The 243793-nt window shown below is 43.0% G+C and overlaps 1 protein-coding gene across 2 annotated transcripts; it reads left to right on the forward strand.

The window, feature by feature from the left end:
- The first annotated feature begins 62744 nt into the window (after positions 1-62744).
- On the forward strand, positions 62745-239313 carry CALN1 (calneuron 1). 2 transcript variants are annotated; one of them, XM_073315433.1, is made up of 7 exons: positions 62745-62930; positions 65897-65941; positions 81708-81832; positions 141146-141289; positions 164331-164443; positions 225736-225889; positions 237830-239313. In XM_073315433.1, the coding sequence occupies exons 2-7, from the start codon at positions 65913-65915 to the stop codon at positions 237955-237957; spliced, it is 693 nt and encodes a 230-aa protein (XP_073171534.1). In that variant the 5' UTR covers positions 62745-62930; positions 65897-65912; the 3' UTR covers positions 237958-239313. The 2 variants fall into 2 exon arrangements, with proteins under 2 accessions (XP_073171534.1, XP_073171535.1); XM_073315434.1 differs by lacking the exon at positions 65897-65941.
- The last annotated feature ends 4480 nt before the right edge of the window (positions 239314-243793 follow it).

The following is a 243793-nucleotide window of genomic DNA, read 5'->3' on the forward strand; positions in this document are numbered from 1 at the left end:
GTTTGGAAAAAGTTTTGCATTCCATGCCCAGTTTGCATCCAGGACTGGGATTAGAAATGCTTGAGATACCACAAGAAAAACTGTTCTGGCAGGTATTTCCATTAGTGAACAGATAATGAAATCTCACAATAAAGCCTTTTCTTATAGATTTCCAGATTGGTTTTCCAGACTCATGAGGTTTGGATACTTCAGAGAAGCTTTGGGTGAGCTTTCAGATAGTTATCTGAACTGAACCATTTAGGGTTCACCCATCACTTGTGCAAAATCAGTCACCAAGTTTGTAAACACCACCAATGTTAATATGTTTTGCTTATAAAGAAAAGGTACTTTGTTTAATCCCTTAAAGTTCCAATGAACACAAAGGCCCAGATCCTCAGCTGGTGTAAATTGTCACAGCCCAATTGAAGTCAATCTAGGTTAATTTATACCAACTAAGGATCTGACTGTAACGGTTCGGCGACTCAACCCTGCGGCGCCTCCTGCTGGTCGTCCTTGGGAATTAGCTCTTCCAGTCTCTGGCACGCCCTCTGCAGGCCAGTGTCCTGCTTGCTGCTGGCCCCTGTGTCCGTCCCGAGCCACGGTGCCCCTTTACCTGGGGTGCTGCCCCCTGCAGTACCCCCACAGATCTGGGTCTCCCCCTCCCAGGGGAACCCCCACCCACTATCCCCACCTCGCCTCAGTATATGGCTACTTCCCAGTCACCTGTTCACTGGGGCAGACTGCAGTATATAAGCCAATCATAACAGGCAAGGGGGGTTTGGACCTGCTGCCTCTGCCTACCCATGGGCTGCCCCCTGCAACCCCACTACCTATCTTAGGCCGTCTGCCAGGCTTGAAGCCTGGGACTTTTCCAGTCTGGAGCCTCCCAGCTCCTCTGGCCTTCCCCAGCCCTGGTTCACCTTAGTATGCTTCACCAGGTATGTGCCCCAGCAGCCAGGCCCATCTCCTTATAAAGGCTGAGAGAGAATGTCTCTGCTCCTGGCCCGCTGCCCTCTTATAAGGGCCTGCTGAGCCTTGTTTGGGGCATGGCCACAGCTGAGCCTGCTTCCCCCAATTAGCCTGGGAACTGCTTTCTCCCAGCCACAGCCCTCTCCTGGGCTGTTTTAGGCCCTTCAGGGCAGGAGCGGGTGACCACCCCGCTACACAGACATAAATAGTTTTAATGCCACTGCTGCCTCAGAAAAGATTGACATTTTGCGCAATTTAGAGGAGGGCAGGGGATATGTCCCAGTCAGACAAACTTTTTTGGCTAGATGTCTCTTGCTTTGCCCTTCACCTTTGTTGTGACCTAAAACCAATTTAAGGTACCCAGAGAAATTACCCCAGCATTAGGGTGACTCTCTGGTGGCAGAGAACCAATGCCCCCACTCCTTTCCTCTGATTGGATTAGCCATTTTGATCTTAGACTGCATTTTTTGCTTCTTCTGAGTGCTTGCAACCTGGCTTAAGGTAGAGCAGCTTTTGGGCTGCTCTAACATGGTGCAGGGCAACTGGCTGTGTGCAGAGAAGTACCATGATCAATGGGATACAAAGATGAGCTTTGAGTCACCGTAGTATACCAGCCCCTCCTGACCTGTATTCTGTGCAATGCAGCCAAACCCCAGGACTTGGCTTTTCCTTCACTGTAAATATTAATGATGTGGAAGAAATGGAGCTAATAGAAACCTGACCTGGCCATGCATTCTGAACTGCAGAGGAATATATAAATATTTTAAAAGTAGTTTACCAGAAGAAATTTTCTTCAGGAAGCGGTTATGCTATGACATACCTTTGTTTTTGTTGGGAAAACTCCAGGCCAGTGTGCAGGTCAGTCCAACAGATTATTTAGAAAAGCTGGACGAGCACAAGTCCATGGGGCCGGATGCGTTGCATCCGAGAGTGCTAAAGGAGTTGGCGGATGTGATTGCAGAGCCATTGGCCATTATCTTTGAAAACTCATGGTGATCGGGAGAGGTCCCAGATGACTGGAAAAAGGCTAATGTAATGCCCATCTTTAAAAAAGGGAAGAAGGAGGATCCTGGGAACTACAGGCCAGTCAGCCTCACCTCAGTCCCTGGAAAAATCATGGAGCAGGTCCTCAAGGAATCAATTCTGAAGCACTTAGAGGAGAGGAAAGTGATCAGGAACAGTCAGCATGGATTCACCAAGGGCAAGTCATGCCTGACTAATCTAATTGCCTTCTATGACGAGATAACTGGCTCTGTGGATGAAGGGAAAGCAGTAGACATGTTGTTCCTTGACTTTAGCAAAGCTTTTGACACGGTCTCCCACAGTATTCTTGCCAGCAAGTTAAAGAAGTATGGGCTGGATGAATGGACTATAAGGTGGATAGAAAGCTGGCTAGATTGTCGGGCTCAACGGGTAGTGATCAATGGCTCCATGTCTAGTTGGCAGCCGGTATCAAGTGGAGTGCCCTAGGGGTCGGTCCTGGGGCTGGTTTTGTTCAATATCTTCATAAATGATCTGGAGGCTGGTGTGGATTGCACCCTCAGCAAGTTTGCAGATGACACTAAACTGGGAGGAGAGGTAGATACGCTGGAGGGTAAGGATAGGATACAGAGGGACCTAGACAAATTGGAGGATTGGGCCAAAAGAAATCTGATGAGGTTCAACAAGGACAAGTGCAGAGTCCTGCACTTAGGATGGAAGAATCCAATGCACCGCTACAGACTAGGGACCGAATGGCTTGGCAGAAGTTCTGCAGAAAAGGACCTAGGGGTGACAGTGGATGAGAAGCTGGATATGAGTCAGCAGTGTGCCCTTGTTGCCAAGAAGGCCAATGGCATTTTGGGATGTATAAGTAGGGGCATTGCCAGCAGATCGAGGGACGTGATCGTTCTCCTCTATTCGACATTGGTGTGGCCTCATCTGGAGTAGTGTGTCCAGTTTTGGGCCCCACACTACAGGAAGGATGTGGAAAAATTGGAACACGTCCAGCGGAGGGCAACACAAATGATTGGGGGACTGGAACACATGAGTTATGAGGAGAGGCTGAGGGAACTGGGGATGTTTAGTCTGCGGAAGAGAAGAATGAGGGAGGATTTGATAGCTGCTTTCAACTCCCTGAAAGGGGGTTCCAAAGAGGATGGCTCTAGACTGTTCTCAGTGGTAGCAGATGACAGAACGAGGAGTAATGGTCTCAAGTTTCAGTGGGGGAGATTTAGGTTGGATATTAGGAAAAACTTTTTCACTAGGAGGGTGGTGAAACACTGGAATGCGTTACCTAGGGAGGTGGTGGAATCTCCTTCCCTAGAAGTTTTTAAGGTCAGGCTTGACAAAGCCCTGGCTGGGATGATTTAATTGGGGATCGGTCCTGCTTTGAGCAGGGGGTTGGACTAGATGACCTCCTGGGGTCCCTTCCAACCCTGATATTCTATGATTCTGTGTGTGTAGTGTTTGGGCTTACGGGGGTGCTTTGCAATGTGTGGGGCACCAGGAGTCATTTTTGCTCAGCTTGTGACCCTAGGCACCTCTGTATTCATACCCTACATGCTACTGGAGTAACATTTGTACACAGCAGGCCTGTGAGATATCCTATGAAAGCCAATAACACACTGTTTATTCATAGTGTAAGATGCATGTGTTAACCATATATGTGAAGTTATGAATTCTCTCTGTATGATGAAAAAAGAAAAGGAGTACTTGTGTAAGACCAGACTGCCTAGCCTCGATAAAGGTGATGAACAGGTCTGTCCGAGACAAAGGAATGTGGGTTTACCTCGATTTACAGATTAGTATTAAACAAAGTCATCGAGCTAAACTGGGGCAATTTTCCTACTCCTGAACTCGAGAGACAGAGAATTAACATGGCTCCTGTACCCCAGAGTCACAAGAAACTGAATCCCGAGGGGGCCTTCCTGACTTGTAAAACAGACATCCCTTAGGGATATAAGGAATACAGAGAGACTCCATCTTTATCCTTCTCCTTAGGAGACAAAGAGACCAAGTGATCTGGTTTCTGTGATGGATCCTGGCCAGTAGAGGAGATGGCGTGCGTGTGTGTGTGTGAGAGAGAGAGAGAGAGAGAGAGAGAGAATCCATCTTGAACAAAGACTGTATCTTGCTAGATTAAATTTTAGACTTTTAGGCATGTGTTTTCCTTTTATTTGCTTGTAACCATCTCTACCTTTCTCTCTTTTGCTTGGCGTCACATAATCCATGATTCCTTTGTTAATAAACTTGTTTTGCTTTCATTATAAATCATCAGTACTGGGTAAGTTCAGGAAGGTGCGTGCTTGCAAAAAGCTAACAGGTTGGAGTGTTTTGCTGGTTCTGAAAAGGCAGCAAATTGGCACTTTCTCTCTGAGGGTCCAGTGAGAGGTACTGGTCCCTGCAGTAGGATGAATTTGGGGCTGGAAGGGTCCTAAGGTCAGCCTGCAAGGAGTAAACAAGTGGGACAAAGCTAGGGTGAAGCTTGTGGGCTGCCAGCAGAGCTCTGGTTTAATGCTGCACAGCCACAAGAGAGCCCAGGTTACAAGGCAGATGGTGACTGAACCCCTTGCTGGCCTGGGTGAACCTCAAAACATCACACTGATGACATGCATTTTATAGGAATTAGTGATGAGAAAGAGAGAGGTAATCTTTAGGATGGTTCCGGCAGAGGCAAGTAGGCTAGGCTCATCACTTGTCGAAAGAGAGCTGCTGCTGTTGTTTCACCTCTGAGTCCAATGCATGCCTCATTCCTTGATTAAAATGCGCAAATCCCTAAGTGATGACATTCAGCTCTAATTTGGAATCCATTTTATGACATTCTCAAAGCCCAGCCTTGAGGTGAGTTTTCAGAGCTGTGGACCAGCTTATTTAAGCAGCACTTTATTTAATGCAGCAAGAAAATAATGGAGGAAAAAAATTAAAATTAGGGAGACAGATTAGTTAGAAAACAAGAGTGGTTGTTTTATAATTTAAACAAGAACAAATAAAATATCCATGATAATGGAAGGAGTTAGATGTCACCCCAGAGCTCTGTTTTTCCTCCAACAATTTGGCAAATTTCACTCGTTCTGGAAAGCTCACTTTTTGCAATTCAGAGTAAAAAAAATTCTGATTAGTCTCTCCATATTTTTCAAGTTATTTAGGCACCTAACACCCCTGGACATCTGAGCTTAAGTCACTTTTGAAAATGGGACTTCAGAGCCTGAGTTACTTTTGAAAATTTTACCCAGGATCTATAAACCTCATGATTTATGTGCAGTACTTCAGTTTTGAGACTTAAACAGATCCTCATCTGGAAGTCATCAAAGCTATGACAACTAACACCAGCTGACGAGGATCTGCCCTTGAGGGTATGTCTACACAGTAACAGAAGATCCATTACAGTGAGTCTAAGAACCCGGGTCAACTGACTTAGACTTGCAGGGCTGGCGCTGTGTGGCTAAAAATAGCTGTGTAGACATTCAGGCTTGGGCAAAAATAATTCAAATCTGTGGTTTGAAAAAGCAGCTGGCTGGGATTCCACCATTATAGCTTTAGAAGCTTAGTGATGTGGACAGTTCACATTAAAAATTGATACACAGAACATATCCGATAGTAATTAAAAATATGGGGGTGAGAGGTGAGCTGAGAATGTTCAGGTGAGCTGTAGGGAAGCCGCTAATTCCAATATTTTACCGTTTAGAAGATTTCTTTACCCTTTAAATTATTTGGGTTTCTTGTGATCTGGGTAACTTTACTGTTTCCGTTTAAAATGGGTAGTTATTCTCAACTTTTTAAAATGTCCAGCTATGTGTACTTCTATGCTTTCCATTATGACAGCCAATGTGGGAAAGAGCCACATTGCAGCATAGATTGTCAAACTGCAGTGTCCCTGGAACGGACCCTACCCAACAGCTGAGGTTATGAAAAGGGTGCTAGGCATTAGACGGTAGATGCAGAAACTTTAAGGGATAACAACAGTGAAGACCAAAGCTGAGTAGTTTCCTCAGAGTTTCATTTTGTGTTTGATTGGAACTAGGGAAACTATAAAGCTCACCTGATTGTGACCATGTTAACTGCATTACTGCTTTCCGGTTTGGGTTTCCATTGCTGGGGCGCACAGAAGTTGGAAAAAACTGAATTCAGTAAGAAAAGTTGCTGAAGTTTTAGGGCTTGATCCATGGCCTTTTGATGAGCCATGGGATTTTGATCAGGCTCTTAAAACAATATATTTGGGGGGTTATGCCATCAAAAAAATACAGTCTCAACAAGATAAGTTGGGGCAAAAGGAATCAGATCAGAGCAAGTGTCCAAAACGTCACTGAGCATCTGAAAAGTGGAGGTGCTGAGCTGTGTTATTGTTAAAGTATTCATTCTGCACACGTGCACAGAGACGCACAGAGAAACCTACATGTCAGACTTGCTCGGAATTGTTTGGATGACACATTATTTTTTTAACGGCTTTCAACAAAAATGGAATTTTTTGAGTGTGGAGAAATTTCATTTTGGTTGCCATTTTCTGGGAGGGGTTTTCTTCAGTGAAAATCTGGAAACTGAAAAATGTGGGATAACATTTTTCTGAAAAAAAAAATTCTGGGAAGAGGGTGAAATTGAATTGGTTTATGCCCTCTTCTGATATTCTGTTCAGAGCAGGGTGGGAACTCTACCTGCTCACACTTGGCTTTTTTTAATGTTTCTCAGTCAGACCTTTGTTGGGCTTCTAAACAGTGGAGTGTACCTTGAAGATGAGAGTTTATGCAAGTCCAAATGTGCATTGTAGGAAACATTTCAGAGTCCCAAACCTCTCTCCCCCAAATTAGCTTAATTTCATCTGCTAGGATATAGACATTTTTAAATTAAAATCCAGAAGCGTTCCAATCCCTAATAGTGTTTCTGCATTCTCAAGTAAATGCACCAAGGGATAAATTTGATGGTGGAGTTGAATCATGGTATGAGCCAGGGGAATTTCACACAGATGTTTAATAAAGCAGTGTTGACCTGGAATAGCATTACGTTGATTTTGATCGACACTTGAATTTAATGAGAGCTCTCTGAAGGAACACAGCCCCCATCTGGCACTCCTAGAATGGTTGCAAATGGACTAGTGCCAGCAAACCCTGCTTTAGTTCAAGGATGCTGCTGCTCTGGATAGGCTGCAAAACTGCTATAGACCACAGACCTACCAACCTGAACAACTGTAAGTTGATGAGTTCACCTATAGACATTGACATACTTGTTCTTCTGAATTCCAATGGCATGGGTCCCCATGGCATGATTACTCAGAGCAGCAGTATACCTGATGTGAATGTTTATTACACAGTGCTTTCCCCTCCACAATTCCAATAATTAGTTATGAAAACAGATAATAAGAATCTTCTCCTTTTTTGAAAACTAGCTTTAAAAATGAGTGTGATGTTCATGGCTGATAGGTACAACCCTAGAATCTGCTTCACTCTCGGTGCACAGAATTACAGGTGCTGTAGGGGCAGTCTGATTTCCCCTTTAGTGTCTCACCAACGTTCCTGGAGGAACTATATCTAGGGATGAGAGGATAGCTTTGTCTCAGTGGCCCATCCAGGCCTTGACTCTCATGGGAGTTTTTGTACTATGAGAGCATGTCCACTAAGAGCTGGGCTGAACATCTCCTCCCCAACTCATTACACATATGGTAGCGTAACAAGCTGCTCAGAATGTGTTTTGTGTCCTCTACTGTGCCAGATCCATGGAGGATATGGATCTTGTACAGTCCCCAGGTAGAGAGTTTGTTTCTGTAGCTTGAGCTGTGGAGACTTATGATTTTAGCTTTGGAGGTCCCTGGTTCAGGCCCTGGATGTCTCTCAAGCAGAGAGCTATAACCAGTCTCATACCAAAAGGGGAAAAGGTAACACACACTGACCGGTGTGTTACATATACAGAGCCAGGCTGTCAAGCAGAGAAGCTGTAACAGACTGGTGTGCTCTGTACATTGGGCATACGTGTGTAGCACATACTGACCAGTGGGTTACAGCAGGTCACTGCTGACCTAGGTTGGATTCTGGCAGGCGGCATGGTGATACGCCGATCTGTGTCTCCCAACGTAGAGTGTTGAACTATCTGGTTGCTTATCAAGTTTTATTCTGAAGGTAAAGTGATGTCTTCTATAACCTCGTAGAATGGTCAGCAGTGTTTCTAAAGAATACTCTTCCAAACCAAACCCACCAGGGATATTGATCAACATTTCTTCCTTCTATATTTTGCTCCCATTGTGAGAACCTGACTGTTTGACTCCAGGTATTTGGAAATAGTGGGATCAGTGGGCAAGTTTTTCAGTTTCAGGAGTGACTGTTGATTTTGGATATTAGATAACCTTTACAGGGGCCTGATTTCCAGAGTGCTCAACACTTTCTGAAATCCAGCTGCTTTAAGTTGCTAACATTTTAGGAACCAAAAATCATTAGTGACTTAAGAAAATCTTGCCTTACATGTGTAAGCAGAGTCAGGATGAGCTCCACCCTGACATCTGGTGGTGAGGTGTGGCAAGTTGTGGAAAAGAACTTCAGGGGCTGATCTCATTTGCATAGGCACACCCACCCCGCCTAGAATGAGGCCATAGCTGCCCAAATGGTCACTTTGGCTGCTGTGGGATCCTCAGTGTCTCTGTTATTGGGGCAGGAAGAATAAATTGTTATTACCCTGATTATGGGAATCAAGGACAGTGGAACTGTACTTGGCCTTTTGTTATGATGGAGGGACTCACCATCAACTAAGTAGCACTCACTAGGCAAGGGACATGGGTTCCAAAACTCTGTGAATTGAGAGAGGCTGGGAACAGGTATTAATACTTGGTGGCATGGGCCCCCTGGTGAGGGCCTTTCTGCTAATTGCAGAGCAGTTTGTTGGATGCCTAGAGTAGCTCATGGGGTGGCTGGCAGAGTGGAGCCCCATGGAGAGGAGGGGGCCATCAGATTTGGACCGCGTAAGATCTCCTTAACCCCCCTTCCGTCCCCCTAATCTCCACCCAGGTTGGGAGGTAAAACGCTGTAGATAAACTTTTGAACTCTGGGGCTGCCCTGACGAGGGACAGAGACTTTTGGGTTGTTGGATTTTTAGGACTTTGGGTGATTTTGGGTTGCTGGACTCAAGAACCAAAGGGAAAGGACATGCCCCAATTTGCTTGGGGTGGGTTTTTGCTCATGGGTTGTGTTATGAATCCTGTTGGTGGTGTTTCCCCAACGTAATGCCACATTGTTTCTCTCTGTTATTAAAAGGCTTTTTGCTACACTCAAACTATCTGCTTGCGAGAGGGGAAGTATTGCCTCTTGGAGGCGCCCAGCGGGGGTGGTATATATTTGTCCCAGGTCACTGGGTGGGGACTCGAGCCGGTTTTGCATTGTGTTATTGGAATGGAACCCCTAGATACTGAACCCGGCCCTTGTTGCTGCCAACTCTGACAGGCAGAAGGGTTACACATGTGCAAACCTTTCTGGGATTTCTCAATTGTAAAACCTTCTGGAGTAACACATATCTACATGCAATGGTGACTGTTGCTCCTTAAAAACCAAAGAAGGTGAGAGATATGAATATTCATATGAATCCTGCAGGAAACCAAGGAACTGCTGTGCATTAGGAAGCCCTTATCATAGTAACACTTTGCAATATTCACCCACCCCTTTGAAGTACCTCACTATTCCCAGTCTATTGGGAATGGAAAATAATTCCTCTGTGAGATTTTGGCTGTGACTGGTTGTGCATTTTGAAGATGCAGAGAATGACTATCTGACGATGGTTGAACCTGGGTTAGTGAGACTTGGCAATTCCCCTTGAATCTCATAAGAACTACAACCAAACCTATTTTCATGGTCAACGAAGCTTATTGAGGAGCAAATTCTGCCCCTGCCCTCATCATCTCCTCAAGAGGATCCTGCCTGCAGTGGAACTGATGTGGGGCTGGTATAGCCAGGATTTGGTGCATAGCCCCATGTACTGTAGGGCCCAGCTCACGCCATATCCCATGCAGCTGGGAGACAGAGGATGAGACAAGGCCAGGGCCAGCTACTCATGGAGCAAAGGTGTAACTGTAAAAGTAGAGCTGTAGTAGCATCCCTGAAGCAGCTCTGTTACCCCTCAGTGGTCTGAAGCATGGGGAAAGTTTTTTCTCCCTTCATGAAGCCTACTGTGGCAAGGGTAGCTTCTTGGCCTTGGTGGATGGGGAGGAATTGGCCCTCAACTCCTCCTTGTTTCCTCTCCAGTTTTTGAACATCTCTGCCCTTGTGGGTTCCAACCGGGGTTCAAAGAGATAACACCAAAGTACCATGAGCGTGGCTGGTTTCTGACTGACACAAGAAGTTCTGAGCTTTCCATGAGAGAGCCTCTCCAACCTAACTCGGCAGAGCCGAGAAGTCCAGATAATTCAGACAAGCATCTAATCGTGTGTGTGTAACAAGCCCAAACCTCAAGCCTTTTTTGAGACCTAGGCCCTTCACCCCTCGCTACTTTGAAAGCCGCACTTAATATCCTGTTTTTATTAAAAATCTCCCTGGAAATAAAGTATGTCCCATAGCGTTCTACTCTTGAACGTCAGTTTTCGGTAAATAGCTATGCAAGGTGGAAATTAAATTTAAAAAGCTACTCGGGACACCCAAGGTCCTTTTGCCCGTAGTTCATTTTCATTCTCGTTTGGATTATTTGTAGTCAATCTAAATTTATTTACCATTTTCAATCTCAAATTCAATCTTCTACATGCCTGATCGTAAAACCAACTCCTTTAGCATTTCCTATTTGCCACAGTTACACTCTCCTCTTTTTGTCTCATCAGCAAATTGTTCTAGTTTGTGCTGCAGTCATTTGGTCTGTCTAGATCGTTTGCTGTCAGTGGAATGAAAAACAGGGGGAAGCTAGAGTTAAACAATGAATTCTGCTTTAAAACATGCCTCTGTGTGTGTAGGTGTGTGTCAGCAGCAATGCGATCACTTATCGCGTCATACAAGAGCCTCCTGCAGATGTACAAAGTATGCTCAGAGCACACTGGTGTCCTTTGTCCTTGTGACCGCGGGTCAATTGCCAGGACTGTCTGGGTATATCTCACTTAATCATTTTCCTGCCCTAGGCCCTGGTGCACCTCAGTCTCTCCTGTTCTCTCCTGGGACACATAACAGTCTTGTCTGCTGTGGGGTGTAATTCTTTGGTCTACTTTTGGTTGTTGGGTTCTGTCACTGGGTGGTGTTGGTGGCCTGTGAGACACAGGAAGTCAGACTAACTGTTCTGGTCCCTTCTGGCCTTAAACTCTATGACTTTCTGCCTCCATTTAAGCAGGGAAGTTCAAGAGGAAGGTTTCTGCCACCCCCAAACAGACACCGTTGAATGACCTCCAAGGTCTAGGTGGAAGCCAAGGAAGAGTTACTGTCATGCTGTGGTACTCTAGTGATGGGAATTGGGTGTAACTAGCTAGAGTAGATTATATAAAAATCCAAAGCCTAGAGTTAGAGCTATTGTAACCTCCTCCAAGGAAAATAAACATCGTAATGATGCGTGTCAATTAGAGATGGGCCCAGATGAAAAGTCTGAATTTGAACAACACTAAACTCCCCGAACATGGGACAGTTCAGATCCAGATACGTTGGCTCAAACCTATTTCTGTTTCTACAATACGTCATTTATTGTATCTGTTGTTACTATTTATTTGTACTGCAGCTATGCCTATGGGCCCCCGTAGAGATTAGGGCTCCATTGTGCAAGATGCTGTACAAACACATAGGAAAAAGACGAACCCTACCCCGATAAATTTACACTCTAAGTAGGATTGTAATGCATCTGACTTAGCACGGAGCGAAAGCTCCATAAAGATACTAAGGAGTGACTTGCTGATAAAGGTCCCGCCTTTTGAATGAAATGTGAAACTGAAGAGGGGAAAGAGTTCAGGGGGTTTACAGTTTTGAACCAAATGTGACAGATATTACTTATGCATGCTTACTGCACTACTGGAAGACACTGAGATAGTACAGTGATGAGGGAGGTACAAGAACCTATGGAGAACAGACTAGAATAGAAATGAGAAAATGCAAAACTTGATGGTTTCACTTCGTGTTCTGAACTGTTTTTGAGTGTTCATTGTTAAACAGCTGCTATTGTTCACCCCACAGGTGGCTGTATTCTATTAGTGAGAGAAAAGGTATCTATATGCTTTATATGTTCTTATAATTAGGGCCCAGTCCAACTCCCATTGAAATCCAAATTTTTTATTTTTGTACATTAAAGTGAGCAGGAGTTTGTAAAGCACTTTTGGAGCCATTAGGATTAAAGATGCTCTAATGCTATATAGGGTCAAAGAGTCACATCGATCGCTGGTTCCACTGTAATGAAATCCATGGAGTTGCATCAGTGATAAATCTGGCCTAAGATCACAAGCATCTGTGTGGATTGTGCTCCCCTAACTTATCCTCTTACATGGTTTATTTTTATTCTGTGCATCCAGGTGCCAGGTCTGTCATTTCCTCAGCTAGTCTCACTGATCTGTTATCCTTTTTATTCTAGTTCTTCTTGGTCTATAATTTTTCCATGATGTACTTTAAAGCTCAAAGAAAACCCCAGTGTGTCATGTAGCAGGCCCTAAATGGATAAACCTCACTCTCACTTCCATGGACGCCTTCCAGCTTATTGCATTGAAAGCCAATATCAGATGATAGTATTTTCTCTTCTGAGTTCATGTTTTCACTTATTACTTCAATTATTTTATCTTCCTCTACAATTTACTTTCATATTTTATCCTATAATAGGCTCGCTGTTCCCACGGATCTTTTCATCTCTTATGATGATAATAAAAAAAATATTCTTGGCACTACCTGCATGCATCTGATCGTTTCCTTTACATTCCTAATAACAGTTACACGTGATCACGGAGTGTGTTTTGACATCTTTTTCTTTTACCTACCAAAGAAGAATTCGCAGTATGATCTCCATAATTTTCAATGATACAGCAACAGGGCAATGGAATCTCTCAATGAGGGATAACTGGAATATTCACAAGTTGATGTGGGTACTGCTTTACAATCCAAGAATCCTCTGTGTAGAAATAGGTTACCTCCTAAAGGTTCTGAAGAGATGAATACACAGAAGCACCCCAAACTTAACACTTTTGTGTTTAAAATACTATTATTAGGATTGTGTTAATATTATAGTTTGATTATTATAGTATTTTATCTATTTGTATTACAGTTTTGCCTAGAGGCTCCAATTTGAGATCAAGGCTCTATTTTGGTAGGCACTGTACAAACACAAAATAAGAGTGTCCCTGCCCCAAAGAGTTTAGAATCTAAATAGACAAGACATGCAGACAATTGGAAAAAGGAAGTAGGCCTATCCCCATTTTATAGAGGGGGAAATGAGGTGCTGGGAGTTTAAATGACTTGCTCAGGGTCACATAGGAATTTGTGACTGAGCCAGGAACCCAGATCTCCTGAGAAACAATGCCTTAACCACATCATCCTTCCTTTCTAATATGATTTGCAAACATTAGCTATTTCATCTTCATTCTGAGGTAGGTAAATATTGCTACGCTCAGTCCCTGGATGAGGAAACAGACAGATATGTTGCATGAGCTCCCCAAGGCCTTGGAGGTAGGGCTGTGTGAATAATGGATTTTTTGATTCACTGACAATTCTGGGGGAGAAAAATTGGCACAAAGAGAAAATGAATTTTTTCAAAATTTTTGGCAAATCAAAAGTTAAAGAAAAGAGCTTCAGGTCAAACAAAATGTTTTTACATTTTTAAAATAAATGTGAAGGAATTTTTTAAACGAAAAGTGGTTTTGAACTGAAAAAATTCAAATGTTTTGGTGTCACCCAAACTTGCATTTTTTCCTGAAAAATGTTTTGACTGAAAATTTTGCCCAGATGTATTTGGAGGGATCTGGTGTTGACACTGCAATTGGAACACAAAACACCTTATTCTATTATGTGCTTAAACCATCTTCTCCAAACGTTTTGGCTCTGCAAAAAAGTAGGCTGGAAATTATTTAGATGCAAGCTATTTGAGGCAGGGGACTGTCTTTTTGTTGTGCATTTGTACAGTGCCAAGCACAGTGGATCCTGGTCAACAACTGGAGCTCCTGGGTGCTGTTGCAATACAAATAATAATAATAAAATTGTAAATGTGCTGAGATTTCCTTTCAGCTTGGCATGATATGCCAAAATAATGCCTTGTCTAATGGAGTTGTCAGCATTTCTAAGTGTGGAAGCACAAAGAAAGGTAATAAAAAAGAATAAGCCAAATCTTTAGGTGTCTAAATACCTTTAAAAATCTGGCTCTTAGGAGCCTAAATCCCATTGAAAGCCTATGGGAATTAGGCTCCTAAGCGTGTCATTCTTTTTTTTGAAAATGGGACTCCTAAGTCACTTATGTGCTTTTGAAAATGTTACCCTTTTCCACTACCTGTATTATTTTTGTTTTTCTAGGTCTTTTTACTGTACCAAGCTCTTTTCAATTTTCCTTTCTTTTCATTTTAGGTACTAATTATTTTTCTCACAGCAATGAGTGCTTCCGTGCTCTACAAAATCAAGTCACTCCTCCGATGCACTTTCCTTCAGTCAAATATTTATATTAGTATTTGCTACTTGGTTTCTGTCTCCCACATACCTAATTAGTAGTACACTAAAAAGTCACTTTTGCATATCTATCTCTTTTGAGCCTCATAGCTAATTCCTGAAACCCCATTTTGATTGTGACTATTTCTCTCCAGGGAGTAGAACTCTTCTCAGTTTCTATTCAGTATAGCAATCATATCCTTTATGAGGCTAGTTCTCTCTTCTAATTGTAGAAGCTCTTTTGGTAATTACCTATGTCACATCTGGATTGAACAGTTTCCCCCTTACTAGAATTGAATTGAGGAAGAATCAGTGAATAGTTCCTACGTGTCTTCACTTCAGCAGGTGAGGGAACAGGATTTCTAAGCCTGCACACTGTTGACCCTCGGTGAATAGTGGTCAATTCTGGCTCCTGGCAGGAAGTCCTCTCTCATGAAACCTCTGGGTTTCTACTGGGGAGACCATCTAGTTGAAAATGTCTGCCATAACAACACTAACCAGAACTGCCGTTTGCCTCAAATCACTTTAAGTATTTTTGGTTAGTAAAAAAATAAGTACATTAATGTTAGCTCTTCAACTTGTCTCACCAGCAGGTTAGGCAGCCATCTTGCCCTCATGTGAAGTGACTCCTCCATAAACCTCACCTCAACCTTTATAACATGGCAGAGCTTTCAACCAGAAGTTACCTTGATAGTGAGCATTCAGAACACCTGAGAGGCAAGTCAGGTGTGGGCTTTAGTCCTGGGATATTTCCTGGCAGCTAAGTCAGGCAATGCAGCTCTTATCTGGAGGGACTCCCATGTCACCCTACCTCGTCGCACTAGGAAACCTTTTCTGACACCTCCATTCCCAGATAGATGCTGACAGCTTATCTGCCAGGCACCAGCTGTCTTCTAAGTACAAAACTCGATCCAGATTTTGACACTCAGGCCTCTCTCTGTTGCTAATGTACAAAATTTTTATTGATTTATGTTTAATGTATAGTTACACTAATGCAAGTCCAGAGTAATTTCACTGATGCCAGCGGTGCTACTCCAGACTTACACTGTGTATCGGAGAGCAGGATCATTGTTTTTCAACTTGGCAGCATCCATTTAAATAATGGAAATTTGTGATGTCGCTAATGTTTAGAGTTGGCTTGGAATTTTGTTGACACAAAGTTTTTAATTGGAAAATGCTGATTTGTCAAAACCAAAACTTTCCACAGAAACTTATTGGTTTTGATGAAAATTTCATCTAGACCGTGTCTATATCAGGGTGGAATTTTGGAAGGAAAGAAGGAGAGAGAGAGAGAGGGCACCGCCCCTGACTAGTCAAGAGTCTGGTGATAAGGGTGCTCCCCTGGGATGTGGTAGACCTTTGTGCAAGTCCCTGCTCTGCCTTATTTGGAGAAGGGACTTGAACCTGGGTCTCCTATATCCCAAGGGAGTGCGCTTAGCACCAGGCTGCTATCTATTCTGGGATGAGCCTGTCTGTCTTTTTCTGAAAAGTTTGGAAAGGTCTGGTTTTTGTTCCAACAGGGAGAGCAAACAAACGTCAAAAACTACAGATTTTTTTTTACAAAAACAGTTTTCTTGTTTTCCAGACAGCTCTACCAGAGTTCCATCAAGTGCTGTAATGTCATTGGGCATATGAGAAATGGTATGAAAGGGTTTTTTAAAAATGCTCAATAGCTTCTAAAGTAATTTATCTTAAATGGATCAAGTATCCACAAAAATACTTTGATTAGCCATTTTTTAATTAAAATGAATTGAACTTTGAATTGTATTGTATTTAATACCCAAGATCCTTTTGTAAAACCTAAACTTTCCTCACTTAAGCATGCACCAGAGGGCACTGTATGATGTGCTGGGATATATATAGAACTCTAATCTTAATACAGCCAGGATTTGTTTTCCTATTATGCAGAAAGTACTCATGTGAACATAAAGAACTGACTCGTGCAAAAGCAGTTGTGGGAGAATTGTTACAGGGTGTTACCACGGTTACAGTCACCATTTGCTACTGAACCAGTGTTCTGATAACAACCGCTACGTGTGTAAAACAGAAAACAAGGCTACCTTCAGTACACACATTCTCCAAACGGCTGCATCACAAATATGCTATATGAGAGAGTGTGTAGAAGGCAACTGTTACAACACCCACAAGCATGCTCCATGCTGAACACAGAAGATGGCTCCTGGTCTGAAATTGCTCATAATATAAATGATGGGGCAATTGGGACATGAATTCTCCCTGGATGATATATTATTAACATGATAATCTGGGGATTACTGATGTATGATGGGTGATATTTACATTGGCAGATGCATCCTATCAACTTCCTTGTGGCTTCACTTCTGGAGTGGTTGTGGCACGTAAATTAAGAGGTTTCTAAGCATGATCTTCATTTCTTGCAGGGTTCAGATATGCCAGTTAGGAATATTGAGGATGCTTTGGGACTGTAGCAATGCCACTGGATCAAGCCTCATATCTTCTTTTCAGATACTTTGGCCCCGCTATGGATGTGCCATACAGTTGTCTGAAATTGCTATGAGATGCACAGAAGCATCTTGTGAGGGGCCATTTCTGCACTGAAAACAAACTATGTCACCATTTCTGCCTTGGACAGGGGTAATCAATTATTTTTTGTCAAGGTCCAAATTTCTTGGTCAAGGTATAGTCAAGGTCCAGGGTCCGGATAAAATAATATAAAAATCATGATAATGGGGTTACTCCTTACTTATCTCAGTGCAAATGAGATCAGTCCCACTGCATCTAAACTTTGGAGAAATTCTGCTCTGTGTTCAGCTCTTGATCCGAACTTGATAGCTAAGGTCTGTCTCTGTCATGGGCCTAAAATGGAACACACAACTTTCAAGGGCTGTGACCCTTGGGCAGATTTTGGGTTCAGATTTGAGCTCTGAAGCTTGGCTCCACTTCCGTTCAAAACTGGTATCCCTGGCATGAAGCAAAAAGAGAAAACTATGACCAGGTCTAGCACAGTACGGAGCACTGTATGAGAACGGAAATGATTTTAGCTGAAGCAAATGTGAGGTTGGCAAATTCAACAGACTGTCTCTTCAACTGGGTTGGGCAATCTGTGATCCAGTCAGTGGGTGTCAGGGACTGGAGGCTGTTGTAAATTACACAGAGATGGGATGAATGTAGTCTCCTGGAAGAATGATCTTGTAAACTGATTTAAAGCAGGATGAGTTAAGACTGAAGTTCAAATTGAAAATAAAGGTGCAGCTGTTCAGTTGGCTTGCACCATCCGTACTTAATCAATGTGTGTTCTGTAAGCTTCCCTCCTGACTGTGGGGCTAGAGCCGAGATGTGGCTGAGGCTCAATGTTTGGACCTAGGGTCAGCTCCTGATGTTTGAACCTCTCTCCCTCACCTGGGTCCAGAAGTGTATGTCCATTTGTAGCTGAGTCTAATCACTCAGGCTGTCTTGTGACCAATAACTGAATATATTAAACATATACCGTGCCAGTTTGACTTAGGCCCAAGCTGAGTTTGAGATCTCCTTGAGCCTCATCCTGATAGATATCTGCATTCGGGCATGGCTCACTGCTTAGAGGTCCCATCATTGTACTTATTTATCTCATTTATGGCATTCCTCATGATAGCATCTAGATGCCTTTATATTAAGAACATAAGAATGGCCATACTGGGTCAGAACAATGGTCCATCTAGCCCAGTATCCTGTCTTCCAAGGGTGGCCAATGCCAGATGCTTCAGAGGGAATGAACAGAACAGGGCAATTATTGAGTGATCCATCCCCTGTTGTCCCCAGCATCTGGCAGTCAGAGGTTTTGGGACAGAGCATGGGTTTCATCCCAGACCCTCTTGGATAATAGCCATTGATCAACCTATCCTCCAGGAACTTATCTAAGTCTTTTTTGAATCCAGTTATACTTTTGACCCTTATAGTTTCCCTTGGTAACGAGTTCCACAGATTGACTGTACGTTGTGTGAAGAAGTACTTCCTTATGTTTGTTTTAAACCTGCTGCCTAATAATTTCATTGGGTGACCCCTGGGTCTTGTTGTTATGTGAAGAAGTAAATAACACTTCCTCATTCACTCTTTCCACACCAGTCATGATTTTATAGACCTTTTTCACATCCTCTCTTAGTCGTCTCTTTTCTAAGATGAACAGTCCCAATCTTTTTAATTTTTCCTTGTATGGAAGCTGTTCCATGCCCCTAATAATTTTTGTTGCCCTTCTCTCTACTTTTCCAGTTCTAATATATCTTTTTGAGATGGGGCAACCAGCACTGCACACAATATTCAAGATGTGGGCATACCATGGATTTATATAAAGGCATTATGACATTTTCTCTCTTATTTATTCCTTTCCTAATGGTTTCTAACATTACCTTTTTTGACTGCCGTTGCACATCGAGCAGATATTTTCAGAGACTCTAAGATCTCTTTCCTGAGTGGTAACGGCTAATTTAGACCCTATTATTTTGTATATATAGTTGAGATTACGTTTTTCAATATGCATTTTACTGCACTTATCAATGTTGAATTTCATCTGCCATTTTGTGAGATCCCTTTGTAAATCTTTGCAGTCAGCTTTGGGCTTAGCTGTCTTGAGTATTATCTGCAAACTTTGCCACCTCACTATTTATTGCCTTTTCCAGATTATTTATGAATTTGCTGAACAGCACTGGGCCCAGTACAGATTCTTGGGGGACCCCACTACTTACTTTCCCCACCATCAAGACTAACCATTTATTCTTACCCTTTGTTTCCTATCTTTTAACTAGTTACTGATCCATGAGAGGACCTTACCACTTATCCCATAACTACTTACTTTGCTTGAGAGCCTTTGGTGAGCGACTTTGTCAAAGGGTTTCTGAAAGTCCAGTTACACTGTATCAGCTGGACTGCCCTTGTCCACATGATTGTTGACACCCTCAAAGACTTCTAATAGATTGGTGAGCCGTGGTTTCCCTTTACAAAAGCTGTGTTGACTCTTCCCCAGCATACTGTGATCATCTATGTGTCTGAGAATTCTGTTTTTACTATAGTTTTTTCAACTAATTGGCCTGGTACTGAAGTTAGTCTTACTGGCCTTTAATTGTCAGGATTGCCCCTGAAGCCTTTTTAAAAAATTGGCATTACATTAGCTATCCTCCTGTCACCTAGCACCGAGGCTGATTTATATATATATTTCTTAGCCCCAAACTTTCTTTTCCATTTCCCTTGAATGTGCCATAAATCAGTTTTATGAATTTACATTTCTTACATGGCAGCCTTATATTTCAACATGTTTACATGTATTTTAAATCAAGATGGGTTGTCTTTCTGTAACAGGTGGCCTGGCTGAGCCGCAAGTTATTGGGCTCAATGTGGGAATCATTGGATGGACTTCTCTGTCCTGTGCTATGCAGGAAGTCAGAGTAGATGATCATAAAGGCTCCTTCTGGCCTTGGAATCTATTAATCTGCATTTTGATGATGCATAGCATCCTAAATCCCTCTGCATGGGATGATGAAATGATAAAATTACCATTGAGTGACTGTGATATTGATAGGAGGTTAATAAGCAATGAAAAGCAATAATACAATGAAAACTGAAGTGAACAGGCTCATCAGAAACTCTTCGTATTGTGGAACAGAGCTGCTGTCCTGAAATTTCCATCATTAATTCAGAGCTTTCCCTGTACATTGAGTGACTATTATAAAAGTAAGCATTTTTCAGCACACAGTTATGCGAATGGAACAGACAGCTCTCAGGTAACCTCAATAGAGGTGGCTGTTACTTATCTTCCTTGAACTGAATAATTCCAGCAATCTGAATAAAATGTACAGGCTTGTATTTGCATTTTTAGGATACTGTACCTTTGTAGGAAGTCAGACAATTGCTGCTGTCCCCAGATTCATAGATGCTAGGGGAAGGTGTGAAAAGTCGGTTGGGGGGAAAATGCCTGGAAAGGAACAGTGCAGTGTATATACAAACAGACGGTAAGGAAGAGACGTGGTTTGGGGCTTGTCATTGTGCTAGCTCTGTCCTGTCCGTGCTGTAACCCTTCTGCCCGTCAGAGTTGGCAGCAACAAGGGCCGGGTTCAGTATCTAGGGGTTCCATTCCAATAACACAGCGCAAAACCGGCTCGAGTCCCCACCCAGTGACCTGGGACAAACATATGCCACCCGCGCTGGGCGCTTCCAAGAGGCAATACTTCCCCTCTCGCAAGCACAGAGTCTGAGTGTAGCAAAAAGCCTTTTAATAACAGAGAGAAACAATGTGGCATTATGTTGGGGAAACACCACCAACAGGATTCATAACACAACCCATGAGCAAAAACCCACCCCAAGGAAATTGGGGCATGACCTTTCCCTTTGGTTCTTGAGTCCAGCAACCCAAAAGTCTCTGTCCCTGGTCAGTGCAGCACCAGAGTTTGAAAGTTTATCTGCAGAGTTTTACCTCCCAACCTGCGTGGAGATGGGGGGGGGGTTAAGGGGCACCTTACGTGGTCCAAAGCCGATTGCCCCAACCTCTCCATGGGGCTCCTCTCCGCTCCACCAGCCATCCCACGAATTGCTTCGCTCTGCCAGCTGCCCCCATGAGCTGCTCCCATGAGCTGCTCCAGCCATCCTGCGAACCGCTCTGCTCCAAGAGCTGCTCTGCTCTGCCAGCCGTCCCGCAAACCGCTCTGCTCCAAGAGCTGCTCTGCTCCGCCAGCCATCCCATAAACTGCTCCGCAATATATCTTCAGGCTCCCCACACTGCTTAACACAGCATTCAGTGATTTCAGCTCTTAGTAAGTTCAGCTTTTTTGTGATTTCAGCTTGTAGTAGGGGAGCCTCAGTGCTGGTGCACCATTGGCCCAAAGTGAATTCAGCTCAGCAACCTGTAACTAGGCTCCTAATGGAATCAAAATTAGCTCTGATATTCCACAGTGGAGAAAGGAGGAAGTGCAATTAGCATGTAAGGCCCTCACTAGGGGGTCCATACCACCAGGTATTAATACTAGTCCTCAACCTCTCTCAATTCACTGAGTTTTGGAACCCATGTCCCTTGTTTAGCGAGTGCTACTTGGTTGATGGCGAGTCCCTCCATTATAACAAAAGGCCAAGTACAGTTCCACTGTCCTTGATTCACATAGTCAGGATAATAACAATTTATTCTTCCTGCCCCAATAACAGAGAAACTGGGGATCCCACAGCAGCCAAAGTGACCATTTGGGCAGCTATGGGCTCATGCTAGGCGGGGTGGGTGTGCCTATGCAAATGAGATCAGCCCCTGAAGTTCTTTTCCACAACTTGCCACAACTCACCACCAGATGTCAGGTTGGAGCTCATCCTGACTCTGCTTATAGCTCCATATGTTTTTTTTTAAGGTTCAAATCCTGAAGCGCTCACTCTGGCAAACTCTCCATAGAGGTTAAAGGGAGTTTTGGCTGAGTAAGCAGGGAATATGGGCCTCCAATTGATACACTGTTCTAGGGGTTGCAGGTGTGGTGGGGAATGAGCTCAGGGTCCTGCCTCCTCCCCCATCCCTTTGCCTTCTCCTCAACTGCTTGGGGGCAATTTGTTCCCCCTTTAGGGGTAATTTGTGTCCCCAGCAGGAAGTGTGACACACTCTGGCCCTTGCCAGGAGGTGCAGACATGTGAGTGGGTAAATGAGGACGTCCTCATTGCTCCCCCACTCTCCACCCACTCCAAGGTCCAGACCAGTTGGGTGCTAATCTCTGTTCCTTCTGTCATCCCTTCAGCCTCACATATACCCACAGCACCCTGTTCCATTCACATGGGTGATTGCAGCTGTTTGAAAAGGCAATGCATCTTCCTAATTTTTATCAACATAATGGTCGCTTCTCCCTGCATGTTAAGATGTTTTCTTTGCGCTTCTTATTTAAAACATACAGCTAGCCCATGGAGGGCTGGGGGGGCAGGAGGAGGGGAAGGGAATCAAATGATGAGTTTTGAAAAGAATCCTGATTAAGGGATACGGGTCACACTAATGGTTAATCTTTGTCCTTCGCTAACTGAATTGAATTGATGTAATCCTACATACGTTAATGGGAAACGCTGCATGAAGATATTAGCAGTCGTCACATCCTAGTCCTACCATTATTTGATTTGCTCCCATTTAATATCAGTTCAGGATTAACCCAAGAACAAGGTTTCACAAGGGAAACTCTTTTTCTTTTTAGTTTAGTTTCAGGGGATTCATAAATCTCACTGTGGATTTCACTTGCGATAGTTTAGAAAGGGATGCAAGAGTATGCTGCAGCAGCAGAGGAAAGAGCCGCAGAGATTCAGGGAAGCAGGAAGCCATTACACTCCATAATTCTTCTGAACAGAACCAACACAGTGGATTAACACTGAGTGGGGCCTGGATCAGAAACAATACTGGGCACTGGGGGTCCCTGAAGAGCATCAGTCAACCCCTAACTCCCTCATCTCTGCTTTCAAAGCTTCCATAAATAAGCTCTTTCTCCCTGTCTCCCTCACCCTAGTTTGGGAAGTCTCTGTTTCTTCTGTGACTCCAAATTAAGCCCCTTATTAGTCTCCCCCAAATAGATTTGGTTACTCACTGCATCACTGGATTCCTCAGATTCCTATCCTATGATAGGGACGCAATGACTTTACCTTGATCTACCCATAAAAATCACCTTTGATTTTCTTACGTGCATGCACACACCTTTCACAATTTACTTCCTGGGGACTATATTAGCATATGAATTGAGATAGATTAACGTTGATACTGCATCTTTCTGCACAACAGGTGCAAAATGAGAGAGCATTATCATGCCTGTCACTGTGCACTTTCTCAACCCCGCTGTTGAAGAGCAGAGCAATGAGAGTGAGACAGGCTCTGTTTGCCAAGTATTCATGATATCAGAGTGCCAGATAAACAGGGCATCCAATGCGTCACTTTGTTCTTGTCGCCTACTTTCTCCATAGCTACTATTTGATACTAAATCAAGGCAAACTTATTCTTTCTGTCCTAGAGAAAGCTCCATACTAAGCATCGGGGAGGATATTGTCAAAGGCACAAATGGCAACTAGGCACCTAATTCCCATTGGCCTTTGACCAGGATGTTTGCAAAGGATAGTATGGCCTGCATGCCTTACTCTTTTCCTGGAGGACTTGATGTACTATGTTCCCACAGCAATTTGTGATCTACATCACAACCTGTTCGCTTCAGTTTGCTTGAGTTGCAGTACAATTTTGGAGGTGTTTGCACCTCGTGAGAGTTGTGTTCTGGTTCTGGGTGTTGTCTGAACCCAAGATGGAGGCCAGCTGAAACTGGTGAGTATTTTTAAGCATTCCTATCTAGAGGCCAGATCTTTGGTTCCAGCTGGTTTACACCACGCAAAGAAACCAGAATGGTACTCTAAATATCAGCTCTGGATTCTCCTGACAGAGGGTGTGACTTAGACTTCAGACTTTAAGGTCAGAAGGGACCATTATGATCGTCTAGTCTGACCTCCTGCACAACGCAGGCCACAGAGTCTCACCCACCCACTCCGGCAACAAACCCCTGACCTATGTCTGAGCTACTGAAGTCCTCAAATTGTGGTTTAAAGTCTTCAAGGTGCAGAGAATCTTCCAGCAAGTGACCCATGCCCCATGCTGCAGAGAAAGGCAAAAACCCCCGAGGGCCTCTGTCAATCTGCCCTGGAGGAAAATTCCTTCCCGACCCCAAATATGGTGATCAGCTGAACCCTGAGCCTGTGGGCAAGACTCACCAGCCAGACACCCAGGAAAGAATTCTCTATAGTAACTCAGATCCCACCCCATCTAACATCCCATCACAGGCCAGTGGGCATATTTACCGCTAAGAGTCAAAGATAAATTAATTGCCAAAATTAGGCTATCCCATCATACCATCCCCTACATAAAGTTATCAAGCTTAGTCTTGAAACCAGATATGTCTTTTGCCAGATACTCTCTCCCCTCCCTTCCAGGGACAGGGCAATTTTGGGAGTGGGGCAAAGCGAGTGACATTTTCCAGGGACAGGGCAGTCCCTGTGGGGCGGCTGAAGCCTTAGGGCTGCTGTAAATTACACTGCAGAGCAATTTTGACCCCTAGAAAGCCCAGGTCCAATAGAGTGCCTGGCTCTCTCTCTGCTCCTCTCAGCTGTGTAGAGGGTAAACTTTTCCCAACTTTGGATCTGGCTCATTCTGCCTATGATGCCACACGTTGTCATGATATCTGTGGGCCATTCCTCAAAAGCTTGCTCAGCTCAGCACACCTTCTGTGACCACCTGTCCAGCTGTGACTAATCATCGCTCCTATATCATTATGAAACCACAGCACATAGACTAAGCTCTTTGCATTTAACTAAATGTTTGTGGGCCCAAGACAATTTTACAAGAAGCTCTGCTGGATTCATTTCCATTTCATTTCATTTCCCAAACTAGACCAGATCTTGCTTAGTTTTGGGTTTCCGTTGTAAAAGGATGACGCAACTCTGCTCACCATGGCAACAGAAAGCTAAGGTAGAGTCCACACTGTTCTTGGCAACATCTTGCGGGTAATGGACTTCATTCACAGTACTACTGTATCCGCAGCATGCAGTAAAAAATACCAGCACAGAAAGCTTTTCTACAGTTATACACATGCAATTAGTCTTTGCTGTCAGATTCACTTATCGCTTTTAGTTTAGACAAATACCTTGAATCCATTTGAAATGTTAACAGTCAAGTATGAGTTGAAATGAAATCTTTCCTACTCTATCTACTGTTCACAATCATATGTGAGATATATGTATAAGAGAGAGAATATGATTTGATTATATTGTTTTTGGCTGAACTCAAGCTACATAATTTGTTAGCATTAAATCTTGCTTAATGTTTTGATGATAACTGCTACACTTCAAAGCATTGATAAGTGACTCTTTTCCTCCTTTCCCATCCCCTCAAATTCACTCAAACAAGAGAGATATAGAAGCTCATAAAACCCAATTGATGATTGCAAAATCTCTTTGGATGCTGAATCAAGGACGAAGTTTTGTACCGACTGTTGGGAGTCTGCAGTCATGCCTCCATTAGACTATTGGGTATTTGCAATTGCATGAATATTGTAGAACATGGTCCACAAATGTGAGAGCTCCTTACTGAAAAAGTAGCTCAAGCCAGAAATGCAGTAGTAAAACCAAGCCCTAGGATTTCTCAATCAAAAGGATTTCTCAATCAAAAGGATTGAAAAATATGTTAGTGGCCTTCTGATCGTAAGAAACCTTTTTCTCCTCCTAAGGGAGCATGGACCGAAAATTACACTAACCTCCTGAAATGGTCTGTGCGTGTGATAAAAGCATAAAGCTTGTGTGTTGACAGCTGTCTTGCTGTTATAATGAAACCTACTTCTTGGCTCGCTCTAGAATGGGACCTGTGTTGAAGCAGGTTGTTCAAAGACATGCTGAAACAGAGCAGAAAAGAATAAAGAATCATAGAAAGGTAGGGCTGGAAGGGATCTGGAAAAGTCATCAAAAGTGAGAGCTCAAGAACTTCCCTTTGGGATAATAAAGGGAGGAGTTCTATAAGCTGTATTTTTAAGGTTTTTGTTGTTTGTAGCTGGTGACTCTTGGCCCTGGGCAGGTGATAAAGTAGCAGTGACCCTATGATAATCACAGAGGCACAGAGGAATTGCTATAATGGATCAGATCTGTGATCCATCTAATCCCCTCTCCTGTCTCCACCAGTCACCAGCATCAGAGGCTGGAGACAAAGGTTCAACTCAGCAGCAAATCTGGTTGGGGAAAAATCATAATTTACTAATTGAAAATGTTCTTGATATTGTTGGAAAAGTGTTGAAATTTTGAAAATATACAACCCCCTCTCTAACTGGTTTAAGCAGGGGGAAATGTAACAAAAATGGTATTAAACATTTTCCTGTGTTTTTTTTTTTTTAGTTTTCAAAGTTTTCAACCAAATCTACACTGCAGCAGGCAGTTATGGATTAACCTTCCCATGAACAAAGTTTCTTCCTAAACGCCTATTAGTTAGAATTTGATTTATGTCCTGAAGCAAGAGCGTTTTTATTCTTTCAAAAATCCTCCACTTTTAAACAAGATCCCTCTGTTATTATGAGATATTCTTGTTATCCATATGTGTGGCCAATCCTCTTATAAATGCTGCTAAGCTCTTGGCCTCATTGATATCTTGTACCACTGAGTTCCAAAGGCTAACTGTGCAAAAAAAAATTCTCTATCAGTTTTAAATTTAGTTTAATTGACTGTGCACTTGAGTGAATTGCAGAATCCAGCCTACCTTCTCTATAGACCATTTACTATTTTGTGTGTCTTTATTGTGTCCCTTCTTACTCATCTTACCTTAAAGGTGAATGGTCCCAGCCTTTTCAATCTCTCATCATATGAGTGCGCTTCCAGGTTTGTAATCATTTTTGTCGCCTGTCTTTGGACCTCCTCTATTTCTGATTCCCAACTCCATTGTTGAGATAGGGTGACTAGAACTGAACACAATATTCCAGGTGAGATTGTATTTTATATAAACAGTAATTCCTGGAGTTTTTCTTCTTGTTCAGTGACTGCAATATCTCACTCAACAGAAAACTTGCCTCTTAAACCCTCTGTTTTCTTTTATCTTCTCCTCTATGATTTTTCTGGAGCATTTATCATTGTAACCAGCACTGTTGTGGAAATTGGTTAAATACCCACTCACCCAGATAGGTGGAACAGAGCTCGTAACTTATCTAGATTTCAGAGATACATTTGTTTGCCCCATGACAGAATGATTTGCAAAGCCAGGAAAGTGTGGGATAGGGGCAAATTTACAAAGGTGTATTAAGAATTGCCTCATATCTATGTTTAACTATATTTTTTGTTTCCAAATTCCATTTGAAGTCCTAAATAATCTTCTGTGATACTTGGGTAAAACAAACAAGGTGTTCAAATCTTCCTGCTGGAAATCAGAAAAGCCAGACGGGACATGTGTTCTGATATGTTTTATTCCCTTTGCTTTTTCTTCACTAGCAGAATGAAACTTATATAATAAATATAAATGGGGAATGTCTATACTTGGTATTTTTTGGTTTAACATAATCCTGCATTTTAAGGTTTCGCTCCCGTCACAGAGCAGTTGTGTTTAATCCTCCTCCTGTTTGGTAGGAAACAAGTACAACCTGTCAAAGCAAACCCCAGCCCCTTTTATTATTATAGTTACTATTTATTTATTATTTATATTATGGCAGCACTTAGGGGTCACAGATTAGGCCCCATAGCGCTAGGCACTGTACAGATGAGTAAAATTGGTGCATTTCTCTGGCCTCTGTTACGCAGCAAATGAGATGATCGTAGTGGTGCCTTCTTGCCTTAAAATCAATGTAAGTGAGACAGAGGACACTCCTTGCCCTCGAGAGCTCACATTTTAGATGGCAGGCAAGATGTAACAGAAAAAGTGTGTGGTGGAAAGATGAGGTAACAACATGAAATGAACAGGATTTAGCATAAGAGCAGAAGTCTGAGCTCCCCACTTGCCTAGCCAACGTGAAGTGGCAGTGATTTGCTGGCAGCATGGCGGGTCAGTTTTAAAGAGGGATTTAAAAGACGATAAGGTGGTGGCTTTGGACAAGAATCTGCACAGTTCTATTCCTGCCTACTGAACATGTTGTCAAAGTCAGATTCAGGACTCACATAATTTGTCAGACCACTCTGTTTATTAGCAAAGCGCTTTGCCAGTGCACCCAGATATGTGAGCCCCTCTCTGAGACTCAAGCTAACTTATTTATACAAATAAGCCAAAGCCAATTTAACATAAGAGACAAAAGGAAGCAGAAACTGACAAATATACATACATATCTTATTTGCATACTAACTGTTTACCAATCTCCTAGCTCAGTAGGAGCTCTAAGTTAATTAGTTTGAGGACCCATTGTCTCACACTCCTTAATGTTTCTCTTCCTGACAACTATATTTCAACAAACCCTTCAAGTAGCATTTCTTTAATGAATTATAATTTCAAATATAATTCATTCTGCTTTCACAATATCCTCACTCATCACCTCCTTGCTTGGACCCTGTACTCCATTAGATCTGCCTCAATGCTCCGTTTTTGTCCTTTCCCATCCAGAGTTACAATAGTAAAGATTACAAAATCACTTTACATAAGCTATTACCAGCAGGAGAGTGGGGTGGGGGGAGAGAAAACTTTTTGTAGTGATAAACACCCATTTTTTCATGATTTGTGTGTATAAAAACAAACATCATCTGTATTTTCCACAGTATGCATCCAATGAAGTGAGCATGCCTGGATGGCCACACATGAGAGAATGAAAGGCCACCCACTAATTAGTGGAGCTGCACAGGCGTGGCTCAGTTAATTAGGTGACTGGACCCTGGAGAAGACACACGTAAGGTGAGGTGGTGGCCTTGGGGGGAATAGGGAGTAGGTAGGAGGGGGCAGTGGGGTGAAAAGAGGGGGTGGGGGGAATTTGGGATACGCAGGGCTGCAGTGGCCAGAGAAAGAGGCGACTTTCCCCAGCTCCAGGGCTGTGGCTGCCGCGGAGAGACAGCCCTCCTCCCCAGCCTCAGCTTTGTGGCTGCTGTGGCAGGGGAGAGAACCCCCTCCTTCCCAGCCCCAGCTCGGGGGCTGCTGCTGTGGGGTAGAGAGGGCACATCCATTGCATTAGAAAGGTAAGACTACTGATATTAAAATACGAGTTGTGTGCTTTTATTTGTAGAACAAAAAAAAGTTAATTGTTATTAAGTTTTTTTTTATATAGCACTTTTATCCGAAGTGCTTTACAATAGTTAGCAAATGGTACAAACAACATTTGGAAAGATCATTTAAGTGGTCCACCGAGACCCTCATCAATTTTCAAGTGGTCCACGAAAACAAAAGTTTCAGAACCACTGTTCTAGTTAATGGAGGTTAGGAAGAAACTAGCCCTGTAGGTAGATAATTCCATAGCTGCCTACTATGGGGTTTTTTGTCCCTTCACACACTGTTAGTGACAGGATACTGGACTAAATGGACCATAGGTCTAATCCAGTCTGGCAAGTCCCATGTTCTCCCACAAGTGGCTCTTCCTATGACGCTTTTTACATGATGCCTGACTCTATACAACATGCAACCTCATCTGGTCTTTCAACCTTCGCCTCAAAAATCACTTTCTCCACAATCTCTTAACTCGTGATCCTCTATTTCTATTTTAGCTACAATGTAATAAAATCAAATCAATGTAATTTCTATTAAAGAAAAAAAGAACACCAAAAAACCTAGGCGCTAACAGCTACTGTACCAATCAAGCAACTGTAATATTCTGCATTTACTTATCCCTCTCTCCTGTTGTTTCCCCATGTTACAATCGGTGAGAATGTAACCTTGTTTGGGTAGGGTCCATGGATGAAATCCAGACCACTCCGAAGTCAGTCGGACCTGGATTTGATCCCAAGTCTTTTATCTTTATGTAAACACCAGGCACATCTGTCATGCAAATGCTCAAATATCGAATAATGTCAGTAGCTCACTTCAGCTACTAAAGCACTGTAAACACAATGTATGTTTACGAGTAAAAAATTTGGCTGAAGAAAACATGGTGAGCAGCTATGTTTGCTATCTGTTAATGTGGAATGTGATGCACTCCAATGCTATATAGCACAAGAATTTCTGAGTGAATGTGTACAATGTCACAGGGCCTGCCTATATATTAAAACAAACATCTCACATCCTTGAAAGCAGACCAGCAGACTTATTTGCTGAAGGAGATAATGCTGTGTGAATTGGACACAATATTTAGGTTTTGTTTAAAAAAAGTTGTACAAAACCTACGTGAATAGAAATGATATCAAGACACTTAAAATATACATTAAATGAGAACTGTTTTTAATATGATTTAACTAAGGATGGGCTCAAGGGGGCGAGTTTCAAATCGCGATTTTGAACACGTTGGGATGTTTGCTATGGCTTTGGTTCAGCCCAATATAAAGGAAAACAGCCACATGCAGAATTCCGGTATGGATTTCAGACATCCTCAAAGTTCAGGGATGTTCTTTGAGATTTATCAGGCCCATTAACTAGTTTTCTGGGAGGAGACATCTTTAATTTTTCGTTCAATCTAAATGGGAAGACTTGAATGAAAGACCCATTTTTAAAAAAACCTAGGTCTGGAGTTGAAGCTTGGAAATGAAAGCAGTGCTGAAGGGCCCTCTGAAAGCACAGCTCCATAACCACTTAATTGATAACGCTCATTCCTGACTATCAGATCAAACCATTAGCGTGGTGGCTCCAGTGAATCCTGTGATAACATTGTCAGCAAAAGGATCTTATCAGGAAATTAGATTCCGCACATGAAGGCCTGTCACACTTCTATCAAACTGGGATTTTTCATGTGTATCACACTTCAGCATGTGATACAGTTTTTAACTTTCTGGATGGGTACTTTAATTGAAATGCGTAGTATTTTATGGTGGGTTTAATATTAGGCTGGAAGGACAATGCAATTGGTCATGGGATGAAGACAAGTCAAATCATGTGGATGTGTATTTCTCATTTTTTGTGAGCATCCTTTAGAAGCCCATATAAATTCACATATGTCAGTACACAGATTTTATAATTCAAGGGATAACTACTACTGAATGTCTTTGAGACTCATAAGAGAGAGCAACATCTCCCAGCTTAGATTGGAGGCATGAGTCTCCAGAGACAGACTGTCTCTGCTAACATTTTACCTCTTTGTTTAGCAAAGTGCTTTTGTACCATGCTTATTTAACTAGCAACTTACAACTGATGGTTAACCTCAACCAGAGGAAGAGTGGTAGCTCAGGAAATTACATCTACTGTATACTCTTTATCAAATTGATTAGGAGAGAAGAATCAGAGGCAGTCATGTTGGTTACCAATATTCCAGAGCTGTGTGAAAATTCTTATCTGAAGCCCACTGGAGTCAAGGGGAGTTGTTGGACTTTGGATCAGGCCTCAGATATTTTAGAGAAACTGGCTTTCAGAAGGGTCAGTAGGTGATGCAAATTGAAGCTGTGGATGCTTGATTCCTCTGAAAATCTGGCTCCAAATTTGCTTTCTCTCAAATTCTCTGAGCCAGATGGGTGTCAAGAAGCTATTGCAGATTCATGGAAGCCATTTCAATCCAAACAGAATGGAAAGACTCCAAATTTAGGCCTAAATTCTCCGTTATGCAGAACTCTCTCATCTACAATGCGGTGTTTTAATATGCTGGTTCTCTGTTGGGAGCGCCTGTTGATGTTAATGAGAGAACAAACATAGAACTCATAGAACAAGCAACAGAAAGCCAGAAGATGGATCAGAAAGGGAGAACCTTGCCCCTCGATCTCAGCTATGCAGCTTGGACCATCTCGAACTTTGATGCATTTGTTTTAGAATGTGAATGAAACCCACAAGTGACTTGTGACCCCTTCTCCCCATCTTTTAGTTCCTCCATTCTGCTAGTGTTCTTCATTCATTTATAACCCTGCTAATTATCTCAACGGCTTGGAATTGGTTGCAATCTCAAATTCACGCAAGCATTTTTTGCAATTTTGCTGCCATCTCAAGCAAGCCCAGAGAAGATGAGGAAAAGGAGGAATAGTCTTTCTTTCCCTGCTTCTCCCTTCCCTTATTTAAGATTTGGCAAAGCCTGGACCAAGGTATGTTGATTCAGTATTCTGTACTTTATAGTAAGTCTTCAGTCGCTGTTTGCTAAGACAAAAGTGAGAAAACAACCCAGTAAAGTTAGGAAACATGCTTCCATCATAACTGCCATGCCTAAGAAAATGCAGACACTGTAGCTTTAAGGAATGTTGCACACTGGAATTCTGATATCCATTGTGAGAACAATGGGAGGTCTGAATGAATCTGCTGACGGAATAGCCTGGGAAATCAAAGGAAGAACAAGTATTTTTGCAATCTGGGCACCTGGAAATCCAGTGCATATGTTGGGTGTGATTCCCTACGGCCTTGGGTAGAAACAGAGATTCCAGATCAGAGTGGTAGCTTTTCCAGTTCACTTTGCACAGATGTAAATTACAAGGGACCAGGACGGTTGTAGACTAGGGCCCTGTATTAACATGGTTGCCAGGCAGAAGCAAGGGAAGTGCATCAGTTTCAGCTGCAGGTCCTTTACCCCTCGCTCGGTTTGGACCACTTACTGAAGTCCTTATTCGGTCAAAATTCCAACGGATTTCAGTGAGGGATTTGTCCCCATACTCAGGGTCCGCATCTCTCCTGGTATTGGGAGAGATGCAAGCATTTTAATAACTAGGACAGAGAAACCCTATGTTAAACTGAAAAAGCTGGAAAGCATTTGTGGATTGCAAACGTTCTTTCCCTCCTGCTCCTAATATGCTTCATTCAGGTCACCTCGTGGACACCGTTGCCAGCATCACTACTTGCACGTCATGGTTTGCTAGCCTCCATGCCTAGACCTCGTAGTATTGATTTACAATTTGTTGTTGCTGCCACCAGGAGCTGTTGTTGCAGCTTGCTACATGGTTACTGTATTGTCAGCAAGTTATCTGCAGGCTCTGGTTTGCTGCTGCAGCTGATGGACTGAAGTGAGAGAGGATCACTCCTCAGCGAGCTACAACACCAAATTGGGATTCTAGCCCTTTAAATCACTTTTTTAAAAAAGAGCCTTAAGACTCTTTTAATTACAGCTTGTACTATATTCTGTCTTTCCAAATAGCTACAGTTACTCTAGGTTCTTCAGAACAGTTTAGCCATTCACCGGCCCCATATCATGGATTTTGGAAGCTGTTCACCTGAGAGCAACTGTAGTAGGTATGTTGTTTGCTGATGGCCTTGTGGGGGAGGAGGGGGACTTTTATATTGAAAGTGGGCTAGTTGCATGCTTTCTCTCTCTTCTAGCAGCCAGATTGAAAGTGTTCCCATTTTTCTTCTGTTTCTGATTTCTGGGTATAAATGCAATTGATTTCTTTTGGCTCTTTGCTTTGTTCTGATTACAAACGGATGATAAGAGGAGTATGAGTTGTCCTCCTTTAGGGCACAGTTGTATGCCTTGACCCCTCCCCCCCTTTGTTTAAAAAATAATTAAGTGCATGACCTAGAGTTTTTATTGCCCCTTAAATCAATAACCTGCCAGTCAATGGAAGATAAGTTGAGCCACTTCTTTCGTAAATTACTGGAGAACTCATTCCCTGTCACTTACTCTGTAAATTTCCCCAGCTGGACTACAGTGTTTGTATTCTGCTCCTCTTTGCTTTCCTTTTTAAGAGTACCAGCCTAACTGAGTTTTGCCATAGTCTTCCATGAGCATTGCACTCTTAATGCAGAGCATTTCTTGGGAGCATAACAGCTGAATGTTAGGTCTATTAAGGACTGTGTTGTGTTTGGATTGGAGTTTGATATACTCGGGAGTATAACCATAGTGGATTTATCTAGTCTTAGAAATTGCCTTTTAGTGAGAACAATGTGTACAGAGAACAGTTAACAGTGACCCATCACATTCACCAATTGATTTTTTTTACTGAGCGATATCTTAATCCCGCATTCCCAACAGCAGAGCTGTTTCTTTAAATTACGCAGTGATGTTCCTTCATTTCTATGTCTGAGAGTCCGGTTATGAGCACAGTTAAGATTTTTTAATCTTAATGAGCAATTCTCTTTATCTTTGCAGTCAGATCCCAGGTGAGCTGCGGGTCCTCAGAAGCCCTTATGTGGTGTGGCTCTCTGAAGGGGAACACAGGCTTCGGAAGAAAAGCATTTTCGCTGATGCCTATCTGAGTTTAATAACACTTTTGACAAATAACAGACCGTCTTGAAGTAGGACTGAAAAAGCAGCCACTAATCTCCCAGAAAAGGGCTAGAATTTTAACCACATGTTTCAGCATATAATGAGACAGGTTGTTTATACATGGAGTGTTAGCGCAGGAAAAACTCTGCCATTAATCTGTGGGCAGAGAACTATACTATGGCCACATCTGATGACAACCAACACACCCATTTAAGAAATTCTGTAAATTCAGCATGTATCAAAGTGCATAAGACCATAAGGATTGCCATGCAGGTCAGACCAGTGGTCCATCTAGACCAGTACCATCTCTCTGACTGTGTTGAGTACCAGATGCATGGGAGGAAGAAGGGGCAAGAAACTTCAAAGTGAATAATATAATGTAGAGTAATATACCAACAGCTGTTGCATGAAGAAGAATACAGATGCAACTCCAAGTACCATATATCTTCTGTCTACCAAGAGGTGGCTGCTGGTGCCATGATTTGAATAGTTAAAGGAACAAATGTAGTGAAGGGTTGCAGTCTCTGCAAGCCAAAGTTAAAGATGCCAGAGCACAGTGAAATCTGCACCATAGAATCTATTATTAACTATTAAAGGAGTAAGCCTACAGAAGATGCACATTTTCTGTGCCCTATACTTTTAACAGGTTTCCACAATCTTGGTTTCCTTCATCATTTACTCTGTCCTCCCTGATTTACTTGACTGTAAAGTGTTAACTGTTTGTTCGGCTGGTGAGCATATGAAGGAGCTTGGGCCTCGTGACTAAAGCCCAGGATAATAGGTCTGCTGTTTTCATTTTGCAGAGGAGAAGTAAATAAGCTGGCAAGGAAACCTGAAAGTGCCTTTTAGTTCTATTAGAAAAAAAATAGTGTGTATGATCTGGCCCAGGCCGGTGGCTTTTCAGATATAAACTCTTGCCTCTTGTGTAACCCCCTCCCTTCCCTTGGTAATTAGCAGAGTTTGACTCTAGTACCTTCAGACCCATAGTGCAGATCTCTATCACTTGAGTTAAAGGAGTAACTCTGTTAGCTAGTAGCTATAGTAGGCTGTTATCAAGCATGTCCACTAGCTTAACAGATTTTTTTGAGACCAGAAGGGACCATTCTGATCATCTAGTCTGACCTCCTGCTTAACACGGGCCAGAGAACTTCACCAAGTGGCTTTTGCCTCAAGCCCATAACACGAGCCACCAGAGGGGTACATGGCATGTGCTGTGTCAGCATGCGCTGCATGAACACAAAAAAATTCAGCACTAATTGACACTCATGCAACTCCGTTGTTGCAGGGAAGAAACTGAATGTGCAATTTGGCCTGTGCTACGCACAACTTGACATATGTAGTTCAAAAATGGTGGTAACTACATTTCGTTCATTCAGGTGTATCTACCAATATGTTAGTTAAGTACTAAATAAATTGAATCAGCCGTATAATAAAAGACAAGTGTATTCAGATTCCCATTTCTTAACCCTAAGAACAGCCATACTGGTCAGACCAAAGGTCCATCTAGCCCAGTATCCTGTCTTCCGACACTGGCCAGTGCCAGGTGCTTCAGAGGGAATGAACAGAACAGGTCATCATTAAGTGATCCATCCCCCGTTGCTCATTCCCAGCTTCGGGCAAACAGAGGCTAGGGACACCATTCCTGCCCTTCCTGGCTAATAGCCATTGATGGACCTGTCCTCCATGAACTTATCTAGCTCTTTTTTGAACCCTGTTATAGTCTTGCTGCTCCATCTCTTAAATTAGGAAGTACTGTAACTCTTTCACTGAAACAGGCTTGCTTGTAAAGACGCACAGATCTGCTGACATTTTACTCAGTAGCTCCAACAGCAGCTTTGCTGGGCTCTCAAACTATTGCTGCTTGTAGATGTTGCTTTTGGTCCCGGCGCCGTTGCGATAGGCGTTAAAGCATCTGCTGCATATCCAGAGATGGCATATCCTAGAGAAGAGAGGTGGTTCTGCGTTCTGTATGATTGTGAGAGACCTCACCTGGAACATGGTGTTAATTTCAGAGCACCTCACTACCAGAAAGACCGACAAACTGGAAGGAATTCAGAGATGAACAACAAAACCCATTACAGGGAGGAAGAATGAAGAGCTAAACAGCTTGGCTTAGTGATGTGACACCAACCTGCAAGCTTTTGACAGGTGCAAACACCAAGAATGGGTAGTAATTATTTATGGTGGTATAACCAGGAGTAATGGTATGAAATTAAGAAAATGACAATTCCTGCTATGGGGAAAAGCTTCCTGACCCTGAGATGTGTTTTACAGCATCCAAAGCATGTTTTGCACTGCTGAAGAGAAATACAGCCCCTCCTCCAATTACTTTACAATCTAAGGCCCCAATCCATCAATGAATCTTGTTTAGACAGAATCCTGTGTGAGGCCCCAGTGAAGACAGAGGAGCTCCATCCAGGCACAGGGATCCACCCACATGGAGAATCAAGGCCTAAATGTTGGTTGTGATACACCAAGTAAGAGTGACAAGCAGTCGGGAGAGGATGCTGGATTGTGGAATAATCCCCTAAAGGAAGTTAGCTATGGACATGTACAATTAGACAGGACAAAACTTAACATACAGAGCAATGCTTCACTGGCAGGCGATGGAGTAGATGACTGAACAAGATTTTTCCATTTTTAATTTGATTCTACAAATGCGGCTCTTAAAAAAGAAAAAGCCAAGATCAGCAGCTAGTATAATTCAATGTATTAACCTTCATAATTAAACTCTGTGTTCTGTGCTTCAATAATGCTCATGAACTGTAACGACAGATGGAATTAGAGAGGATTGGAAGACACACGTTCAAGCAGAAAAGCACTCACCTGGCATCACTTAAATTAAAGGTGGCCTGCAAAAACTATTTTTAAATTGAGTTTGTGCCCTGTTTTTGCTGCTTTATGATAGATAAAGAAGGTCTGGATTTTTTTTAAACCTTAGACTTTTCAAGATTATGACTCTTGTCTTTTCCTGGTGTTGATGCAGGACTTCTTGGAGGTCTTGAAAATGTTTGTTATGATCTCTCTCTACTCTTAAAAGAAGGACCTTGGAATTTTTAATACACATCCTCTTAGCTAAGTGTTCATGACACAGTAGGCTTACATAAGATCTTACCAAAAGCAATCAATCAAAATGTTTTAAATAACCTCAACCCTGTTCCTCCCTCAAACTTTCAGCTTTCTCTCTGTTACTGCATCATACCTTTACCACAGGCCAGATCATCAATTGGGGTAAACTACATAGTTCATCAGTTTACACAAGCTGTGGGTCTGGCTCCAAGTCTCCAGTTGTCATAGCATCTTCTAAGATAGACAAGACCTGAATATCTGGAATGAAGAACAAGCAGAAAAATCGTTCTCTTTGTTACACAACCACAAAAAGCACAAGTCTAATACCCGCAAAACAAATACTATACTGTACCTGGAACAGGAGGGGACCAAAGTGGGTCTGAAGAGGTAAAATCTGTTTACTCACTCTAGCTCAGTGTTTCTCAACCTTTTTGATACCAGGGATTGGCTTGCTGCCTTCCTAAACTGTTTCAGGGAGATCTCGGGGACCGGAGAAGGCTGCCATGGACTGGTGCCAGGCCACAGACCAGTTGTTGAGAAACACTGCGCTAGCCTATTTTGTTTTTCAGAGCAAGGGACATGTGTCAAACCCATTCTGTGTTTCTGGCAGGTGTGATAGACCCAGGCCAGTTGGGTACAGCAGAGTAGTAGAAGGCAGATATACTTGGCCACTAGATAAGCAGTTTTCTGTTCCCTGACTGACCAGAGCAGGGGCTGCTACAGGCTAGGGTGGATACATGACTCCAATTAGCCTGCAGAGAGTCAGTTGAAGCCATTAAGCTAATGAGAACACCTGACTCCACTTAACCTGCAAAGAGTCAGGTGAGGCTGTTAAGCTCATGTGAACACCTGACTCTAATTAAGGCCCCTCTGATACTATAAAAGGGCTCACTCCAGTCAGGCCGAAGAGATCCAGGGAGCCAGAGGAGAGGAAGTGCGGCTGAAGGGCTGGGTAATGAAGACACCCTCAAGCTGCAGGAAAGGGAGCCCTAAGATAAGGGTGAAGAAGGCATTAAGAGAGAGAAACGGGATAGCTGTGGGGAAGTGGCCCAGGGAAATGTAGCAACTCTGGCAGTGAAAGGTCGGCTGCCAACAGCTGCTGCCATTAGGATCTCTGGGCCGGAACCTGGAGTACAGGGCGAGACCAGGTTCACCACAACCCGCCACTACAGAAACACCTCCTGGGAGGGGAAGACAGGCCCCTATCAGGACAGGAGGCTAAACTGTTCGGGAATAAGCCCATAGGGACAACAGAGACTGTGGGAATTCTCTCACCAACCTCCTTGCTGGCTTATAATGAAAAGGGCTCAATAGACTGTAACCCTGGCCCTAGAGAGAGAAGGGCTACGTGGAGGGTCGCAGTGAGCATCTGAAGCTAGCATAAACCACCTGGAAGCGCGGGACCCACGGGGACAAGGCTGGAGCTCTGCCACACAGGATATTACAGTTTGAATTAGTAGGATAAATTAAAAATAGTTGTAAAATTGTACAGCAGTCTTAAATTGTTAAAATGTATTGTCTGAGTGAAATCACACAATGATTAACGGAGGTGTTTGATCTAGAAGCATTAGCATGAACCTGAAGCTGGGAAAAGTGGGAAACATTCACGTAAGGAGAAAACTAAGTGATCCAGATGTGGAATAATCTTTACTGATAATCCGAATGTGTTAGCTTGGTTCAGGTCCCCTTTGAATATGGGCTAAATCCTCCATCTGCTGGGGTATTTTCTTTCTGAATCTTTATCTTTTTTATTCAGGGACTTCTATATTTCCCCCCTTTAAATATAAAGCTACTTTTAAGGTACTCCTTGAAATGTGTTTTGGAGGGAGGAGAGAAAAAGAATGTACAGGGGACATTGAAAACCTTGTCCTCAGTGATTGCTCAGGAGAGCAGCAAAAAGCAATTGCCTGGTAGGGACTGGTTTTTAAATAAAGTGAAACAAAATTGTAATGGAGGCCTTGGGGCACCTTTAAAGTAGTTGTTTAAGGAGGATGTGTATAAGAGGTGGTGCTTAATTTGATTGAGGCTTAAGTTTGATTATTTCTTTTGTGTTGGGGCCTGAAGTTCTGAGCAGCTGAACTATGCTGCATTCAGGCCCTAGCCAGAAGATTGATTCCAGATTTGGGGGAAAAAATGTCACAGGCGCCCTTAGTGACTTACGAGACCCATTTTCAACTGGGACTTAGGGGAACCTACGTCTCATTTGAAACCAAAGGGACTCAGGCTCCTAAGTTACACAGATGCTTGTGAAAATGATACCCTTGATCCTGTTGTGCCCCTCCTGTTGTTATGGGACCAAAGATAAATATCTTTATTTTGGAATATATGGAATCAAAGATAAAATAGGGAGAGATTTTTATTTTCCTATAATGCCCTTGGAAGTAAGGGTTTGTTGAAACAGCATATGGAGAGGAAAGGCATGACTTTAGAAGGGCATAGGGGCTGCCTAATCTTGAGAATCAGAAACCTGCCCTGCTATGTTTTACCTGAGGTGGATGCAGGCTTCTCCTCTTCTACTTGAGGGATACATTAGGCTTGAATGTGCCCCGCATCTCAGTGATTTATAACAACGTGCATCACTATTGACATCAGTGGAAAGAATGCAGACTTACACCCGTGTAAGTGAGAAGAGAATTGGACCGGTTATGTGCAGGGGATTCGGAGCAGACTTGCTAGTTTACTAGGAAACGTCAGAAAAGGAAGGGCGTTCAGTGGCATGACCAGGACTGCAGTGGGTATTATTGTTTAATATTTGTATTGTCGTGGCAATTAAAGGCTCCAGTCAGGGATTGAGAGTCCATTGTCCCTAGGCACTCTACGTACATGTAGCAAAAAGCCAGTCCATGCTCCAAAGAAATTATGCTACTTTGTAAAAGATTTTCAAGGGAAAGGTGTACAAGTTCAAACTAAGGTGACATGCGCAAAGATCGTGTATATATGCAGTAAGCCAATTTATGACACAAGTCTGCTTTCAACATAGGCTTTATTTTGCTATCGTTTAGACTGGTGTAACTGCACCAAAGTGAATGGAGCCATTCCTGATTTACACCGGTGCAAGCAAGAGTGTAATCAGTCATATAATATCTAAATTAGCCCTGTTCTACACACAGGGCCATATCATAGTGATCATAATAAGGACTTAATGAAAATTCGTGCAGGCCCATGTGATAGGAGCTAATCAAGGTAAAAACAGATAGGAAACATGCTTCAATATTCCATTGATTCAGGTAGAAATCTCCACATATTGAGGCAGGGGAGAATAGTATGTTGTACTATAATATATAGAGAGGTGTCTTTTTGTTCTGTGTTTGTAGAGCATCTAGCAAAAAGGGGTCCATGCCTAGGGCTCCTAGGCCTACGGTAATACCAATAGCAACAATGCTATCCACATATATAATGCTATCCGAGGGCATCTATCTCTGTTCCACAGCTTTTGAAAGGCGGGCCATGAAAGTCACTGGAGAACGTTATTTCTCTTTCTGTGCTAATGTGTTTAACGGAGATCACCATGGGAGGTATTCACAAACAGATTAGCTGAGACTAATAGTGGGAATTACATAAGGAAATTGCCCTGTGCAAAGCTGGAGGAGGGATCAAACATGCTGATTTGCTGGGTCTTTCCCTTACCATTAGATTAAATAGTTTATGCCTAAAATTTGACTTACCTTAAAACTGTTGGGGCCTGATGGAGAATATCTTCTGAGTTCTTACTATCCCAGGGTGAGGCGAAGGGAAGAAATAATTTCCTCCCTGCCTCCCGCAGCAGGAAAGCCTATGCATATCTCAGGGAACTGTACAGAGACAACACACCTCTGCAACAGAGGCCTCATTTGAACCCCTCTGCATGGGTGCTGGAACTAGGAGTGCTGGGGGTGCTGTTGCAGCCCCTGGCTTGAAGTGGTTTCTATCACATACAGGGTTTATGGTTTGGTTCAGTGACTCTCAGAACTCCCACTATACAAATTGTTCCAGCACCCCTGCCCCTCTGATCCCCAAGGGTCAGTGGAGCTACCAGGAATCCTGCGCAGGTGACTGTTTCTGGAACTCCCCCGTAACAAGCCTGTATTACCTTCGGTGTCGATTCCCCAGCTAACAACCACTTAATAACTGTAATTGTTTCCACAAGTTCTCTGTGATAAAGGCAACAGTGCCAGGCGTCACCCTTTTTACTTGGATCTGGTCTTGACTTGCTGATATGTTAACAAGGAGTACTGCCCTTTTCCACATTGCCTGGCGGGGCCGGTTTACAGTCTCCAGCCAATCCCAGATGCCCATCAGGGAGCTGCTGTTCACAGTGCCTCTTAAGCCACCCACATCTTATTTTTGCAGCACCATCAGTGTGATCCAGTAGCTAGAGCACTGGACTGGGTCTCAGGAGACCCGCATTCTATTGCCCACTCCATCACTGCCCTGCTGTGTGACCTTTCACCTCTGTACCTCAGTGCCCCCATCTGTACAATAGGGATAACGAGACTACTCGTTAGAGCTAAGTAGCATTATCAGCATGCCATCTAGGGAGGATAAAACATAAGTGGACACCGGTTTGGCAATGCTCGTGTTAGACACGACGACTGTTCAAGTGGATCAAAACGCTACAGTAATTGAAATGTTTGAAGTCAAATGAATACAGGTTGGTAGGGTCAACCTTAAACAGGCTTCCCGAATAGCTGGCGGAAGAAGAATGGGAGAACAATTACAGTGATCTATGAATGATGACTCTGGTGCTTAATTCAAACGAAACATTAAATAAATAAATAAATAGGAGAGGAACTGAGAGAGAGAATGCAATTAATCAAGATATATAACCTAAGCAAAAAAAGCCTAGCACAGCTGATATTGTGCGTGGTAGAATTTCAACAGTTTAGCACAGAACCTGTTCGGGTTTTCCAGAAAATTGAGCATTTGAGAAAGCGTTGAATTGCTGTTGGAAGTACTTTGCAGCCTGGAATATTTGTTTAATATGTGTATGCGCGGCAGCTCGCCCAATGGGTCCCCAGTGGTGACCGGGGCCTCAGAGTGCTACTGTAACACGGTCTGAATAATAAATAGTAATATCTTGTGGAAATTAGAGTCTCTAGCCAAAGCTCTGATCTGGAAAACGCTCAAGTACACGCTTAGCTTCCACTGAAGTAACTGAAGTCAATGGGACTCAAGCAGGGGTCAACAGGAGGGTGGTGACGCACTGGAATGGGTTACCTAGGGAGGTGGTGGAATCTCCTTTCTTAGAGGTTTTTAAGATCAGGCTTGACAAAGCCCTGGCTGGGATGATTTCCTGCTTTGAGCAGGGGGTTGGACTAGATGACCTCCTGAGGTCCCTTCCAACCCTGATATTCTATGATTCTATGATAAGCACATGCTTAAAGTTAAGCAAATGTTTGTGTTTTCCTGAATAGGGATGGATTTAAGGACACACTTAAGTGCTTTCCTGAGTCAAGGTCAAAGTCTTCTGTATATACAGTTGTGCAACCAGTCTGGCACTCTCTGAAGTCAATGATAATTTTGCTCCTGACTTAAACAGCCACAGCATTAAACCAATGTAATGACCTGCACCAGCTTGATTTGATCTCTTTTATTCCATGATAGTATAGCTTTAGGGTAGGGTATTAGTTATGCTAATCTCATTAGCCTAGGGGGTGGTCATGGGGATAGTGGGGTAGGGGGAAGATCAGAAGTATGCACAGAGCTAGTCTTCCTGTATTGTGGCTTATTGTTGTTTTCTTTTTTATTATTGTATTGTTTTGACATATTTTTGCTCCTTGAGGGGCAGTGGGGTAGGCGCTGTTGGGTAGAACAAGAGGCTCCTTGGGCTTAGGTTTCTTGTAGCTTATTTTGAATCAGATACAGTTTGTTCTTCCTCTTCTGCAGTAGGTTAGCTCTAAATGCACCTATGTGTATGTTTCATCTCCCTACTTTCCGATATTAGCATCCTCCATGGTGACAGCTCTGGAGATTTACCTCCTTTGTTTCGCTCCAGAACAGGTTCAGAATAGGCAGTGATAGCGCAGATGTGCACTGATGTCGAGGCACCACCAAACAAGAGTGAGAGGTTGGCTAAATCTCAGTGCCCCTTCAGTCCTCTGCCATCTTGGCTATCCCTGTCAACAATCAGTCTTCTTTTCTATGGTGATATTTATAATGAGGCCATGTGTCCATTGGGAACTGGCCTGAGACCCACCAATTCATTGCACAAGGCCCCACAAACAGCCTTTGGATAGTAAACAGATACCTATTTGGAAAACTTTCCTTTTTCGTGTGTGATGATAATGAATGGGAAATCGGTGCAGATAAACTCATGGATGTTTGAGGTTTGCAAATGACAAAACTCCAGGAATGGAAAGTCAAGACTATAACATCACTCCTAACTAAAGAAATAAGACTGGTGGCTAAGAGTTAGTGATGAAGGATTATTTTATGGCACTAAGGGCAGGCTGGCTCCCTTCAGTGTTAATTTCCAGACATCGTGAGGTTTGATGTTTTTAAAAATGTTACATTTTTGTAAGGACATTTTTGAGTTACTTGGACTCTATTGAAATGAATTCCATCGTAAGTCTTTCCTAACAAAGCTTTTTGTTTAGGATATATATGCGTGTGCATGAATAGACTAGAGAGCAAACCTTGACAAAGATTCAAATGAAGTTGTGCTGAATTATGGGACATTGCTTGTTGAGTTTTGAGCAAGATTGGGGCAATTTATGGTATTGGGGGGGAACCATAGAAAACGCTGGGTTTGACTAGCGCAGGGGTTCTCAAACTTCATTGCACCGTGACCCTCTTCTGACAACAAAAAATTACGACCCAACCCCAGGAGGGGGGACCGAAATCTGAGCCCGCCTGAGTCCCACTGCCCCGGGGGGTGGGACAAAGCCAAAGCCTGAGCCCTACCACCCAAGACAGGGAAGAGGTCAAAGTCGAAGCCCAAAGGCTTCAGCCCCCCACCACAGGGCCTGTAACCTGAGCCCCAAAGTATTGCCAGGACAGCTCACAAGATTTTGGCACTGGTCCCCGGTTCCACCCTGATTCGGAACTCTGAACTCCAGCTTAAATCTGATCCAGACCCAAACCCTTTCTCTTTGGCCAACCTCGGATTTTGATCCAAATCCAGGGAGAGGTGGTGGTTTTGACTGAGTTTAACTTCATGTTTTGGTGTGCCTTTGGGGTTGAAATCCAAGGGGAAGGAAGGTGAATTCATGTGCACGCCACCCAAAAATAAAGAAACAAATAAAAGCCTGGCCCATACTCCTGAGCGCCAGGACACCTGCACTCATGTAGCTCTGGTCCTATGATTGTAACCCCTGTTAAAAGCGAGGGGTGAGGCCTGCAGAGAAGCCAGGCTACTGGAGCCATGAGTAACCTATTAGTTGGTATGTGTATGGGCTAATGAATACTAACACTGTCCAATTAAGCTCAACCAATATTTGTACAGGGCTGTACTCTATGCAAAGGCCTTTGTGCAGTCTTTGGCTGTTAGCACCTGCGGCTCTGAATTCAGAATAACTATGTATCTGCTCCTTTAGGTTCATTTATAAGATTGCACTAAAATTCATTGACCTTTCAGCCTCGCTCCTCTCATCATCAAAACATTTCATCTAAATGCAGATTCAGCACTGCCAAATATTGACCAACCCCACCTTTTCTTTAATACCGGATTTTTTGTTACCCTCAAAATCTTTTCCTAGTTCTTTTGAGATTGGAACTATTTGGCTCTATGTAGGGTAATTAATTGGCCTCTCCATGTTAGCAGCAGCAGTATCTCCGGTGAGTTAGCTTCAGCACTCAGCAATTACTTTACAGACGGTGGGTGAAAGAGGGCATTAACGATTTGCAAGTTATTTAGTCAGTGCTGCCAACAAGGTCTCTTTCATTCTTGTTGTTGGTTATTTCTTTTTTCATGCAGCTTGGCAAGTTTCTCTTTTGTTTTTCTTTCATGATGTTGCAATTGCGCAATGAGAACAGTATGTCATTTCACCGAAACCCTTGTTTTATAATTGTCCTGCCAGTTGCTTTTTCAAAAGACCATACATAATATCAGAGCTCCTTGTCGGGGAACAGTTATTCTTAGATGCTTGCCAAACTGCTCAATTCTTTAGGAACTTTCTGGATATTCATCACAATCTCTTCCTAGCATCCTGTGGTTCCAGATATATGCTAATACACTGAATGACATCCAACTGACCCTAAAAGCATGCACTGCGGAGTGGAGGATCTATCCTTGGTGATAACAAACCTGGTTGCTTGAAGGGAAGTTTTCCTACAAGTGTCCCTTGTTCTCTCGGTTCATTATGAATCAGGCAATGTGTTTGAAATGTGTCGCCCCAGATGATTCGCCCGGGTCTGTTTCAGTTATTGCTTACTCTGGTGGGGATCAGTACTGACTGAAAAGATTAGGGATACGCTGGTGTGGAACTGGAGTAAGATTATAATCTGGTCCATTATGTCAGATAATCCATTGGAACCTTCCTCTTTCTGCTGCAACTGAATTGTGTTTTGGATAATGCCAATTCCAGGCAGTGAGATAAACAAGGCAGGTCATGCAACTCTTCCATGACTAATCTTTCTATGAGTAAGTATCTTCTCACTTCAGGGCTCACAGAATGAGTCCAAAGATTGGTACAGATGAAAGGGGCAGCTGAGATAGTAGTCCTGTTGTACATGGAAAATGTGTAGGTGTTACCTGTAAGGGTGAAAGTGAGTGAACCATTAATCATATTGGGATCAGATGGGTAAGTACAAGCAAGGGAAAAGCTCTCAGCCACAACACCACTGCATTAGTTGTTCTGCCACTCTGGCAAAATGGATCTTTCTATTTATAAGGGTAAAACTCACCTGTGTGGGAGACGGAACTTTCTCAGGAGCTCATCCTAGACTTTGAATGAATGAATTCCTACAGGAACTAAGGGCCATACAAACCTCATCAGCTTCCGCTCATGGCCAGTGCTCCAAATGCAAAGTGCGCTGCTCCGACCTGCTTTCTCTAACCTACACACAGAGCAGCGTGTATGTTAAAATAAATATTCCCCAAAATAAAACCCATGCCACAGGAAAGTGCTCAGTACACTACTGGAAACTGTTCAGATACTACAGTGACATGGGCGACATAAAGCACGTGTATAGAATAGAACAACAGAAAAGTGAAGAAAAACTACCCGTGATAAAGTAGAAATCCAGCAGCTTCAATATCACACAGAGAGAATACAATGTGGGTTTTTTCATACCATTTTAATAAAGGGCTCCAGATCCAACGAAAGAATTGACCAAAGGCTTCTAAACAGGCTGAGTTCAGACATCATCTACTTTCCAAAGAGAGCACATCTGGAACAGCTGTTGATTTCCATTTTAATAATATTAGGTTTTGAGCTATTAATAAGACTGGAAATAACCACAATTTATTTGAATCACAGAACAGATGTTAAAATCCCCACTATGTAAATTTGTCCATCCCATGGAAGCCTTGATATTGAGATCTTCGAAGTGGCTCTCCTCTGTCGACATTTTGCAGTAGCATCTTTGCTATTATGGGAAGAAAGAAAGTTGTTGTTGTTCCATCTGATTTTATCATCTGTTTTGAAACTATTTAATATGCTCTTCCTTAATTTGCTTTATACCAGATATACTGTGTGTTTAGGATTTTCTTGCCTTTTCTAGGCATAATATTTTTAAGGCAATGCCAACTAAAATGAAACCCTATTGAAAGAATACATTGGGATGAAGAAATGCTGAATGAATGGTTGAGCTTGAGTTGGTATGTTGTGTTGTAAATCAGTCCAGGGTTTTTACATTTGGAGTGACAGACTGAAAAGAAAAAGCAAGAAAAGAAAAGAAAACTTTAGACAAGAAGCATTGCATTGCTCGGGGAGCCAGCTGAACTTGATTAGTGATCATTTTCGTTCTCAACAGTTTAAAGGATGATGCTATCACCCAAAAAACCTGAAGAGCTCTGTCCTGGTTTTACAGTTACAAGCAAACTTGGTTGAACTACCATGAAATGTATCTTAAGCAAGTGTTCAAAGGACCAGACAAAAATTGGACTTACTCAGAGAGATGAAAAGGATTTTTGCCATGTCGGGGTTTTATTAATTATAAGGCTGGAAAGGTCTGAGGTCTTTTTATTTCTTCTTAAGTTTCCTTTTCTGGTTGTTTTTTTAACCTTGCAAAAACACCAGAAATATCAAATCTTGGCTTTGCTCTTTCTGTTGGAGTTTGTCTTGGAAGATTCAGAGCCGCTTTCTCAGCACTTAACTAGGGGTGTGTGTTGAATCTTTAACAAAGTCTCTTTTTCAGGCAGTGGGTTGTTAGTTGTTTTTATAAAATAGGTTTAATTATAATTAAACAAAAAACCAGAAAGTTTTTTTTAAACCATCTGAATATGTATTTCTTCCTCCTCTCCATCAGGTTACATTGCTTTGTTACTTGTCACACTACATTACTGCTACTTCTCCAGTCATCCATCTTTTGGGAAAAACAAGGTAGACAGGACCTGAACTGTGAATATTTAAGATAGAGGCAAGATTTTTTTTCTGGCTTCCTGAATATATTGGAGGAGCATAAACGTAATGTGCAGGGGCTGCCCTTTGGATAAAGGAGGAGCAGAACTCTAATCAGTACATTATGGGGTAATTTTGGCAGTCCTCTTGAGACAGGAGTTTGTAAGTGGTTTCTGGTACAGGTGTCAATAAATTAATGAAACTATTTCCAAAGAGAGTCACATTTTCTGTGACTGCAGAATCACCAGGACTGTTGGTCCAACATCCAGATTAGTGGAATATATAATATAAAGAACCTATGACATTCTTGTATCAGAGGTAGTTTTCTCTCTCTGAATGATGGCTTCATTTAGATGCAATGTTAAATGTTTTTGGCTGAAATCTGCTTTAACATCTTCTTGGATACACATACTGTCATGGCAACTAAAAGCATACCTTAATACCAAAGGATATCCTTTTCTCACAATAATGCTTTTGGGAAAACTTGGCTCAAACTGAACAGGCTTATAAAAGAAAACTCCCAATGTGAATGTTTAGCTGTTTTGTCCCTATCACATGGCAATGATAGTCGGAATTGTTTGTAAAGAGAAGTCCTTTGAACATCTTTGGATTCTGCTCTGATTTTTCATGCACTCTACCAGAGAGTCAAGGAAAGTGCTACAAGATTTTTTTTAATATGTAAAGTTCAACAGAATTGTGGATGGAATGAAACCCTCTTGGGTAACCAGGCTTTAATTTGGATGGCCTCCTAAGTGGCATAGGTCCAGAAACTTCATAGAAAGAATTCTGCTAGAGCTGACTGTTGGCCTTTTTAACCAAGATTAAAATTCATGACATGAGGTGTAGAACAGGGGGACAGGTTTGAATGACTATGGGAAAAAGTGAACTACCCCTTTAAGGGTCAGGCCAGAGTCTATGACCAGGGACAGTCTGGGTGTACTCAAGGAGGCCCTGCCTGCCCCCAGCCTGGGCTGGGGTATTTAAACAGAAACCGGAAGCTGTCAAGGGAGAGGGGAGAGAAACTGTGCAGAAGTACAGTGGGTGGTTTCTTCCTCAGGCTCCAGGTGACCAACCTGATCAAATTCAGAGACTTTATTTGAGGATTTTGTTTGGGAGCACTGAACAGGGGCCAAGTGAGAACCTTATGAACCAGTTATTGTAATTGCTCCTAGCCTGAATACTTATTAAAGGATTTTGCTACTTTAATAGTACGTGTCTGCTTCTCCTTGCCCAGATCTGTTAAAGTGAACTTATTGTTACCCATTGAGGAAAGGAAGTTGGGTCGCACCTGCAGTGCCACACCTGGCCACAAGGAGGCATACGGGGACTGTCCGCACCTGTACACAGACCACAAGACCTCTCTATGGCTCTCCTTAGTTCAGCCTTGAACAGCCATTGACAGTCTTACTATCTGTTGTTCAGTGCTCCCTACTGATTGATGGGCTCCTAATGTGGCTTTGATTAGCTAACTGATCTTGAAGTTCAGCGGCTATCTATAAAAAAGCAATGTCTGGCTGGCATTAAGTGGCTGGCTAGCAGAGTGAAATACTCAGACGTTATTAGTAAGAAAACTCCTTCATAAGTGCTGTCTGTGCCGCAAGTATGATGACTGGCAAGGAGAGGGAAGAATCCAGTTATCAGAGGAGGTGTTGAAAGCCCAGTGTTGCAATAAGTAGGGATGGACAAAACCATCTGAAAGATGTGAGAGCCTATCCAGAGCTCAGAAGAAACCCTTACAGAGTTTATCATTGTCATCAATTATTTGTATTACCATCGTGCCTAGGACAATAGTCGTGGACCAGGAACCCACTGTGCCCGGCTCTGTACAAACACAGAACAAAAAGATGGTCCCTGCCTCAAAGAGCTTACAATCTAAGTATAAGACAAGAGATGACAGACAGATGGATACAGATAGATGGGGGAGTGCAAGGAAACAGCGAGATACTGGTCAGCATAACAAACAGTGGTCTCTACACACCTGCAGCCTAACTGTTATCAAGTGTTTTGTAGGCATCACTGAATAGGAGAGATTTGAAGGAAGACAATGAGGTAGGTTTACAGAGAGCTCCTCCCAAGTGTGAGGGGTGGCATGGGAGAAAATACAACGGTGAAAATTTAACAAATGGGTGATGGAGGGTGGCATCATGGGCTGATCGGAGGTGGGAGTCCTTATCTCGATAGTGAATGAGCGATGATAGGGAAAGTGGGGATTGGCTGTGATGGAACTTGAAGGTGAAGACAAATAACTTACGGCTGATACTATAGAGAAGAGGGAGTCAGTGAAAGGGGGGACATGATCAAAATGAGGGGGCTAGGTAAATTATCTGTGCAGGAGCATTCTGAAGGGACAGACGTGGGGCAGGATGGCTTTTGTCCAAGCCAGAGAAAAAGATGAGATGATGAGAGTTTTAGCTGTGTGGATGGATGAGAAAAGACCATACGTTAGAGATGCTCTGCAGACAGAACTGGCAAGATTTAGACGTAGCTTGGATAGGAGGTCCGGGAGAGAGTTTTGAGTTGAAGATGATGCCCAGCTTATGGGCCTGAGTGATGGGCAGGATGGCGGTGTTGACAACAGCAATAAAAAAAAGGGGTCTTGGGGAGAGCTTGATGGGGGGAAGAGGAAGTCTGAGAGCTCTGGTTTAGCCATGTTGAGGTTGAGTGGACAGATAGACATCCAGAGGGAGGTGTCTGAGAAACAGGCTGAGATTTTAGTTTGGCCAGAATGAGACAGGTCTGGAATAGACCTGTGAGTTGTCTGCAGAGAGATGGTAGATGACTCTGCTTGCAGTTGAGATTTCCCAGAGATAAGATGTAGAGGGAGGACAGAAGGGGACCGTGGACAGAGCCCTGTTGAACCCCCACGGAAAGTTGCGGGCAGAAGAGGAGGATCCTCTGAAGGATGTGCTGAAGGAGCAATTAAAGAGAGGAGGAGAATCAGGAGAGGACAGAGTATTCGAAGCCAAGGGAGGACAAGATTTCAAGAAAAGCACAGCTGGCTGTGTTGAAGGTGGCTGACAGGTCAAGGAGGATGGAGTATTGGTTCTGAGCTTTGGCTTCTGAAGATGTTATTTAGAGACTTTGGCGAGAGCAGTTTGCAGTGGAGTGCAATGTCTGGAAGCTGGACTAGGATGGAAGTGAAGGAGTAGAACTCCAGACAGCCATTGTAAACAGCATGCTCAATGAGTTAAGAGATGAAAGAGAGAAGGGAGGTGGGGCAAGTGGGGTCAAAGGTGGAATTACTCATAGTGTGAGGGGAAAGAACCAGAGGAGAATGAGGTTAAGGAGAAGAGTAAGGGAGGGGATAAGAGCAGGTGCTAGGTAGATCAAGAGATGGGATGGGGTCACTGAGGTATGTGGAGGGCCTAGAGGAGGCGATCAGGTGAGAAACTTCCTCTGTGGCAGGGAAGAAGGAAGCAAGAGTTGCTGACAAACTATGTAGCCAGTTGCTTGACCACACTTTAGTTCGTTATGAAATATATTCAAGAGACCAAATACCCAATGTCTTTCATGTTTATTATTGGTTGCAAAGTAGCAGCCGTGTTAGTCTGTATCTGTAAAAAGAAAAGGAGTACTTGTGGCACCTTAGAGACTAACAAATTTATTAGAGCATAAGCTTTCGTGAGCTACAGCTCACTTCATCGGATTATTAAAACTCAATAATAGTATAGAAGAGGAAAGAAGGTTCAATCTGATACCAGTTCCTGGGTAGCTGTCTCCTGTACTATTGTTAAATTCACCTTACAAAGAAGATGTGCTGTCAAAGTGACACTCCTTAGCTATCCTTTTTATACTCATCCATTTACATTAAAAAGATACTGGGTGCCTCATCTGAAATTAGATTTAACTAATCAGCTTTCTACTTTTTGTCTACCCCTTATCTCTTTGTTCTGAACACATGCATCCCAAGTACCAAGGGGTGTGATGGCACCTTTTCATGTTTGGGGGAGTTGAACGAGGGATGCAGGTCAAACGAAGAGTTGAGGAAAGGTGCAGCTAGGGGGTCAAAAGTGGTGGCAGGGTAGAGGTCAAATGTAGGCCTGACCGTAATCTCTCCCTGGTTTTTACCCCAGTTCCCTGGTTCCAGTGCTGTTACTCCTGATTTACATGAGCATCTGTGCATGCAGAATCAGGTTCATTGGTTCCAGTGGAGGTAGTCCCAATTTACATCAGTCTCAGTGGGTTCAGAACCATTGTGCCTACATCCGGCCCAGTGCTACTGAGAATATCCTTTCAGGTGTTGCATGTCTAACATCCCCATCACTGTGGGGTTGTGGCTGAATCTAGCTCTAGACTTGTCATTTTGTCTATGCAGATGTTGTTTGCAATGAAAATCAATGGGCAAGGATCCCTGCATACCTGTAAATAGTGGGGCTGTCTGTGAAAGCACGTCCTTTAACTTGTGTTTTAATATTCTGTGGTAATATTGAGCTTTTATTAATAACTGAACATCTGTTACAGCTGCAACTATTCACTGTTTGTGTTGTGCTGCCATTGTTGTCCTGCTGCTCACTGAAAGGGTGGTATGCATGACTAAAAGGTCTAGTTTCAATAAATTATAAATTAGTACAGTATGTGCAGTAAGTTTCTGTCAACCCCTTGCAGAGTCACGTTGCTGGCTTTGATGTCCCCCTGATGTGGTCACCCATCTTCTGGAACCGTTCGTCTCATCTGCCTGATGGGGCTGATAGAAGAACATGGAGAGGGGCAGACGAAGTGTGAAGATGATCAAAAGGGAGAGTCTCCCAGAGAAAAAGAAGATCTCGGAACCTCTACAGAGAAGTAGGCAACCAGAATTCCCTGTCTGGCAAGTCTCTTTCTAATCACAAACTATTCCATTCAGTAATGCATGGGCAGCAGGTATAATAGGCCAGGGGAGGCTAACCCTCCCCTAACCCAGGCCCTGGCCCCACCGATGCTCCGCCTTCTCCCCCAAGCTAGCGGGAGCTCATCTCCGGCTGGAGGTGGGTGGCTGGGCTTGGGGGCAGAATTTAGTCTTAAGATTTATGTCTCGTCTCATCTGTTGTGTTCTTGCTATTCTGATGCTGCCTTCAATAATGCTGTCTTCCATCTTCTATAATGATGCTTCCCAGGTAGCAATAATTCCTTACTTGTTGTACAGCTCTGTCGTTTGCTGGAATGTTGCATGTTTGCCCAGGATCCTTGCATAACACCATAGTTTTTATCTTTAATCATATTAGGAGAGCAGAAAGGCTGGCCTGAGTCTGGGTTTATTAGTGGGTTTGGGACAGCCAATGCCTCACTTTGTGTTGAGCGGGAACTGGGAAGTCCAAAAGGATTTCTGGAGGGCTGGAAATCTCTAACTGTGGATTCTTCATTATTTCTGGAAAATGGTTTGACTCACATTAATTGCATTAGGCTATGGAGGAGTCACAACAGACCATCTGCTTCAGCTCTTTGCAGGCAATAATTTTTATATATTTTTGCCACTTTTGATATTCTTTAGAAATATGTGCTTGGATGACTTCAGAGTTACTTCCTTTTTAAAAAAGAGAAATACACATTTGATGCACTTGTTAAAAAGAAATATATTTTTATTGGGTTTTCTAGATGGAGATTTTGTCTCTGACAGGCAGGCTGAAGGACACTGTGTACTGTGTATTTCCTCTTCACCAAGGAATCATGATAATGCTCTGCTAAGCTCTCTTGCAATGCACTTAGAAAGAATTTTTGCTGGCTCTGCTTTGATATTAGAAGGATCTGACTACATCAGGCTTTCTGTCTGTCTGTCTGTCACCAGTACATTTCAGGAGTTGATTACTGAGGCACTTTGATTAAATCAGTCCTTTGCCTCCAGTTATTCTATCCAGAAACTGAAAAATTAGTTAATTTCTTGATTGGTGTTCACAGTTGAAATTTCAGTTTGTGACTGGGCATATCACACAATAATTACAGGACAAGTCAGTCTTATTCACACTAGCTAGCTGCAAACACTTATGTCCATGCTTAATTTTATGCATGTGAGCAGTGCCATACATTGAGATCAGGTCTCACTGTGATGAAGATATCAACAAGTCTGTGATACCTGGATATATTTCTTGAAGGGGTACTGTCTGTCTGCCACACATCTGTTTGAAAAATTGTTACCTAATACTATTACAAGAAGCACCTAAAATCATGATAGCTGTTACATATTAGAATTTTGTTTTGGTCTATTGAATTAGTTTGCTTACTTTGAACATTTGATAGCACTTTGTAATGGGCCAAGTGTGATTGCAAAACTACCAGAATTGACCACTGGTTGTGCGGGACTACTGTAAACTCCTTTTTTTCTGAGATGTCTTATTTCAAATTGGTGGTGTCCCTTTAAGAGATGAAGCTACACTGTATGGAGATGTTTGGTAGCTGATCGTGAATTCCGTGTCAGAGAGAGCAGATTGAAATGGAGAGGTTTATACCAGGTGTCAGAGAGTTGCATTGTTCTGTGGCATGTGTATCCCTGGAATCCCTGTACTGCTGCTTGAATGACACACAGTAGCACCGATATGGCAGAGTTTGGGGGGTTAGCACACCTGAAAGGTGGTCTTGGGGCATGGAATTATTTCAACAACCTGCACACCATAAAATGCTGCCTGTTTTGCTCTAGACTCTTGGTGTCCATGAACGTGAGATGTTGGCGAATCCAGCACAGGTCGATGCGCTTTTACCTGTTTGTGATATTTGGGGAAGATAATGGCCGGGGTTGTGGAATAATAGCCAGTTGTCCCATTGGGACTATGACAGGTTTCAGAGTAGCAGCCGTGTTAGTCTGTATCCGCAAAAAGAAAAGGAGGACGTGTGGCACCTTAGAGACTAACCAATTTATTTGAGCATAAGCTTTCGTGAGCTACAGCCCACTTCATGGTCATTCAGCAAAACTGTAAATGTATTCCAGAAGATGCTGTCCTAATGTGGGCAGATTATTATTATTATAGTGTCAGGATTTAGGAGTTCATTCTGTGCTTGGTAGCCCAAATGGGACATCTTGAACAAGCCGAATGCACCAGGTATGAGGGTAGCTAACTTTTGGTTACATATCATTTAAAGGGGCCAATCCTACAAATGTCACCGTGTCTTTAATAGTTCTGAAGTAGTTATGCTGTGCAAGGTAGGGGATACTGAGGGTGCCCAAACCACAGGCACAGGGCTGAGCTCCACAGTAGATCCCTGTGCACCAGCATGCAATAGTTGAGTGGGGGCAGTATATGGGGTGGAGGTAGCAGGCCCCTCTCATTCCCCTTTGCCTGGGCAAAGCCTCAAGGCTACAGTATCAGCTGTCTCCCGGGGAGAAGGATGCATTTCTTCTTTCACTGACACCCCATGCATCTCTCCAGAATCTAGTGCAGCTACTTGAGTTGAGTTCTGGAGAGTAGGTTTTCCCTTAAGGGCCAAATTAGGCAGAAACTGCACAGAGATGCCCGACTGTAAACCCATGAACAGCAGCAAGAGCATGTGGTTGAGGCTGACTGAACCATTTTAGCTCCTCACCTAAAGGAAATCCACACCACAGGTCTGTTGTGTAGAGGCATTCTTGGGCACGACTGAAAGGTGGTCCGCACACCCACGCATGTGCTGCTGGATGTAGGGTGGTACCCACACATGCTTCTCCTTTGCAGATTATTCCAACCCCCCTTGCAGGAATAATTTTCCCAGGAAGGGATAAGATTGGTGCATAGAGCTGCCGCATTCCAGATAGGCAGGTGTTTAATCAGGAGCCATCCCTGCCTATCTGAGAGATCATGATGTGCTCTGGGAGTTAGGTGTAAAAGAAAAAAAAAGATCTCCCCATCAGTAAAATTTCCCATTAAAGTAAAGTCTGAATGGAGCTTCACCCCCCTTCCCTTCCAAAATGTCTCTTGCCACTGGGAAGTCTAAAAATAAGCACAATGTCAACAAAACATTTCAAGATGTTTAAAATGAAAAGCAACACAAGATTTAGAACATCTGACTCATTAAATTACAGGGCTATCTTTGATAATGAAAAAACTCCCCACTGAAACTCCCTTGTAAATCTATAAGAGATATACATTGCCTTATAGGGTGTGTCTACACTGCTAAACATCGTGACTGGCTCGTGCCTGCTGACTCAGGCTCACAGGGCTCAGGCTGCTTAATTGCCATGTAGATGCTTGGGCTGCAGCCTGGACTCTTGGACCTTCCTCCCCCTCTCCCATAAGATCCCAGAGCCTGGGCCAGCCTGAATGTCTACCCTGCAATTAAACAGTCCTGTAAGCCTAAGCTCCATGAACCCGAGTCAGTTGACACGGGCCAGCTGTGGATGTTTAATTGCAGCGTAGACATACAGATAATGGCCTGTTCAAATGACAGTGGTCTCATTTCCTGGGATGATATGGGACAGCACCTTTATTCCATTTTTAATGTATAGTGTTCCAGGGCACAGTCTATGTCTAAACATTAATAAAAAACACCCAGCTCAAAGGTATGAGCATAGGGTGCTTTTTTCTCAGGCTCAATGGCGATTCTGACACAGCTTAAGATCTTGCAAGATATTGTTGGAAGTTGAGGCTACTCCTTGAAATTAAAGATATAAATGTACATTGGTCCTTATGGTATGTTTTCCTCATGCTCTCTAAGTCACAATTGTTTGGAGTTGCAATGGGTAGTGAGCAAATTTTTGTGGGTGTTGTCACAGTTACCTACAGGTTTATTTTGTAATGAAAAGGAGTTCTTGTTTTATTGTCCAGGTTGAAAGAGTTTACTAACAGGACTTGCAAAATCAAACTGATTTTTAAGGCCCCCATCCAGTGAGCCACACTCTGGTGGGAACCTATTGTAAGATTGAAGCTGTAGCTAGCACTAGTAGGTAAGCCTGGATCAAAACCCTGGACTTTCAGACAGTGGGAAGGGGTGGTCAGGTGCCAAAGCTAAACCTAGATTTGATATTTATAGCCAGCCCAGTCTCTCTAATGGGCTGAACTGAAACTTTGGAACCAAACACACAGAAGGGATGGAGATAGAATCAGAGATCATAGAATTTAAGGCCAGAAGGGACCCAAATCATCTAATCTAATCCTGAGTGTATCACAGGCCACCAACAGCATCTAGCATTCGCACACCAAACCCAACAATTGAAATTAGACCAAGGTATTGCAGCCAACAGGAGACTAAACTATTGGGTGCTACAGGCAGAAAATAGGGTGCACCGAGGTACACCCCGAGGCCTCTGCAATGGAAGGAAATTGATTAAGTGAGATTATACCCGTATGATCCTGGCATGTGACCAGGAGATGTGGATCTGCTAGAAGTTTTGTAGCTCAGGCCCTTTTCTATTAAGCATCTCCTCTGCTGTCTATAACTATTCTAAGCAATGTGACAGCTGGATAATTTAGGCCTGATGCTGCAACCCTTACTTATGCTGAGTAGCACCTTGTTCTGTGAGTAATCAAAATCAATTCTCTTTGTGGAAGAAGGTACTATTCAGTGTAAACAAGGGCAACAGCACTCGGTTATTAAAAAGCTGGTAGATCTGCCTTCTCTCTCTTCCCACAAAACAAGCACGGTTAACTGTTTTGCTTCTTAAACTACCAATGATCTTTCATGTGGTTCCTCTTCAGCCCCATTGCAAATACCTAATCAATCAACATCAATTACATGAGTTGGCAAAGACAATAAGCACTGCATAGAAGGATCATAAATCCTCAAGCAGAACCTACTCACTAATTATAAAAGCTAGCTATTTAGCTCTAAAAATTGCCCATTAAACTTCAAAATAAATCATCCAACAAAGAAATGAAATAAAGGAGAAAGTTTAAGAACAATTTGCCTCTGGAATAATTAACCATGGTTAGAAGGGTATAAATATCCAGGCTGGGTAGCAGTTGTTTGGGATGGTGCACAGCAGTTTAATTAGGAATAATGGGATGAAAGCCAGCAAAAAAAAAAAAGTCAGAAAACATGTTCTAATTGTGAGACCTATTAGGCTATGAAGTATTCGTGAACTCTCCCAAAGGAATTTTAGAACCTACACTTCTTGGGACATTTAAAATTGGAGTGGACGGAGGACAAGAACACATAGTATATTGAAGGGAACAATTCTGCACTGGAAGGTTGATAGCTTAGGTGGACCTAATGGATCTTTTCCAGTTTTAATTTTCTCAATTGAGCAAAACTCCTACTGATTTCAATGGAAGATTGACCATTTAAAGATCTCTACGGTTTGATGTGATGGATCTATAAAATCATGACATAGCTAATAAAGGGGAGACATTTTAAAATGTCAATCCTTTCTAAAATTTTACATTGGCTTGATTTGATTGCCTCTTGGCTTCTCCCTTGTTCTGCTGCAGGATGACCAGTGATCTAATCTGGTGTGGCCAATGCTGCTGGTGTGTTCTTAGTACTGGTGGTCACTTGTTAAATAATAGCTCATAGCTATGTATCCATGGTGTTGCTTGGTCTGTGATTTACCACATAAAGTGCAGCTCAAAAAGCTGGTGCATAGATAAAAAAGAAAAAAACCCACCACTCCAGTCATGGGCTTACTGAGCTGTTTCACCTTTGAACTGGGTGATACCCAATGTTTGATTAACCGTTTTGGCTGATCTGAAGCATGTTTATGACAAATTACATCAAACCATGATGCACTTGTTAGTAGAGCGATGCCTCAGTTCTGACAGTGACAACTATCACCAATTACCCACAGGCAGCTAGGCCTGTGACAACAACTTTCTCTGTCTTCAATAATTTTTCACTGTATTACTTTGTCACATTGGTATTATATTGTCTCCCTCTGCATTATTTGCAGAAACGTAATGCAGATGACATACTTGTGATTTCTGAAACTTTTATCCCTTAATGAAAAATACACATTTCCATGTGCTTGTGCCATGAAGAGCTAGCATTTGTGTCCACATATAGGAACAAAATTGGTAATTTATATTTATTCTTATAAAACACAAGGTTTTACACAATAAGTAATATGTTTTAAAGGATGTGGAGTAAAAGGGAGGGAGAACCAGATTCTGATCTCAATTTTGTGGATGTAATTCCAGAGTAACTGGGGTTACTTTGGATTTATGTAGGTGTAGCGGAGATCAGAATCTGGTCCGTGAACAATTTAAAAAATAAATATAGAACTCCAATCATTTTCAGATTACTATTTTCAAACCACAAGGCAGATGCTTTTGCTACTGGATGGCTGGGATTTGGTTACTATCTTTGGGAATTTATGGGCAGGAAAATAAGCCTAAAGAGGGAATTAAGTTCTTATAAATTGATTAGAACAATAGTGGGCCAAACCCTTGCTTTACTCATTCCAGTAGTGCTATTAAAATTGATGGGGTAACATATAAGCAAATCAGGCTTGATCCCTTTAAGAGTTAACCAAAGAAAAAAGGAAAAGCAAAAGAATGAAAAAGCAATGAATTCCAACCCTACCCTGGTGTAAAATGTAATGAAAACACAGGCGGTCTATGGTTTATCAGCACCATTCCCATTGACATCCGTGGGAGTTACGTTCATGGATCAACAATTGAAGTGTTTTCATTGGACATGGATATGTGTACTATATAATGAAGATAATACAGTGCCGGATTGTAGTCTGGCTTATGTACCCTTATGGCGATGTACGAAGGAGTAAGAGAATCCCCATACTCCTGCATGGCCTCCCCAGACCAGGGGTCCAGGTGCATATAAGTAACATGCACCCAATAGCCCTTCCCTCCAGGGGTGAGGAGTGGGCAGAGCACAGAAGAGCTTTGGCTCCACCCCTTCAATGTATTGGTCAGTGCTCAGGGAGCAATAATCAGCAACTGATCGGGGTTAACTAGTTCGCTGGGGCAGGTGAGGAGCATGGTAAGGCGGGATCCCTTCCTTGAACATCTCCTGCTCTCATTCACTGTGTTTTAAAGGCCTCATCTAGTCTGAAGTGTTGGTAACATAGTGATTCACTAGTCTGGAGAGAGAGAGGCAGCAGACAGGAAAGATTTTTACACTGGAAATGTACAACACTAACAGGCTATGAATTAAATACCCTTGAAATATAAAGATGACACATGATCCATGAGGCCACACAGTCTTTGCTTAATATTAATGTGATTGTCAACGTGTTTTAGTAGCTGCCGGAAACTCTCCATGTCGTTTCTGAATACTATGCACACAGTTCTAGTTGGCTCAAACAGTGGGTTTCCAGTGGTGACTATGCCCCAGTTCTGCCGGTTAGAACGTTTCTCCAGATATCAGCCTAAATAGTCTTTAGTTTAATTTCATCACACTATGGCACCCTGCTTCTTTTGTTCCTTGGGTACTGCTTACTCAATGGGAGTTCTGAGTGACAGTGGTGTGGGGTCAGGCCCCAGGCATGTAAGGAACGGCTGGCTTTGCCAAGCAAGCCACATGCATGCATTCCCATGAGGATGGAGCTACCGTATAGAATACCTTTCATGGTGAAGAAAATGAAAAAGAAACAGCTGTTCAGTCACATTAAAGTGACCATGTCACTGCTTTTCAGACATGGAGAGAGTGCCCTTCCTTGTCTGAGTAAAGAAAGGAGAGACGGGGGGAAAAGAAACCCTACTAATCCCAGATATCCTGGTTAAAAAGACATAAAACTCAGTGGTGTTTTCTGGCTGATCTAAAGTGTCTGGGAAGCCATAACTCTCCATCTTAAGGTGATGCTTAATAAACTGCGAGATGCAGAAAAGGTAGCCTTTATATTCTATCCCTGCATGAACGTGCCATAGAACTTTGGAGAATTTGGAACCACTTCAAAGGGCTGTCTGCCTGATAGGAACTATGATTTGTGATCATTTGGCACCATCTCTCCTCCTTTGCCCTCATCAATATCTCTGTATATAAACACAGAGAGAGAGCGAGCACTGTATATTGTCAAGAAGTAAGGGTGTTACTGGTAGGTCTGTGTTGAAACCCATACCTGTTCATTCAGGAGGCTTGTGGCAGTGTTTAGTTATGCCTTTTATTTTCTTTTGTTTATAAAAATGCTGGTGGTCTGATTCTACATTCACTTATGTCAGCCCATCAAATGTCTTTTGTGAGCTATTCGGAAGGATTGTGGGTTTTCATAGAAACAAAATTATTTGGCACTTAGGTATCTAGAATTGTGACAAATTAGTAATATGCACTGTGTTTGGCTTTGCCTGTGTCCCATTTGTTGAGTTAGTCTTTGGTCTAAAGACAGGAAAGATGATTTAGTGGTTTGAGTGCTAGTCTGGGACTCAGAACACCTGGGTTCAATTCCTGCTCTTTCACAGACTTCCTGTGTGATCTTGGCCAAGTCACTTAGTCTCTGTGCTTCTGTTCCCCATCTATAAAATGGGGATAATACCTACCTGACATGGGTTCTGTGAGAATAAATAGATTAAAGATTGTGCGTTGCTCAGATACTATGGTAAAGGGGGCCATATAAATATCTAAGATCATTTCTAGTTAATATGCCATAGTGAACTATACAACATGTAGGAACTTGAGCTCTCATAGGGTATGTCCACACACCAACTAGACACCTGCGGCTGGCCCATGCCAGCTGACTCGGGCTCACGCTGCAAGTCTGTTTCATTGCTGTGTAGAATTCCGGTGGCTCTGGGACTCTGCAAGGTGGGGGGGGGTCTTTGAATGAATTCTTCAAATATGGGCCTTAAACTGTGTTTAGTGAATTGTGCTGCTAGCCAATTAGAGGCCTGAAGAAAAGTGGTAGCATAAGACTGGCTATAAATATCTTCCTCCAGCCATCTCACTCAGTCACTTCCTCCCCTGGCTGCAACCCTTACTGCCTAGGCTAATTTCCTTCCCTCCCCATTCCCCTGGACTCTCTATCCCAGCAGTTCTCCAACTTCATTGCACCATGACCACCTTCTGACAACAAAAATGACTACATGACCTTGCCCGGGGGGCAGAGCCGGAGTCCAAGACCCACCGTTCCGGGTGAGGTGGGGCTGGAGCCCAAACCCAAGTCCCAGCCCTGCCACCCCGGGGCTGAAGCCCTTGGGCTTCGGCGTCAGCAGTGAATCTAATGCTGGCCCTGGCGACCCCATTAAAATGAGGTCAGGACCCGCTTTGGGATCCCGACCACAGTTTGAGAGGCACTGCGAGTCTCTCCCCTTCGGTCTGTCCCTGGGAGTTTTCTATGGCCTTGAGTCTCCCTCAAGGGGACTCCCTCTCTTTTTCTCTCTGGGGGCCTCCACATTTTTTTCTCCTTTCTCCTGGGATGCTGCTCTGGGCTGGGTGGCTTATGTCTCTCCCCTTAATCCTCATCACTCTTCCCTTTCCCTCCCTCGAACTCTCTCTTTGCCCCACCTCCCTCTCCACCTCTCCTCTCTAAATGTGCCCCTCACTTCCTCATCACTCTGCCTCCCCCGCTCTTAATCTGCCCCTCAGCCCTCTTACCCCCCCGACTTTCCTCTTTCGCCCTCTGTCCCCCACCCGCTTTATTCTCTGTCCCTGTAGCTCTGCCCCCAGGCCCCTCTCCTCTCTGCCTGTCACCCTCTGCCCCTCCACTCCCTCTCCCCAGCCTCTCTGGGTCTCCCGCCGCTGCTCAGTCCAGGAGCCCCAGATCTGCAGACGTGCGCCCTCACCTGCTGGTGAGGAAAGAGTTACCAAGGGCCCTGGTGCAAGGTGTCCAATATGAAACGGCTCCCGTGTGCAGGAGTTTTACGTGGGCAGCTTCTCCTTCGGAGGGGAGGAAGCTGTCGCTCGCTGCCTGGCTCCGGGGCGGCGGGGGGGGTGCGCGTGTGCAGGGAGGCCAGGCGCTTCTCAGCCGCCTGGCAGCAGAGCGGGGAAAGCCACACCGGAGCCGGCTGAGTCCAGGTTCCCGAGCCCCGGGAGGTGGATGCGGGCGGGGGGGCGTTTCCCGAAGCCGGGGAAGGGCAGACGCTGTGACTTGGCCATGGGCGGCTGGAGGCACCAGGCAACTGCTGAATGGAGTTTAAAGGGAGCCCTGCCCGGGGACAGGGAGCACTGACGGCCCCGGGGCGCCCCGCTGCCGGAGATCGACCCCAAGGCTTCCACCGAGGCTCACCCCTCTCCTTCCCTGCCCCCGCCCCACGCCCCCCGAGAAAGGGGGAGCGCTGGAACCCCGCGAAAGCCCGTGCTCGCCTCGGGGGCTGCATGTTTTCTACCCGCGGGGCGTGTGACCGGAGATTTCTCGTCTTGGGCGGAGGAAAATAAACCACCGTCGCCCCCCCGCCCCGGCCAGCAGCGACCTGGAGGGGGGCCGAGGGAGCCAGGGGAGAAAACCCGTAGCGGCGGCGGCGCCTGCTGGGGAGGTGAGTACAGCGGGGAGACGGAGCCCGGGGCGCCCTCGCCCCCTTCTGCCTCCTCCGGCGGGGCTCCCGGGCGCGGGAGATGACCGCGAGTAGCCAGCCCGGGGGTACGGTGGTTGTTGCACGAAAAGCATATGGGGGGGGTGGGTGTGAGAAAACCTGCTGAGAGCGGCGCGCGTGTGGATTGTGCAGCTGCGTTGTGCTGGTTTCTGACCATCATTTGCTTCGATTCGTGTGGCGGTGATGGTCACAGGACGGTGCAAGGAAGAGTAATGCGTGTGTACACAATAATGCGTGTGTGTACACAGTAATGCGTGTGCGTGTGTCTCTAGACTATGCACATCTCCGTATTCTGTTAACCAGTCCCCTCTGCTGCTGGACAGTGGGCTCGAACTGGGGGATCCGGGCCGGTTGGCAGCCGGTTCATGAGGCGCAGAGAGATTGCAGGCGGGAGGATTTTGCACCTGGCGGTTAAAAGGGGGCCCCTGGTGCTTGATGGGGCGTGGGGCGTCCAGCCCTGGCTGTTGGGGTCTCCTTTAGCTAGTTTTGGATGCGCTGTCCCCCTTCCCCCTCCGATAGTCTCGACAGAAGGTTGAGCTGAATATCCCCCCCCCCCCCCGGGAAGCAGCAGAATGGGGGGGGGGGCAGGGCTGAGGAGGGGCCGGTGACCCAGCGGGCCGGTGGCAGCGGGGCTACCTGTTGGCTGCCTTGCGGAAGCAGCAGGTACCCGCCCCCGGGGGAGGCGATGCTTTGAACTTGCACCGTGTCTCGGGGGGACCTTGCGCACAAAAGCCACCAGCATCCTAAGCAAGCACAGAGCAGCTGCAAAGACCCGGTGGGGCGGGGGCAGCCCGTGGCCGATCGCCAGCGCTGCTCTTTGCATAGGGGCAAGCTGGGCACAATTAGAAGTTGTTCTTTCCCCCGGGCAGCTTAATTTAGCTGTTAAGCAACAGGTGGGGCTGTAGCTGGGGGAGGAGAGGAGAAAGGCAGTAGGTCAGTGCTGCATGAGGAGGCTGCACTGAGCTTAACACAGTTAAAGGGCTACAGCTGGGCCAGAGGGTGAAGGAAGCTGTGTGTAGACAGAGAGATATCTCCTACCTATCTACAGTTGTAATACACTGCTTGTTTGTATTTATAGCAACTGTGAAACACAGTATTTGTGTACACACAATCTCTCTGTGCACACATTATTTCTTTCTTTCTCTGTGTATGCATATTTTTTCTTCCCCCACCCCTCCATTATTTTCAGTAACAATCAGTAACGCAGACCTGTATCTGCTTTGAGTGTTGGGTGCATCCATATGGGATATAGATTCGGGGGTGGGCGCACACACTCTCCCAAGACAGAAAGGTACACAAGTTCTCATTTAACAGCATCCCACTAGTGTTCTATTTTATTTTACAAACACCCCCCAGGCCCAAGAAAGAAGATACACACTTGTTTTGTAGATGTGTAATACACAACTCTGTAGGTAGGTATAAGTAGATGACAGAGAGAATCAGAAAACAAAGAGCTATGATTTCCCCTCCATTTGAACACCCAGGTCCAAATTAGTCCATTGAAGTGAGTGAATTCACACCATGGATGAATTTGGCCCATAATGTCCACTAATCTTAATGGCAGTAATCAAAAGGTGATGGTCCTATCTGGCATATGCACACGTGTATTAATAGGTTTTATGTATTCAAACATACATTGGTTCATTTTATTTTAAATATAATTTCAACCACTGAAAGATGATCTGTAGTGATTGCATCCTGATTTATCTACTAAAAGAGCAAAAGGAATACATTTAAGAAAGCCTCCCTCTTAGCTTTCTTGCTTTCTGAGGTGTTAAGGCTGTATAATACCATTACAGCTGACACTGATAAGCTATTCAAAGAAGTTTCTGCTAACATTTTCCAGCATGTGGAAACTGCAGTTTTCTTAGTATTACTTGCATAGTGTTTCAATTCTTAATTGTGCACAGTGCTGGATTTTAGTGTGGTGATGGTCATTTCTCTTTTGAAATTCATAATGATACTGACTGCCTCAATGGGAAAACTATAGTAGAATTTGATCTATTGTGGAAACAGCTGTCCAAGTCATCATTGGTCTAAATCATAGAATCATAGAATATCAGGGTTGGAAGGGACCTCAGGAGATCATCAAGTCCAACCCCCTGCTCAAAGCAGGCACAATCCCCAATTTCTTTTTTTTTTTTCTTTTGCCCCAGATCCCTAAATGGCCCCCTCAAGGATTGAACTCACAACCATGGGTTCAGCAGGCTAATGCTCAAACCACTGAGCTATCCCCTCCCAATATTATCTATATATATCAGTGGTTCTCAAACTTTTGTATTTGTTACCCCTTTCGCACAGCAAGCCTCTGAGTGCAACCCCCCCCTTATAAATTAAAAACACATTTTTAAAATATTTAACACTATTATAAATGCTGGAGGTGAAGCAGGGTTTGGGGGTGGAGGCTGAGAACTCATGACCCCCCACATAATAACCTCACAACCCCCTGAGGGGTCATGACCCCCAGTTTGAGAATCCCTGATATATATATATATATATATATATATATATATATATGTATTAAAAAGAGAGAACACGCCACATTATATTTATTGTGCTTATCAGGCTATTTAAAAACTCCTAATGTAATTGGAAATGGGATTTCTTGCACTGGACTTGATTGGTTATGGATTTGATTGACTAGGTTGCATACAACATGTAGGCAGCTGACATCAAAATGATGCTTTGTTTTAAGTCCAAAAGAACCATGTAAGCAATTATCTGCAATTAGACCACATATATATGATGTCTTAGTGCAAATAAAAGTCTCTCTAGTCTTCCCTCCCCCCATATTGTTTTGTAATGAGCCTTCCATTGCAGGGATAATGTTTAGGTCACATTGGTTATACTTTTACTTTGCATTAATGCTGATGTAAGCTTCCTTGACCTGAAATAATTTACTGTTCCAGTCTCATACAATAACCAATGGAAGTTCAACAATATAATGCCACCAGGTGAGTACCCTGAAAGTTTTCATTTTAAAAAGACTGTCCCAGCTGTTTTACTTTATGGTATTTCTGTAAAAGTTTATTTATTGCAGGATACTTTTTATTACCTCATATGTGTGGCAGGAGAAGCTTTGATGTGACAGATTTACCCCAGTCAAGTTTTCTAATTTATTCTAGATCCTGTACTCTTTTCCTTGGCATATGCACTGCCCCTACTGAGCCAAATCTGCCCTGATATCAGTGAGGTAGCATGGGGTGTAAGTCTAGGCAAAATTCAAACCACACTGTACGTGGATCTGGATGACGGTACATGTGGGCCAGATTTTCGTCATGCAAAATATCCACTTGCAGTAAGGACTGCAGGATTAGACCTCTCAGGGTGAGCTCTGTCTTGCAAGGTGCTAGGTATGCATCCTGCATTTGACTTTAGGTGGGACCCAGCCTGGTTGTCACTGGCAGCCCCCCCATTAATTTCACTAGTGCAAGAAGAAGGCTCATTATAAAGTATGCTTCTTCATGCTGATGAATTACATTATAGTGCAGGGCTTTACAGAAACTACATATATTATGGAATCTCTGGCCTAAATTTACACTGCAAAAATTGTATTCTGTTTAAAGATACTAGTTGTACATTCAAACCTTATTTTTATATAGAAATTCTGTTTTATCCCCTCTCTCATTTTACACGAGGCAAAGTTATACTCTCTCTCTCTCTTCCCCCCTTCCCCCACTTTAACATCATGCAGTCCTTGTCCAATCATAATGTGGTTCAGGATTATGCTGATGCATCTTATCTATGGCAGATCATTTTATATATATATATATGTACACACATGCACACACACTCTCTCTCTCTCTCTCTCTCCTATGGCCACTTGTTCCAGCCTTTACCTCAGCAGAACCAATGCAAACCCAGTCCTAATACATTTCAGTGGCTGGTCCTCTGCTTCTGATCCAGGCTCCAGAAAACCTTCCCCTCTAAGTTGTAATGCAAGGTAAAATCCTTCCTCCCTCTACCCCCAAATGATCTAACTGGTAAGGCAGATGAAAACATTGCTTAATGAATGGCAAGATAACAGCACCTAGTTAGTATTCAGGTTTAATCTTCAACAGTGATTTGTAAATTGAAAAAAAAAACAATGCCTATGTAAAAACTGTTTGCATTAGCAATGCTAGTTTGCATCATTTTAGCCAATTTCTGCATGCAAACATTACTGAGTCAGCATGAAATGTAGCTGACAAAATCTGTTAATAGATATAAAAGAAAATGGGAACTTTTTAAATGTATCATGGGATTGTAGAATGTCTTGGGTTATGGCAACTAACGCAATTATTATATGGATATTATAAATAATATCAAGTCTCTTTTATATAGTAAGCAGTACAATAAAATGTACTTAGCTGGGATATTAACTGGAGGAACCAATATCTATAGACAGACTTTCTGAAGGTATATACTTGCTGATTATACTTTACATCTGTGAATTTGACTTTGTGCTCTAAGCTGTAAACAAGAAACTGTAGAAAACACAGGCTATTATGTAACAGGACTTGGATTATCGTTAGTGTGATGCAATAGAAGAATGCCACTTTACATTATTACTTATAATTAAATGCATCCTGCTTTGCTAAAAGGCTTAAAGGATTAAAATGTGGTTTAGAATAAAGACGCTAAACAATAGTAATCAAAATCACATTGTGGATTTAGTCTTCTGAAACTGAAATCCAAGAGTATGACATGAAATATGTATAGAAATAATGAGGTGGTTTCAAAACTGCCCTTTCATTCGCTGAACTTAATTTCTGTTTATGCACTCTTTGTAGGCATAGTTGTACATACTTTTTTACAGCATAATAAAAGAAAACCTTAAACATCTGCACTGCATACTGTCATTAAGCCTGGTCTCATGGCTATAGTATACACACAGCATATCTCCGGTTTTCATAATAAGTGACAGTACTACTTAGTCTGGATCTGAGGTTTAGGATTCATGTCATTTGTTGCCTGCAGCCATATCACTTTGCGCTGTGATCCTATCAGCATAAATGGGAAACCTCCAAGGAGCACTGAGATGTTCCAGGGCATAGAGTTGGTGATTTAGTAGTTGTTACGCTTCTCTCTGAGCCAGGAATTAACCAATGCCCCAGTGTGGCGTTAAGGAGTATTGTGTTGGTGGTGGTGCGGGGTCAGTGTCTGATTTAATCTCTCTGCCTCACTAAGTGCTTTCACCTTGGTATTTGAGGGCACTCATACAATGGAGTGGCTCCAGATTTTCACAGGTGTAATTCAGATAATCTGGCTCTCTATCTTTCAGGTCAGGCCGAAACAGAAGATGTGATCACTTATGGTCATTAAAGATCCCATGGTATTTTTTACAAGATTAAGGAGGGCCATTCCCCTCAACATCAAAAAATGTGGGACACAGTGTGTGGCAAGATCAAGAATGAGGTGGGTGGGGGGTGTGTACATGCATTCACCCGCACAAAAAGTATTAATGCAAAACACTCAAAGTACCGTGGGATCCACTTCTTTGGTGTACACAACTTTGTCGTCACCTCGCTTAATGATCCTTTGCTATCAGTTGCTTTCAGTAATAAGAGTGAGAGGGAGAATAGATCTGTTTGAAATGTAAGTAACTTTGGGACTAAGATGAATGACGTTCCTTGAAATGAGGGACAGTTGAGTGATATGATGCCCTTGGTATCCTGGCCAAAATCCAATTCAGGTCATTACATTCTGACCTAAATTCCACCTAGATATGGAAACAATTGTATAGTGTATTTAATTTGTCTTCACTTCCTGCCCATGGCCCTAATCATGCAAAGGGATCACTATGGTCAGAATCTCATTGCAGTCAATGGGACTAAGTCAGTAGGATGCTGTGAGAGTGGACCTTTATGCCTGTACTGAGACTTTTTCAAGTCAATGAGCTTTTGCCCATGTTTCTTTGTTGGCAGGGTTGGGGCCTTTAAACTGTCATATAGACTTGCTGAGCACTTTTAAATGACTGCCTAGTCTTACAAAACCTTACTAAGGTAACTAGTTTTTGTTCTTGCGAATAATTCCGTTGACTTCAATTCGGGACAACTAATGGGCACAAAGAAAAGGAGTACTTGTGGCACAATCTCTCCCATTTAAGTTAATTGGCGTTTTGCCATTGACTTCAGTAATGATGGGAGCATGTGCGTAAGGTTTGCTTCTGTGAGGTATGTATTTGAAGGACCAGGCCTTGTACAATAAGTTTGTTAGCTTTCTGAAACATTTGGGGAGCTATCTAGATGAACGATGCTATAAAAATGTCAGATTGATGTGTGTGTGTTGATACACATTGCCCCATTTTATAGAATTCCTTGATCTTACATATTCTGTTTTGTCGCCTTCTAAAAACTGTAATTTAAGTGAAATGCCTTCTTTCTTATTAGTTTTTTCTGCATAGTATGATATCCTCCAGGGCAATAATCTACCTTGAAGTATTGTCAGCATGTCAACTGTTATGTAAATGAGATTCCAAACAGTTAATTGACCCAGCTAGGTATTACAATTGTGAACATGAAAGTACAGATTTTAAGTCCATGGAAAACAATGAAATGAAGTCTACATAACTGTTTTCAATTATTTAGTCTTAGTGATTCTTTTTATATTTCAAGAAGCGACATGAAAATCTCTCTGGAGCTAACTTGTTTACGGAGCACCAGCAGGTTTAAAGCACTGCCGGCATCAGACTTCTCTCTTGTACATTTCCTTCAAATAAATACTGAATAAAAACAAGAATCCTGTAATTTGGCCATCCAAAGAGCTAAACACTATGCTTCAGCAGGAAATTATCATTTCAAAATCTCGGGACAGCTTTGTGACAATCTTCCAAAGACCAGTACCCTGAGAAGAAAGAATTGCATAATTTCTAAAGAATTTCAGCACTTTACTATGGAGTCTGATTATCCCATAATTATCACTTATGCTTTTAGGCCATGATTCAACAAAGCACTTATGCAAGTGCTGTAGTCTGATTGAAATCAGTAGGACTTAAGTTTGTACTTAAGTACGCTGTTGAATTGGGTACTAAATGCATAAATCCTATTGACTTCAATGGAACTGCCACACTAGATTAAGTGCGTTGCTGAACTGGTGCTGTAGGCCTTAATCCTGAAATCTTCTCCATGCCAGCAGACCCCTGTACCCATGCAGAGTTCATTGTACGATCATATATTTAGGGTTTATTCTTCCCCTTAACCTGCTCAGTGCTTAGGTATTATGGTAACTGGTGCTATATATAAATTTCACAGATGGACAGGCAGTACTTAGCTCTTCTCCTTTGGGTGGACATTATGACAACCTTAGATAGTGGTGTAAAAAATATAATAATGCTTTGGAATCCTCTGAATATCATAGTCTGAAAGCTCTCTGTTAATGCATCTGCAAGATCTCCTGTAATAATAAATAGCCATACAATTTTGGAAAAGTGTTGCTACTGAATATAAGCCTAGGTCAAATGTTCTGGTCTGATCAATCTGGGACTTTGGAAGTCTACATCTACACCCTAATTTAAGGACTGGCTACTTTCTCTACAATGTATTCAACCAAAAGCCTAGATCCTAAGACCCCATAACTTTGAAACTCAGGTCTGCATGTGAATTTTGTATGACATTTCATCTCTAGTTATTCCAATTTATAATTACCCTCCCCTGTTTTATTACTTTCTATCTCATTTATGATATTTGCATAGCCCCCAATTACCATAACATCTAGGCAACTTCACTAAGATTTATCTGCTGTTCCTTTTAGAAATGAAACCATGCAAGCTGTACAATAGCTTCTTTTCAGGAAGGGGGCTGGTGAATATCACATTCACTTGAGTAATTAATTGTCCTATTATTAAAATTAAATGTTTTGGCACTCTACTAATAACATCCAATCAACCCTGAGGGTATTTGTAATGCCATGTTGTTTTGTTAAATCTGTTGTAAAAATTCTTCATTATTGATGTATTTCCATTTATTATTACTCAGCTGTGATACATTCAGTCTATTATGAATAATAACTTGTATATATATTTTTTTAAATTGAGGCTTTTTGTTCAGAATACTCTAGTGCAGATAGGGAATGCTTTGAATTAATTTCTTCAGCTTTGCTATAACTGTTTGAAATGAAGGCAGTGGGACATGGGGAAATGAACTAAAACATGATGGAGAAAAGAGTCCTTATAACACTCGTGATAAACAAACCCACAACAGCCATATCCTCTGTTGCCAGTGGAAGACAAGGTCTTTAAACAGATTAAGAGATGTACAAATGTATAATCGGAGACTTGAAGATGCACAAGTGACATTTCCTTGCTACTTTGATGTTCTCTTAGCAAAATCTTTGAAATATAGTTTTTTCTGACTGCTAATGATCTTATTGTGTCAACATTCTACTCTTTCTCTAGGCCCTGATCCTTCAATGAGCTCTGCGTGGACAAAAAATGAGATAAATTCCTCTAGAAAGAGACAGATCTCAGATTTTTGGGACTTAACAGTAAAGATCCTAAGAGTATTTGCTGGCATAAGGGGTGGAACAAACAAAGAAGATAGTGCGGAGACTCTATTGCACTGGTGACCGTTGATGGCCCCATTTGTTCACTTAATCACTGTTGACTTTATTCAATTCTCCGTACACCAGGTGCTCTGCTGGTGAGGGGGAAATTGCTGATTGCTAGATGAGAGGAAAGAGAAACAGCGATGACTACCAGTGCATGCCAGTAAGGGGGAAAACAGTAAGTAATTGCTGGGCATGGATTCAGAGAGATCTCTGCTGGCATCATCATTCATTAGCCGGGTAACCTGTTTTGGGCAGAGTCTAAAGAGATCCAGAATGGGAGATAGCGATGAGATAATGCTTGGGATAGGTGCAAGTAAACACACAGTATAACATTTAAGTTCTTTCATAGTAGATGTTCTGACCTGGGCATTTATGCTGTGTTAGTAGGTGTGGTATCTTCATAGATTCACAGAGTTTAAGACCAGAAGTCAGCATTAGGTCACTTACAGTATGTCTACACAGCGAAGAAAAATCCGTGGCTGGCTGGGGGACACAGGCTGTGGGACTGTTGCATTGCTGGGTAGAATTCTGGGCTCGGGCTGGAGCCTGGGCTCTAGGATGCTGTCCGGTGGAAGAGGGTCTACACAGCAATGAAACAGCCCCGCAGCCTTAGCCACGCAAGCCTGGGTTGGCTGACATGGGGCAGCCATGGATTTTTCTTTGCTGTGTAGACAAACTTGTAGTATGACCACCTGTATAATTCAGGCCATTAAATTTATTGAGCCCAATAACTTGTGTCTGGCTAAAGACTATCTTCCAGAAAGGCATCTAGTCTTGATTTTAAGACAGCAAGAGACAGAGAATCCACCACTTCCTTTGGTAGTTTATTCCAGTGGTTAATGACCATTTCTGTTAAAGATTTGTGCCCCATTTCTTGTTTGAGTTAGTCTGGCTTCAGTTTTCAACCTTTGGTTCTCTGCATGATTAAAGAGTCCTTTACTACCTGGTATTTTGTCCCTATGAAGGTACAGATACACTCTAATCAAGTCACTTACCAATCTTCTTTTTTATAAGCTAAACAGATTGAGCTCTTTGTCTCTCACTATAAGGCATTTTCTGGCACCCTCAAATAATTTCTCTCTCTTTTTTGTACCCTTAGCAACTATGTCTATTCCTTCTTCTTTTCTACTCATAAATTTTCAGTAGTCCATGGCTTCCAATCCTATTGTAGAGGCCGACACTTTGGCATAATTTTTTTAGGACCCTGGACTTCACTGAAATTTCTCACACTCTGAAGCTTACTTGGATCGAGACATCCAAGGGTGCACTGCAAGCCAGACTTGGAGGAAACAGTCCCCTGGGCCCAGCAGACAGGTTGAGACTAGAGCTGGTTGGAAAAAGGAGTTTTTCCTGTGGACAATTTTTACAAAAATATCACCCCCATCCCCCACCCAAAATACATTTTTGTGTGTTTTCCATAGAAAATTTCAACCTTTTTGGTGGAAAAACTAAAGTTTTTCAGCCAACCGCCCAAAAATTTTCTGCTGAAAAATTTCTATTTGGAAATGCTGTTGTGATCCATTATGGGATTTGTAGTTCAGGTATGTCATGCTCCCGTTCTCCTATATGAGCTGGGGTCCAAGGCCTGACTACATCTCCCATGATGCTTCAGTGTCTCCCTTGCTGAACCGTCCTATTATATCACGGGAGATGTAGTCCCACTGGGGAACCCAGCCCATAGAGGGGAATGGAAATGACAAATGCTCGTAGGTAACACAGCTGCATTTCCCAAATGACGTTTTGGATTTTCAGGCATTTGGGGTTTTGATGGAAAGTCAAAATTTTCCATGGAAAGCACACACTTTTTGCGAAAAATGTCATATAACAGAAAAATAGTTTGGTCAGCATTTTTGACCACCTGAATTGCAGAGTGGGAATGGGAAGCTATTGAAAAATGGTGAAGGGATAGTGAAAAGGAAGCAAAGGAACTAGTGTAGGGCTGTGGGAGGGTAAGCAAGCTAGGGGATTGCTGGATGGCTACAGAAAGGGAGGAAGAGCTAGGGGGACTAACGGAGGACGGCATGGAAGAATTTAAATATAGCTGAGCTCTTGGGGACTAAGAGGAGAGTTGGATGGATCTGACCCTTAAAGATGATTTAGATTTAGGCTGAGGATCAGGCTAGTTCCTACTCCCTCTTTTTGTTATTTTTAAATTTAAACTTAGTTTTCGTTTCTACTGTTCAGAACTCAAAAGAACCTTGGCATTCTTGAAACTTCTGTGTTTTTCAACATGATGCCTTTTAAAGTGACCTTCACTACCTTTTTAATAGTAAAGTTTTCAGGAGGAGGGGAAAACCCACCACTAACAGAATTTGGGGTCATCACACCTTTATACTTGTCAACAACCTGGAAGCTCCTAGGTAATGAAATGGCTTTGTGACACTGCATCCATCAGGCTAATTGCTAAGGTTTTGTTTCCTTCATTTCCAAGAACTAAACTGCTTCCGAGGTTATATCCTTAACTGTCAAAAACAATCTGAAATGTGTAGTGACCCCTTACCCACGATGGGTCATCAGCAGGGATTGAATGTTCAACATTCATTATTAAAAGCTTGATCCATTACCCACTGACTTCAGTAAGCATTGGACCTAAAAGCACAGGCCTTTACTACTTGATGGGGCATTAGAGGGGGAGGGCTCCTAGTTACTACCAAGGATTCTTTCTCAGGTGTCTAGTTGATACGTCTCGCCCACATGCTCAGGGCCCAACTGAGAAGTGGGGAAAAATTCTATCAGAGAACACATGAGCTATTCTGTGCTCAGAATATGCATAATGGGCTTGCATTGGAGTCCACGGAAATTTGGCTCTTAATAAAAAAAATAAAAATAAAAAAAGATAGAATGAACAGATTGTGTTGCCCGTACCAATGTAGCAGGGAAATCCATTTGTGCAGCCTAGGGTTGAAAGAGATGTAATCTCTTTGGTATTTTGTCCCGTGTACTTGTAAAGTGCAAGTTCACTGCATGTAGGCTCTTCTGCTCGGAGCACGTCTCGCTACTTGTTATAAAAGTAATGATTCTGTAACAACCTCTCTCAAACATTTATGATGCAAACACAATACAGTGTAATAAGTATTTCTTGTTGTTATTTCAGTATTGAAATTTCCCACTGGGTTGCCTTGTGATCCATGAGCTATTAAGAAGGGCTGTAAGCAGGTGAAGTTCCCACCCTGCGCTGCTCATAATATATACACACTATATATAACCCCAGCTTACCCTCTCCACTCCTTCCTGGCATCTTGGCTTTGTTGATAACTTAAATAGCAGCAAATATGTAAACTTCATTCTAGGTTTTCTCCCTAAGGTTGTCTATTCTTACAGCTTTCCCTGTAAGACCTCCTCTGTCCCAGACCTTATTTCCCTCTGCTCCAGAGACTCCCAAGTTCTCTTATAGCCTATTTGGAGCTATAACAAGGTCCACCTACCAACATAAGTGAGCTATAATTCTTGTTTATCTTGAAGCACTTAAGGTTTTGGTGATTAAAAAGAAGATCTCTGCATTCCTATGCAGGGTCCTAGAATCTGGCACACTGTTAGAAGAGCCAATCGAGCACTCCTGATATGCCTGTTAATGTGCTGAATATACTTTCTGTTGCTGTACTGAGACTTTTTGGGTCCTTCCAAGTTCTTTGCAGCTGGATCTAGTATTGAAATATAAGGAGAGCCAACTCTATGCCCAATAGGAGACACGCAAAAAGAAAAAATACACAGTCAGCAACAGCAAATCCAAGTACTAATGCATAAGGTCAATTAATACTCAGACTAATGGAGGGGTGTTGCCAAAAGCACATGTATGCAACAGGTTGTTGACTCCCATTAAATATATTGGCTACAGCGGGAGAGATGTGGATTAACTGCAGAACAGTTGCTTACATGAAGGAGGTCATGGCTAAAGATGGCTCTCTGGTTATTGCCTCTTCCTGTTAAACCTGCAGCAATTAGGGCAGAATGCACCAAGACAACAATGAGGAATATTTGGAAAGACAACTGTCTCGCCTGCCTGACACGCTCAGAAGATGGAGGGTGAAATTTCTCATTGCACATCTTCGTGTGGAAGGTACTTTAGGAAATCACTGGCAATCATATATTGCTGGACGTAATGAAGAATTTAATAAGAAATGTTGCATATTTTGGTAGCCATCACATATCTGCCAGTATAGTTTCAGGGTAAATTTGAGCAATCTATTGGCCAGAGCCACTTAAATTATCCTAATCCTGCAGTGTAGGCTTCAAGCGCACTTAATTTCTAGTTAAAAGAAAGTTTCCAGTTTAACAATCGGATGAATTTTCAGTAATGTCTGAAACTCTTTTTCTTAAACATGCCAAAGGAGCTAAAGACGAATGTAAGCTACAGAAATGTTTCTCTACCTTTTGATACCAGGGACCAGCTTGCTGCCTTTCTAAACTGTGTCAGGGAGATCTTGGGGACCAGCACTGGTCCATGGACCCTTCACTGAGAAACACTGAGCTAAAGAGATTCCTGACACCAAAACACCAGTTGAATGAATAATTAGTAGTAAATCATTTATTTGGTGAAATTCACTTTGTTTTCCTGTTAATGACTTGTCCAGGAGCATCTTATATTTTTCCTCAAATGTATTTGTACCAAAACCCTGACAAATATATTTGGAAATGCTGCTGCCATGCATCGTGAGACATATAGTCTGACTGGTGACCTTGGTTTCCCCCGAACCAGCAACTCCCTGAGGCATCATGACAGCATTTCCAAATAAAATTTTTTGGGTTTGGGAGAGTCTTTTTTTTTTTTTTTTTTTTAATGAAAACTCAACATTTCCCATGGAAACAGATGCTTTTTGCAAAAAAACTTTTTTTCATTGAAAATTCAATTTTCTTCCAAAAACCATTTGCAGTGGAAAATTTTCAACCTGCTGTAGTATTCATCCAGCTTCACCAGTGTTGCAGTCCCTAAATGAGAGTCTGTCTGTCTTGAACTATGCAAAATAGTTACATCATGGCAAAAGCATACCAATAGCTGCTCTCTTCAGCCTTTTTTTGTTGCTGGTAGTTTGAGGTGGACTTCCCACTTCTAGGCTGTGTTGAGGTTGTTGGGAGAGAGTATCACACAGAGACTGACTGGTGCCAACTGGCAAAGGACTCAGGGTTGTTTACAAGCAGCTCCTGTCTCCGACCTGATAAACTCACTACCTCTAATACACCACTTTCATACTATTATTCCATAGAGGGTAGCATGTGAGGTCTCTACTGAAAGCTTGTATCTTATCGATACTTGTAACCATGGCAAGATGTGTGTATGGGTCATATTTAAGGAATAATGTAACTATATGGAAAATTATGCCTTTATGGTCTTGGAGTAAAAGTTAGTCAGCAGGGAATCATATGTCTCGGTGTTGGCCCATTCAGGCGGCAGGAAGTTGTCACCACTCCTTGGCTAGCCGGCTATGTAATATATTGCTTAGTGCACGAACCCAGAAAAGTCAGTGGAAAACCATCAAGGACAAACTATAAACATTGAAACTACCTGGAAGTGAAAAGGAATGATAGGCCAGTGAGTGGAGCATCCTGTTGGGGAATAAAGACAAAAGACCAATTCAGTATATCACAGGGTGGAGAAAGGCACTCTGGATCCATTCACTGAGGAGGGGGTGCTTCAAGAAAGACGGGATCCTGTTTCCTTGTGGCTAGCAAATACTGGAAAAGGCTGTACTTTCAGGTGAGAATCTGCTCTGTTGGCCAGGAAAGGTAACTATTAATATGCTCTAGCCCTAGTTCACATTTTATTATTTTGTTTTGTACGTAACCATTTGTTTCTATCACTCACACTGGTTTCTATTTGAATTTCTCATCTTTCATAAATGTGTATTACCGTGCCTGAGCTCAAGTGCTGTGTGTGGTACAGGCATGGTGGGCTAAGGTAAAATGGGTAAGCTGGGATACACTATTCCTTTGTGATCAGAGGATCTGGGATTTCTATGGTTATCCAGTGATCAGGCGCTGGACACCATAGGAGGACACTTTATAGGGACCCAGGGGCTGGGAGCATCTATTGTCAGGGCAAAGACAGGGCTGGTGTAGCCCAGAGGAGAGTGCTTGAGTACCTGACAGGCAAGTTGTGTTAGGGAGTTAACACCCCGATGATACCGGTAAGATTCCCTCACAATGGAGGCAGGTGGCAGGGAGGTGACTCTCAGCCCTGGGTGCCCTGAAAAGCATCACAATGGGCTACAGAATTGGAGATCAGGTGTGTGGTGTGAAACCCGTTGTCCCAGCCACAGTCACTAGCGTTATGAAGTGGGGTGGATCCTCCACAGGAACACCCCCTTTCTTCTTTGCTGACCGTTCCAGCTGTGAGCTCAGCCAGGCAAAGGATGGGTTTGCATTCTGCAGCTGCTTCAGAGGTGGAAACTCTCCAGATGGAAGCGAGAGTACCCTTGGTGGTGACTCTCCATCTAAGGAAGCACTGGGTATTTCATGTATCAGCTACAGAAGCTGCTTCCTGCAGGACAGAACTCTGGATTCTTTCATATGCCATCTCTGTAAAAGGGCAGAATAAAGTGCTGTGTCCCCTTTCCCACCTAATGAGGTAATGAGAACCATGTTCACATGGCTATAAATTTAGCAATAGGGACTCCGGTCACATGCCAAATGTGAGAGGATGCTGGGTGCCACCCACTCTCAATTGAGCAAGAGTTGGGCTGGGTAGCACTGTGAGGTCTCCTGAGAGCAGGAATGTCTCTAGGCTAGTAATGCTGCCAGCCTAGCTGCTCTGAAGAGTGCCAGGAAATGCCAGCCCCTTACTACACCTGGTTGCTTCCCCCTACGAAAGAGTTACACAATGACTTGCCATTTCTTTTGCTTTAAGGCATAATCTCTTTCAAGAGTTCCTGCCTGAGCAGTGAACCACCAAGGCTATGTCTTTAAATTACCATTAATTAAGTGCTCAGACTCATTAAGATAGAGTCACTTTCTCTTTATTGCAGGTGAAGAGGAAAAGGTCAATGTTTCTACCACAAAGGGCCTTCCTCAAAAAGACATAAAACATTCAGTACAGTAGTGTGAATACAAATGAGAGCGGGCCTTGTCTTGCAGACCTTACTCAAGCAAAAACTCCAATTGAAGTACTGTGTAGTTTGAGGTCTGGCAGGGTCAGGCCTACTATGGGTATTTTGTCCCTGAAGGTGTCGTGCTCCTCTAATGCTTCCGAAAGTGTTTCTTGGCGATTGCAACTTACGTAAGTTCAGGACAGAGGTACGCAGGGTGAAATCCACCTGCCTCACACCAAGCTGGAGTAAATCAACTTGACAGTGGGGGGCTATCTTGGGGCAGGGAGAAAGGAGTATATTCCTTTTCCCAATTTGCAGATATAGCCAGCCCTGCAACCTGTCCATAGTTAATAAAGGATGTCTACTGCACATGCCCAGTGCTAAGGTATGTGGCTGCTTGGATTAGTGTAATCATGGACCTATGGGCTATCTTAACACCTCCCTTGTGTACACATAGACCAGCTGTGTCTCATTTAGGCAGTGCCATGTGCAGTGTTGTTCTTACCTCCCGCAGCGAAGTCATCTTGTTTCCACCACACTGGGGCCCTCTGTGACCCTGCTTGTGATAGGTAGATTTTGCTCAGACTGATCATGCAACCATTCACCAGCAAATTTGACAAAAAGCGACCTCCTGTCTATAAACAAACTGTCTGTAGTAGAGCACATCACTGATTACCAGATGGGTTGATATTTACCCACTCTCCCAGAAAGCCTTTGCTTGTTTCAAAAAATTTTCCCTTTTTTGTATGGCACACCCACAATCCAGGTGTTGCAATCCAGATGTTCTGCTTCATCTCTCTCTAGGGAGGATTCCATTCTGGTGGCAGGATACCTCAAGCTTCACTCTGCTAGCAGTTGGATGTAGATTTCAGACATCTCAAAGTTCAGGGGATGGTTAGCTGTGGTATTTTAAAAATCATTATAAAGACAAGGATTCACAGGCCTGATTTTTAAAATGGTTAGGTATGCAGTTACATGCAGAAATCCATACCTGATTTGCATGTGCACTTATTGCAACTGTACATACAAATTGGGTAACCCCGGACACCAGTTCTGGCCTGTTGTGTGCCCTCAGCTGCTTGATTTGTGTATGCACCTAGTCAATTTAAACCTCTGACCCTGTGTGAGGAGTTGAGATCTGGATTTTGGATATCAAACTAACCTCAATATGTGACTGCTCAGGTTTAGGAATTTGGTTTAAGCCCCTCTCTAATTAAATGGGATTTCAAAAGTCAGTGTAGTTGCTTTTATATTGGAAGTATGTTTATGGAGAAAACATGCAGATTAATTTATGTTTAAATATTTCATTGTGTGACATGACAGCCAACATGAATGCACAGCTTGCTGGAACTGCTGTCTGACTGGTCAGCATTTAAATATCCAAACCGGCACTGAAATGGTGTTCACTATACTCCTTTTGCTGTGTATATAAAGTTAGTGCCTTGGCAACACAGACTAATTTATCGGAGTGAAATATTTTAATTGGTAAGTGCTGGGAAATTATCTATTTAATGAAAAAGAAAACCTATTTATTTTTGTAATGTGCTGCTGAAGAAACTAGTTCCCAAGTAAATATATTTAAAAAAGGATTAGGATTTGTTTGCATAATTACAGCAAGAGAACTGCTATGTATGTACAAAGTAATGACAGGGAAACAAACTCTCTTTCTCATTCTGTGTTATTCGTGTATCAGGTTGGTTTGCTCTTTAAGGCTATTTAAGCTTTCATAAACTCAGTGAGGCAGAAAGTCATTAATTACAGGATTAAGATGTGTATGTGTGTGTATATATATATATTGAGTGTGTATGTGTGTGTGTGTATATATGCATCTGTTTTATTGACTGTACTAAGAACATATGGTGGTGTAAGAGCCAAATCACCCCTGTAATTATTACCCAAGTGTGGCTGGAAGTTGAGGACACGATTCAATAGGTGGCACTTGTCTCTCGGAGGCAGTGCTTCAGCATGAATGTAGAGGTGATGTCCTTTGAGTGAGATGCAAAGGAGAGACCCTATAATACATTTTTATAGAGAGCACTCAAGGGATCAGTTCCTCAGCTGCTATAAATCAGCACAGTCAATGTGGCTACATCGCATTACACTAGCTGAAGATCTGGCCTGAGGTATTTTGGCCTGCGTCCTGGCCAAATTCCAGTTTGTAAAATGTTTGGCATAAAAACATTGCGCCAGAGCCTCAGCTGGTGTCAATCGACACAGCTCCACGGAGGCTGCTGTTCTAGCCGCTGAAGGTGGACCCTTTACGCTAGAACATGTGGTGTGGCTGGGATGAATTCTGATTTACACCAGCTGTGGATCTGGCCTACAAACATTTCAGTTTCAAACATCGTTTCAGTTGATTACAGCAAACTTGCTCCTTTCCTGTCCATCCTAAATCATTGTAGGTTATTGCTATGTAACTGCCATTTTTGACTGGGGGAATGGCTGTCCTGCAATAGAGGGTGACGAACCGTACCCTAGGTTGTGGTGGGCATTGCTTATGCTGTAGGTGAATTGCAAAGAAGTTTCCATTGCAATCTCCTGGGATGCTTTCCTAGTAATACTTTTCTGCAACATTCATATACTGGGATGAAAATGTTCATCTCCAGTCCCTGCTTGAAGGTGAAATTCCTTCCTTCAGCAAAAACCATTGCAGTTAGAATCTTTAAACTGTGGCATGGACATAGATCTCATTTAGGTTTGGTACTCAGTACTAGTGCTAACATGTCCTGGCTCAGATGCTCAAAGCTGCCTAAGGGGTTTGGATGTTCAGTTTAAATTAATGGGAATTGGGCGTTTGGATCCCTTGCGCAGCTTTGAACATCTCAGCTCTGATGCCTTGTGATTTTATTAAGAGTGCATTTTGCACTCTATTAAATTCTCCAGGCTGAACATTGCTAGGTAAATGCAAAGGAGGATTATTTTTCTAGGACATCTGTATTCTGCCTATGCTAACTCTCCCCCCTCATGAAGAAGACACTGTTATTTGTTTAGTTCCTGGTGTAGTGACAAAATTAAGCCTGCAATCCATCAGTCCTGAGCTTGGCTTCTCTGAGCGTTCATCATTCTGAGATGCAGAAGGTTTTAATCTTACTGCTCTTTCAAAGATTGCTCTCTGAAAAGAAAGAATAGACAAAGTATTATAATGAGTCTTCTGCTTGTTTTTCGTGTGCAGGGAGAAGATGCCATTCCACCATGTAACGGCTGGCTTGTTATACAAGGGGAACTACCTGAATCGATCACTCTCTGCTGGCAGTGACAGTGAACAGCTAGCCAATATCTCTGTGGAGGAATTGGATGGTAAGGAGCCTTGTTTGAGGTGGGAAGGGGGTAATTAGACAGTAGGAAAAGGCAGTCGGTGGGCCTGCATTCATTTTATTAGTTGCATAATCTTAAAATAACTTGAACGTCATTCTGAGTGTGAAGTAGAGAATAAAATGTTTGTCTGAAGTGGCACAGCTTACCAGATCTAAAATGAGGGGAAGGCCACAGTCTAAAGTTGTATTCAGATCTCAGGTCTGATTTTAGCTTCAGTCTCTGTCCTTCCATCCTCAAATAAGGCAAGAGCTTTTAAAAGAACAAGAATGTTCTGTATGGGCCAAATTTTGTAGGAGAAAGTTAGACTAACATTTTGGATAAAGATGCCTTGTTCTTTACACAGGGCCAGGTCTGTCTTCCTAGATGTACCATCACATCTGGTATATGGCCATTAAGCAAGCAGTTTTCTGTCTGTCTATATCTATTTATCTAGATAGATATGTGGAAGCTGAATGTGGCTCTGGGGCTGGAAAAGTGCTTTGCGATTGACTTCTCCAGGTCAATGATTCAGGTCATAAGCCAACTTTGAATTGATGAGGGTTAGAAAGAAACTTTTCTTGTGGGTAGATTATCCCATAAACTACCTACTGTGGAGTTTCTTGCACTTTCCTCTGCAGCATCTGGTATTGGTCACCATCAGAGACAAGACACTGGGCTAGATGGACTTGGGGTCTGATTCCTCTGTTCTTGCCCAGGTAATTTCTAATTATAAGTAACTACCGTTTGATGGCTCTTCTGTGAGCAACATGGAAGACATTGAAGCTCTTGGTCTACTTCCCAGTGGACCTTTTGTACAAGCTCTGCAGAGAGCTTAATGATTCAATGAGCATGGAAATGGAGCTAGATAGAAACCGTCCCTCTAGAACAGGGTTTACACGTATTGGTGGGGCAACATGCAAGCAAGCCAAGTTTTATATGTTCTGAGAATTAATCAGATCTCACTTACAAGCTTGACAAGTCTGTTTTATCTCTACTCTCTGTAAGTCAATTTTGCAAGCTGTACGTTAATTTAAGCTAAGAAGACAAAAAGTACATTCTCCAAATATATTTGTTACAATGATTTTTCCCCCCAGTGGGAATTTACTATACTTATTAAAGGTAAGAAATATACAGTACCTAATTTAAAACACTTTAAACACAGTTTAACTAAAAATGTCACTTAAGGTACATCACTTAAGGGAAGTGTGCAGATTTTATAGCCACACTCTGTTCCTTATAAATTTGGATGAGAGTTTGGGTTTGGTTGATAATATCGCTGACCTGGCTTGCCCATTGTGGGCTGCAATAAGGAAGAACAATGCGGTTAGGTAAAGTTTAGATGCTCTCATAGTTGATGATCAAACAGGTTAGCACAATGCAGACAAGATGGTAGTGGATTAAGTCTTGCTCAAATGCCACTCTGGAAGACTTCGCTGCTACAGGCTAACCAGGGTGTCCCATTTTAATTCCTCTATAGCTCACAGGCACCTTACTTCCTAGTGACTGAGGAAGGAATTGCAACTTATTTATTTAGAAGATTTGCATTTAGAGGCAAGCAACCAAACAGAAAAGCCAGGTCTCTGCTCTGAAGTGTTTACATATCAGCGTCAGACAGAAGGCAATCTCTCTGTCAGTGCAGTTTGGCCTCTTTGTGGTCTTGAACTGGAGTAATCTGGCAGTGAAGACACCACTGATCCTGTAATGGCAGAAGGACTTCTGTGCCATTCACCCTCCCTGCTGCTAGCACTGCAGGGAAAAGGGGGCCTGGCTGAAGAAAGGGAGAGTGGCCAGAATACTGCTGAGATGCGCTGATTCTCAGTTGTATTTTCACTCCTCTCAGGCTGTTTGCAGCTGGCCTTCAAGCGGCTCTAACATAGCACAGGGAGACCAGCCCCGCACAGAACAGTGACAGACCAGAGATTTAGGCCCTCTTAACCACCACCACCCTACTTTGCAATTTGGCCACCCCCCCAATCAGGTATAATTCATGCATGTTGTCACTGGGTGGACTCCATTCTGATTTCACCGGCTATTGGTCATCACAAAATTCAGCCCAGGGAGTGAAGGTGCCTGACCTAAACAGAGTCAATCTGAATATGAATCACTGAGTTGATTACTGGTAATTAATGTGAAATGTCATGAATAAGTGCTGGGTAGCTGGCTTATAAAACCAGTGGCAGTTGCTGTGAATCTTAATACCATGTCAGCTCAACATGGTTTGTGTCTTATTGTAATTGTGCCGTTGCACTGGAGAGCAACTTATTTCATTCATCTCTGTTCACAAAGATATCCCACTCACTCTTGAAAGTACAGGAGTCTGAGCTCTTTTGCTAGTCACCCATTTATTCTTTGGCTGTTAGACATAGACTTCTCATTAGAATTTATGTATAATTTTTTGACAGCATTTTGCTTTACAAACACTTATTTTCAAAGGCTTTATAACTTTGCCGTGAAGATTTGTCCCAGTTTTTAGCCTAGCAGAAAAGATGTCAACCCGGGGGCATTTTTTTTCTTAAACAAAAAATTGGTGCTAAATTGATTCAGATCCTCTTAAGCTGTAGCAACACAGAAGGATTTTGTAGGTGGAAATGCTTTCCTGTGCACTGTGTACTAAAATATAGCTTAGTTATTTTTTAAAAAAAGGATGGAATTCCTTTTGGCCATTGTTATTTTTTACCAGCAGTAAGTATTATTTTATTATTTATTTGTGTTATTGTAGCACCTAAGAGCCCCAGCCAGAGACCAGGACCCCAGTGTGCTAGGTGCTGCACAAACATACAACAAAAAGACTATCACCTCTCCAAAGAGTTTACAATCTAGGTAGCAGTTATTAAGCTGTTTTAGCTTTGGGCATTAGTGAAGGCATATGCGAGTTATAATGATGTTCTAATGGCTGCATCACAACCTTTGTAACATAGTAACAAATCTGAAATTAATAATACAGGTTGGGATTTTTAAAAGGAGCCTCTGGGAGTTAGGCACTGAACACCCATTGACTTTCAATGGGAATTGGGTGCCTAAATCCCCTCCAGTGCCTTCAAAAATACCAGTCACAATATGCTAAAGCCTTAAAGGATTGAACCTTCTTGCATAAAAGTTAATGGGAATTTTGAGTGGGACTTCTTGCAAGATTGGGGACCAAATATCCATCTGATCTGTTAGGCTTCTCTGGCATCATGGTAGCTTCTAGAGTGTTTGGCTGAATCCCATTCACTTCTGTAACAGATTTTTAAAAGTGCGTGTGATCAGTTACTACTGTGATGAGTGCAGTATAAGAGTCGAAGTAAAACCAAATAGAGTAGAATGTTATTTTTGCTGAGGGGTAATGTAATGAATTCATACTTGCATTGTTGTTATGGGATCCACAGGGTCAAACAGTGCAGTATGGTATGAACATCAGACAATTTTTAAATTGTTCAAGGTTACACATTTTTAATAAGCGGTAAAGGTGGGCAGAGATTCTGGGTTGTAGGGTAAATAAGCACATCTTAGTCTGTCCACATGCCCAAGCAATTCTTCCACCTCCTTTCTGGCTAGTCGTTCTCTTCCCATGAGAACTTCTCAGACTTTTGTCAGCTGTCTGTCTATTTTAAATGCATTCTCTTTTTCCCATTCTGCTCTAAATACTATCGTGGCAGCACAGAAAATAGCTTGAAGCAATAGTTTGTTACTCTTTTGATTCTCTGGTTATTCCTCATAGTGTTATTTGCTATTTGTGGTCCCATAGTAGCTTGAGAGTTTTGAGAAACTCTTAGGATTGCAAAGGAAATTAACTTATAGAAAGCTACATTAGGTGTTGCCAAAATTTGTAACACAAAGTAAATGACAAAGGTGAAACTGACATGCCATCCATAACCTGTCTCTTGGGGATTATAAAGCAGGGGCGGGCTTCTGGTGAATGTTATGTGCTATATGGTCAGCAATAGCTAAGCATGAGAGAATAAATTAGGGCTAGAGCAACTACTTTATCTATGAATTTCCTGACTATTGTTGATTCATTTCAGAATTGTAGCACTATTTGCACATATTTCCTTTTAGAATCGGCTGCTGCCTTAACGTTACAAATTACCAAGAAAAAAAAATATATTCTTAGCAAAAATATATATATATATATTTTAATAAAAAAATCAGGGGATGGAATCATCATTGCAAGTTTGAGTCATCCACCCACACAGGCACTCTCTAAAGGGTATCGTCAGCAGGCAAAATGTTCCCATTGTAAGAGTCTGACAAATATCACCTGAAGGGAAAATATATGCATTTTAGGTAAAGTCCCTGTGTGTGTGTGTGTGTGTGTTACACACACATCTCTATCTCACCCCCCCCATCCTCCCTACACACACCAGAACAGAAGAGCAGCCATTAGAATGGAAAAAATGTCATGATAACTCAGAGCCTGGCCCAAGTCACATTAAAGTCAATCGGCACTGGACGTGAACCCTCCATGTCATTATAAAGCACAGGGACATATGATTGGACAGGACCTGCTGGGTCATCATGTCCAGTCCCCTGCTATCACAGGCAACTACCCCACAGAATCCCTTTCGTAAATTTATCAAGCTCCATCTGGAAATCAGTTAGGTTTCTTGCCCACACCGCTCCCATTGGGAGGCTGTTCCAGAGCCTCGCCCTTCTGTTGGCTGGAAACCTTTTTCTGATTTTCAGCCTCAGTTTAGTCATCCCCATTTTATACCCATTTGTTCTTGTGCCAACATTGTCCTTCAGCTTAAATAGCTCTTTGCCCTCCCTGAGATTTACTCCCTGATGTATTTAAAGCATCTTGAAGTAATAAGGTATTTCATCCAGAGATTTAGATCATATGGCCTCCACCATAAAACCTTAGCTGTGCCTGTAAGACCTTCTGTAGACTGGGGATGTGCCCCGATTACAGACAACAGGCTGGCTGAACTGGTGCAAGCTCTAGTGTAGTGAAGCCGAGGGAAGTTCCATCAGTACAAATCATGACTTTGCCTGTCCAAGCTAGACTTGCAGTAGTGGAGCTATAGTAAAGGCTGAAACTGGGGAAAGTCCCCAGTCTAGACAAGCTTAGGTCAAGTGGCCTTCAAATGAAGAGCTCTAGGACTTTCCTTGAATCAGAGCTCTTACTCAAGGATTATTTTGTTTGCATTGAAGACAAACATGCACTAAACACCTCCATTCCCAGGCTTCCACCCCTTTCATTGCCAACTCTCTGCCATTATGGAGTGGGAGCAGTACCTGCAGAAGCAATTTTAACCAGGTCACTTGTATGCTGGGCTGCTGCATACGATACAACAGCGAGTGGCTTTAGAGTATAATTGGAAAACAGCTCATGCAAAAATGAAAGGGCCTGGTTAAATGCTGTCCATATGCACTTCGAAATTAGATGTTGGCTCCCATATGCCAATAATCCAGGCAATGAAAAATTGGATGAGGATATATTGAGGCAATAGTCATGTATAAAGAGTCAAAGTTGCAGCAGGACAATAAGGCATTAGGATGATGCCGATTATACCACAAAATAAGCTCTCTTGGGAAGCAGGAACGAAACCTGTGGACCCCAATTCTCAAACTGAGGCACCTAAACTTTAGACACACATGTCTACAAATTTTGTCCATGGCTGTTAAAAATGAAGGCAGAGGTCAGGATTGCTCACTGTATAATGGGTAGCCTCAAGAAGGTCAGTTTTTAATGCATTTCAGATATGTTCTATGCCCTGCAAAGCACTAAGACTCTGATTCTGCAAAGCTCTTAAGCATGATCTTAACCGTAATCCCATCCCTATTCAGCAAATCACAAAAACAGGCACTTGAGTCCCATTGAACTGTTTAAGCATTTTGCTGCATTGGGGCCTGATTTGCTATTGGCTGCCAAGAGGACTTGATGAAAAGGACTGTTGCCTCTGAGAGATGGGAACCATAGTATTATTCCCAGAAGTTCCTCCCTGAAAATGATTCTTTTAGAATGTGCCTGTTTTGTGGCCCCTTTGCATTTGTGGCTATTTTGATCACCCTGCTGAGTTCTGGTGGCTCGAGGAGCAGTTAGAGTCTTGCTAGTCTTAAAATCAAGCTGATTGCACAGTATATTTGCAGTTGAGACTTATTGTTGCAGAGTGAGCTGCTTTTAGGTCCCCAGAGAGTGTGAAACTTAAGTACTTTGGAGAAGCAATGTACCAGCACTCAGAGGGAGGAAAATCCAAAGGGGATATGACCTGTTAGATGCTTGGTTGACACATGGACCAAAGCTGAGTGAGTCTGCCTTTTGGCCATGGAAAAAAACAGCCAGAGGAGGAGAGGGATAAAAGCGTTTGGGGGTCCAAGGACCTCTTCTGAAATGGCTAAGCATGACACAGAAGGAACTAAGCTGAAATGCTAGCCGTGCTCATGTTGCATTAAAGGCTGGTGCTCAGATTAGCAGCTTTGATGCACAGCGTTGAGGGTGATAGCAATGGAGGTTTCTCAAAAGCCCGTATTTCAGTGTGGGCTCTGGGAGCAGCCTGTTAATTAAGTGGATGAAATTGTGTAAAGTTCCTTTTCTGTTTCTTGGAATGCTTGTAAAAGAGAGGTTTATCCGTGGATTCCCCATCATGACTGATCTGGGCTGAAAATGGAATAATTTAAGTTTTAAATTGTGTTTAAATACTGTTTCATCTTTGTGGCTATAAAGCCACAGTGTCACAGATACTCCCCTGACTGGACCTTGGGTATCTCTGATGCCTGTGGGGCTTTTCTTTCCAGTTTCCCAAGTATAAACATATTTTAATTACAGTGTGCATTTCTTCAGTGCCCAGTCGCTTCAGCTTTGAAACAGCTTCCGTTTAAAAATCATAAATACCAGCACGGTGATGATAACTTCTGTATAATATTGATTATTTTATTATGAGATGCACATTTGCTCCTGAAAAAAGCCCATAGAATGAATACCCACAGGAAGAGCATACATGCACAGAGAGAGATTGTGGCTACCCATTCTGGCCTATGTTCTTATTTACTGTGGGGTTAGGTTGGAGAGTTCATTTAAATCAGACAAAGAGAGGACACAGCAGTGCACTGCATGTATAATTATCCCAATCTATTTTATCTTCTATAAAATTAATATGGAGTCTATAGATTCTGGTGTTGTTTGGGTTTGCTTGGACGTTTATACACTGGCTCAAAGACATCGGGCCTAATTCTCCATTGAGCCGCACCTTGTATAGCCATTTACACCAGTGGAAGGTAAGTGGTAAAATCTACCATTCTGATCTGGTAGCATTTTACACCTACTTTGCACGGAGCTGTAATGCAATCCGGGTGCTTCAGACAGACACACAATTACTAGACAGATCTCTCTCTCTCACACACACTCACAGGGACTGTAATTCAGTTCCATAAACACAGGCCTTGAGCACTTGAGATACAGGAGCTTTTGCTAACAGGAGTAACAGCTCCCAGCCCCTCACAGGCACCCGTCAATCACTCGGCCACACAAAGCCGGTATGACACAACAGTGACCCTCGGGCTAGAAGGAAGTTGGGCTCTGTAGGGAGCCCAGCTCATATCTTCTAAGCTGTGGAGGCTGTGATGTCTCGGGGAGTGCTGTGGCCAGAAGGCCAGCCCTGTGCTATGAGGCACTAAGGACCCTCAGCAGGCAGGTGGTAAAAAGCTACAGCATGGAAATTGTGGAGCGGCACAAAGCAGCTCAGGTTTCCAGTCTCAGATGTTTTACTGCCTAGGCCCTGGCTGGCGGTTCTGTATTTGCCCAACGTGGCAGGTTGCTAAAATATTGCGGCAAACCTCACAGCGTTTGTGTATGTGGTGGGGAAAGGGGTTGCAGGTGCCTTGCGTTAGAGGGGAAAGTGCTTGCTCCTTTCCCCAGAACAACCCCTCTCTCCCGACGCCAGAATCCTTTACTGTAAGCTCATTCACCTTGGCTTACTGCCCCAGCAGTCTATTATAAAGGAAAAAATACAGTTAACACACATCACGGCCGTCTCTGAGGGGAGAGCTCTGACAGAGAGAATTAAGAAACTGACGATCAGCTGCCAACAGATGAGAATTGCTAGGGACACCATCTGGAAGATAATTAAAGAGGTTATGTTTGAGCTCTAGCTACATCACTGTAGTTATTGGTATCGGCTGGTCAGTGGGCAAGTCCTCTGAGTGTTACTAGGGTTAGTTATCCTCTGCAATGAATCTGAACAAGGATGGGGTATGGAAGGGGGCCAGTCTACTGGAGGTAGCAAGGAAGGAACCAGTATAGGATGAACATTGCTAACCCTTTGTGTACAAGACAGTTTTTAGAAAAGACCTGCAGTTTGCATGAAGCCACTTTTACATCTCTCCTCATTACTTTATTTAATCTCTTGCCTCCTAGCGTGGAGACAGGCGTGCGTGTCTCCTACTGGGAACGCATCGTTGTTACATTATCCCTCATGAGATATGCATTGTTGTGTGTGAATATTCCTCTGAATTTTTGTAAATAAACCCAGTTCATTTTTACCTGCCTGCCTTTCTTTGGAGCAGCAGTATTATAACTAGCTCTCTGCGTGGCCCAAGGATCTGTGTGCAGAGCTGCTGCCTGGCAAACTCAGATCAAGCTCTAAACATGCTTTAAAAGTCCCTTAAATTAGACAATAACACATTGATACCATTTTAATATGGACCTTTAAAATACATATGTCTAATCTAGACCATTCATTTTCCAGGTTCCATCCAGTTCCTTGTCCTAAACCCACGGTTCACCTCACAGCTGCTCTACAACATGATTCTCAGCGCATGTTGCTCTAAAAACTCACTGGGCCTAATCCTTAGTTAACAGCAAAGCCCCTTTACAGCAGTCTGGAGAACACCCACTCCACAGACAGCCTCTCAGAAGCTGTGGAGCTCACAAAAGGGAGAGTGCACTGTTCTGTGGCTATTCTCTGCTTCCCAGGCAGACCCCTGAATATGCAGGGTCAAAGGTGGCTTTAAGCTACCTGTGCTCCCTCCTGCTGTTCCTCTCCCAGGTGCAGAAGCAAGAGAATAGAGGATTGGGGCCAATGTGTTTAGCCAGCATCCAGTGCCTACATCCAGAGGCTCAGACCAAGGTGAACATTTTCTAGCATCCCTCCCGTATGTTTCAGACACTGCGTAAATTCGTTTGTGATCAGTACTGGTTGAAGTGCCTCTCCTTGCCACACAGGAGTCTGTGGGGTTTGATTCTGCTTCTGCTCCCTGGGCAGATAGGAGCTGTGGGGGGGGGGGGGGGGGGAGTGCTGCAGGGACACAGATTTCAGGCTGAATACACTCAGAGATGGTTAGAGGGAACAGCTGCTGAATATCCTGAAGGAGATTATTTTTTCCTTCTTACAGAACACGCCCTACTGTTGACCTTTTAAAAACTTCCCTCTTTGATCCTCCTTTGTCCCTCTCTGACCACTCTTGGTGGGCTGCTGGCTCTGTTCCTGCCAAGATAGCCCCACTGAAGCCAACTACTTGCACAAGAGGCTGTCTCCCTCCTGAGCTGCAGGTTCAATAGAGGAGGAACGGCAGCCTGGTGGGAGCAGCAGGAAGCCTGCAGAACTGAAGTATTCCGACCAGCTGACTGAAGATTCCCATTTGCACTTGGTATCTTAGAAATAGGGGACATTATGTTGCTAAGTTGCCTTGGGCAAGTCTCTTAGCCTCTCTGTGCCTCACCTTCCCCATTTGTGGCTGAATAAATCTGCATTAATACTCATCTCATTCAGGATTTGTTAATTTGGGGGGGGGGGATTCTCCTCTCACTTATGCCAGTTTAAATTGGGAATCACTCCACTGAAATCAATGATGCCAGACTCGTGTCACGCCCATGAAGTGTGTACAAGAAGACTCAGGCCCCCAATATGCTATGTAAGTGCTTAATCAAATGGCCTGTTCTATTTCCTGTTCTATGCCGTATCGGTTCTCATACCAACTGCCATCTGTCTCGTCGCTTAGGGCTTTCATATCTCAACCAAAGTCCTGGGGCTGCTGCAGAGTGGACTCAGGAGTTTCAGACAAGACGCAGTTAACAAAGAGGCAAAAGGAGGATGAATGTTACTAGAGTGCCCTGATGAATCTAAGCCAGAGCTAAACTGGAGCAAATGGAACCTTAATCTTGCATGATTTTGGGGCAGAATGAGATTGCATCAATTTATAAAATGCGGGAAAAGGTCCTACACGCTCAGCAGTGGTTAGGATGCATATTTCATGGGGCAATGACTTCTGTTCGGTTAGCTGTACCAAGTCAAGGGCACCTCTGCGGTACTTCTGTACTAGCAGGGTTCCTGCTCAGAATAGCATGCACTGTAGTGTATCAATTAGCCAGCGCACTTTGCCTGTTTCCCCTTCAATTAGCATTATTTTAAATAATTAATACTTGAAAGTAAACGATGCTAATGCTGAGAACTAGCTCTATCTCAGTCTGTTTCCTGGGTTGTCTGCTGTCGGGTGCCCCTTAGAGTTACAGTGATCAATGTTTTAGCCACGCTGAGTTAGCTCACTGTGTTTTTCAGCCCGTCAGGTTTAATCAAGTTGTAGCAAAACCTAAGTCAACTTCCTCAAGTCCAAAAGAGTCACCCTGCCAAACTTAGCGATGCCTATGATTAGACATCTGTTTGCCACAATGTTTAAGTGCATTTCATAAAGCCAGTCTAAAGACAGGTTTCAGAGTAGCAGCCGTGTTAGTCTGTATTCGCAAAAAGAAAAGGAGTACTTGTGGCATCTAAAGAATAGATTTTTGCCTCATTACTAATGAGATCTGGCAGCTACAGAGCAACAGACTGGGAGCCAGGACTTCTGGGTTCTTGTTCTGCACTGAGACTTTGTGAAAGTCATTAATCGCTTTGTGCTTCAGTTCACCTCATGGGAGCAATGTTTGTAAGAAGGGCAGAATAATATTTATATCCCCATTTGGGGTGGTACACGATTTCCCAGATGTAGTATTCGGAGGAAAGCCCCTTTTCGGCAAAGTGCTTAGCTTAAACATGTGTTTTTAGTGGAAAGGCTTAAGTCCTTTGCTGAAATGGGGTCGAAATGAATGGCACTGTGTGAACCTCTGGTTTGCATTTATCCCCTGAATGGAGGAGATGGGGAATCTCCAGAAATCCAGGGAAAGCTTTGCCTGTATCTTCCACACGTGATCCTTTTTAAAGAACATTTTAAAAAAAAAAGATAAAATGTCAAGGTTCATGGGAAGAGCTTCAGTTTGACTTTCAGGGCATCTGTTATGCGGCATCATAAAACATCTTCAAACCTGCTGTGTTATTGGTTAGAAGCCATCGCAGGCAACTGCTGTCCATAAGTCTGTAATGACACATTTTGATTATGATTCTCCCTCCCCCCCAGTACTATTCTCCCAAAACTCATGATAAAGTACATTTGTCTTCCTGAGGGGGCAGGGTTGTGACTCACATCTCATGATTGAGAGAGCTACGAGTCACTTAGCAAGGCATAGATCCAGAGGAGAGAAGCAAAGTACGCTATGCTCAGAAGAGTAAAACTAATGGACTGCATTGTGTCTTGTACCGTTCAGACCCATCTTTCCATTCTCCCTGCAATTACAAGGCTGTGGGAAGCATGAGACCAGCTGTTGTAAAAGCTCTGTATCCAAGTTTACCTAGCCCGGTCATGTCATTGAGAACAATGCTTCATTGAAGGCAAAGAAGGGAAAATAGAAAAACACACAGTAGCTCATCCCAAAACGAAATGAGAATAGATGTGAATGGCCAGAGCTAGGAAGCTGGGAACAACTCTGTGTTGTTTAAAAGGAAAGGGGCTTTCTTTTTTCACTGTTTTCAGAGTAGGGTGAATGCACAGTAATATACAGTGCAACCCACATGGGGAATCCAGCTCCTATCCTGTGCAGCCCCTGAAACACACTCCTTCCTGGTAATTTTGTCAGATTATTTGCAAAACATTCAGGAAAGGGGAAGAGGAGAGGGGTGGAAAATTGGTGGCAGGGTTGTGGCTGGGATAGCTTTAAAGACAGGGGAGAAAGAATAGTGGGGAAGCGGAGAATCATCTGTGAGAGGGAAGCAGGATTCTCTGTGGTGGAGTGGGCAAGTTTCTTGGGGGCAGATTGGAAGAGCAAAGCAGGAACAGAATAGCCGGGTGCGGAGGGGTGATATTAGAGTCAGAGCTGGGATGGGGAAGCAGGGAATATTGGGGGGAGAGATTTGGGAGCCAGGGCAAGCTGGACAGACTTCTGGAGGACACAGGCGAGGGAGCAGGTGGTTGGTAGCTGGCTAGGTGTGATGTCTGGGTACTCATGTTCCATCCTACAGGCCCCCCCGAGCAAGATGAGCTGGCAGCCAGGACTGTGGGCAGCAGTTGTTGGCTTGTGTAGGATTGCTGGTGCATCCAACTGTCGACAGATGGTGGGGCAGAAACCCATCTGGGAAGAAGCTTTTCCTGGCCTTGGCTGGCTTCTGAAACATCCAAGAGTATTAAATGAAAACTTTGAATTCAAAGTTTGCTTCTGCATGCCCATGAGTCCCGAAGAGGTACAATTAACCCTATGGCTAATATATCACTGGGTGGGTATATGGCTCCCTCCATGTGACAATTTCAAGTACTTGACAAACATCAATCATCCAAACAAAATAGCAGACCTGTGTGCCAGGCAAGTATCCTCGTCATCATTTCACAGAGAGGGACACAGAGAGTTTGAGCACCTTGCCTAGTCACACCGCACAGGAGAGGCAGAATTGGGACTAGAACCCAGAACTCTGTGTTTGGTTATAACAGGTTTTACTGTGCATGCTTGGGTTAAGGTATTTGTCATCTGTACTAGCCCGGTGGTGTAACAGTGCTGTGGGGCACTGGGTTCATCACTTGCCTCATTTCACTTCAAAGGTGGCACAGGGTCAGTGGGAGAAGCAATTTCTGTATGTGTATATATATGAATACATATGAATTTTCCATGCCAGCGCTATTGATGTCAGAGGGAGTCTAGAAGTGGAACAGGTGCAAGGTCTGCAGTGCTGATCAAAAGGAGAATCATCTCGGTAGTATGTGAAGTGCTTTGTGATGGTTTGCCATTTGTAATGCTATTACATTGTAGGATGAGTGGGCCAAATTCACTGAAGTTAGTGGGATGACACCATGAATTTGGCCCAGGGCTATTCTGCCTCTGAGTGAAATTAAAATGAGTTAAAAATGACATTTCTTTTTGCATCCAAAGGTAAGGTTAAAGCACGTGTCTGTGATGCATGTAGGTGTTGCTGTTACACTCAGTCTTCCAAGTTCTTTTTCTTAGTATGTGAGCAAATGTTCAGTTTTGGGAAGACAAGTGGTGTAAGTTTTGTTATACAGAATTCGGTATGGGGGGACTGTGACATTGAGCCCCATATTCTTCATAGCGATATTAGTATGATATAATTATATCATAATTATGATGTGTTTTATGGAAGATAAGGCATGTAAGGTGTCATTGGAAAGGTTATGGTTTGCTGAATATGATTATCCTATTTGTATGCATATATAATTTTTTTTATCCGAAGTTATGAGTATTGACTATATATTATTCACATGTAGCTATCCCTGGGCAAAGCCCACTAGGCAAAATGCTCTCAGTCTAGATGGCTCGCTGGGAAGGGCCCATTCAGGTTAATGAGCCATTAGGAAGAAATAATAGGCCTTAGGAGAAGCTCATCTCCCACTTGGTGAGCCTTCCTGTGAACGCTCCAAACAGTCAGTAGGGGATGGCTGTTGTGACTTTACAGGGACATGTGACCATGTCACCTGGTGCTGGATTCCATCTTGAGATGTCAGAATTTTTCCACTGACTGGCATGCAAAAACAGGTGTGAAACAAAGGGTTCCTGCAATATGCAAAACCTATATAAAGACAGGGGAGTAAGATCATCTGGGTTCTTCACTGACTCCCCACCCACGGAGGCGCCTAGAAACACCTGAGGAAAAAAGACTGAACTGGGGGAAGTGCTGGATGCAGGCGAAAAGGATTTTTAGCCTGTGAATGGAACACCTGGGGATTCCAAGCTATAAACAAGTGCAGCTTGCCTCTTAAGAATCTGCTTGTATCATCACTTAGGATGAGAATCTGCCATCCATATTGTGGCAAAATACCTTGTTCGCCGCAGTAGGCTCAGTCCTTTTTAACCTTGGAGACTCAGGATTGGGACAAGGTGTATCCTTATAGGTGGCCCAGGGTCCTGCTACTCCTTTCCTCAGTCAGTCCCTTGTGCTTATTTTCCTTTCCTTCTGGGGAGCGAGTGCAGCCTCCCTACTGGGAAGGTTTGGTGTCTTGCTGCAAGCAGCCTACTGGCAGCTTTCCTGCTCCTCTCACTCCCTCACTCTCCCCCTCCTACCATCCAGGAGAGGGTTTAAAAAGGTCCCAAGTAGTTGGAGTCAGCTGAACCTAATTGGTTCCCTAGCAACCCCTTTTCCAGCTGAACCTTATTGCCCCCTGGTTCTCTCTCCTCAGTGGATAGGAGGGGCCTTTTAAACCCCTAGGACTAATTACTACCCCCCTTTTTGTAGCTGTTTGTCCTGGGTTTACCACATATCCCCCCTCCTCCCCCCTGCTCAACACTGTGCGGTTGGGCTACTTGGGTCGGCAAACAGTGCACTCTTGACAGGCCATCCGCATTGCCATGTTGGATTCCAGACCTATGTTGTACTCTGAAGTGGAAGGGTTGAAGCGACAGGAACCATCTCGTCACTCTGGCATTTTTGTCTCTATTTTGGTGCATCCACTCCAGAGGAGCATGGTCCGTGACAAGGGTAAACCTCCATCCCAGTAGATAGTAGTGGAGGCTTTCTACAGCCCATTTTACCTCCAGGCATTCTTTTTCGACAACGGCGTATTTCCGTTCCCTAGACAGGAGCTTCCTACTGAAGAAGAAGACAGGGTGTTCGTCATCCCCGACCATTTGTGAAAGTACTGCCCCCAACCCTACATCAGAGGCATCAGTTTGTAGGATAAACTCCTTTCCCCAGTCTGGGGCCACGAGTATGGGGTCAGTGCAGAGGGCCGTCTGTAGATCTGAAAAAGCATCTTCAGCTGCGGTCGTCCATCTTACTATGTCTGGGCCCCAAGCTTTTGTCAGGTCCATTAATGGGCATGCCCTGGTGGCAAAGTGGGGAATGAACCGTCTGTAGTACCCCACTAGTCCCAGGAATGCCCTGACCTGTTTTTTTCGGAGTCGTCGGGGCCACTTCTGTATAGCTTCTAACTTGTTGAGTTGGGCCCTCCCCACTATATACCCGAGATATTTGGCTTCAACTAGCCTGAGCGAACACTTGGAGGGGTTTGCCGTCAGCCCCACCTTCCTCAGGGTATCCAGCACTGCCTCCACCTTCTCCAAGTGTGTCGCCCAGTCGGGGCTATATGTGATAGGCTGCTGCGTACTTGCCATGTGGTCGCAACAGTTTGTCCATGAGCCTTTGGAAAGTAGCGGGCGCCCCATACAACCCAAAGGGGAGGATGGTGTACTGATATAGTCCCTCTGGAGTTGCAAAGGCTGTCTTCTCTTTGTTGGCCTTGGCCGGGGGATCTGCCAATAGCCCTTGGTCAGGTCATGGGTAGACATAAACCGTGCTTTTCCCAATCTGTCAATTAGCTCATCTATCCGGGGTACAGGGTACGCATCAAACTGGGACACCTCATTCAGGTTTCGGAAGTCGTTGCAGAACCTCACGCTGCCATCCGGCTTAGGCACTAAAACCGCTGGGCTTGACCATTGGCTCTGAGATTCTTCAGTGACTCCTAAGGCCAGCATTTTCCTGACCTCTGTCCTGATCTCCTCTCTTTTGGCCTCCGAGATCCGGTATGGCTTGACATTCACCTTCACTCCAGGCTCTGTGAGGATGTGATGGTGAACCTCAGTAGTCCTGCCTGGCTTTTCTGAGGACACATCCTGGTTGCGTTTAATCAGGCTGATCACTTCAGATCGTTGCTCCGGAGTCAACTCTGGGGATATTCCCACTCGGTCGGGCTGGTCGCTTTTAGGGGATGGTGCCCCTAGCGCAACCACATGCGCTTCTCTATCCTGTCATGGCTTCAGCAGGTTTATATGGTAGTTCTGCTCCAGCTTCCGGCGACCCGGCTGTCGGATCTTATAGTCGACTTCTCCTATGGCTTCTATTATCTCATATGGCCCCTGCCACCCGGCCAGGAGCTTGCTGTCTGCCGTGGGTATGAGCACCATTACCAGGTCTCCCACCTGGAACTTCCGGGTCGTTGCTTGGCGATTGTAGTATGTCCGTTGGGCCCCTTGGGCCTTCTCCAGATGTTCGCGCACAAGGGGGGTGACTTGGGCTATCCTGTCTTTCATTTGCAATACATGTTCAATGATGATTCTCCCAGTGTTTGGCTGTTCTTCCCAGCCCTCTTTGGCCATGTCCAATATGCCCCTGGGGTGGCAACCATATAACAGCTCGAATGGGGAGAATCCAGTGGAAGCTTGGGAAACCTTTCATACAGCAAACAGCAAGTAAGGCAGCAGGGCATCCCAGTCTTTCCTGTTGCGACTAACCACTTTCCATAGCATGTTCTTCAATGTTCTACTGAAACATTTGACAAGACCATCAGTCTGTGGATGATAGACTGACGTCCTGAGGGTCCGTATATGGAGCATTGCACATAGGTCCTTCATTAACTTAGACACAAAGGGGGTCCCTTGGTCCGTCAGGATCTCTTTAGGTATCCCTACTCTGGAAAAAATCTGAACTAATTCTTTGGCTATGGTCTTGGACATGGTGTTCCGTAGGGGTACGGCCTCGGGATATCGGGATAGTACTACCAGAATGTACTGATGACCCCAGGCTGACTTCTCCAGTGGCCCTGCTAGATCCATAGCTATTCGCTCAAATGGGATTTCAATAATTGGTAGAGGTAACAAAGGGGCCTTAGGTGTTGTCGGGGCCCATGTAACTGACATTCTGGACAGGAGGTACAATATTGCTGGACAGCTGCATAAATGCCGGGCCAAAAAAACCTCTGTAGAATCCAATCAAGGGTCTTATCTACCCCTAGATGCCCCCCAAACAGATGGCTGTGGGCCAGAACCATCACGCCCCTCTGATGCTTCTGTGGGACCAAGAGTTGTTCTACGACTTGCTCTTGGACCCGGACTACTCTGTATAGCAGATCACCCTTAATCACATAATATGGCCCTGGGCCCTTGACTCTCCCCTCCACGGGGACCCCATTTACCTCGACTACTTCTTTACGAATATTGCTGTATATTGGATCATTGGCCTGATCCCGACCAAAATTCCCAAGTGAGGTCCCCATTTGTCCAAACTCAGGGGGATCTACCTCTGTCTCCTCCTCGGGGAAAACCCCTGGGGAACAAGGTCCGGCTATTGAGTCATTGATCTCCTGCCCTGCCCCGCTGTCCGTTGAGCTACCTCTTTCCCCTACAAGCGTAGATTTCTGGTACTGGGTCAAGATCCTCATTCCCCTCCTTTTATCCGCCCTCCGAGTCTTCCAGGGCTTTCCTGGCGGGGAGAACAAATCCTGGCCAAATTCATGGAAGCCGGGTGGGGGTTATCTATCTGGGCCATCCCCTAGGTCCAGGGTTCATTATTTTCTTCCACCTTCTCCCCAGGGAGTAAGCTATCAAACCCCGTGAAGTCTCGTCCGATAAGGGGAGTTTCGGAACTACTCCCACCGTCACCTTAGTGGGGTTTCCGAGAACTTCTATTTTTACGGGGATGGTCGGGTACTAACTGACATCCCCATGCACACAAGATATTCCAGAGCATTTGGCCTGGGATAGTTGGTCCTGCCTGACCAGCTTTCCCGAGACCAGCGTGATTGCACTTCCCGAGTCTACTAACGCGGTGGTCTCTATACCATTCATCTTAACGGGTCTAGTGTATCTATGAGGGACCATCGCAACCCCTACTAGACTTATTAGATCACATGGTCCTCGTATATCTCCCAGTTCACATTGCGTGGGCTCTTCTAGATTTGGGCATTGGGCAGCGATATGCCCCAGTTCGCCACATGCATAACATCGGTACCCTGCTCGGGGCAGCCCCTGATTTTTCAGGCTACTGGGCTTTATCCCCTGAGCCTTTCTCCCCCCAGCCTCAAGTCTCTCTGGGACCTCTGGCTGCTCTTGGGCCTCCTTCCTCCCCTCCATAGTCCGGCCTGGTGTTAGGGCAAACTGGGGCCTCGGCGCAGAGACTTGTCTCTGATTCTGGCGCCTTCCTTCCCCGGTGGTCCGCGAAAGTTCTTGGGCTGCTACGTGTCTCTCTATGAGGGCAACCAGTTCATCATAGGAGGAGGGATCATTTTGGTGGACCCCCACCCCCGTATGTCTTGTGTCAAGCCCCTCATGTACCTGTCCAACACGAGGATTTCCATTATCTTCTCCGGCCCATGGGTCTCAGGGCGGAGCCACTTCCGGGCGAGGTGGATTAAATCAAATAGCTGGGACCTCGGCAGTTTGCTGTCCTGGTATTTCCACTCATGGAAGCGCTGGGCCCGTATGGCTGACGTCACCCCTGACCTTGCCAGGATTTCTGCCTTCAGCTGGGGGTAATCCATAGCTGTCTCTGTGGTCATGTCGAAATAGGCCTTCTGGGGCTCCCCACACAGAAATGGAGCCAGGATACCTGCCCACTGGTCTTGAGGCCAGGCCTCCCCCAGTGCCGTCCTCTCGAAGGCGAGGAGATATGCCTCTATATCGTCATCCGTAGTCATCTTCTGTAAATAGTTGCTTGCCTGCAGCAGCCGGATCCCCTGGAGCCCGTGCATCAGCGTGGTCAGGGCTTTTAACTGGTTCACTACTTCATTCAGGATGGCTCGATCTTGGGCCGCCTGGTTCATTAGTAGTTGGTTTGTCTCCTGTTGGACGCGTACTGACTCTTGCTGGGCAAGCATCTGCACCCTGGTAGCCTCTTGTTGGGCCGCAGTGGCCTGTACCAATGCCTTCACTACATCCTCCATTTTTTTTTTATTTACCCTGCCCTGAGATGGCTTGCCACAGAGCCTTGCTCACTCACCACATCCCACTTTTGACACCACGTGTGGCAAAATACCTTGTTCGCCTCAGTAAGCTCAGTCCTTTTTAGCCTTGGAGACTCAGGATTGGGGCAAGGCGAATCCTTGTAGGTGGCACAGGGTCCTGCTACTCCTCTTGTGCTTATTTTCCTTCCCTTCTGGGGAGCAAGTGCAGTCTCCCTAATGGGAAGATTTGGTGTCTTGCTGCAAGCAGCCTACTGGCAGTTTCCCTGCTCCTCTCACTCCCTCGCTCTGCCGCTCCTACCACCCAGGAGAGGGTTTAAAAAGGTCCCAAGTAGTTGGAGTCAGCTGAACCTAATTGGTTCCCTAGCAACCCCTTTTCCAGCTGAACCTTATTGCCCCCTGGTTCTCTCTCCTCAGTAGATAGGAGGGGCCTTTTAAACCCATGGGACTAATTACTACCCCCCTTTTGTAGCTGTTTGTCCTGGGTTTACCACAATATCTAGTATATTAAGCTTAGTTCGCATTTTTGTTGATTTATTAGGTAATCTGCTTTGATCTGTTTGCTATCCCTTACCATCACTTAAAATCTATCTTTTATAGTTATTAATCTTGTTTTTACTTCATCTAAAACCAGTGTGTGGGAATCATAACTCAGGGGAGAAAGCTGTTGCATATTCCTCTCCACATTGCGGGAGGGGGTGAATTTTATGAGCTTATGCTGTACAGTTCCCTGTGCAGCGCAAGACAGTATAATTTTGGGTTTATACTTCAGAGGGGGTGTGTGCCTTAGGAGCTGGGAGGTGCCCTAGCTGAGGCCTTCCCATGTAGGGGCTGGTTAAAGATCTTGCCTGCATGTAACTGCAGCTGGGTGTGTTCCTAACTGTATGTATGCTGGTGAAAGTGCAGGCTAGAGAAGGCTTTGCAGCTTGTCACAGCAGTACAGTGTAAAAGGGAGCCCCAACTGGTGCATCAGGGTGGCTCAGTGGCACCCCAGTTCCAGGTGGCACCCTGGGGAGGAACTCATCACAGGGAGCTGCATGAAAAAACGGAGAGTTTGATCTCTCTCTCTCGGCCTCTGATTCAAATCAAATATTTTCTAGGAACCAGTCATTGGTTCTGGGCAGAGATTCCTGAAAGAAGAATTTGCCTGTGTGCTGTATGTGACCACCTCTGATCCAGGACTGATGTGTGTAGGTAAATAAAACAAGCTATACTCGGAATATAACCAGACTCCAGGTCACTGATTTCTCTTTCACTGGGGATCTTGACCTGCAAGGCCCCTGGCATCTGCAGCCAGTCAGCTGAAGGGCAACTAGAAGTAGAACCAAAAAGCTGATGAGAATTGGAATGAATGTTCACGTACACTTTTTTTGCAGTACTTACCTGGGTGTAAAGTATAAAGTGTTCAGTACAGAGACTGTGTCTTCCTATATGTGTAAACAGCCCCCTGGCATGTTGTAGGAACAAATAATACAAATAGTAAAGATAGAATAACTAAAGCAGATATTTTATCATTGTATATTTTCCAGTCTTCAGTAATACAGTGCTATGATCAGTCTTAATGTTTCACATCTTTTCTTCAGTTTGCTGAGAAATACGTAAAAACTAAAATAACCCCTCGGTCGTAAAAAGACATCCAGGCTCAGTTTCTCAAATTCACATCTTTATAATGTCATTTAGGGGAAGCAGTGCCTCTCCGTGATAAGTCATTAGAACACAAACATGTCAGCAACATTTGGAACAGGGCATTTCTAATTACTAATGAGATTATTTGTTTGGGCAATTATCTACAGAAATTGGGAAAGACCGATCTCATTACCTTTCTTTCATCTAAATCTAATGCATAGCCAAAGGGTTCCTTGAATAGGTTTGAATGGAGAGGGGGGAAATAACTGTTTTAACTAGCTAGTAATTGGTATTTTCCCCCTACAGTTGAATCAGTTGGGTGTAGTTTTTCTTTAACAGTTCTTAATGTGGAGGTGACATCCTCTGTGCTCTGCAGGTACAGCTAAGTTTCTGCCTTTGAAAGGTGAACTTGCTTTTCTAAAAGCATGTGATGGGTAAAATGCCTGTCACAAGAACTTAAATTTTATCTCTGACAGCTGCGGAGGAAAGTAAACTTTCAGTTCAGTGCTGGTCGCAGGAGAGATGGAAAAATATCGACAGAGCTGAGGGACATAGCAGCAACAATAATCTTTCCCTATCTGGCTTCCTAAGATTGTAGCTTTCAACAAATTTGATTTTTCCCTTCCATAAAGCTGCATTGATTGCCTTACTTATTGCTTTATAAAAATAATAGATGTAATGACAACACTAGTTGGCTAGTCTGCAGATATTGAATTTAGTACCTCTGAGTCGAAAAGCACAGCCCCCTGCTACCTGTGCTAAAGAAACAAATCCATTAGCATGAGGGCACTAGCAGACTCATAAAAAGAGCTGGCTGGAAAACACGAGAGGAAAACGCTGATTCATTAAACCAGAAATGCTGAGCAAAAATACCTCCGATTTAATTAATTTTCGGTGAAGGAAAGGCAGGTTTGCATGGGAAACCTGCCAGCTCTCTGGGCTACGGGGGAGCCCAGGTTTTCAGGGTCTGCCACTCTGGGGTAGGCAGCCATGCCAGGGCTTCCAGACTCTCAGCCATATTGCTGGGAACCTGAAAGCCCTGGGAGCCCCAGCTCTAACCAAGGATTGGCTCCTGGGGAGCAGGAAGCCTAGAAGCCCTGCCATGGAGCCTGGCTCCCAGGGTCTGGGGCAGCCCCTCCACATGCGGACTGCCCTGGGCTGGGAGCCCCAGGACTTCCAAACTCCTGTGCCAGCTGGTGGCTGTGAGAAGAATGTCAGTTTCATTCAGCAGCAGTCAGGTTCCTGGGGAACAGATTTTCTTTAGGAAACACCATGTGTTGATATTTCCAAGATGAATTTTTTTTTCAGGATTTCTGGTTTGTGGAAAATTTCAAAAAAGTGAAATTCCCTGCAGAGATCCTACATTTTGGCCAGCTCTACTCATAAACCTTTTTATCCTAGTCCACCCACTAGAAGGTAAGTAACAGCAACAGTAGGGTTAGTGTGGGCTACAGAAAAGAAGTAGTTGTCTGCAGACAAGTTGCATTTACAATGTGTATTCTCTACACAGCACAGCAATCATGATGGAGATGCTTTATCCTGCTTTGTTTAGCTTTTGGGTAACCTCTTTCCAGTGTCTGACTGTTTACAGGCTTAAATGGTCTCCTGTTTAACTGCTCCTAAAGTTACCAGAATGAAAAAGTTATTACCTACATAATGTACAAAACAGATGTAAAGCTTGAATTACAGGTCCTTGTCACTGGGCCCGGCAATGAAATGTTCACATGGTGCGTGCTGTCATTAATAGCAATACTTTACACACATTACTTTAATCTTCACCAGGCCCCCAAAGTAATTAGCGTTGTTGCCTCCAGAGAGCTTTTAAAATGACTTGGCCAGAACTCACTAGTTCCTGGCTACCGGTCCTGGGCTCCAATCACTAAACTTTATTGCCTCCTGGGCACATAGTTGCCACATGGGAGTACATCTGAGTTGGATTTCTGCTTCATTGGATTCTATTTAACTTATAAGCAAGGGGGGCACAGTCTGAGGGTACTCCAACAGCTAATTAACCATACAACGAAGAGGCCAGTCTGCCTGACCAACGGCCTGTCTCCGTTCCTTATCTTCATGGAGAAGGGGTGTTGTGTAATCACTGGCTATAGTTTATGCACACCGGGACTGATTAAAAGTCCATTGAAATCAATAGGCGTCTTCCCGCTGACGTCAGTGGGCTTTGGATCAAACCCATTATGAAAGATAGAAAGCAGTCAAATTGGGCAAAACTCTGACCACTAGCCTGTGCACCTCTGATTACTTGTGGTATAAATCAGGCTAGTATGTGGTCCATTGTTTCTGCCTGTATAGTATAAGCATAGAAACTATCTGCCTAATAACTTTTCTCAGTACTGTAATCCACTGGTTCAGTTTACATTACATGTCCCATTTTTGTGTCTGGTCCAGAATCAGAGGATAAGAGCCTATTACTGCTTCCAGCTAATGGAATTACTCCTTTAGTTTGAATAGCAGAGTCCTATGCTTCTAGACCTGATTCAGGAAGGCATTTGCGCATCCTCTTAAGTGATGTCTGGATCAGGACTTTAGTACTGATAAAGCATGGTGGGGAGCAGGACAATAGCTTGATAGGTTTTATTGTCTCTTTCTTTGTGGTTTTTATTTTGCGGTAGTTTCTGTGTGCTCATGTACCTATCTCGCCTTTTATAAAGAATAGATAAAAACAAACAAACCAACCAGTAGAAGTAGAAAGCTGTGAGACCAGATGAGAATATTTCTTGTGGGAGGGAAGCACTTATTGACAACTCCCATGTTCAAAGCTGGCCATGTGCCTTTCTGCTTTTCTACAACAAAAGCTGGTGTTGGTGTTGGTAAGCTCTTTACCGTACCTCCTCATGGCTACCGCGTGCAGTAGTCACCAGTCATTTTCTTTCAGTTGCATTGATAAGACTAACTTTGCTCCTTAGGAGGAGGAGATGAGATCGATACCAATTCAGAAATAAAGTGTATTAGATAAATGCTGTCCCATTTGTGCAGTGGTCCCATCGTTAACCCTTTCGAACAAGTGGCTGTTGAGATTTTTTGTCCACATTTGAAAAAAAAATTTAAACCTGATAGTGGCAAAGCTTTGGCTTTCTTTTTAATTATTCATTGACACTAAAGGCTTTGTGGCTGTTGACATGGCACAGAAGGAGAAGCTTTGATGTCTAAAACTGATGACTTAGTATTGTACAGGGTTTTTATTTTCCTCCCTAAAGTTTCCCCTGTTCTTGGCTAATAATAACAGCAGCCCCATGTTGTTGTTTCGGGGTCATCCTCTCTGTGTATTCCAAATCCCTCTTGACTTCCAAAGGGATTTTGAGTGTCTAAGAACTACAGGATTGGGCCCCTATGATATATATATAATATTTATTTTGAGTCTTGGCACATAAAAAGCTTTTGGGCCAACTTTAAGCTTTTTGAGTTCAGGGCTTTGTGTTCCTCTAGCAATGACTGGCAACATCACTAGCACCCAGTCAGAGCATTTCCATGTTACTTCATGAGATAAGGCTGCAGAGAAACACTGAATCTACTTGCCCAGATGATGGAGGCACTGATTCCAGCCAGTTAGCTTTAGAATGAGTTTGTTGTTTTAAAAGTCCAAATGCACATTCTGAAAAGGTAAAATTCTGACCCCATTGATTTCAATACCAAAACTGCCATTGATGTTAATGGGACCAGGATCTGGCCCTTAGTCATTTGAGATTTAAATAGTTGGCTAATCTTCTTAGCTTTGCTTCATTTGTAAAGAAACGCTTTTTAGTACACATGGGAATTAATCAAAATTTCAACTCCTTGAACTCTGAGGAAGTTTGGATTCAAATGCTGTAACTAAGTTCTGCAGCAGGGTGAATCAAAACCCCAGATCAGAATACGCCCACATAGGGAAGTTTGGCACAGCTCAGATCCATCTCTGCCTTTCGGTTCCCATTTTAGTTTCTTGGTCTGATATGAATGTGTCAGAGCATTTTTCCATAGTAACTTTATTTTCATAAACTGGAAGCTCTGACTTTGACAGGTCTTTTGACAGTGATGGTAGAGAAAGAACGTATCCAAATGTGTGCTGAAATATACAACGCTCCTGGACAGTTGGATTAATATATATTTTAATACACTGCCCGCTTACCAGACAGTTGGGAAGGCAGGATGAAGATGGACATATGCAAACAAATTCAAAACAAACGTTGGGAAATTTGACCTGGGGTCAGCAATAACTTGGTTGAATTGTCTTCGTGTCTGCAAACATATGAATTGTTCTCTATCTGAGGTGGCTGTGTGCCAATGCTGTTTGAGCGTGAATGGTGCTTGCCAAGAAAAGTCTGAGTGCTATATAAAAGAATTACAATATATTTGTGTATACTATATCTAAATAGTTAATATAAGGAGCACCATTTGCTGGCAGATAAGAATATGCATCCAGCTTTTAACAAAACAAAGTCAGTCACATGGTATTTTACAATATGGCCACCAGCCTCATCATTTTTGCCAATGAACATGTGCAAACCTGTGAAAGAGTGTGAATTATCACGCCTAAGGCTTTCTTAGAGGCTTACATTGAGATTTGACTATGGGCAAAATGGGTTGCTCTCAGAGGTGAAAGTAAGCCGGTATGCCCTGGTACGGTGTACCGGCAAGAGCCCGTGCACCGTACCAGGGCGGATCGGCTTCCCCAGGCAGCAATTTAAAGGGCCTGGGGCTCCCAGAAGCACCCCGGGCCCTTTAAATTGCTGCCAGAGCCCTGCTGCCAGAGCCCTGGGGAAGCGGCGGTGGGGCTCGGGCGGTGATTTAAAGGGCCCGGGGCTCCTGCCACAGCTACCGACATGGGCCCTTTAAATAGGCGCTGGAGCGGCAGCAGGGCTCCGGGGGCAATTTAAAGAGTCCGGGGCTCCGGAAGCCGCTACTGCCCCAGGTCCTTTAAATCATCCCTGGAGCCTGCCAGAGCCCTGGGGTAGCGGCGGCGGGGCTCTGGTGGCTATTTAAAGGGCCCGGGGTGGTAAGGGAAGCCTGAGCCCCAGGCCCTTTAAATCACCGCCGGAGCCCCGCCGCCGCTACCCCCGGGCTCCGGCAGCAGGGCTCTGGGGATGATTTAAAGGGCCCGGGGCTCCCAGCTGCTGCTACCACAGTCCCAGTCCAGGGCCCTTTAAATCTTGATTTAAAGGGCCCGGGGATGTAAAGGTCCCGCCTCTTCCGGTTGAGGCCCCGTCCCCTCCTAAGGATTCCGGAGTACCGGTAAGTCCTTTAAGTTACTTTCACCCTTGGTTGCTCTGAACATTGGGTCTTTTTGAAATACATGGTAAGAAAACCCATGTGTTTCTTTAGCAACTGACCCTGTCTCCAGTCCCACTTTTCATACTACATGTGAATTGGTTCTGTCAAACGAAAACTGGGAACCACTTTTGAAACAAACTTTGGATGCGTTTAGTCAAATTTGTCTGATAACAGCTTTGAAATTCTCTGCCCTGCCCATGCTTTCCAGTAATGAGATGTTTTTCCTGTGCCTTAATCTTAGGCCCCAGTTCTGCTCCCACTGATACTACTAGCAAAACTGTTAACGGGGAACAGGATTGGGCCCCAAATTCCCAGCAGTCTAATGCAGAAAAAGTCAAAATGGCAACGTTCAGTGGTAGAAGCACTGCTCATGTTCAGACACAGTGACAAGTACTTCTAAAGACTATTTTGAAAATGTATTTAAGTATATCTAGGTATGCTAGAGTAATAAATACTTGGCTTTCTCTGCAGTGTCCCTTTTAATTGTGGTGAGGCAGCCAGACAAAAACAGGAGGAAGACAAAAGGAGGACTTGTGGCACCTTAGAGACTAACCAATTTATTTGAGCATAAGCTTTCGTGAGCTACAGCTCACTTCATCGGATGCATGTAGGAACTGGCAGCAATAGAAGATTATTTATAAGAAAGCTTAAAATTCTGTACACATGTCCTAAGGGCTTGTTTGCACGGTAAGGTAATATACTCTACATGGGTGTGATTTCTAAAGCATACTAACATGTTGCCCATTAATTGGTCCCTGTAGATCTGCACAGATTCCCCAGTGCACTTTTAACACTGTTTCAAATAACACTACATTAAAGCACACCAGCAGGGTCTATTCAAATTATTGCACAGCACCTTAGTGTGCTTTAGAAATCACACCCCGGTAGAGCGCATTACCCTCCCGTGTATACAAGCCCCAAGTCACTTTTTTTTTTTTTTGCCATGAACCTAAAACATCCTGTTCTCTCTACATATTGTGGGTCATGACTGTAAAGCTTTCCAACAAGATGAATCTGAGCAGAGTTGTACGGTCAGCCAAAGTTTAAGGAATCTGATCATTTCACCAACGGGTCTAACCAATAAAGAGACTGGGTGCAAATAGGAATTTAATACTTCATTTGTCTAAACACAGATTGATATTTTATCAATTGATATTTTAGGAGGAAAGGGTTAAATACTCCAATGGCACCATAAACTACTTTGCCATCATATAATATATTTATAAAATATGGTGCCAGGGTATTTTTAAAAGAAGCCTGGTGTTACAGTATGTTGATTGTTTTGCACAATTTACAGCAAAAGGCATAAAATATTTGTCTCGTTCGTGTGTGTATGCCCCAAACATTGAGAAATAAGGACATTCCATCTCTGGTACATGTTTATGAACATGAACTTTCAACAACTGTGTAGGTTCAGAAATTAGTTTTTGATGTTGATAAAAACAGTGAAAGCTTTGCAGAGACCAAATTTGTCACCCACAGTAGTTAATTTGCACTAACTTTGATGCAGAGTTTAATTTAGATTGATGAGAGAGGAATTTTGTTATGACTATAAAAATCCATTAATTACAGATCCTGTCTTAATTATGAATGGCTTTATTTTAAAGTGAGGTTTGCAACCGAAATTAAGCCTTGAAGCAGTTCAATCAATACAAACATCAATTAGACCTGACTTTGTACTCCAATTAGTTTCTAGAGCTTTTAAATGAAGTGTACAAAGCATATTGCTTTGTAGACATCTTTTAGACATACGCAAGGATCAGGAGGTCTTTGCCATTTCATTAACAGCCTTCTCACAACAAGCATGGATGGAATATCAAACAGGATGTTGGCCTATCAAAGAAGCTTATGGAGTGAACTATTTAAAAGGCAGAATGTGTGGCAGATCTAGTGGGAAGTTAGATGCTCTTAAAGATATTAAATTAATAAGTATTATTTGTCTTACCAATGCACTGAGAAGCCATAAGCAAGACTGGGGTCCCATTGTCCCATCTTAGTGTTCTGTGTTCCAACACCACCTAGCACAACAGGATCTTAGTCCAGGACTAGGGGTCCCAGATGCTACTGCAATGCAAATAACCAATAGTAATAATAGGGAGTGTATGAATAAGAGATTAAGAGCCGATAGCTTAAGTAGACGAGAAAGACAAAGGACGGAAGGGGAAATCGAGAGAAATCATGCATGTCCAAGGAGGGAAGTGATTTACCTAAGATCACGTTGCAAGTGAGTGGCAGAACCAAGGACAGAACTCAGGTCTTATGAATCCCAGTCCAGCCTCTCGAGCCGGTTTTATCTAGCCTCAAGTGAATAATAAAAATAAATATATTGCACTTTTATAGCACATTTTGTCTCAGGTCCCAAAGCTTTGTATAAAAAATATATTTAACCTCACAAAGCCCCTGTGAGGTAGGTCAATATTACTGTCCCTCCAACTGTAAAGATAGGTGAGCTGAGACACGGAGAGATTAACATGTGGCACTGCTCTGAGCTGTGACTATCTTAAAATGGCATCTTCCTCTGAGCAGATTGGGTCACCTTGCATATCCGGAGTCATATCTGCTAACTTGAGGGACAAAAATATATTTTAGCTGTTGCTTAAGTCTGAAGAGCCAATTGAGCTACGATGAAGTGGTTGGTTTCCACTCCTGCTTATGCATGGTCACCCAAATGTCTGACTTGAATTCCAGTCACTATTAACTGTGGAGGCCATTGACTGTGATGGATTTGCTTGAGAGTCACCATAAGCATAAAAGGAGCTGCAGAGCTTTTATGCAGCATTGTTTTATTTATTTAACTCAAAGCGTCACTGCTACATAAGTTTCCCAGACCTGAAGAACTCTGTGTAAACTCAAAAGCTTGTGTCTCTCCCCAGCAGAAGTGAATCCAATAAAAGATGGATTGCCTCACTCACCTTGTCTCTGCAGAGCTGTTTCTTCTTATTGAAGGCCATGCACGGAGGAAGCAAGAACTCAGTTTGACTCCCAGAACACAGGTTATAAGTTTGGAGTGTTATAAAAGGCAGAAATAACATAGTGTTTCTTCTAAACTGATCACATTTGATCTGGAAGTCACTAGCAAATGAGAAGCCTGGATTTCTACAATGCCATTTATGGAGAGTAGAATGCGCACTTTAAGGGATGTTAGTGCCAGGTCTTACAGATAACTTAAGCCCTTACTTGGGCGTTGTGTAATCCCTCTTTACAAGGGATGAGATTTGGCCCAACTGTCTTGCCAGTGCAGGTCATATGGGTAGTCTGTGGGGCTTAGGTTAGAACTCAGGTGGCCAATGTGTGTGTTCTACCTCATCTCTATTTAAACTGGATGCTCCATTAAAACCAAGCTCTCATTTGGATAATTGGTGGAACTTGACCTTCAGTTGGTAACTTGGCCAACCAGAAAACAAAGAGAGAGAGAGAGAGCGCACTAGGCAGATAGCAGAAGAAATTATCATAAGGTCTTTTGCTGTTTTAAATTCCTTAAAGCAGAGCCATTTGTACTGGAGAAAATCCTCCCAAGGTATATTTAGGCCATATGAGCAGAAAAAAATATTACACCATAGCAAGCTGTTTACAAATGTACTAACCTTGTTTAGTGCTACTAAAACTCTCTGCTTGGTGTGCTACAGTGTGCGTTAATTGCTTGACAGAAAATATGCAACACTGCTTTTCTAAAATGATATAGATTGGCTAAGGTCTGCAGTTGGGGCAGTGTACAGGGTTTATATAAATAACCGTGAATGGTTCTGCAGTTCTTCTATTCAAACAGAGATGGTGAGGCAAAAAAAGACAGACGGTGCCTATTATTGACTACTTGTGCTTCTTCACTGAAGTTCATTGAGCCTTTGTGCTATGAAGCAAAAGGCAAATTCCATCCATTCTCGGCCAGTTTGAGAATTAAAAAAAAAACACTGGATGCCAAATTGTTACCTCCATCTCCGTGGGAAGATTGGGGACAAAAGCCTGGTATGCTCCTAGCTGGGGGTTGGTGGGGAGGTCACTTGCCTCTTTGTCATCATAATTCCACCTTCCTGAACCATGGCGAAAGTGCTCTGTGATGAATGGGATCTATATGAGAGGAGGAAACAGGCCCATGGGTAGGAATGGGAGGACCAAGTGTGCTATACACATAGGAACAAGCCTGTAGATAATGAACATAGCCCAGGGCTGGGTTAACTTTTGTGTGCCCAGTCACTACACTATCAGACCCTTCTTTGGTTGGGGTTCTGTGAATTGTTGTCATGGGAAGCTGTGGAGGGAGGCAGGTGGCATTGCAGAATTCCATGTCAGAGGCATACAGTCTCCTTAGTCATTAGCAATTCTTGCAGGAGTTAGGGACTGGTGGCTTTACTTCCACCTGATTGTGGCCTAGGACTTGCAAAACCTGGGTTCAAGGTTCTGCTCTGCCAAACACTCCCTCTGTGTGACCGTGAGCAAGTCACTTAGTTTCTCTGTGTGTCGGTTCCCTCTCTGTAGGAAGGAGATCAGAACAATACTTCTCTACCTCACATAGGTGTTGTAAGGATAAACACATTAAAAACTGTCAGGTGCTCAGATATTACAGTAATAGGGGCTATATTCCTGTATTGATTCCTGTATACAGAACTCCCCCCTGCTACAGGGCTGTATTTCCATGGCAGAGAAAGTGGTTTCTCTTTGGAACCACTCAAAGCTTTATAATTCAGCGTAGGGCCTTGTGAAAAGAGCCGGAGAACAAAATTGTGTCTGAATAACGGGGAAACTTCCAGGACACTTATTCAACTGAGCAATGATTTGTCAAGGGAAGTGATGGAAACCCCATTGCTTGAGATATATAATACCTGACTGGACAGAACATATAATATAGGGAGGAGTCCCTCCTTAAAAGAGGAGGGTCTAGATGACACACCTGGCATTTCCCGTCTCTCTCTTCTCTTACGTTTTGTGTGGTCTGGAGGAACTTAAATATCTTAGGAAGAGAGGGAGTGGAACATAGAATAAAGCAACAGTACTTGGCTTGATTCTTCTCGCCTGCCGTGGGCCCATTTTGTGCTTTGTTGCCAACGCAAAGTTGCCCTAAAGCTGGACAGTCAAGGATCCCCCTTGTGTAAGGGAAACCTCACATGCCACAGAGCTGGTGTAATGGCCCTTACATCTCCTCCCCATGCACGTGGCATAGGGGACATGGCCAAGAGGTATGAGTGTCATGGCTGTGAATTCCTTTTATCTAGCGACTCTTGGCTGTTATAATAGCCCCTTGGGGCTACTGACAGCTGGCATAATTTAATAGCTCCAGTTATTATTTTAATATAATGCTTCTTCCAGGAGAATGAACTGGGCCCGATTTTGTTCTTTGCATGTGACTGGATTGTGTGGAAGTCACCGAGTCTCTAAGGGTAGAATTTGGATTGTAGTCTTGGGCCTGAGCTTGCAATCGGAGATGAGCTTTTCCATTTGAGAGAGAAGTGACTTTCAGCAGAGATGGGAGGTAATACATGGGAGAGTCACATTTCAAAAGAACCTCTGCTTAGGGCTGGTTTTACACTCAGTTTTTATATTGTTATAACTATATCAGTTTAGAAACCCCTGAGTGCAGCTGCAAAGAGCTATGCACCTTTATACCAGTATAATTGTGTCAACGTGAAGGAATCATACCACTTTAACTTACAAGTTATAGTGCTACAAAAACTATGTTGAGACCTTACATAAAAAGGGTGTTGGGAGTGGGACCTGATTTTCTACTGCTTATACCTTCGTTTACACCTGTGCACGGTGGGTACAAAATGCCATTGCAGGTTTAAATGACTGCACGAGGCAGTGGAGAATTCCTTCACTCTCCTTTCACATATAGTTTAATTTAAGAGGTGAATGTCACAGATTTTACCTCTCCTCTGCTGTGAGTTTTTCCTTCTCTCAGAATTTTATGGGTTTTTTTTAAATGTAATCTTCTGTATGTTGTATTGGAAGTTATGTTCCCTTATCTTCTCCACTGCGCACCGAGAAAGATGCACTTCTGCTCCTCCTGAGGTGGCTTCCCAGCAAAGTTCTAATTTGGCTGATTTCAGAGTTTTGTTAAAGCTGTGTATTCTTAGACTGAGTTGGCCAAGGCTACAAGGCTATTTCTGTGATAAGAAAACATGTCAAGTATCGTACAGTATACAGCAAGGCACAGTTAGTGTCTCATCCTTTAAATAAAGTTCAATGGTACTTGGCAAACTTTTGCATACATGTTTTTAGAACAGATACCTTTCCAAACATTCACAGGTATTGTGGAATAAATGCTGTATAGATTCATCCAGGTGCTTAACTTGAAGCATGTGAGTAGTCCTCTGGAGTGTTGTAAAACAGTGGGAGCTGACAGTCGTGTTCTCTTTGTGATGAGGGGTCCTTATCTTTCGAACCTACTCTCCCCACCTACCCGGACATCTGTTGACATTCAGTCGCACTGCAAGCCTGTCTGTTTATCCAGACTTTTAGAGAGGGAGGGACATGACAGGTGGTTGATATTTGTGTTAGTGACAGGAGTATTGCTGGGTTTGCTTTGTACTCTGACGGTTACTTTTTGCTTGTGGGTGTGGAGTACCTGCTGGCTTTCCTTTTCACTTGATAGTATCTTTAATTGTGGTAAAGGAGAAATGCCATAGTACATTTATCAAACAACATCCCTAATTAGCTGTTGCAGTGTGGTTTAATTTAGGGGCAATTCCACCTGATGTGCAACATTATCTAGACTGTAAGACCTTGGCGGCAGAGACTGCATGTATATTGTCTGTTTGCATATTGTGACTGTGTGTGTATTATCTATGTATGTAAAGTGCCTGTATATCGTGTCTATGCATACACTGTGACTGTATACAGATTGTCTGTTTGTTGTGTCTGTGTGTATACAATGATTCTGTGCATATTGCATAGGGCACTGAATACACTGAATGTGTTTAATAAATAATTATAATAATGTGAGTAAAATCCCCTATTCCCTGCATCAGGTGTGAAATAGCTGCTCTCAAAATTTGACATGCTGTATAATAAGATAAGTCTGTATGGTGTCAAACTATGTTTGTTTGTGCTTTGTAAGCATTAGCTCCAATGTAAAATATATACACATTGTCAAGTCTTTAATTAGGGAAAACTTTATCCATTTAATTTATTTCACAAACAGATAGGATTACAGATGGTGTGTTCCCCTCTGACTTCAGACAACAAATAAAGCATGCAAGTAATGTACACGGCTTGAAATTTCCAATAGCCAAATGCCAAATTGATTATTTAAAGGGCATTTGAAGCCAAAATGCTGTTCATTCCATTTTATTTCATTTCAGAATCTTTGATCACCTTGCAGCAGTAAAAAACATGGCAGGCTGGATACATCTGATTGTAAATGGCGAGACTATTCCCTCTTAAATCTAAATTACTTAGCCTCTGTCTCCTTCCCTGGAGCTCCAAATAGTGACCATGGCATTATTATTATCATCATAACTGTTGGTTTTAGTAATCTACAGAAATAACGCAGAAAATACATGGAAGAGCTAAAGTCACAGCTAAAATAGAGCTGAGCTTGGATTGATTTTTTTTTTTATCCATCAGAGATGCAGGAAAACGAAAATAAGTCCAGCAGTGTTTGTAAAAGCTTTAAGGATTTTTCTTTGCCTTTTTGTGTGATACAGGAGCTGCAGGCATCCACGTATGGGCATTTCCTTGTGCTATTGATCCTGTCTTCTCCTAGGCAACTGTTATACTTCGTAAGAAATAAACTGCTGATCGTGCGGTCTTGATGGACTCTGATCATTACTGCTGTGGGAGCAAAGACAATCCCAGCTGGGAAGCAAACTCTCCTTTTGCTCAAAAAGGGACTCAAACGCCCCACGCTGGTGGGCTACAGAACGAGAGAGAGAGACTCACATTTTTTGAGTGCTTCTCTCTCTACCGCTGAGAAGTATGGGGAGAATGGACACCGTGCTAAACAGAAATGTTTGCTTCTAGATCATTTTTATTTTTTATTAATATTACAGGAGCACCTAGAGGTGCCAACTGAATTCAGGGACTCTTCGTGCTAGGCACTGTACGTAGACATTATAAGGGATAGTCCCTATGTTAAAAAGCTTAAAATCTAACTGGAAAAAGGGTGGAAAAAAGGAGATGTGATTATCTTCAATGTACAACTGGGAACTTGAGATGCTGAATGATTAAGGGCTAGATCCTGCAAATGGATGTGTTCTGGGGGATCCACCTGCAGGATCTAGCCCCAAGTGTGACTAGCCCAAAGTTTCTCAGGAAGTCTGGAACTGGACCCTGATCTCCTGAGTCCCAGCTCGTTGCCTTAACTACAAAGCATTCTCAATCTACTGTGATGAGGTATACAAACCTCACACTGGACAACCAGGGGTTAAGGAACTGCTCTGGGCTCAGATAGCTCTGACCTGTCACACCTGCAGATCCCACTCACACCGGAATCATGGGAGAAAACCACCTTTGCCAAGACTTTGGCCGCTGTCATTTAAAACTACGCCCTTTGGCCTCCTTGGTGCCACAGTGACATTCCATCGCATGCAGCATGCTATTTAGATGATACGGTCATCCCCAGCTGAGATTCAGATGAACATGAAGCACAAGTCACCACCGTACTTTGGTCCCTGTGGGAGGCTGGGCCAGTTGGAAACCCAGCAAAGTGTAAGATTGGAAAAGAAGAGACCACCTTCCTGGGATGTAGTTTGGGAAAGGGCCAGGACTGGCTTCTTGTGGGCAAAGTTCAGGCCCTCAAAGCATGCCCTATCCTAACCACGAAGAAACAAGTCCAAAGTTTATTAGGCCTCCCAGATTACTAGTACCGATTTGTGCCCAGGTTTTCAACCACAGCAGCCCCTGCACAGACCTAATGCGGAATAGTAGCCCCAAGAAGGTTCACGGTTCTGAGGCCTGTGAAAAGGCCTTTTTGAAGTTGAAAGAACACTTGTGCAAAGAGCCTGTCCTGTTCAGTCCTGACTTCTCCAAAGAATTCATTTTGCAAACTGATGCCTCAGAAGTGGGACGAGGCACAATGTTGTCCCAGGAAGCAAATGGAGAGGAACATCTTGTACTCTACCTGAGCTGCAAACTGTTCTCTTGGGAGTGGGCATATTCTGTAATGGAAAAGGAAGGTGTGGCTGTGAAATGGGCCGTAGACTCCCTCCACTACTACCACCTGGAAAATCTGTTCAAGCTTGTCACCGATCATGTCCCTTATTGTGGTTAAACATCAGCAAAGACACAACCCCTCCAGCTTATGCCCTCCAGCTGTACACCTTCCAAATTCAGCATACAGTGGGAAAAGCTCACCAAAATGTCATTTTTTTCTGGGCGGGGCAGAGAGTGGAGGACAATCTGCTGGTCTGGGTCCCCAGTGCCATCTTCAGGAGGAGTGGGTGTGATGGGGCATACAAACCCCACACTGGACAACAAGGGGCTAAGGAGTTGCTCTGGGGTCAGCCAGCTATGCCACACCACACCTGCCATGCATGCACATGCTGGAAGTAGAGTTTAACAGGAGTGGAGCAGCTCACCTGTTGGCAGACCATCAAAGAGAACAGAGCGTCAGCACTCAGCTCCTGAGGAAAGGGCTGACTGAAGGCAGGAGCTTCCCAGATGACCACTGCCTGAAGGCCCCTGCCTGAGGGGAGGGAGGGCCAGATTCTGACGCACCCTGAGAGAGAGTCATGGATTCTGACGCACCCCGAAAAGGACCAGTTCCCCTCTCTCTCACTAACTCTTTTTATTTTCGTTAATCCCCCCTGCTCTTTGTTCATGGCCTACTCCGGAAGGGGACAGGCTTTAAAGTGACCTGTCCGGAGGGCCACATCACAGGAAGAGGCAGAGCAGCCATTAGCAGGAGATGGCCAGTGGGCAGAGAGCTGCTACGCCACACCTGTCCACAAGGAGGTGACAGTGGTGAGTTAACCCCTTCATCCTATACCCATACAAACAACATGACTCTGATCCCACGCTAGTGTCCACCAGGACAGTAATTCCACTGAGGTCAGAAATCAGCCCAGAGAGAGAAGATGAGACCTCTCTGTGTAATTGAACTCCTCATGTTTGGTAAGTGGAGAGAGACCAGGGGACATGGGTTGCAGCTTTAGTTGCCTTGCATTTCCTGTATTTTTGAGGTATCAAATGAATTGAAAGTGCAGGCGGCCACATCTGAGCTCAGAGAGTTGATGCGACCATGAGAATTACAGGGCTTATTATGGCCTTCTGTATGTTTACAGTATTGTCGTGCATTTATATAGCACCCTAAACTCCCGAGGACGCCAGAATGGAGAGGAAAACCCCGAGGATCCCAGAATGTTATTTTACAAAGGATAGCGTATCAAGAGTGTGAGCTTCTGCGAAGGACTCGATTGGAGACCACCGATGTGAATGTGGCAATTGAAAACCCCTTTTAGGAACTCTTGTAGGTTTGGAGAGAGGGAGCTATCAAATGTTTGTTCTACAGATGGACACAAAACTGAGCAGGGCTTTATCGATCCTGCTTCTGCCACTAAACCCAGAACTCCTGGGCAAGTGGAAGGAAAGGGTCTTAATCTTTCCATGAATCATACCAGCTTTTTGACCTGGGCTTGCTGCACCTTTCATTATGATGAGCAGCCTATTTCATGGAGGGGGATGGAGAGAGAGAGAGAGATTTTCAAAGTACCATTTTCACCTGCTTGCCTGTCTTTAATGGGAATTCACTGATTAGGTGCATGAAAGTCTGCAGAAGATGACATTTTCACTGTGCTCCATTTTAATACAAAGGGTACTACGGTTGCTAAGAGACAGATACTTCAAGTTTGGAAATCTTCATCCACACTGGATATGTTATCTTGGCAAATTGGACTTTCAGACTTGGCAGCAAATGGAAAAGAGTAACTTTTAAAAATAGAAAAAAGAAAGGGAGTACTTGTGGCACCTTAGAGACTAACAAATTTATTTGAGCATAAGCTTTCGTGAGCTACATGCATCTGATGAAGTGAGCTATAGCTCACGAAAGCTTATGCTCAAATAAATTTGTTAGTCTCTAAGGTGCCACAAGTCCTCCTTTTCTTTTTGCGAATACAGACTAACACGGGTGCTATTCTGAAACCTTTTAAAAATAGAGATAATTTAGATGACGCCAAAGACATCTGGTATCCTTTTCTAGAAATGTGAAGCTGATCTATTTTGCTCATATATATTAGATCAAATGCACACAGTGCAAGTTTTACCTGTGTCTGCATTTGATGTTGGTTTATTAATTTGCTTTATGCTTGGAATCTTTAGCCAGATAATTTTCTTAATTAAAATGGTTTTATGTTTATAGCAGATAGAATCTGTCATCCCCGTGAATCTCAGAGCATTTCAGCCTTTTGCCTTATGCAAAACAGAAGCTCCAGGAGCATAATGTCCCCTAACACTCACTGGGACGGTGGTTCTCAACCTTTCTGGACTACTATACCCCTTTCAGGAGTCTGATTTGTCTTGCGTACCCCAAGTTTCACTTCACTTAAAAACTACTTGCTCACAAAATCAGACATAAAAATACAAAAGTGGCACAGTGCACTTGTCATAAATATAAAGGGAAAGTTTCAGAGTAACAGCCGTGTTAGTCTGTATCCGATGAAGTGAGCTGTAGCTCATGAAAGCTTATGCTCAAACAAATTGGTTAGTTTCTAAGATGCCACAAGTACTCCTTTTTCTTTTTATAAAGGGAAGGGTAAACCCCTTTGAAATCCCTCCTGGCCAGGGGAAAGCTCCTCTCACCTGTAAAGGGTTAAGAAGCTAAAGGTAACCTCGCTGGCACCTGACCAAAATGACCAATGAGGAGACAAGATACTTTCAAAAGCTGGGAGGAGGGAGAGAAACAAAGGGTCTCAGTCTGTCTATATGCTGTTTCTGCCAGGGATAGACCAGGAATGGAGTCTTAGAACTTTTAGTAAGTAATCTAGCTAGGTACGTGTTAGATTATGATTTCTTTAAATGGCTGAGAAAAGAATTGTGCTGAATAGAATAACTATTTCTGTCTGTGTATCTTTTTTGTAATTTAAGGTTTTGCCTAGAGGGATTCTCTATGTTTTGAATCTAATTACCCTGTAAGGTATCTACCATCCTGATTTTACAGAGGTGATTTCTTTACTTCTATTTACTTCTATTTCTATTAAAAGTCTTCTTGTAAGAAAACTGAATGCTTTTTCATTGTTCTCAGATCCAAGGGTTTGGGTCTGTGGTCACCTATGCAAATTGGTGAGGCTTTTTATCCAACATTTCCCAGGAAAGGGGGGGTGCGAGTGTTGGGAGGATTGTTCATTGTTCTTAAGATCCAAGGGTCTGGGTCTGTGGTCACCTATGCAAATTGGTGAGGCTTTTTACCAAACCTTGTCCAGGAAGTGGGGTGCAAGGTTTTGGGAAGTATTTTGGGGGGAAAGACGTTTCCATACAGCTCTTCCCCAGTAACCAGTATTTGTTTGGTGGTGGTAGCGGCCAATCCAAGGACAAAGGGTGGAATATTTTGTACCTTGGGGAAGTTTTGACCTAAGCTGGTAAAGATAAGCTTAGGAGGTTTTTCATGCAGGTCCCCACATCTGTACCCTAGCGTTCAGAGTGGGGAAGGAACCTTGACAGCACTATTACTGAAAACGTGCTGACTTTCTCATTTTTACCGTAGAATTATAAAATAAATCAACTGGAATATCAATATTGTACTTACATTTCAGGGTATAGTCTATAGAGCAGTATAAACAAGTCATTGTATGAAATTTTAGTTTGTACTGACTTTGCTAGTGCTTTTTATGTAGCCTGTTGTAAAACTAGGTAGATATCTAGATGAGTTGATGTACCCCCTGGAAGACCTCTGCGTACCCCTGGTTGAGAACCACCACACTAAGACACTGGCTCTGTAATGGCTCAGACAGTAAAATGCCACTTGCCAAATTGCTAACCCCACTTCCTAGGTGTTCCTTTCAGCTCCCCCATCCAAGTCTGGCCCTGCCCAACTTATGATCATAGCACAAGGTGATGAGGCTACAGACTATGTTACTGTGTTATTATTGAGCTCCATCTTCCCCTGTATGGAAATGAATGCCCATGGAGGAGAACTCTGAATTTTCTACCCATTTATCTATGGTGTGGTTAGCTTTTCTTTTCCCTTTATCTCCTCTCCAGCAAAATGACTTCTCTGCCCCAGCATTGCGTATGTGGGCTGGCATTTGTGGGCCTTGTGAAAGAGATATGGGGAGGCTTTGAATGAGAGAGAGGAGGGTAGGAAGCTTCTGGGGCTGGGGCGGTGGTGTTCTTCTGTGTGCAGGAGGCAGTGTGGGAGAAAGAAGTGAAGGGAACAGTAATGTTGATGTCTCTGGTGGAGAGACCGGGAGCACAATAGGGGAGTAAGAGGCACACTGGGGCAGAACTGCAGCGGGACTTGAGGACAAGAGGTTTAAACTTGTCTTGGTGGGTGAAGAGAGAGCTATGGAAAGGATTTGAAGAGGGGTGTGGTGTGGACTGATAGAGGGGGGAAGATTATTTTGGGAGCTGCAGTATGAATGGATTGTAGGGGCACAACTATTTATTTGAAGAAACTCATTAATTCTGTGGTATGAGGGGTCTCTGAATTTAAGTATAAGTGGTCACTGGAATGATGATTAATCAATATGTGATGTGAGCAGGGATAAAACATATCAAGAGAGCATAGATGTAAAATGATGATAAACACAAGTTACCCATTTTCAAATTTAGAAATCACACTAACTGCACCTTGGACATTATTCAACTTTGATATCATGCACACTGATTAAACCATTCTCTTTGAAGAGCCTTACTTTCATCTTTCTCTTTTAAGATGTTTTTGTTCAGTAGGACGAAAGGCATTGTTCAGCTCTGATCCTGGCATGCGATTTGAATCGGAACTAACATATGGGAAAGGGTGACAAAGAATCGAATCCTCCTCTTGTTAACACTGGTGCAAATCAGGAGCAGCTCCACTGAAATCAATGAGGCTGCACTACAATAAGACTGGTCTAAAGGGGAGAAGAATTGAGCCCTGTAGCTCTTTCTTGCACCAGCCCTTTGTTTTTATTGGCTTCATTTATAAATATTTTCATTAATTCATTAAGTAGGGATCCAGCTGTATTTTTTCTGAATAATCTGCTTGGATATTTTATTGACATATCCCTGCAACTTCATCGTGGAGGTAGCATATATAATTGGATGAAGGCTAGTTGTATTAGAGATACAAAATGGGTGAGGTAATATCTTTTATGGGAGTAGCATTGTCACAACTAAATACAAGGTGGAACAGATTGTTTAGCCTAAGAGGTTAACATGTTGTAAGAGAGCATTCAAGGTGAAGTGGACAGTTAATATCCTTGCTGTCATAGGACAAGGGAGGTTTAGTGGATTATAGATTGTTGTAATGAGCCATAATCCAGTGTCTTTATTAAATCCATGATTTTTAGTGTCTAACGAAGTTATGAATTTAAGCTTGTCTTTTGAAGGTGTTGTGCAGGTTTCCTTTGAGGAAGAGAACTGAGAGGCTAAATATAGAGCAATTGTTTTGTGAAAAGTGTTCACCTGTGTGTGATATGGTGTTTTTGTCTTTTATCGTTTTTCTGTGTGAGTTCATTCAAGAGCATAGTGATTGTCTGATGTTACCCATATGGTTGTTATTGGGGGCATTTAGTGCAATGGATCAGGTACACCATATGTTGTGAGAGGCATGTGTAGGAGCTATGGATTGTGAAAGGTGTGTTGTGGGGGATATTGGTCATCGTAGCAGTGGAGAGAGATCTGCAGGTTTTCCACCTGTTTTTATGGCAGGGTCTAGTGCCGCTTTGAGTTTGGTGTGTCCTGGTCTGTGGGGAGCTTGCCTCTGAAGATGAGCTTGGTGAAATTGGGGGGCTGTTTGAAGGTCAGAAAAGGGGGTTTGGAAAAGATTTCTTCCATGATGTGGTCCCCATCAATTATGGATTGTAAATGTGTAAAGACATCCCATATGGATTTTGGTGTGGGGTGATAGGTGACAACTAGAAGTGTGCAGTCGGCATTTCTCCCCTACCCCCCCTATTTTGAAGCAGTTTCTCTTGGGGTATTTGGGTGGCCTGTTCCATGATGTATCCTTGTTTGATGAAGGTGGTTTCAAGTGTGTTAAGGTGTGTTCCCCTCAGAACATATTCTCGAATCAAATTACAGGCTTAACCTTTCTAACTATGGCCAAAGTCAAGAATTAGTAATGCATCAAAATGTCCCCCATGTGAATTCTTTGTCCCAGTGCTGTAGCTACTATGTTACTTAAAAGATGCATGCAATATGACTTGTGGCTTTGGAAACTTCTTTAGAGATGGGCCAGAGTTAGAATACGAGGATACCCATAGATATTCTCCAAATATTCAGAGGTGACCCCGGAGGTCCAGATTTAGTGTTCAGTGCACAAACTCATTACCTTAAAACATGATGAGGGCCCAGAATAATAATGTTCTCAGAATTAAGTATGACAGTTCTTGGATGCTGAAGGACAATATCAAGCTTAGTATGTGAGATGAAAACTAAAGTTTGTTTCCTGAACTTGCCCAGCTTTATCTGGTACACCCACAACTTCACCTCAAGTAAGGAACATACACATCATGTGGCATATAGTACAGGAGGCTCAGCCTTGCTACACCTACAGCTGTACAGATAGACCCATGTCTTCAAAATTGGATGCTGAACTTTAGGTCCCCAATCATGAAAAGTTTGGCCTGAGCACACATGCTTTTCAGTCAACACTGGCCAGCAGCAGCCAGATTTGTTGCAGTGGAGACTGAAAGAGATGGGAACCTCCAAAGATGTTGGCTGCATAGAACACCCACTGTCGGTCCTTCTAACCTTCTCTAACAGGGTAAAAGAGTGTTTGGGATGAGGGATCAAAGTCACTGGACAAAGCTCAATTCCCCTGTAAATAATATATTCTTTCTATAACGGACACTGCGTATACTACAGCCATGGAGAACACCTTAGCAATACTGGGTATGATTTTCTATTGCATTGGATCCTTTACATCGGTGCAAAGTGGGTACATAATTATTCTCACTTTACACTGGTGCAAATTATGACACAAGGCAGTAGAGAATATTGTATCAGCTTTGCTGCACTGGGTGCATGGCAGTGTTGAGTGTCTCTGAACTTGTACATCTTGTTGAGTGGACTTCTCAGTGCTGCTTCATGATCAGGGATATGAAGAGCCTTCTCAAATGGTCTTACACTAGGTAAAACCATAAATAAAGTCAGATCAAAGGCATATGGAGGAAGTAGGGGGGACTAGAGCTCTTTGTAATTTTTCCAACAGAATGGTTGTCTGTTGGAAAACGCTGATTGGATTAAATCAAAACATTCTGCAGGAATTTTCAACAGAAAATTATCAAAATGATTAATTTTGACTACAACATAATATAATTGAGTTGCTAAAGTGGAAATGAAACATTTTTGATAAGGTCAAAACAAAATGATGTTTTGATATTTTTAAATGAAACTTTGAATTTTTGTTTTGATTTAGATGTTAGTCTTTTGGAAATTCTGGAATTTCCCATGGAATGAGAATTCCGGGTTCCAATCCACCGTAGGTCAGTGGATGTTGTTTTATTTCCAATTCTTGTTCATTTTCCATATACTCTGAGGCGAATCAGATACCTTCATATACAACATGTTACCTTCTTTGCACTATAAAATTACCAGCATCAACAAAAAGCGGAAAAGACAGATGGCCATTAAAAACATTATAAATAAAATATATTATTGAAACTCCCCAGTCTAGATTCTTAGTGCATTTTCTGGAGAGAGCATTTTATTTTTTTCCAAATGTCCCCAGGTACAAAGATTTATTAGAAAACTTCCATTTCTAATCTGAAATTACTTCTGGAAAAGAATGATTTATTTGGTTTAATTGTGGCAGCCTGAAAGATTTAGTGGAAAACAAAACAAACCCTACCATAAATAACTGTACCATGCTCTCCCCAGCCTGCCTCCATCTGTAATCTTTGAAATTAACTTCTTTTTACTGGTGAGACAGAAGGGTTCTGAGGCTAGACCATGGAGTTGTCAAAAGCCCCGAATGAAGGGATGCTGCTGCTCCAGAAGAAGGCCAGGCACTGAACTGTAACTTAGAGCAAATCCTGTACATGGTGCAGTTTATTTCCCACTGTACACTGGCTCAGCTTTGCTGTGTTGGCATATGGAGGGTGGACCATGGGTGAGGGAACCTTGTGCAGGAGTGGGATCAGCAGCTTTATGGCAGCTGGCCTCTCTGCTACACACGGTCTGGTGACAGAGGTAGCCTGCCCAAGGTTATGCCTGCTTACTCACCTGCACATAAGGTAGGTCATGTTCAAACACATCGTGCTGCATCTCTGCCGCCCCTCCTTGCTTCCCCACCTATTTTTGGTATCCTCTTTATGTCCCCTTTAAAATACGACTAAGAGTTACACTCCTGTTCTCCTACTGCCTGAAGTTTTTACTCCGCTTTCACTACCACTTTGGTTTCGTCTTGTTTGGACTTCTGAATAGCCTTATTGATCTGAATGTCACTGGGAATTCTCCATTAGTTATATAATTGAGGAGTCAGGTGATCAAGGACCTTTCCACTGTAATTGCAAAAGGAGATGATTGAGTTGCAGAAAACTGAGGTTCAGATAATGAAGAATTGTAGAGCCCTTCTGTCCAGTGAGGTCATTACTAGGTTTGCAAAGAATTTGCTTTCATATGAAGGTCACCTTAATATGAAAGTGTTCAGTGGAGTTAAGAGAATGTAATCACTAGTCACCGGGCAGAAAACGTTAGTAGAGCTCCATTTTTACTGTGCAGCGAATATCTCTGTAGTAGAAGGTAACAGAAGAAAAGTTGGGCTTACCAGAAAAGTCATAAATCTACTGACAGCGTGAATTCTAACATGAACTTCTGTAGTTAAACCACCACATTTATAATTCATCTCCAGCACTTCGACAAAGACCACAGTGGTTGAATTCACTGAACACTGCACACTTCTTTCAGCGGCAAGTAGAATATGTACTTGGGGAGTCCCCGCATCGTAAGTTTAAGTAGCAAAGTAGACGGTAAGGCCTGGCTTAGGCGAACAGAGTACAGGTCTGTCTGAAGGCTGCGGGTATGTACCTACATAGCTCTCCAATCACCCAGGCTGTGCCTTGCTGTCTGCACTGCTGTTGTTAGCTGTGTCGTGTCCCGTGGCCTGCCAGCTGCTGCAGCCTTTCCTCACCATAGGAAAAGGCTGGGGCACAGGGGAAAGGTTCTGCCAGCTCCCTGTGACTAGAGCAGGGGTGGGCAGACGTTTTGGCCCGAGGGCCACATCTGGGAACAGAAATTGTATGGCAGGCCGTGAATGCTCAGAAAATTGGGGTTGGGGTATGGGAGGGGGTGAGGGCTCCGGGGTGGGGCCAGAAATGAGGAGTTCAGGGTTCAGGAGGGAGCTCTGAGCTGGGGCGGGGGAGTGGGGTGCGAGTTCCGGCTGGGGGGGGGACTGCGGATGAGCGGCTTGGGATGCGAGTTCCGGCGGGGGAGGAGGGCGCTCCCAGCAGAAGCTCCAGGGCCGGCTTAAAATGGCTGGCGGGCCAGATCTGGCCCATGGGCTGTAGTTTGCTCACCCCTGGAGACTAGACCCTCTCCTTGCCAGAGGGAAAACTGCTGGAGCCTTCCCTGTCTCAAGAAAAGATTCTAGCAGCTCCTCAGCGCTGGTGCCTTTTCTCGCTGTAGGTAAGGACTCCTGCTGCTAGAGCCTTTCTCCACCAGAGGGAAAGACTCTGGCATCAGGGAAAGGCTCCCGTAGTGGGCAAGGACTCCAGCAACTCCCCTCTACCGGAGCCTTTCACTGCTCCGTGTAGCTACACCCTGCAGCGTGGATGCAGCCTTTTCACTGCAGTGTATAGCTACACATACGCTGCATGCCGCCAAAAGTGGTGTAGGTGTAGCCTGCGTGGGAAGTTTTGATTCAGTGTAGCTGGCTCTGTGTAGTCTTTAAAAAAAATAGAGAAAGAGTAAAGAGAAGCTCATTTCCTTTCACTTTGACACAGTAAAGAGAGATGGTAATGAGTGAGAGCCGGAAAGGGCACATTCGAGTTAGATTGGGTTTTGTCAACAGACTCTCTATGCTCCTTTTCACAAGACATGCTGCCAGTATAGCAATTTACATGTTATAAGGAATATTATTTTGAAGAGAAAGAAATCCGTAGCTGCTGAGGGTTGGGGAATAGAAAATGCCCGGGGGAAAAGTAACTTAATAATGAAAAACCTTAAATCAAAGGTACATTATAGTCTTTACAAGACAGTCTGTTGCCTTGGGCCAAAGTTAGTGGAAGTGAATCCGTGGCCCAAGGGGTAAAATTTGCTGATTGAAAAGGAAACATGGGGATGGTTGAAATTGGTCTTTGAAGTGGGCAGGCTTATGATGGAGGAGTGTATAGAATAATAATGTGTGATCAGTTTAGGGCCCGATCATACAAGGCGCTGGATGGGCACTCAGCAGCTCCCATGATAGGGTCCTTAATGAGGCAACTGATGGAGTTAACTGAACCATGTGGAGATTTACTTAAAGGTGCTGTGGTGGGTGAGAAGGCTGTCGAACTTCAATCATTTTTGCCAACATTGTGCCCACAATTAATTGCCCCCACAAAATTGATTCCAAAAAAAGAAAGAAGCCCAAGTCCTTATACGCGTCAGAACCAAATGCCAGGTGACTTTGAGGCATTCCCATAGCAAATCAATCCCTGCTTAGCTGTTTTAAGGATGTTGTCCTAAATGTGGAATTTAATGCCCTGAGTTAGGCACCCAAGTTTGAAAATTGGGAAGTAGATTTATAAAAGAAAGTTTTCCATGTCTAAATAATCCCCTTTTATGAAGGGAAGGAAAATAGCTGTAAATGAAGACAGAGGTCATATTTCCCAAACAATTATAGCCTTGAAGATTGCCGACTGAATCTGTCATTTTACTAAGAACTGTACATAAACAGTTTCTGTGGGAAATCAGAAGAAGATGCAAATTAATAAATGATGGCCAACCATTATCTCTTTGACATTAATGAGAGTCATGGGTAAATAATCTTGAGTCAAATTACCATCGGTCTTTGAAATGCCTGTGAGCAGGATCTTAAACGTCGTTTATATCCAGCAAATATTTTCATTTTTGTGAGCGTGGATTGAATACTCATGGCAAAAAACTGGAGTGATCTCATGGGAGGGAAAATAGGCCTTTCCTCATTGTCCATAAACGGTGGTACAGTGGAGCTCCGGTTTTTGTGGATGATTGTACTCCAACTCATGCAGGTTTGTTGTGCAGCTACTGTAATTTTGAGATGTTCAGGTTTATGGACTCCTCAATGGGTTTGTAAAATAGGGCGTAAGGGCTTTCTATCACCAATTCACACTAAAGGAATAGGAATAGGAGGATGAGGGAAAGGAAAGAGAGGAGTTTCTTTGGAAAACAATGAAGAATAGCTGTCTCCTTATTCAGCTTTCTGAACAGCAGTTTTTTAAAACTGTACAGGAAATATTATGGGCTGTCCATTTAACTGGACACTTGTAGTGGGGGAGGGGCCATATGTTTTCATGGCTGTGAATTGTTTTTCATTACCAATAATAAGTAGCGTTGGGAGTTCCTTTCCCAGTTGTGTTTTGAAAATATTACCCTTGCAGTCTCAGTCCACTTCCATGCAGGGGTGAAAGTAACTTTAAAGGACTTACCGGTGCTCCAGAGCACTTAGGAGGGGGCAGGGCCTCTACCGGAAGAGGCGGGACCTTTACATCCCCAGGCCCTTTAAATCAAGATTTAAAGGGCCCCGGGCTGGGACTGTGGTAGCAGCAGCTGGGAGCCCTGGGCCCTTTAAATCGCCACCGGAGCCCTGGGGTAGCCACGGCAGCTGGGGGCTCCCGTGGCGATTTAAAGGGCCAGGGGCTCCCAGCCGCCACTACCGCAGCCGAGTCCCGGGCCCTTTAAATTGCTGCCGCAACCCCCGGGGCTCCAGCAGCAGGGCTCGGGCGGCGATTTAAAGTGTCCGGGGGTACGGTTGCTGCTACCGCCCCATGTCCTTTAAATCGTCCCTGGAGCCTGCCGGAGCCCTGGGGTAGCGGCGGCAGGGCTCTGGCAGCTATTTAAAGGGCCCGGGGCGGTGACGGTGGCCGGAGCCCTGGGCCCTTTAAATCGTCGCCCGAGCCCCACCGCCGCTTCCCCAGGGCTCTGGCAGCAGGGATCTTGCGGCAATTTAAAGGGCCCGGGGTGCAGCTGGGAGCCCCAGGCCCTTTAAATTGCCCCCGGGGAAGCCGATCCGCCCTGGTACGGTGCACGGGCTCTTGCCAGTACGCTGTACCGGCTTACTTTCACCTCTGCTTCCAGGTGAACATCACAAAAGGCCCCCACACAGCTGTCCTTGTTGTTGGCAATCTCATCAGAGAGGGCTGAATGAGTCCTAGAGATTGTGACCTACTCTTGTGGTCTCTCCAGATCACAGAGATGAGGGACTTGGGGGGCTTATGATGCCACTGCTTGTGTTTTACCTTCTGAGTGGATAAACAGAGAACTAGGACCTCCGGGTCTGGCAATATGGCACTTTTCAGCAGCACAGTAATTCACAGTACAAAACAAAAGAAGTGAAACTGTCACTCTCTGTGCAGATCTTTTTCAAGTCCCTGGTGTTGTCTATTTGGGATCCATCTGCAGGTTTAAAAGTCAATTGGTATTTCTCCTGTTCTATGCAGAGCTCTTTGTGGCATGGTTCAACAATTGAAAGAAAGAGGTCAGACGACTCTTCCATTTAAGACACAAGCCACTATACATGTGTCAGGGTGGACGGGGGCCTCCTGGCTTGTGCGGAGAGACCTCAGAACCATTCTGCAAACAGCATTAAATGCAGCACCGGCATCACTTTCAGCTCAGAGATGGCACATTGACAGTGGTGTACTGGGAGGGTCTTGTGTAAAATGCTGAGACCTGTAACAATAAGGTCTTTGCTCAATCAACAAAAATGAGATATTTGCTTATGTAGCCAATATCCATCTCAAATGCTGATATTTATAAATAATCTGTTTGGTTGCCGGTGCCCAAGAAGAGACTCATTTTGTGAGCCATTTGGCTGAGAGAACGGGAATGCAAAGCTGAGCATTTCTGACACTTAAACTGGGAAAGAGACAATCTGTCACCCTTGCTGAAGCTCTTTGGACTAAGTTGTCAAACAGCGAAGAAGAAGAAGAGATAATAGTGATTGGCAGGCGATAGGATCAGCCCTGAAATGACCACAGATGGAATGGACTGGTTAAGCCCCAGGGAGCAGGAGATAGAACAGCTGGGAGAAGAATGCCAGGCTGGGAACGGCAGGTGAGTTTTAGGGAGAAGAGAGGAAGAAGCTGGTAAGGCTGAGAAGAATTGGAAATGGCCGAGGGTGCATTAGTGAGGTCCAAAGTGCAGGTCATTCAGGAACCATACGACAGCTCTGATGCATGTTGGGCTGTAAGTTGTCGAGGAAGAATGTTCCTCTCTTAGTAGAGAACTTTATTGCCTATCATGGTTTTCACCTGTGTAATGTTGCATCATCTTTGCACCGATGCTTGCAATGAGCATTGATATGCTGGGAGCAAACACAGATTTACACTTCTCTCTTGTTACCACTTTGTTGACAAGCCCTCCCTTGCTTGCTATTTTTCTCAGCACAGATGTATATGTTTGGTCTCTTGAGGTGTAAAAAACAACACGTTGAGGTAGACTAACCAACATTTCCCTCACACCTACTTTAATTGACTGAGCAATCAATACTACTGTGACCTGTGTGCAGTGGTCCACAGAGCCAGTATAAATTTGCACTGTACCCTTTGGGAATTAAACATATTTTTGTGGCAGTTCATCAATGGGTGTTTTATTTTTTTAAGCTTATTTCAGATGCAGGGAACTAAAGAGAAGTTATTCCTGATCAGCTGAAAATAAAGGGGAAAATGTGCACCATTTAAAATCACTGCTCACTGAATTATTCTGCTTTATTTTATTCACCAATTGAGGGCCAGATTCTGCTATCATTGAGAGACAAGGAGTCCACTTGATTTGAGTGGAAGCAGGTTCAGGCCTGGAATTACATTCTGGGTGAAATCCTGACCCCGGTTAAATTGATGGGAGTTTTGCCATTGACTTCAGTGGGCTCCAGATTACATCCTCTGTGTCAACAAGGGGACCAGTCCTGTTCCTGTTGAAATCAGTGGAAAACACCCATTTACTTTTCAACAGAGGCAGAGAAAGACCCAAGGTGTCCAGGATGCTACAAAGAGAATTGCTAAAACTAGACTTGTAGATTGCCAATTCTAATGGGAATGACATAAAATGATGTAAAAGAAGTTACTACTGTTCCAAACACTTTTGACCTCTGGCTTTCACAGTCATATTCTCCTGAAGAACGCTGAAACTCAAGACAGTGCAGGGTTCATAAAATTATAAGCTACTCTATATGCTCTGTACGTTCCCTCCAGACCAGGGTTAAGGCATATTTGCCTGGCAATAGGTGGGTAATGGGAAGTTTGCAGTGTTGCTGTCTGCACTGTTATGCGGATAAACATCCTTAAGGACTGTCAAGATAGCACCTATAACTGGCATTAAATATTTACCGTGACAGATATGGCAACTTCCTGCCATATACTTGGGACACCTTACTGAATTAAGTTTAAATATCTTTTGGGTCCATTGTATTAACTGAATGGTTTATGTATGATTGTATTCTACTTCCTCAGGGAGGGGTGCCCCAGCTTCTTCAGGAACTAAAAACTGTGGGTGGTGATTAGGACAAATCACCCAGATTGTAATACCCCCACAGAGATATGTGGGAAAGCTCACATATGCTACTTCAAACTGGATTCTCCAGAGACCAAAAGACAAATAAAGGATTTTTGGATTCATTAGCCTGAGTTTAAATTGATTTGGGGACTTCTTTCTGATCCAGGAAATGGACAAGATCTGTGATCCACCTTTAGGGAATGTTGGACTAACTGAGGCCCCATAAAACTGATGGGTAACCTTTGGTAGGCTGTCAGCATGCATATGGGAATATTTATTGGTTGTTTTTTTTGTTTTGTTTTGTTTTCTCTGTAATGCTTTCACCTGAAGAATATATGTACTTGCTTAGAAAGAGCTGTGTGGTAACTTGTAACTGCTGGCAATTGTACTGTTCATAGTCCTGGGAGAGAGAACAGAGCACAAGCATCTTTTTAGGCAGACTGGCTTGCTGGCGATATTGCCGTAGAAGACAGGACCCTGTGCAACCTTAAAAGCCCTGGTCAGGAGCGAGTAAAACTCACTGCCCAGAAAAGGTGACAGCTGTGAGCTGGAAACCTTTCTGTGGGTGCTGTCAAGGAATGACGGATGGGGAATACAGGGGAAGTTACCCTGAAACTGTGACATTTATTATCATTTTAAAAAATTACTTAGTATTGGCACATTCGGTGCATTTATATGCTAGTAACATGTTCCTGAAGATTACCTGAAGTAACATGTTCCTGAAGATTATTAGAGTGGCTGGGAATTTTCCATCTAAATGTTTTTTCAATGGAAAATGCGGTTTCCCACAAAATCAGAATTTTCATGGGGAAATTTCAGTTTTGCCATTTCCTCCACCCCCCTATTTTCCACTAGGAAAATCGAACTGAAATGTATTGGGTTGGATCGACCCAAATTAAAATATTTCCGTTTGTGAAACGAATGAAAACATTTAGTTTGGGTCAATTTGACATTACTGTGTGCCCCCATTCTCCTGTATGAGCTGTGTCCCTGGCTGGAGTACATTTCCATGATGCACAGCAGTCTATCCTCTGGTTGAACCATCACAGTGCATCCTGGGAGACGTAGTCCCTCCAGGGAGCCCAGTCCATAAAGGAGAATGGGGGTATGAGATACCTGAACTACAACTCTCATGAGACACTGTGACAGCTCTCACAAACACAGTTCAGTGTCAAAAACAAATGTTTTCATCCAATAATGTTGTCATGTTTCATTTCTATCGAAATTCTCAAAATAAAACATTTTGACATTTCCAAATCAAAATTTTTCAGAACTTTCCATGCTACCAGTTTTTTTTCTTTTTAGATATTTTGACACTTCATCCTGACTTGGGATGAAAACAAATGTGGTACTATCAGAATTTCCCAAGGGATGGAAATTCCAATTTTTGACCAGCTCTAGTAATTGTTAAACTTATTTACTAGGCAACTAAGGATATAAATTTTTGTAGCTTTTAGATCACTTATTTATACTTTAGAACCCAAAGCTGCATTGAAGCCAAGGAAACTAGCTACTGGCAAACATAAGGGATATAGGACTGCTGCCCATCTTACAATGATAGAAATAATCGGATAGTGATTACATAGCAGTTAACGTGGTCAACAGTTGCAGTGTAATTACAAATGTATTACATGGCTATTTATAACCTATCAAATATATTGAAACCATCTGCAGGGCCTGAGGCTAGCTAGCAGGCAGGGATTTCCCAAGTAGAATTTGTTTCACAGAGAGTTGTGATTCATTCTGGATCAGTATATGCAACAAAAAATAATGAGGATTGCCACTAGTTCCCAGTCATATAGGGATTTCCTGTAAATAAATGGACTGCTGAACTGTAGGTAAGAAAGCTCAGGAAGTTTTAAAGGAAAAACAATATCAAACACCACCAAAACAACTCCGTCTGTGAATGGTTTTTCTGAAATGAAATGCACCGAAAGAAACCAATTCAGAGTAACTCATGTACATGGGGAAGTAGCCTTTGAATCTTCATATAGCCAGATGTAGATGAAGAGAATTAATTACTTGCTGGACTGGATGTCAGGTCAGGACTATAATAGCTGTCTACTTTTGAACCCGCACAAAGAAAATTAAAAAATGCCTATTTCACCTGATAGTTCTTTCCTTCATCCCAGAGGAATTTGGGACTTAATAGAATTGCCATGTGCTGCCTAATAGCTAAAATGAGAAGGTGCAGATGTTAAACACAATCAGAGAGTGGAAATTAATTAAAAACAAAACCCCTTGCATGCTCAAATAACTCTGAGAAGTGAGTACTATACCCTTTAGCACTTGTAGAACATAAATCATCAGCAGGGGAAAAATAGCAGGCTAAACCATCATGAGAAATGTGCTTTAAAAGCAACAAACAGAAGCTGAAGCAAACATCCACAAACCCTGTGACCTCTGGATGATAGAGCACGTTGAAAAGTTTTGACTTTCTGTACAGGTTGCTCTTTGAGACAGATTCATTGGTTTTCTTCTGAAATGGAGATGCTTCTTGGATAAGTCACTACAGAAGCTGCACTTGGAAATGAATCCTAGAATTATACATTGAAATCAGTCAATAAAATAGATAAATAATGAATATTACCCTAGAGTTCTTTCTGCATTAATACTTCTCTAGTCCTTCCCTCTCTTGACTTACCCTTCTCATGTTGTTTGTTCCCTAGTTCGGTGATTTTGCATTTTTTCCAGGTGAATCTCATTTTTGTTGTTTTCTGCCATTCAGTCTAACCTCTTGTGCACAGTGTTATTTCTCTGTTCTTGGACTGAGTGGCAGAAGAGCGATGCACTTTTCATCCTTAGATCTTAAAGCTCTTTTCAAGGAAGATCCAAGGTCATTATCCCCATTTTATAGAAGGGGAACAAAGGCACAAGTTGGGGCAGTGACTTCCCAATATCACCCGGAAGAACTGAAGTTTCCTGAGTCTCAGTCCAGTGCTGTTACCGCTGGAACACACTGTCATGGTTCAGGGGTTAACTGCACCTCTGGCCTCTACAGATCTGCTCAAGGACACCCCTGAGAGTCTCGGACTCCAGCCATCACCTCTCTGTGGGCAAGAACATGTGTCTCAGCCTGCGGATGAGGAATTTAAGCTTTCAGTCCCTACGCAATCCACTGTACTGATCCCAGAAGGTCTGTCCCCGTCTCAGGGGAAATGAGGGTTACCAGTGACCAGACAGCTTTCATAAAGCACAACACATTTATTTTAGGCCAAAGGCATTACAGAAAGGACATTTAAGACAGCTAACAGCCTCCATGCACGCGAAGGTTACCAGGTGTCACCCATTTTCCACATGGAGGCCCTGGCAGATGCCAGTCTTCAAACCCTTCCGGCAGTGTTTTGCCCTCTTGGTTACAATCTCATGTCAACTGTTGAATCAAAAAGAAGGTTCAGTCAGCCAGTTCCGGCTGACCCTTCTGCTACTGGCTCTCTCCTTGTCTCGGCCACTTGAACCTGGTCTGAATTCAGCGAATTCAGTGCAATTAATTGCAATTCAGTGGCACTTCTCTGGAGTTCTTTACCTGCCCCAGGATCTGCATAATTACCCCGCACTGATTTTAGTTCTTGGCGGAAGCTCGGTGACCCTCCCCCATAAACCTAGAATACTATCCCTCGCTCACAATGATACATATAACATTTATAGATACAAAAGTGTATGACTAATCCCTGAGCCTATAGCATCTGGCCCATTTCAATATAATAGTCTTTTGAAGTGTCCATGTTTCTAAGCTCTCGCATGTATCTCACACACGGTTACCCAATATTAAAATCCCCAGAGACTTAATCTACCACCTTCTCTTCATGTGTAGTTCTATTTGTGTTTTCTGTGTTTGGGAGTAGACTACATATGTTGGACTGGAGGGCGACAGCGGTACAAAGTGATGCCAAATAATATACATAGGAGTGGGAATATACCTAATCCCTAGTGGAAACCAGTAGAACTTGAACAGACCTGTCGCTTGCTACTGTATGGCCAGCCCCTGCACAGGGCTGCTTGGAACTAGCGCACCCCCACCGGTCGCTTCTCCAGAAGGATTGGGTAAGAGGCTTCACCCTTCTGGAGCAGTGTCCATCTGTGCTGCCCTCTGGTCACAATCTGGCCGTTATTCTTCTATGCTATTATTATGACTATGTTTATTATGGTTGTGCCTGGGGCCTAGCCAAAATTGGGGCTACACTGTGGTAGGCACTGTACAAACCCAGCGTAGTAGAGAGTAGAGCTGAGCAAATAATGGAATTTTCAATTTGAGCACCAAACTAAAAACTCTGAAAAAAGTCTGGTTCAAATTGAATCAAACTGAAATTTTTTGCTGAAACAAATTTGTTTTGAATCAATTCAAACATTTTGGGTTGATTTGAATGAAAATTTTTGGTTTTATTTATTTATTTAGTGTCAATTAAAACATTTTGGTTTACCTGAAATAATTTGTGTTTTGGTTTGGATTTTTTACTTATTTTTTTGTCTTTTCTTTTTAATCTGGCCAAATTTGAAGTCAACGTCAACATTTTGAAATTTTCAGAACACATTTCAAAATGAAAAAGTCAAAACAAAACATTTTGAAATGGTTGAAACTAAATGTTTTGACTTCTTTGAAATTTTGTTCCTGTTTTTTTCTGTATGGAGATTATTAATTGAATTGGGCCCAAATTTGCAGAGAGCTTTGTGGCATGGAAAGATGCATTTTCCAACCAAAAAAAACTATTTGTTGAACTTTTTTTTCCGTGCTCTAATAAAAAACAGTCCCTGCCCCCAAAGGGCCTGTAGTCTAAATCAGTCATTTTCAACCGGTGGTCTGCGGACCTCAGGGAGTCTGCAGACTGTGCCTAAGATTTCCAAAGGGGTCTGGCACTTCAATTTTAAATTTTTTAGGGTTCTGCACATGAAAAAAAGTTGAAAACCACTCGTCTAAATAAAGGAGTTCTCAAACTTTTCATAGTGAACAGCTTCTTTCCTGAGTGATTGCTTCATGGGCACCTCCTGTCCCACTTGTGATCCAGCAGCATCAGTCGTCATTGCAACCACCATGATCACTTGGAAAAATGATATTAGGAAAATACTGATGTATTTTTAGCTTCTGGTAATGACATTTAACGGCTGGTAACAAAAAGGGGGAGCCAGAACCATGTGATCCACAGGTTCAGAGACCACAGTTTGGGACCTGTGGTTTTGTACCCGTTAGCTAATAGAGTTGGCTTGACTATACCTGAAAAGGAACCAGAGCCGTGTGACCTTTAAGTTAGGTGATGTGTCGAACAGTAGCACGGAGTCTGTTGGAGAGCAGAATCAAAGAGTGCTACAAAGAAAAAAATGTTTAAGAGGTGGAGTTACATACAAATATACAAAGGAGGCACTTGCTGAGGTAGTAGCTGCTTTTTGGACTTTGAGTACAACCTATTCATAGCTCCTCAAATAGATTTATACTAGGAAGTGCTGTTTATAGACATGAGTGCAAATAGGTACATTTGGGGTCAGAAGTTGATGTTTCAGACTTGGTTAACAGTTTATTTTTCTGAAGGCTGTGGAACAGGGCTTGAACTGAAGTTTATGTCAGGATTCTGACCCTGATCCAGCAAAGCACTTAAGCATATGAGTACTCCCAATGAAATCAATGAAACCTGCCATATGTTGGGATTAAGAAATCCTACACTGAAGTCAATATATAAATATAGATTATTCACACATTTAAGTGCTTTCGCATTGCAGCTTGTAAAGTTTTCTGAAGTTAACGCCTGATATTTTCCTTTAAAAAACATTTTTAGTTCCCTACCATATTTGTAGTTCTGATTGCTTCTTTTTAAGACGTCAAAAGATTATTTTTTAAATGGATGGATTCCACTGTAATATTTATTGCGCTTCAGCTTTCAGCCCGACATATGAAAATAGCTATCACTTGAGATGGTAGTGGCTAATGGGATTCATTGCTACTCCACAGGCATTATGTACTGAAACTTCCAGCTGTTCTTGATTTGAACAGACTCGTCATCGCTTTACATTATTGTGATTCCAGTGCAAGGAGTGAAGGTGGATACAAGGTAGCATCTATCTTTCACTTATGTATAAAGAGGCCATAGTTAATGCCGGTAGGAACTGAAAATATAGTTGTTATGGGTCTGATCCAGTGCCCACTGAAATTAACGGGAACCTTTCCTTTGACTTCAGTGGGTTTTGGATCAGGCCTTACATGGGTGACCTATAAAAGCCGATTTAAAAACCAACGAAGCAAACATGGAATTATTCTGTAGTATAAGATAGCATATTTATAGTGAAATGATAAATGCACAACAGATTTTGTCAAAGCAACAGTGGTGTATGTGTGAACTTTGATTTATTGTGATTTAGAAGCTGTCTTTGGGCTTTAAAAGAATTATTAGAAATTAAGTCACTGCAGCATGCCACTATGAACTAGGATATCATCAGCTCTTCCTTGGACGGAAAATCCATTATTATGATAACTGATTCCCTGCAGAGCACTAGTATTCCCACCAGCCAGATGGGGAACTGAGGCACAAGAAAGTAAGACACTTGCCCAAGGTTACTCAGGGAGTCTGTGGTGAAGGAGGGAATGGAATATTGATCTCCTGAGTCCTAGGCTAGTGCCCAAGCCAGCTTGGGCTGGTTGAAAATTTTCCGATGAAACTGTTTTATGGCAGAAAATTGAATTTTGAATTGAAAACCAAACACCTGAAAATGAAAATTTAATTTTTCAGCTGAAACCAAAATATCTTGAATCAGACATGCTGCCATGATACCTCATAGGAGTTGTTGTTTGGTGCCCTTGGTCCACATTATCCTCTGTGGACTGGGCTCCCCAACTGGTTTTCATCTGCCATGATGCACTGGGGCCACGGAACTCACATGGTATACAACCTCTCCTTCCCTGGGGGAATCATGGTGGATCATGGGAAATGTAGTCTGACCAGGGAGTCCAGTCTCTGGGAGAATGGGAGCATGAGGCCCTGCAACAGTATTTTACAAATATTTTGTTTTTCAGTTTTTGGTGAAGATGAAATTTTCTGCAGGGAAAAGAGCCCTATTTTCCAACCAGCCCCCAGCCCCCTTTTTATCTGTTTAAGTATATACTTTTTATTAACTTTGTAAAAGCAAAGGCCACAGAGGCACCAGCCATGCAATATGATCAGTAAGTTCTGCAGGAGACAGTTATACTACAAAAAAAAAATCTCTGCAGATAAGTGGCTCATTGCACATCCCCAGCTCCTTGGGCAAAGGGGAGCAAAGTGGATGGAGATTGGGCAGTGAAAGCAGATGAGGGGAACTCACCTCTAAGACATGTTCCTACTTTCCCAGTAATCTTCAGAATCCTACCTTGTGCAGTTGGAAGTAGCATGTTGCCATCCACCTTGGAATGCTCCCTCTGGGACCCCTGTGGCTGAATATAGTATGGGTACTAGCAATATTGACTTCTGCTCCATGCCTCTTATTATGGGAGTGGGCACTGGGCTCCTCTGGGGTTGCCTGAATCATCATCATGTCTGCTGGTGAGCACCCAGGAGATGACGGCTAGCAGTCGTACTGCACCGTCTGCTGCCAGCCTACCCCTTACTCCCCCCTCCCTCTGTGAAAGCAATGGCCAACAATCGTTTCATGCCTTTTGGAGTGGAGGAGATAGCTCAGTGGTTTGAGCATTGGCCTGCTAAACCCAGGGTTGTGAGTGCAATCCTTGAGGGGGCCATTTAGGGATATGGGGCAAAAATTGGGGATTGGTCCTGCTTTGAGCAGGGGGTTGGACTAGATGACCTCCTGAGGTCCCTTCCAACCCTAATATTCTAAAACATTTTTGGGGGGAGGGATAGCTCAGTGGTTTGAGCATTGGCCTGCTAAACCCAGTTCAATCCCTGAGGGGGCCATCTGAGGGGGGGAAAAATTGGGAATTGCGCCTGTTTTGAGCAGGGGATTGGACCAGATGATCTCCTGAGGTCCCTTCCAACTCTGATATTCTATGATCCCCCTTCAGGAGAATATTTATCAGAAAATCTGTGGTTCACTTGACAGAGTTTCCCAGAGTTTCATAGAATCATAGAATATCAGGGTTGGAAGGGACCCCAGAAGGTCATCTAATCCAACCCCCCGCTCGAAGCAGGACCAATTCCCAGTTAAATCATCCCAGCCAGGGCTTTGTCCTCTGACTTCTTGTAGGTTTTACTACTGAAAGGTACATTATGGCCCTGGGTAAACTGAAAATGATCAGTCAACATCCTTGTAAACAATGCACAAGTAAGATAAACATAACTGATGACATGTTAAATAAGGAATGTGTTCGTATCCTAGCAGAGATTATAAAGAGCTGACTGATGTGAGATTACTGAACCTGTTAATAGCTGATTATCTCCCTGAAAGGTGTTTAATAAAACATCCTATGTTTTCTTTCCAAATGCATGTCGAAAAGATAAACCTATTTAACAAAACAAAACAAACCCCACAACCCCAAATCCCTTAAAGTAGGAAGGCTTCCCAGCTGGCTGAGACTCCAGAATTGACATGAACCAAAATGTCCTGTATTTTAAGCAGCCATGACCACTTCACCTGAGGAATTTGATGGCAAAACTTCAATGTTAAGAAAGCCCTGAAGTACGTCAAACTTGGATAACCATCAGTGCCCTCAACACCTTGGCAGAACATGGACACTCCAGGATAGGGAATGACTGAGCAGTATGGAGTTTAAAGCGGCTATGAAAGGCTTGAGGTGTGAATGTCAGATTCAAAACAAAAACAATATCAGATGTCAAACTGAGCCAGGGTTGGGAAGAATGATGGATGATTTCTCTGGTTCTCACAGCATTTTTATAGATCTGTGGCTGTTTATAGCAGTAAAACAGTTATAAATTAGAGGAATGCCATGAAAAGTAGTGGGGGGTGGAAATTGCCTGGAGGTGGTTTAAAAGGTATACATCATGATTTATCAGACAAGAAAGAAAATAAGTATTTAGGGCTTCATTTGGGAGATAAGAGTCTTCTATGAGAGAGACTCAACTTCCAAAAGCAGTTTTTTGGGCCAAACATGTTACTGGCTGTAGGTGAAAATCTCCTATTTAGATTGGTGTGACTTCGTTTAATAGTGGAGAGACGTTGTCCTGATGTGGTGATGTGGGTGACCTCATTAGAGGTTCATACTTAGGTTATATGAATCTGCATGTAGCAGGGGAGTGTGCCTAGGTTCTCTTACCCTGCAACAAGGTCATGGTTTTATTACCCTCCTTGTATGATGGACAAAACTTATCTGTCCTACAAGTGTGCTGACAGGCTTAATTCATTACTTTTTCTGAAAAGCATTCTGAGTCTATTTGATGAAATAGTCTATAGTATCCCAGGGTTGGTGTGATGATTATAATTGTAGAAACATAGGAATAACCATACTAGATCAGAACAATCCACCCAGATCAGTCCATCCCATTTCACACACAGCTCAACAGCAGATGCTGCAGAGAGATTCAGAAACACCTCAGATAAATATTTGTGCAATAGTTTGCTTAAGGACAAATTACTTTTGGATTCCTAGTGGTTGTCTTATGCCTGAAAACTTGAGGGTCGTGTGTGTGTATATATACACACACACGACCCTCAAGTTTTCTGGCATAATATATATATGACAGTAATAGTAACCAGGAGATTTTTTTTATCTATATATATATCCTGGTTACTATTACTGGAACATTAACAAACATCTAATTGATCTAATAAAGAGAGATGTGTATTCTTTGCATGGAGAGGTTAATGCACCATGATACTATTTCACCCTTCTTCTTTTCTTCATTATTGCAGAAATCCGTGAAGCCTTTCGGGTACTGGACAGGGACGGGAATGGCTTTATCTCCAAGCAGGAGCTGGGCATGGCTATGCGTTCTTTGGGATACATGCCTAGTGAGGTAGAACTGGCGATTATCATGCAGCGTCTTGATATGGATGGTAAGTCGTTATTATTCTTTGAATTGTAGTAGTGCTGGGTGCTGTACAAATACATAGTGAGAGGCAGTCGCTGCCTCAAAGAACTTACCATCTAAATAACATGACAGACAAAGGGCTGGAGGGGAAACAGAGGCACAGAAAGGTGGAGTGGCTGGTCCAAGGTCACACATGAGATCAATAGCAGAGACAGAAATAGAACGCAGGACTCCTGACTCCCTGTCCTATGCCCTATTCGTTAGACCATACTGCCTCACCTTATAAAATTCCCCAGATGAAACCTTTACAAACAGATTTTCACTTGCAGATAGGACTTTCCTATAATTTCCAAGCAATGTCCAGGTGGAAGTGGCAAAATAGTGCCTTTCAAAGTATCCCACTAAGCCATTTCCTCCTTAGTTTAGTTTTCAGATATTTATTGTGAATACTGTGCTCATGAAAGGTGTCAGTTGATAACCCAGGAAACTGAAGTCCTTTATTCATTCACCTAGCAGGTACTACAGTGGTGCAAGCTTCCCCACGCTGTCCCTTCTATATGACTCTATCCTGACCGCCTCTAGGAATGAGAGGGTAGCTCAGTTTCCATAACTCATTCAAATATAGCGCTTGGCTTCTCTGCTGTGCCAACTAGAGGTAGTCATGGAAGTGGTTTTGTGGATGCTTGTTCACTGAGAGTTAGCCTGAAACCACTAAACACCTTTGATTAAGTCACGAAACAGATATCAATTGTGAGGAGTTTTTGGTTATTTCTGGGCTGCCTTTGAACCAGTGACCTTGCGTTGGAAGGCTTTGTAGCCAGTTATCCGTGTCTTGAATGGTCCAATCCTCTGAGCAATCCAGTCCTTTATAAGCCATGATGTAATTCTGCTGCATCATGCATAACTTGCAAGTGAAAGTTGCTATAGGTGGGGCTTTCTCATGCTGTGTCTGAAATGTGGAAGCTTTGGAAGTTTTGATGGGCAAGGCTTTGAAAAGGATGGAACAAGACCCTGTGGAGAGATTTCCTTCAAATAGTTACTAGCGTATAATCAAAGAAAAGGAACCCATTATTAAAGTGAATAGAGGAACAGGACATCAAGGCTTTTGGAACCATGGGGGACTCTCTTAGCTGATGTACATCTGCAATCATACTAGCTCAGAATAAGGAGCCATCTTTAAAATGCCCTTAGAATTATAGGTCAGAAAGGTAAATGCTTTTCTAACAGCTAAAATGTGCATAGATGCTGGACTAATGAGCAGCTCTTCTCTCCTGTTTCTGCAAAGGCACATAACAGCGTTGAAAAATTATACAAAATGGTGCAAAGCCAAATGGAAAACATTATTGTGTATGCAGTACAAATACATTAATCATGTCAGGCTGCAGAAAATTTGGTGGGCTTTTGGTTTTAGTGTTTGTTTTTTATTGTAAAATCTTTCTGGTCATCTAAAGAAGTTTTACAAATGAAGAGTATTATAAATCTGCAAATGTTAAGTTGAGAGTGTTGATATTCTCAGTGGGCAACAGATGCACGATGGAGTGTAGCTAATACATGCTGCTTTTAAATAAAATTTGCTCCTTGTTACAAATGTGTGAGTGAAGTGCAAACTTCAAATGTTTCCTAGGTTTAGTTCATATGCTGCTTTGTTTTAGAAATTGGGCTTGGAATCTAATGGATACAGAATTTCTCACATGATTTTTGGTACTTTCTGTTTCCAGTTAGGACAGGCTCTCTCATTCTCTTGTGATTAAAGAGGGGAAAAACACCTCTATGGAATGTGAAAGAGCATGATAACCTTTCTATAGAATGTTCAAAGTATCCCACAGAATTCTATAGCAGGGATAGAAATCAATAGAAAATGGATTCCATAGGGTGGATTTAAAAAATGGTGAAAAGTATCTCATTCTTTTAAAAAAAAAAAAATTAGATAGGATTTAAGAGTAGTTTCTATAGAGCACTATTACGTTCATCCTATTACATTCTACTGGATTCTTCCTTCAGGGTGATTTTGCTTTAGGTTTTACAAAATGATGTGGTACAGATTCCTACACTATTTTAACTGAGCCTCAAGTTTTTAGGACAAAGAATGATTGGGATAATGACTCCAACTCTGGTCCATCTCCTGTTATTCTCTCATTCCTGATTTCTAGAAGCTCTGGAGATCTCTGGCGTGCTATCATTTCCACTTCTAGTACAGCTGGGACCTGTAAGTACAGAGGTGGCATGAAAAGGTAAAAAAGGGGAATAAATTAAATGAACTTCTGAGACCTTTGACAAAGTTTCAATGTGAGTTTTGCATAAAGATTGGGAGGTGAGTCTTGTATCTGAGCCAATTCACCCAACCCTATCTAGCTTTTCTAGGCAGTTTATTATTAATTATTCATGTTTCTAAGGTGCCTATTTTCATAGTATTTTGACTGAAGGGTTTCTGGACTAGAAGACACATGCATGTGATGTAAAGAACATAAGAACGGCCCTACTGGGTCAGACCAAAGGTCCATCTAGCCCAGTCTCGTGTCTTCTGACAGTGGCTAATACCAGGTGCCCCAGAGGGAATGAACAGAACAGGTCATCATCAAGTGATCCATCCCCTGTCGCTCATTCCCAGCTTCTGGCAAACAGAGAATAGGGACACCATTCCTGTCTATCCTGGCTAATAGCCATTGATGGACTTATCCTCCATTAATTTGTCTAGTTCTTTTTTGAATCCTGTTATAGTCTTGGCCTTCACAACATCCTCTGGCAAGGAGTTCCACAGGTTGTGCATTATGTGAAGAAATACTTCCTTTTATTTGTTTTAAACCTGCTGTGTATTAATTTCATTTAGTGGCCCCTAGTTCTTGTGTTATGAGAAGTAGTAAACAACACTTTCTTATCTACTTTCTCTACACAAGTCATGATTTTATAGACCTAATAATATCTCCCCTTAGCCATCTCTTTTCCAAGCTGAAAAGTCCCAGTCTTATTAATCTCTCCCCATATGGAAACCGTTCCATACCCCTAATCATTTTTGTTGCCCTTTTCTGAATCTTTTCCAATTCCAATATATCTTTTTTGAGATGGGGAGACCACATCTGCACACAGTATTCAAGATATGGACGTACCATGGATTTATACAGCAGCAACATGATATTTTCTGTCCTATTATCTATCTCTTGCTTAATTATTCCCAGCATTCTGTTCGCTTTTTTAACTGCCGCTGCACATTGAGTGGATGTTTTCAGAGAACTATCCACAATGACTCCAAGATCTCTTCCTTGAGTGGTAACAGCTAATTTAGACGCCATCATTTTATATGTATAGTTGGGATTATGCTTTCCAATGTGCATAAAGGATAAGTGGACCCAGAGTATAAAAAGACAAAAACAAAACAGAAAGATTAGTAGGGAAAATTCTTTAGGCAGTGCAGGAGCTGGGGGGGGATATTATGAGAAGAATTTATTTAGGCTACAAACTGAGCTAACACAATGCAGCTCAAGGTTTTCTTTTCTTTGATGGATTGCTCTTTTCTGCAGCTTATCTTGAAACGTAATGAGAACGTGAAACCGTATAACTAGCTTCCCTTTCTTTCTCTTGCTGTGTGAATGGGGATTGTTCGTTACTCTGGACCTGATCCAAAGTCCAATGAAGTCAATGGAAATTGACTTCTCTGGGCTTTGAATCAGGCCCTGTACTTGCAGATATAGACCTACCCAGCCAAGTTTCTCTCTGTCATATATTCCTGATGAGGGATGCAGCACTTTGTCAGGATAAAGCCAAAAAACGGAAGCTCTTGGCAGTGCTTTGCCTGCATTTATCTCAGTTGGGAGGCCAGGTTGCGTGATAAATCATTATGTACAGTGTGCAATCATAAGACCCCCACAGTATGTGAGAGCTACGGAAAAGACAATAAACCCTCTGTGCATTTGGGGGTATATGACTGATAAAGATATAAAGTGCAAGCGGATATGCTAGCCAGATGTGTGCTTCCCCCCAGGAGGCTGATGACAGTGGCTGCTAATAATAAGGTAATAAAATTGGCAGTGGTTTATGTGTAATCTGAACCAGTCTGCGTGGACCTAGTACAAATTTAACATTATTGTCAGATAATACCTTGGGAGTATATTTGCATTGCAAGATGGCAGAGGAACTGTATCTGCCTTGCCTTATTTAGATGACAGATTGATTATAGTGACACAACCAGAATCAGTCGGCCTTTCCATTCCCGTATGAAGCCCATTTTGTAAGAGGGTTGAGAGTGAGAATGCGGCTATTAAAAATCTGATTCAGGTTGAAAATGAATAGAAGCCTTAGCCTGGGAGCAAGTTTGTCTTCCCCAGATTGGATGAATTTGTGTTTATAAAGAGCCACCCGCATGAATAATGTGGACAGGTTTTAATGGCTTGGCACTCACCCTAAACTAAAACCATAACAGCATGTTTCATCTACGTAGTCACCATTGTCCTGTAGGATCTCATAGTGCTTAACAGATAGGGTGCCCAGGTGTCCTGATATTGTCGGGGCCATCCCAATATTAGGGGCTTTGTTTTATATATGCAACTATACACCCTCCCTCCCCCCCCGTTCCCCCCCCACAAGGGAAGTGTCCTGATTTTTCACTCTTGCTATCTGGTCACCCTATTGACAAATTATATAGGAATCACTTCCTATCCCACTGAAAAGCAGCTACTTCTGGGGTTGTAATGTGGCAGTTGTTTAGCAATGTGAAGCGTAACCACATACCAGGTTAGGACAGAAATAAAGGAGAATTTTCTATCCCATTGGAAAAGCAGGCGGAAGTTAGGTTAGGTAGAAAATGCTGGTAGAATTCTAAGTAGAAGTAGTAATTGCCCAAACTGGAATTTGACCAGCACCTCAGTAAAAGTGCTATGCAGTCTTTAATGCCCATGAGTTTTCAGTAACACCATGTTTCCTCTGAAAAATGGTAATGCCAGCAGCCCTGTGCCCCGTAACACCATGCTGGGGCATTCATTCATTATTGATATAAAGAAAAGAGAGCCACCAAAAGAACTTGCAGATTTGTCTCTGGAGTTTTCCCATCCAAGTGCTGACCAATGCTGACTCTTCCAGCTTGTATGATCCAGTCCTAACCCCAGTTTAGAATCATCTGCAGTGGTGCATCAAAGCATATGTTGTATTGTACTTTCTCAGAAGGATTCTTAGGACAGTTGGAACAGAGAGAGAAGTTTCTCAAATATCTGATTCTCTCTTGAAATTGGCTTTCAGTTGTGAATCATTCAGTTTGGCCACAGTGTAATGATTTATTTTGAATTGCATTTTGTTTTATTGGGATTGATTATGACCTGGGTGTTCTTGCCACTTTCTCTGGCGGGAAAAAAAAAGCTTTTTATTTTCCTTTTGGTTCTTATGAGCATATTATCCCACAAAATGACTGCATTGTAGAAAAATGTAAGCATCTAGTTAATTCATTAAAAAGATGATGACACAAAAACCTCATGGTGGAACTTTTTTCAAGTATAAAGTGTGTAATTATGGAGACTTGGATGCCACAGATGCGATGATGGCAAGACCAGGGATGGACATGAATAATTTTTCAGAGCAGTGGGCACAGTTGACAGGAGAAGGGAACGTCTTTGGGATGAGATTAAGATAAAGGGATGGTGGTTGGTAAAGTAGAAAACTTGAACTGATTCACAAACCCATAATCTCATTGAAAGCAGTTTGAGCTGAAAAGTTGGTGTCCTTTGGGCTTATATAGGCTGATGATTCTGAATTAACATTATTTAGAATGGATTTGTATTCTATTGTAGTGAAACAAACTGGGTTATGTGTATCTGTGCTTCTGCCCTCTTATGGATGGCATTGGAATTGCTCATTTGAGTGTCATAAACCCTGTAGCGCAGACAGAGATGTTCTTAACTCAAGCGGTAGAGACATGTGCGTTCAGAGCTATAAGATCTGAGTTCTGTCCCTGCTGGGATGACAAAGATTCAAGCTGTCATGGTGTGCCAATGGTGACCACCGTGACGTTCTAAGTGGCCACACATTTATTATCATGGTGTGGTTAGTACTTCACGTCATGGTAGTTATATGCTGCAGTTCTGCCTGTTATGCTGTGGGCCCTGTTGTTTTATATGGAACAGGCGAAGTGAGCCTCACCGGGGAAAAGGGACACGGGCTAGAAGACTGGCCTGAGCTGGGAAGCGAGTGGGTTTGAATCCTGCTCTCTGTGCTGGTGCTGCAGGTCTGGGTCTAGCAAATGAAAGAAGGCATCTGCGGACAGGAATGTGCACGCTTATAGTGAAGTCTGCACTGAGGAACCCACTTCCAACAGCCGGCAGCTCCCCCTTAGCAACTGACCACGTTGAAGTGTCCCCAGGAGGCTTCCAGTACAATTTTTTGTTGTCCATGTTAAGTAAAGGCTACCCCTTTACCTAACATGTGAAAGTTTGTTGGGCACCATCTGCCCCCTGACCTTAAGGGGTGTGTGTGAGATTATAGATGTGTCAGGGGAGAGCAGCATATTCGCGTTTCACATGAGGCTAAATTCTGCCTTCCCTTGAGTGGGCGTGCTGTGTGGGGGCAGACGCTGAGCCCTCTTCTCCCCCAGTGCATCTAAGCAGGGGCCAGGCAGCACAGGAAGGGCTAGAGCAGCGGTTCTGAAACTGGGGGTCAGGACCCCAATTTAATGGGATCGCCAGGGCTGGCGTTGGACTTTCTGGGGCTTGGGGACAAAGCCTGAGTCCCGCCGTCTGGGGCTGAAGCCTGAGCCCCACTGCCTGGATCTGCCCTCCTGTGCACCAGGTGGTAGCATCTGGAAGCAGATGCTGGGGGTACGTGACCCTGCTAATGTCTGCATCAGCCATCAGGAACGTTGGTGCATTTGCTTCCCCCTGGGCTAACTGAGCCATTTTCCCCGCACCAGCCTTATGTAGATAGAATGGCTAAAGGAATTCCACAGAGTTGCTGCCTCTCTGCTGCCCTCCCTCCCCTCATGATCTGGGTCAGGTAGAAAATAACACAATTTAGCATATTATGATCCCAGCATGTTCCGTTCCCTGCCCTGTGTGTCTCCTCTCGTATATTTGCAAAGGAGTAAGCATCCAGCTACGGTCTCCCGAGCACAGCCTGACTGAATGCAAAATACTTCCCCTGAATACCAAACTCCGCAGCTCTCACCGGAGGCAGGCACTGGAGGTCAGAGCAGTTATTGTATTTCTTAAAAGGGGTGCTGCTTATTTTTTTAATGTTTAAAGTCTCCTTACCATTTTCAAAGGTGTATTTCAGCCAACGAGAAGGGTGGCTGCTGCAGAGGGAAATATTTTAGTCTTTTTTTGTTGTTGTTTTTACTGTTAAAAATAAAGCTCGGGGGAAAATAATATATTGGGAATATTTCAGGTCTCTAAGGAAACCTAATAAATTACCAATCATATTGCTTTACTCGCTATCGAAAGGGGCTGAGCTACTACTGTAATGAAGGTGGTATAGTAAGCCAAGTAGAATAGGATTGAATAGAGTGTGGAAAAACTGCTTCTCATTACTGTGTGTGTGTCGGGGGGAGAGCAATGCTTTCATCCCTGTAAGGGATGCATCCTGTGCAGGGTATGCGGTGCTTATGCCCTGTTTTGAGGGTACAAGCCGTTCTTAGATTGTGTGTGGGGTCTCTGCACTGGGATGAATTTCACACTAACACAGGAGAGGACTGTTCAATACACTTGAATATTCACCAGATGCACAATGGCCATATATGAACCTACTGGATGTTATTCCTCAGATGTGAGATATGTGCTCTGACACCACGGACCATGTTCTGCCTGACTTACACACCAGGGCCCACTGATGCCATTGGGGGAGAGCAACATATTCACTTTTCCATTGCCTGGGGTGCAATTGAAGTAATTTAGGCCTGTGTTCTTACCTATATGCTGAACTGCATAACATTAACGTGAACATTACAGATCATGGGTGTTTCATATATCGTGTATTGGGTAATAACATGAAGGACTCCGTGTTTTATAACATTAAACCAGCTCTTTATTAAGAGAACTATTTATAGAGATGCTGTGATGGCAGCTAGTATCCTAGCCATGTGCGTACGGACTGACTTCCTGGTGCCTTCTTCAAACTCTCTTCCATTCTGCAACCTGTGCCCCTCCCTCCAAGTCCCATGCATGTTGCTACAATGTTGAATACCTACCTATCTTTCTGAAGTCTTGTTAGCAAGTTGGGATGCTCTGTCTTTAGAGCCTTGGGATGTAAAGTATTTAAAATGTATTTTCTGTGCAAAAAAAGGAATAGTTTGTACGATTTGCCAATTAGCAGGAAAACTAATAAAGATATTGAAAAACAGCATATTAACTACTGCATTGTCCTATGTAGTGAGCCCACCATTTAAACTGGCCTCTAGAAATAAAAAAGATGAATCTGTGACTCACTATGCTTGAATTTAACTGTTAGGGCTATATGCTCCATGGTATATGTAGATAAAACTCCACTGAAATCAATGGAGCTATATACCCACAATGCAGAGAAGTTGGCCCCATTGTGTAAACTTCCCCCATAGTTAGAGATTCTTCTAGCACTCCCTTTTCTGATCTTAGTTTTGGGGTACACTCAGGTTGAGCTGTTACAAGATTGAAATACAGTTGCCAACCCTCCCGGTATCGGGCTCTATCTCCCAGAGGCTACTGAAGCCAAACCAGGAGATTTTAGGCTGCTAAAAGTCCGGCAGCACAGCGGGGCTAAGGCAGGCTCCCTGTCTGCCCAGGCCCTGCGACGCTCCCAGAAGCTGCCGGCATGTCCCTGTGGCCCCTGGAGGGGGCAGGGGTCTCTGCGCCCTGCCCGCGCGCCGAGCGCCCCTTGGGAGTCAATGGGAGCTGCGGGGGCAGTACCTGCAGGCAGGGGCAGCATGTGGAGCTCCCTAACCCCCCACCAGGGGCAGCAGGGAGGTTCTGGCCGCTTCCGCGTGGAGCTCCCTGGCCCCGCTTGCCTCGGCTGGCCACTTCTGGGAGCGTCGCAGGGCCAGGGCAGACAGGGAGCCTGCCTTAGCCCCCCTGCACTGCCAGCCGGGAGCCGCCTGAGGTAAGCTCTGGTCAGCTGGAGCCCTCATCCCCTCCCACACCCCAACCCCCTGCCACAGCCCTGAGCCCCCTCCTGCACTCCTACCCCAGGCTCAGCCTGGAGCCTTCTCCCACATGCCAAATCCCTCGGCCCCACCCCCTAGCCCAGAACCCACATCTTCTCCCACACCCAACCCTCTGCCCCAGGCCAGTGAAAATGAGTGAGGGTGGGGGAGAGCGAGTGATGGAGGGAGGGAGGATGGCGTCAGTGAAGCGGGGCCTTGGAGAAGGGGCGGGGCATGGCCCGGGCCTCAGGGGTGGGGCAGGGAAGGGGGTGGGACAAGGATGTTTGGGTTTGTGTGATTAGACAGTTGTTAATCCTAGATTGAAAGGATGCACTCTTGCGTTCTGATAGCCAGCCTTTGCTGATACATTTTTTTAAAAAGGTGGTCTGAAAAGTGTATAACAAAGGCTTTGTATCAAGTCTAGTCGTCCTTGTTTTTGCTGGAGGTTTCCAAGGAGGACCGGAGAAATGGAATGGGAATTTGTTTTGCTTTCAATTGAATCTTTAAACATTTGGGAGGAATTATCTTTTTGTATGATTAGGGCATTTGACTTAAAGAGGAATGAATAAAAGCAAAAGAATAGCATTAAGTAGTTAGGCAGCATGAGTAATGTGGACTGTTAAATACATATGAGGCATGAATGTGTTGTTTAGATGTGTCCACACAGCAGCCTTTAAACTGTATCATATAACTGGAACTGACAAAGAGCTCTGTATAAGCTGAAAGCTTCTTTCTCATCAACAGAAGTTGGTCCATAAAAATTATTACCTCACCCGCCTTGTCTCTCTGATATAACTGGTTCAGATGAAAATGTCACGACACAGTCATAAATATCCGGTTGTATTTGTAGCGTAGACAGAACCTTACCAAGCATCCCTTCATATGGTGCACCACAGTCATGACTCGACAATTTCTCTGGGTTAATACTCTTTTCTATGCTATGCAAAGTGATCTATCCTAGTTCAGGGCACTTCTGACCATCCCGTCTTTGAAGCAATACAAGTAGAGTTAAAGCAATATGACCCTACACAGTTATATCAATTTTGCTATTCCCAAATGGGAAAAGTTATACCCGTATAAGGCATCTTGATATTGTTAGAGGTGCATCATGTGAGGGATTGTGTTGGTATAACTATTTTGGTTAAAAAATCACACCCTTAACTGGAAGAGTTATATTGGTACAAAATCTGTGTGTAGACCAAGCATTATTGGCCAAAATCATGTAGGGCAGAATTAGATTGATTACACTGAATACAGTAGATCAAACCTGGTGAGTGAGAACAGAACAGTATCTGTTTCGTGAACTCCAGTGTGTTTGGTATCAACAGCATTTTGTGCAAGGATGGAAGCTGTGTGGAAGTACCAATTGCACTGAAAATTCTAGGGGAAAAAATAAATTTCTCCTTTAGAAATTAAACACTGAGTTTTCTTGGGCAGCTGTGCCAGCTGAACTCCACTAACAGATTGCCATAAAACACCAGGTTGCAGAATATTAGATCTTTTATTAGGAGCTTTGCTTTTTGCTGTGCTGTGTGGAACAACCATGAAACCCACATCCAATACTGGCTGAAAACATTTTCTTGTATCTTAATACTTTTTTTTTTTTTTTTTTGGCTTTAGCAGAATGGATAATTCATTGTGTTTCGACTCTGAAAAAAGATGAGTGGATCCTAAACTGGAAAAAAAAAATTAAAATAACACAAAACAAAAAAAGCCTCCTGCCCTGGCCTACACTACAGAATTAATTTGGTATAATTTGAATATAATTACTTTGAATAATCCACACCACTGAGCGACATAGTTGTACCGACCTAAGTGCCAGTGTAGACAGCTGTGTGTTGGCAGGAGAGCTTCTCCCACAGACAAAACTACTGTCTCTTGCTGAGGTGGATTAACTATGCTGACAGGAGAGCTGTCTCCTGTCGGCACAGAACGTCTTCATTAAAGCATGTTGGTGTAGCTGCACTGATTCAGTGTTTTGAGTGTAGATCTGCCCTAAGAAGTCAACAGGAAGAGAACACATTGCTTGACACAAGCGCTTCACTTGTTCCTTGTCCGTGGAAAAATGACCTTGCTCAGATACAAAGTTCTGCTAGCTTAAACCACATTGCTTAGCTGGGAGACTCATCCACCTGACAAATGGAATAGCTTAACTACAAAACTGGTTTAATCAGACTAGCCTTTATTTATGTGGCACTGACTTGGATGACCCTAAGGAACTCTCATCCCTTACAGGCATATGGCAAACCTTTCATTCTGGCTAAAGAACTTTATCAAGTCCAGCTATTTTTTTATTTCAGTAAAAACCACTTACAGCTGCTCTTATTTGTTCTTGGGGTGGGGGCAAGATACCTCTCTTCTGTACAATAATAGATTTTGGAATGTGCTTTCCAGTGCAATAGGAAATGGGGTCCAGTGTTGGATCTTTGTTCACCTTTCACGGATGACCAGTATTTTTAGAACTCTCCTCCTTTTACTCCATCATTGTTGAATAGGAGAAGCCTGTAGCATCTTGGATACATGTTACAGAAAAGTTTCTTTCTTTCTTTCTTTCTTTCTTTCTTTCTTTCTTTCTTTCTTTCTTTCTTTCTTTCTTTCTTTCTTTCTTTCTTTCTTTCTTTCTTTCTTTCTTTCTTTCTTTCTTTCTTTCTTTCTTTCTTTCTCACAGTGCTGTGAAGATTAAACCATATTACCATCAATATTATATTTTAATTCATTCTAATTATCTGATCTAAATAAGCATAGCTTGGTCTGGTAAACTAAGTGATTGCTGAATTGACAACCAGATGTTAGATGCTTCTCTCTCCATTTTTTGACTTCAGAGGTGGCTCATAAGCTTCTCAATGTGCAATTTCATAGTTTAACTCTCTTAGGATGAGTTTCTCTCCCACACTTTAAACCAAATGTGAGGGGGGAAATGGGATATGGCTTTTGCATATTAACTAGGATGTTTGGAAAGCATTGCCTCTACTGGACTTCTCACACGCTGGAGAACTCACTTAGAGCAGTGCTTTTATAGGCAGCCACTAATTGTTGATTATTGTCCAGCTTCTTGAATCCGAGTGTTGAGCATTCACAAGTACAGTTGGGAGCTGTGGTCGCTCAGTACCCCTGAAATATCAGTCCCATAGTGTCTCAAGTTGGGCATTGAAAATGAGTGGAAATTTGTTCAAAAGTTGGCCCCAATCTTTCTTTGCCTCAGTTCCCAACTGCAAAATGGAGATAATGATACTCCCCCCCCCCACCTCAGAGAGATGTTGTGGAGTTGAATGATTGTTTGTAAGGCAAGTAGGATACTACATTGATGAGCACCATTTCTGGAAAAAAAAGGCAATGAGCAATAACAAATTCCCTGTTAAGTGCAGGGACTGGCAGGTGTGCTTGGGGCCACATACGAGTGAGGAGGATAAAAAGAAATAGTGAACAGCTCTCTCATTACCTGAAGACTGGGACCTGGGAATTGCATCTTTAAATTCTCGCACTTCTATCTTTGACTTTGCAAGCTCAATGGTTTTTTAAAAAAAATCTTAGGGGTTTTTTGTGTGTGTGTGTGTGTGTGTGTGGTTTGTATGGACTATGTCTGTAGTTCCGCGACTTAATTATCAGCTTCCCAATTGTTTCAAATGTTGCAGAGCTCTCTGGTAACTACAATGATGATTTCAGAGTTTCTTGCCATTCTGGGAACCTCTTAGGCAAAAATGATTAGGGTCTCAACAAGCTTGGCTTGTTTTTGCTTTAGCTGATCATTTGGCAAACTGTTCATCTACTGCAACATGTGAGACTTCCTGAAATCTTAAGGGAACTGCAATAATCCTTTCACTTTAACACATTGCCTGATAGCCATTGCTCTCTCATCTCCTGATGGTAGCCTCCGCAGTGCAAATGAAGCTATTTCTGCAGAATAGGCATTGATAGCTTGCAGCAGGTTGGCCCGATGGCCTACTGGCAAAGCCAAAGGAGATGGAGGCAAGCCAGGGACAGCCGGCCCTGTAGTCTGTTTACCTGCAGTGCAGTCATTGAGAGAGAGAGGTAATTTTGAGGTTATATGGTTTCCAAGGGATTGTGTGGAGCTGACGTATCACTTGACAGATGTCTGGTGAATTTTTACTGCAATGTAAGTTGCTGTTATCATTGGACTGCTCTTCTCTACCCAAGTGCTAAAAAGCACCCTGCTCATTTTTGACTGGTAATAGATGTTGTGGAGAGGAAGCACCAGTCTCTGTGTTTGTTTAACCCAGTGATTCTCAGACTGTGGATTGGGACCCCAAAGTAGGTCATGACTCCATTTTAATGGGGTTGCCAGGGCTGGCGTAGACTTGCTGGGGTCCGGGGCCAAAGCTGAAACCCAAGTTCCACCGCCCAGGGCTGAAGCCAAAGCCCGAGGGCTTCAGCCCTGGATGGTGGGGCTCAGGTTATAGGCTCTCTGACTGGGATTGAAGCCCTTGAGGCTTTGCCCCCCCCAGCCTGGGGGGAGGGGCTTGGGCTTTGGCCCCGCCACTCAGGGCAGCAGGGCCCGGGGCTCAGGCTTCGGTCCCCACTCCTGGGGTCGTGTAGTAATTTTTGTTGTCAGAAGGGGGTCACGGTGCAATGAAGTCTGAGAACCCCTGATTTAACCTACTGGTGCGTGTATGTTACAGATCCCACTCCATGAGGCTCCACAGAGGGTATGAATTTTTACAGCCTCCAGCTCCAGAGCTTTAGCTCTTCAGCTCAAACTGTAGCAGCTCATGGTTTTAGCTCAGACAGTCCCTGTTCAGTCCCTGGTATGTTGGCCAAGATGGCAGCTGTCACATCTGCATCTCCAAGGTCTGGTTACCAGGCTGAGGTTTAAATGGATACTCATCAGGGTAACTTGATCTCTGGTGTTGCAGAACAAGCTTCTATCACTCGTTCCCAGGTGGAAGCATCTGAGCTGAAGTTATAGCCCTAGTCTTTGATCACTGTCTTGTAGGGTCAACAGCTAGAGCGGGTCCTACTGGCTCATATGAGTAGGCTAAGAGTATCTTCTAATGGGGAGACAGTCATTCAGTCCTTGAAGAGTTCTGAATTCCCTTTCCTTGAAAGGGCAATGAACAAATGCCAGTCACTTGAAACAAGGTGCAAATGGGAAGTTCTCAGATTACCCTACTTGCAGTGTGGATAGATAATATAATCATTGGACGCAAAGACTTGGTGGTCAGTTCAGCTCTCTGGTTCTTGCAGGCAGATCCCAGGCCAGGGTAAAACTGAGTAATTCTTTGGTCTCCAGATGATCCCTTTGCAGGGTGGATGCAAATCTGCCTTTTCCCTCAGCTAGGAACCCCAGTCCAACCAAATCATGCAGCTTTTATGTTTACCCCTCTATGATCCACAGCTGCCAACTCACACCAGAAACCCAAAAAGATAGGCTTCTCATGGAGATATTTAGCCACCCTCCTGAGGCCCAGTTACGTTTGGGGTATATACAATGCCTCACAGCCAAATTGTCTAGAAGGGTATGTCCTGAAGGGGGTCTGATAATTTCTATTTATCCCGTTTGTAGAAATGTGTCTTTAATCCTACAGTGAGCTTTGGAGAGTTCACGTATCTTCAATAATAGCAGGTTTTTGTAATTTGTTCAGGAGAAGCAAGGGAGAAAGGGCATGGTGCTTTTAGTTTGTGTCTCAGCAAAGCCTGAACAGAATTTCATGGGACAAACTAAAGGCACTTGTGCAGCCTGCTGGTGTTTCCCAACGCCCACTGTTAAAGCCCTGCTGCAAAGAACGGAGGCGTCAGAGCTTCACAAAGTAAAGGCCACCAGGATCTTTTACAATGGAAAAGGTGTATTATCTGAGTTCATGCTAGAATGCTTGTGCATTATTGTCTGGGGGGACTTAGTGTGTATGTGGGCATTAGCTCAGATAGGACAGAGAGACCTGGGTTCTCTTCCTGACTGCCACTTACTTCTTATGTTACCCTTGGACAAGTGACTTTACAGCTTTCTGTGCCTCAATTTCCCCAACTGTGAAAAGTGGATATTATTATTATTGTGGGGCTTTTCATTAATCTTTGCAAAGTGCTTGGAGATCTTAGAATAATTTTATACAATAAGTTTAAAATATCGTTAGTATTTTGTATATAGCTGGCCACTTCACTGTCCTTCCCATCCTCCAATTGCCCTTCAAAACCCCTCCAAAACAAACACTCCCACCCGAAGTGTAATTAGTTTATTTGTGAAATGGAGTTTTTCCCCCACAGTATAGAATCATAGACTATCAGGGTTGGAAGGGACCTCAGAAGGTCATCTAGTCCAACCCCCTGCTCAAAGCAGGACCAATCCCCAATTAAATCATCCCAGCCAGGGCTTTGTCAAGCCTGACCTTAAAAACTTCTAAGGAAGAAGATTCCACCACCTCCCTAGGTAATGCATTCCAGTGTTTCACCACTCTCCTAGTGAAAAAGTTTTTCCTAATATCCAACCTAAACCTCCCTCACTGCAACTTGAGACCGTTACTCCTTGTTCTGTCATCTGCTACCACTGAGAACAGTCTAGAGCCATCCTCTTTGGAACCCCCTTTCAGGTAGTTGAAAGCAGCTATCAAATCCCCCCTCATTCTTCTCTTCTGAAGACTAAACATCCCCAGTTCCCTCAGCCTCTCCTCATAACTCATGTGTTCCAGTCCCCTAATAATTTTTGTTGCCCTCCGCTGGACGTGTTCCAATTTTTCCACATCCTTCTTGTAGTGTGGGGCCCAAAACTGGACACAGTACTCCAGATGAGGCCTCACCAGTGTCGAATAGAGGGGAACAATCACGTCCCTCGATCTGCTGGCAATGCCCCTACTTATACATCCCAAAATGCCATTGGCCTTCTTGGCAACAAGGGCACACTGCTGACTCATATCCAGCTTCTCGTCCACTGTAACCCCTAGGTCCTTTTCTGCAGAACTGCTGCTGAGCATTCGGTCCCTAGTCTGTAGCGGTGCATTGGATTCTTCCATCCTAAGTGCAGGACTCTGCACTTGTCCTTGCTGAACCTCATCAGATTTCTTTTGGCCCAATCCTCCAATTTGTCTAGGTCCCTCTGTATCCTATCCCTACCCTCCAGCATATCTACCTCTCCTCCCAGTTTAGTGTCATCTGCAAACTTGCTGAGGGTGCAATCCATACCATCCTCCAGATCATTTATGAAGATATTGAACAAAACCGGCCCCAGGACCGACCCTTGGGGCACTCCACTTGATACAGGCTGCCAACTAGACGTGGAGCCATTGATCACTACCTGTTGAGCCCGACATTCTAGCCAGCTTTCTACCCACCTTATAGTGCATTCATCCAGCCCATACTTTAACTTGCTGACAAGAATACAGTGTCAAAAGCTTTGCTAAAGTCAAGGAACAACACGTCCACTGCTTTCACTTCATCCACAGAACCAGTAATCTCGTCATAAAAGGCAATTAGATTAGTCAGGCATGACTTGCCCTTGGTGAATCCATGCTGACTGTTCCTGACCACTTTCCTCTCCTATATGTGCTTCAGAATTGATTCCTTGAGGACCTGCTCCATGATTTTTCCAGGGACTGAGGTGAGGCTGATTGGCCTGTAGTTCCCAGGATCCTCCTCCTTTCCTTTTTTAAAGATGGGCACTACATTAGTCTTTTTCCAGTCATCTGGGATTTCCCCTGATCGCCATGAGTTTTCAAAGATAATGGCCAATGGCTCTGCAATCACATCCGCCAACTCCTTTAGCACTCTCGGATGCAATGCATCCGGCCCCATGGACTTGTGCACGTCCAGCTTTTCTAAATAGTCCCAAACCACTTCTTTCTCCACAGAGGGCTGGTCACCTCCTCCCCATGCTGTGCTGCCCAGTGCAGCAATCTGAGAGCTGACCTTGTTCGTGAAGACAGAGGCAAAAAAAGCATTGAGTACATTAGCTTTTTCCACATCCTCTGTCACTAGGTTGCCTCCCTCATTCAGTAAGGGGCCCACACTTTCCTTGACTTTCTTCTTGTTGCTAACATACCTGAAGAAACCCTTCTTGTTACTCTCAACATCTCTTATTAGCTGCAACTCCAGGTGTGATTTGGCCTTCCTGAGTTCACTCCTGCATGCCCGAGCAATATTTTTATACTCCTCCCTGGTCATTTGTCCAATCTTCCACTTCTTGTAGGCTTCTTTTTTGTATTTAAGATCAGCAAGGATTTCACTGTTAAGCCAAGCTGGTTGCCTGCCATATTTACTAGTCTTTTTACACATCGGGATAAGAATTCTTTAAAATACAGCCTGCTCTCCTGGACTCCTTCCCCCCCCATGTTATTCTCCCAGGGGATCTTGCCCATCAGTTCCCTGAGGGAGTCAAAAACCCACATGCTGAAGACAAATGCTCAGAGACACATGTATGTTAAAAATATGGCACTGTTTTTATAGTGAAGGTAATTCATTATGGAACAACTTATCTAGGGATGTGGCAGATTGTCCGTCACTTGCAATCTTTAAGTCAAGATTGGATAGTTTCTAAAAGAAATGCTATAGCTCAAACTGAAGTTACATATTCAATGAAGTAACTACTGGATGAAGTTCTTTGGCCTGTGTCATGCTGTAGGTCAGGCTAGATGATCGTAATGGTCCCTTCTGGCTTTAAAGTCTGTGAAACAGGCACACAACTTTTCTTGGAAATAGCTCCGTGGTTGTAGCTGTTCTGCACCTTTCCTCCGTATAATTTTAGAGCAGAGCAGGGTGGCCATCCCAAAATTCCATAATTTTCACACACAGTTACTATATGGCTGCAAAGAGTGACACGGAGCAGGATAGTGAGTCACGGCTGCTATGTATTAAGAGAATAAAAATGAACGGAAGGGTCGTGCATGCTTGTGACCCAAGCTGCAAGTGACTCCCTCATTAATTCAAATATATCCAGCTAGCCGCATTCTGGAGGTCAAACACAAGAAAAATGTGACTATTTATCAGTCACACACACCAGATTCTTATAGCCATTTATTAATGTGCCTTATCCTTTGTGCCATGGCCAGGGTTTTTCAGGAAGTGTTCCCCTGCACGCTAATTTAGCATCAAAATCTGTGCCTGAAAATGTATTTACATTTGCAAAGTTCACTGTCCCTGAGTGATTTCTCACTGCTAGAGAATTGGTCTCCCTTTTGTGATCCCACTCCAGGAAATGGGAGTAAAGCAGGTTCTTCGTTGTCATTAGGGCTCAACCAAACCCAAGCAATGAAAGGATAATGGCCATGTGCTATGTTTGGTCTTCTTAAAGCAGGGCAAGACTGCCTAGGGCTGTGGGGGAACTAAGCAGCAAGGAAGAAAGCAAGTAACTTGATACATCTGTTTGCTAGAATAGTGTCTCCTGTGCATTGAGGAGAGACCATAACAACAGGGTCTATTTCATCCCATTAATTTTACACTGCAACGTGTTCAGGGGTGTATTTTCATTGTTATGGAAGGTTTTAGCTATACAGTTTCCAGCCCATCTTCCACTTTGACCTTAATGGAAGACAGTTAGTGGGTTGTATTATAGGGGATTGGGCAGAAAAATCCTCAGAGCAACTCTTCGAAAAATCCTCTATTAGGTAGACAAAGGGAAGCCAGTGGACTGGCTCTAGGGAAGAATATTATACAGTGAGGACCTTCCATGTTGCATATTACCTTATTTCAACTCTGCTTCTCACATGGCCGTGGTTGCAGTCCTGCAGTCTGACCAACTAGTTAGGAGCTTTTTGCGGCTGCACTAGTATCCAGGCACCCTGGGTTTATAAATAAGTCATAGTAGGGTTTGATTGTCATAATCAGTCGGGGCAGTGAGCACAGTATGGGTCAGGTTTATAAACCTATTCCTCATTTATACCTGATGAGAGCAGGGAAGAGAGAATACCGGCTCTACATCACTACAAGGGAAATGGAATATCTGAACTGAACAAGCAACAGATTTGCATCATCTCACTCCCTATGCCTGCTGTTAAATTTGCGTTCGATTGCCTCCTTGGTCAAATTGCCCTTGACGGTAGTTCTTTGAATACGAAGAGGATTTGCTAATGTAATTAACGTAAAATTGCACGTTGAAGGAAGGGGAGACTGTAGAAGGTGGACGGTGTACACATTGGAAATCTCTTGGCATAGAGAGAACTGCAGGAATTGGGCATGACACACAAAATATGTGCTAATAAAGCTGGAGGTGGGCTTAGACCAGAACATGGGATTCAAGCCCACCCAAACCTGAAGAAGTTTGGATTCATATTTGTGTGACTCAGGTCTATCTGTCTAATGGCTGAAGAGTGCCATCAAATCCAAACACCCCCAAATGCCTGGGATTGTTCCAAACTTCGCATCTTGGCCCCATCTCTGCTAAAACCTAAAATTTCTGAATAAGACAGCGTTCGATTGCTCTGAATATCTAATAATCTCTGCCAAGAAGGATTTCTATAGACATGGTATAGGTACTGACTGTGATTGAATGCATCATAGATTATAATTGAATGAGATTTGTGCCTAGCTGAGATTGTTAAGGGTGTGAGCAAAAAGAGCAACTATGGATCAAATTCTGCCTTCAATTAAGGCCTGATCCTTCAAGATGCTGAGCGGTCCTCTGAGCTGATCTTAACTCCTGCTGATCTGAGGGGGAGCTAAATTCATTCAGCATCATCCCTTTACAGCATCTTATACCTGAGAGAAACCCCATTGATTTTAATTTCGCAATTACAGCAGTATTACATGGGGTATACTTGAGGACAGAAAGTAGCCCTTTATGTTCATTTTCCCATGATCCATACACTGGTATTTAAGGATTTTTCTGTTGACTGTTGAATACCGTAAAAGGAGTTCTTGGTTTAAATTGTAATTTCTATCTCTGATACAGAATCTCTGGTGAGTCTGATGGTGGGAAGTGTTTATTTTGTTATACTTAAAATAAATGTTAAAGGGACCTTTTCTGTTATGTAAAATCCTGGATCTGCTTAGGTCATATGCCAGTCACCAGTTTTAACTGAAAGTGCAGCAAATAAGAAAATAAAATATCATTGTACTTTTGTGGCATCTTTCATTGGAGGCTTTCAAAACAGTGTACAAATTTCAATTAATTCAGCCCCAGAACAGCCTTGTTGAAGTAGTAGTTATGTTTAGATGGGTAAACTGAGGCACAGAGTTGTGACTATAAATGACTTGGCCAAAGTTCTAGTAAGTCAGAAAGTGAGCCCAGGAGTCCTGACGCTTGTTCTATTATGTGGCACTCCCTGCTTCTCTTCTTAGTAAATGAAATGACACTGTCTCTAGTAGAAAATGTCATGTGGATAATTCAATATATTGGGGTCAGACGTCCAGAAGCAAATATATGTGTGGTCAGGTACTAGTAGCTATTTAAAATGCAAATTGTTTTCTTGATAATCTGGCTAATATCTTTAACCCAGTTTGTAAGGTAGTGTGTGTTTCCATTCCTGCCTTTCCTTCTAAGCAAGGCACTGCAGTGTACATCATTTTGAATTCACTGTCACCTTGCATTGCATTCCACAACATGGTCCAGTGTGATGTGATTGATACAGTCTGACTTAATGTCACAAGCCTCTGTCTCCCACAGGGAAGCAAAAAAAGCGCCGTCTCTCTGCCTATGAATATTTTAAAAATCTGCTGTCAAAGATGTGGGGTCCCTATGCCCCTCACCCCCACCTCGCCCTTACCAGACTATTCATAAAATGAATGTTGGCATTGACTCTTCTATCATGGGACTGAATCCTATAAGTTGCTGAGTGCTCTGGCCCTGATCCAGCCAAGCATTAAGCACGTGCTTAGCTGTAAGTGTGTGAGGATCATTCCCAATAATATGAATGAAGCTACGCGCAAACTGAAGTTCCTTGCTGATTTGGGGCAAGACTGCCCAGCAGCTGGCAGGATTGAGCCTGTTCTGGATCCCTGCTACGTTCTTCAGAGCAATGCTTGTTGCTTCCCCCTCAGAATGTTCTTCCCATCTCTGCGTGTCTTCCTGAAAATTATTGACTGCACTCTTGAGTGGGTAAAGATCATCATTCTGGAAAGGGAATAATCTCTGCTCAGCTTATTTGACACAGTTTTTTTGCTCGGATAAGAATTTAGTTTATATAGATTTCAACAAATGAGGCGTACGTACAAATGGAGAACAGCAAACAATTATCTTAGTTACACTGAAAAGGGCAAATACCTACAGCCCACAAAACACACACGTACCTGCAAATGGAGGTGTTGCCATTAATCAGTATTTACTCAGAAGTAACCACACACCGCAGTATCTAAGATACCCTGGTTAACGCTGGCTTTTTGCTAATGACCACTGTCCGGAGCTGCTCTAGTCTGATCTTTTAGTAGTGATTAATTCTTTATAATTTAAGAACAACACCCACACAAGCTCCTGTGGGGCCAATCTGTTCCCATTGTGTGCAGGGTGCAAATGGGCGCAGGATTGGGGAGAGAAGCAGGAAGGTCCCAATGATCAGGGTGCTAGCTTGAGACATGGGAGACCTGGGTTCAGCTAATGCCACGTCTACACTAGAACAGCACTAGAAAGCCCTCCTGGTGTAGCCAGTTTATACTGGCAAAAGAGTGCTTTTTGCTCGTAGAGTACCTGTATCAGCTCCCTGGATAACATAAGCTATACGGGCAAAAAGAGTTTCTTGCTGTCATAACTGCACCTATATTAGGGCTTGTCATAAAAATCACACCCATTACATGACACTGCTATATCCACAAATGTTTCTAATGTGGACCTGGTCTCAGTATGTGGCCCTAGGCAAGTCTCTTAATCTTTCTATGCCTCCATTCCCAAACTGTCAAATGACAACAGCTCTTCCCTCACAGAGGTGATGTGAGAATAAATGCGTTAAAAGATTGCGAGGTGCTCTGGTACTGTGGTGATAGGGGGCAGAAAAGCACGAAAAGGCAGATGTGCATTGTACTCACCTTTTTAAAGCCTGGAAAAGCAAAGTATTTGAAAGATTCCTTAACCACTACAGAAGTGCTCTCTTTCTTTCTTGTCATTTTTTATTAATCCTTCTGTAAAGTCCTCCGAGGAGATAATTAATACTTGGATGCATGACAAACAGCGTCAAGTGCCACATCATTTACAAAACAGACAGTATACTGCAGGGTCATGGGATTGCACAGGCTGAGTTCATTAGTGGCACGAGCAGTCTCCTCTTTCTGCTAACAACATTGGATCTGTGTCTATGCTGTCTTCTCTGCATGCAGACTACACAGGACTTTCAGGAGATACACATTGATGAAAGCAGATAAGAATTGCCTTGTGGTTACTTTATTGCCTGGCTGTTCTTTGTATGGTAACCTCCACTGCAGGATGTAATTGGACCTGCCTAAGAGTTTGGGAAGATTTCACTCTCTGCAGGCTGATTTACAAACAGGATGATAATAATAATAAATAAATTAATACCTACCTCTTACACAGAGCTCTTTCCTTTGCAGATCTCAAAGCACTTTACAAGGGAGATCAGTATAATTATCCCCACTTTTTACAGATGGGGAATTTGTGGCACAGGGAGATGATGTGATGGGACCAAAGTCACCTAGCAAACCAGTGGCAGAACTAGGAACAGATCCCAAGTCTCCTGAGTCCAGTCCAGTGCTGCCACGCTGCCTCCCTCCTACAGCTAATGGAGGTTGCTATCTTGCTGAAATGCTTGAGAGCCTCTGGTTTTTAGAAGTGACTTGCTTGTAACCTCAGCAGGGCATGGGGACAGCCTTTTCATCTTTTTTTTGTACAGCACCTACCACAATGGGGCCCTGATCTTGACTGCTCTTTGGCTAGTAATATTATATTAAACCATTAATAAGAATGGAAATGAGAGCTGTTCCCCAAGCACCATAGATGTGATTTTGCTGGTGATCATGGTGTCTAGATGTATGCACTCACTGGTTCATAACTTGTTTTCTTTCCAGGGGGCAGAGCAATCCAGGGTGGTACATGGACTTTTGAACGACCTTTGAGATAGCAATCAACTAAGATTGATTGATAGTTTCTCTCTCATTCTAGGGGATGGCCAGGTTGATTTTGATGAATTTATGACCATTCTTGGACCTAAGCTGGTATCTTCAGAAGGGAGAGATGGTTTTCTTGGAAATACAATAGACAGCATATTCTGGCAGGTAAGTAAGCTTTTTTCTTCTTAAAGCAACATCAGTGAGCAAATATCATTATCTCAAGAAACAATGAAATGGTTTGAAGCATGAAATATTTTGCTGAAATTGAACAATTGTTTAAAGGTTATTCAGTTCTGTTTATGAGCCAGATAAGACCATAGTGTATTGGTGGAGCTGGCGAGCTGAAGTTAATCAAATGTACAGAATGCTGATCATATCGCATTGGTGCTTATGTGTGTTCTATGAGATACAATAGATCAAACAATTTGGGATCCAAGTCTGGGGATAATGAAACCCTCTGTTTATCACAGAACAAGTAGACTGGCAGTGCCATTTGCAAGCTGCTCCCACGCTGACCCATCAATGTGCCTCAACCCTGCCCTATCAGGGTAAGATGATAGCTCACGTTCCATGTGAATTCAGTCCTTGGTGGTGAGACTCCTGTCTAAGGTGTCAACCAGTGCCTGTAAACTTGATAACTGTACTGAGCTGTGCAGGCTTCCAAAAAGGATTGGATTTTTGTATGATGACAAGGTTATGCTGAGTTGTTATAGTAAGGATTACTTCCCTTCCCACCCCCTCCTCCCCCACACACACGCCCACCCCCAAATTTTGGAGGGGATATAAATGTTAGTGCTTCAGGACATAAGCAATCCTCTAACCATTGGGAGTTAGATATAAACTTTCCCTGTGGACATATTATTTCATAACTGCCTCCTGCAGGGTTTCTTGCCCCTTCCCCAGGCCTGCTGTTTGAGACAGGACTATTGGACTAGATGGACCACTGTATCCAGTATTTCTCTGCTACTATGAGATGAGCAGTGATTTCACATAGCAACTGAGTGCTTTTGTGTGGCCTAACAGCTTTTGGTCACTATCAAGCCTAGTCCTTGTGGAAACTGATACCCTAACTCTAAAAGGCTTTGTCTCTTGTTACTAGTTCCTGCAGACATTCGGTCTGCCATATTTGAGTGGTTTAAAACTTGTTTATGATACATGGTGGGATGATAGGAACAAGCTTGAAAATGTTAGCTCTGTATTTCCACCATTCATTCATCAGAGTAAGTACTCAGTGTTGATGAACCAGCAATGAATTATGATATATCTGGGAGGGAAACAGTGTTTGAAGAAACATTAAGAAGTTCCGGGACTTTGCAGAAAATCATTATTGTTCTTCTACAGCCTCCACCGAGCCCCACAGGTGAGTCACTTATCAAAGAGCTTGACTAGTACAAAGGGGAAAAAGCTCTAGCTCTTCTTACCAAACAGTATATGCCTGTGGCTAGCCTTGCCTCATGAGACGAAGCAGGGGAATTCTGGGTTCTATGTCTGGCACTGCTGTGGACTCTATATTTGCCACTGACTTTAATTCTTTTGTGCTGTGGTTTACTTTGCTTATCCAATGAGGAAAATAATAATGCTTCTCTTCCTCACAGGACTCCTGTGAGAATTAATTAAGAGTTTTGTGATTCTCAGGTGACAGATGCTATACAAGCTGTGAGAAATGGTCTGGGGAGTTATCTATGGGCAACAAAGATTTGACTGAATTGCATGTGTGCTTCCTAGCATGTAAAACATTGTATGTATTGTTAAAGCTTGTAATAATAATTCCTAGCTCTTACATAATGCTTTTCATTCATAGATCTGCAAGCACTTTGCAAAAGAGGGTAATGTCTTTATTAGATGGGGAAACTGAGGCACGGGGAGGGGCCATGACTCACCCAGCATAGCAATGGCAGACCCACAAATTGAACCCTGGTCTCCTGAGTTCTAGTTCATTGACCTATCCATGAGGCCACATCTAAGACTGGCGAACACACATTTTCATTTTGCATACAAAAATGTATCCCTCTTCTTTCTGAGCAGGTAACATTTGTCTAAAATGTGCCTCAGCAATTTGACTGCTTGTTCTCAGAAGAGTAAACCAGCAGAAGAATGTAGGAGAGCGCAACTCACATGTGTGGCATGTTTCCTTTGCTTATTTTACCTACTCAGATATCAGAGCCTTGATTTATCAAAATATTTAAGCAGTATTAAGTCCCATCCCAGTACAACAAAGTATTTAAGTACATGCTGAAGTTCAGTGGGCCTTAAGCACATGCTTAAAGTAATGCACATGATGAAGTGCCTTGCTGAACTGGGGTCTAAATGCACTCTCAACATCCCACTAATGCAGACTTTTAACTTTCTCGCAAAAGGGAAAGACGTGGAGATGTGTAGTGATTTTTGCATGTTGACATTTTTGGAAAATCCCCTCAAGTATCTAAAGAAAGTTGAGAGTAGCTGCAGCCTTGCTATGTCCATGCAAAAGCTATAAGTGGGCCAAGGCAGTTGAAGGTGTTAACATAGCCACTAGAAGGTTATCTTGTGTAGGCTGTTAGCTGAAGGCCTGGGGCACCAAACCATAGAATCAGCATGTCAAGAGGCACTTCTGAGAAGTTTTTTATATCAGGTGCGGAGGCAGAAGATACATTTTTGGCTTCCAGAAACTGCTTTGCCACACTATCCATCCAATCTCTCATTCTCCAACTGTCACGATTTTGGCTTGCATGATATTTTTGCCGAAGGCCCAGCTTCCTATATTAATGGCGCTTTCATCCAGATTCTGTTCCCAGCACAGTTTAAATAATACAATGACAGAGTTAAATAATAAACAGCAGCAGAAGGAGAGAGAAATTCGAAGGAACCGGCGAGGGATGAGAGATGCGTGTTCAAATGAAACTGGGAGTGTGTTGGTGTGATACAGGAAGGCTGCTCCAGATGGCATGAGCTGGAGAGGGGAAGGATCTTGCAACAACACTAGCAGGACTGCGGGAAGACAGAGAAAGGATGCCAATGGTAGAAGAGTAGAGAGAGCAAAAATGGGAACAGGGTGTGTAAGAAACGGACCTGAAATAATATCAAACTGGGGCATTCTTCCTGTTGCAAATATTAGGTAAAGCGTAATGGACATTCAGAAAATAGTTAATCTCTGCTGAGGGCTGTACAGTGGCACAGATTGGGAGAATGAAGGGTTTTTCAAACGTATGTTTCCTATTTTCCTTCCCACGTGAGCTTTAAATTGCATTTTATCAGTTCTTGTCAAGGCAGCTCGCTCACTCTCTTTCTACGGTAGCCAAGATCAGTTCCACTCCGGAAAGAAAGGCTTTCCATGTTCTTACATGATTGTTCAAGAGGTTGTAGGGGGGGATGGGGGGCAGGTAACACTGTAAAGAGTATTTCCGTTCAACGTAGTGTTGAACAATTGTATCAATAAAGCTGAGGGAACATTAATATCTATCTCTGTAGCGCTGCCTCTGTAGAATTTCGAGCTGGAGCTTGTACAAATGGAATACAGTTTTGCAGAGAATGTTGTCAATTACATATTTCAGTCCCTAGTTCTCTGTCTCAGCCCCATATGCCCAGATGTGGTTTTTACTGATGCTTTCAGTTTACAAGTGAATATAAAATTTAACCTTGGGTAGATGTCTTAAACTTTCCCGGAACTTGTTTTTCTTACAAACAAAAGTTCTCTGATACCAGAAGCTTTTTATGAGCACTTAGTTTGGGCGATTATGGTGTATGATTTGAAGGACAAAAGGATTTGTAGTGTAGTGTTTTCCATAGTGTGTGTGTGGGGGGGGCATGCCTCTAGTGGGGCTGACGGATGAGCTAGGATGGTGCAAATAGACCATTCCATTGATCACCAGAGTGTCAGCTTTTTTTTTTTTTTTAAGTAAGAATAAGGGTAAAAATTTGAAAAGTGTCTAAGGGAATGTCTATACTACATCTTATGTTGGCATAACCTACGTCACTCAGGGATGGGAGTAAACCACCCCCCCCCCCCCGAGCGACATAAGTCACATCGACAAAAGCGTCGGTGTGGGCAGCACCGTGTTGGCTGGAGAGCTTGTGCCAATCACAGAGGGGGTGTTATTTTGCCGATGGGAGAGCTTTCTTCTAGAGTGTCTTCATCACACGTTCTGCAGTGGCATAGCAAACTTAGCAAAGCACACTGATTTACGTAGCAGGGCATTATGCAGCCATGGGCCATCAGGCCAGCCAAGCATGTTCTGCTAACATGGGAGCTTTTGTGATGCAAGAAGGGAAGGAAGGCTGGTTCCAGCCATGTAAAGGAGAATGGGTTTTCTCTTCTCACCACCAGGTGGTGATGGATGTGCTGAGGACAGGGTGAGACACAACCCCAGTAGATTCGTGACTATTGCTGGGTGAATTTATTTTAGCGAATAGTAAATTTGCCACACAAAAATATGCAGTTTGGGGGCGAACAAAACTCTTTGCGAATTCAGGTTGAGTTTGGCAAATAGTTTTGGCTGAATGAAAAGCAGAGGGGGAAAAATTAAAAAGATAGAAATGAACCATTTTGATATTTTTCAGAGTAGCAGCCGTGTTAGTCTGTATCCGCAAAAAGAAAAGGAGGACTCGTGGCACCTTAGAGACTAACCAATTTATTTGAGCATAAGCTTTCATGAGCTACAGCCCACTTCATCGGATGCATTCAGTGGAAAATACAGCGGGGAGATTTATATACACAGAGAACATGAAACAATGGTTGTTACCGTACAGACTGTAACGAGAGTGATCAGGTAAGGTGAGCTACTACCAGCAGGAGAGTGTGGAGGGAAAAACCTTTTGTAGTGATAATCAAGCTGGGCCATTTCCAGCAGTTAACAAGAACGTAGCTCAGGAAAGCTTATGCTCAAATAAATTTGTTAGTCTCTAAGTTGCCACAAGTCCTCATTTTGATATTGGCATTTTCAAAATGACATTTTTTTAACCTGCACAAATTCCTTTTTTGTTTTGTCAAGAAAAATAAACCCAAAGGAAAACATTTCAGTTTTGGTTCCAAACTAATTTTTTTTCCTGGATTTCTCAGTACCACCATCTATTATTCTCCCAGCTCTATTCATGACTATATCCAGGGACTGAGAAGGCTACAACAGCTTCCAGTATTGGCCTGAGATGGCTGTGGTGATTTTTATTAGGCCAGCAGAGGGCAGGATTCTGTCTTCTGCTGGCCTCTACAGAAAACTCATTACTGAGGGCAAGGACCCCAGTTCCCTTTCTATGTGGTGAGCAATAAGGATGCAGTGAGGAAGGGGATAGAACAGTTGCATTTCCACAGCCTGGCTTCCGTTGCTGACGCTTTAATGAATTTATGTGAGGAGCTGCCTGTTCATAATCTATTGTCAGTTGTCATTACTAATGGAATGACTCTCCCATGGGATAGTTCTATGCTGTGTTAAGCCACTCAATCAATCAGTGGTTTAATAGAATGAAATGAGGAAGGAAATATTTGGAAATCTCATTGACATCAACAAAAGCCCAGTGCAAGCTTGAGGGAGGGAGGGCTGAGACTCTGAAAGATATAAGGTGGTTGGGGAAGGGCGCTGTTTTTTTTCTACGTCTAGTAGATAAATTTAACAAAATTTCTTCCTCTGAAAACCTGAGGAACAGTTAGTTCCTCCTCTAGTCCCTGCAGAGGAATTAGTTTGGAGCCTGCACGTTTTTTAGCATTGTTATTATCCCTGAGGATGTATTTTGTCTCTCTGAAAATAGTATGTAATTTAGCCAGGTAAGAAACCCGGCACTTCTTCACCAGCATTGGAAAAGTGTATTTCTAAATAATGGATTTCCTTCTCCCCAGCTGGGCTGGGCTGGAGAGGGCTTGGGAGTATGTAGATTCCGGTGCATCCTTTATTTTGTTCTACTCTAATGCTGGTCTTCCCATTTTGTCTGGGATCTGGCTTAGCAAATACTTCATTAATTGTCTTTCGTCAGCTCCCCTTACTTTTGCAATCAGCTGATAAACCAAGCAGTTACACCGTTCCAAGCCCTCAGCACAGATGCATTACACTTGTGTAATATGCGGTGAAACCGCAGTAAACCCCATTTTACATCAGTGCAACACATCTACACTGGGAGTTTGCAAACTCGTGTAGCTACATTGATACAAATTTTCCAAGTATGGACTTTAAGTGGTGGTGTTTCCGCCTTTGCAGTATGGCAGCAGCCCCATTCATTCACAGTTTTTACCGAGGACTCCAGCCAACATTTGCTGTGGTTCTAAATAATGGCAGATGCTCGAAACTGTGTAACGCTAAGTTTGTAGGTCAAAGCTCCAGATGATGCACAATGTTTGGTGGTTGGCTCAGCTGTCGGAGTCTTATATGTCTGTTGACTACTGAATCAGAGAATGAGCTGTATGAGGTGCTTGGCTCATAGACTGCTGCATGTGCTGTGGTCCGTGGAGGAAAGCTTAGCAATGCTTCAGAGTAGCAGCCGTGTTAGTCTGTATTCGCAAAAAGAAAAGGAGGACGTGTGGCACCTTAGAGACTAACCAATTTATTTGAGTATAAGCTTTCGTGAGCGAGAGCTCACTTCATTGGAATGCCACATGTCCTCCTTTTCTTTTTTAGTAATGTTTGTAAGTCTAGTGCACATGTTATGGCCACCATATTGGCGCATGCTCCAGGGATTGACCCAGGAACCTCCAGAGCTAGAAGCATGAATTTCTACAGCTTAAACCAAAATTCTCTAGCTGGGACTGTCCCACTCATATCTTTTGGAGATTAAGCACAGAGGCGTACCTATAACGTGCACTCACCAGTGGATTACCCAAACAAGCCAACATTTTCAAAAGTGATCTGCAATTTTGGGTGCCTCCACTTTCAGGCGCCCAGCTTGACATATATTGAAAGGGGGGTGATTTTCATAGGGCAGGTTCTCAGAACTTTCTGAAAATCAGACATTTTTATAGCGTCTTCAGTGGAGCATCCAGAATCTCCAGTCACTTTTGAAAACCTTGGTCTGCTGTTGATTAGCAGACATTACTACAGTCTTCACTGCCTGCTTGGCACGATTGCACTGCATTTCTCGACTCCTTCTCCCATTTACACAGGGTTGGTGATGCCCAGGATTCTTCACCACTCCTTTTGGTCCATGACACATGGACTCATGAGTCTTGGAGTTCCAGTCCTCCTCTCTTCAGACATCTCTGATAGTCTTTCCACCATATCCTCAGTCTTTCTTGCTGCCCTCTTCCTCCCGTGGCTTTCTTTGCGGATCATTCTTCTCCCACTCTTGTCACATGTCCATCTAACCTCAAATGCGCGTTTTCCAGTGTACCTATCACCGAGAGTCCCGAGTTCATTTTGCCCCTGATTTCTTCCATGCACACTATAGCCATCCTCCGCTTGCCTGCCATTCATCTCAGTACGCAACAAGAGACCTCTGTTCATGGCACAGGTATCCTGCATAGAAGTGCTTTGCGCAGTCTGCTGGAATATACATGAATTTGTGCATTTGTTAGGTTCATGAATTATATGCCATCCATGAAGTTGCTGTTTGTCCTGTGACGAGTGTCTCCATTCTTTAACCCTTTCCACCACTACATAACAAATGTGAAGGCCAGGATTTCAAGAATAACTTGGAACACTTGGGATGTCTTGGTTTTTGGGTGGTCATTTTTTTCTACACACACACACACACACACACACACACACATTTTTTTCTTCACACTCACTCACTCACTCACTCACTCACTCACTCACTCACTCACTCACTCTTTTGGTCTGTGTCTGGTGGTGTTTTCCTTGCCTCCTGATATATAAAATAGCAACTTTGCTCTGACTTTCTTAATGAGCCAGTTTGGAGAACACTTCAATCTCTCTGGTCACTCGATTACAGACCTAAAAGTGGCAATTCTTCAACAAAAAACCTTCCAAAACAGACTCCAACGAGAGACTGCTGAATTGAAATTAATTTGCAAACTGGATACAATTAACTTAGGCTTGAATAAAGACTGGGAGTGGATGGGTCATTACACAAAGTAAAACTATTTCCTCATGTTTATCCCCCACTCCACCCCCCCGCAGTTCCTCAGACGTTCTTGTCAACTGCTGGAAATGGCCCACCTTGATTATCACTACAAAAGGTTTTTTTCCCCCCACTCTCCTGCTGGTAATAGCTCACCGTACCTGATCATTCTCGTTACAGTGTGTATGGTAACACCCATTGTTCCATGTTCTCTGTGTATATAAATCTCCCCACTGTATTTTCCACTGAATGCATCCGATGAGGTGAGCTGTGGCTCACGAAAGCTTATGCTCAAATAAATTTGTTAGTCTCTAAGGTGCCACAAGTCCTCCTCTTTTTTTTTTCTTTTTTTTTTAAAATGAATGGAGCTGTGAGTGCCAAAAGTAAATGCACGTGGCTGTAGGTCTCTGTGTTGATGGCGTGTCTGGAATTTGAACTGGCATGGGGCTCCATTGCTCCCTATGAGATCTGCTTTGGATAGGTTCAGTGGTGGAAATTCTTCAATACATATTGCGTGCTCTTTTGAAGTTTCTTTGCTGGGTTTGTTGGGAGAAATGTCTTTTATTTAGATATAGTCCTTATGTTAAGTTTCAAGTACAACAACAAAGGCAATGGAGGAATGCATGCAGGACTCATGCCTTCCATCTTGAGCAAAGCAAGCTGTCATGGGAAAAGAAGGAAGGTCCTCTCATGGACTGGTAACTGGTTAAAAGATAGGAAACAAAGGGTAGGAATAAATGGTCAGTTTTCAGAATGGAGAGAGATAAATAGTGGTGTCCCCCAGGGGTCTGTACTGGGACTAATCCTATTCAACATATTCATAAATGATCGGAAAACGGGGTAAACAGTGAGGTGGCAAAATTTTCAGATGATAACTATCTTGAGTAGTTTTGTAAGTCCCCAGCAGACTGTGAAGAGCTACAAAGGGAACTCTCAAAACTGGGTCACTGGGCAACAAAATGGCAGATGAAATTCAATGTTGATAAATGCAAAAAAGATATATTGGAATTGGAAAAGGTTCAGAAAAGGGCAACAAAAATGAATAGGGGTATGGAACAGCTTCCATATGAGGAGAGATTAATAAGATGGTGACTTTTCAGCTTGGAAAAGAGATAACTAAGGGGGATATGATAGAGGTCTATAAAATCATGACTGGTGTGGGGAAAGTTAATAAGAGTGTTATTTATTCTCATAACACAAGAACTAGGGGTGATCAAATCAAATTAATAGGCAGCAGGTTTAAAACAAACAAAAGGAAGTATTTCTTCACACAACGCACAGTCAATCTGTGGAACTCCTTGCCAGAGGATGTTGTGAAGGCCAAGACTATAACAGGGTTCAAAAAAGAACTAGATAACTAGATAATGGCTATTAGCCAGCATGGGCAGGGATGCTGTCCCTCACCTCTGTTTGCCAGAAGCTGGGAATGAGCAACAGGGGGTGGATCACTTGATGATTGATTACCTGTTCTGTTCATTCCCTCTGGGGTACCTGGCATTGGCCACTGTCGGAAAACAGGATACTGAGCTAGATGGACCTTTGGTCTGACTCTGTATGACTGTTCTTATGTTCTTTGAGGAAGGGTTTTCCATAGTACCGTTCTGGCCAGAAGCTAAGCACAGACTACACACCCAAAACTAATTTAAATCAATAGACTTGCAGATGTCCAGCGCCCTTCTGGTTCAGGCCCAAAGAGCCCTTGTTTTTGATTTAGCTTCTCCAAACAGTTTCAAATAATCTATTTTAGGTACTTATATGGCCCCCATTACCAGAGTATCTAAGCTCCAATAATCTTTAATGAATGTATTCCCCCCCATATCACCCCTATCAGGTAGGCCAATGCTATTACCATCATTCTACAGAGGGGGAATTAAGGCACAGAGACACTAAGGTCTGGTCTACACCTAAAATTTAGGGCAACCTAGCTATGTTACTCAAGGGTGTCAAAAATTCAGCTCCCCTCCCCGCCCCGAGAGATGTAGTTAAGGCAACCTAGTTCCAGTATAGACTTCTTCCAGTATAGACTTCTTCCATCAACCTAGCCACTGTCTCTTGAAGGAGTGGTTTTCTACAGCAATAGAAAACCCGCTTCTGTTGCTGCAGCAAGTCTCTACGCTGCTGCAGTGCTTGTAGTGTGGACATAACGTAAGTGTCTTGCTCCAGGGTGCACTGGGGGTCTTTGTTAAAGCAGGGAGTTGAGCTCAGGTTTCCCAAGTCCCAGGCCAGCACCCTAACCACTGGACCATCTTTCCTCTCTTCAGAGGTATCTAAGAAATGGCTTATTAGGGATTTGGAATGCTGGGAAATTTTGCTAAAGAACAAACCTTCCCTAGACCACCTTCTTTCGGTTGTTGTGGTTGTTATCAGGTTCTTGTAATATGCTTGTGTCTTTCGGTTTGCTTAACAGAACAATAACAATGCAGAAAAAAACAATTTCCTAATGAGGTATGTGAACACTGGAGCCGATGGAGAAATAAAAACCTATTTTCACAAAGAATTGCTGAATGTTGAAGTGATTTTCAGTCTGAAGTGTTCAAAAGAGACCCATTTGTTGTTTTTTCAAAAAATTTTCCCCCAAAAGGTTGAAAACGTCACCAAAATTTTTTGTTTACCAACAACTTGATTTTTCAGTCAAATGAATTTTTTTGCCTGGGAGCCAGGGAAGTGGAGCAGGCTGGGGCCAGGTCACTCCACTTCCTGCAGGAAGTGGCCAGCCCCGCCCTGTCCCCCATGGAAGCCTGGGGCCCCACACAGGCCCCCTGCGGAAGCCTGGGACCAGTTCCCGCCTGTGGAGGCCTGGGACCCCAGGCTGCTCTGCTCTCCTGGCTCCCAGGCCTGGGGAGATGGGGGAACAGCCCCCAGCACTCACTGGCGGCACGGCTGGGAGCCAGGGAAGTGGAGCAGGCTTCAGGGGAGTGGGGTGGGGCGGGGCTGGGGCAGAGCAGGGGCGGGGGCCTGGGGCAGAGCCGGAGCAGGGGCTGGAGCAGCACGCAGCTGTGCAGGGCACCAGGAAATTTGGTGCCCACGCAGCTGTATGCTTTGCGTATGGGTAAGGACAGCCCTGTACAGGCCCATGTCCCACAGAGCTTGGGTCAATGTGCAGTGTAGACATACCCTAAATGTACACCCAAGTGGTCGCATTGTGGTGCCCTGGTGTGAAATCAGGATTTTCAGTTGCAGTCTGCTGGTTAAAGCCTGATCTGAAGACTACTGAATTGAATGGAAAGACTTGCATTGACTTTTCAAGGGAGTGTGGATCAGGCCCTAAATGGTATATTGGTTGTGCAGTGATATCAGCAAAACAGCAATGTTAAACCATGTGCAGATGACCGACTTGAAGCAGTTAGCATCTGCAGATGGCAACAGGGTTTGAAAAAGTAAGCCATGCACCTTTACCAGGCCACCAGTCATGAGCGTAGATGCGTGTTGGACAGCTTTTCCATCGTAACACCTAGAACTGTGCCACCCCAGTGGCACACGCTCACCTGTCTTTGTAAAATGCCTTTATTGTTTCGGTCTAATAGGGCCAGGCTCACCATGCTGGCTGCTGCGAATGAGTGCTTCATAGCTCTTCGCTCTCCCCAGCACCCAGGTCGAGTAACTGCTCTGGGTGCTGGGGATTCCCCACTGGCAGGAAGGGGAGGAATCCTGACCCTCCACAGCTGATGGATAACTCTGTGGCCCTAGCATTCCCAATCATGAGATCACTGTTTGATCTCAGTTGCATCCCTTGCTTCCTCCTGGGCACCGCCCCTCGCCCTGGGCTAGGATGTTCAAAAAAGCCTCATGGAGTTATGCACCCAGCTTCCACTGGAAGTCAATAGGATTTGGGTGTTTACCTCCCTTTGAAAACCCCAATCTTTTTCCTTAAAGAGTCCCATCAAACTTTGTTATGCCACCCCTTTCAAGTCATGACTTTCTCTTGTGCTAGCTCTCCAGCTCTGTCCTAAGTGGCCTTGACAAATCACATCCTCTGATCTCGTTCAATGCCTTTCTCAGCCTCTCCACCAGTCCCTTACCAGTCTCTTCCAGGATAAGCCATAGTACAGCTTAGTTCTTCCATCACACACCTCCCTAGCGGTGAACACCATCTTTTGTTTGGATGACAGTCCATACATCACTGGCCCTGAATTTTAGCCCATCGTTTCTGGTCCAGCTGGCACTTGAAAAAGAAAAACAAAACATAAGCCCTGGTTTTCAAGTGTTTTTGAGATGAATTTTACAAATAGGCACTGTAGAGGTTTGAAATTGATTGTCTGGCAGGAGTAGAATAGGTTACTGTCTAGTGTGTTGGGGCAAAAATTGTGCCCACTTAGCTGTGAACTTTGCCTCACCCACTGCAAACTTTTCACTGGCAAAGAAGGACGGGCTTAGTCCTCTTTCCTTCCCCCCCCCCCCCAAAAAAAAAGTGTTGCTTTGTTAAATAAAAATTTCTAGCAGAGACATGATTTACCATTTCCGAGTGGGTGGAAAGATGCTGAACGTGAAGAGAAAGCTGATGAAATGCCAGAGGTCTCTCTCTTTTAATGAATCCACTGTTATCCAGACAAAGTACCTCTCTGCCTCTCTCTCTCCCCCCCTTCATTTTACTGTTTGTGAAGTTAGAAATATATTTCTGTGCCAGCAAGAGAAGAAATACGTTATGCCTTGTAATGCACAGGATTCTCTAGAACTGATTGTCTTAATGCATTTTCTAGTGGCCGGGAAAGATTTACTACTGTATATAATTGAATTCTACATGGTATTATACTGTCGTCATTTTTTAAAAAGAAGTATATATAAGTCACAAGTAGGACTGAAGAAATATGTTGGAACAGATTCTAGCACCACTTACTATGGCATAAATCCGGAATAACACCATTGAAGTCCATGGAAACACTAGAAATATATAAGGATATATCTGTCAATTAGATATTCTCCTTAACCTCTGAGGATAGGACAAGAACCAGTGGGCTTAACTTGCAGCAAGGGCGGTTTAGGTTGGACATTAGGAAAAACTTCCTAACTGTCAGAGTGGTTAAGCACTGGAATAAATTGTCCTGGGAGGTTGTGGAATCTCCATCATTGGAGATTTTTAAGAGTAGGTTAGACAACAACTGTCATGGATGGTCTAGATAATACTTAGTCCTGCCATGAGTGTAGGGAACTGGAGTAGATGACCTCTTGAGGTCCCTTCCAGTCCAATGATTCTATGATATTAAATGATCAAAACCTTTCCTGGTCTCCCTCTTTATGTACTGATATTTACGGTACTTTCTATGTGTAATTTCCCCTGTTGTGAAATGAGCAAGATATCTGTCCAGTGTTTCCATGGAGGTCTTACATAGATCAAGAGTTCTGTCATGAGGCATGTTCATTTTTCAAGGTTTTGTACACTGAGGGCAAAGAAAGGCAGACTTCAGAAGATTCTCTACCAAATTATACAGGTTGATAAGCTCTGATATCAAGAACAAAGTCTAGATATTGTTATGCAGAATATGGAGATGCCTTCACCTCAGCTAAGAAGAGACAAAAAAGAAATCTTACAAAGATTATTTTGATTTCTGTTCTCTTTTGGTCATTGCTGTGTGTGTTGTTTTAGATACCTTTCCCTTGGGGACTGGATAGCTCAGGGAATTGCAAATAAGATACAGAGGGTGTTAATCCATTTGCTTTCTCCAGAGTTATCAGTCCTGCAACTTTCACCAGCCCTAAAATTCACTCAATTTACTTTTCTTTTCATCGATCTCTCTCTTTCCAAAGTTTAAGTGGATACATTTTAGAGACGCATCACTCGGGGTGGAAAAGAAATGACACAATACTTCTTAGATAGTGCCAATCTTCAATGAAGCATGTGTTGTATACCTACATAGGTATTGTGGGACTCAGTGTAGATAGAACCCAGGAATCTTAGGTCTCAAAACACTAGAGTTAGAGTCAAAACACTAGGACAAAAGCTTTGGTATTATTAATGTTACATATTCTTTGTGAGCTAACCAGTAGGGGGTGACATAATACCACGTGCTTAGACAGTGTGTTACAATGTGTCCCCTTCCCCCAGGATTAGAAATTCTTCTTTCTATTTACTGGTTCAAGCCAAACATCCTCATGTTTTCTCATAACTCCACCTCTTTATTACTGCCTCCAATACAAAAGCTACGAACTTCTGGCTCTGAAATGCTCTTGCAGTTACTCAAATAGCTTTCAGCAAACTATGTATTTTATTCTGACATTCAAAAATGCTTGAATCCCAAGGGCAGTTTTAAGTCTAAGGGTAGAACATATAATGATCCTAAAATCAAATGATGACGTAATCCTCCAGTGAAAATACATTCACTTAGGAAGTACATGTACTGGAATTGTACAGAAAGGGAATTTATTTTCCTTAATTTTTTTTTTAACGCTGTAAAACACAAAAGTATATAGTAAAAAGAAACGGGAAAGGTGGAATTTTTTTCTCCAAGTCTTCAATTTGTGCATAATTGTTTTAAAACAAAGATGTTTCATACTAGAAAATTAGAGATTTAAAAATAAAATACAATTAGTGTGACCTAGTGCTTAGAACACTGGACTTGGAACTCAGGAGACTTGAGTTCTATATACAGCTCTGTCACTGGTCTGCTGGATGACTTTAGGGAAGTTTCTTAGTCTCTCTGTACTTCAATTTCCCCATCTGTGAAATGGAGGTAATGATACTGATGTTTGCAAAGCACTCTGCAATTCACTGATGAAAAGCGCTATGTAAGAGTGAGGTATTTTACCATCATCATCATGTTTCTTTATATTGCTGAACATTCTGGGCTTGTTATAAATTGGATCCCCAGTGCTTTACTTTTGCTGGCAAACTGAAGTACAGAGGGTGACATTCACCCCACACACCACTTAAATCTAGAAACAGGTGAACAGTTAATTTTTTGGTTTGGTGGCTAGACTGGAAAAATTAAATTGTTTCAGTTTGATCTGAAATGAATTTTTTTTTAGTTTTTAAAAAAAGTTGTTTTGGGTCAAATGAAATATTTTTTGTTCAGGATTTAGGGTCTAATCCTGCAAATATTCCAGAGCACATTGCATCTGTCCAAGACTAGTCTGCTGAAGAAAGCACTTTGCCTGGTAATAACTGTTTATGCGATTAGACCCCTAGGTTGGAAATGGGGATATAGGGCTTTGTGTACAGGAGAGAGCTTGCAGGGTCCTGGCTGGTATGAGCGGGGTCAGATTGAAAATGGACGCAAAGACCGAATGAATCCACTGCCAATGTTCCTCTTAACCACCAGTATTCCTTAGTAAACTCTTAGAACACTCTGCATCTATGTTTGCATCACAGAGTTAAAACCATCAGGGTAGATTGCATAGCAAGAATATTTTCAGCTGATGGTTGGTGACTCCAAAGTAAATAGGTTTGAAAAACCAGATTAATTTTTTCCACATCTATATAAAGGCTGAATCTGAGCAGCCTAAATCAAATCGCTGTGTTATAGGTCTTTTGTATAGAAGGGCACAAGCCATAAAATCTCTATCTTAGGTTGGGTCTGGATTTAACCCTTCTACACCGTCGCGCACACACACCTTCCCCACACTGGCCCCTGAAAGTTTCTGGAAGTGTGAAGTTTGTATTCTGGTTTGGACCCATCTCTAATCTTTCATACTGCTGCGTTAGTGTGTAGGGAATAGAATGCAGCTGAGCTACACAATTCTAATGAGTTTCAAAACTAATGATTCATTGAAATGTCAGGGTTTCTGAACCCAAGCTTGGCAAATATGAAGAGGATTTGATCTTTCCAGCCATACTATGTCTAGCAAAGATTTCTTTTTTAAATTGCTTCTTCAGTGTTACATTCCAATAGGAATCTACCAACTGAATTGTTATCACCTGTAGAGATTTTGTGTGTATGTAAGAAAGCAGGATACCTAGGTCAGTCAACACAGCACATTCTTTGACCATCACTGTGTGTGTGTGTGTGTGATATTTCAATCCAGGCACTGATCTGGTGGGGAAGACCATTCTTTTTACAATGGTGTACATTTACCAAGCAAATTAGTGTAGTGTTCCAGAGATGTGGTCAGAGGGGACAAGAACAATCTATTCTATAGATAGAGCTGCAGATCCTCAGAGGGTGTAAATCAGCACAGCTTTATTACTTCAATGGAGCTATGCTGCTTTACACCAGTTGAGAATGGGGACGTTTTTGAGGCTCTGTTGAATGCCAGCTGTGATGAGATGTCTGGAAAGTCAGGCAGACTGAGTCTTGAAGGGAGCACTATTCTCTTCTCTGCAGACTGGAATGCACAAGTAACTACGTTGCTCTCAGAGGATTTTATTTTTTGTATTTATTTTTATAATGTATATACTGGGCATATTAAAATCTCTCTCTCTAGGTGACAGACTTATTTCTGGGTTGAGGTTGGTGGAGCGTGGGGGCCACTCCTTAGATATCTTGTGTTTCTTCCTTATCTGTCATTGGCTCAAAGTGCATGTTTCGAACTTTCATTACCCTCATCTTCTCTCCATTTCTTCTGCTTGGCTGGAACACCAGCTTGCTGAGTCCTGGCTTAATTTAGTCCCCAATTCTGCAACAGCTTATACACGTATTTAACTTTGCGCACTGCAAGTTGTCTCATTTAAGCTAACGGGTCTACTCACAGTGCATGAAGTTAAGCACATGCCTACAGCTTTGCAGGATCAGTGCCTTAAATGTAAGCTCTCTGGGGCTGGACTTGTTCGTTTTTCATACATTTGTCCAGATCCTATCACATTGAGGGCCCATTTTTATTATGGCCTCTAGAGAGCCCTGTAAAGAGTAAATAATAATAATTAGAGATGATCAAAACTTTTTGTATGAAAAAGGTTGTGGTTTTTTAGTTGAAAAATCCCCACCCACACCCCATGAAACTTTTCATTAAAGAATTAATGGAGAAAATTTTGAGAATAATCGAAAATGTCTATTTTTACCAACCTTTTCCCAGAAATTTTGATCATTTTTTTTCTTGAAATCCTTATTAAAGTGTTTTATTTACCCCAAACCACAGTTTCTTACAGCAAACCAGGTGTTTGCTAAATGAAAAAAAAAATCGGTAAAAAAATCATGGAAACTTTCATGAAAAACAGAAAATGGGTCCATTTCGAACGGCAAAATGGTAACAACATAAAAAATATTTGTGAAATCATTTCCCCATTTTCTAACTAGCTTGAAGAAGCGTGTGCAGTGTACTTTATCAAGCTTTTCTAGCTGTTTACAGTAGAGTCTGAAGAATGCACCTTGTTCAGACAGGGCATCTCAGTCACTTATGATAATTACTGAGACAAATTTACCTATTGTAGCCTATTGTAATGATCATTCTTTCTATGAATGCTGTTGGTCCAGTGGAATTGGGAAATGCTGTCTTCACAAAATTCCCCTAGTTCCATTTGTCTCCCAGAAACCAGCTCTTTGTTTTTCAAGTTACTCTTCTGTTTACACACAGTAAAAGAGTATTGGGGAAAGGACAAGAGAGACTAGAATCCTGTTGTATTCTTCTCACTTCCCGAAACAGTCTGTTCTGATTGCAGTTCAAACAGCTGACTGTTGATTGCTGTACAGGAATCAAATTAGGTGAGTTAAAAACCCATATCAATCACCCTCAGGCACACTTGCATCTGAGACATAGAATCAAAAGCTTTATGGTAATCAAGGTAAAGTGGCTAATTAAGTCCATTAAAATTGTCAAGTTGAAAATCCCTTCTCTCTGCTTCTGCACCTTCTCAATCCTGTCTGTCTGACAAACCACATCTGACTTTCTTTATTTTCTGTGGCAAAATGCGCCAGAGCTGGACACGCTACTGAAGGCATAGTAAAAGTCAGGCTATACAATTGTACTCACACATAGATTATGGGGATACATCCAGTCCGAGAGGCAGGAGGAAAGTGAAAAGTAGGAATGTTTTCATTTAAAATTTACAAACCTTGGAACCAGTTCCAATAGGTCTCAAAGGGTTTCATGTTTTCCAGTATAGACCATAAACCTTAAAAAATTAAGATAGAGATCTAACTGTACTGAAACTCCATAGTTTCAGAAATGCCCCGTGACTAATATGCTGTGTTATTTCTAAAGCACCTGTCATCTTACTATATATGTGCCTGTTCTAAATTTAAGCCAAGAGTATCCTCCTGTGAGATACGTTTTTCCCAATTTTATCTCAATATCAAAGTAATTCAGAATGGCATGCAAGGCACCTCCATAAAAGGTGGAAATGACACACACGTCATTGGTACTTTGACATAATGAGAAAATGTCTCAGATTGCACTGTCAAATAATTGCATGCACAATTATTAGGAGGGGCTGTGGTTCATATGACCTTCAAAGCTTACCTGCCTGATTTGCATGTGAAATCCGACAGTTAGATGTCTAAATCATCTGAATTACACCCATAAGTAATTGAAGATCCAGTTATCGGTGCTTGCAAAATCAAAAGCTGGTTTGAGGTCTTTTTCCAAAACCGGGGTCAAAACCATTAGGCACTATATTTTGACATGGGCGTAATGCCTGATATTGCAGAGGTGTCAGAACACCTCTAGCTCTCATAAGCATCTGTGGGAGCTGCAGGCTACAGGAACCACAGAAAAACATGCCTTAGTGTTCTCTATACTATAGTATGTAATGTCATTGGGAGTGGATTCTTTTCCAGCTTTCAGATTTTTAAAATGTTGACCCCTGCTTTCAGGGTGATAATTGGAATACAAGCATCCATACAGCTTTCTAACAAAGCCATTGGGAGTTATGTACCCTCTTGCAATCCTAGGTTGTTTTTCTTTATTGTTCTGTGAGTCATCCGTGGCCTTGATGTTGATATAGAAGAGGATAGAGTACTGTCAATTTGCCTCCCTGTTGCTGTTGGGTTTAATGCCGCATGTCTTTTTCCTGCTGGTCTGATCTCACTAATTGTATCTTTTCAGGAAGGTTCTTGTAGCACCTCTTATGCAATCATGCTGTGACTCTTCCATGGTTTGCTGCTCCTTTCTGGTCAGTAGGTGCCTCACCTTATATGCACTTTGCAAGTGTCTGATCAGTTAACATGTGGCTATCAGGATGGTGGTTGTCAGTTTCACCTTCCCTTGATGCTCATTTTCAGCTAGGCTTCTTCCATTTCTTCTGATAACGTCTTTGATCAGCTGATGCCCACTCCAGAGCCTGTCACTGTTTTTATGAGGTCAAATCTCAAGCACATAAGTATAAATGCAATTTAATTTCTTCAGGTGAAGGAGAACAAACAGATACACACATGTATAGATGCACATGCACATATATAAGTTACACACAAAAAGCACGTTAAAAGAACATTATTAAGGTTGCAAAGTCAAGCACTCAAAAATTAGGAAGTACTGAATCAAAGCTGCCTGTGTAACCTTAACTTGGTGCCCTTGTGCGTGTACATTATGATACAGTCTTAAATTGCATGATCTTACACTGTTTTTCCTGACAGAACTCCTACCTGTGACTCCAGTGGTCTTGTGTCAGGCTCTAAATCAATAATTACTTTTATGTATTCATCTTTATCAATCATGTAATCATCATTTACAGCAGATAGCGTTGCTGGACCAGTCCTACATAAATAGTTCTCACTGTAGTCCCATTGACTTCAATGAGATTATTGCATAACTAAGGACTGAAAGTAGGTTGACATCTTGGGTATTGTGAGAAGAAGTGATACATTCTGCAAGGTGAGGTTTCACTGCTTGATTATGAAAATATTTCATTGTTTCTTCCTTTTTTTTTTTTTTTGGGTGATCATCCAATTGCAGCCAAAATTTCTAGGCTAAACCCTGCTTTAACTTTCAGTGGTGTAAATCTAGAGTGATTCTGCTTTTAGTCCCTGCTCCTGCAACTGGTTCACTAAGAATTTCTCTACTTTTTTTTATAGGCTGTGGGAGATGTAGAGTGCCCAGCACCTCTGACAATATAGTCATTCATTTTAGATACCTAACTTTAGTCACCCAGGTTTGGAAAGCTTGGGCCAAAATGCAATGGTATGTCAAGCAGATGGGACTGATATATTTGTGTGGGATAATGGAAATACCAATAAATGATTAGTTGAATATGTAGAGACTTGTACACTACACCCATGAATCCAGTTGTAGTAATGTCCTACATTTATATCTTGCAATATCGTTCACCCTAAAGCATACCAAAACATTTACCAAATGTAAACTGGTACACACTGTCTACAGACCTAACTTACTCCAACACTAAAACTCAGCTACCTTGGGGGTGAAGAACAAATAACAAATACAACAAAACAGTTCAGAAGAGGAATACCTTGTACAAGTGAAACCACAGAAGAAATAGGGCATGGCAGAATGTAATGATCAGAACTGGAATTTGGCCAGGACTGCAGATTAATGCTGTTACAAGAAATGCTCTGGCATCTTTCCTGGCACATACATTAAGGGTTCAGTTCTGCAACTTTTAGGACTTCTACATGCCTAATCAGTGCAATGCCTCACACATAGATGGCAATATTTAATACGTGCTCACTACTGCTCCAGTATTTAATAAGAAAAAACGGCAATCCAAAGGTGCCTGAGGATATACCTTGGATTAGTTTATCAGTTCATTCTAATGTCATCAGCTTCACTTGGCAACTTTCTCCTTTGTGCATGTATTAGATTTGTACTGCGACGGGCACTGGGATCAAGCTTATAGTTTAGATCAAATAGTACTTTAAAAGATAGGATGCTTTGTGGCTAAGAAGATTCTGATGGTTCCAAGGAGACATACCTCCCTTAATGAAATTAATAGGGCTGGACAGGATGCAGTTTTCCTCTCCTGTGAGAAGTTTCAAGATTTTGAAAATTTTCGTAAACCCAACAGAAAAAAAATTGAAACATTTTATTTTGCATAAAGTTGGAATATTTTGTTTCCATGTTCACCTTATCAAAAATGTATAGTAAAAACTTAATTTCAAAACCAAAAGTTGTTTCAACCCAAAAGCCAGAAAGCTTTTGTTTTGATAATATTGAACCAAGATGTTTTGACAATTTTGAAATTTTTGATTTTTTTTTTTTCCAAAATGGGAAATGTATCAAAACCAACCCTTTCCTGTGAACAGTTTCAGGTTTGATGAATCAGTATTTTCTAACGGAAAAAAAATTGTTTTATTGAAAATTCCTCCTCAGCTCTAGAAGTGACATGATTTTTGGGTGTTTTTTGTTGGGTGCATAACTTGAGACAGCACAAAGAAGTCTGATTTTCAGAAAGTGCTGAGTCACCAGTATTCTGAAAACCAGGCTTCTTTAAAGGTGTCTCAAGTTGGGCACCCAAAACCTACTTTTGAAAACACTGGCCTTTAGTATTTAGCAAAGAACATCACTGGCTCATCATTGCTCATCATTGCTTGACTCTGCAATGGAAAAGCCTGGATTAATTCCACTGTGGTTTCACTAACATCCACTTCTGATTGCCAATGGTATTTTCAGGAACAATCTCAGGCCTGAAAAAAATAGAGGGGTACTTCACTTCAGCTGAAGACAAGGAACGTGTAACTTAACCTCCTTCCCCCAACCCCCGCATTTTTGTGATCAACTTAAAGAGAACATTGTATGAAAAACAGTGATGATCGTATGTCAAAGGCATCAGAAGAAGATCCAGTGTGTGAATGAAAGGTTTAGTGAATAAGTTTTTCAGATGCTGCGGTCTGTCTTATTTCTACTATGGAGTGTCCCTATAATTTTGTTGTTTGTGATTTGTGTTTTGCTTCATGCGCATTTTTTTTTTTTTGGTAACATTTCCTTTCTCTAAATAGTGTAAAGTACATTTCTGGAGGCAAGACAGTATATACTATGTTAGACCATAAGTCTGACACTGAGGTTCTTTATTCCTCCTCCCTAGAATAAAAATCAACTCCGAAAGCTCTACTGACAAGGTAGAAAGTTCAGTTGAAGCCTACAGAAACGGCTGGTTACTCTGTTGCTATGAGTACAGTTTTTTGCCTTGGTAAAAACAAGGTGATCAATTCTCAAGTCCCCTCCAGCCGTTCACGTTGCATTTGCTGGCTCTTGCCAGCTACTGATATTCTAGAGTAGTGAGGGAGGGAAACAAAATCAGCTGTCACAGCAAAAGAAAAAAAGAACGAGTCAAGGAAGTAATTTTAATGCATGTGTTGGATCAGTCAGCCTGTGACCAACAGGCAGACAAGATTTTGCATTTTAGGTCTAAGGAAAAATGAGGTTCTTATCTGTTATCTAATACCATAATGCAGATTGCAGAGCACTGAAACAGTACTGTGCAATCATCTTAGAAATCAAATCTGATGTATATTCAGTGTGTTGCCTACAATACACGCTAGCATGAGAAGAGGCACACAATTGCTTAGGTGAAAGTGAGTCATAGCCTTTACAGTAAACCCAGGTTTGAGCCTAAATTGGATTGTGTCTCATTTTGACAATTGATAAGGAGTTTGTGAAGCTTCAAACTTCTTACATTTTAGGATCCCCAATGTGACCTTGGAAACATAACCACTGAGAACACCTCAGAAGGTCCAACTGCTTTCCTTGATCTCTAAACCTCCTGAGTTGTACACTCAGGAACTCGAGCCAGGTCTCATTCTTTACTTGAATGGAAGAGGAGGACATCCATCCTGAGTTCGCAGGGCATGAGAGACTCAATTGGTCGAATGTACGTTCCTAAATGAAGTTGTCTGAACTGCTTAATCTTTGGATTTCTATGTGCCATGCAACAATGTAGCCATGCATTAGGACACCTCAGGGCATGTTCTTCCCTCAGTTACATCCTGTGAATCTCTTTACAGCCCACTGAAGTGACTGGGGGTTGCACAGGTGTATCTGAGGGCAGAATTAGGCTTGTTGAATACTGTCATGTCAAGTTCATGATCTGTGCTTGTTTCAATCTCTGTTCGGTCTCATGTGGCATTGATTTTCGCACACACAACAGATTGCTGAGAATTGGTTTTCACATCATTTTTAGTAATGGTCCCGGGAGCCAGTGCTGGAAGCAGTCGGAACACTCGTGTGGACTGTTTTCAGTAAAGTTGCCGAAAGCATGGCTGAAGCTCAGTGGGACAGGAATGCCCGATCTTGCAATCGTTAGGCAAAGCACCCATTGATATCTGTTAACGTGAAGTCAATGGGAGTCTTGACAGAGCTAGGATTCTAAGGTTGAACTCAATGAGTTCTATTAAGTTATACATTCATTATAGAAATATACAGCTGAGTGAGGCTCGTGAATTCTTTGCAGTACGTCATATGACTTAAGTAGGTCATATGACAGATCCGTTCACTAATCTGCCCAATAGGAGTACACTGCTGGTCTTGCCGTTTATCAATCCAGCCAGTTCCTTTGTGTTCCTGGGATTGTTTTTGTTTTGGATCTTGTGACCTCAGCAATTGGTTTGGCAATTGATTGATGGATCTGGAGTTCATAGGGAAGCAAAACTACTATCTAAGAAAATAGCAGTATGAGAGAGAAACAGAGCCACAATCCTGGGGAATTTGGAATGCCAGCTGTGACTACATTCCAAGAGGTGGCCAACAATTCAGATCTAGTGTTAATGGATCCATTGACTGAATTAGTCCGAGGCATATGGGCAATTAAAAAAAAAGTCTTCATAAGGAATCTGCAAGGCAACAGTGGTATGATCAGTTATGTTATGTGTTAGTGTGGCCCCCCCACCTTTTTTTTTTTTTTTTACAAAATTCTACACTTGAAAGACAAAGCAACCTTGTAAGAATGACTGAAATAGGGTGTCAGATTCTAGGACCTTGCTCAGAGATGTAGAGCTGCTTTCCTGACTCATCTTGGCACCCACACTAGGTAGGTCCTCTTAGTTCCAACACAGGAGTTTTGCTTATTGAGATTTGAATGTTTCCCTTGGCCAGAGGGGTCCTGCAGTGAGAAACCCAAGGAAAAGGCGCCTGTAATAGGAAACTTAGGCTGAGATTTGTTTAGTTTTAATTTCACACTGAATAGCAACCCAGGACGCAAGTAAATTTAAATGCATCTAATGTGCAAGTAGGTTTACTGTGTTAACAGTTGAGCAAGAATATTACCTGCACATAGTGACTTTACATAGTTCCATCTCTGTCCTCTCACACTAACATTTTTGTATCATGTACAGATCAGACGTTGACTTTGCAAGGATGGTGGTTAGAAATCTCCACCTTGGCCCATAAAATAGAGCAGCCTTTTATTAGCCATAAATAAGATGCTTGCAATCAAAATGTAACTGATCATTTTGCTAATAGATGCATAAATCAAAATGTTGTACTGCTGTGAGCTCTCTCGTATAGCCGTAGCCTAAGAATTTTCTGGTTTCAGAGTAGCAGCCGTTTAGTCTGTATTCGCAAAAATTGTGGCACCTTACAGACTAGCAAATTTATTTGAGCATAAGCTTTCGTGAGCTACATCCGATGAAGTGGGCTGTAGCTCACGAAAGCTCATGCTCAAATAAATTGGTTAGTCTCTAAGGTGCCACAAGTCCTCCTTTTCTTTTTAAGAGTTTTCTGTAACTTTTGCCCACTGCCAAATGGAATGCATATGTTTGTGCAGTGAGTCCTGCTGCATAATAACCATTCCCACTTACATACATTGGAGAGAAGCTGGTTGCTTATTTAGGAGATACCAGATGATCTACCCTCTTTCCCAACTTCTTCCTGTAGGACTTGTCTTGGGAAGGCCACGTGACTCCTGTGCCTTCCTTTGGTTAGGGTCATGGCATGGTGAGTAGCTTGGAGAGCCCTTTTCCTCTCCAGCTGTTGCTTGACCTCAGCACTCCCTTTGCTGTGTCCTACTGCTGCACTGCTTTCTACACTCAGCTGTTCTCTGGGGCTTCTGAAATCCTGGAGCTATTTAAAACCTTGGCTGTGGTAACATTTCAGCTGCTGTATTGCCCTCTTAGCTGCAGGTCATGGAGAAACTCCAAATGCTGCTAAATGTAAGAGAGAGATTCTGAATCAAGAGGTGCAGTTAAGGGATCCTGCCGCTATCTCGGGGAGCATGTAGGGCCTCGCAGGTTCCCCCACTAAACCATGCAATTGGAGAGGGTAAGGAGGCAGGAGAGAGTGGCATATCCTCCTACTGAAGTGTCAAATGTGGGGAGAGTGTCTGGTGGGTGGATAGTGTCTATGGGCTTAAACATTAGCATGCTTATGCAGGGCATATTTTGGAACCTCCAAACGTCTGTCTACCCAGCGTGCGGGGGGGAGCATGTTTTATGACTCAGAGCTGCTGCAACAGCAGTTAACTTTTGACTTCTAATCAACTTGGGGAACACACCCGCTCAGAGCAGGGCTATACATACCACTTCAGCACGCAGCTTTAATTGTGCCCCTGGGCCACACACCCAAAAAATGAGAACTGTTTCCTTAACTGAATCACCACTCCCCAGTGGAAAGAAAGGAGAGCATTCTGGAGTTGTGAATATGTTATTCCCCCTTTGCCTTTACAACATTTCAATGTCAGTTATTCAGATGCTTCCATTAAAACCATGTTGGGTTGTTTTTAAACAAAACAAACACATCTTCAAGTTGAGAGTAGCCACTGCTAGATTTTCCTGTTAGGGCTGATCTACACATCGTATTATCAAAATGATACTGATTTAAAAACAGATCTAGTTACATAGAGGTGGTGAAAGTCCCTGGTGTGAACACAGTTATAGTGTTATCAAAGTGTTTGTATCACTTAATTACCAAAATAAAAGGGCTGATTTTTACATAAAGCTAGTTTATGCTGGTATTACTGCATCCAGAGTAGGGGTTGCACTGATGTAACTATAATCAGTTTTGATTTGTGTGTAAGCAAAAACTAACTCTGCTGGTTTATAGTCAAACTCTTAGGTATTGTTTCCTTTAGTGCATTAAGAACACAAACTCAGTCTGAAGATTTATATAGTCGTCTGAAGCCAGATCTATTCTGGCCCTGATTCAGCAAAATTGATAAGCACATGATAATTCCATCTCTATTCAGCCAAGCATGTAAGATGTCCTACTGATCTCAATGTCTTAAACTTAAACACATGCTTAATTAGTTTGCTGCAACACTGCCTCTATGAAGCTCTCCTACCTCTCCAATTTGGCGGATGGTAATTCACAGTATCCTTTGTTCTGAGTTCTCATAAAAGAGAACATACACAGTGTTGAAACGGATCTTTAATGGCCCACAGCTGGGCACATTGTTACCGGTACCAGTGAGAATTCAGAAACCAATATGCTTAATGCATAGTAATGTATTTGACAAAGACTCACACAAGTAGTTAAGGTTACACAGTACACATCTTTCCCAATAAGCCTCAGTTCCTCAAACATAAAGCCTCAATAACTATGTTAGCCTTACACAGTATTCTGATTGGCAAACAAAGCAGGTTTATCTACCAATTCTAGATGGAGACATCTGCTCTTCTTTTCTTTTCCCCTCTCAGCTACTTGGTCCGTCAAGTGTCCCCGGAAGCGGGGTCTAGCTCACCCTGAGGACTTCTGTCTCACAGTCTTGAACCTCTTCAGATGTTAAGTTAGTTCCCCAATTAACTAATTTACTTTGCTTAGCATTTATACTTTTTATTCTCAAAGGAGTCACTTGTCCCAGAAATGTGCCTTGTGGGTGTCTTATTCCTGATTTTCTTTAATTAATATTTTGGGAGGGACTGCAAAGCAGACATAGACCAAAACTCAATCATCGTTTACCCTCTTATCAATTATTCACTTAAGCTCTTAATGTGATACCATTTTGACCCAGGTCAGCTTGTACTAAGCCCACTGATTGCATGATTTTACAGGAGCTGGTTCCCCTGCTGATATTCCAAAATTCAATGTTGAAACATACACACAGTTTGAGCCTTTATTAGCCATTCAGGTGCCGTTTTAGCACCGCCAGTAATTTTCCACACCATTTATATAATGCTAAGAGAATCCTGCTCCCAGAATCCTCTAGCAGATTCAGACATCCCAAGCCATACCAAACTCATGCTTACCACATTCATTCATATCAGTCATAGCAATTCATATTAATTTGGCACTGGCCCAACATATAGCATCATACATACAAAAACCAGAACATTGTAACTTGACTGCTGGCTCCATCTAATGTGATCGATCCATGGATTTATCATGTGCATATCACTGTTGTTGTTGTTATTGATTTATATTGCAATAGCACTTAGAGGCACTGGTTAGGAACAGGGGTGTGTTCTAGGAGCGTTCTATATAGGAGAGATGTCTGATTCTGTATAGCTCTTTACATGAAGCTGTTATCCAGCACATGGCACAGTGGGCTCTGTTAAGTTTGTAGTAACAAGACAGTCTCTGCCCCAAAGAGCCCATGATCTTGTTGCATCTCGTCATTAACCAAGTGGTAGGGACAAACAAATTGTGTCAAGTGATAGCACAAGATAATGGTGATATGAGCATGCTTTCCTGTAGGCTAACGGGGTATACAGTGCAGCTTGCAACTGCCTAGCTGTTATCAACAGGCAGCGCTCTATAAGCAGCAAGCTGTCCTATGTGAAAAATAGGAACCATCAGATCTATCACTAAGGGAAATGATTAAGTTTGTCATTTCACCGACAGCGTCCTAAGGTTTAAATAGCTTTTGTTAAGTGAGTGAATCAAATATCTCGGTGTTTGTACTGTATCTACTGCTTCTCAAAACTAATTAGTTGATCTGGTAAAAACATGTGATGGAATAGTTTTCTGTCGAAAAATGCATTTTCATCAAAATCTTAACTGTTTTTCAAGAGTATGTCAATTTCAGCTAAAGTTTTGACAGGAAAAAGTCAAAATGAATCATTTCAACTTCCTAATTTAATTTGGATAACATTGATTCCTTTTGCTTAGACTTTATTTTATATTATGTATATTATTTCACTTTGACTTTCACATTTTAATATACATTTAATAAAATTACTATATCATACATGATTCAGTGTTTCATAAACATTTTGTTTCATGTTGAAATAAGGTAAAAATGCTTTGTTTTGATAAATATTTCAAAATCAATTTTTTTCCCCAGCATTGTCATTTTGCTGGAAAACTTAGCTTTTTATTCCAATTTGGAACAGAAACATATGTCAAAAAATTGGGATTTCATACGGAACGGAAATTCTGGTTTCTTGACCAGATCTACTAAGCAGTCAGCTGATGGCAAACCGTCACCAGATCAGCTCAGACTGCTGTATCTGGTATTACATCTCTGTTAAATATATTGATATATATGGGGAGAAAGCTCGGTGTTTGGCCAGGTTTTAAATAGTTCATTCCCTGACTTTATTACACTTCAGATACGGTGCATATCGGGAGGAGAGGTGGGCAATCCCACAAACTGGTGAATCGTTATCCTGGGGATCCTTCTACATTGTCTGGCTTGTGGTCACTTAATAATGTATTGGGTCATCACACTCTCTGGTGACCCCCTGCTATATGGATTTTACATTTCTTTTTTTGTGCATTTTTATAAAATTTTACTCTAATTATTAATTAACAGTGAACACAGTAAGTGTATTAATGCATAGCACTATTTTATTTCATGCAATTAAATATAGCAGTGACGGTCAGACTGAAATATTGTACATGTACTTTACTGTGTTAACTTCACCTATATTTTTACACAGTGATGGAGCAATCCAAACTGACAATACAGAAGTGGGCCTGTCTTCACTGGAAATCAGGCTATTTATTTTCTCCCTACCCTTTACAGTGCAAAGGTTTTTAAGGAAATGCAGACATCTCCTTGAATTTCAGGTAGTGCTGCATTTCATGGAACTGTTTTCAGACCTCCCCAAGTTTTCTGAATGAACTCCTGAAAGCCATTTTTTTTGTTAAAGACTTAGTCACTGTATACAATGGGACTGCCTCAAGTAGGGAAATGTGAATGTAATTGACAGGGGTAGGTTGTGCGCAGGTCAGCCTCTAAAGAGGAATTGCAATAATGTGGTCTTTCCATCAATGGCAACAGATGATGGCACATGATGGCTCTGAGGGTGGTTGGTTAAGGTAATTACATTTCCCATCTCTCCTGTAATCCTATATCTTCGGGTTTGCCATCGATGGTATAACATAATAAGAGACTCTGGGTTAAAGCTGCTCTGATACCATAGCTCAAACCAAAGTGCAAAGTTCATGCTAGCAAGGCTGTCACTAGGTTTCCTCATGGCTGGCCTCTCTAGCTGATACATCGCTATGTTGTTTAGATGATAGCTATAGCTATCGAGAGGTTATTAGTCAGTCCCAGAAATAGTCCAAGAACTGAAGACTCTGCAGCTTTCTAAAAACTGTGGCTAGAGGCAGGCTTTAAGGTACTAAAAACAGTTTTAGCCTATTAAATATGGCATTAATGTTAGAAATTGATACCTGGGTCCCAATTTTGCAGCATGAGTTAAACACCCAGAAGTTTGGTGTAGGAATTTGGCCCATTATAAAGATTGGGGACGTTTTCAGAATTCAGGTAAGGGTTTGGATTTTGAGCAACAACCCTAAAAATCAAGCATAGTTGGATGTTGGTTTGAGCAACCAATGGGTCGTTCTATTTTACATTCTATAGGATTAGGATAATTAATCTCAAGTTACCTAATCACTGGAATATGGGATGTTCTGATGTGGGTCTCTCATGCTCTCTTGTTGAATTATTCATATAAAGTGGAATGGCTTCAATAATTACTGGGCCTAGAGACAGAATGTGAGAATGACTCTATAGTCCAGTGGTTAGGGTACGCACTTGTCTCCTCTTTAGTCAGAGGGGGAAATTTGAACCAGGGTCTTCCACATCTTGGGTGAGTTCCCTAACCCAGTGGTTTTCAATCTGTGCTCCGCATACCCCTGGGGATCCGCAGACTATATCTAAGATTTCCAATGGGATTCACATCTCAATTTGAAAATTTGTAGGGGTCTGCAAATGAAAAAAGGTTGAAAACCACTGCCCTAACCAGTGGACTAAAGTTTATAAGAGAGACTGCCTCCTCCTTCCTGCCACTCCTTGGCCATTTTGTGCAGAGGTAGGTGTGCTCAGAGAACACCTACTGGATCTGGGTCCACAGGCAAGATAGGCGCTATTCCACCGATCTTCACCTGGTTTGAGGGTCATGCTGGGGCTGAGATGTAAGATGAGCATTCTGGATGCCTGTCCGAGGCAGTGGTGGGCATATCCGGAGGCAGAAACCTAGGTTCCTAAGGGAATTGAGGATTAGGTGAAAATTTAGGTGCCAAGTGAATTTAAGATTAGATGGAGCTGAGCAGGAGTTTTGTGGATTCCAAATCTGGGCTAAAGTTGCTCAAGTCCCTTTGTAGATCTGGGTCTAAGTGCCAATATCATGTAAGACTCCTAAACTGTATTGCCTGCTCTGTAACAGACTTAACACCCAGTCCCATCCATCCTTTAAGCATTAGACTACAGTCATAATGGGTTCTTTAGTGACTAAAAGTGGAAGGAGATTTCCAAAGGGTTTGTTTTCAGTTGGAGCCGTGAAGGTACTAGTTCAGTTAGAACTAGAGGAGGATCTGAGCTGCAGCGTTTGTGCTTGTTGGAATCCAAATGTTTGGATTGGGTCTGCCTCTAATTGGTCTATTTCCTTTTGCATCAGTTATTTAGGTGGGGAAACAGTGATGTGAAGTCACCCACTGTTACTTGCTGTTTATTACTCTGCCACACTCAGGTTTGGAATTTTCATTGAGTGCAGGAGTCAATTATTAACACACATGGCGCGTCTCCTCCTTGATTTCTATAAAAAACGTTGATCATTCCATGGTAATTGGAGCCAGGAGAAAGACCACTGTTTTTCCTGAAAGTGGAAAATATGGGTACACTAACTCATAGTTAATTATTCATTTTCAACATAAACTGTGTCCTCTTCAAGGTGTGTGGGTGGAAATGTGATTGCTCTAAGTTGCTTTGCTAAATGAATCCCATTTATGGCTAGCACCGCGAGGTTATGTTTTGGGCCGAACTTTTTATGAACGGAATCCTTTGATCTAATTAAGAAAAAACCAACACAAAATAAACATGCAGAATATTTTTCAACTTTAACCTGTAAAAGTTTACAGCAAAAGCCACCTTCTGTATTAAATGCATGCTCCCTTCTGCACAGTTCTGGTTTTAAGCAACCCTTTGTGCTTGCTAATTCTACAAAGGACAAGTTCACCAAGACGGAAGGTGCCATTGAATCAGTCACTCTGTGTTTACGATAATAGTAGTCACTGGCTTCAACTACATGCTGTTTTATTACTGCAACTAAACAGCACTTGGGAAGTCATGTTTCCGTTAATACCAGAGGCCAGCCATAGTGTTGTAAATAGAAGTGAGCAAATAATTTGTCCATACATAATTTATTTGATGGGTTTTTTTTAAATCTCATTTGCAACTTGTCCCACAAACAAACAGTGAAACCCTCACATTTTTTCTGAAAGAAATTAATAGACAACAAATAAAATATTTTGTCAAATGATGAATATTCACAATTTGCAATTTGTGCTGTGTTGCTTAGTTACAAAAGTCAAACTGTGCTCTTTCTGATCTCTGATTGGATGACTGGTAAATAACCAACACAACAGATTGGAAATTGTGAACTTTACCAGTGAACACACACATTTAAATTTCCTTTCCAAGAATATTACAGTCAAGCTCACAATTAGGCTTTTGGACGTATTTGTGCTAGTGAAGCTTGAAGGCACAAAAATTCACAGAAAGCAAATACAGTAGGGTAGAAAATATGGCGAACTGAAATTTGCTTTCAAATTTTCGTGACTAGTGTTTTTGTCTGTCTGGGTTCTTGTACTGGTACCCATCACTCTGTTATCTGAACATTTCCTCCGACTGCTTGCTTACCATTGGTTATAATGTATTCCAGACCATCAGACGTTTACAAGGCTATTCCACAGCTTGACTGCAACCAAATCCCTATGATCAAAGAGGCAGAATTCCTCTTCCTGCAACACACTGCAAGGCAGACATTAAAACAGCTATTTGCAATAAAATACGATATGTGTGAATGTGAATCAGTGTGTCTGACTTGCTCCCGACACTGCAGGTATATGATTTCAATGTGAGCACCCCCCCTGGCAGACCCCACGCTTCCTGAGACTTGGCATTTGCTGCATGAACTGCTTTCTTCCTCAACTCTATATGAGTAGAATGGGTGACATCTGGCAAATATTTTTGCTAGATCGTCAAATACCTCCCCAGACACTTCTTCAGTTCTTTAAATCACATTCATGCTGCTAAACTGCCCGTGACTCTGTTCATAGCAATGGCGTGGATAGAGTCTCGTCTGAACCAGGTGAAGTGCATCTTGTGTCTCTCAACTGCAGGCTTTCATTAGAAGGGGGAGCCCCTTACTTCACTTCATATAGGCATGCAGATTTTCCGTAATGCATTTTGCCTTCTTCTGAGCCACGAGTTAGTTGTTGTCTTAATATTTTCTCCTTTCTTTCTCCCCTTGACAGTGCCAAAATCTAGCTTTTGTTCATTTTTCTCTTAATCAGAAATGCTTGCTGGTCTTCAGATATTGGCTGCTTCACCCCTTGGAAGCATGACTATCTACATAGAAGTCTCTGCTTATGTTTAGTCATCTGCTGGATCTTTTGCTTTAAGATCTCAGCTCCTGAAGCCATACACAGTCTCTCTCTAACTCTGGATTTCACTTGTGAGATCTCCTGAGATTTTTGACTTAATGTATTCTTGCTGTGCCTGTAAAGCCTAAGCTCTAATCAGTAAAATGCCAGGGACCAATTTAGGGACCAATCTAAAGCCCTTTGCACCTAGAAAGTATGGAGCTTCCAAGGAAACTGTCCTGATCTTATTTCCAAAGGGTAAAATCCCAGGAGAAGGAAGACAGAGAGAAGTCAGTCTAGTGATCTACACTAGAACTAACACGGAAACAAATACAAACATCTAGTTAAGTCTTTTTTGCTCTAGTTAGATCAAATATGGGTTTGCGTCCAGCCTGTCTAATGGGCCAGCTCAGAGCTTGGATTCAAGTACTTCTGGATCCCCTAAAGATATGGATTTGAACATAGGAACACAGACACTTGCCTACAAAAAAATCTCCAGCAGTAAGCTCTTGAAGTAGCTAAACAAATAGTTATTTGCAAAAAGAAAAGGAGTACTTGTGGCACCTAGAGACTAACCAATTTATTTGAGCACAAGCTTTCGTGAGCTACAGCTCACTTCATTGGATGCTGTAGCTCACGAAAGCTTATGCTCAAATAAATTGGTTAGTCTCTAAGGTGCCACAAGTACTCCTTTTCTTTTTGCAAATACAAACTGACATGGCTGCTACTCTGAAATAGTTATTTGTGTTTTTAAGATGAAATTGAGCCTTAATACCACCATTTTTTATTTAGTGCGCAATATCTAGCAATACCGGGAATAGCCATAGAGGAGATATCAGTTTAGACAGGCATGTTGCTGGTGTTAATTGTAGATGACACGTCACTGTTACCTGAAAAGGTGATGCCCCAGTTCTGTGGAACCAGTGGCTCGCCAACTGAGCTACTTAACACTTTGAATACTGCATTTTCCATCCTACCTTAGTCATCACTCATATTGCTGGGTGATGTTGCAAGGGGTTAACACAGAGACATTTGTAACAACTGCCCATCATCTCCGCTTAAATGTGCCACCACTGTGGTTGATGTTCTGGAGCCTGGGGGGAGCTATGGGAATGAAGCAACTGAGAGCAACCAGTGTGGCTAAAAAAGATGAAACAGAGCAATTTAATAAATGAAATTCCCTTTTTCATTTCATTTCATTTCATTTCATTCTTGGCTGAGATTGCACCTCCTTAACACACTACCGTAGACTTGTTCCAACCAGCAGAGTTCACTAAGATACAGAACCCAGAAAAAGTGTAAGAAATCCTGGTATGGTTGTAGCCCTACTTGTAATGGATTGTGCAAACATACCGCAAATGTGTCAATTGGAGACTTCTGCTGTGTGGTGGAAGATTTATTGTTTTCTTTTCATTGTGTCTGGAATTTAATAACGGTTTTCAACCCTACAATATCGTCCCGGGTCAGGGGTGACCAAAAGTCGTCATTGTCTGATGGCTTTTTTGGGAGGTTTATATGAAATAAGTTGTTAATAAAATATCCAGGACCTGACTTTCAGTGATGCTGAGCACTCAGATCTGCAGATGAAAACAGTGTGAGCTGTATGTTCCCAGCATAGCTGAGAATCAGGCTTACTTTACATCACACCTCTTTAACCTCTCTACCTTTCTAGTATGCTTTGATATCTTCGGATAAGTGAGTAGGACTTAAAGTGGTCCACAGTAGACTTGGGAACAGAATCCAGGGTTCCTGACGTCCAAGTCTCCAGTTATAACCCCCAGTCAGCACTACTTTCCAGTGCACGAGATGAAGGTGACGTTGTGATAAGTGAGAATGCAACCTAGGAGAATAAAAGAAACCGGTATAAAGTTTTGCTTAGAGTAGGGCTTCTGAACCTGGTGAGTAACAACCCAGATGGGTGGATGGGTGTGTGTGACAAACATAGGCTTTGCTTGGTGTAAGTGTGAGCAGAATTTGGCCCAATGTATTCAGACTTTGAATAAACATCAGAAACTTTGGGTACTGAATCAAATCTCTGTACCATCTGAGGATCACTAGTCTGCTGTACAACTTTACATTTCAATAGCCTGCCCCGTGATAACCTTGTGATTTTAATCAAGCACTCAATAAGACTTGAACACTAATTCTCAGGTATTCTCTCCCCCCTTCTTGTATTTACACTAAGCTTTTATCTTTATTAAGCAATCAATGGAGTGAGACACCAATGAATAATGGCCAAGGCAGCATTGATGTGATTCATCACCTAAGGTGCATCTGGGACCAGTGATATAGGAAGCATGCCTAAAAACCTGTTCGCTACTGTACTCGCAATTGATGTAGAGTAGCACAAGAATGTTATTTAAGTTGGTTGGATCATTTTTGCAATAATGAATTAGAATACAGGCCTCACTTAGACTTTGGCTTGTTGGTACAGTGAATGTGTGTTTGAGGATTTATTCAAGGCACAAGAAGGTCTTGCAGAATGTACGCTGTTCTTGTCTTGCACTTTGTTACCATCAGTTAGGGACTTTGGGATAATTGAATACAATCCCCATCTTTGTATTTGGTAGTGAAACAGATGGCGATGGTGTGTCCATTTAAATCAATGAGTGTTTTGCCGCTGGCATTAAAAAAAGAGCAGGAGTGGGTCCTAAAAACAAAACTTTCCAAAAGCAGTCAATGATGTAGGGTGCCCGGTTTGATACACATTGGGCCTGATTTGTATCAGGTGTTGAGCTCCCTCTCGCTCTCAGAAGGAACGATGGGTGCTCTGAAAATCAGGCCCGCGATGTCCCATGTTAGGCACCCAAAATCAGATTCCACGTCTGAAAATGTTGGCCCAAGTGACAGGCTCAGAATCCCAGTGAGGCAGCATCAGAATCACTTATAGAACCCAGGTCTCCCTACTCCCAGTCAGTGCTGTTTAGCAAGACCCATTTTCCTGCGTTTATACGAGATGTGTCACTTACCCTGCCATGTACATTACTGCGGAATCTGGCCCAGAGCCTCCCATGGGTTATGTTGTCACTCGCACATTGCATCTGCTGTGATCAGTTTCCAACAGCGAGCAGCCTTTAAAGATATATTAATGTAAATGTGTAATAGTCTACAAAGGTGCCAGACTGACAGCCCTAGAAGCCAGGCCTCAGGTTTCAAGTTTTATCTGTTTTACATTCACGGATCTCTTCTGTATGTCAGAGGAAAACTATTGGTTTAATTTTCTCTTGAAGCTGGAAGTTTGGTGCCTATGTTTAGATTTTTGAGACCTCTCTGCTCTTTTTATGCTTGGTGGAGTGAAAACTCATCTTAATGCTCAGTGAAAATTATTTTTATTGCTGACGAGTAACATTCCTCACCGCCACCTGCTTCCCTTCTCATTAATTATTCACTGGAATTTGGATTAGTTGCCTCCTGTGTGAATAGATAATATCGATCGTTGAACTGACATTGTCAGCATGTCATTGCATTACACTGTACAAGATTCTTAACTGAATAAGCACTTTGGCCAGGTGATCTTGAATATTTTAAGATTCAAGTACAGTTGCATTTTTAGACTCGCTGTGCCTGCCGCATGACAATTCACTTGATGGTAAACACTTTTGTATGTAATCAAGTATTTGAGAGGGAAATAGGTTTGCTATTAAGAAAAACCAAATGTATATTACCAGAATTATGCTTATGAGTGTTGTCAACCAACGTAAGAAAACCAAATTTTATAGGAAGTTCTAGCCCTAATTTACTGTGAACTAGCGAGCATCATCACACCTTCAAATCAACATTTATTTCAGTGGCTGTTTTGTCATTGACATCAATCAGACCAGTAACATGCCATGATTAATAAGGAGCTGAACGTTAAATGAGTTTTCATTGGCAGGATGGTTGTGGTAAATCTGCATTACTTATGGTTAAGTTTTATATAAAATCATGTCCACATGGTGTGGGTCAGTTATTAAGCTGCATATTTTAGTGTGTGTCACCAGATGTGTGCAGGAAAATGCCTTTTTTTTAAAAAATGACTGTATAAGATCATAGTACAAGTCTTCATATCCAAACACAGAGATAGGGAAACATCAGTCCTTAGGGAGCCCTCAAGAGGTTTGGTTCAGATAAGCATCCAACCTGCCTAAGCCCCTTACATGTGTAAACTGAGATCCAAGGGTCACGAAAACTGGTTCCAAACACACCGCAGGGAAATCTATCATGGCTGTAGCCCAGTACACAGTTCAGACACACATTTTTCATATTCCATATAACAGAAATACAGTTCCTCACATTAACAATATTTGTCTCCTATCTTTGATTTAAATCTGCTTTATATTTAAACCAGCTTTATAATTGTGAATTTTAAAATTCATTTCAGCTCAGGTTTCGGACAAGGAATGAGTTACCTTCTTTTTCTGTCTCCAGTAAAGACAGCACTGAGTGATCAGAAGCAGGCTTTTTTGTTGCATATGATGGGAGAGCTGTTTTAACAGTTGTCCCTTTTAATGTTATCACTTCTGATGCCCTAAAAGCTGCTGCTTTTAACAGCTCTTGCTGTTCATGGTCTAGAGGACATGCTTGTTTTCACAGTCCAGGACAGGGAAAACAATATAAATCATAGCTTTCAGAGTAGCAGCCGTATTAGTCTGTATCGGCAAAAAGAACAGGAGGACTTGGGGCACCTTACAGACGAACAAATTTATTTGAGCATAAGCTTTCGTGAGCTACAGTCCATTTCTTGATTATCACTACAAAAGTTTTTTTCTCCTGCTGATAATAGTTCATCTTAATTAATTAGCCTCTTACTCCACCTTTTCATGTTTTGTGTATGTATATATATATCTCTTCTTACTTATACGTTCCATTCTATGCATCTGATGAAGTGGGCTGTAGCTCACGAAAGCTTATGCTCTAATAAATTTGTTAGTCTCTAAGGTACCACAAGTACTCCTGTTCTTTTTAATATAAATAATGAAATTCTTTGCTGGTCTCTGGACATCAGTAGTTGTTCCCTGTAACTGAAGTCTGGAAAAGGATCCTACAAAAACTTGGCTTGGCTATTTAAGGCAAGTTCTGCTCCATCAACACCTTGGAATACTATACCCCAAGAGGGACAGAGCACACTCATACAGTGGGGTTTGGATTATGTTAGTCAAAAAGGGTGACATCTTGGCCCCACTGAGAACAATAGGATTTTTGAGACAGGCTTCATTGGGGCCAGGATTTAGAGTCACAGCAACGTAGAAGGGCCCATTAGATCAAGTCTGACCTCTTGTTTATCAAGGGCCATTAACACTGCACCCTCACTAAACCCAACAACTTCCTTTCCCTCTCTAACACAAAATGTTGTGGATAAAGACAGATGTAGCTTTTTGTTTTAATCTTAAATAAAACTGTGCTTGTGCTCTGAGCTCTCACTGCTAAAAAAAACTGGTGAGCACAAGCTGGTTTTGGTACAGCATAATGTTTGGTGATCGTGAGAGCGTCTACAGGCTGGTTAGTGACTGCAGGCAGGGTTGTTGAATCCCTAGAGCTGGTGCTTCCAGGAGTTATTAAACTAGCATTTCAGGAAGTTTTCATCTCTACCAAAATACTTAGCTAAGGCTGTACAGCAGACTCAGTCTAAGTGGTCTCAGTGCCACTAGATGGGACAGAACACCACACCCAGGAGGTGTGTGGGTTACACTAAGAGCCATATGGCTTTTAGCTCATGCAGTAGAGGTTCATGCTCTAAGCTTCAGAAGTCCCAGGTTCGATCCCACCCACTGACAACCAGAGTCTGTCGGTGTTACACTATCTTGGGTTATCGTTGACTTTGGCAGTACTAGAGGCAAGCTGCTTCAATGAGTACTAGCTGAATAACTTACCGTAGTTATCGACACCAATCAAGACTAGTCTGGAGGCATAAATTACACTAGTTAATAACCCCCAAAACTCCTTTGTTTGGGTGGCTTCTCTCTCATTTTCCTTTTGTGCCTCCCCAAAGCATCCAAGTGTTGCTTAGGTTGACTAACACTGATTTTATGGCTGATAAGCGAGATTTCAAATCAATGTATACAAAAATTCCTGCACACATGCTGTCTGTGGTCAGTGAGAGGATAACCTTTATTTAGTAGTTATCACTTTGGATTCAATTTGTCACCTCTGATGCATTCCTGTTTGCCATGAGAGGGCTGCGAGAAATAGCACTCTATTCAGGAGAGCAAATTTCTGTACAGCGGGCATCAGCGCTGCTCTTTCCTATTTTTAAACTAGAATTAAAAGTTTAAAAATCTCAAAAGGGGAATATTAAAATTACAATGCAAGATCTTTGCAGATCATATTAAAGGTCTCTAAACAATTGCAACTAATCTTGTCATACAGGCATAATCTTGGGAGTATGATTTCTGAAATTCCAATCATTAGTGTGTGATAAGGTGAGAGGTTGCTTGAGGAAGTGTTAAATTCTTGCTTACTGGATATAGATAAGGAAAAAGAAAGGGTGACACTTTGATTCTCCATTTATCCTCAGGTTATGGGGGGGGATTGCTCTATTAGATTTTGGAGGAGCATTGTATCTTTTGAGGGACAAGTCCTGCTCTGAGGAATGGCAGCACTGCCTCCCACATCCTCTGTCACAGAGTGAGTTCCTACAATCCAGGACAGGGTATTATGGGGAATGCTGGGTCACTGTTCTGTAGAGGACTCTTTGCTGCTGTTGGGAGATGGTGGGAATGAATGTGGAGTAGCATGTAGACAAGCCCTTAATGCAGCTAACAATATTCTCGAGAAAGTGAAAGGATCTTATTGGCTATTAGAGACATATAATAAATATTATATTATGGTGGCCCAGCTGGAGAGCTGGGGCCAGAAAGCCCAAGAGGGCGAGGACATTGTCACCAGGGAGGAGTCCTGGGGCACTGCTCTGGACAGAGAGAGAGAGTGTGCAGGTACATGCAGTCGGCCAAGGGAGCACTCACGAGAGGTGAGCGTGCCCAGTTGCAGTGCTCTATAAATCAACTGAAATAATATTAGGAACTCCCAACAAAGGTTTTTGGCCTTCATCTTGATGTATTATCAAAGAGCCACATTTAATGCAGATAATCTCAGGTGTCTATAAATAATATTGCTCCCAGTTTTACTCCACAGACTGTAAGGGATTTGTCATCTGTATATGAGTAACTACGGTATATATCTGACATGCAGCTAAGATGCATTTCCATGAACGGCGTATTGGTGTATTTTGTAAATAGATTTCTATGCATTACTGGGGCTTTACAGTTTGAAAACAAGATAGTTTGTATGCAGCATCCCTTCTGTAAAAATGGAATCTGAACAATATACATCATAAAAATGAATCAGAATAGGCAATACAATTATTGATGAATGTTCTGTTTAAGCCGCTGACCAAGCAGACCATATATAGCAGCTGATGGAGTCATTTACCTCATCTACTGCTAGCATTGTACACAGTTGTTTTACAAACATTGTAAGCACACACATATAGACACATGGTATTGCAACTGGCAAACACATGTTCCGCCAGAGGGAAGTAGGTTTTTCAACATCTCATCCATGGTAATGGAGATGCGGAAGACTGAATCATCAGCGCTGGGACTGACAAACTCAATAAGGGGAAGTTCACCTCAAAATGCCTGTGTCAACAATGAATGTTCTCATTTCTATTACGTTCCTTCACAAGACAGGCAGGGAGATTAAGGAGGAATCGGTGATGACATATGGGATTTAGTCACTTACCTATTGTGGTAGCACTTAGGAGCATCGTTCTTGGATCAAGACTGTACTGTGCTGTATAGACACAGAACAAAGATTGATACTTAAAGACAAGAGAGAACAGTTGGATACAGTCAGAGGGGGGAGCACAAGGAAAGAGTGAGACCATATTAGGCAGTGTATGAACACAGTCAGTATGATAGAACTGAGATCAGAGTTGCCAGCATGATGTGCTGTCACAGATCTTGTAGCTAAGGGGTGAGATTTTCAAAGGCACCTAACACCCCTTTAACTTGAGGAGAGATTGTTTTAAAAAAAAACCCCTGAAACTCTCCCCATAACATGTGTTAGGAAAAAATAAAGACAGGTGCACAGCTATAAAGACCAGCTATCCTGGGTTTTTCCTCATCAAAGAATCTGGGGGACTAGGAGAAGTGGGGTGGGACTGTGAGGGATAATAGGGTATAGAGTTCTTTCTCCACTAGGTCAAGGACTCTTCTCTATGTCAGGTTGGGAATGGGCTCAAATTGTTGGACGTTTATTGTTTTGTGTGAAATTTGGTAATATCAGGTCAGTTCCCAAGCAGCGATTCAGCACACTTCAGGACTGGAGCACGTTGTTAAGTGCTTTGCTGAATAAATGCATGTTTTGTTTTTTTTATAATCCATCATCCCTAAAGGCTTTCCTGAATTGTAAAAATCACCATCACAATTGGGACCTTTCATTGGGATTCACAGGAGAGGGGCCAAAGATTAGTCAATTGGTTCTGAACCCAATGTCCCTGATCCAATCACCTGTGAGAACATTCCTAATTGTCTGTAATCCACATTCCTATATAGCAAACTAGAAATGAGTGTAGTAGCCTAGTGTCGTATTTCACAGCCACATTTTTCCATTTGCTTTTCTTTAGTGTTATGAAGGTTGCCTTGTACAAAGTCCAGTTTTTGAGTGAGGAGTTCATTTTTCTATAATTTACCTGCCTTAAGAGACTATTCCTTTGTGGTGACTGCAGGAGTCTCTTACATAGAGTTTATCTGAGATGCTGAACAAGGAGAACCAAGATGCAAGCAGCTAGTGTCAATGTATTTCCCATGCAGAGGATCTAATATATCTAGACTCATTGAGCACACACATGTAAATAATTTAGTCTTGGAGAACTTCTAGAAATCACAACTTGAAAGCACCTTTTTACAGACCTAGAATCCTCTTCAGGGACGATTGAATTGACTAGGATAAAATAAAAGGGCAAATTTTCAGGTCAAAGACCTTGGAAATGACCCTAAATTGAATACAATATCTAAATTTCTAAGCTTGTTTGCTTTTCCAGCTTCCAGCTGAGCTTAGTGATGGCAGTGCCAGAGGGTTGCAAGAGAACGTGTTCTTGTGGGATTTGTAGTGGCAGCCTTGGAGGTTCAGTGAAACCACTAAATCCTTTGACTCCCTATTGACTCTCAGTTCAGAAGCTGTTTAAGAAAACTTTATATTACTAGGTATTCATGCATTTCTGTAGTGCACATCACTGTGTTATCTGGGTCTCCCATCATCCCTAAATCTCTTGTAAAAATGGGGTCATTGTTGCCCAAGGCTTTCAAAAAAGATTCAGCAGGGAAAGTGATCAGACAGTTCATACTTCCTCTGAAGTTTTTTTAAAAAACCCGAAGTACATTAAATGAAGTTTTATGCTCGAGGTAGTGATTCGGTAAGAGGGGGAGGGTAACAGATGTCAGTCCCTGATATTTTCCTACTGTTTGCTTTCAGGAAATTCATTTCTCACTGCTGGGAGGATGTAGCACTTCATGGCTGCATTTTCCAGGAGTATGCCAATACTGGGGATTGCTGAAGAAGCCAAGCATCTCTGCAACCAATAAACCAGCATCACGGCATAAGGAACTTGTCAATGGAAAAGAGTGAACGTGGGCAGGAGTAGACAAAAGATGCAATTGGTGATTGTCCTTGCAGTACACATAAGTGTATTACGTGGATACTATTTTCTCAGTACAGTATCTAGGCAGTAATGGTGGTGATACTTTGTAGTTTCAAAGATACTTTAGGTATTTTTTCACCCAGTGAATGACTGTTGAAGGGGTCTCCTTTCCCAAGGATGTCAAAGCACTTTCTATTACCTACTAAGCTTCTCTACCTCCCTGTGAGGTAATAGGCTAAATATTATCTCCATTTCACAGATGAGGAGATAGATGCCTAGAAACTAAGGCAAGGTGCGTTATGTCACTTTGTGGCAGAGCCAATAATAAAATCCCAGGTGAAAATCTGGCCCTACTGAAGTCAAGGGCAAAGCTCCAGGATTTCTCCCAGGCTTGGGCCAAAACCACAAGACCTTCCTCTTTCTAAAATTAAAATGCATTAAAGAATCTTTCCTATGACACATTCTGATGCTTCTTGGGTCACCCAGGCCTGTGAGTTACCTCAGTGCCACCTGTTTCCAATGTGAGGGAGCCTTGCCAGTACCAGCTGGCTATTCCCTTTTCCAGTCATTGGTAAATACCCAATGGTCTGGGAATAAATTCTTGGGGCATCCTCCTGTTGATCTTTGGCACTTTATTCTTACAAGTAGGAACCGGCAAACAGAAAACAATATTAACCCCTTAGGGATAGGGCGCCTGCCCCACACTGGGCTCCTTGAGCCCTAGGCAGGCTGTGTAGGAGGCAGCCAATCAGAGAAGGGCTGAGGGAAGCAGCCAATCGAGGCCCAGCAGGTCCCTTATAAGAAGAGCTGCAGGGCAGAGCAGTTTGTCAATCCCTGGAGCTCGACGAGGGAGAAGAACTGGTTGCCTTGCAGGCTGAAGGCAGCTGGTCCGCTAGACAGAGCAGTGCTTCAGGCAGAGACCTAGAGAGGTAGCGGCATCTCCTGGGAGGCTGCAGGGATCGGCAGGCTGAGGCGAGGGTGATGGGGTCGTGGGGAAGCAGCCCAGGGAACTCTGTGGAGCAGTTGGAAGGGCGGCAAGCAGCAGCCTTCTACAGGGTCCCTCCCCTCGCCGCACTGGGGGTGGTTAGATGGTAGACTGCAGTCACCCTGAGAGAAGTGGCTGGACAGGGATTGGAGAGATTGGCTTTGTCACTGAAGAGGACACTGCAGTCCTTGGAGGGACATGGGTCCAGGAGGAGAGGTGATGGAGGTGAGACACCCCCAAAAGAGGGCGCGCTGGCTACCAGAGCTAATTCCCTTATTGGCCACAGGGAGGTGCCGAAGTGGTGACTGAGTTAATGTCCTGTTATGGAGTGAGGTGAGAGGCAACTAAGCAGTTCTCACAAGAGACTTTCTGAAAATCCAAATACATTGTCAGCTGCTTCTCCTTCATCTGTGGTTTTACTGATCTATGCAAAGAATTTTAGTAGAGTAATTGGTTGTCACTATAAAATAGTGGTGATCTAGTGGTTTTCAGAAGCTGTGCTAGTTTGAAACAATTTTCCTGGGACTAAAACAACCCTTGCTGGTCTGTAAATCACAGGAATGCCCTAGCACCTTTTAAAAGAACATCTGCTGCCTTCCATTCTTCTGCCGATTTTAGTGAGCGACTGCATGCGTGTGTTGGCATATCAGCCACTTTGTTCATCTTGAGTTCCTTCTGAAGTCTCATCTCTAGTGACCAAACTGCTCCTTAATATATCATTTTCTGCCAGTGTAGACCCCTTGCCCTTATATTACCTAGGACATATTTCTTCTTTTTAAGATCCTCTGTGGTGATGACAAATGCAAATCAGCCACTTAGTGTCTCTGTAGTATCTTTCTCTGTAGTACCTTTAGTTGCTCCCTTTTCTCCCCAGTGTTAGGATTCCCTCCAAAACCTTTCCCACTCAGTTTATCCAGACCACATCAGCCAGTTCTCTGAAACCCAAGAAATCAGTTCAACTCCAGACTCTTCACTGAGGTTTCATTAGTGCCCTATGTCAAGCTACAGTTGAGCCCAATCAACTCAACTGTAGAGGTGGGTACAGAGTATACAGCCCATTAAATCAATGAACGTAATCACAAATCTGCTTAAACTCACATTTTAATACTATTGGTTAATACCTCGTATCATGCACTGGATGATTGGTGCTTGTGGATAGCTCCTGCTCTGTACAGGGATTGGTCTACTAGTTTATGTACCCAAAGTATGCTAGTAAATGACGCTTGCAGCTGTAACTTATCACACATCACTCTTCTTAATTTTTCTTTATCCATTAACTACATGTTATTTACAAGGCCACTTGTGATTTTATGCTTTGAAAGAAAACAGAGGTTAATGAACATTCTTTGTGCAAGGCCGACACCCAGCAGTCGAGCAGATACAGCCAATCTCAGGCAAGGAATTATATAAACAAGGAAGCTTGCCAAAGTCTATATTTATTAGACCCATAAATTAAAACCACACTTCCAACACACTATGCTTTCTTTACTTTCCCAAGGTGTGCAGATGTTTTTCTGTCATGATCTAAAGACGGTTAGTAATGTTATCTAATTCTAACAAACTCTGTTGGCAAAGTTGGGTGCAGGGGGTGGGGGGGTGAGAGGAAACACATTTGTATTGAAAATGGAGGCAGATAGCTTGAATTACCACTCTTATCTAATTACAGGTAGTGTTACCACCTTGTGTTCCTTGTTGTGGGATACAGGCCTCTTTATCCTGCATCATGTTCTTCTAGATCCTAATCACCCATAGCTTATACTGTAGCTGCAAATGGATTAGTACCTGGTCTTCCCAGAGAGACATGCAGCTCAAATGGTGATGAAGTATTCATCCTTTGGTTGTAGAAGGTGTTAACCTCCACTTGGAAGGAAAGGTACGGACTTCATGGAATTTGGTAACTACAGTAGCATCTTAAGCAGCTCACTTTCTTTGAGTGGGTTTCCCCCCTCTCTTAGGGCTAGGCTTTTCTCTTGTCCATACTGGAGACAGAGCACACATTTATCTTTTCTAAGTTGCTCAACAGCCTTCATTAGAGTGTATGCTATATTTTTTCTTCATTTACCTAAGGTGATATTTTTGTGGCACAACCAGGGGCATCTGGAAAGGATGGAATTTACATACTAGATTAGGATCCATTTGTCAGATGTATCCTGGACAGTAGCTAATTATTGGACCCCATCTATCTTACCATGGTAGATGGTATCCCCTGTCTTTCCGCTCCCCAACCCACCTTAAAAACCTTGGAGGAAGTTGGATTCTGGAGACAACTTTGGTGTGGGAAACTTCTGGAAGTACAGTCGCTAGACGAGTTGTAGCTGGTGAGGCTGGGTGTCTGAGTGGGGGATCCACATGTAAAGAAGTGGAACCTTCCTATGGGGTAGAAGCCCTATGGTAGAAGTAGCGCTTTCTAGGAATTCAAGTTGAACCTTCTGGATTTTCCTCTCCCCTGTATGGGTTATTTCAATGTAAGGGGTTGGTTCAGTTCAACTGAACCAGAATTCACAGTAAATGGATTTTAAAAATTACTGCATCTTAGTCTCAGATAATAGTGGTCTCCCATTTTGATTTTTTTTTTTTTTACTGAAAAGGTACCAGAGTTTTGAGAAGAGTCAGGCCCACCAGTGTAAACAAAACTTCATTGACTTTGATGGAGGTATTAAGTCACTCTATATCTTCCATTATATTTGTATAATATCTATTGTGAATCTGGAGTTCATGGTCCCAGTTCTCTCTTCATTTTAGTTTAAATCCAGAATAAGTTCGAGTAAATCTCAAAAAGTTCAGGTCACTTAAGCATGCATCACTTGGAGAAGGCTTGGATAAGCATCCAAAGCGATGCACGCAGCTAGTGAAAAATGGTGATTTGCAGAGCGCTCAGGCAGTAACATAAATAATTAAATGATCTTGTTAGCTTCTCTCTTTATATGTGAATAACTAGGCTGAAAAGATCTAAAAATGACGATGCTCAGGATAGTCTTGAAATAAGTAACATATATTTGTCTGGAAAATTAAAGTGACTACATTACACTTTGAGAAATGAATACATCAAGCAAACTATCCTAGGAAACATCGTAAATGTAAAAAGATTATCGGTGAGGACGCCTGCAGCATCTGAAGATGCAAGTTTTCTCCTGAGGGTCTGAAATCTAAACTAAATATCCATTCACTTTGGATTTCCACGTAACTGAAATGGACTCTGACAAATGGATCCTAATCATAGATCTGAGTTGTTAAACACAGTTGAAAGTTCTACGTTTATTTAGGATTAATTAGTTTGATTTGACATGACACATGAAAACTATCAATTAACCTTAGCAATGATTTCCCCTCTTTCTTCTCCTTTTAAACGAACAGCATTATTGAAAGAGAAGACAGTACGAATTTTAATGCCAAGGGGCCTATTTCTTTTAACCTGCTTCAATAATGGTTATGCCCTGGCCTTGAACTGGAGAATTCAGCATGGCATAAAGATCTCTGCCCCAATGGGGTGCAAAATGCTTATGCACAATGCTTTAGAATCAGGTCTAGCACTGGGCAGAGGATGAACTTAAAACGGCCAAGAACATTGTTACACAGCAGTTGCAACACCGGAATATGCCTTTGGAGTTCTATTCCAGTCCAGCTAGAGTGAAAAAAGTGTAGGCAGCAGAAGTCAGGTTTCAGTTGTTGATGGTCTCATCTCAGGAACCTGCTGACATGTGGATTCTGTCTCTGTAATGTGTGGAGGAACAAAGCCGCATCCTATGCTAAATAGCAGTAATGAATTTAGAGTAATACAGTAAATGGCCCAGACCCTAACACGCCAGAGCACTGGGGCTAAGCCCAATTCCGTCTCCATAAAGTACTAATTGAATCCCGAGGGAGGAATCCCCCTCATCAGTGGTAACAGTGTAGCACCTTCTAGGTAAATAACGCAGCCATGAAGGAACGCCCCCATCCATATCTTTTCCAAAAGGTTCAAACAAAATTTTGGAATACTTGTTCTGGGGAAATTTTCTTTTTCTTCCCATTGAAATTGTTTTTCTTGGTTGCATTGTCCTGCAAAGTTCCCCATGGAAAGGGAATTCTAGTTTCCAGCCAGCTCTAGCGATTTCAGTTTTTCCTCCTATTTTGCTATTCCTGTGGCTGTTTTGCAGGAGTTATTGACCTTGGAGATGGGGAACTCATTTGTATAAACATCTTGTTTCCCTGTGCTGCTTTGCCATCCCGTTCCAACCCTCTCTGTGGCCCTTCTGAAAAGGTCTCATTGTCCCCAGACACAGTCACATGTAGTGCTGAGCCTCCACGGTCCTAAAAATGGTCATAAAAACGGACCATGCAATCTGCCAGTTCTTCTGTATCATGCTTCAGAATTGGAATTGGGTGCCTGATTCTGTGACCCTCACTCCTGTTGTGTAATGCTTATTCAGGCAAATGGCCCTCTTGAATTCACCGGGACCACTTACGTAAGCAAAGGTTTCAATGAAAAGGCTCTTCCGAGGAAGCCTTCAGGCTTCAATCTGAATGCAAACGTGGGCACTGCTGTACGGCTTGAGTCAATGCTTACAGCTCATGGAATTTCTTCTTCAACACAAGTGGTGCTGACAAATCTCCAGCAGGGTGCTTTTCTCACGGAGGGATGGAGTGGATATTTTGTCGCCACTTTTTTGAAACTGGAAATCTCTCCTGCGTTGATTGTCAGAGTCCTTCTCCTAAGTGCTTTGTGCAGCCTTGTCGCTCCTCAAGCCATCGCTTCTTCCTGACTGTAGGTAGGATTTTAAGACACGATGATGATGGCAGTCTAGATGTTTATGTTTAAGATCCAGCTGCTCTCTGCAGTTCCGGAAAGAGGCCTTAACCCAGCACATAATAGCAATTGATAGTACAAGATGCTGGCTAAGCTAAACCATATATCAGTCCACCAAACCCTGGGTTTTCATGACTCTTGGGGCATTCTAATAGGATAATGCTTTCCCCAGTGAGGGGAAAGTTGACAGATTTGGGTAATATTGTGAGTGGCTGGAAAGTAGTAACTAGAGGTGTGTCTGCTTTTATGACCTATGAGTGTTGACTTGGTGGGTCTGTTTTTATTTTGAATGCTTCTTATTGTATTCAATACTTGATGATGTGCCTAAGGTTAAGACAGGCACAGTGCATATATTATTTTCAGAAATATTTTAAAAATTTTAAAATTAAAAATTTGTATATATTATGTACCATTTCCTGCAGACAAGTCTGCTTGATTCTTTTCAGCAATCTTGTATTAGCAGCAGCCAGCATAATAATGAGCCCGTTACTATGGAAATGAGATCATTACTCTTTGCTGGCTCCTGAATGATTTTTTGAGCTGCTTTTCAGTTTCGGAAAAGCTGTTCATGAATTGTGCTTATTTGGGTTATTGTCCCTCCATTACTGAAACTTGTGGGTGGGGAATCTTGGCAATTAGCAAATGGATAAAGTCCCTTAGTTTAGCATTACACAGAATCACTGCAAAGAACCATTAGACTCTGTTTGAGACCTTCAGGAGGGAAAATGGAAGAGTAGGAATTACTGTAACCATGAATATGTCCTATTTAATATCATAACAAACCCATGGCCAGCTAACCATTTGTTACACCGTGCCCACTTCTCATGGTGAAGGAACATCTGAGCTATAGGCCCACTGTTACTGTAATACGAGCAAATGCTCCTATCTACCATCTGAGCTCAGAGACACCGCATTAACAGTATAGAGGCAATCTGCCCCCCCCCACCCCGCCAGTGGGATAGCAATCCAGTTGGACACATCCGCTAGGAGGTAATCTTACAAACCTCACCAAATCTTAATAATTTTGTGGCAATTCCTGGCTGGAAAAAGCTGCAGGCCCCTGCCCCTTATGCATCCCTTTTAACTTCATCCTCGGAATCCGTGTGAATTCCAGACTGAGGCTCATGGGAAATAACATCAATGAGAGGAACACTGTAAAATCTAAAATTAAAGTAATTTCACACTTCCGTTGCCTCAATGTGATAATGCTAGAATAATTATGGAGGAAGGCTCCAAGTTACTCATACAGAGGACAGCCTTTTCAAATGGGCTTTGCTTTATTCCCCTGGGTTTGCTTTTTTTATATGCATGTCTGTGTGTTCCTGAGAGAGGTAGGGTTTTGTGTCAGTGTTATTTTGAGGCATGGATCTTGCAGTACAGCCAGCCATAGATAGGAAGCTATAAGAACGCTCCTCTACTTCCAGCTATGGACAGGAATAGCCACCTCTTCCTCTGTATTCTTATGGGTAGGAGGCTACCCCAGTATATAGGGATAGGACCTGGCGTCTATGCACATCTCTAGGCTGCACCCTATGTTTTCTTAGGGATAGAAACAGGCATCATTTCCTAGCCCTAGCAACAGCCCTGTATAGATACCCATACCCTCATAATAGTCACTTGCCACATCTATATGCTCTTTTATTAACATGCAGACATAAGTTGTGTGCACACAGTGTCCCCAAATCTAGCCATGTCCTTTTGAGACTCCATCATGTGAGGAAAGACATTTAGACTTGCCTCCGCTCCACTAAGATCAGCTCTTCTTTGAGGTTTGTTTCCTCTAACACAGCATGGTGAACCGTGCTAACAGCAGCACTGGTGCAAATGAGCTTTGTGGCCCCTGCACTGAGTAGTGGAAGCAAATAATTCCCACTCTTGTTGCCAGATGACTCTGGGGCCAGGGAGATTGTTCTGTTCACAACGCGCGACCCTCAGACTTTCGCTTGATGCGCGTCTCTTTGAGAAGCAACTTTTCAATTGCTCTTGTGCAAAATTGTAGCAGCTCCGATACTTTCCAACTCAGCATTCTGAAGGCAAATGCAGTAAGTACACACAGGGTTGGAAAGGCTTGCTACTAGCCTAGTGGTGTTCACTTCCTCAGGTTTCTCCTCTAGCTTTGACTTTAAACTTTTTGTTACTGATTTGTATTAGAACCAAGATTTGGTTCAACTTACCTTTGTTTCCTAGAGGCACCTTTATTCAATATGTGCGACTACACCAAAGGGGCAAAATATTCCCAAATCGTCACTGGTGTTTTCCTTAAGTCTTCAGCGTTATGAGAACTGCAGCGAAAAGCTTGGGAAAAAGAAATCAAAGAAGGCAAAATAAAGAGATGCCACATGTTGGTTTTTAAATGTCAGGATGTTTGCATACTTGAAAGTTACTGTATTGCCAGCCTCAAGGGAGAGTTGCATTTTCGTGCCCCAGTAGGCATTGCAAAGTTACAAATTTACAAAGTCCACACTTGCATGCCAGTTAGTTAATCCTGCAGAATGATAATCTACTTTAGCCCATCATTTCATTTGTCAGAGCAAATGCCTCTGATGGTGCCAGTTTGCATTACACAACTGCCCATTTGTTAGATATCTGCTCTTTCCTTGTATACAGTATGAAATTGACAGTATTCTGCATGGAGCATATATATAAATAAAATCTGGTATTTCTTCTGTATGTAATATAATTACACTGGCAAGAAAAGTGTAATGTTGCTGGCAGTGTTTCTGCTTCAGTGCCCCATGGTTCAGTGATTTTAAGGAGATGAATTTAAAACTTTCCAGCTGTGACCTGCCGAGGCGGAGAGAGAGGACTGAATCCCAAAATAGCACTCTCGTTTTGGAAGGAGAGGAGCACTTCGAGTGCTGGGGCAGGATCTGAGCAATGTGTGTTCATGAATGAAATCCCACAAACAATTGAATGTTTCATAGTTGGATGTATTCAGGTTTGTGGATGTCCCGGTCGGCGTATGCTCAAGTGCTCAGCTGAGTTTAATTGAGGTTGCTTAAGCTCGTGAGCCTGGAAGACTGGGAAGAACCTTTGCGTTAAAGTTGGGCTAGAGCTGGCAATTATCTGAAGCACAAGGGTTCTGACAAACCATGGCACAGTGATCTATAACAGCAGTGAGCTGCATGAAAGCTCTAAGACGCTGAAGATTAAGGAGGCGTTCATTTGGTGTTTTTGAGAGGGTTTCCCTTATGTGTCAGAAAATAAAAAAGTCCGGGGATGTCACTGCATCATCCCCAGGTTCAATCAGGTGTGCACAATGGCATCCTTTGCACGCACCATACGGGTAAGGTCATGCTGTGCAGAGAATGCCATTTTGTTCAGGCATTTGAGGGATCAGACCGAATTGTCCCATGGGCACAGCTGGTCCTGGACCATGTCTTGCCCACACAAAGAGCACACCACTGATGGGATGGACCAGTGGAGGGGAGGGGTTGAAAATGGGACATGACTATTACGGGGCTGGTTGACACTAACGAATGCCCTTTTTCACCAAAAGAGGGGAGGAAAGGTCTTTCCAAGTCAAGTTTGAAGCATATTTGCAAGACTACATGCAGAATCTTGCACTCATGGTCTCTGGATCCTTATAGACCTAGAGAATGTACTGACAATCAAATCCAGGGATGGGGGCAGTGACAGAGGGAAACGATCATCTTTCAACCCAAAGGCAATGCCTTGACTTGAAGAGGACTGGGATTAGGCTCCATGTGAGTTCTACCCAAGACTTTGCAGGGAGCAGATTTAGGCCCTAAGGGGTCTGATCACATGGTACATTTAACCGTTCTTGCCTTTTGAAAATGTAATCTTTCTACCACCCCTTGTGCTCTATGCTGATGAAAGAAGATGGGCACACTGTTTGCAAACCTCCTTGCAGAAACAGTGCTCCATGGATAATCCAGTCCATTGTGCGCTAGTTTTCTCTCTGCCTATCCCTCTAGCTCAGGGGTTCTCAAACTTGATTGTACAGTGACCCCTTTCTGACAACAAAACTTACTACAAGACCCCACGAGGGGGGACTGAAGCAAAGTGCCCTTTCAGTCTAGGAGCAAACAAAGAAAATATAATCAGTGGCCCAGACCCAACGAAAACTTTCCTAACAACTAGACCTGTTGAAAACACAACTTGTTATTGATCTATGATTTGGCTAATCCCCCTCTCCTGGAAAGCATTGTAAATCTTTTAGTTGACAGCTGATAATGGCATATGCTTTGACTTCTGCCAGGGACTGCCAAATTTTCTACATTCTGTTAAAGTTCAGATGAAGAAACTGAACCATTGAACCTGTTGAAGTTTGAGCTCCACTGATGAGCTAAGGAGAGGAGGGGGAGGAATAATAAAAGGTTTCAGACAGAATTTAACTTGATTTCCAGCCCAATTTGTTCTATGGCAGAGTTCTGGGTACATTTGGGAGAGCAGGGTGGCTATTTCTTTTTTGAAACAATCGGTCTGTAAACTCCATCCCTCTGTCAAGCTTCATCACTTAGTAACAACACGATACCCCCGTAGATCAGGACTGGGCTGGAACAATTCTTATTGAGCACATCTGTCCACTACAACCTTTTCCTCAGTTCTATGGCATGATTGCGTGTGCAGTGTTCATTCAGACAAGACTGCAGCTGAGGAGCGTGGCTCCTTTTAAGCCTGTTTTCTGTCTGCTTCTATGTCCTCGGTTTAGTCTGCATCCTTGTGTTTTAGCTGGTTAGCGGGCCTTTTGTTCCTCTTAATTTCATGAGATTAAACTTTAGCTCTGCAACAGTCACCAATCCTTCCCTCTGGTACTATGTCTCAGGCTTGCATTTAGTGTTGCTGAATGTTATAGGAACAAGCACTACCTTATTTCTTCCATGAGCCCACAGTACATTGTAAAAATTTCAGAAATGGCTCTTCTCCAGCATGCAGGTTTACAAACATGTTATGACCACCAATACTTCCTAGTTATCTTCAGGCAACTCCACATATCTCTTAAGTAGAACACATTTCTAAACCTGAGGGCTACTCCTGAGCCCACTGTCTGCCTTCATTTGCACCCTTTAGTGACTGGTCTATAGTTCTGTGGCAAGTCCCCGCGTCCTCTCTATGTAGGCTGATGCACAGACCGGGGCGAGCTGATGGATGGACCTTTAATATCCAGTTTGATAAAATTCATTCTCCTTTAGCACCCGGAAACATATAATAGTCTCAGCTTTCTTTAACTTTCACAGAGCCATCACGGCTATAATTCTGACATTTACAAAATAGTGGGAGGACATTTTACATGAATCAGAGATTGGCTCCACTGTATTAGAAATTGGGAAAAGACAAGATGACATTAAAAGAAAGTAACAGAAATAATAAGTGTGTATGTGACAGAGAAATCGACCCATGTAAATGATCGCATAAGAAAAGTAGAACGGTTGAGAGAGGATACCATATAGGGCAGAGAAACACATGCTAATGGTACTCATAACCACAACAATCATCTGCCGTTGTAGCAGGCATCCTCAGCCAGGGAGGGGGGAGAATTTACTAAGAGTTGGGTAGTATCTATGGGACCTCTGGAAGGCCGTTTCTTCACACCCAGCAGGGAACATATGAAGCAAGACCAGTCATCTGGATTTCATTCCTCATTGAGTTGTCACCCCCACAGTTTCCTGTCCATAGCATAATCTCTCAATACAGTTAATAAGTAAATACTGGCTGTTTTCTAACTGGGCATCTTTATGCTTCTGGATCTCTGTAATTCCCAGCTCACTGTACCCTTTAAACTAAGCCAACATTTTCAAGCCTTAGTTTACACTGGGAGCAGCGATAGAAATTTGCTCGCCCATGCCTAGTGTGAACTGTGGTTAACAAGCAGTGACGTGTTTGAACACAGTGTACTCCCAAGAGCAAAAAAGGAACTGAGCTAAACAAGACCTTCCCTAGACTATTTCTCTTCCTAAATATGCACTTGCTCACACTAATCTTCCACTACAGTTCTTACCCATTAGGGGAACTCACACGTGAATAAAACCAGTTACCCAGATGACAGTCGTTAAACAGCCTCGAAGATACTCTGTTTCAAACTGCTCTGATTGCATATACAGTCATGGCCGTGCTTTGACCTCTTAGGTAACTGTGTATGCCAGAGGGGTGCAGATGCAGAGAGACCTCTGCTGCCTCCAGCACACCCACATAATTTTGGCTCAGAGAGCTAGGGAGCATGATTAGCACTGCTGCTTTCCCTTGGCACGCCCCAGAGGGGGTGTTCCAGTGTTGGCACGAATGCCTCCATAGCAAGCTGCAGGGGTGCTTTGGGACAGATCCCTTTTCTGCGGAAAAGGACCTAGGGGTGACAGTGGATGAGAAGCTGGATATGAGTCAGCAGTGTGCCCTTGTTGCCAAGAAGGCCAATGGCATTTTGGGATGTATAAGTAGGGGCATAGTGAGCAGATCGAGGGACATGATCGTCCCCCTCTATTCAACATTGGTGAGGCCTCATCTGGAGTACTGTGTCCAGTTTTGGGCCCCACACTACAAGAAGGATGTGGATAAATTGGAGAGAGTCCAGCGAAGGGCAACAAAAATGATTAGGGGTCTGGAACACATGACTTATGAGGAGAGGCTGAGGGAACTGGGATTGTTTAGTCTGCGGAAGAGAAGAATGAGGGGGGATTTGATAGCTGCTTTCAACTACCTGAGAGGGGGTTCCAGAGAGGATGGTTCTAGACTATTCTCAGTGGTAGAAGATGACAGAACGAGGAGTAATGGTCTCAAGTTGCAGTGGGGGAGGTTTAGATTGGATATTAGGAAAAACTTTTTCACTAGGAGGGTGGTGAAACACTGGAATGCGTTACCTAGGGAGGTGGTAGAATCTCCTTCCTTAGAGGTTTTTAAGGTCAGGCTTGACAAAGCCCTGGCTGGGATGATTTAACTGGGGATTGGTCCTGCTTCGAGCAGGGGGTTGGACTAGATGACCTTCTGGGGTCCCTTCCAACCCTGATATTCTATGATTCTATGATTTACTGTGTGTCACATGCAGGCGTAACGTCCCACCACCAACACACTTGGATGCTAACCCCGTGCTTCGCTGGCTCCCAGGGCCATCATTTATCCCAATGTGTTCAGTGAACTTATTTGGTAGTTCTAAGTTGACATCAGAATGGAAAGAAGCTGGTGTTCAGTGCAGGCAAATGAGTCACTGATCTGCATGTTCTGCCTTGTTTCTTTCCACAAAAGTATTGTATGGGAGTTCTAAGAGCTCCCTGCCATTTCATCTGACAAGCCTAAAGAGGGAGGGATAGAAGATCATGTTTGTGGGGAAAAAATAATCTACGAAAAATGGCATTTTAGATTGTGGGTGATTTTATAAAGAGCATAAAACAAATACATTGTTTTTTTAAGATCTAAGGGCAGTCCATAGTGATCAAAGTTTGCTATAATTTGGCAGTGCTTAATGGGCAGAATAATTTCTCAGCTTGGCCAAGAGCCCAGGTATTTTTATTAAAGTTGCAACCAAAGGTTGGTTATTACTTTGTCCTTCATTTCCTCCCACCGCCCCAGCCCGCATACCCATTGTGCTGGTGATAGATTGGACAGTTCATCTGATATTGCTCTCTGCCGCACTCAGACAGATCATCATCATCTGCATGATTCATGATATCCGTCTAGATTACCATTGATCCAGCACTGTACAGTTCTGGGCTTTTTCCTGAGCTATAATTTTATCTCAAAAGGAACTAACTCTCCTGAGCTTAGTTTGGGGCTAAAGTACGACTACTGGCTCAAGAGCCCTACCAAGGGTATTTTTTTCATATATCTTTGACAACAGGGGTACTGATTTTTGTTTTTAATCAGACTGGAGATGTGAAAGCAGGTACAAGGCATAATGAGTGTTCCTGGTGCAAAAGCCTGTCAATGCAAGTCAAAGTCTAAACACTTCATAACAAAGCCTGAGATCTACTTATGTCAGGGTTTTGCCCCTGCCCAAATACATTTTCACACTGGTTTGTTAAGACGATGTGAAGTGGGCAATCACTTCCGGGGTGATACACTCACATCTAACCGGCTCACTGCATCGACCACAGCGGGCATATGCACTTTTATTAAATAAGGACCCATAAAATGGGAGCAACCATGTTGTGTCTCCTTTCTACAAAAGCATCGTAAGCGTAGCATATGTTAAAATGGCCATTCTATGCCTTTGAGTGGTGTTTTAAGAAACATGAGCTGATTAGGGAAATGAAACTGTAATATACTGCAGTCAGTAGCCAAATAGAATGCATTGTTGGATGCAAAGTATAAAAATTTGAGAGCAATTTATGGAGTAAATAATTGAAACGAGTTTCCAACTATATGCCCAAAAATTTATAGTCAGAGTTAGTTATCTGGGAGAACAAAAAGTCTAATTTACCCCAGTCAATGGAGTGACACACCAGGGATCATCTTGGTCTCTGTTCAAAGCATGCCTTGCCTAAGAGCTTGTCTACAGGTGCAAATTTACCAATTATACAGCACGATTTCTAAAGTGATAGCATGACGGATTCCAACACTTTCTGGAACTCCATACAGCTGTTGACAAGCAGGGCCAGCTCTAGATTTTTTGTCGTCCCAAGCGCGCAACTGCCCAAGCCCAGAAAAAAAAAAGGGATAGCCAGAGTGTCACCCCCAAGCACGTGCTTGCTTTGCTGGTGCCTAGAGCTGGTTCCTGTTGATAAGCTTTTAATGTTGCTCTAATTGCTGAGACACGGGAGGCTCACTCACCTACTGAAAAGGTTTTTTTCCATAGCTCATACAAGTTGGTGGCTACAGTTCAGTTATAAAACTTTAAGTTCTCTCCCCCGAAGCTGAGCCTACATGCTATACAGCAGATGAAATCATGCCCTTCTTTTACAAGCTGTGATGATTTTATATCTGGGTTGGATACATCATTAGAAATGCCAGAAGATTGTCAGAGTGTGTTAAAACCTACCACAAGAGTTGCATCAGCACAGGGATGTACTAAGTCGAATAGAAAGCTATCAGATAGGTGTAAAATCCCCAAGGCCAAATAGTCCTCTCCATTTCGAGTGGTGGTGCTTTCTCCTTTTTATATAAAAAGGGAGCATCAGCATGGACCTGATCCCACAGGCAGATCCATGCAGCCAGAGCCTTGAGCCCCTGCACAGCCCAGCGTAGCCTGGATAAGCAGAAGCGCTCACCTGCTCAATTTTGGTACCGTCAATGTGCTGCTGTGCAGCATTTAGCACAACTTTCCCTGCAATTACGGGTTAGAGTTACACTACGAGACCTCAGGTTCCCAGTACCCCTTATCGCTAGGCAATTTGACTCTAGCTCCACCCTCCATGAAAGGCCAAGCCAGAACCCTGGCACTGAACAGCCATATGTTTGGGGCAAGTTCAAATGTCCACTTCATGGCTGAGAGGAACATTTCTTTTTTTAATCTACAGGGGGAATAGATAAGATGATCTAATGGGCTCTTTTCCCTTGTCTGACCGCCTGAATATACAGGCCCTTAAATTTCAGTTCAGGTTAAGTCTAACATGTTAATGGCAAGATTTTTCATATATCATAGATAATGGTGAGCTTGCTAAGTCCCTTAGCCATGATCTAAGTGCATACTTTAAGAAAGAGTTCTAACTAGTTCTGGCTTTCAGCATGCAGATGTGAGTTTCTTTAACTAACAAACAGTTCTCTACCTGTTAGCAGGATTTTAGTCCTGGTAGCAGGTAAATACTGAGGCATGCTTGAGGGAAGTGCTGTCCCTGGAAATTATCAGCACAGGAGCTGAGCTTATTGAAGTACCACCCTGCCTCAGAATCATAATCATCTCTTTCATACATCCTCAAGAGGCAGTAGTCAGAGTTCTGATAAAGTTCTGTACATTCATTTGTGAAGAACAAAGAGTTTATCAAGCTGACTCGCTTGTCTTCTACAGCATAATACTGGGAGATTCTTTTATGGATTTCGTCCATTGACAGGGCTCTTCCCTGTCTATAAATGCTCTTCCACCTTGATCGTTAGCAACAGCCAGCGTTTTATAGTTTGAGATTCACTTGGAGAATTTAACATTTTTTAAAATTCACTGAATTTAATTTATTCCTTTGTGCTTATTTCAGGAAAGTTACCATCTCTGTATGAACCTTAATTTACAGCCCGTGAATGAAAAATAGGCTTATAAAATCAGTTTCCACCACTGCTCTTTTCACCAAAGCTAATGATTGTGTTATTAACACACATTAATGGCAAAAGGACATTTCTGACTAACACGCTGACTGGGCCAGAAGGTGTGGGCTCAAACTGGGAACTATTTCAGGCTGCTGAGTTTCTAGGTGCTGTTCACAGCTCTAACGGTTTTCATCCCCAAAGATGACAAAATACTTCACAAACCGCAGGTCTGATCCTGCAAACACTTTATTACCAAGCGCCGTGCTCATTACAGATGGACGATTGCGACAGGTGGGACTGAGTCAGGGATTGGTGCTGAGCCCTTTCTTCTTTATCCTCTGCCTCTTCTTGGGAAGAGTAACGCTCAGCAGAAGAACTCGGCATACAGGCTCACGGATGGAGTGAGCAAGTGCTGCATGGGCCCCCCCCAGCCTGAAGAATAATCTAGGTAACGTGTGTGACACAAGACAGGATATCTCTACATCAAATTATAAACCCCTTCTACTGTTTGACACAGTCAGTGGCTCCACGTCTTCGTGAAAATAAGTTGGACATGCCCAATCGGCTGCTGGCTCAACCTCAGGGAACTGATCTGACAAGGCGCAGGGGTGCTGCTTGGTGCAGGGGGGCTCATAGGAGAGAGAGCGCCCATGCCAGATGATCGTAAGGCAGCAGTTCTGCTGCTGAGGAATACTTTGGTAAATTGTCACTAAAAGAGCCATTGCAGAATCCTTCCACCAAGGATTTCTTCCAAAGAAGCTCAAGAGAGAGTCCGTCGCCACTTGCCCTTTGACGTGGGATACAACCATACTGTAGTTGAAGTGTGTTGCTATCTGAACATACTTATCTGCCTGCTGGGCGGTTTCCTGCACCTTCCTCCGAAGCAGCTGATACTGGGCTAGATGGACCAGAGGTCAGATCCACTGGGGCTAGTCCTATGTTTCAGTATTTCTGTGATGGAGTGAGGGGAGTCCCACTACTACTTTTGATACCCGCTGCCCATGAAGTTTACACGCACCGTCCCTGAAACTAGCCCATCCAAATCCCCTCTCCCTAGAATGTCCCAAGAGGCAGAGGAACAAACGCACTCCTTGTAGAAAACCACACAGGGGGAATATCAAAAGCACAATCTGCTAGTAGTTACAGAAATGTCTGAGGAGTCAGAACACCAGTGATTGGTGGATGCTTGAGAAGATGGGATTTCCACTCATATGTTGGGGCACTTTCAAATATACCATGTGAGTTAGCTTACAGAGCACAGAGACCATGATCTGTGCTTCTAAATACATCTGCCAGAAAGTCACACACTGTGCTTTCTAGCATTTGCAAGCACCCTCAATTACTGGTAAAGCTAGCTATTGGGCAGATGGTAGAAGGAAAAAAAAAATCTCTATAGGGTGGCGCTATGAACTCCTGTGCAAAAGTTCACACACTGGCTTCAGAGATCTCCCTTTGAGACAAAGATATAAACCAAGCACAATTATAGCATCAACGGACCAGCCACCACACCCCCTTTGGCCAATAAGGCCGTGGCTTCACTGCAGAGTTAACTCAGTTGTGACCCCTAACGTAAGTCTGGTCCACACCAAAAGGGCCAAAGAGGAAAGCAAAACTACAGGGCGGGTGAGAAAGCATACGCTCAGTATGTGGGGGAGACTGTTGGGCTCTGGGTGTTTCACAGAACCACAATAACCCCCTGCACTTTAACAAAGCTCAGTTTGGCCCATATTTTGCACAAGAGATACAAGAGGTAAATCTGGTGTAAAGCCAGAGCAACTCCGTTCACTTTAGCACTGTGCCAGCCTGAAAACACTGCCTCAGAAGGGGGTAAAAATGATCAAACGACACTTGGCTCTGTAACATGCTTTGCAAATGCAAAGCAGCGTATAAAACATCAAGTAATTAATGCTTCCAGCACCCCTGTGAGGTAGCCAAGTGTCTGTTAGCCTATGTTTACAGAGCTCTAGTTGCCAGGAGAAACATTTTTCCTATTCATACCAGTTCTGAAAGAAATCAGAAGAGGAGTATACAGATTTCTGTGCTTACAACACAATGAGTGGGCAATTTGTCACTGTGTGTGTGTGTCTTTCTTCTAGCGCAAGCAAAGTCTATAGCTTGCTGGTGGCAATTGTGCTTTTGGTGATAGTTTTAGTAGGTCAGCGGTGTCCCAAATCCAGCAGAGAAACAACCAACCCCAATAGATGGGGTCTGTTTGGAGCTACATGAGGAGCTTGCAGTGTTCACCATTTTTCGTGCTGTCTCCTGCTCTCTGCGCGATAACGTTGTTGGCATCAGATTTTACAGGTCACAGGAAAAAGAACTAAATTAGAATTTTAGAGATCAATGAGTCTGTATTCATTTATATGCAAAAATATTTTAAACGTATCAAGAACAGCTTCTGAAAGCTTATTTTCCCCACATAGGCAAATGATTTTTCATCAGTGAAGGAGAAGGTGGCCAGGGAAGAGGGCCTTAGCTGTTTTCCATGCTAAACTTCTTTGTTTTCCTGTTAACTAAGAATAGATAAGCTTATCTAATTGCTTTGGGGAGGGGGTTCTCTTTTTGCTCCTATGGTTTATGAAATTGTTGGATAAGAAATCTAATTACTTGCTGTCAGTATGTGTTTAATGGAAGAAGCAGACACAAGTGGTAATTTATTTTTCTCAATCACCACATTAGGCCAGAGGTGTAATTTGGATTCCTTTCTCATTTCAGGAGGTGGGCATTTCTTTTGAAGGGTTGAGAAGACTACAGAGGTTGCATGTAAATGTCGAGGGTTTTTGTTAAATAAATAAATCAAGCAATGAGTTCTCTATTTGTATATGATAAAAAAAGAGAACACATTCTCTTTTTATTTAATTTTATTCATACTATATATATAGGTCTGTGTCTGTGCAATTGTACAGCCAGATACCCCAAAGCAAAGATGTACCCTCTGGAGAGGGGCGGGGGCCCGTGTTCCAATGGAAGCATATTTCTGCAGCAGTGACCGTTTCAGGCTGGGCACTGACATTGTGTGGGAGCAGCATCTACCTACCTTGCCTGTGACATATGCTCATGAATACTTGAAGGTCAACATGTCAGCGCCCTGTATTATGTTAAGAGGGAGGGATTAGGGCAGGGTGCTGCTGCACTGCAAAAAGCTGCTAGGCAGCCCAGTGTATAAAGATCCTACCAAAAATGAGCGAGGCTCATCGAACCCATCCTGGGTTTGGCTGCTTGGGCACATGCATGCCTGGAAAGGCTGATAGGCAATACAGACCTCATAGGGGAAGTGATGGATATCCACCACTTCTAGTGCATTCTTTAGAAGTATGGAAAAGAATTTGCAAAATAACCTCTGAGGCCTTTTCTTCCACAACGAGCGTGCAGCACATTGGGATGTGGAGAGAGCGTCCCTAAAGCATTTATGGTTTGTTACCACTTCCGCAAACTAACTGAAATGCTTTCTCCTATTCCCACAGTTTGACATGCAAAGGATAACGCTGGAAGAGCTCAAACATATTCTGTATCATGCATTCCAGGATCATTTAACAATGAAGGACATTGAAAACATCATCATCAATGAAGAGGAGAGTTTGAATGAAAACTCTGGCAACTGCCAACCAGAGTTTGAAGGTGGTGAAAAGTTGTTATGCTTTTTCTCTCTAAGCTTTTCTTTGTTATGAAACTCTAGCAGGATCCTGAGGTCCTTTCCGAAGGTTTTAATGGGAACTGACCTGATTAGTACCAGTGAGCACTGGTCTGCTTAAAAGCACGGTGAAAACTGACTATGGACCTCAGAATTTGAGCCTTAATCTTCTTTACTCTGGATCCATGAAAATTGGGGACGGGGGGGCTGACGTGTTTTAGGTATCAAACTGATACCTTATATGGTTTGCAGTACATTTACAAGGATTGAAAAGGTCATCTACTAACTAGATTTTATGACTACCTCATAGTATCACTTAAAGGGACTATAAAACACTTAGGGATCCTTTACTCTATATCAGTGGTTCGCAAACTTTTGTACTGGTGGCCCCTTTCACACAGAGGCTTGCTGAGTGTGACCCCCCCCCTATAATTTTTTTTCATATTTAAAAAGTGTTTAATACCAGTGTAAAATGTAGGAGGCAAAGCAGGGTTTGGGGTGGAGTCTGACAGCTCGTGACCCCCCCACACACCTGCCGTAATAATCTCGCAACCCCCGGAGGAGTCAAGACCCCCGGTTTGAGAACGCGTGCTCTATATGATTAACTCCCATCTTTATATAAGATGGATCTTGTGACAAATTTGTCAGGCTCAGTACCAAAATCATGAACCATTTTGGGGTCAATTTCTTGGTATCCTTCCACAAGCAAGGTAAGTCTTCCCCACCAGTTTCCCCTACACACTCTTCCCTTTTCATCACTTATAACACAGTAGCAAACCTACATTTAAACTTAGTCTGGATTTGAAGTCAACAAATTGCTTAAAGGGGAGGAAGAATGGCTGTGTACTTTGTTAGTAGATTTGTTTAAAGCATACTAATCAACCACCACAACCCCCTCCCTAAATCGCCTTCCTTTACTAGAGCTGTGGAACAAAACCATTTTCTTACATTATTTAGTGGAGAGTGAATGCCTAGCATTAGAACCTCTTGCCTTCCAGCTCACTGTTTCATATGCTGCCCCATCTGGCTTTAGGAGCACCACCCCAACCTGCTCTTCATGCTAACTCCAGCTTTTTCAATATCCGTGAGTGTGAGCCCATGCATGAATTGATATGAGTTTTCATGCTCCATTGGGAACAGTTTCAGTCCCTTGGCATGAACCCAAGAAGAGTCAGGTGGTGCAAAAACCAACAACCCCTCCCTCCCCCAAACCAATATCAGTGAAAAATGTCAAGGAACTGAAAAGGTGTTCACCAAAGTGAGCCACTTCTTAAAAAAAAAATGGTTAGAAGGTTATTACAAGCAGAAAACCTTGCAAAGTGTTCTGAGAGTCTCTGATGAAAGGCTCTTTGGAACAGGAAAGTTAATAATAAAGAAAAATAGGATAGCTCAGTGAGAGGTCAATGGAGGAGGAAATGGTGATTCTCTCAAGAGTAGCTACTTCTCACTGATAGCATTTCTGGGGACTGCACAGTGGTTGGTATAAAATGATGAGAGAGAGTGCGAGCCAGAGAGCTTCTCAGGGAGACAGGAATCTCTTTAGTTGGCTCATATCTTTGTAAGAGGCAAGTTTTAATCCTTGTAATAGAATTAGCACAATGAATTACAACTGAGCTCTGGAGTCATCTCTCTGACACTGGTTAATTACTATTGATAGTCCTGAAATCACCTAGCACTTGAAACCTGGCATAGTTCTTTCTCTGCAAAAGAGAGAATGTTACCTAGGCAAGCCAACCCATTAGCACAAAAGAGAGTCAAATTCTGCTTTGTGATATTAATCTACTAAAAAAGTTTGGCCCCTTAAGGTCCCGATCCTGCAAAGATTGACACATACACATGGGCTTAACCTAGCATTCTGGAACTAATTACAGTAAGTCTCTGGATGATTTGAAAGAGACAAGTTGGGTGAGGTGATCTCTTTTATTGGACCACATTAAGAATGACTAGCTTTGTATTCGCAAAAAAAAAAAAAAAAAGTTTAAAAAAAAAGTTCAGTCATTCCACAAGCAATGTTAACAGAAGTGCTTGACGGATGGTGTCACATGCAATTTTGGCTTTAATAGTCACAGCCGCTTTTATACTTTACCCAGCGTAATATTCCAATGGGAAAAATGACTCAGTTTAAAAAAAAATCCCATCTAATCTTTCATTTCAAGTTTAAGAATGCTTATCATAGAATATCAGGGTTGGAAGGGACCTCAGGAGGTCATCTAGTCCAACCCCCTGCTCAAAGCAGGGCCAATCCCCAACTAAATCATCCCAGCCAGGGCTTTGTCAAGCCTAACCTTAAAAACCTCAAAGGAAGGCGATTCCTCCACCTCTCTAGGTAACACATTCCAGTTCTTCACCACCCTTCTAGTGAAAGTTTTTCCTAATATCCAACCTAAACCTCCCCCGCTGCAACTTGAGACCATTACTCCTTGTTCTGTCATCTGCTACCACTGAGAACAGTCTAGAGCCATCCTCTATGGAACCCCCTTTCAGGGAGTTGAAAGCAGCTATCAAATCACTCCTCATTCTTCTCTTCTGCAGACTAAACAATCCCAGTTCCCTCAGCCTCTCCTCATAACTCATGTGTTCCAGTCCCCTAATCATTTTTGTTGCCCTCCGCTGGACATGTTCCAATTTTTCCACATCCTTCCTGTAGTGTGGGGCCCAAAACTGGACACAGTACTCCAGATGAGGCCTCACCAATGTCGAATAGAGGGGAACGATCACATCCCTCCATCTGCTGACAGTGCCCCTACTTATACATCCCAAAATGCCATTGGCCTTCTTGGCAACAAGGGCACACTGTTGACTCATATCCAGCTTCTCGTCCACTGTAACCCCTAGGTCCTTTTCTGCAGAACTGCTGCCTAGTCAGTCGGTCCCTAGTCTGTAGCGGTGCATGGGATTCTTCCATCCTAAGTGCAGGACTCTGCACTTGAACCTCATCAGATTTCTTTTGGCCCAATCCTCCAATTTGTCTAGGTCCCTCTGTATCCTATCCCTACCCTCCAGCGTATCTACCTCTCCTCCCAGTTTAGCATCATCTGCAAACTTGCCGAGGGTGCAGTCCACGCCATTCTCCAGATCATTTATGAAGATATTGAACAAAGCTGGCCCCAGGACCAACCCTTGAGGCACTCCGCTGCCAACTAGACATGGAGCCGTTGAGCCAGACAATCCAGCCAGCTTTCTATCCACCTTATAGCCCATACTTTAACTTGCTGGCAAGAATACTGTGGGAGACTGTATCAAAAGCTTTGCTAAATTCAAGGAACACCACGTCCACTGCTTTCCCCTCAGTCACAGAGCCAATTATCTTGTCGTAGAAGGCAATTAGATTAGTCAGGCATGACTTGCCCTTGGTGAATCCATGCTGACTGTTCCTGATCACTTTCCTCTCCTCTAAGTGCTTCAGAATTGATTCCATGATTTTTCCAGGGACTGAGGTGAGGCTGACTGGCCTGTAGTTCCCAGGATCCTCCTTCTTCCCTTTTTTAAAGATGGGCACTACATTAGCCTTTTTCCAGTCATCCGGGACCTCCCCCGATCGCCATGAGTTTTCAAAGATAATGGCCAATGGCTCTGCAATCACATCCGCCAATTCCTTTAGCACTCTCGGATGCAACTCGTCCGGCCCTATGGACTTGTGCTCGTCCAGCTTTTCTAAATAGTCCCGAACCACATCTTTCTCCACAGAGGGCTGGTCACCTCCTCCCCATGCTGTGCTGCCCAATGCAGCAGTCTGGGAGCTGACCTTGTTCGTGAAGACAGAGGCAAAAAAAAGCATTGAGTACATTAGCTTTTTCCACATCCTCTGTCACTAGGTTGCCTCCCTCTTTCAGTAAGGGGCCCACACTTTCCTTGACTTTCTTCTTGTTGCTAACATACCTGAAGAAACCCTTCTTGTTATTCGTAACATCTCTTGCTAGCTGCAACTCCAAGTGTGATTTGGCCTTCCTGGGCTTCACTGAGTGTAGATAGTTTCCCACAATAAGTTCAGAGTGAGAGAAAAATAAAAGGATACTAATCTAGAAGAGCAGAAATTTTTAGGTATAGACTAGGCCTCAGCTGTAGCTCAAGGTTTATTTAGTTTATATCACTTAGGGCTTGGAAAAATTTCCTGCCCTCTGCAACGTAGTTAGGTTGACCTAACCACTACTGTAGATCAACAAAGAATTCTGCTGTCAACCTAGCTACAGCCTCTCAGAGAGGTGGATTCCCTACGCTGACAGGAAAACCACTCCTCTCACTGTAGGAAATGTCTCTAGTACCGCACCACCACACATCTGAGGTACTATATAAGCCACATACCCTGATTTAGACATCACCATGTCCTTCAGGATTGGAACCAATTGAAATGCAGAAAAAGTTTGATTGTGAAGGGCACTAGTTTTACCATCACACTGATTTGATAAATGAAGTATTGCCCGCGATTTATTTACTAAGAACACTTCTTTTGTGCCCAGCATATTTAAGGTAGTTTCATTTACTAAAAACAATGCAGTTTGTGCATTTTGAATTGATTTCCAATTTCTAGCCAAATGGAGTCTGACATTTTTTTTACTTGCAGTTATTAAATGAGATCCTCCATTCACCATTTTCTAATATAAAAAAAGCAAAAGTTCAATAAATGTGCAACACTTAGACATTGGAATAAATGCGTATAGATCTAGTGCATCCTCCTGGTTAGCAAAAAAAAGTACCACCAAATCACACCAATCGACCTGTCTTTAGGAACAATAAAAAGCGCAAATGCAAAATAAGATCAACATCCATTACTTAAAATCAAGGTTTCCTGCTTGCTGATTTAAATCTTGATTAAAAATGGAAAATTAAAAATGGAAAGTTTAAGCAAAGCGCTTAAAATCGCCATTACCTGCTGATAACCTACTAATGTGACTCAACAGGGGGATTTTGGGAGGTTCCGAGATCAGCACGGAGCTGGGCCCGATACTTCGGTGAACCCTCTCAGCCTGGATCTGCTAAAATTGGGCTGGAAGTGTCATATGCTCAGTCTGTCAGCACGTTGGTACTTCCTGCTTCTGAAAGTACAGCGGGAACAGCTTTTTCTCATGGGATGTTGGCGCTGCTGGTGCCAGACAGAACCCAGAAGCATATGGACCCATTAAAAAAAAAATCAGGAGGAAAAAAATATTAGCTTTTATCCAGTTTTTTGGTTCAAAAATAACTGAATTCTTCAAAAGTTTAGCCGTGACACTGGCACTTTTCAAAGTGCTTTCAGGTCCAAAGACAACCTGCATCTTTCCCCCATGCGTAGCTGTTCACTTAAGCATATACTCTGCTGCCCCAACTATACCCATTACACAGGTGCCAAACTTCAGTGCTTGGCTCCAAAGCAAGAACGTGGGACTTCATGGAGTCGACACGCCTTAATTAAGCAGTACCTTTGCAGGTAAGGCATGTTGGAGAGCCCCGCTGGATTTTAGCAAGGTTCCCCCCAGCTAGTTTAAGCCTTCTGCAAAATCAGCACTCACTAGCACCATTGAAACATTCTTCCCAACAGAAGGACACTGCATGCTCTTTCCACGGACACAGACGCTCAGTGGGTCAGAAGGGATAATTACCCCAGAGAATCTCAGGGCTAGTCTACATGCAAAAGTTGTACCACTCACTATACTGGTACGACTCCCTAGTGTGGATGCACTTACAGCAGTATAGAAGGTTCTAGTACCACCATTGCACTTTATAGCGTATTCTTGTAAAGAAACTATGCTACTATAAGGCACCTTTTATATTGGTGTAACTGCATCCTCACAAGGATATACCAGCATAACTACCTCTGTTAAATATAACTATTGCTTCAAAACCTCTGTCCATGCCAGGCCTTAGCAAACCATTTTCTCTATTTTGTGGCCCAAGATTCTCTTGTCTGGATACAGACTTTCAGGATTACACTTTAAATTGTGTGTGTCAGTCCCCGTCTAGTGAAAGTTACATACACATATCCAGATGTCCAACCCTACACACCTGGAGTGTTTGGCTTCTATATTTAGAGTAAACTGAATGACACGTTGAACCCAAATCTGCATCTGAGACCAAAATTGCCACCTATCCAATGACAAAGTCTTTGCTCTAGTAGAGAAAAAAAAATGGAATCACCCCCCACGCAAATTGACACACACATTTTTCCCCTTTTCCATTCAGATTTTCCATCCTGATAACAAGGCACCACAAAGTCCTGAGAGCTCCATAGAAATACCTAACAAACAGAAGGATACACACTGTAATAAAAGAACACAGTGTCATTGGACAAAAGAAATTAATGAGCAGGCCAGGGGAATGGAGGCAAGAACCAGGAATCAGTAATATATAATTTATGGCAAAGAAACAAGCAGTCAGCAAAAATGGGAGAGCCATTCGCAATTACACTAAAGCCTCTTGCAGTGCCTTAAATCAAACTGCTTGTGATATCACAGGAAACAAACTAGAATGTCTATATTCTGATGACTGCACACACCTATTTCATCCTCAAATGTGACATTGAAATTAACAGGATACAATGGAGCAGCTGCAGCCAAATGCCACGAGTCTCTGCTCCTTGCCCACAGTGTGAAAATGCGGAGCTGACTTCCTCCCATTATTTTCCTAACTCTATTCCCAGACAAAGGGAAAGAAACCTGGGACTTGTCCATACCAACATTTAGAGCGTGGCAAGCTGGGGTGTAAATTTACAGCACACTAGCTTGCTGCACATGAAGTGTGTGATCACAGGGTCCACATGGACAGTAACAGCTCCTCAGTGCACTGCAAAGAGTAGATCAAAGTGCACTGTGGAACTGTTAGGACAGGTCTACACTCACAGCAGCATACAGAGGACACGTGCTGCACGGCCCACTTGCACAGGTATAAATAGCAGCATTGGTGGGGAGGCATTGCTTAGTAGCGTAACATGCCAAAACCTTAGGGCATGCTCAACTACACGCCTGAGCAGTGCCTCCCCCAGCTCACTGCTGTTTTTAGTGGTGTAGCATCCTGCGGCTTCCCCTCTGCTTCTCCCTGCCAGAGCCTTTCAGAGTCAGGGACAACAACACGCTGCATTGTGGATGCAGCCTGTTTTGTACTATGGCACGTAGCTACACGTGCCCTACGTGTTGCTCTCACTGTAGGCGAGGTTTTAATGTATGGCAGCATGGTCCACATGCACAGTTAGTGTGCAGCCAGTTAGCATGCTATAAGATTTACACCGTGACTTGCTGCAAACTCAGTGTTTGTACAGCCACGCTCCTAGTGTTGTTCGCCACGTGCAGGAATTATGACAACGTTCACTGTAAATATTTTGTAGCACGTAATTTGAATTTGCTGGATACTGACCAGGTCCTATAGCACCTGCATTTGAAGAAGGCTCATCCTTTACTTCTAGCAATAGCTTAACCATGATAACACTGGCCAGATCGGACATGGTAGTTTTATGGTAGAGGTTGCTGACTCAGGGCATCCCTCAGATACTATGGCTCTATTTTGGTCAGTGTTCGCTCTTTGTGGCCTCTTCCCCAACCCAATAGAAGAAAAACTACAGCCACTCTCTGCCCCTGCAACCTCCAACAGCTCTTCCTCCACAGAGGTCCAGCATAGACCCTGGGCCATATCTTGCCTGGCACCTGTTATACATGTACGCGTCTTCGTTAGCGGTCACCCGACATTATTCAGATGTTCATTGGTGCTGCTGCATAGCTCATTTCCTTTGCTGTGCTTGCTCTCGGCTGAGCCCACTGGGACCAGCCCCTTGTATCTAGTTATCGTACATGAACGAGTTACACACTCAGTGAACTCCACCAGGGGCTATTCCCACTTGGCGACCCTCCCCTCGCTTTAATAAGATTCTCCTGCTTTGATGTGACAATCTTGCAGATAACCCTTGCTTCCTGGGAATCTCTTTATGTAGCTCAATCTCACAGATTGCCTTCTTTGGGTAAACCTGCTACTCAGCCTCTCACATCCCAGAGGGATTCCTGACCCTGACCAGTTTCAGAAGAAAGCTCACATTCGACTGCTGTGCTTACTCCGAACACACCCAGCCACTGCTAAGATTGTATTCTTCTCTATAGCACCATGTTCATCTCCTCTGTTTTGCGGAGAAAAGTGGCTAGCCTCTGGGAGAACTCCAGTCAAACAAACCTTGAGGAAGACCTAAGTGTTATGCTTAAAGGATTTCATTACTCTCAGTCCTTCCAAATAGGAAAACACAATCCACAGCCATAATGGTACAGAGCCTAGACACCACTACGGACAGGTATCTGCTGTAAAATGCTGACTTTCCTCATTCCAAAAACCCCAGCCTTATCTTATCAGGGAGCTTCTCTTATCAGGGAGGGCCAGCATTAGAGCTTGGCTAGTTATGACCCATATTAGCTGAATCTATCCTGGCTCTACCTAGCATCCTGTGCAGTGTGCCTAGATATTCATGGTAGTTGTCTTTTTCTCAGACCTTTCCCAGTGGAATAAAGGCAAGACAAAATATTTTTCAATACAGCTGCAGAGAGCTGAACTCTGGGAGGACAAAGCCCATGAGGCGGTCTTTAAAAAAATCAAGCTCTAGGCCCACTCCATTGGTCTACTTTGCTCAATACCACCAGACACTTATTTGTGTGTATATAGGTGCACCTCTCTCCAAAAAAAAAAAAACCAACATCTTCCTCTAGAATGCCATTGGACAGCTCTGTGGCTGCTACAGCCTCATTCAAAACCCTTGTTTAACCAGACTGCATTATAGCTATAGGAACTGTAGCTCAAAGTGGGTTATGTTGCATTACACAACTCTTGCGAGTAGACAGATCAGGGCTACAGGAAGATTATATTGTAATGAGTGGTCTCTGAGAGCAATTTTGTTCAAGGTGGCAGCTTTCCTTTTCATAGGCAGGGCAAGAATTCACACCCTTAGCACAGAGGAGCCTGCCATAAGGAAAAGTGGGGCCCTGGGACTGACAGGTTTCTCCTGCCAGCTGAATTCAGGATCTGGCCCTGACCAGATGAAAAGTTTGAGCATACACAACTCCATTTGACTCAGCACCTCTCAGGATCAGATCCCTTGTGATTAGTGAAGGGACCTGTGCATGATTCATAAAACTGTCTTTCTTCCTCCCTCCCTCTGCTTCCACCCCCATCAACACCATGTACAGTAGGCAGTGCAGAATAAGACTAACACTGGCAGGAATAATTTAGGCCCACAGTGAATCACCAATGATTTATTCTTTGGAGATAGAAATGGAAGACTTGTTTGTGCCCTAATAAGTTCAAAAAACAAACAAAACAAACAGACTTCTAAGTTCCGGCTACTCAAATCTCAAATAAAACCTGTGGAACATTTTAAGGACGTTGCAAACTTATTGCTGAACCAGTTTTTCCATTTGCCAGTGTTCTAGGTCACACACAGTCCTGTTGACTGTCTTCCTTTCTAAAGAGAAATGCAGCTGGCCAAGTATAGAGTGTGCTGGGGTGCAGAGGATTTCTTATTTCTAACCACCCAAATACTGCCTCATCACATCAGTGAGACGCATGAAATAATCTTGTTCATTTGTAGAATATAAATTCAGTATGTCATAATCTTCTATTAAAATGAATACAAGGGACTGATCAATACAGTGATGCACAATATAAGAACCAAGACAAGAGAAGTAGGCAGACAGGAAAAATATCAGAGAATACTAGATATCCTAGGCCTGATTCTGATCTTAGTTATTTCCATGCAACTTCTAGCATAAAATAATGAATCAGTGTTGGATGAAAGAAAAAAAAAAAAAAAAAACCAAGGAAGAAAGCAACAGTGAGAGGATAGAATAGGAAAAAGGTACAGGCTGGAGTTCAGGATTTTTTTTATTATTGTTATTAATGCCCCAGAAGAGGAAACAGTATACAACTGCCACAATGGGGATTTTTACACTCTCTCTGCATGGAAATTATTGACTCCCCTATTGGTTTCTCTGACCTAGGAAAAAAAGGATGCTAAAGAAACAGCCATTTCCATCAAAATACCACCTTTTGAGAAGGAGTAAGGATGTACTGAAGTGTTATTGCAGGGCAACTAACATTCATATGGGAGTGGGCATTACAATTCAAATTTCCTTACCCCCTTATGAGAGAGGAACAAACAGTAACACACTCAGAACTGAATAGCTGGAGCTTTCCGACAGTTATGAACAGCTTCCGCCCCCCCCCCCCACACACACTTTCTGCATGCCTTTGGATATTCAGGTTCCAGCTGGCATCAGAACCAGAAGGGCAGGGTATCATGAGAGGAAAACCCATTCTCATGAAACCACCAGCCCAAGCTTTCCACACTTGAGAAGTTCAGAATCTCTTCTGCTCATCTGAAAGTCTGATATTTGAGATATTCCAGTTTTGACAGTCATTTGAGGTTCTCTCATTAGTAATCTGACCATGGAGGCGGCAACTTCATGTCCATGTTATAACTAGGGTACGGGGAAGCCATATCAAAATTTAGTGATTACCATGCTTGTTTGGAGAAGGTTTATAATCACTAGCAGTAAGTCAGTGCTTGCCATAATCAATCAGCTATGCCCTCTCCCCCTCCCCTACACACACCAAAATAAGAAAGCTATTTGCTGCCTAGCAAATACAGATAAGACAGATTTCATACTTCCTGCAACAGCAAACTTAATGATACGCCGAGTTGCTATAGCACTTTAGTACTGTAGCAGAGGCTCCCTAAGCACTTGCCAAATACTAAATCATTACAATAACCCTGCAAGATGGGGAGATGAAGACCTGGAGGGGTAAGCTGGCTTGTACAAGGTCATGGTGTGAGCCAGTGGTAGAGATTAAAAAAACGAAACAACCATAACTCCTGACTTCAAATATTGTCTTTTAACTAGTAGATAAGCCTGCTTTTCTACAGGATATTTAGAGAAAAGTTTGCCCACTGTTCTGTAAGTCATTTTTAATAGGTCTCCTTTTGCCTGTACACTGAAAACTTTGAATGCGCTTCCAGGAAGTGATGTAACCATATTTAACCATGGCAATTGGGCACAATATTTAGAGCGAGTTGTCTGATGAGACCCCCCGATCTGGAATACTTCTGCTCAGTTCTGAGCACTGCATTTCTGAATTCCTTCCAATTTGACTACATCTTTTCAGTCAAGACCAACACAAATGATTTATAAGGAAAGATTAATGGAGCTATATCTAAGAAGAGATGGTCAGTTCGTGGATTAAACAGCAGTAAATGTAAACCCTTCTAATACTTGTAAACAGTGTTTCAATGCCAGGAGGAGACAGCAATGGGTTAGGAGTTTTAACTAGGAGCAATGGGTGAAGTTAGTGAACATGCAGGGTGAATACGATGAGAATTGATCACTTGATTGTTTTACAAGCCTTTTGGACAAAGCATTAGAAAATACACTGCAAGAGAGCAAATCCTGCATTGACAGAAAGATGCACTAGATGACCGTAATACATGTGTCATCAATATAGAATCCAAGCGAAGTTTCCAATGTTGCTCTAAGGACTATAAAAGAAAAACTGATCTGGGGTTGTGCGAGGATACCTGGCGTATCAGTCTGTATTGAGACTAAGAGGGCTTGAATTCAGCATGTGCCAGGACTGGGCAACATGCGGCTTGACAGTCTCCCTTTGACGTGCACAGTGGAGAATTTAGATTACTGGTATGGAAATCCAGGGGTGGAAATCTTTATGGAAATGTAACTTCTTCTTAATCAGAAGTCAAACAACTGGGGCTGTCGAGTCTGGGGGAATCTCAAAAGGAATAGACTAGAGGTTTAACCATTCAAAAGTCAGACCAGTGAAAAGGGTGGGGTAAAATTCAATTGATATGGATTTTTTTTGCAGAGAGGCTACAGATGCAAGAGATGTTAAGTGCTTATTATGATACAAAGAAAAACTGGTGAAAGACTAAATACTTCCAGTTGTAATACTCCTCTATTTTTTCCCTCCCACTTTAGTTCACTCCCAGAAACAGAACAGACAGACCTGTGTACGGAAGAGCCTTATATGTGCATTTGCCATGGCCTTTATTATAAGTGTCATGCTGATTGCAGCCAACCAGATCCTCCGGAGCGGCATGGAATAGCCTTTCAACATAACACTGTGAACCAAACTAACCATGCATGCGCATGCCAACGGGTGAACTTTTTCCTCAATCAACTTTGAAAAGGGAAATAAAGAAAGAGGCGGGCAGATAAAGAACCAGTCGACAAGGAACCCGAGGCCAGCAGTGTAATACGTCTTGTGAATCAACTACATCCTCTTGGCAGGGACATAAAAGGGCTGTCTTAATGCTTTAATGGCTTAGTTTCCTAATGCAATAAACATACAGGAGTCCTGAATTATTGCTTCAAAACGGCGGTGGTAACTTGAAGGAGGACTCACTTTCATCCAGAGTTATATTTTGTGATTCTGAAGAAGCGCAGCCTTACGAGCTATTTTTGTGGGACTGTCTTTTAACCTAGGGGGCCAACAGACTATTTTGAGTAGCTTTCCTGGAGTCCCATGTTCCCAGGAAGTCGATCATAGCGTAGCCACAAGCAAATACAGTTTGTTTTACTTCATCTACTTCGCTGTGTTTTCCCTTATGACTGTGCGCTCAAGTCTACGGCATTGGAGGGGAGCTAGAAAGTCCTTGTACAGTATTTTCAAATTTCAAAAAGGAAAATTTGCTAGTATTGTGCATTTTTTATTTTTTTGGTTTTAAACCCACCTTTGACACAAGATTGTGGGGGAAGCACTCTGTGCTTTTTTTTCTGTTTCAATCAGGGCTTTTAAAAGAAAAGGAAAAGAAAGCTTGCTTTAGCACATGGGCATTTTAAAAATCTGTGCAGCCTTCCTACTGAGTCTGCAACCAGCGCTATCAATTAAAGATCATATTTGGCTCCATCTTTCCATCAGAGGTCACTCACTGGTTTTCAGCAAACTCGCTTTTGCCCTTGCTCTAAATTGGTCTTGCACAAGCGTCTCAGGCACCAAAAATCCTAGGAGAACTCTTCCAATAAAAACAATATTTTTTGAGTCCTGGCTCCAATTTCACGCTTTGTTAGGTGTCAGAAGTCTCTATGCTAGGCACCTTCTATTAAAAAAATATATATAAAGTAGCTCATACCTTTGACTTTTTGGTGTTGTTAGTTTTTGATCATTTGACTGTTCTGTCTTTTATCAGGGGCAGTTTTTCCCCTCGTGCATAGGCTCATGGGAGAGAAAACTGAAAAGCAGAAAGCAACAAGCAGTGGAAGAGCTCAGAGTAGAAAATACTGCCATATGTTACATAGCACGTCAGCCGTTCAGATCCTGAGAGTTACTCATTTTTCCTGGAAGAGATTTTCACGAGCGGCACAAACAAGATCAGGGAGTTATGTAGACAAAAGGTACAACATGTACTGGGACGAGCACAAGAACTACGCACGCTTGATGCCAGGATCAAATATGGAATTTTTATTTTTTTAAACAAGGCATGATCCTTGCATTTAGCTTTGAACAATCCTCGCGTGATCTGGGTACGAGGTAGGGGTGAAAGTCACCTGCTATCGTCAAATGGACAGTGTGTGTCCGGGGAGGAGAGAAGGTGTAGGCTGTATTTCTTTAGATACCCGAGTGCAGGGGTAGAGCCCTAAGAGCTGCAGGAGTTGAGTGCTGCCAGCTACGTTAGATGCCCCCAAGGGGGTGGAAAGCGTCACTGTGAAAGTGGGGCCAAGGAGCAGATGCTTCACCTTTTTAAAGGGAGGCAGAGCTTAGTCTCCAACACGCACTTCCCCCGGACTGTCAGTGGAACTTTGGGTGCGCCGGCCATAATCACTGCAGAGACGCACAGTGCTCCATTCCTTCTCTCCCCCCTACAATGCAGCCAAGCATCTTAAACCCTGATCTGTCCTGAAAACTAACGGTCTTTTTGTTTGGCTACCAGGTTGGTCTGTTACATGTAATGCGTATTTTTAATTTGGTCTGATTAGAAAGTGATCATGATGGAACCATTCCTTCCTCTTCTTCTGCCTCCTCCTCCATCTACAGACAATGGATGTGTTCAGTGTCGGTCATGGATTTGCATTCCTCTTCCCCCACCCCACCCCACCCCACCTAAATCCACAATCTTTTCATCATCCATCTTTTCCCTGTTTCTGAGCAAGACAACTTTAGTTTTCAAAGCAACCATGCAATTTTTCTGCTTAGGTTTCAGGACATGGTGTGCGTGCACACACCCCCCACCCCCCTTCATTTCTGTTCTACTGTGGCCAAAACTGGATCAATGGGTAGAATATTCTCCGAGAAGCATTCCTTCTCCCAGAAGGAGAGATTTACATACGGCATGGGACAGGAATGGACTTCAAAACCAAACCAAATCCTTGGAGAGTTCTAAACACATGCTTCTCGTCACTAGGGAACAGAGATAGAGTTAAAGGCTTTCTGCAAGGGACCCAGCAGATCTAGTCGACTAATGAGCATTGAGATCTTGATGCTGTAAATGTGGATGACAGTTTCACATCTCAGGGGCACGATGAAAGTGGCATCACTGGAACACAGCATCAACACTACTTATCACTGGGTGATGTTTATTAACAATTTGCAGTTATTGCCTGGAGGCTTAACACTTGCTTAATATTCCTAGTTGCCTGGTTGATGGACCATATTGGTGCCTTTTGAAAGTTAGAAACCAACATTCCACATGGAGAGCAACCGAAGCCGGAGACAAGCATTAACTTATGGTCTGTCCCACCCCCCCCCCCCGTTCACTTCCTGGGGAGCTGGATCAGATCACTGGGGCCAAATCCCAAGACCCTTCCCTCGGGCACAAAACTCCCATTGACATCAGTGCGAGTTTTGCCTGAGAAAACTTGGCTCCGGGTACATTAACAGATCAACATGGGTGTGTTGATCAGTATCGTAATAGTAAATGAAAGTCACCAGCGTTTGGCAAGTCTCACTTACTTTAATCATCCCCATGCCCTGAAAACAATGCATGGATTTCAGTAGGTGTTTGTGTTTAATGTTTTAGTTTATACAAAAAACAGGATTGTAATTTCATATTGTTCAGCCTAAATATTAAATTGATACTACTAGATTGTTATTAGGTTACATAAAAGGACTCAAAAACATGTTCCTGTTCTTAGTCAGTTACTCAGAATAAGAGAACTCCAAAGCCATGTGATGCTTGATTCATAAATAGGAATTAGATTTTGAAAACTGATCCTTGACCACAGTTAAAAAGCTCTGTTCTCATTCCCCGCGTGGAGGGGAGCCTGGCATGCATCAGGAGTGGGATAAATCCCGCCCTCCAAAATACAGGCACGCAGTACTGCATGTTTAGTAATATTAACTACTGCACGTGGGCATGTCTTGCATATCGGTAACTCACTCCGCATCTTGCATAGCGACACTACAAGTTCCATGGGAATTTCAGGGGGTGCTCCACATTGCCTTTTCATACCAAATGGCAATCGCAAAGGCAACCCTGGCTATACAAGATGTGCACAGTGTCACAGAAACATGCAACAGTTTCTTAAAGAGAACACAGCCCAATTTCATTAGTGTTGGTCAAACAGTATTCAAGCCAAGAACTGATAAACTTAGCCTGCCTTTTGGTTCATGCATCATTCCCAGATTCTGAAAATACACTTGTATCTAAGGGCTTGTCTAGGTGGAGGGTTGCACTGGTTTGTCTAACTGTGTGAAATTCAACAGATTGATTTAAACTGGTGGAAAACCTCTGAGTGGACACACTTATTTCAGTTTAAGTGTAGTATTCTGGTTTAGCTAAACCAAACTAAAACAATGAGTGTGTGTCCACACATTTGGATTGCATCAGTTTGATCAAACCAGTGCAAGTCTGCATGTAGAAAAGCCCTACGGTTTTGCTACTGATTGGACGGTTCTTATGTCAGTTGGTGAATGGACAGCCACAGGCATCCGCAGTGTGGGACTGATCATATGGATGTTAATGCTTCCTATTGGAAGGACAAACTTTTTAAAAACAGGTGACTACTGAACAACAAGAAAGAGCCCATCTGATAATAATTGGAGAGGCATTTGGTATTTGCCAATATTACTGCGGACATGGACCAAATCTGGAAATTCATGAGCAGTTCAGCGTATGAGCCTCCCAAAAAGCGGAATAGGAGGTTGCTGGTTTGTTAGTTACAGTGCCAGCTTGCCAAACCTGTATCGAGCTGGGTAAGAATCCCTGTAAGGAGGATTCTGGCTCGGTCTTACGAGATCCGAGATGAAATTTTCGGCTGGTTCAGGAATCTTTTTCATCCTGATGCTTTACATTTAAAAAGGTAGATCCTGGTTTTCAAAAGATGTGGAGCACCTGGTCACTTCAGTTGGAATTCTGGGCACTCGGCACCTCTGAAAATCTTTTGAGGCTTTCGTAGGGGTTTATTTATGGTACAGTCTTGGATCAATAAGCAAGAGGGCTTTCTGTTTCTTTAACCTTTTCCCCTACGGGATCAGAGAATCTCTGGGCAGCCTCAAGTTGAAGTGGTGGATGAATGAAGCTGCAGCTAGGGAATAAGCGAGTGGGTCAAAAACAACATCAGAAGTAGCAATTTACATAATCGTCAGCTGAGCAAATTGAACATGATAGGCTCACGCTGTCCAACTAGCAAAGTTACAAAAGCACCAGAATTGACCTTCATATAGCTTATACCTTTAACCACTGCCAAAGGAGAATCTGAAGTCAGATCCAGTATCTGTGTGGACTGAGAGGAAGTTACAAAATGTTACCATGCAGCATAACTGGGAACAATTGTCTGCTACCGAGTTGGTACTCACACCATTGTTAAGGTTACAGCAAGATTTTCCACAAGAGAAGGGTTGCAGTAAATTAGGGTATGAATTAAATTACCAGTCAGGAAATAATGAGCCTTTTACCCAGCCATATCTTAGAAAATTGACTCTCTGGAATAGTTATCTTATGAAAATTAGCCACTAGTGTCTCACTTTCCTTTTTACTTCACTGTAGCTACACAATCCCAGGGTCAAAGAAAACTCTAAACCACACCCCAACACACACTGAAATGTTTCAAGTTGTCTAGGCTAAGACAGAGTTCAGCACCACAAATTTTATCCCCATCAAGAGTTGTGCATTGAGAATTCTGTCTGAACCCATTTATTAGCTCTGGTCTCTAATGCCACCTCCATGGCCCTGCTACCTAGCCTGCCTCATCAGCTCTGCACCCCACAGAATCTCCCCAAGAGCCTCTGACCTGGGGTGGCAGAATAGATGGGGACAGAACATGGAAAGAGTGTAGAACATGGAAGAGGATACTTTCTTCTCAGCCCACCTCTTACTCCTCCCACAAGATAACCCTACTCTAAACTTGCTGAGGCCAGGGTTAAAGTTGTGATTTTGAGGGACTGGGTACAGGCAGTTCACATTGCGTATTCTAGGTGTGTACCTGCACACTGATGTTGAGATGTCTGAATTGATTGGTCAGGAAGTTGGTGTGGCTTTTACTGGCAATGTCCTTGAATTCTAGTGACTGTATCAAAAAGGTAATGCAATCACAACCTAAACTCCACATTAACCAAGGGGTTTAGATGGTTTCAAGAATATGTCATCATCCTAAGATTATCAGTCACAGCATCCTAGTGAGCTCTCAGCTGTCTATTTTATTGATCTGAATGAATGCAGAAAGCCCAGAACAAAGACTGTACAGTAATTAGAGAGAATCTTTCTGTGCTTAAAGTGTGTTTCTGGCTTCCTATGAAGAACTCAAAGCATGCCTGATGGAACTTGGCACAGGACTGTGAGCCCTATCCACAGTTCCAATCTTATAGATGAAATTCCATTTTGAAGTGCTCACATAATACAAGGAGCGTTATGCCAGTCTCTCTCCCTTATCCAGTCAAGATTTTATACTCAACTGCAACTTTTATGCACTTGTGTACACACACACACACTCTGCTGTCAAGAACTG

Source organism: Lepidochelys kempii, chromosome 17 (genome assembly GCF_965140265.1).
Source record: "Lepidochelys kempii isolate rLepKem1 chromosome 17, rLepKem1.hap2, whole genome shotgun sequence".
Taxonomy (NCBI): Eukaryota; Metazoa; Chordata; order Testudines; family Cheloniidae; genus Lepidochelys; species Lepidochelys kempii.

Bases quoted from the DNA above. Each gene is read 5' to 3' on its own strand.
- CALN1 (XM_073315433.1), top strand. From the start codon at position 65,913: ATGGAAGTTCAACAATATAATGCCACCAG. The intron at 141,290-164,330 runs GTAAGTCGTTAT...CTCTCATTCTAG, and splicing joins GCAGCGTCTTGATATGGATG to GGGATGGCCAGGTTGATTTT. The intron at 225,890-237,829 runs GTGGTGAAAAGT...CTCCCACTTTAG, and splicing joins CTGCCAACCAGAGTTTGAAG to TTCACTCCCAGAAACAGAAC.